We start from the raw sequence: 247,414 nt of genomic DNA on the forward strand, positions 1-247,414 counted from the left end.
CACCACACAAGGCAGTGAATTCGTGGACAAACAAAGATCAAGATCCAAATGAAGATTATATATAAAGATAAAGATATATGCAAAAGATAAGAGCTGCACTACCTTGAAATTCATCACACATTGGTTCCAAATTTTAAGTTTTTGATGAACAAGTGGATTGCTGTTAAATTGATGATAGATGGTAATGAATGGAGCACAGAGCAGGGCATACAAGATTTAGGAAAGGATTTGTGTTGCCAGAGCACAAAGGGTCCTAATGACCCTCTAGCTATAGGGTCCGCATCTCCGTATCATGAAAGATGGTGTGTATTTGTGGAGAACTATATCCTAAATAGTTGAATGCTGCCAGCTGGGCAGACTGCAATAAGAGAGCAAAAGGTTATTGGGGTGCCCCCTGATGGAATAATTTCCACCCTTCTGCTTATGCAGACATACGAAAAATAAATAAAAATCAAATGCACAGTTCCATTCCTATGACTTGTGAAAAATGCTTTCTTAAAGACCCCAGCAAGGTCAGAGGCCTTCAATTCATGTGGTTTCTGTCACATCTCAGAGTCTCTTTAGAAAGAGACCAGTTTACTTTGGCTAGCTTTTTAAATGTGTCTGGTACTGACATGCTGACAGGATGATGGATACGTGCATAACACAACAAAAATGAAGTGATTGGGAATGCTTTTTTTCACATTTAAACAGCATATTAATAAAGTAAAAACAGTCAAAAAACAGTTACATCATTGAACAATGGCTAGCCAATAATGATTTTCAAATTAAAAATATTTTTTATTTTTATTTTTTTATTATTTTTTATTTTATTATTAAAACTGCACATTTATGTCAGCAGCATAACACACTATTCTCCTACAAATGGGTGCTCCATATATGTTCATATTCACATTTTCTGCTATTAAGGCAGCACTGAAACACTGCGGATAGACATCTTAAGAAGTTCCTCATAAATCACATCCTATCAGTTCTACACCAAAAAAAAAACAAAAGGAAGTCGTGCTATGTAACCAGGAGAGCCAATCCAGGGCCCAATGTATCTTGACAACTTTTATAAGATATGATAGGACAATTTTGCTATTACATAATCAAATGAGCTTGAAAAACTAATTGGTCTCCAATTGTCTGTCACACAGTTATTTGTGAATCAATAATTGACTGAATATGTTTGTAATTGGGATGTGGGTGATAAAAAAGAGCTTCTGGTGAAAAATACATGCAGACATAGGAAGAAAGAACTACTCCACAATGACAAGGCCAAGGCATTCAGATCTAGGACTGTGGATGAATGAGAAAGCAATGCTAACCAGTGCGTCATCACTATGATGTATGCTACATGAAATTACATCGAGATGACTTGAGTTTATTGCTAGGTGTTATTTTAATAGCACTTACCGAACAGTGGGTAAGAGGGTGGCACTGAGCTATTCTGTCACCTACTGTTTTATAAACTCAACTTTAAAAACTTGTAAAAGTTTATAAATCCAATGGAATGGCCTCTGAACAATGCTGTTGTAATTAAAGGTGGACGTTTCCGTAGATAACTCTGCACTTGGGTGTCTTTCTCCTCTTTCTGTTTTTTTTGTTTTTGGGTTTTAGATTTTTCTTTTTCATCGTCTTCATCCACATCGTCACATTTTTGTTTTTAAGATCTGCGCATAATTTTTTATCTCCAACATGAAACCTGTAAATAAATAAATAAATAAAGCTGAAGCCATTGGAAAATTGACAGGAAGTACACTTGACCAAGTTAGCTATCATATTTGGGCAAAAAGAGTAAAAGTAGCAGGAAAACAACGCCACATTTTATGCTAGAACTGTCAAGTATGAACACTACAGAGAACACTTAGCCCTTTTCTGCTACCTTATCACTGGTTTTAATTTAGTGAAAGGCACCATATAATTTATTCAGTTTTATAATAACATTTCTCAAACGCAAAATCTATTTTCCATCATGCAAGCATTAGGCACATAGCAACAAAAAAAAAATCTAAATTGACAATGATGTGACACACTGTGATCAATTAATCAAACATGCAGTGGGAGAACACAGGAGTAGCCACAGACAAACCCCAAGAGCAGACTGGGAGAACATGGCAGGCTCTACACATACAGAGTCCATGCTGAAAATCTGATGTTGTAAAGCACTACATGCATTCAAGATGATTTTATACTGGGCTTTGTGCAGAACTCATGAGGCACATCAGAGAATCCAGTCTTCCTCACCTCTGATGCACTGGGGACCAAGCATAGCTGCTGTTTCGCATGGCTTTATTTATTATTGACATTATAACATTAGAATATTAGAACAATCTACTGTAGACGAGAAAAGGCCATTCATCCAAAAAAAGCTCACCAGTGCTATTCACTAAATTCTTCTATAAAAGCATCAAGTCTGGTTTTGAATGTTCCTAATGTCTTACTGTCTACCTCACTACTTGGTAGCTCATTCCAAGTGTCTATGGTTCTCTGTGTAAAGAAAAACTTAATGTTTGCGTGAAATTTATCCTTAACAAGTTTCCAATTGTGTCCCTGTGTTCTCGATGAACTCATTTTAAAATAACAGTCTCAATCCACTGTACTAATTCCCTTCATGATTTTAAAAATTAAATCATGTCACCTCTTAATGTTCTTTTGCTTAAACTGTATAGGCTCAGCTCATAATTCATCCCCTGTAGCACTGGAATCAGCCTAGTCGCTCGCTCAGGACCTTTTCTAGTGCTGCTATGTCCTGTGTCCTATGCTGGTGTACTTGACATCAGAATGAAATGTTAAAGGTATTTCCTACAGTCCCGTAAAGCTTAATTATGACTGTTATCCTCTAATATAGCTTATATTCTTGATGTATGTAATTGATATTGGTCTTTTTTTAATATCGCGGAGGTGAGTGAGTTATTTTTTTGTGCTAGGGCCCACTAATTTAAGACTTAATGGATTATATTCTTTATATAGAATGTACTGTATATTCCACAGTACCAGACTAGCATTTCAGTGTTCAGTTATTTGAAATGTAAAAAGAACTGGGACTGTCCTACCTTATCCATCCATCCATTTTCTACACTGCCCTAGCCCACCACCACCAATTATTATGGGATATTTGCATGAAATTGGACAGTCTGTCATTTCTGAACACTCTGAAATAAACTGGGTGGTCACCACACCAAAGTCTGCTGGAGGTGTAGCTTGATGGGGTTGTGTTTGGCCAACTGTGCCAACTATGCATTATTGTAATAAGAATTTAAGTTTAATGTCACTGTGCTCTGTACAAGAACTTATTTTATAAATCCACTCACATGTACAGGCCAGGCCAAAAGGCATTAGAAGTGCTTAACCATGCATAAGACAAGATGGACGGAGACAGCTTGAGGAATGTGTAGTCAGCCTAAAGACAGGTGTATGCTATTTTGTCCTCTGTTGGAAGTGAGCACGGGATCTTCTTTCCTTGTTTGTAATGGACTATTTGCCAACGTGGAGGCCTGCACGTGGAGGAAACAGTATAAAAGGCTTGGACCGCAGCCAATCACTTTGAAGCCGATGGAAGGTTGAGTGATAACGTTCATCCGTCCTGAAAAGCCCTCCAGCGTAACGACGAAAGATGGCAGACTGTATAGATCAAGATCCCACCTTGATAAAGTTTTGTCATGGCTTCCCATCTGTTATGCTGCGTAAATCGTCATTAAAGAAAGCTAAGTTATTTTCTCTTATGTGATTTTTACCGCCGTATCACTATGGGAGGGATATCACCTTTTAATATCATATCTACAGTATATAGTTTTTGGTTACTTAAAACGCCGCAATTACAAAAGAACTTATTCCAACTTGGGAGCTATATTGCCCCCTAAAGGAAAAATGATCACAGTTGATAATAGTCTAGATGGTCCTCTCCTTCATTGGTCCAAAGGACACAACATGCATTTCTTCCAAAAAGGACCTGAAATATTGATTTCCCCGACCACAATACTTGTTTCCACTGTGTTACGGTCCATCCCGGATGCCTTCATGCTCAGATTAGTCAATGGACAATTGTTAACATATGGCATCCTTCTTGAAAAGTACAGTTGTAACTGGAATTTGTGTGACTTGATAAAGGTTTGGCAAACTACTGCTGAACCCATGTGGTTACAATACTTACTGATGAATGATGGTCCTTGATGCACTGCCGTCTGAGGGCTCAGAGATCACAGGCTTGCACTTTTGCGTTTTATTCACCAAAATTTCTCTAGTTTCCTTAAATCTTTTAATTATAATATGCATTGTTGAAGGTGAAATACCCAAACCCCTTTTGATCTGTCTTTGAAATCCTTTGTTTTTATACTTTTGAATGATTTTCTCATGCATTTGAGAGAAAATTGGCAATCCTCAGCTAATCTTTTCTCCAAAAGGACTAGGCCTTTAATGGATGCAGCTCTTTGTACCAAAGTATGACTAAAATCACCTTTTGAATATCATCTGTTTTACTCACATCATTATGTCCTTTTTAACTCATTAATGGTCTTAATGGTCTTATTTGCCCTGTCCCTACTTTGTTTGGAATGTGCTACAGGCCCTCAAAGTTAAGAATGAATGTATACTGACATAAAAATGAAGTTGACCAGACAGTAAACATCCAGTCTTTATAGTGTTTCTGATGGATTACATGTCAAAGTGAATTTTTAAATCACTGCTTACTGTTTCTATTTTTGTTACTTATGCCATCCAAACTTTTTCCTATTTTGTGTTGTAAATAAAAGTCCTGGACCAGGACATTTGATATGAAATCATCGTCCACAGTGTCCCTTCAGGGCCGTGGTCTTGCACCTCTTTTGTACATCATCTACACAAATGGTTGAAACCATAAATTTGAAAATCTGTTAATGACTCAGTGACTATAATCTTAATGAATGAGAATCAAACCAATCACGTCCTCCAGTGGTTGATGATTTTATTAACTTCTGTGATGACCTTTTCTATAACTAAATATTAAATAACTGATTTCAGAAGAAACACCATTTACCCACAAGTAACAATCATCAATGACCAAGCAGTGAAGATTGCTGATAGTTATAGATATCTGGGTACCATCATAGACTCAAAACTGACTTTTAAGGAAAACATAGAATCCATCTGCAAAAAGACACAGCAGCACGTCTACTGTTTAAGGAAGCTGAGTCTTTTTAATGTTAGTCCCACCATTATATCACTCTTTTATAAATCTTGTATTGAGTCTGTCTTTACTTATGTTCTTCTGGCCTTGTTTGAAAATTTTAATGGTAGCAACAAAAATAGAAGAAATCAAATTGTAAAATGGAGCAATAAAATAATAAGGGTCTGAACAGTCCAGTCTCACAGATGTGTTTAACAAGTATCTGTTTATTACAAGGCGGCACGGTGGCGCAGTGGTAGCGCTGCTGCCTCGCAGTAAGGAAACCTGGGTTCACTTCCCATGTCCTCCCTGCGTGGAGTTTGCATGTTCTCCCTGTGTCTGTGTGGGTTTCCTCCAGGTGTTCCAGTTTCCTCCTACAGTCCAAAGACATGCAGGTTAGGTGCATTGGCCACCCTAAATTGTCCCTAGTGTATGCTTGGTGTGTAGGTATGTGTGCCCTGCGGTGGGCTGGTGCCCTGCCCTAGGTTTGTTTCCTGCCTTGCACCCTGTGTTGGCTGGCATTGACTCCAGCAGACCCCTGTGACCCTGTAGTTAGGATATAGCGGGTTAGATAATAGATGGATGGATGTTTATTACAAGTATTCCGTAACGAGTATTATGGAAAGAAGAGTGTATCTTGTCAGACAGGACTCACCCACTACATTGTCAATTTCAGTTGTTGCCCATCAGGCCATCAGGTCACAGGTTCAACGTTCCAAGGATAAAAAGCAACTGGTTTAAATACTCTTACATTTCAATTGCTATTAATCTTCTAAATAAGTTCAATTTTAACAAACCTTCACAAGAACAGGAAGACCAGTTAGCATTTGTATCATTCATTGGTCAAGTCTTAATGTTGGTTTAATTCTTATGTTTAATATATTTGATCTAATGCTTCACCATAAGTATTATGCTCATTGCTATATTTTATTTATTTGTACTGTTTATCTTTAAATTGATAGATAGATAGATAGATAGATAGATAGATAGATAGATAGATAGATAGATAGATAGATAGATAGATAGATAGATAGATAGATAGATAGATAGATAGATAGATAGATAGATAGATAGATAGATAGATAGATAGATAGATACTTACATAATGGCACGGAGGTCACATTTTCCATTGGCCTCAAGGACTTCGTAGCATTTGACACGATTCAGCATTTCCTTTCGTACGCTTACTGCAACTTCAGTGCAGCATTTTTGTTGTGCTGAAACTAAAATATTACTGTCATTAGTGAAAATATCAATAGGCAAATATTAACTTCTTTCTTGGTCTAATGTTATAAGAAGCTAATATGTAATAACCGATGCTGTTCTCTGGGAGTAAGCATCAGGCAGTTTTATAAATTTTCTGGTAGGTAGAAGTAACAGAACAGACGATCAAGTCAAAATCAACCACACCACACAGGGTTTGCTTTTGCCAATAATGATGTCAAAACTGATCCTCTATTCTAGGTTAACACAGTTTTTTTTCATGGATAGAAAATGCAACCTGAAACACTGAAAGGTTTATAGTGGTTTACGAAGAAATATAAAATTTTACCAGACATTGTGTGGCTTTAACAACAGTGAGAACACTTAGCAAAAGCATAATCCTTTTGTGCAAGAAGAGTAAAAAGACACAGTCGCATCTAACACTAGTTGAAGGTAAATTAGAAAAAATAGAAGGGGCTGAACAAAAACCAGGTTTATCTCTTTTCCCTAATTCTTTCCTGTATTTCAGTAGGAATCAAATGGATTCCATAGCAGGTGTTTTTTTCCTCTCTTCTTGCTTCATATTCTAAAGCACTCCGGTCAATACCTTTAAGGTTTAAAGGCATAAGCTCACCTATTTTGCACAGTACATGTGCAAGTTCACAAAGACATACCCTGTATTGATATACTGGCATACAACAGAGTGCCAGTGCATGGTAAGTGCAACATTTTCAGGTAACCTTTTTTAACGTTACGAAATAACAACATAAAAAACTTAAATGTGAAACTTTAGAATTACATGCACACCAAGTGCTTTATTTAAATACTACATTTACAATATGTCAGAAATATTATCATTATAAAAGTTTCAAATTTTTTATAACAAAGTTGACAGCTCCTCAGCACATCTCAAGCATCCCAAGATTCAAAATGGCGCATTCACATTTCAAAGCCACGTGACAGCACATGACACTGGAGTTCATTTTTCCTGGTTTTTACATGTAGATAGATAGATAGATAGATAGATAGATAGATAGATAGATAGATAGATAGATAGATAGATAGATAGATAGATAGATAGATAGATAGATAGATAGATAGATACTTTATTAATCCCAAGGGGAAATTCACATACTCCAGCAGCAGCATACTGATAAAAAACAATATTAAATTAAAGAGTGATAAAAATGCAGGTATAACAGATAATAACTTTGTATAATGTTAACGTTTACCCCCCCCCCCCCCGGGGTGGAATTGAAGAGTCGCATAGTGTGGGGGAGGAACGATCTCCTCAGTCTGTCAGTGGAGCAGGACAGTGACAGCAGTCTGTCGCTGAAGCTGCTCCTCTGTCTGGAGATGACACTGTTTAGTGGATGTAGTGATTCTCCATGATTGACAGGAGCCTACTCAGCACCCATCGCTCTGCCACGGATGTCAAACTGTCCAGCTCCGTGCCTACAATAGAGCCTGCCTTCCTCACCAGTTTGTCCAGGTGTGAGGTGTCCCTCTTCTTTATGCTGCCTCCCTAGCACACCACCGCGTAGAAGAGGGCGCTCGCCACAATGTCGCCATAGGCGTGATCTTGTGTGCTAGAGAAAAGTCACAATGGTAAAAATGAGTTGAAAAATTACTTCTGGCTGCTTTAACTCAACAGGCTACCAAGTCTACATCCAAAGTGTTTCAGTTCTGTTTTACAAGTGGCTCAAATCTGATATGTCTGTGTACTTTTACCTTTCCTGAATCTGAAAAATTGATACAAATTAATTAATCAGACCAATGGCAACCTAATAGAGACCTGTGAATTCAAGCTACATGCTGAGTTAAAATTCTTTACAGTACAGGACATCTGCAAATTGGTTAGCATGCAATGGCAATTGCTTAAAAGTGCTCTGAGTGTAATTGTCATTGCCTAATATGCCTGTAAGAAAAAATAAGCATTTGAGTTATAGCATTGCAGAAAACATGCAGCACTTGGGCTGTATTAGCAGGCTTTCTTATTTTTCCACTTCAAATTTCTGTGAAAAGCTCAAATATAAGTTAAATGAGTGAAAATTTAGTTATCTTTGAATAGGACTAAAATAAGTGAGTGATATGCTGGCTCTCTATTTAACCTGCCAACCTGCCAGGTAGCTTACAGGGATGGTGACAGCACCATTATCATTTTACTATGCAACCTCATAAACCAGGGGTCTCCAACTCCAGTCCTGGAGAGCTACTGTGGCTGCAGGTTTTCATTCTAACCCTTTTCTTAATCAGTGACCAGATTTTGCTGATAATTAACTCTTTGCCTTAATTTTAATTGATGCACAACTTAAGACTTGGGCCCCTTAATTATTTCTTTTTTACTTAATTAGCAACCAAACAATATTAAGACACAAAATGTACCAACACAGAAACAACAGCCTGCGTCCATCACACCATAACTGAAAATAAAGAAAGGTGAAGTCCTCAGTAATGTTGATCTGCTCAGGTCCACAAACATTTTGACAGTGCTCTTAAAAAAGAAATTCAACAGTTTTGGAAATGTCTGCCATGGCAGAATGAGTACCATGGAATTAAATAATGGGTTTAATTAGGAACAAGTATTGGCTTCAAATTAAGAAACTGAATGAAGGTTGGAGTTTGTGGCCCCAACTAAGTTGGTCAACTGTTGGCTCACTTCACATCAAATTTATGTTTAGGTGCCATTTAAGGAAAAAAAGAATCAATTCAGCGGTCAGAGTCTCAAGATCAGTGCAATCTGTGCTCGTTTATCACTGCACTCATTTGTTTGTGGCCTTTCATCCCACCACCTTCTCTCATTGTTCCTGAACTTCCAGTAATTCCCCGTCTTAAACTTACTCACAGCTAGTGACCTTCAGGATCTACACAAAAAATCAGAGGGGTAACTCAGGCAGACTATTGGGGAGCAGTCAACCCGCACAGAACCGACATCTCTTTAAAATTGAAGTTTTATCAGTATTATAGAAATACATGAAATATTCTGTGTAAGCCAACCACATGGTTTGGTGACTAATTGTTAAATCGTGTTTTAATATTACACAAAAAACATGCAAAATGCATATTAATGTTACCATGAATCTTTCATTGACATAGCTTCGTAAGAACATAAAATCACACTGAGCTTTAAATCTGTTAAATAACAACTGTAATAATTTCTTTGGTGCTGAACTATAACAACAAACAGTTTATTTAATAAGTTCTTTTTATAGTCTATCTATCTATCTATCTATCTATCTATCTATCTATCTATCTATCTATCTATCTATCTATCTATCTATCTATCTATCTATCTATCTATCTATCTATCTATCTATCTATCTATCTGAGTTCTATGAATTTGTCTAGTATCATTTTTAGTGACACATTTTATTATGCCGCCGTTTAAGAGGTTTGCTTAGAGTCACACTGGGACTCTGCAGTGGGATTTAAACCTTCAGGGCACCTGTGCCTCAAAAATAAAGATGACATCTCCCCTATAAAGAGAGTCAGTAAATGCTGAGACTTGACCTTGCGGAGACTGTTGCAGCATTAAGGAATTCATGTATAATGAAAATCTGATGGAAAGATCCAAATCATTAAAAATTTCTTATATTATAATCAGAATAATGACACACACATATTAAATTATATCTAATCTTTTCTATGAAAGATCATTATTGTAAATGATTTGATAAACTGAAAATACATGAGCACATGTTTTGCATGACAGAACATCGCACAATTAAATGCACACTTAAAACAATGAACATACACTCACAAAGAGACAGATGTTACAAATATGCCAATTAATAGCAAAAAACTGAAATTTACAATAAAAAATGAAAAAACTTTATCTGTTTTTCTCCTCAGCAATTACTCAATTTAAAAAATCCATTAAAGTAAATTTTCAACACACACCTTTTGTTTTTGTTACAATCAAACTACAAGAAGCAAGTACCAGAAGGAACCTGAAGTCCATCTTGCAGCCCTCACAGCCTACTGGATTGTTCTTGGGGTGCTTCAGATTGCTAGCTAGGAAATTTTAGGCGTATTTATTCTTTTCTCATCTTGCCACACCCATTTAATAATCACTAGACGTGTTCGCATGGCATTTCGTTTCACTCTGTATGTTACTGTCTCCCCCCCCCCCCATCTCCCCCACACACCCTATGGTTAAAGCTCAACAAGAAAGCACAAGTAACATACCAAACAGCAGACTGGCTCACTCCACTGGCTGCTTTTATTTATTTTTTATTTTCTTCTTTTCTTTTTGCTTATCCCTCTTACAAAATACTCCAGCCTCTGTTTTATATAGTGCCTTTTTATAGTTAGTACTGTCATAAAGCACACTACAGATCCAGAACGGTATACTGTATGTCAGTGTCAATTTCTGCAGCTATAGTACTGGCTGCTTAAGTGACTAACTCCATTTCAGATAAAAGGTACTGCAAGTTTATTTTTAAAAAATAGTCCCCTCCAAAAAAGGAAGCAATTTTTAATTCTGATTATTTCAAAGGACACAGATTGTTTTTAGGATGCTATATGCTATATATACATGTTTTATGACAGTGCTAACCAAATGTAAAGGCTAAAATACAAGATGACTGAAGCATTGATTCCTTAAACACAAGCAGTTGAAGCAATTTCATAATTGTAAACAATACAGAACTATAAAAACCAGTGTTTTTTACTAGAAAATTTTCAGTATTACATCCTGGGATTTTTAAGCATTGATTTGGGCAAATTTATTTGTGTGTCACTATGCCACCCGACTGCATTTGCAATGTTTAATGTGACAATATGTACTCACGGCTGAATTTTGCACAGAGATTTGTGCAGAAGTCTTCAGAGAAATACATCGTTTTCATGTAATCATAAAAAGAAGTAAAAATTGAAGTAGGTTCATTTACAAAATGTGTTTTATGTTAAAAAATCAGATTGCAGGCTTACTCAAAGTGGCCATTTGCTCCACTTGTAATAACATCTTAATTTGTATTTGATGTTTTCTGTCGTAACCAACCTTGATCGCCAACACACGCCAACATTTACTTTCTTCAGGAATGCTGTTAACTGGATGTGGTGCACTCAAAAAAAAAAGTGACAACAATAGTTTTTGTTAATCAAATAAATCACCAAAGTCATGCTATGTGGGAAACAGTGGGTTCCTGTTGTACAGTTGAGTGGACCGTGACTACGGACTGTGGAATTGGAGCAATGATAAGTAGGAACGTTTCACACTGAAATGGTTCCGTCGGGGTTGCATTAAGTGGACGAAATTTTGCCCGCCCCTCAGACGCAACTTGGACAACGGACTGACAGCTGTGTGATCTCATTGTCGCTCCACTTTACATATATTCCACAGGTTAGTATGCGATAAGTTAAAAGATGTTAACTTTTAACTATGAGTCAAGTCATACTCCGATGTATATCTCGGAAAGCTACTGTAGTATTGTGATGATTATTGCTGCAGAGGCACGAAGTTTAAAACTCGCTACATGTGGGCGGCAAGCTGCTCAGTTGCAAACCCGGCGGTGACACGAATAACACGCCCAAGGCAAGAGTCCAGCTTTGTAAATATTTCCTTGGCACCTAAACACTTGATACTCTTGTTAAACGTACATTTTGTAAACAATACGTATTAAGTGAGATATTTGTGATGAGCTATTACTGCTGTATTATTTTATACATGTGTGAATATGAAACGGTTAGTTATGGAAGTATATGAAACATGATGGAGTTGCACTGAAAATTTTTGGTTCATGCTTAATGCTGTTGTTTCACAACTTTAGAAATGTTACTTGAAAAAAACAAAAGTTCTATAATGAAGAAACGAGCTGTGCCTCTGCATATAATTTAATCCAGGGTAAACGTTCTGGCCCTGAACATAGCTTGCTTTAAATACAGTATTTCTGTCATTTTTTCCTATATTAGCCTAGAGGCTAGGGATTCCTTATGTACATGGTGTGGCAGCTGGCTGGGGGTGGTACCCAGCCGGGACGCCCAGGAAGACCGGAGGAGGGCCTGCGCCTCCTCCAGACCACGAGGGGGCGTCTGCCCTGGTTGTGTTGGGGGCTACGGGTACACGGCTGTGAAGCCCAACCCTGTAGGGGCCCGTGGTCACTGCCAGGGGGTGCCCCAATGCCTGGAAAGCCCTGGACCTCAGCACTTCCGCCACACCAGGAAGTGCTGGGGGGAAGAGGAGCAGGGACACCTGGAGTGCTTCCGGGGATGCAGCCGGCACTTCCGCCACACTGGGGCGTGTTGGTGGGAGATTGCCGGAACACACCTGGAGCACATCCGGGTGCTTATAAAAGGGGCCGCCTCCCTTCACAGAGAGGCTGGAGTCGGGTGGAAGATGGATGAGGTCTTGGAGGAGAGACAGGAGGTGGCCTGAATAAGTGAGGCATAGTGTGGTTTGGCCTGGACTTTGGGGGAGTTTGGGGTTGTGTGGCACTTAAGACTGTAAATATTAGTGGTATAATAAACGTGTGGTGATGACTTTAACATGTCTGCCTGTCTGTGTCCGGCGCTCGTTCCACAATGGGTTTCTGTTTACTGAGACTCTTGGTGGAAATGAAGGGTTATTGGGGACACCCCTGAGAATGTGAATATAGAATATACTTCTGATGGATATTTATGCTGTTAAATCAAAAGGGGAACACTGGAACTAAAATGGTGAAATATATGATGACTTTATTGTATGTTTATTGAATGTAAATAAAGATTCTCAACTTGGACAATGGACTGAAAGCTGTATGATCTCATTGCTGCTCCACTTTACACTTTACTTATATTCCAAAGACAGACGACTTCAGTGCCAAAGACGCAGATTACATCACTATCGAAGGCTGGCGGAGTTCAGTTCCAAACCTGTTTAACGTTGCTCATCCTCTGGTGGTGGCGAAGCTCGCATACACTTCAGGATTTGCTGCTGTATCATTTTGTTGCTTTGGCCCACACGTGGGCCCATAACATGGAGTTTTTTCTTTCCTCTCCTCCTCAGTTAAAACATTAAAGGACTGATAATCACACGTTCTGTTTCACTGTGTGTTTAACGTAACTTGTGTCTTTCATACATATTAATGACTAGCTGTGTTACCCAGAAAATATCCTAAGACAAAGAGCCTCAGTTATAGTGCTAAGGGTTAACCACATGTATCAGAAGTGCTGTGTAATACCTGAGTACATTTTCTGTGTACAATATTAGTTATCATTACAAGCAGGGTCGGATTTCCCATAAGGCCAACCTAGGCCATGGCCTAGGGAGCAGCAGTCAGGGGGGCGTATATACAGAAGAAATAACCAAATATTTACACATTTTTCAGTATTATTTTGAAAAGGCCATATAAAATGCTGTTTTTTTAAATTTACATCCATATACATTAAATAAATTGAGCGGTACATTTACGTTGCCATGACTTCTCCTGAACTCGAAGAAGAGGGAAGAAACCTGCTTTTGATTTTTAAAGATGATCTGGAACCTTTTCTATGCGATGAACTTGTCCATCTGAAATCTCACATAACTGATTGCAACGTTGGGACTAAAAACCCCTTAGCACTTTGCAAGTGGCTACAAGAAAAATACTACAAACAGTTTATCCAAACGTTGACATTTTATTAAGAATGTTTGTCGGCACACCAGTGACGAATTCCTCGGCTGAATGGTCTTTTTCGTTTCTGAAAAGAATCAAGGATCATTTAAGATCTACGATGCAGCAAAATGAGCTGAATACCCTTGCACTTCTTTGCATTGAAGCAGATTTAACAAGATCTGTCGACTTCAATAAAACAGGTGAAGCCTTTTCATGTACAAAAACGTGAAGGAAGAAATTCTAGTAGGTATTTAAAACAACTTGAAGAAATTCAATGGAAAGTTTTTTTGTAGGTGTTAATGTTATGCAATTTCATAAGTAGTTTAGTTTTGAATTAAACATATAATGTGGTTCAAATATTATAAAGATTGTATTAAGTGCTTATATGTTTCAAAAATAAACTTACATATTAAATTGAAAATTGTAAATCAACTTTTTGAAGGGTGGGGTGGGGTGCAGAATTATGTGCTTTGGCCTACGGCGTAGAAATGTCTGATTACAAGGGTTGATATTATTACTTCACTGGATTTACTCCCTCTTGAACATGCTGCAAACAACTTCCCAGGAGTAATCAGAGTGGTGGCTCTGAGGCTAGGGATCTGGACTGGCAATCGGAAGGTTGCTGGTTCGAATCCCGTAAAAATGCCAAAAGGGACTCTGCTCTGTTGGGCCCTTGAGCAAGGCCCTTAACCTGCAATTGCTAAGCTCTTTGAGTAGTGAGAAAAGCGCTATATAAATGCAAAGAATTATTATTATTAATTATCCTACTGTAGAGCAATTCTTGCCTTTCCTAGTGACTGACTTGAATTGAAAAGGTAATTAGTAGAAATTATAGAAATTTGGGGTATAAATATAATTACATCCTGTAGCACGATCTGTAAACAAGGTACCGTAGCTTCAATCAGAATTAAACGTAATGTTTTAATCTGTAGTCTTGTACTGTTGCATAGTTTTAAACAGCTTAGATCAAGCAATGTACACTGAATCATGGTTTACTTTAACTTATTACATAGAGCATTGACAGGTTGCACTCTCGCATGGCTCATGCAGTAAACTGGATGTTTTAAGCATTATACAGAAAAGAATGGGTGAAAAGAAATATCATAAACTACGTACAATGTCCAAATGCTTGAAATGGAAACAAATCCCAGGTGGTACCTTGTTTAGTTGACGTCTAGTTGCGGGTGTCTACTTTTACAGGACATATTAGTCATGTGGCGGGGGAGTGTGGGAGTTAGAGGATGGAGCACCATGATACACTAACATTCGACTGAAACAATGCTGGTACTCTAAGTAGAAACTGAAAGAGGTGCGGGTAGCAGCCAACAAAAAAGCACAGCTCCTCTATGTGCTGTCTGCAGTGGACTCCTTTACTGAGCTGAACAAGCATTTAAGCTTACCAAAGAATGCCATTGCTCCTGGTTTATGTTGTATCCAGGACTTGAAGTGGGACAGTATACTATACTGGCACTTCACTGTTCCTGATTTGCAAAGTGGAGTGTAGCGACACATCATAATTAATATACCGTATATACTCGTATATACTCACATATAAGTCGGGTCTTGAAACCCAAAAAATCGATCATAAAATCAGACCCCAATTTATACACCCGTTCACTTACATTTTTTTTTTTTACATCTTTTTGCTACCTCCAATCTCGCACCAGTTTCCCAGACAAATCAAATTTTGTTGCGGCAGTGCATTTACCAATTTCTTTCGTCACTTCAATGACTGTTAATTTAAAACCAGCTTCATATTTTCTTCAGATCAAACGCTCCATTGTAGATAAGGTATGCTCTTACGATAAAGGTGTATGAGGGTGTTAGATACAAAAAACACAAAACAGTGCAAACGTCGCTTCGGAATAGTTTGGGTATTATGGTGTGGTCACGTAGACACAATACATAGAAAAAAAGGCAGTGTACTCTGTGGTTACTCTCTCAGGTGGGTGTAAGTATATTATAATCTCTTGGACGAATAGCATGAGTTTTCCGCATTCGGCTTATATGACCGACATTATAAAATACCATAAATTATACAGTTAAATCATACCCCAACTTATCTGTAGGAGAACTTAAATGCGAGTATATGCCCTTTCTTAAAGGATACCTTCTACCCTAGCTTTTTAACTAAACAGGATATAGTGTTTTTGTTGATATGTGAGTGAGTGACTGAGCTTTGCCATATATATATACTGTGACAGATATATATATATAGAGTGACAGACGTCCAGGGACGTTGCCCCACCAGGACGCCGGAAGAAGCAGAGGACCGGAAATGGCGCAGTACTTCCCCCAGAACACAAGAGGGCAGCCTCCCTGGACTGCATGGGGGTCACAGAGCTGGGAAGCTCAACCCCGTGGGAGGATGCCAGGGGGCACCCAGATGTTTATGGAACCCTGGATGGCAGCATTAATGCCACATGCCACACCAGGAGGTGACACTGGAAGAAATCACATGGGCACCCAGAGTGCTTCCGGGTGCTCATCTGACACTTCCGCCACACCAGAAAGTGCCATTGGACAGAGCACCTGGAGCCCTTTCGGGTTATTATAAAAGGGGTCACCTCCCTCCAGTAGATGAGCTGGAGTTGGGAGGAAGGAGATGGAGCTTGTGAGGAGGGGAGTAGAGGTGAGAGAGTTAGAGAGAGTGAAGAGAAACGGTGTTGCTGTTTTGTACATTGTAAGGGGGAAAGGAGAATAAACATGTGTGTTTTGGACATTCTGATGTCTGTCTGTGTCCGGGGGCTGACTTTCCACAATAGCACCCAATGTGGGGCCCTCAATCTGTTAAAAGGTGTGGACCCCTCATAAAAATAATTTTGTGGAGGCAGCCTGCACAGCGGACGAAGACGCACACGACGCAGCACACCACATCGCTCATCTCAACAGTTGCCGAGGTCCAAGGAAACATTGTTCTTCTAATGGGGAAGAAGGGCAGACGTACCCTGAAGGTAGCGGCACCTACATCAAGCGTCGTTTTCGCAGAAGCACAGGTTGGCGTAGCAGCGGAAAAGGCCACCTGGCCGAAGCACACTCTGGGAAATGGGATTCAGGAGGTAAGTCTTGTGCACGATGGCGATACACCTGGCGGGGCTTACCTTGCTGTCCCCTGGTCTTGCTTTTTAGAAGGGGACTGCCTGGATCCGCGTCTGTGGCCAAAGCATGCCAACCCATGGAGTGATGGCGAGATGACAGCTGGAGAAGATGAGGAATCGCTACGGGCTATAGAAGGGTTGCAGGGCGGAAAGCACCCGGAAGTGTCTTCCTCGATCGAGTCCACTCGTAGGGTGGAGGGAGTGATGGAGGACCGGAAGTCCCTCCTAGAGGCAGGCAAAGGATTAAATGGAGTGTGTTGTGTTCCTGCCGGTGATTGGTCAAGGGCGGGACCAATGAATGTCAATCCTGAGCCGGAAGATGACCCAACTGAGCCTGCGCAGAGGCTCCATGGCTCACAGCCGGTCGGTAGGATCCACCACTGGCTGATGTTTTGGTTTTGTTTGCGGCTGTACATGAGCTGGAGGAAGTCCATCAGCCCGTACAGCCCCTTTTTAAGGTCCTGCAGATGATGCGGGAGGTGATCGATGGGTTGGAGAAGAAAGCGGAGGCTCCCCTGATGGCCATAAAGGAGTGGTCAGGAAAGTATGATGTTGGATTCTCCAGCCAAACTGTCGAATCGGTACAGGTAAGTACTACCGGTACTGTAAATGAAAGAGGAAGCCCTAGCGAAGGGAGCTGAGACATGGGTGACTGGACCCGAGTAGCAAGGCATCCTACAGTAGACCGGGATATGAATACTGATCTAGTAGGAGGGTCGGAGGTACAGGGGAAGTGCAAGCTTATACGTGTCGGCACACAGACTGCCCTGCTCCAAGAAACTGCAGCGGTTACATCCCGGTCTAGAAGGGTGCAAACAACATGCGGGCCCTCTTTGTCTCATAAGGGGATCCAGGTTGTTTTAGCACCCCAAAATAAAGGGAGGCACCGGAGGAAGAAGGGAAACCTGGCTGAGAACGAGGCGGAGCGGAGATATCCCAATTGTTTTCATGTCCATAGGGCAGGGGCACAAAGAGGGCGCCGGTGTTACGAGTGCCATGGTATTGGGCACACGTGGAGACGCTGTCCGTATGGCAGTACAGAGGACGTCTGGAAGAGGCGTTGGTACAGCATCTCCACACCTTTTGCTTGTTTTGCAGAACAGGACCGTGGACTACGGTATGACGACACCCTGCCTTGGAGTGCATCCGCCCTTGCGGGACAGGCCGCTTCGCCCTGCAGGCTTCAGCTGGGGGAGGGGCAGTGTGACAGACATCCGGGGACGTTGCCACACGGGGACACTGGAAGAAGCAGAGGACCAGAAAAGGGGCAGTACTTCCCCCAGAACGCAAGAGGGCAGCCTCCCTAGACTGCATGGGGGTCACGGAGCTGGGAAGCTCAACCCCGTGGGAGGATGTGGCTTCTGGGTGCTCATCTGACACTTCCGCCACACCAGGAAGTGTCATTGCACAGAGCACCTGGAGCCCTTCCGGGTTATTATAAAAAGGGCTCCCTCCCTCCAATAGACAAGCCGGAGTTGGGAGGAAGCAGATGGAGCTTGTGAGGAGGGGAGTAGAGGCGAGAGAGAGAGAGAAGAGAAACGGTGTTGCTGCTTTGTACATCGTAAGGAGGAAAGGAGAATAAACGTTTGTGTTTTGGACATTCCGGTGTCTGTCTGTCTGTGTCCGGGGGCTGACTTTCAACAATATATACATATAGTAGACACCGGGGGGCATACAGCTCTCCAAACCCCAGACACAATGGGAACAGAGCCCAGTTCTGCACACAAGACACATTTATTCAGGTGTTGGAAACGCTTTTGTCTCGTTCCCCACAGTACCACAGTTTCCAAGCACAGTACAATACAGCACACCCCTTTCTCTTCTTCTCTTATCTCCTTTCTTTCTCTCTCTCTCCATTTCCATTCCACCTGGTAGCAAGCTTTGTCCACCTCCTCCTAACTGTGGCTCCCAGAGTAGTGGCAGCTTGCTCCTTTTACAGGGGTGCCAGAAGTGCTCCAGGTGTCCGGTGCAGTAGGGCTGTGCAGGCTCTGCAGCACCCTCTGGCTAATTCCAGCTCCCAGCATGCTCTGCGAGAATTAGTGGTGCTATAGCAATCCAGGGGAGCTGCTCCCTATCCTCCCAGGGGAGATAAAACCCTGAAGATACTCTCTCCATTATACCAGCGTCCCGGCTGGGCAAGGGCCCTGGCCATCCACCACAATATGTTTAACAGTAAAACTATGGCAAAGAAACACAACTGCCCTTCACAAACTCCCTCTTAAACAGTATTTCAATGAGTAACTAACACACTCTTACCCATCCCCTTTGCGGGATCAGCTGCAGGCTTACCATGTGACAGGCTTCTCACACAAGGTTTGGAACATTTAAAAGACTGAGCCCAACCTAACAGCTCACTCTCCCGTCCTCTCTCCATCAGCAGTCCTCTGCTCCAGTCACTGCTTCCGAGCTATTGAATCCGTTTGATGTGGAGGACTTTGTGTTCTTTTGACCTGGAGACAGGAGCTGAAGTTCCACGTTTGACAGCTGCTTCCTGTGTGCTTTTCTGCTGTTGACAAACCCCTTTTGGATAAGGTATTGTGTTTGTACCGGCCAGTTCAGCAGTAAAGATAATATTCCTTGGAAACTTGTTCCCTTTTCTAGTCTCCTGTGCAACTTAGTGACTCAAGCTTGACAAGATATGTGTGTGGATGTACGGTTTATTTCTGTTTCTGTATTATGGCTGTAAACTTATGCAAGTGATTTCAATGCATGCTTAGTAAAGACTGCAATACAAAAATGAATTTAGTTGAAACCCTCTTAGTGTTTGGTTCCTAAGGCTCCACAATAATCTCACCAAATTATAAGACATTTCACCACATGACTGCAGCATCTTGTGAGTGAGGTTTTGCAAATAGTTTTTGAACAACAATATATATATTTGCTGATTTAAGCCTCAAAGTTAGCAATAGTTCACTAGTCTGAGGCTGCAAGTTTTTTGTTGGACTAATAATTTTAAAAGAATTAATATTCTTTGGGTGGGTGTTGAACTATTGTTCTATTAGGTTTTGTTTTTTCTGTTTTCTTTGTTCTTTATTTTTCTGTTTTTATTCTTTCTCACAAGATTGATTTTGAAGTTATTTGTTGTATAAGTTCTGCAAATGTTATCTGCTTGATTGTACACTATGGTTCGTTCTTAAAATAAAATTTAAAAAAGAATTTAAAAAAACTAGTAAAATATTTCACTGTAATGACCTTCAACTTAACTGTGAAAATCCCTGAACTACTATTAATAAAGATCCTTTATGGAATTCTCCTTTTAGGAGCAGATCAATTGGACAGGTGGCAGAAAAAAAAACGCTCAGCACTGAGGATGAGGAGTATGATGTAGTTGTTATAAACTACATGATTTGGTTCTAATTATTCTTCTGATTTAGTTTGTCCCAGTTGACTTTCTCCCTTTGTTTGTCAGTTAGTTTTGGTTTCATAAAAGTGCGGTGGTTTCTCTCAGGATATCACTAACACTGGCACTCTCAATGTAAACATACCGGCGCAGTACTCTGTTACTGCCCCACAATGCAATGCAGTGCAGTGTATCACTCATTCCCTATAGAACAGAAGGTGCTCTTTGAAAGTGTCATTCATAGCAAGTGCAGGAAAGAATTAAAAATAGCTTTACTGTGCATATTCAGCAAAAAATGGTATTTGCTATTTCTGGCTGAAAATTATTGGTAGTCAAAGAATATATAAATTATTTTTAATACTTGTGAAAGTCTGAAGACTGCAAATTGTCACTGAGTCAACAGTTAAATCTGGTGTTCAACCAACTTCAGTGCTGGGCACAGTTCTTTTTTTCCTGTATGTTGCCATTAAGAGATGTCATGTTCTATGGGGTTGATGTAAGGGCTTTAACTGGGCCATTCAAGGACAGTCCGAGGCCTCTTTAAAAGCCAAGTTGTCCTGGCTGTATGCTTCAGGTTGTACTGAAAGGTGAACTGTGTTGAAGCAGACAGGCACGGGCACCCTCAAACCCAAAGAAGGTGATCGGAGCCTCAGGACAGACAGCAGAATCAAGCTTTATTACGTGATGCACACACAGTCCCAGTTCAAATGAATTGAGCCCCGAGCATTCCACGAGCTTCAAATTATTACAGTTCTTATCACAAAATATTCCCCCTTCACACAATTTCCCATCATCTGCTTTACAAGGTTTCTAATAATAATGACTTCGCTAAGCATCTTTTCTCATAACAATCGCTAGGTGTTGCAGACTTTCTTATAACAATATCCTTCACTATCTGTTTTTTCATTAAAATCCCTTTGGCTCAAAGGACGTATTTGCCACCTGAAGGTGAACGTCACCTAATCACTCCTCCCTAATGCTGAGCTGTTAAAGATTCAGGGCCTTTGGTTAATTAGTTCTCACCACTACTTTGGACTCAGTAGAACCCACCTATGAAAACTGGACTGCTTAATTAATAATTCAATTAACGTTTACTCGATGCACTAGCATCTCTTAAGGCTGACATAATAGATAGCCGTGCCAGATAGACGGAAGCGTGCAGCTTCACTGATAAAAGCTAAGCTGCAGACAGCTTGGTGTGGTGCCTTTTGACTACTTGAAATAAAAGGCCCTTAACAATTAATTCTTACATTGTCTAAAACTGGCTTAATATATTCTTCTGTAACTTTATTATTATTATTATTCATAAAGAGGCACAGACACATAAACTTAAGTTCTTCTTTAACCTATATGTACTGTATATGCATTAATATGAAAGCTTGCCTACAGTGTTCCCATAATTAACCCTTGAATGCTTAGAGAAACTTGTTTAATCTATCAGGGAGAAGACCCGACACCCGTGTTCCAAAAACAAAATCTAGCTGCTTGTTAACTCACCTCCTTCAAAGAACACAGCGTCCTTCATTCACAAAAATTCAAAATAAAGCAAGTAAAAGAGCAGACAGGCTGCTCTTTTATGCTAAAGTCAAATGTGGCTTTACTTGATTAAATGCTTCATTGTCCAATAATAACTGTAACCCTTACTATATTAACATGCACCAGGATATAAAGCTTATTTTCATATATGCTCATGATTCTCTTTGAATATATGCAAATCATCAACTTTAAGAATATACTTTTCTTGAACTGTCACCCCAGTCTAAAGTAGTTTGGACTATGAAGGAGATTTTTTCCCCCCAAGGACCTCTCTGCATTTGGCTACATTGGTCCTTGTCTCAATTTTGACCAGTCTCTCTGTCCCTGCTGCTGAGAAGTGTCACCATAACATGATGCTTCCACCACCAATTTTCACTGCAGGGATGATATTAGGCAGGGGGTGAGCAGTGCCTGGTCTTGACCAGACATAGTGCTTAGAGTTTTGCCCACAGTGTTCAGATTTTGTCTCACCAGACCAGAGAATCTTTTACCTCATACTCTCCTACCTTTTTCCCAAGAGTGCCTTCCATCTAGCCACTCTACTGTATCGGCTGACTGATGGAGCAAAACAGGGCACCACAATCGAAGCCCCAGCATTCACTGCAGGAATCCATGGTGCCACAGCCACCCAGGAGGGCTGCCCTCTAGTGTCCAGGGGAAAGCGGTGCCCCATAGAGGTCCTCTACCCTTGTTCTTCTATTCAGTTGGCATACCAGCCAGGTAATGGCCGTGGTTACTCAGTTTAGACAGATTGCTATTTCCAGAAATAGTCCTGCTGTTGCTAAACTTGTTCCATTTCACAACACTGTGCTTCTAGAAACACGCAAAGCTTTAAAAATGGTTTGATCTCCTTGCCTTGATCTACGCTTCACACATAATTGTAACATGGAGATCTATAGAAAGTTCCTTGGACCTTGTGGTTTAGTTTTTGCCCTGATATGCTGTGTGGAGTTTGCATGTTCTCCCTGTGTCTGCGTGGGTTTCCTCCGGGCGCTCCGGTTTCCTCCCACAGTCCAAAGACATGCGGGTTAGGTGGATTGGTGATTCTAAATTGGCCCTAGTGTGTGCTTGGTGTGTGGGTGTGTTTGTGTGTGTCCTGCGGTGGGTTGGCACCCTGCCCGGGATTGGTTCCCTGCCTTGTGCCCCGTGTTGGCTGGGATTGGCTCCAGCAGACCCCCGTGACCCTGTGTTCGGATTCAGCGGGTTGGAAAATGGATGGATGGATGGATGCTGTGTGAATTGTGGGAGCTCACACACACAGGCATGCGCCTTTCTAAACAATGCCCAATCAATTCAATCTGCCACCGGTGGACTCCAATCAAACTCTCTGCACATCTCAAGGATAACAAACAAGCAGGATGCGCCTGACCACAGTTTGGAGTGCCACAACATAAGGTCTGAATACTTGTATATGAAGCTCAATATGCATGCGTTTGCTCTTTATACAATTCTGCACTCTTGGTCCAATCTCAACAGAATCCATCCATCCATTATCCAACCCGCTATATCCTAACTACAGGGTCACGGGGGTCTGTTGGAGCCAATCCCAGCCAACACAGGGCGCAAGGCAGGAAACAAACCCTGGGCAGGGCGCCAGCCCACCGCAGGGCGTCAACAGAATTAAATGTAGAATTTATTCAGGGAGAGACGCTAGACTACTTTGGAACCCAAAATTCTGACCCTGGGGGTACCTTTGTTTTGTTTTTTTTTTCTTTTTACTACAGTGAGTTTTAAGGAGAGCGCCACCTGGTTGCTCACCTGTGTCACTGAGGCCCAGAGCAAGTGAAACACCAGAACAGACAGAAGCACAACTAGCAGACAAAAGTAGCAGGCTTAACATTACTTATGTGAGCAATGCTGGGTAATACTGCTAGTCAAATGAGTTTCAGTTTTTGATTTTTAATAAATTTGTAAACCTTTATGAAAACATGCTTTCGCTTTGTCATTGTGTTAGTGAATGTAGATTGATGGTCAAAAATGGCATATTTATCTATTTTGAATTAAATCTACAACACAATAAAGTGTGCAGAAAATGAAGGATTCTGAGTACTTTCTGAATCCACGGTATACTGTCAGTTTGCAACCAATACACTGGTTTCAAGTTAATTTTTCAGAAAATAGGGTGAGTATCCCTAATATGAAATTCCTGGGACCAGAAGCATTTCAGATTTAGGATATTTTTGGATTTTGGAATATTCACATTTGGTGGACACCGTTGATCAAGAAGAGAAATGTTGCCAAACCAACTAAATGATGACTCAACATGTAATAATTCTTATCACCGAGCCATTGTTATAATGTGCGTTGGCATAACAAACATATTAAACCTCAAAAGGGATAAATATCATGTATAGACTCTATTATAGTTGCCTTTTAAGAGAACCAATGCAGCATATGTGCATTGTAAGAAATGAGGAGAGATTTATTTTAATTGCTTATCAATTTTGCCTTCAGCAATGCCGGTAATTAATTAAATAATTCGGTAGGGCTCCAACTTTAGAGAAGTTTGCTACCTCTCATACTCTTTTTTAAATCTATACTTCCCTTTGAGTCAGAGGCAAGCGCATTCTCATAAGGCATATTCTCATAAGATACATTCTTATAGTTAGGCATGTGGTCGAACTTTAAGGCAATCTACTGCGTTTGCTTGTATGAGCTTGCACTTTGGGGTCTTTTGTGAAGGGTGGAGGGTTGGGTTTCCTTTCTGTAATGTGCAGCTTTCAGAGGAGAAAATGATCTTAGTCCACCCCGAGCCTATTTCAATCAGTTCCCATCTGTTACGAGTACGTAGCAGCAGAGCAAACCCCTGCTTTTAGCCCCCTTTGGCTAATTCCTTTGGGCTTCACATTGTTTCAAAATCCGCAGAGGACAATTTAGCTTTTACCATTTTAAGCTTTTCCTGTAGTGTTTCATTCTCTTTTTCTAACTACGACTTTTTATTAATGATGGTGTTAAAATGTCTCGCAAGCAGTGTTGGGGGTAAAGTGGTAAAAGTAACATACATTATGTAGTCAGATTACTTTTTAAAGTAATGCGTGGCGTAACACAACACTTATTTTATTGAAGCAAAAGTACACTACAATGCAGCACTGAAGAACTTTTTTGATTTTTTGTCAGTTTATATCGGCTACCTGGTGTCACTTCCTAGGGAACTGGCTGGCAGGTCAGGAATATTAACCTTAACTTCATTGTGCCCGCTGTGCTGGAAGCCATTAACAGACTGACGAAGCACTACATTCATATTTTGTATTGTGTGGGTGTACATACATAACACATAACATGGTTTTGCCAAAGTAAAAAGGCAATCTACAGCAGTGTCCAGTTTCCTAACATAATTGGAGCAATTTAGAGAACTTATATTGCAACTAGCCATGTGCGCCCAACTACTTTGCACGTGTTAAAGTTGTCTGTGAAGGGCTCCCTGTTTAAACGCGGCTGCCAGTCATGAACTGGGCCCTTTGTCGCACAGCATTAGGATTTTTTTATAAGGAAAACAAAATTACAAAACAAAACCCTTGGACAATGATTCAATAGGAATGGCCTACTCTGAATCACTGTCCGAATAGTAATTATGTGATGGTGGAGGAGCATTTCTGCTTCTCTCCGTTCACAGTCTGTCTCGTTTTCATGACGCTGTTGTTTCCTCTCACGATCTCTTCTCAACCTTTCTTCAATCTCGCAGGTTGCTTGTAGGATTTCCAAAGAGTAAAGAAGAACCAATGCTTCTTTCTTGAACTCCAAACGCCGACTGATGGAAAATCACAGAAGTGTGTCCGACTTATACACTCTGACTGCCAACTCCAAGAAGTGGGTGAACATTCGATTTGGATGAAGTGCTGCCAACGACGGTCGATAGAAACACAAAAAACCACAGTCTCGACAACGAAGCAGGTGTCAACGCCAGATCTAAACACAAAGCACGGTGTCGACGCCAGATCTAAACACAAAGCACGGTGTCGACACCAGATCTAAACACAAAGTGTGGTATCGACAGTGTTTGTAAACAAAAGTAACAACCAAGGTGTTGCGTATTCAGCCAGTACAAACAGCACATAGTCTCCTTTAGTTCAATCCTCTTTAATCACCACACTCCAACCTCATCCAACGATCCTCCCCCTCACTTCCTCTCCTCCTCCATCACTACTGCCCTCTACTGAACACAGCAGGAGCACCACACAAGGCAGTCAATTCGCGGACAAACAAAGATCAAGATCCAAATTATATATAAAGATAAGGGCACATTCTATTAATCCTTAGAATGCAGAGGATACGCACTAACATCTATATTCGCTCTACGCTGTGTGGCATAGTGGTTAAGGCTTTGGACTTCAAACCCTGAGGTTATGGGTTCAGATCCCACCAGTGACACTCTGTGACCCTGAGCAAGTCACTTCAATTAGAAAAACAAAAGAAGTGTAACCAATTGTACCTCAAATGTTGTATGTTGGTTTGGATAAAAGTGTTGGCCAAATAAATAAATGTAAAGCTGTATGCCAACACGGCAGCAATTTTATCAGTGTTGCACAGCACTTGTGAACTTCACAGGGGACAAAGTGTACATCGACTGTGTTTCATTGCTTAGTGCAGGGGTCTCAAACTCTAGTCCTGGAGGGCCCCAGTGGCTGCAGGTTTTCATTCTAACCCTTGTCTTAATTGGTGACCAATTTTTGCTGCTAATTAACTCCTTTTCCTTTCACTTTAATTAACTTATTTTTTTAAGATTTGTTCCCCCTGTGGTGGGTTGGCACCCTGCCCGGGATTGTTTCCTGCCTTGTGCCCTGTGTTGGCTGGGATTGGCTCCAGCAGACCCCCGTGACCCTGTGTTCGGATTCAGCGGGTTGGAAAATGGATGGATGGATGGATGGATTTGTTCCCTTGAATTTCTTCATTGTTCCTCCGAATTGCTTCATTTACAGTGCATCTAGGAAAGTATTCACAGCGCATCACTTTTTCCACATTTTGTTATGTTACAGCCTTATTCCAAAATGGATTAAATTCATTGTTTTCCTCAGAATTCTACACACAACACCCCATAATGACAACGTGAAAAAAGTTTACTTGAGGTTTTTGCAAATTTATTAAAAATAAAAATATTGAGAAAGCACATGTACATAAGTATTCACAGTCTTTGCCGTGATGCTCGAAATTGAGCTCAGGTGCATCCTGTTTCCCCTGATAATCCTTGAGATGTTTCTGCAGCTTAATTGGAGTTCACCTGTGGTAAATTCAGTTGATTGGACATGATTTGGAAAGGCACACACCTGTGTATATAAGGTCCCACAGCGACAGTTCATGTCAGAGCACAAACCAAGCATGAAGTCAAAGGAATTGTCTGTGGACCTCCGAGGACAGGATTGTCTCGAGGCACATATCTGGAGAAGGTTACAGAAAAATTTCTGCTGCTTTGAAGGTCCCAATGAGCACAGTGGCCTCCATCATCCGTAAGTGGAAGAAGATCCAAGCCACCAGGACTCTTCCTAGAGCTGGCCGGCCATCTAAACTGAGTGATCGGCGGAGAAGGGCCTTAGTCAGCGAGGTGACCAAGAACCCGATGGTCACTCTGTCAGAGCTCCAGAGGTCCTCTGTGGAGAGAGGAGAACCTTCCAGAAGGACAACCATCTCTGCAGCAATCCACCAATCAGGCCTGTATGGTAGAGTGGCCAGACGGAAGACACTCCTTAGTAAAAGGCAAATGGCAGCCCGCCTGGAGTTTGCCAAAAGGCACCTGAAGGACTCTCAGACCATGAGAAAGAAAATTCTCTGGTCTGATGAGACAAAGATTGAACTCTTTGGTGTGAATGCCAGGCGTCACGTTTGGAGGAAACCAGGCACCGCTCATCACCAGGCCAATACCATCCCTACAGTGAAGCATGGTGGTGGCAGCATCATGCTGTGGGGATGTTTTTCAGCGGCAGGAACTGGGAGACTAGTCAGGATAAAGGGAAAGATGACTGCAGCAATGTACAGAGACATCCTGGATGAAAATCTGCTCCAGAGCGCTCTTGACTTCAGACTGGGGCAACGGTTCATCTTTCAGCAGGACAACGACTCTAAGCACACAGCCAAGATATCAAAGGAGTGGCTTCAGGACAACTCTGTGAATGTCCTTGAGTGGCCCAGCCAGAGCCCAGACTTGAATCCGAGTGAACATCTCTGGAGAGATCTTAAAATGGCTGTGCACCGACGCTCCCCATCCAACCTGATGGAGCTTGAGAGGTGCTGCAAAGAGGAATGGGCGAAACTGGCCAAGGATAGGTGTGCCAAGCTTGTGGCATCATATTCAACAAGACTTGAGGCTGTAATTGCTGCCAAAGGTGCATCAACAAAGTTTTTTTATTTTTAATAAATTTGCAAAAACCTCAAGTAAACTTTTTTCACGTTGTCATTATGGGGTGTTGTGTGCAGAATTCTGAGGAAAAAAATGAATTTAATCCATTTTGGAATAAGGCTGTAACAAAAAGTGATGCACTGTATTTCCTTAAATGGCACCCAAACAGAAATGAAATGTGAAGGGAGTGAGCCAACAGGATACAAACTAAGTTAGGGCCTGAAACTCCAACCAGTTTCACTCCAACCATTTGCTTCATTAGGTTCTGATTCTTGTTGTTAATTAAACCCATTCTTTAATTCCATGGCTTGTTGCTGCTCTCATTGCACAATGGCAGACATTTCTGAAATTATTCATTATCTCTTTCCTAAGAGCACTGGTCAAATGTTTTGTGGAGCTGAGCAAATCAACATTCCTGAGACCCTCACCTTTCTTTATTTTCAGATATTGTATGACGGACACAGTTTGCTGGTCATGTTTTGGTTCATTTTGTATCTCATTATTGTTTGGCTGCTAAATAAGGAAAAAGAAACAGTTAAGGGGTCTGAGTCTTCAAGAGCAAGTCAAATAAAATGAATTCAAAAGAAGTTGAGTAGCTGCAAAAACAGGTCACTAATTAAGAAAAGGGTTAGAATGAAAACCTGCAGCCACTGTGGCCCTCCAGGACTGGAGTTTGAGACCACTGACTTAGTGGTACTCAGTGCTTCACCAGGCTCCACAAATTCTCAGTTGTGTGCCATTTAGATGCGGAGCTGTAAGCCTCATGGGGGCATTGAGATGACTGAGATTTAAAAATGTAAATTGTGTAGAATTATACATACATCATGTTGTATAAATCAATTTTTTTTTATAATCCATTTTCATGTTTTTTATGGCATATGTGTATTTTCAAGCCTAAATCCAAATAAAGTTTTATAAAAAAGACCCCGAGTGTGAACTTTTCCACTTGTGACATCATGTTAGCGCTTATGCTTGATTTACTGTATGCAAACGTTAAAGACGCATACAGCGCCACCCCGCTGCCTGCGCTTGGGAAAGGAGATCATAACCTGGTTCTGCTTCAGCCTCACTATAAACCAAAAGTGAGAGTCCTACCTGTAACCACACGATCATTCAGGAAGTGGACCCCGGAGGCTGAGAATACTCTGAGAGAATGTTTTGGAACTACAGACTGGGATATCCTGCAGGGATCTCATAGTGAGAACATTGAGGAAGTTGTTGACTGCACTACTGACTACATCAACTTCTGTATGGACATTGTAGTTCCAGTAAGAACAGTACGCTGCTATGCTAACAACAAGCCATGGATTACAAGTGACATCAAGGGCCTTTTGAACCAGAAGAAAAGGGCTTTTAAAGGCGGTGATCAGCATGAGCTCAAGCGCGTGCAGAAGGAACTCCGAGTCCAGCTCAGGGCGGCGAAGGAGCAGTACAGGAGAAAGCTGGAGCAGAAGTTGCAGAATAACAGCATGAAGGAAGTGTGGGATGGGATGAAGATCATCACTGGCTGCAGCTCGAAGCGGGGTACCACCATTGAGAGAGACGTGAAGAGAGCAAACCAAATGAACAACTTCTTTAACAGGTTTGACCACCCTAACCCACTCTCACACTCACCTCGGAGTATTACACCCTCCACACATCCTTCTGCTGATACCAGCATAGGAGAGACATCCCCACCCATAATTACAACAGCGCAAGTGAGCAGAGAGTTGAGGAGACTTCGTGCCAGCAAAGCAGCAGGTCCAGATGGAGTATCGCCACGACTGCTGAAGGTCTGTGCATCGGAGCTGGGGGACCCTCTACAGCGCATCTTCAACCTGAGCCTGGAACAGGGGAGAGTCCCGAGGCTTTGGAAAACATCTTGTATCACCCCAGTCCCAAAGGTATCACGTCCTAGTGAGCTGAATGACTTTCGGCCTGTTGCTCTGACATCACATGTGATGAAGACCATGGAGAGGCTGCTGCTTCACCACCTTAGCCCACAGGTTCAACATGCCCTTGACCCTCTGCAGTTTGCATATCAGGAGAAGGTGGGAGCAGAGGATGCCATCATCTATATGCTACACCGATCCCTCTCTCACTTGGACAGAGGCAGTGGTGCTGTAAGAATTATGTTTCTAGACTTCTCTAGTGCCTTCCACACAATCCAACCTCTGCTTCTTAGGGACAAGCTGACAGAGATGGGATTAGATTCATACCTAGTGGCATGGATCGTGGGCTATCTTAAAGACAGACCTCAGTATGTGCGTCTTGGGAACTGCACGTCTGACATTGTGGTCAGCAACACAGGAGCGCCACAGGGGACTGTACTTTCTCCGGTCCTGTTCAGCCTATATACATCGGACTTCCAATACAACTCAGAGTCCTGCCATGTGCAAAAGTTCGCTGATGACACTGCTATCATGGGCTGCATCAGGAATGGGCTGGAGGAGGAGTATAGGGACCTAATCAATGACTTTGTTAAATGGTGCGACTCAAACCACCTACACCTGAACACCAGCAAAACCAAAGAGCTGGAGGCCCAGACCCTTCATAGACCCAGTGATCATCAAAGGTGACTGTGTGCAGATGGTGCAGACCTATAAATATTTGGGAGTGCACCTGGATGATAAATTAGACTAGACTGCCAATGCTGATGCTCTATGTAAGAAAGGACAGAGCCGGTTATACTACCTTAGAAGGCTGGCGTCCTTCAACATCTGCAATAAGATGCTGCAGATGTTCTATCAGACGGTTGTGGCGAGCGCCCTCTTCTACGCAGTGGTGTGCTGGGGAGGCAGCATTAAGAGGAAAGACGCCTCACGTCTGGACAAACTGGTGAGGAAGGCAAGCTCTATTGTTGGCATGGAGCTGGACAGTTTAACATCTGTGGCAGAGCGAAGGGCGCTCAGCAGGCTCCTATCAATTATGGAAAATCCACTGCATCCACTAAACAGTATAATCTCCAGACAGAAGAGCAGCTTCAGCGACAGACTGCTGTCACTGTCCTGCTCCACTGACAGATTGAGGAGATCGTTCCTCCCCCAAACTATGCGACTCTTTAATTCCACCCGGGGGGGTAAACGTTAACATTTAACATTATACGTAGTTATTGTCTGTTTTTCACCTGCATTATTATCATCCTTTAATTTAATATTATTTATTGTATCAGTATGCTGCTGCTGAAGAATGTGAATTTCCCATTGGGATTAATAAAGTATCTATCTATCTATCTATCTAAAAAGATTTTGGAATTTTGGATTAGAGATACTTAACCTGTATTCTCCTTCTGATGCATAAAGGCATACAGTAAATGGCTTAGCCACCTCACCTTACTTAGTTTATTAATACCTACACTGAAGTGTGAACACTACAGTTTCAATATGTAGACCTGCTTAAAAGTCCCAGGATAAATCAAACTAGTCCTGAAGGCATAGTCTTTAGCTATGGTCCCCAACTTCTCTGTCTGCCAACACAAAGCATGGGACTGAAAGGCTGAAAACAAAGGCGTGTAATTCTGGAGCACCATGTCCTGTAAACAGATGAGAGCTGATGGCAAGACAGACGGCGATAAGAGTGAAAGAGTGAGAAAGGATGAGTGAATGAAATGCCTCCATCATTCTGCTTATATGAAAGTTCAGAGCATAAATAAAAATCAAATGCACCATTTCACTCAAATGATTTGTCCAAAATGTCATACCAAAGACCCCAGTGTGATTAGCAGCCTTTTCCTAACATTGGCCTCTGACAAACCTCAGGGTCTCTTTAGCAGGGGTCCAGTTTTCATTGGCCAGGTTGTTCTGCTGTTTACATGTAAGCAGAGCAAAGAAACTGACAGGATGACAGAAACCCACCGTGACATACATAACACCACAGAAATAAGATGATTAATAAAAATTTGTATTCAATAAAAAAAATCAAAAGAAATTTGCAACATAGATAAGTTGATGACAAGAAATATTCTGTAATAAAACAATACATTTTATGTCAATAGAACAATACTTTAATCTCCTAAAAGCAGACACCAAGTGTGTTCATTTTCACGTTTTCTGCCACTAATGCAGCTCTGAAACACTGCAGCCAAACATCTTTTTTAGGAAACTCAACTGCAGTTGTTACCCACATGAAAGGCCGGAGGATTCGGTACGTCACATCCTGTCAGGCCTACACCAGAAAATAAAAAGAGATCATGGCCTCCTTTACATTCTAAAGTGGGTGGTGTGATCTGGTGGCCAACAGCAGAAGAAAAGTCACATCTTGTCACCTCACCAATGGCTCTCAGAGCAAGTAGATCAAGCTGCCGAGTTCAGATTAATTTGAAAACGTGAAGAGTTCAACCCAATTCGGGGCCAGAGTCCATATACTGTAGGCAAGCCAATCCATTGGCGACTTTTACAAGATGTGTGGGACAACTTAGCTATTAGGTTACCAAATGAGCTCAACAAACTATGCGGTCTCCTCTTGTCTGCCAAACTTCATACATACACACGGCCATTTGAGAATCCACAATAAAGTTAATACGCCTGTGTTTGAGAAGTGGGAGGAAAAGCAAATACATGGGAAGAGAATGAAGACTCCACACAGACATTCAAGTCTGGGACTGTGGAGTGATGAGACCGCTGTGTGCCACCATAAAATGTGCTCCATGAAATGAAAACGTATTTCTTATGTGTTATTTTAATTGCACTTAAAGATGGTGGGTACACTTTGGCACTGCGCTACTCTGTTGCCTTCGGTTTTACAGAATCAACTTTTAAAACCTGTAAAAGTCTAGAAATAAAATGGAATGGCTTCTGCACAGTGCTGTGGTGAATAAAGGTGGAGATTTTCAGTAGAAAACTTAACACTTGCGCACCTTTCTCCTCTTTCTTTTTTTTTTGCTGTTGGGTTTTGGAATTTCCTTTTCAATCTGCTTCAACCACTTCCTCACTTTTTTGTTTTCTGGATCCACACAGTATTTTTTATTTTTAATATGAAGCCTGTTCAAAAAAAAGAAAAAAAAAGGAGCTGAAGCCATTGGAGAATTGACAGGAAGTACACTTGTTTTTTTCCTTTTAACATTTTATGGAACTTATTAAAAGCAAATAACATTCCATACAAGCAAGTCAAATTTTACAAAACTAAGTTCACATTAAATCAACCCACACCCATGAGAAAGTTGGCTATGCTAACAGACGGAAGTACAATTGACCAAGTCAGATTTCATATTTGGCATTAGTAGCAATTTGAGTAAAAAAAAAACTAAAGTGGTAGGCAAGCCATTGCACACTTTATGCCAAAGCTGCCAACTTTAAAAGCTACAGGAAACACCTGGTTCTTTTCTGCGGCCTTCATCGCTGCTTTTAATATGCAGTGAAAGGCACCAAATACGTCATTCAATTGTTATAACACAATTTCTCACATGCAAAATCTGTTTTCTATCCAGCTGCAAGTACAGTGCATCCGGAAAGTATTCACAGCGCATCACTTTTTCCACATTTTGTTATGTTACAGCCTTATTCCAAAATGGATTAAAATCATTTTTTTCCTCAGAATTCTACACACAACACCCCATAATGACAACATGAAAAAAGTTTACTTGAGGATTTTGCAAATTTATGAAAATTAAAAAAACTGAGAAATCCCATGTACATAAGTATTCACAGCCTTTGCTCAATACTTTGTCGATGCACCTTTGGCAGCAATTACAGCCTCAAGTCTTTTTGAATATGATGCCACAAGCTTGGCACACCTATCCTTGGCCAGTTTCGCCCATTCCTCTTTGCAGCACCTTTCAAGCTCCATCAGGTTGGATGGGAATCGTCGGTGCACAGCCATTTTAAGATCTCTCCAGAGATGTTCAATCAGATTCAAGTCTGGGCCACTCAAGGACATTCACAGAGTTGTCCTGAAGCAACTGCTTTGATATCTTGTCTGTGGGCTTAGGGTCGTTGTCCTGCTGAAAGATAAACCATCGCCCCAGTCTGAGGTCAAGAGCGCTCTGGAGCAGGTTTTCATCCAGGATGTCTCTGTACATTGCTGCAGCCATCTTTCCCTTTATCCTGACTAGTCTCCCAGTTTCTGCCGCTGAAAAACATCCCCACAGCATGATGCTGCCACCACCATGCTTCACTGCAGGGATGGTATTGGCCTGGTGATGAGCAGTGCCTAGTTTCCTCCAAATGTGTTGCCTGGCATTCACATCAAAGAGTTCAATCTTTGTCTCATCAGACCAGAGAATTTTCTTTCTCATGGTCTGAGAGTCCTTCAGGTGCCTTTTGGCAAACTCCAGGCGGGCTGCCATGTGCCTTTTACTAAGGAATGGCTTCCATACAGGCCTAATTGGTGGATTGCTGCAGAGATGGTTGTCCTTCTGGAAGGTTCTCCTCTCTCCACAGAGGACCTCTGGAGCTCTGACAGAGTGACCATCGGGTTCTTGGTCACCTCCCTGACTAAGACCCTTCTCCCCCGATCGCTCAGTTTAGATGGCTGGCCAGCTCTAGGAAGAGTCCTGGTGGTTTCGAACTTCTTCCACTTACGGATGATGGAGGCCACTGTGCTCATTGGTACCTTCAAAGCAGCAGAAATTTTTCTGTAACCTTCCCCAGATTTGTGCCTCGAGACAATCCTGTCTCGGAGGTCTACAGACAATTCCTTTGACTTCATGCTTGGTTTGTGCTCTGACATGAACTGTCAACTGTGGGACCTTATATAGACAGGTGTGTGCCTTTCCAAATCATGTCCAATCAACTGAATTTCCCACAGGTGGACTCCAATTAAGCTGAAGAAACATCTCAAGGATGATCAGGGGAAAAAGGATGCACCTGAGCTCAATTTTGAGCTTCATGGCAAAGGCTATGAATACTTATGTACATGTGCTTTCTCGATTTTTTTATTTTTAATAAATTTGCAAAAACCTCAAGTAAACTTTTTTCATGTTGTCATTATGGGGTGTTGTGTGTAGAATTCTGAGGAAAAAAATGAATTTAATCCATTTTGGAATAAGGCAGTAACATAACAAAATGTGGAAAAAGTGATGCGCTGTGAATACTTTCCACATGCACTGTATCAGGCGTATAGCAAGAAGAAATTGTAATGGACAACGAGGGGACACACTCTGATCAGTTAACTAAAGAAGCACATCTTTAGTGTATGGAAGGACACAAGAGTAGCCAGAGGAACCTCCAGAGCACACAGAGGGACCATGATGGAAATCAAACCTAAAGTCCTGATGCCGTGATGCAGCAGTACTGGCACTGAATAATCGTGTCGCCCATATATTTAAAATGGTTATTGTATTTGTAATTTTTAAAATGGGCCAGAAAACACATGTATGAGGACTATTTTGGTAAAGCACTGCATGCATTCAGGACTGATTTTATATTGGGTTTTGTGCAGAACTCATGAGGAACATTAGACAACTTTGTTTTGTTCAAGTTATATTTAAAAGGGATTGGTTCAGTTAATGGATTTTAGGTTAAAAAATCAGACTGCAGGCTCACTGAATATGTCCATGTACTCCACCTGTAATGGCATCTTTAATTCACCTGAAGTGCTTTGAGAAGGTGGGCACCAGGAAAGGCACTGATTTGTGTTCCTTTCACGGGATACCGAATTAATGAACCACTTCTGGAACATTTGAAAATTCTAGATGGGAACAGGCCAAAAAAAGCTTGCCAGTCTTATCCACTTAATGCTTCCAAAATAACATCAGTCGGGTTTTGAAAGTCCGTAAAGTCCTGCTGTCTATCACACTACTTGGTAGCTTATTCTAAGTGTGTATGGTTCTATGGTGTGAAGTAAAACATCCTAATGTTTGTGGAAACGAAGTTTCCAACTGTGTCTCCACGTTCTTCATGAACTCATGTTAAAGTAACAGTCTCTCGATCCACTGTACTAATTCCCTTCATAATTTTAAACACTTCAATCCTGTCTCCTCTTAATCTTCTTTTGCTTAAACTGAGAAGACTCAGCTCTTTTAATCTTTCCTCATAATTCATCCCCTGTAGCCCTGGAATCAGCCTAGTTGCTCTTCTCTGGACATTTTCTTGCGCTGCTATGTCCTTTTTGTAGCCTGGAGACTAAAACCGCACACAGAACTTCAGATGAGGCCTCACCAGTGCATTATAAAGGTTGAGCTTTACCTCTTTGAACCTGTACTGCACACATCAGGGCGCTAGATAACCTGACATATAATGGCTCCTGAACACTATCTGGTAGTTATTAGTATCAAGTCCACTACGTCTCCTAAATCCATCTCATAAGGTCTACTTTCAATTCTCAGAACTCTCATTGTGTATTCCCACCTAATATTTTTACTTCCTACATGGAATACTTTACATTTAATGACATTAAATTTCATCTGCCACAAGTCTACCCAAGCTGGTATGCTGTCCACATCCTTCTGTAATGATTCGAGTTTATCTGCCATACTACAGAGCTTGGTATCACCTGCACCCTTAACCAGCTTGTTACTTATAGAAGGGTTTAATACAAAAACTCTTCTAATTTACCAAGAGTAAGTGTCCATTGTGGAACTACAGAAATTCAAAAACACAAAATGTGCTTGAAACTTCAGAAGATACAGCATAACTGAAGATGGCAGGAGCTTCTTTACAACTGAACTGAACTGAACTGAACTGAAGCCAATATGTTGCTTTGCACCAAGGTGTGAAATTCGAGTTGGGAGAGATCTGGGAGAGCATTCAAGTGTGCATATGTCACAAAAAGTGCCTTTTTTGCATGATGCTGATGTGTTTTTTGTTTGCAGAAAGCATATCCACAAATAACATAACTTGTCTACTTAAGGCAGTGGCGTCATTACAGACTTTGTGGGCAGGGAAGTTGCGCCAGAAATCATAGATCTGGGAAGCCCACAGTGACTGCATGGCTTTATTTATTATCAATATGCTTGTCTACTTGAAATTGGAATGAAAAGGTTCATGGTGTTATCAATCCTACAACTCCATAAAGCTTAATTATGACAATTACTCTTTAATGTAGCTTATATCCTTGATGTATGTAACTCGTAGTGGCTATTATTTTTAATTGGATTTAATTTCACTTGGGTAGCTACATTAATTTTCTGCACTAGGGAGTGGAGGATGAAATGATCTCTCTGCTCCACAAAGCTTATTCTCACCTACACAAAGATGGTAGCACTGTGAGGATTCTTGTTTTTCTCCAGTGCCTTCAATACCATCCAGCCAACCCTGTCAAGGGGTAAACATAAGAGATATGAAGGTGGATGAGCCTGTGGTGTCCTGGATAATGGACTATCTGTTGTGCAGACTGCAGTTTGTGAGATTCATGGACTGTGTTTCTGATACTGATGTGAGCAACACTGGAGCACCACAAGGAACAGTCCTGTTTCATTTTATGTTCACTCTGTACACTTCAAGCTATAAATATAACGCCAGCTCATGCAGAAAATCTCAGATGGCTCTGAAATGATAGGGTGTATTGATAAAGAGGATGAGACAGACTGTAGGAGTCAGGTGGAGAATTTTGTTCCTTGATGCAAACAGAAATGTCTGCAACTTAACATCAGTAAAACTAAGGAAATGATTGTTGACTTTCGCCACAACAAAGAGCTTACATGTCCGGTCAGTATTCAAGGAGTGAATGTAGAGGTGGTGCTCTCCTAAATGGGGGTCCACATCAGTGACAGATTGGACTGGTCTCATAACACCAAGAAACTATGTATGAAAGGGCAGAGCAGGCTGTTCATCCCTAGGTGATTGCGTTCCTTTAATGTGGAAAGTGACATTCAGATCTTTTATAACTCTGTGATGGCCACTGCAATTTTTTATGCTGTGGTGTGTTGGGCTGGTTATATCACTTCAAGAGAGGCCCACCGAATCAACAAGCTAAATTAAAGGGCAGGCTCATTTATGGGATGCACTCTGGACATCCAGAAGTCATAGCAAAGGAGAGCATTAAAACAAAACTGAGTGGCATTATGAACAGCGCTGCACATCTTCTCTCTGACACAGTAACACTGAGGACTTTTAACCAACAAATTTTTCAGCAGAAGTGGGTCAAGAAACGTGACGGAGGCTCCTTTATAGCAACAGCAATATGCTTGCATAATGCCTCACAAGGACTGACTGCCAAGTCGGAAATATTCTTTATTTTTAATTTTCTTGCTTTATTGTCATTCTGGTGTGTGTTCAGACCAAAGTATGTGTGTATATTTACTTATTTATACAGTATATCAATTTATGTACTTATTTATTTAATGAGCTTCTATACAAAGCCAAAATTCCCCTCTTTCTTTCTTTCTTTCTTTCTTTCTTTCTTTCTTTCTTTCTTTCTTTCTTTCTTTCTTTCTTTCTTTCTTTCTTTCTTTCTTTCTTTCTTTCTTATGCCACTGACTTAATATTTATATGTTATAATTGATTATATTCTCCATAACTAATGTATTGTATATTGTCTAGTCCAGCTATTATCAAACAGTGAGGTGCGCCCAAAAAAGGGGGCGCGAATGTTGCCATATGTGGTGTAATTTCGCTATTCGTAGGAAAATTTTAAACTTATAGCGGTGTATCGGCAGCAAAAAATATAGGAATACATTTTATTAGGGCTTCAAAAAAACGTTAGGTAGGGCACGACTAAAACTGTTATGACAACTCGGGTCGCAAATACTTAAAGGTTGAGAAACGCTGGTCTTGTCCCAGAGTAATATTTCATTGTTCAGAGAATGGGATCCTCATTCATATCCATGCTATTCTGAATATCACAGGATATTTCACATGGAATTGGTTTCATGATGGAACAGTCTGCAGGTTTAAAATCTCCTGGAAAGAACTGGGTGGTCAGAACACCTAAGTCTGCTGGACGTTTTGCTGAAATGTGTTGTATTTGACCTTCTGCACATATGTTCGAGTCAGTTCTCTGTTAATAGCACTCTTTGACAGACAGATGTGCAGATAGATGCATAAGACACTAGATAGACAGACAGACAGATAGAGCAATATGTAATATATGAATATACTCACATAATGGCATTGAGGTCACATACTCCATTATTCTTGAGGACTTCATAGCATTTGACACGATTCAGCATTTCCCTTTGTATTTTTACTGCAACTTGAGTGCAGCATTTTCGTTGAGCTGAAACTAACAGTTTATTGCCATTACTTAAAATAACTATAAGCATATATTAAAGTCTTTCTTCTAATTTTGCTAGAAACTAATCTATCTATCTATCTATCTATCTATCTATCTATCTATCTATCATATAAAATGCAAAGTTGACCGACTCATTCACTCACTCAGTCACTCATCAATAAAAACTCTATTTCCCGTTTAGCCAAAAAGATGAAATTTGGCAGGATGGTACATCTAGGACAGTAGATATCCGCTCTGAAAAGACATTTCACTATATCAGTATTTAGGAGTAACAACCCCCTCCGCCCACATTAGAAAACTAAATGCCCCAAAATCTCAAAAATGTCTTGACATATTTGTTTTGAATTTTGTGATGTTGTAGAAAAAGGAAAATTGGCAGTCACATGTTTTTTTGTTTGTTGATAAACTTATTTGTCGATATGTAATAATCTTATGGTAACTTACATGCTCTGTGCTGTGCTGAGAGAATGTTTTATGCAAATGATGGAAGCAGCAGAAGTGACAGTGATTAAGCATCAGGCACTTTTATGAATTTAATGGTGTGCAGAAGTAACATCACAGTCCATAGAGCCAAAAGCAATAACAGTACACAAATCATGCTTCTGCCATTAATTATCTTGAAACCAAGTCAGGTTTTCTAGATTTCTTGGCTAAAAAATGAAACCTAACACAGAAAGTTCAGACAGATTTTATACTGTACAAAAAAATGAACCAGGATTCTTATTCATCTCCTTTCCCAAAATTGCTGTACTTGTGAGGTACGACAAAAGCCCATGGGACCAAAGGGTGTCGACAAATGAGTGCAGAATGCAAACCCCCTTGGGATTAGTTTAATTTACTACATAAAATATATGAAGAGTGACTACAAGCCCATGTATAATAATAGGGTACCTGTATTGTGCAACTCTTCAGAACAAATCTAAAAGTGACACCGATCTATATGTTGGTGTTAAACTGTCGCAGGTGGTGATCAAGCTGGACATGCCTTGTAGGGATGGGACGTTTGACACAGAAGCATCGAAGCGTGTGTCACTTTTGTGAAGCACGGTGTGTTTAAACAGTGTACCAAAGTGCTTTCATCAAAGTCCCAATACCATGTCACTGATGATGCCTAAAGCTTCAAACCTGCTAAGGTCTGACTGTTTGAGAGCTTTGCCCTATCCTATACGTGAGAAAAGGGGATGTCAAACTACTGGTCATATTTTATCCAGAGATGATGCTGAATTAAATATGGGATTCCCAACTGGAAAAAATTGATCAAGAGTGTGGGAACAGTTTGATATCCGACAATAAGGTAAATACTATACTACATAGTTCTGCTGCCGTGACCTTGTAATGTGCCATTTACACTTCTGCCCTGTCCCATTCACTTTGCTCTGTGCCATAAGCACATTCTTGAAATCCTGTCATGGTTCTCTTCGTCTTTTAGTACTAATATTCTCCAGGCACTGTTGGAAAGTTAATCTTGCACACTGCCTCACAGCTAAATTTCTCTCACATAATTATGACTCAATGGCAGCTTATAATGTATGCCCAATGGTTATAATTATGGGAACAAATTACATCTTTAGAACAACACATATAATCACTATTTTATTGTAGAAAAGTGTCACACATATTGACTTGTATATTTATCGTAGAATTTTAACGGCAACCTGGTGATCATAGCATCAAAATGTGCACACAGAGCGTTCTTAAACTTTTAGTGCACTTGTTGGATCGAAACTATGAAATCAAGAAGAGGTGTTTGGGTGTTTCTTCTGCTGTCTGTATGTATCTGTAGTTCATGGCCACTATGGCTTCTGTAAACCACCAGATGTCACAATTTTCAAAGCACTGAAACTTTGGATCCTTTCTGGCACAGAAGCCTCAAAAGCTCCACAAGACTTTGTCACAAATATCATGATTTGGACTTAGGATTGAACAGAATTCCCAAAAATCTATGTCTGGATAGAATTACAAATTCAGACGGTTTTAGTAGATACCAGCATAATGTATTTGTATACATGTATGCTTTTCTGGCTGAAAGTTATTTTTTTAACAAATAATACAGGCAATAACGACTAATTGTATACACAATCTGTCAAAATGCTTGTAATACTCTACTATTCAAATGATTCAACAGAAGGTGTTTTTTTCTGTCATCCTGATTCCAGGCCCATCTTAACAGTATCATAGACCCCCGGGCAAGGTAGTGCACTGAGGTCCCTGTTTTGACAGCAAAACAGAATCATACATAGGCATCAGAAACACCGTGGACCCAAATGATTCTGGGACCCCCCAGCCAGTGCCCGTACGTTAAGACAGCCCTGCCTGCTTCAAATCCCACAGCACTGTTCACAATGTCCTCAAGGGTCTGCTCACTTATTACGCCCGGTTCGTGGATCAAGATCATACACGGAGATGTTCATGTACCAACAGAAAACAAGTCTCCTATTTCCATTTGTGATGGAACAGGCTTTACATTTAAAAGTATCCACAAGCCTTTCACATCCAGTGGGAGTGCAAAGCTAATAACATTTTAATATGCAATTGATTAGTCATTTTGTGAGTGTACACTAATCCTGCACTTTTGTTCAAAGCAACTGGCCAAGATGGTAAGAACGGTTCCTAACCTGCACTAACCACTGTGTCCCGCAGGCTGCTCTTGTCGGGCTCAGACTTCTAGTAACTAAACTAGTGGAACTTTTAATGCATATTAAAAGATGAAGACTGCTTGATGGAGAGCAGAATTACTCCAGGAAAGGTAAATATTGCTTACCATAAGAAAGTCAAAAAATTGAAGAATGCTCTATTTACCTTTTTTTTCTTATAAAAATAATTCAGACTGACTTATTAAGTTTTACACTTGATGTTTAAGTTGCTTTACAGACACCAAAATAAGGAAGAAAAAGAAACTGATACAAATACACATTATCCTCCTTTGAGGAATTAAAGATAAAGACATGCGCTTATACCAGATTTGGAGCTGTGGGCAGCTGCTGTGCAAGGCAGGGACTAACATCGCAGGACACTCTTACACTTATGGCATCCTGATTTAGAGTGTCCAATTAATGTCCCCTTTCAGGAAAACTCAGAGAAACAAGCAAACTTCCACAGAGCTGACATCTTGGTAAAATTGAAGTTTGTCAGGATTATAGAAATATATGAAATATTATGTGCAAGAAAATCACATGGTGTGGCAAGTAAAACTTCAATTGTGTTTTCATATTACACAAAAAATAGGCAAAAAAAGGCATGTGAATGCAGGCAGTGTGGCGTAGTGGTTAAGGCTTTAGACGTCAAACCCCGAGGTGGTGGGTTCAAATCCCACTGTGTGACCCTCAGCAAGTCACTTGACCTGCCTGGGCTCCAATTGGAAAACCAACAGAAATGTAACCAATTGTGCCATTAATGTTGTAAGTGGCCTTGGAAAAATGTGTCAGCCAAATAAGTAAATGTAATGTTACCAATGAATTTATTATTTATCTTGTGCTCTAAGAACACACAATCAGTTGATTCGTTAAATCTGTCAAATAAACCTGCAATCCTTTCCTTGGTGCCATAAAAGTAACAACGAACCAAACTATTTTTTTTTTTAATAAGCTCGTTGATGGTGAAATGCCTTTTGATTTATGGTACCATATCACCTTTTGTGACACATTTTATTCTACTGCAGGTTGAAAGGTTTGCTTAGAGTCACACTTGGACCCTCCAGTGAGATTTGAACCATCAGGGATCCTGCGCCTCAATAATAACAAATGACATCTCCCATAAAAGTCAGCACCAGAGAACTTTAAGAATGACAAAAATCTAATGGAGAGATCCCGATTATTAAAATTAAAATCAGAATAATGCCACACATGTCATAAATTAGATCTCATCTATCCAATACAAGATCTAATTTAGTATTATTATAAATGTTACTACTGTAAATACAAGAATACATTTTTTGTGTGAGAGGACATCTCACAATTAAACACACACTAACTGCAATGATCATGCACTCGTAAAGAGACAGCGATTGCAGATATGGTAGTTGAAAGCAACAAACTTTCAATTAAAAAAGGAAAACACATTTTAATATGCAAATGCAATTCTCTCTTTTTCTTCCCGCCAACCACTTAATTATAAAAAGAAAACACACACACACATTCAACAAAACTTACATTTTCAATACATACCTTTTGTTTTTGCTACAATCAAACCGCAAGAAGCGAGAACCAGAAGCAACCTGAAATCCATCTTGCAGCCCTCGAGGCCTGACTACTTGATCCTGTCTTCTGGCAGATCTGAGGCCCCACGCTTCTGATTTTACTCATCTGGCCACACCCACTTAACGAGCACAGCATGTGTTCTCTTTCAGGATGTGTTGTAATTTCCACCCTTTATACCCTCCAGGTAATTTCTCCAAATGCACATCCTTCAGTTAAAACCCAACAAGAAAGCACAGGTAGCATACCAAACTGCTGCGTGTATCACTCGACTAGCTGCTTTTTAAATCTTTCCTTGTGTTTCCTACACAAAAAAATCAAGCGTCTATTTTATATAGTGCCTTTTTATAGCTGACTCCGCCACAAAGCAGTCTACAGATACATTATGGTATACTCCAGTGTACTGGCTGGTTAAGTCACTAACTTCATGTCAGATGAAAGGTAAGGCAACATTATTCTTGAAAAATTAATCCCTTCCAAAAAAAATAAATAAATAAGAGACTAATTTTTAGCATTTTAATGTTTCCAAGGACTCCAATTGAAGATGTGAGTTCCAAAATCTGCTAATTACACCTTTTGGTAAAATTTAGTGAACATGTGATTGTGACTTTTCATGCAGTTGGCCATGAGCCGAAAATATGTTTGAGCTTCAAAACCTGCTAATTGCAACAGTGTAGCGCTATAGTTTTAGGGATTTAGTATCAAAATCTGCTTACGGACCCAGATTTTCCTATTTATCTCCAAAATGTATCTTTTGTACTTAGCTGATTTTGGAACATAGCTCTTCAATTGTTCTGTTAAATGGGCTCTAACTACACATAGGGCGGTACATGATATAGACTGTTCGTGTTACATGACAGTGCTATACAGGAGTACAGATTAAAATAAGGCGGACTGAGACATCGATTATTGCTTCCTTACATACAATTTAACCCTTTTGGCCCCGACATCCTATTACTAGTTCATAAATATGCAGCCGTTTTTGTAAAGTACAGGTATGTTTGCAGCCGTTGGAACCGAGCATGCTACTATTAGCGCAGACTGGAGAGACTGGCATACAGTCTGCGAAACATGGATGTGAAAATGGATGCTTCCAGACTGTGCACACCACTTTCAATTTTTTTTTTCCTCAAGAAGATTGAAGTATTTGGCAGCTATTTTATTATAATAGTGATTTTTTTTGTTAGTTTTTTTCATTTTTGAGCTTCCTAGACACTCCAAAGGTAGAATATCTTACAAAATAAATTTTCCCATTAAAACAGAAAATCCAGAGCCGAAAGGGTTAATAATGATAAATAATTCAATTTCAGAATCACATTCTGGAATTTTTTAGGCACTGGTTTGGGAAACTTTATTTTTGAATCATTGCATTGCCAGGCTATGTATACAGTATATAAAATTGTGATTGCTTTTGCATTGTTCAAAATGGGCCAAATAAAGGACACATTTAAGGACTGACTTTGTAAAGCACTACATGCGCTCTTGATTAATTTTACACTGAGCTTTGTGCAGAACTCATCAGAAAAATCAACCATATTTATAGTCTTTAAAAAGGAGGACCAGTTGCAGGCTTACTGTAAGAGCCAATCTTAGTTAACGCTTTAAGTTAAACTCATACTAGTATTTTCTCAAGTAGAATAGAATACAATCTTCTTATAGTTACTAGAATATGGTGTAGTCTTTTACCCCCTGTAAGGTAATATAGAGCTTTCCTGCTATAATCTGCAGTCTGTTAAATGGGAAAGGTGCTATATAAATAAAATGTATTATTATTAATATTATTATTATTAACTGTGTGTTAACTGAGTCACTTTGTGTTTGGAAGTAGTCCCATGGCTAGCATAGACTGAAAGTCCCATTTGCAGATTGTAAATGTAATAGGCATACAGTTTTCTGACCATTTAGAAATGGTTCAGCTGTATGAGCAAACTTAAAGAATGAAACAAGATTTATAAGCTTTAAACAGAATTTTCCTTAAACAAGAACTTTTCTTTTCTTTGCTACATTAATTTTTTCCTCTATTTTTGTGTGAACTGTTTTACTTTGAATTTTTACTCAAGTTTTTTTAAAACGAAGATATGTTGTCTTTGGAATCATTTCAATGTGTCAAGCTATTGCGGAATGTCATTTGCAAACTAGAGCTGCTGAATTTTGGTAATTTTTAATAAACGCATCAACATGGCCCACCAACCACCCATCCAAGTGCAGTGTTCACAGCATGAGGTCCATCTCCTTGGCTAGGTTTGATTTGCGACTGCTTGGAGATTTCTGGGCTGATGTACAGTATCTCTTTAAGATATGCTCTCTTATCGATATCTTCTTGTAGTGGAATACTTTCTCTGTTCACTGGAATGGAGACCTGCGTATAGATAGATCTTTGACAAATCAATATATTCATCATTTTTGACATCACAGACTTGCAAATCTGGTAAGACAGAGCATTTGGTTAGCATTTCTGAGTCATCATCGTAGTTACTCACAGTTTTGATGTAGCAAAAAAAAATACTCGTTTAAGGAAAGTTCTGTTTAAAGCTTATAAATCTTGTTTCATTCTTTAAGTTTACTTATACAGCTGAACCATTTCTAAATGGTCAGAAAACTGTATGCCTATTACGTTTACAATCTGTAATGTTAGCCATGGGACTAATTCCAACCACAAAATTGACTCACAGTTAACAGACTCCAGATTATAGCGGGAAAGCTCTATTTTATATTACCTGACAAGGGGTAGAAGACTATACCATATTCTAACAGATATAAGAAGATTCTATTCAATTCTACTTAAGCAAACACAGTTTAACTTAAAGCATTAACTTTCTAAGACTGGCTCTTACACTTATTGAACATGGCCATGTGCCCTTCTGGTAATGACACCTTAAGTTCACTTGAAATGTTTATAGAAGGTGGGCACTGGGGAACGTATTTAAGTATACTGAATTAATATAACAAACAGCAAACCCCTCCCAATATTCTTTAATTACCTAATAGCACGGACGTACAGTGCATCCGGAAAGTATTCATAGCGCATCACTTTTTCCACATTTTGTTATATTACAGCTTTATTCCAAAATGGATTCATTTTTTTCCTCAGAATTCTACACACAACACCCCATAATGACAACGTGAAAAAAGTTTACTTGAGGTTTTTGCAAATTTATTAATAAAAAAATTGAGAAAGCACATGTACATAAGTATTCACAGCCTTTGCCGTGAAGCTCGAAATTGAGCTCAGGTGCATCCTGTTTCCCCTGATCATCCTTGAGATGTTTCTGCAGCTTAATTGGAGTCCACCTGTGGTAAATTCAGTTGACTGGACATGATTTGGAAAGGCACACACCTGTCTATATAAGGTCCCACAGTTGACAGTTCATGTCAGAGCACAAACCAAGCATGAAGTCAAAGGAATTGTCTGTAGACCTCCGAGACAGGATTGTCTCAAGGCACAAATCTGGGGAAGGTTACAGAAAAATGTCTGCTGCTTTGAAGGTCCCAATGAGCACAGTGGCCTCCACCATCCATAAGTGGAAGACGTTCGAAACCACCAGGACTCTTCCTAGAGCTGGCCAGCCATCTAAACTGAGCGATCAGGGGAGAAGGGCCTTAGTCAGGGAGGTGACCAAGAACCCGATGGTCACTCTGTCAGAGCTCCAGAGGTCCTCTGTGGAGAGAGGAGAACCTTCCAGAAGGACAACCATCTCTGCAGCAATCCACCAATCAGGCCTGTATGGTAGAGTCTAGACGGAAGGCACTCCTTAGTAAAAGGCACATGGCAGCCCGCCTGGAGTTTGCCAAAAGGCACCTGAAGGAATCTCAGACCATGAGAAAGAAAATTCTCTGGTCTGATGAGACAAAGATTGAACTCTTTGGTGTGAATGCCAGGCGTCACGTTTGGAGGAAACCAGGCAGCGCTCATCACCAGGCCAATACCATCCCTACCGTGAAGCATGGTGGTGGCAGCATCATGCTGTGGGGATGTTTTTCAGCGGCAGGAACTGGGAGACTATGCAGGATAAAGGGAAAGATGACTGCAGCAATGTACAGAGACATCCTGGATGAAAACCTGCTCCAGAGCGCTCTTGACCTCAGACTGGGGCGACGGTTCATCTTTCAGTAGGACAATGACCCTAAGCACACAGCCAAGATATCAAAGGAGTGGCTTCAGGACAACTCTGTGAATGTCCTTGAGTGGCCCAGCCAGAGCCCAGACTTGAATCCGATTGAACATCTCTGGAGAGATCTTAAAATGGCTGTGCACCGACGCTTCCCACCCAACCTGATGGAGCTTGAGAGGTGCTGCAAAGAGGAATGGGCGAAATTGCTGCCAAAGGTGCATCGACAAAGTATTGAGCAAAGGCTGTAAATACTTATGTACATGGGATTTCTCAGTTTTTTTTATTTTTAATAAGTTTGCAAAAAACCTCAAATAAACTTTTTTTCACGTTGTCATTATGGGGTGTTGTGTGTAGAATTCTGAGGAAAAAAAATGAATTTAATCCATTTTGGAATAAGGCTGTAACATAACAAAATGTGGAAAAAGTGATGCGCTGTGAATACTTTCTGGATGCACTGTATGTGGTCATCCCTACAGTATCTACTGTATATGGAACTTTTTATGTTGTGCCCTTGTGCCCTGTGCTGGCTGGCATTGGCTCCAGCAGACCCCCGTGACCCTGTGTTAGGATATAGCGGTTTGGATAATGGATGGATGGATGGATATCATTGTACTGCTCGTGTATAGATGATATTTCAATAAAATGCACACTAACTTGAACTTGATATAAACCAGTATGATGAAAATGAAATAAAACTAAAAAGAAAAAAAAAGAAAATCTTTTACTTGGCAGTCACAGTCACAGTGCAGCATTATGCAGATGTATTGCAGGAGCCGCCGTCGCGTTTCTTGACACACTTCTGCTGAATGATTTGTTGGCTGAAAGTCCTCAGTGTTAGTGTGTCAGAGAGAGGATGTGTAGCATTGTTCATAATGGCACTTGGTTTTGTTTTAATTCGCTCCTTTGCAACGACCTCCAGGGGGTCCACAGTGTGTCCTATAACTGAGCTTACCCTTTTAATATGCTACTTTATTTGGTGGGTATCTCTTGAAGTGATGTTATCTGCCCAGCACACTACAACATAGAAAATCGCATTGGCCATCACAGAGTTATAGAAGATATGAAGGATGTCACTTCCCATATTAATGGAACACAGTTTCATAAGAAAAAAGAGCCTGCTCTGCCCTTTCTTATATAGTTCCTCTCGGTGATGAGACCAGTCCAACCTGTCATGGATGTGGACCCCCAAGTACTTGTAGCAAGTGCAGAAATCCAAAAACACAACATGGAATGGAACTTCAGAGCATACAGCATAACAGAAGGCAGGAGACCTTTGAATTGTATCATTGGGCATATGTCCTATGTGATATCTGCCTGTGGTTAAACTCTCCACTTTCTCCTCCGTCCTGGCTTCTTACAGAAATAAATCTGATTTCCACTCACTCTTTGCAGCAGTTACCATTTATCAGGTTTAAAACAAAAAACAAAGTAGGTGAGTATGCTGGCTCTGAGGCTAAGGATCTGCACCGGTATCCAGAAGGTTGCCGGTTCGAATCCCCGTCACTGCCAAAAGAGATCCTACTCTGCTGGGCCCTTGAGCAAGGCCCTTAACCTTCAATTGCTCCAGGGGCGCTGTACAATGGCTGACCCTGAGCTCTGACTCCAAGGGGTATGCGAAAACTAACAAATTCCTAATACAAGAAATTGTATAAGGCGAAATAAAGAACAACAGTCCTCTTATAAATTATGTTCTGTGTGTTTGGCACTGGGTAAAAAAGCACCTTGGCTCCATTCCACACTGGCACTCCCTTATACCACTGCTTCACAATAGCTCTCTAAACACTGGTGGGTGAATCATCTCCTATCCAACTTAGGCTTCACACTGCGATTTACTTAATGGAAACAGGCATGCCTCTTTGCAGGTTCTTAAAGACAAATCTACAATCCCTTTTTCTACTTTCTTTTTCTATCCATCCATCCAGTATCCAACCCGCTGAATCCGAACACAGGGTCACGGGGGTCTGCTGGAGCCAATCCCAGCCAACACAGGGCACAAGGCAGGGAACCAATCCTGGGCAGGGTGCCAACCCACCGCAGGACACACACAAACACACCCACACACCAAGCACACACAAGGGCCAATTTAGAATCGCCAATCCACCTAACCTGCATGTCTTTGGACTGTGGGAGGAAACCAGAGCGCCCGGAGGAAACCCACGCAGACACGGGGAGAACATGCAAACTCCACGCAGGGAGGACCCGGGAAGCGAACCCGGGTCCCCAGGTCTCCCAACTGCGAGGCAGCAGCGCTACCCACTGCGCCACCGTGCCGCCCTTTCTTTTTCTATTTACCAATTAAATCTGTTTTCAGGAGGTGTGGACTTTGTTTTTTTTTCCTGTTCTCAGCCATCTATTATTTGACTATTTTTTTTCACATCTTTACTTTCCACTAAAAGTCTTTCCTCCTTGTTTGATTCTCTTGGTGATTTCATAATTACGTCAATCTCAGTCACTCAGAAATGGATCACTGACCAATCCCTGTCAACTCCATTGTGTCGGAACACAATTTTTAAAAACATAAAAAATTTGTCCAGAAATTCTAATCTTTAACACATCCAATATAAAGTTATTCATAAGAGTTTTTCATTAACCTAGAAAGCTTTCCCTGATGGCTTTAGCCCTCTGTTTCACTCGGTCACCAGGGGCCTTATGTATAAACGGTGCGTACGCACAGAAATGTTGCATACGAACGTTTCCACGCTCAAATCGGGATGTATAAAACCTAAACTTGGCATAAAGCCACGTACATTTCCACAGTAACTCATACCCTGGCGTACGCAATTTCTCCGCTCGGTTTTGCAGACTGGCGGCACCCAGCGTCAAAGCAGTGCTACTGTTCCTATGTGGTCACCCTTTCTTTCTTAGCTCCACATTCCTGACGCGGCTTTATAAATACACTGAAATTAACTGCATATTGTTTATTAGTGTAATGCATCTGATTGTAATTAACCTGTAGCAATATAATGGTCCAGGGAATAGCCATAGTATTCCAAATACCATAACTGCTTTAGCGTTGTTACGCTCACTGCATCTTCTTCTTCTTTCAGCTGCTCCCGTTAAGGGTTGCCACAGCGGATCATCTTTTTCCATATTACTCTCACTGCACCACTCGGAGTATTTATATCACTGTATCTGAGTGTGAATCACAGCAGCAGCTGATCAGAAAGAGAATTATCGGTATACAGTTTCAAGCACACACTACCTCAACCACGGCAAAACGCGTCAAAGCCTTTCCTGTACGGACCTCGCGTTTCAGAAACAGTTTCATCCCAAGAACTATAAACGCACTCAATCTGTCCATCAAGTGCTCCTTGTAGAACTGTTTGTACTTATAAGTACAATTACCCCACTGTAAACTTGCACTAGTTATAATATTGCACAACCTGCGCCACTTTATAAACCGTGTATGATGATGATATCATTTTTTAAGATGAAATGCAGCAAAATATGTTGCTTATAGTATACAGATAAAACTTTAACTTTATTTAAATAATCTGAATTGTTAATAATTAAACATGTGAGGACACGGTGCCACAGCACTAGCTAGTTCACGGATAGCTCCTGCCTTGCGCTGTATTATTGCTGGTGTTGACGCGACACTGGAAGGATAGACGGATAGAATAATTAAACATGTACTATGAAGATATTTCAATGTTCCTTAAAAGTTTTGAAGAATCGGCGTTCTAAGCTTACAGATGGCTTCACGTCTATTTACAGAGCTGATTGTGTGGCGATTGGGTATTTGGAGAAAGAAAAGTAAGGACAGGAATTGGAGGTTAGTATGTTTGAAAGGGACAGTACTTCTGTAATAAATTATTTCATCGAAGGTCGCACATGGCGCAGCAAGCCTCTTGCGTGAGATATGAACAATCACTGCACCACCGTGTTCTCATGTTTAATAACATGCTTTCATTCCTATCATCATGAAAAAGATATCACGTATACATCTCAGTATTTTAATTATTCAGAGAGCTGTAGTATCACAAATGCAATGGATTCTGTGTCCTGTCGGAGAAAGAGAAAGAACGGAAGCACCTAGTGATTCACACACATAGAGCACACAGAAGATCAAACACAGAACAAAGCATTTAACGTGCTACTTGAGAAACTAGTAAAATAAACGATTTTAAGATGAAGTTTATGATGTTCTACTTTAATGACAAAATAAACTACGAGATTAAAGTGGAAATTTCGAGATTAAAGTTGACATTTCACGCTTTTTTCCCCACTGTGTGCCTATTTTTTTTGTCTGTACCCTAATAAGCTTTCATATGACACTCAGACGGTGGGCTACGAGTCGCCTTTTCATGCCGACTTTGATATGTGACTTCTTTTTTATTTTGGGCACTGTGCGACTTTGTGAACTTGAGCTTTCGAGTTTCTCTGACACTCTATGTCACTCGATCAACTTCCTTTTGTTGATTATACCACTGTTTAAACCAACAAATAGTACGTTTTTCCTTTGCCTCCACTTGGTATTCGCTGAAATTCTTGTATTTTCCCCCGTGCTTTTCCCATTGTTTTTTCACAGAAGGCTATTTATATCGATTTGCATATTTAAAGAGGCGTAATTCTGGGAGGAGTTGGGGCGGGACAGAAGGCGCGTGCACGTGCGTTACTTTTCACGCTGATCGGGATTTATGTAGTGGAAGAACGTGAAAGTTTGCGTGAGCACAGATTCCTGCATCTGGATTTTTCTGTGCGTACGCACATTCCCGCTTTTGTGCTTACGCCATGATATAGAGTTCTACGCATGGCGTTAAACATGAGGCCCCAGTTCTTCCTTTAATGTAGCAGGTCCTTTTCTCCACACAATTTAGAAATGATCCTCTATTGCAGTTCTTTAGGCCTTAGTTGTTTTTGTGCTCTCCTATTACTTTACTCCTGTTAGATTTCTCTGGTCTTCCTCTGTCTGCTCATCAACTGTACTTTATTTCAGTAGCTATATGTCAGAGGGGAACATTTTTTTGGACAATGGGTGATTTTGTTTCTCTTAGGCAAAAAAAAAAACCATGTAAATATTAAATTGAAAGGCCAGTAGATGAAGGGGCAACAGGCACCCATTGTTAGGACTGGGGTGATAAGTTGAAATGCAAATTTCCTGAATAATCCTGAAGTACTAGTGTGTTGTACCGTGTTAGCCATTATGAATGTAATGACACCTTTTATTGGCTAACTGAACAGATTAGAATATGCAAGCTTTCGAGGCAACTCAGGCCCCTTCTTCAGGCAAGATGTTACTGATTATGGTGATGGTTTTCTGCAGGACATTGGCATTTGCTGTCTTGCACAAGATTCACCTGCATTGAAGTTTAAACCGCTTAAACATAAAAACAATATAAAATTATGATAACAGAGCTGCTTCTTCCATGGAAAATGTTTGTATTTATCTGACTTGAAAATGAACATGTCAGGGGCTGTTGGTTTTTAATCAGCATATGTGTACTCCTTGATAGTTGGCAACAATACTTTTTGTTAACCAGTGTTTGCAAGCCCAGGAAATTGGAATGTACCATTGTTGAATCCATTGTCATGTTGATCTAGGTAGGGACTGAATCAGATTTATACTTCTGGGCAGGGCTCTGAAAATGCTGTCAAGACCACTCACACAGAGCACAGGAGCTCACTGGCAGGCAAGGGTACGTGGCTGGTATGACGCAAGGCACAAGAACGGCAACACTCAGCTCCAGGGAGGAAGAGACAGCTCCACAAGAAGACGCTGGTTGTGGGTCGAGCAAAAGAGGGAAGCTGCATAGAAGGACCAAGTGAAGCTGGCGGACGAGAAGCAAGGCGTGCCTTGGTCACAGTAACACAAGGAGCTCAGAGGGGGGGGGGGGGGGGGGGGGGGGGGGGTGGAACGATGAAGAGACCCTGACAGGGACTAAACGATTTGACAAAACTTCTGCTGGGAAACGAGCGTCCAGTGAACAGAGTGCATCCGTGGACAGTTGGACAGTGCGCAAACAGGACTCTGCACCATTAAAGGATGTATCCTCCATTTCATGTTTTTAACAGACTTTTAAGAGTATAGACTGTGTGCTTTCTTTTTAAAAAAGCATTTTCGCTCCTGATAGGGTTAGATTTTTATGTTCGTTTATCTTTTTGATATACTTTATATTGTCTTAGGTATTCGAAGTTACTGTTGCTTTTCCTGAAATTGCTGCTGTGTCTTTCGCTGTGTGTTTACTCACACCTGTGCTCTATTATTGGTAAATCTCAAGAATTCCCAGCCTCTTAATACAACTGGGTGGCGTAGTCGGATATTTTAATGGTGTCTAGGTTATATTACCAGCAAGTGTGACCAGATACCCGTCTCATATACAAACTGCCAACATTCTTATAGCTTCTCAATAGAAGAACCCTGACCATGCGACTCTCTCTGTCCGCAGGTCCTGTTTTAACAACTCGGTTCTGTTAGAACCGTCAGCAGAGGTGTGACCAGAACATCATGTGTGGGTGGGCATTTGGCTTGTCTGGGGGGGCAAAAAATATCCATCCATCCCCATTTTTGTAGGGGGGTTAAATAATAATAACAACATAGTTTTATATAACATATAAAAGCAAAAACTGTGGCATAAATCATAACCTATTGTTCAATAAAATTAACAGAGGCAATGAAACTTGTATTATTTTTTGTGAACAAATATAGAACTACAGTACATCTACAAGGTAAATATCAATAAAGTCAAATGTATACAACATATGAGAGCAAGAACAGAAGCGTGGCTTATTGTAGTCATGGGAGGCTATAGGACATCAGTTTCCAGTGTTTAACCTGGATATTATCTACAGGACCAGTCTGCGGTTTCTCTTGGCAAATTCTGAAATAAATTCGTTCATGTCTAGATTTTCTGTGATGTTTTTCTCGTGTGCCAGAATGACTACATTTCTCTTCCTTGAATGCAGCATTGTTCGGGGGAGTGGCGTGAGAATGCGGCTCAAAGTAGAGAAAGAGCTTTCGCATGCAGCTGAAGACACGCCAATGATGAGTGCTGTGATGCAGACATGGCTCTGACGTGCGAGATACTAGGCGCGTGTTTGTGGAAGCCGCCACCGTCTTTTTCTAGAGCTTTTTTCCGATTAGTGTAGCCGTGTTTGGTGAATATGTCCTTATGGTCTGAAATGGAAACACTAAATTTGTGGCAGGCAAAGCAAAAGCTGCCATCACCGACAACAGAATACTCAAGCCATGGTCGAGACTGATACCAGCTTGCACTAAAACATCTGAGTGTCTTTCTGAATGCACGCTTGGGATAATTAATTAAAATGGGCTGGGATGGGCTATCCATATTTAAGTCAGGCAGACTGGACTGTATATTTTGTTGATGGCAGAGGTTTGGAGTACCCGACACGGGTGCAGGGCTGGAGGACTGTGTGGGCTTATCTACATCTTTTGGAGTTTCAGTTCCCGACATGGGTGTGCTGTGCTCTGTGTTGGTAGCAACGGTGCCTGGCTCAACCATGGAGCCAGCAGCTTGCGGAGGGACAGAGGTTGAAGATGTCTGCCTTTTAATAAGCCACCTAAGCATAGCCTTTGGTGTTACCAGCCAGAAAATAAAAGAAGAATGGAACGTATACGCTGTTTTAATTAAAGAATGCGGTCAACAAGTTCAAAACGTGCTGCAAATTTGCAGTGAAGTGAACTGTGAGCAGCACGGTGCCTGTCTAGTGGATATGCCGCAAATTCAAACAACCAATTGGAAAACAACTCCGTTTTGAAAATCAAATGTTATTCTTCTCCAGAGTTTTCATTGGACAGACAGAGCATTTCGCGGGGTTGGCACGGCTCGTCTCTGGGGGGGCAGTGCCCACCCCAGCCCCTACCGTGGTCACGCCTCTGACCATCAGCCGCACACATCAGTGGCACATCGGCTCAAAGCATCAGCAACTGGACAGACACTATTTCATGATTAAGTCATGGATGATAGAGAGGCCATATTTCAACTTCTTTTGTGAATTTTACTTTTCTCTTGCTTCGCCAGATGTGTGGACCTCTGGGTTTTTCAGTGACCTTCTTGTTTAATTAATTTAAATTCTCTTTTATATAGCTCTAGACTAGAGAGAGATGCAAAGTTTTATATTAAAATGTTTTAACTTTTTTTTTTTTTTTTTACTCTTAGTCTTTTTTGAAATCAAATAAATTATCTAAAAAAGGAAGACGGGAGACACTTTTTTCACATCAAGGCAACAAAAAGTGGCTTTTCTATAAGGGTGTTTTTGTTCTGTAAAATGCATATCTGTGAATACCATGGTGCAGTTCACCTACTTAAGACTATGGTGTAACTATAGTGCTGCAGGGAATGCATTCCTTCTTTATAAATTCAGTCTCAAAAAGAAAGAAATTAGTCAACCATGAAGTAATAAAAATTACATATCCATCATTGCTACCCCTCCAACCACCCCAACCTGAACAGATCTGTGGTTTCATCATGGCACCTGCTAGCTAGCACCTGCTGGAGCAGAATTTACTCTTTCCTTCCTGGAACACTCCTCATACTGTGCAAAGATAGTTGAGAACAGTGCTGGATGCAGATCAGCAGTATTAAGTTTTGGGTCACTAACATCTTTATCTTCAGTTGTAAGATACGAAGAAAAACAAACATACACACGAAGTGGCAACCCTGCTTAATGGCCAGTCATAAGGGGAACAGAAACTAATGATTTACCAGAAGAATTGGGCAGCATCGATGCGCCTTCCTCTGGAGTCAGACCACAAATGAGGCAGAGGGCAGGAGGCGGAGCCTAAGGTAAGCTCTAGGGCTCCTCTTCCAGGTCATTGGCTGCAGTTCTAAAGGTGGGGAAAAATCGTGTAAAAGGCACAACACACCCTCCCATCACTGGTGTAAACGGACGGAGGTGCAGCATTGGATGTGACCCACAAATATATTTTAAGATTGCAGAACACTCAGAAGGGGCGTGCAGCAAATTGCCAGGCTAATAGAACTATGACTGTGTCTAACTTGGTTAGTTATAACCAACCTCACACAACAAAAGGCAACAAAATTTCTCTCAGGGAATTCTGTTATCTGTTAATTTATGGACTTTATTTATGCTGCGGTGGGTTGGCACCCTGCCCGGGATTGGTTCCTGCCTTGTGCCCTGTGTTGGCTGGGATTGGCTCCAGCAGACCCCCGTGACCCTGTGTTCGGATTCAGCGGGTTGGAAAATGGATGGATGGATGGATTTATTTATGACAATCACATTGAAATTGTTCTGTTTTACTGTGTGCTTAATTTGTGTTCATATCTCATGCATTCTCATGATGTATGGTTTAATTACTTCTGTTACTCAGTTCTTCTGAACAAAAGTAACAAAGCATGCGATTTTATTCTCTTTCATCATGAATTATCTTTATTGTGCATGCAGATGATAAGACTCAAAAAGTATTCATCACTGAGATGATGATTGGTAATGTGAACAGTATGCAGGTGCACAATGGCTTTGTGCTGTACTTTTTAATGAAAAAACAGGAGATGAGTGACTAAGCAGAAGACGGTTGAAGTCAGGAGATCAACAGAACTATAACTAAGCCAGAGCCAAAGAGAAAAACTGAGGTTGAAAGATGAAGGAAGATGTCATTACTGAAAAACATTAAATACAAAAAATGCAAGGAAGGGTTTGGTAAGGTTTCGAATCTGCAGACTGGATAAAGAAACACACCTATGGCTGACCCTTTAACCCATCATACTCATTTACCAACAGGTCACAACCCCTGAGGCTACACCCCTGATAACATGGGACATGGACCTAGCAGTGGGTCAAAGGTGGCGACCATAGGGACTGAAAATGGTGGCCAAAATGGACCAAGAAATACATAACTCAGGCTGTCATACTTGCAGTGCTGCATTCATTCACATAAACACATCTCCTATGGTATGCATGCAAACAAGCTAACATGGATTCATTGTTCAAGTTGCTCAGACTGCCCTTTTCCTGAACACTCTCCAGGTCCTTTCGCTCTCTCACATGGCTCTTTCCTAGCCAGAACCTAACCTGATGCTTTATATCCACAGGTCACAGAGTATTGCCAGAATGTTCGGCTCCTTCTCCCATGAATACACGAGGGGGTCAGCATCACTTGTCTTCTTCTCTGGCAACCCCTTATTGCACCCAACAACAACAACATTTATTTATATAGCATGTTTTCATATATAAATAATTAATTCATATATAAAGAACCTCACTGATGAATATTTCTGGCTACAAATTTTTCAGCATCTGAATGTTTTTTTATTCAACAAAAGAACTAAGCCTTTTAATAAAACAGTGAAAAATTAATCACTTACTTGACATTGTGCTTGAACTTAAAAAAAGAGATCTGTAACCTGGGTTGGGATGTTGGTTTCTGTCCCTTTTCCCCATTCTGCTGTTTTACATAAAACACACAACATCATTAATAAGAATATCTCCTCTGTTCGTGAAGTCTGAAACACTCCTGTTCCTTTTTCCTCATAGGTGCATTATATATGTATTGTATTTCCAGATGAGCACTCATTGGTTGTCACTTCACACACCCAGTATGTGTCTGTCACTAAAATTTCTGAGTCACTGGTCATTGGTCACAAGAGTGTGCCACAGCTGCCTCTGACTATCTAAACGAAGTCAGCAACTTAAACTCTGTAGAGAAGTCATGTAATGTGACATGAGAGAGAGAGAAGGAGGGAGGAAGAGCATAGGCATGAAAACAGTGACTTTAAATGTGTGATGATGGTGGGAGGAAAAACAGATGCATATGCAGGTTTAGAGATGCAACCTTTCTGGGATTTTGTCACATAACTGTCGAAACATGTATCAAGAACCAGACATCACAAAAAAAATGTGGAGTAACAAGTCATTCACTTAGTATGATAACTAGTATTAAAAAGTTAAAAAGCTTTAAAAAGTTTGATAGTACATCATGCAAACACCAAGGAACATGGACCACATAGACAACATCAGACTTAAAATGAACTGAATCTGTAATCCAAATATTTAATATATTTCTTTAATTAAAAATCCACAAAAACTCAATTTTGTATTACTTAAAAATGTCCTTTATTTTATATTTTTAAAATATACATTAAAATTACAAATAATGCATTTATGCCACAACAGTTCTGTACAACTGCTAAATAAGATTACCAAGTTCATAAGCCTAAAAATCCCACAATCACTTAAAATCTTACACATTACTTATTCTCACCATATCCATTTTGGATAACAACATAAATAATTCAATCAATCCAGATTGTTCTGAACACATTTCCTTTAAACTCTGAAAATGAAACAGAAAAAGAAAGTTATGAGTATATCAGTCATTTTTGCTCTCAGACATTAGGCTGCAGATCTCTCCCATACATTTTCATAAGCAAAATGTACAAGAAAAATTATTACATTAATATTGTAAAACCATATAATTTTACAATTTGGACAAAGAACAGCCTCACTCACCTTAACTAGCAGAAATAGCCTAATATCAGGAGTTCTTCGCCTCAGAGTCATTTGTACGATCACTAAAATGCTAAAATAAATAAATGAAATCAATCATTACACTACAGAAAGTCACATATGAAATAAAAGAAAAACTTTACAAAGTCGAGTCAGTAACTTTTTTTTAATTGCATAGTAATGTAAATTTTAACCCAAAATTTAAATGTAAAAGTAAAATAAGTAACACATTAAATATAACTTGCCTTAATGCTAGAAGCATCACAAGTAATGTGGCTGAGCATAATTATGATACAATACCAGTTAACGGAAACATGGCTAAATAACAAAGATGCGGATGAGTGTAACATATTGTAGGTGGGTACACATTTTTAGGAAGGATAGATAGAACAGGAAAGGTGGGTTGCCATTTATGTAAAGCAGAATTTAAATGCAAGTCTTCTTCATTTGAAGAATGAGCCACATTTTAGTGAGTACATCTGGATTCGTCTGGAAAAGTATTAGGGATAGAGGCCTTCTTTTTGGAGTGTGCTATAGGCCCCCCCAAAGCAGACAGTAATTTCAATGCACACCTTTTTAGTGATATTAAAAAGGCAAGTTTACAGGGAGTTATTATATTCAGGGGAGGCTTTAACTACCTGTTTTAACTGGACTAAACTTGCAAATAGTGGCTTACAAGAGCAGGAGTTTTTAGATTTAATCAGAGACTGTTTTTAACACAGTACTTTAAGGAACCACTGTAGTTGGTGGTTCCTTAAAAAGTACTAGATTTAGTATTGAACTGCTAGGGTCAATGACCATAATGTAATAAAGTTCTCATTGTTTTAGCAATGCACTGATGCAAAGACTAAAACTTAAGTTTTAACTTTGGTGGAAAGGCAAATTGTGAGTCAATGCGGCAAAAGTCTAAACGGATAAATTGGGATAAGCTTTTAAATGTGGAGACCGTCGAGGAGCAGTGAAACAGGTTTAAAATTTTTTTTTACATATAATACAGATCAGGTACATACCTAAATTTGGAATTAGTAGAAATAAAAAAAAACAACAAAAAAAACTCTGCAGTGGGTACGAGATAAAACAGAAGCTGCAAAATAAATAACAGCTGTATAAGGCGTACAAGACTAATAACTCCAAATGTGAATCATAGGAGGTGTCACACACGTGTGTTTAGGAGACAGCCAAAGGGCTTAAATACAGGTAATTCCATGGCAGGCCAGGGGGTGGCGGAGTGTACTAATTTTCCCTCTTGATGTTTTGCAGACCATTCTAGGGAAATCCCGCCCGGCTCTGGGGCAGCCAATGACGTCCCTTCCGGTTCCGGGGCTGATGACGTCACTTCCTTAGCTGGCCTTTAAAAGCCGCCATACTGCCTGAAGAAGTCAGTTCTGTTTTGGACTTGGTTGAATGAACATGTCTATCATATTAAATCAATTTTGTAGCCGTAATCGATTAAATGGGTGGCTGCCCCAAACCTTCCTGATGTCGCATGTTCATTCTTGTGACAGTGGCGTAGTTGGCAGGATGGAGAAAGCCCTGAAGAGAACGGGACCGGACCTGAATCATGTCCAGGTGGGAGAGTACCTGGGCCGAGCTTTCGGGTGGGGAGTGCATCTCGGGTTTCCGAAAGAACCGGTGCAGACTCCGCTCCCTTTGGCTATCTCTGGGGCACCCAAATTGAATAGGGAGAATGTCGAGGGGACACACAGACGTGGGCTGGTCTCTATGGGGGAAATGCTGGGGACTTATTATGCTCTCTCGGAGGACAGCGCTGTCCTTCCTACTGGGGCTAAGGTCCCACAGGAAAGTGGACTTTCCCCGGGCCAGCAGGTGAAGAAAATACAGACCTGGAGGTTTGACCCTGAACGGGCTACCAGAGAACAACCGGACGTTCTATGGGAAGAGGTGGCAGGCTGGTTAAGGCCCGCTAATTGCACCACCTATCAAATAGTAAAAAAAGTGGCATGTTTGCTGTTTATAAATTGCCTGCCAGAGCATTTCACCCAGCCAGCCTGGGGAGAATTTTCAAATATAAACGAGCTCATAGAGCTCATTGAAACATCCAGGGCAGTCTCGCAATCTGAGAGGGCTGAACGTTCCTTAAGTGGACGCTGTAGAGACTATCAACTGGCTGCTTGCCTACTTGTGACTCTATATTAGAATAAGCGAGTAGTAAAAAATGAACACAGTTTATATATGTTACACTTATGTTGCAGTCAGCTAAAATTAGAATGAAAATCTGATGTAGGTAAAATATACAGACCGAAGATAATGCTCATTGTGAAGGGTAATAAATAAAATAAAGATTTACATGAAACTGATAAAAATAATTTTCAAGTCATTCTTAGAATTATAGTAGTAGTCATAGCTGAAACAGTCATGCATTAGTTTCCTTTAAAATCTGCACTTTGAACCTAGATTAGACATTACAAATCATGTGAGGGTAATGGGGTGTTGCATCCTACAAATAACTTTCATCTGTTTAACTGTAATAAATGACAACTCAGTCAAGTGATTGTCCTATGACAGACAGAAATCCTGGTTACTAACATTTATTTGCTTGGACTTGCTAAAGCTCTTTTAACCTGAAATTAATAAAAGAACAGTCCAGAAAATAGACTGAGTAATAGTAATACTTGTTTTAAAAACTATTTGATCTTTAGTATTTAAGGTTTACGAAATATAAATTGAGTAAAAAAAAAAAAAAAGTAGTATTTTATAGTTTTCAGCAGAATGTCACTAAAGGATCCATACTTAAAAACAAATTACACAGTTCTGGAATCTGAAATATGTTCACAAAGACAGTCCACAGATCTTAGCTGGGGTGCTGCCTTGAGGGGCCTGTAGTGGGCGGCTGGGTCCCATGCCTGGCTGGGACGCCCCTTCTACATATGTTCCGGGGGAGCAGCCATGGGCATCTCACTACCTCCCCTGGGACGCTTGGTGGCAGACTCCCTGGCCGACGATGGTGCCTCAGTTTCCCGCAGGGTTTCATGGGAGATGGAGTTCTCCACAACCCTGTGGGAATCTGGGGTGGCCGCCAGGGGGTGCTGCATGGAGCCAGGAACCCACCTGGACATCTCTGTAGCCCCACCCGGAGGTGCAATTAGCTACAGGTGATCAAGCACCTGGAGCACTTCCGGGTGGGCTATAAAAAGGGCCAGCATCCACCACTCAGGAGCCAGAATCGGGAGGAAGAGGACGAGGTTGCCTGGGAGGAGTGGTGGTGCGAGAGGAAGGATTTGTTGTTTGTTTGCTGCATTAAGTGCTTGTGGGACTCTGTTGGGCCTGTGGGACACAGGGAAGGCGTGCCCCATGGCTGAAGAGAAATAAAGAAAAAGTCTGTTTATTTTACACATGCCTCTGCGTCAGTCTGTGCTGGGTCAGGCGCTATACAGTACCTTTTACAGGCCTTACTTTAATTGTCATGGCAATGTTGATAAGAACTAATGGGGAGGCAAAAACATGGATGAGCTAATTGGAACGAGCAGAAAACTTAGGGGGAAAAAGTTTCAAAAGTTTTCAAAACCTTATTTGAAATTATCTCACAGTGTTCCTCATATTTTTTTATATTGACTGCATTTTGCAATGTTTTAATTCATGTTTATGTCATAATGTTTATGCAGTAATATCTAGACAGTGAACAGGCTTAATAATTCATGTACAATTGATTTTTTGAAGCCTTATGTAATTTCACCATAAAAAAATGTCCCCAATATTTATGGGCAAATGTCAACAAGACTTTGTGAAGCTGCCTTCCCTCGATAATGGAAACGTTTTTCATTCAAGGCAAATGCTTGTTCTGCCATGTAATGGAGTACAGTCATCCCTCACATATCGCGGGGGTTATGTTCCAGATCCCCCTGTGATAGGTGAAAATCCGCGAAGTAGCGACCTATATTTATTTTATTATTTATACATATTTTAAGGCTTTATAAACCCTTCCCACACTCTTATAAACCTTTCTCACTCTCTTGTTAACCTTTCCCACACTCTTATATAAACACTTCCTATGCTCTTAAACACTTTCTACATTCTTAAACACCGCAGACCAACACTGCACGCAGCGATCAGACGTCAATGTGTCTGCACTCGCTTTGTGAAGGGGGGCAGCTGAACTCACGCTGAGCAGAAATGGACTTTGTGCTGCTTCTGTCAAAAAGCCTGTTTGTCGCTCTGCGCTTTCGGAAGGAGGAGGAGTAGTGGGGGGGGGTGTGAGGGCTGAACGCACGTTCGCTCAAACCCCCCTCCCCAGAGGCGCAGTACGCTCCTGCCACTTCGCGTTGTCCAGGGGGTGCTTGTCGCTCTGCGTGTCAATAATTTAAAAGCCTGTACAGCAGCTATTTTCCTGTCTCACTGTCTTGTCTTGCGTGAAGTTAAAATGTTTTATAATAGTGAGATGTTACTCATATCCTTAGCCCGACATCCACATATCATATGTGTTAACAAAGTGTGTTTTGTAAGTTTACATGTGTTTAAAGCATGTGGGATGTGTATTTTAAGGCTTAAACTATAAAAATGTTTATTTATATGGTCTTTCTATATCGCGGATTTTCTCCTGTTGCTGATGGGTCTGGAACATAACTTCCGCGATAGGCGGGCAATCACTTGTATTTAAAAACCCGCGAAGTCGTGAATCCGCAAAAAGTGCCCTCACAAACAGACAGCATTTTAAAAAATGCCTTTCTGACAGTTATTTAATTATTTCTCTCTCTCTCTTTTTTTTTTTTTTTTTTAATAATAAAGTGTATGACTATCTCAAGAAGAAATGACTCAACCTTGTTTTTGTTCTATTAATTACCGTATTTTTTACACCATAAGACGCACCTAGGTTTAGAGGAGGAAAACAAGAAAAAAAATATTCTGAACCAAATGGTGCACTAATATGTTTAATAAAATATAGCAGAATAATATTTCAACCATGTAAATTCAACAGCGGTATTAAGAAACATCATCACTGTCATTAACAAATAAGGAGAGACTTTAAGGTTCAAGCACTCTTCTAGTTTTATGGAAACCCCAAGAACTCCTCATCGCTAGTGTCAGAATTTATGAAGCTCAGTTGCTCACAATCACTTTGCAGGAGCACGTACCTATCATCACGCGGCATAACCTGTCCAAAGCCACCAGGGGACAAAGCACGTTTGGACCAATGTTCCCTGAAGTTATATCACCAGTCTAGTCCCATCTATATTTGTAATGCCACAAAGCCCTTCATCTCGTGTTTTGTTGTGGGTTTCCAGTTTGAAAAACGAGAATGCGGTGCAAGCACAGCCCTCGATTCAAAAAATTGCTCTGCATACCTGTTTGTCTCGTCTGACAGTAGCTAAAAGGCAGCTTCAGGAAAGAACAGCCTGAAGTAGTCCAACGGCTGGTAATCTGTCGAGTCCTGAGTCCGACTCAGTGATAATGCGCTTTGTTTTCTGCACTTGCTTCGCTCCCTCATGAGATGTAGATGCTATCTTGCCTTTGTTTATATTTGTTTACATTTCGCAACTCACGCACACGCAAGGATTAGATGCCGAGTCAATGAGTCTAACATTCCTCCAAGCACAGAGGGAATGCCTGTAACGTAACAGTGAGTTTTGTCGCCCTCTACCCCTGGATGTCGACTTTTGTCAGGTAATATACATCATGGTCTGTGACGCAATATTCGCTCCATAAGACGCACAGACATTTCCAACCTTCTTTTGGGGAAAAAAAAGTGCGTCTTATGGTGCGAAAAATACGGTACCTTGAACTTGTCTTTAATGTCAAGTTGTGTGCATTACCTATTTGTACACCAGATATAGTACATGCAGGAGATGTGGTATTTCAGTATAAATTTTAGGCCACTGACTACGTGAATGCTTTATGAAAAAATAATCGCGAGCAGTGATAACCAGTGTAGCTACTGTAGAAAAAGAGACATTTATATGGTGCTCAGGTGCATTGGATTTATTAGCCTTTTGCCAAGTGACTTTACCGGTTGGTTCAGTTTGTTAGCAAAGGTACACTTTTATTTACATTTTACCTAGGCAGTTGATGCAGTAATACTATCAATGTAAAGAGATGCAAACATTTCACAAAAAAAAATATTTGCTTTAACAGGTAACAGAAACCTTCAGTGATTCAGACACATACAGTCGGTCCATCAGTCAGCATCAGAAAGTGGAGTTATTCCTTTAAGTGGTGTGCACTAGGCAACAAATGATTAATTTACTCCAGTGGAGATCATCAATACAATTTCTTTAATTGGGGATCCCATAAGCAAAGGACAGCTACTGTGGGTTTAATGGTCAACTGTGTTTTTTCAAGGTAGTCCTTGAAGTACTGTGCCCGAGGAATGCAGTCCTGGCCTATTTGAGATACTGCAGGTTAATTCACTACATTAAACAGCATGTCCCTGGTCAAATATGGAAAGCAAGTTTGAAATCTCGGCACATCACTTATAATTTGTACATAATAATACAGAAATACAGTTTGAGAATAATAGTTTTACATTTAAAACAAAGAGGTAAAATGTTTAATTTAGTTTGTGTTTTAATGTACACAGATATAAAAAATAGAATAGATTAATAATCAGTTACTGTTGGAAATGTGTAAGCGCTCTGCACAAGAGGGGTTAAAGGTGAAAAAAGTGAAACTAGAATATTAAAATCAATTCAAACTTACCAAATAATAATGAGAGTAAATGTTTGATATATATGAGTGTCTATTCAGTATTGTATTAAAAACAAACAAATGCATATTATACCAAGTAGTAAATCTCTCACCTGCTGAATTTGCTGGATTTCCCTCATAGCCAGGCGTATAGACGGGTAAAGTCGAGGAAAAGGACGGCTACTATTTTTGTTATAAATGTTGCTTTCATCCTGTGTCCATTTTTTGGGAATATTTTTTGCCTCTGCACGAGCGTTCCGTTCAAATATTCTTTTCATTACTGGCGGCACATGAGGGTCTTTCATGTTGCTGGAACCCAGAGGGGAAGGATGTTCGATATGCTCATGATGCAACTGTTCGTTGCCTTCCAAAGCATCAACATTCTCCTCATGGATCGATGATGTTTTAATTATATTCTGTAGCTCCTCATAGTCTGGCTGCTGTTTGCATTTCTGGAAGGACAGATATGAAATTAAACTTGCTTTTGTATATTGAAATGCATAAATTAATAGCCAAGACTTTAGATACATCATATCTCAGCCAATTCCTAATATTTCCCCTGTCAAATAGTTAATTTAATTAAAATCCAGCCAGATAAAGAATTGAGTTTATTGGTTTAATAATCCAGCACCACTAAAATCCCAATAATAATATAAACATGACTAAGTAATAGACTGGTGAATGCAGTGTGCATATTGTACCATTCAAATTTAAACCATTTGATGAATGAAGTTATATAAGCTACAAGTTTATTTTAAAGTTGAATGAAGAAATAAAAGAAATGACCACATGATTCAAGAAATGATAAACATGATTTATTCGGATCATTACATAAAACAGAACAAGGGCAAAAAAAAGAAAAATACAGGTATAAACAAGAAAACATTCTCGCTAGTGATGATTTTTTATTTTAGTTCATATCTATAATGGAAAAATATTGCTGATTAAGCACTTCAACAGCAAGCCTTTGAAGAAACGGAATTATTTGTTTAATGCTTCTGCTCATCAGTATGAATGGGTCTATTATTCAGAAGCCAAGGCCTGTAATTTGGGTGAATTGAAATGGCTTGCTGTTTAATAGTACAGGATGTACAGTGTCTAATGAAACTTGGCAAGCCACAAAAACTGGCAAGAGTTATTTTGATCAGGAGATTAATATCTTTCTTTCTGGGAAATGCAGTGCTTATAATCAAGAAAATCAGGCAGAAGCAAACTTAATAGAGAGGGAGCCCTGGACTTGAACCATTGTTCAGGCCCTACTTAGGTGTTCTAAGGGAACCACAAAAATGTAGGATGTAATGTCAAAGCTTTGGAGTCGTCTAAACTTGATCAGGCATCATGAATATGCAACAAGTCGAGGACAAGACAAAACAAAACCTTTTATTCTGCTGGAATCCAGGCACTTCCAGGCAGGTGGCGCAAGTGCATTGAGAAGGGTAGAGACTACACTGGGAAATATCAATCAGTTTTCTAACATTAGCAGGACTCCCCCTCGTATAATGAAAGCAAGGATTCTGACATTAAAACATTAATAGCCGTCCACCTACCTGACCACATGGATCCACAAGCACCTCCATGAAAGGCTGAATTCCAACTGTCTTGTGATATTCAATGAGGTCAATTAGAGAAGCATGGGCTCGGTCCTCGCCAAGGATGACATATTTCCCATTAGACTGCATTTCAATGAGGTAGTGTCGACATCGATCTTTACCCCTTGAATAGTTATCAAAAACAATAAAAATAAAAAAAAAAGGTACATTTTATTGTGCATACATCAAGCATAAACAGTACATCAAGTTTTTAGTTACAGTTTTTATTTATAAAAACATTAACATTTTGCATTAAATAGGTTAATAAACATGCTAAACATTGGTGCCTAATGAAAATGGTATACTTCCAAAGACCAACTTGATAGGGAAACTTCATAATACAGCCTCTCCAGTAGTACGTGTCCTGAAAATAACATCAATATAACTTCAGTCATCCTCTCCTCTACAGAAGATGGCATAGCTTTCAAGTAAAATCCCTTGTGGGACCTAACAAGCAGTACAGCAATTTAAACAAAGTATTTAGTTGATGCTGTGTAATGATCCTAATATCAAATGGAATTTACATTATTTCTAACATACTGTAATTGCTTTTGCTGGTTGGAGAGTATAAACTTGTGATATAAAGAGCACAGACAGCGGGAAGCTAGGCTAAAAAAAGCATAACAGTGGGGGGAAAAAAGAAATACTAAAGGAGGAACAGAAGAGAGAATGTTGACAAACTGGGTAAACATTTCGGAATGGTTTCACAATTCAATGGACTATGGGTAATTCGAACACTCGTAAGTGCTTCTGCTGTTGAACTTTTTACTTTTTCTCCGTTTGTTGTGGTAGAGAGCCAATTCAAAAACTAAAACTTTAATTTTGATTTAGAAGTGGTAAATTTTTCATATGTGAAGTAGTCAATAACCCCTCTGCAGCTGCAGGGATTTTTAGCACCAGAAATGCTATTGACGATTACAATGGGCGTTAATGTTTAAATTTTTAAATACTGTAGAGTGCACTGCCATGCTGCTCTCCTTCCTTCTCGACTTTTCCTAAATATGTTCACTGTAAATGCCATTTTTACTGTAACTCTAAAATCCTGTTCAGAAAACATGACTGATGATGTTTTTCATCTACACAAAAGACCCTCTATTATCACCACAAGCCACTCCACTGAACGCTGGCACCCAGATGTGAATCACTGTCTTTATCCTCTAGCTTGCAATTGACTGAATTTACATATCACTTTTACCTCGACTAAGCTATAACTATAACTTATACTTATATACTTAATGCAATCAATTATTAAGAAAAAGACTTGGCAACAAATGTCAAAAGCAGGCATATTAGTGAACAGCCAATGTGGGTTTTGATGGGGAGCTCATGTTTCACAAATATTCTGGAATTCTACAGGGACACAACAAAAACATACAAGCAAAAATGTGCATTACAAGAAGTATTTATCCCCTCAGAAGTTTTCACATTTTTTATGGTTTAACTTAATTAGATATAAATCACAAAATAAATGACTGTGTAAGTGTCCACCCCCTTCAAGCCAGTATTCAGTTGATGCACCTTTGGCTGCCATAATAGCTTTGAGAATGTGCGCGCAGGTCTCTTTCAGCTTTGCACATCTGAACATGGCAATTTTTCCCCATTCTTTTTACAAAATTACTCAAGCTCAGGCTATTGACATATTATGAGTGAACAGTGTTTTTCAAGTAGTCCAACCACAAATTCTGAATTGGATTAAAATGTGGACTTTGAATCTGCCACTCCAGGACATTAACATTGTAGTTTTTAAGTTATTCCTGTGTAGCTCTGGCTTTACGTTGGGGGTTGCAGTCTTCCCACACCTACATGCATAATTGTGGATGTAAGTGAGGTCCCCACCAACCATGGGCAGACACCTGTAGAGCTGCTCATTACAATCAGAAAATGAGTGTGACGCCACCATTTATTTACAGGGACTGAACAGGACACTACTAGAATGTGATTAACCTACTCTCTTACAAATGTGTGGCAATACAAGTTAAAGTACACCTCATCTGATCAGCAATGTTATTTTACTCTCAAAGTATGCTGTTTCTGAACTAATACCATAACAGAATAAAACTGGAAATAACAACAGCCTATGCATGTGTGTTTTCCTGCAGTTGCATGAAGAAATTCTTCTGCCTTGAACACAAACTATTCCCAGCAATGACTTCAGTTTTTTTTTCCTTTTACACGAGTGTTGATGAGGTACTGTACCATCATCAGTGCTTGCCATTTTCATATGAATTTTTACTCTTGATTTTCTCACATATTATCGTGCCTTCCAAAGTAATATGTCCCAGCTTTCATCAATACTGTCAAAGAGCTAGTACAGTTTCATTTTTGGAGCTTTGGCTTCAACTTAATACCAAAGTATCGGTTCTTGTGATCTCTCTACTGTAGATGGGTGCAAAATTGTCAAACACTGGAAGCAAAGGGCTATGCTTTGACTCATCTTTTCAGAATTAGGTTATATTAAAAGTGATATGTGTCAGGGAATCAGCACTGGGGAGCCACTGCTCTGTTACTATACATAAATAATCTTAACATGAAAATAAACAGTAAACCAGTTAAGTTTGCAGAAGATATACAAGGTCAGATAATCTGGAATGAGCTGAACTATTACAGATGGACCTGTACAGAATTTAGACTTAGGAAAATTATTAAAAGTTAGCATAAGGTTTTAATCCGAGGAAGTGAAAATACCATATTTAGATAAGCAATAGAATTTTTCAAACTTGAAAATTCCCCTTATGAGCAGGACCTAGGAGTCAAGGCGCTGGGTTAAGCAACATGACGTGCGGAGGACAAGTCCAGTGAAGATATACGTCACATAACACATTAGTAAGGCATCATCTGGAATACTGTACTGTATGTAGTTTTGGTCCCCATATTGCAACATTAATGAATGTCCAGAGAAGAGCGATTACGCCGATTCCACAGTTGCAAGGTTAAAGCTATGAAGAAAGTCTGAAGGTGCTAAACTTTAAGCAAAAAGACATTAAAAAGGGATGTGACTGAAGAGTTCAAAATTAAATAAGAAAACAGGTACAGAGGATACAAGCTATTATTTTAAAAACTGTTCTTTAACAAGAAGACAGTTGAAAAATCATTAATGGTAAATTCTGCACAAATGTTAAATATTTCCTACACAGAGAACTATAAACAATTATTCCATAGAGCTTATCAAGTAGTGCAGCAGTCAGTAAGACTATAAAAACCTTCAAAACCTGAACGGATAATTTTGGATAAATAATAAAAAAAAGAACTGACTAGCTTTGTCAGACTGCACTGCCTGTTCTTGTCAAATAGTTTTAGTGAATTTACTGGTGTATACATGTGTATGTGAAAGTGAAAGAATACCATTGTCAGTTATGCTGGAGGCATCCATAAATGTCACTGGGATTTTTTGGAAGGATTAACCAGTCAAAACATCACTACTGAAGACAACAAGGAACTTTTAGCACAACCTACTGTTAAGAATTAAAGTCAGCTGCTGGCAAAACCGAACACATTTTTCAAAACTTATTTAATGACTAAAAATACAGATAAAATTTAAATGCAGAGCCTTGGCAACAGAAGAAAATACAAAAATCTGTCTTACAAATCATAAGGACAGAAAACAGTCAAACTTTCTCGATAAGGTTTTTGTTTGTAAAGTAATAATCTCAATTTGTAATGTCTATTTTCTTAGAACTGACAAACCACAAATTAGTCAAAAACACAAAACACATTTAGCAAAGGCATTCAAACTGGTTCTATAGATTTAGGTCTCCAAGGTAAAGCAAGAAATTGTGATTCTGTTCTTGTAGAAAAATCTTTCACAATCAGAAAAACTGCAAAAATATATATGCTATAAAATTGTGACAGATTTGCAGTTGTGATATATTCTAAAGAGTGAAAGGAAATATGTACAGTAATCCTTCCTCTATCACGGGGGTTGCGTTCCAGACCCCCCCGCGAAAGGTGAAAATCCGCGAAGTAGAAACCATATGTTTATATGGTTATTTTTATATTGTCATGCTTGGGTCACAGATTTGCACAGAAACACAGGAGGTTGTAGAGAGACAGGAACTTTATTCAAAGACTGCAAACAAACATTTGTCTCTTTTTCAAAAGTTTAAACTGTGCTCCATGACAAGACAGAGATGACAGTTCCGTCTCACAATTAAAAGAATGCAAACAGAGAATGTCAGAGAGAGAGAGAAAAAAGCAAACAAAAATCAATAGGGCTGTTTGGCTTTTAAGTATGCGAAGCACCGCTGGACAAAACAGCTGCAAGGATGTACAATATAAAGGTAGTCTTTCAGCATTTTTTAGAGGAGCGTCTGTATCCTCTAGGCCAGTGTGCGAACAGCCCCTCTGCTCACACCCCCTCCGTCAGGAGCAGAGAATGTCAGAGAGAGAGAGAGAGAGAAAAACAAACAATCAAAAATCAATACGTGCCATTCAAGCTTTTACGTATGCGAAGCTCCGTGCGGAAAGCATGTCGCTTGACAAAGCAAATGCACAGAAGGGAGCAACGTGAAGGTAATCTTTCAGCATTTTTAGACGAGCGTCCGTATTGTCTAGGGGTGCGAACAGCCCCCCTGCTCACACCCCCTCCGTCAGGAGCAGAGAATGTCAGAGCGAGAGAGAGAGAAAAGCAAACAATCAAAAATTAATACGTGCTGTTTGATCTTTTAAGTATGCGAAGCATAGTGCGGGAAGCATATCACTTGACAAATCAGCCATATAAGCCCAGCAAGGAAGAAAGCAATGTGAAGGTAATCTTTCAGCGTTTTTTGAGTGGCGGCCTTATCCTCTAGGGGTGCGAAAAGCCCCTGTGCTCACAATATATTTGAGAAGTTTTATTTAATACGTAATACGCACTCTGGTTGGGTAGCTTCTCAGCCATCTGCCAATAGCGTCCCTTGTATGAAATCAACTGGGCAAACCAACTGAGGAAGCATGTACCAGAAATTAAAAGACCCATTGTCTGCAGAAATCCGCGAACAACCAAAAAATCCGCGATATATATTTAAATATGCTTACATATAAAATCGGCGATAGAGTGAAGCTGCGAAAGTCGAAGCGCGATATAGCGAGGGATTACTGTATTTTACTTTTAGGTGACTACTTATTTGTGCTGGGTGGTATGACCAAAATTCTACATCACGGTATTTTTCAAGATTGTACCGTTTTCACGGTATTCAACGGTATTTTTTTCCCATGCATGAGTTAATCACATTTTCCACTGCAATTACTGCAGTAGACTGGCTAAGAATAACCTATTCCACTGTCATGAGAATTGTACACTGTACAAAAAAACATTGTAATGTGCACACAAGTATTAATACAGGTTTGCATGGCTCCATAAAGTGATAGTTTTCAAAGGGGGGGGGCACTAATTAAGAGAAGGAATCACACTGCATGACAGTTGCTGTCAAAATATAGAACCTTTTTACTGAACAAATTTTGCAAACCGCTTAAACTAAAACTTTGACAACAAATTGTCAACCATCCAAAGAGGCATTTAGATGTATTGCACTGAACACGTCTTAGAAAAGGAATAAATGGCAAATATGTTTTGTAAACCAACTACACTTTGTTAATGTTAACAATCTCTGTCCACTGACATGTTAAAGTGACTTTTTAAACAACTTTACCATCATTAAACTGCATAATATATAAACTAATAAATTATAACAATAAAATAAATAATAGTGCAACTTCCAGTAATAATACTATTACATCAAAACTTTGCTATTTATTTGGGTACTGTATTTTTCTGAACACTGTCCAACGGACACTTTTGGTTTTACTTTGACTGTTTTTAACAAAAGCACTTGAGCACTTTCCAACATCCCCTGGCTTCAATGAGATTTCTCAGCTCATCTCGGTCATAACTATTGACGGTGTTGGTTCAACAGACTCCCATGTGGGAAGAGGGAGTCTGTAGGGGACCGGCACCATCACCGTCACTGTATTACACAGTAACCAGATACATTACACAGTATTGAAAAAAAAAAAAAAAATAAAACAAGTACAACTTGGCTTGCAGTATTATCCAGTAGTATAGAAACAGTATTCATACATTTGAACATAATGCTCCACATCCGACCTTTTAAAACCAAACTATCTACAGATAACAGACACAGCACCTTTTTTCGTCAAAAGTTCTTCTGTGTTATCATGTTCAACTTTATCGTCTGCTACAGCTTCAGTTTCAGAATGTTCCCTGTCCATTTTCACTGCTCAATACCTCCACTAACACATGTACTCTGTTGGATGCGTATTTTGCGGTGCACCAGTGAAAAAGGTCCCCCTTAAACAGTTTCCCGCTGCACCACGTTCCGAATGTTGTTTAGGCTATTTAAACCGGTGTTCCGGTATAAGAAAAATCCATATCATAACAAAAATAAAAAACGTTTTTTGGTATGAACCGGTATACCGCCCAACACTACTACTTATCAAAAAAAATTTTTTTTTTCTTGAGCAAAATGGTTGTTTGCAGGTAGCAAGTACTCCAATGTTTCAAAACATTCCAAATGACAGACTTTGCTATGCCCAGTTTCAGTGGTAGTACTGGAATTAAAATTATTAATTTTTTAATACATTCACATGCTTACTTTTCTTTCATGGTTTATATATACGGTCTCCAAAAGCAGACCAAAATGAAAAATAAACACTAAATCTAATACTACCTATTAAGGTCTCTTATTTGGACAAAATCATGGCAAAGGTCTAAAGAGAACATCACATTCATAGCTTCACTGGGACCTGTGAAGTATATTTAAATTTTTACTACATAAGAAAAGGGTTTCTTCATTATATATATATTACATTCATTGCATTCGTGGTCTGAGTCTCGATGACCTGAATTGTGTGGGTGGTTACCTACCAGGTAACGCTTGTGGTTGGTCTGCCATTCGGCAAACATCCGCGCCACGGTGCCCTCTTTCACTTGCAAGAAGCAGATCATGGAATGTTGCATAGTTTACTGTCAAATAATGCAAAGAGTACACAACACGTGTTTCACCCTCATTTGGGCTCATCAGGCGTACACACTCTACTGCTCCCCTCTCAGGGATCGAACCTTGGACATCAGCATCTGCCAACCACAAGTGTTACCTGGTAGGTAACCACCCACACAATTCAGGTCGTTAAGACTCAGCCTACGAATGCAATGAAAGTAATTACTCCGGACCTTTATATATATAAATAAAAACTAGATGTTAACCTCAAGAACAGAGGCAGCAGTGGGAGATTTCTACATTATATAACTCAAGGCATAAAAATCCCACAAGAATTACGAACAGTCATTTTTTGTAAAATTAAAAAAAAAGGTTGTATGTTGTGCAACTGTGGGAAATTAATCTAGCTGTGTTATGTGCATTTATTTTGCCATTCTATGAGATTAGTATATTCCTTTGTGCTTCGATCAAGCAAGAGTGTCAGAAAGCAGCTAAAAGCTTTCTTCTTAATTTTAGTGCTGGGAAACTGGACTTTTAGCATGGCAATAGGTCTGAACTGATAAAAAAGTTCATATGCTGTACAATGAATATATTTACACCCCTTCCTAAAGCATACTTTTCCAACTCAGTGGACAGACATCAACTATTTCTGCACATTTTACACAGAGTAAAATATAACACTCAAAATTGGTGACTAGTTCATTCATAAATTAATTCTGACTAAACAACCACAATCTGCTGCCTTCCCACTGACAACTGACAGTCCTGCTGTATGAATTTAGCCATAATCACTCACACTTATAAGGATAAGTAGTCAACTTTATACATCGATAATATTTACACAATAAATATTTGCATAGAGCATCCAAGACTACCAAAATCTGGAAAAAAAGTTGGGTTTTTTTGTGTTTTTGTTTACTAGCTGTTATATTTCTATGTCCTTTATGACTGGTTTGCTAGCATTAATGTTACTGTTTTTTACATATGGATGTTGTGATATTTTGCATTCTTGACCCAGTACTTTTAGCTTTGTTCATACGCTTTCCCAAAAATAGTGCTAGGTTGAGCATTCCCTGGATGTCATTTTTATTTTTTATTCACACATGCCACAAAGTCAGCAAATTACTAGTGATGTTCCAGGATACCTTGTATATTTGAAGGGGCCTTCAAAATATTACCTACAGAGTTTATTTTGTACCATATGGCAAGTTTTTGATCTGTGTCTTAGCTAAACTGGTGTCACATATATGCTTGTGAATTTAGTCAACTCCTGATGACACATGAAATATAAATTATATTGTAACTTCATTCACCTTTCTTGGACTGGAAAAAATGCAATGCAGTATATCAAATGTAGTCTGGAAAACATTTGGGATTAAATCACTTAGAGATCTGTACGTAGACAATGTCTTTGCATCCTACGAACAATTACACTCCAAATTTAACTTCACTACCTTCAAATTAGAAACTTTGCTAAACAAAACATGCCCAATTTTAAACAAAACCTACTTTTATTCCGGAAAAAAATATTGATCAGTCTTAAGGACTCAGACAGCATTTCTGTAATATACAAAAACATTTTAAAGTCTCTCCCTTTCAAACATCCCAGAGTACAGTGGGAAAAGAATCACTCACTCAACATTTCAGAAAAGGAATGGAAGGCAGCAATGCACAGAATTCACTCAAGCTCCATATGTGTATTTTCGCAATTAAAAAGCCACATTATGTACTGTTTTCAGGAGGTTTCACTGTCACATAAATCAAAAAATACCTGATGAATGACTAAAATAAACAACTACTGAACTCAAATGTCATATAAAAATTATTTTTGCGACAAAAAACATGGTATAATAGGAGCATACAGGAGTCCAGATGATTTATGAACACACACCCTGTTCACATCAATTTGGCTGAACTCCCAGGTGCTTTCAGTTCACAAAAACAGTAGAAATGTTCTTTGATTTAAAAACAAAAGCAAAAAAAACACGTGTCAGTGTGCTGTGAAAACATGGCTCATTGAAAATTCTTAAGTAATTACAACTGTAGATAATAGCAGTTGAAAGACTGCCAATAAACTATAGTTTGTTTTTTTTTCTTACCATAAAAGTCATATCTCAGTAGTATGAAAACACACCTTTTATTTTTTTCAGTCCAAATGATTTAGTCTATGCAAAACAGAACGGATGAAAAAGACATTGCGAGTCTCCTCCAGTGTTAGAACTGTATATTGACAAATTTATCTTCCAAACAGAACAGAAATATTTGATTAGCTTTACAGTATTAACAGATACTGTATGTGCTACAAGATAAATGTGTATTATGACTTGCAAGTATGCTCCTCTCAAAGTAATTCTATTTTGTAACATACTGTAATTGCATCCCTTCTGTGCTCAACAATATGCCTTAGCGAAAAAAAATCCAGGAGTCTGTCCCTTTTGGTTGAATGACAGATTCTACCATATTTTCCCTAGGAGGACAACTGGTATGAACAGGGCAAATTCAGTCTCTTTGCTACCAACACAATCACCCTTGCTGGCGGTGTTTCACTGTGTTTAGTAACAGCTTTGGTCCCATTTTAACTAGGATTTCCCCGAATACTCCCCTGTATTCAAGCAAATGCTGCATTTATTAGTGCTTTATCACTGGGCCTTTTTGTAATCTATCACTCTGGCATTTCATGTGTTTTTGGATCATGTGGCTTTCAAATTTTATGTATAGGGTACTTGGGGAGTTTTGTTGATTCAATGGTTTTATTTGAAAGGTACTTTATTTGAAAGGTGAAAGGTCTAGACTGCAGGCAGGCCAGTTCAGTACCTGGACTCTTGTACTACGAAGCCATTCTGTACACTATGCGGTTTAGCATCGTCTTGCTGAAATATGCAAGGCCCTCCCTGAAAAAGATGTTGTCTGGATGGGAGCATATGTTGCTCTAAAACCTGTATAAACCTTTCAGCATTGATGTGCAAGCCATAGGCACTAATGCACCTTCATATCAGGCTTATGAAATGAGCAATGATAACAAGCTGGACGGTCCTTCCCCTATTTAATATGGAGGATGTGACATTCAGGTTTTCCAAAAAGAATGTCAAATTTCGATTTGTGGTCCACTTTGTCTCGGTCCATTTTAAATGAGCTTTGGCCCAGAGAGGATGGTGGCGTTTCTGGATTGTGTTCACATATGGCTTCTTCTTTGCATGATAGAGCTTTACCCTGCATTTGTGGATGGCACGGCAAATTGTGTTCACAGACAATTTCTGGAAGTGTTCCTGGGCCCATGCAGTGATTTCCATGACAGAATCTTGCCTGTTTTTAATGCAGTGCAGCCTGAGGGCCTGAAGATCAAGGGCATCTAATATTGATGTTCGGTCTTGTCCTGTGCACGCAGAGATTTCTCCAGATTGATGATATTATGTACTGTAGATGATGATGAGATATTCAAAGTCTTTGTGATTTTACACGGAGGAACATTATTCTGAAATTGTTCCACAATTTATAGATGTAGTTTTTTGCATATTGGCGAACCTCTGTTCTACTGTAAATAAAATATGAGTTTATGAGATTTGCAAATCATAGTATTCTGTTATTTATATTTTACACAGAATCCCAACTTTTTTGGAATTGGGGTCTTATTTTAGAATATTCTGTCTTGAAAGCTAATTTTATGTAAAACTAATATAGTATGTCAAAGTAGATACAGTAACTATGTGTTAACAGTTGTTAAGTGGATGTTTTCTTGTCCCAAAACCTACACGTTGTACAGTATATGCTCACTTTGCACAACCAAGGTAAAATGATTGGCACGCCTCCACAGTAAACAGTTCAATGTATTACAGCTAGAGGGTTGTTTTCAAGGAAGCACGCAAGACAAGATCAAGGGGCTGAGGCAGAAGACAGGTGCATGCTGAAGATCAGGAACTACGTAATGTCTCACCAAGAATTCTGGTGAATCAAAACTGAGACAGAAATTTACTACTGTGGGCATGCCATAGAAAAAGTGTGTGTCAACATAAGAGAAAAAAATAAGAACTCTGGCATATTGAAAGAGTGTGAGGAATATCAACAACAACTACATTTTCACTGTTAACAGGTTTAGAAAAATAAATCAAATATGTTAGTACATTATTCTTTGTAAATAAGCCCTACTTAAATTAAAGTCCATTAGCAGAATATAGTAACAAAATAAAGTATCTTTCTGATAAGAGAAACAACTGGCATCTTGGAAAACTTCTCATACCTGTATGTAAGCGTGTAGCCATTTCTACTCTGCCCCACACGAATCAGGAAACAGCCTGGAGGTTTATCAGTCATTAAGTCCTCAGCTTGCCTAAAAAAAAAAAGAAGTATTACAGGTTTAGCAACACATTAAAAACTGTGGGAACAGCCAGGTTTTGGCTCATTGAACGTTCATTAGGATATTAACCACACATTTACTGGTAAGTGGGCAGCAAATAACACATGTTACTACTGACTGAAGATGAAAAGATAAAAAAAATGTGTATGCTAAAAAGCATTTCAAATTACATACAGAAGGTACTGAAACAACAGGATCTATAAGTCACTTCACTTGAAAAGACTCATTCTTGAATGTGCAAGTTTCAAGAGTCATTTTGCACAACATCATAAATGTAAGGAATGATAAAAAAAGAAAATATAAAAATATCCTTTATTTGAACCCGTGACTATTTGTGTGTCAGTTGTGTCTGGGGTTTGGGGCTCAGTGTCACCCCATCCTCCATAATAAGGTGGATTTTCTAGTTGTCCTAGCAGCTGGAACCTGTTTTATTAAAACATTTTATAGTGTAAAACCCACAGACCAACTGGTTACATAATAACCCTCAGTGACTTTTGCTTAAATCCTATATAAAAGTAATGGGTAGAAATATGGCTAAAAAGGGAGACAAACATTTGGGGATCAGGCAGATTGTAGGTGTTGCATGCTTCAACCAATGCTGGGAGAACAATGAGAAGAACATGTCCTGCGATGGAAAACCCAGAATCAACCCATCAAAAGAAAACAACTACTTTGGTGGAAATGCAGCTCTTTTTTTTTTTTTAAACAATATGCATAAAACATCTTCTCCTATTTTATACAAGAATGGCAAAATATACAGTGCTGTAAAAAAGTATTTTCCCCTTCCTGATTTCTTATTTTTTATGCATGTTTGTCACACTTAAATGTTTCAGATCATCAAACAAATTTAAAATATTAGACAAAGATAGCCCAAATAAACAAAAATGCAGTTTTTAAGTGATGATTTTATTTATTAAGGAAAAAAAACCTATCCAAACTTACATGGCCCTATGTGAAAAAGAAAAAGTAATTGCCCCCACCCTTGTTATTTCATGAAGTAGCTGTAGTTAATCACATTTTTTGGAAAGCCGAGTTCAATTTCACTAGCCACACCCAGGCCTGATTACTGCCAGACCTGTTGAATCAAGAGATCAGTTAACTAGAACCTGTCAGACAAAGTGAAGCAGGCCAAAAGATACCAAAAAGGAAGACATCATGCCGCAATCTAAAGAAATTCAGGAAAAGATGAGAAACAAATGTAACTGACATTTATCAGTCTAGAAAAGGTTACAAAGCCATTATCCACAAATGGAGAAAACATGGAACAGTGATGAACCTTCCCAGGGGTGGCCAGCCTACAAAAATTCCCCAAGAGTGCAGCAACACCTCATCCAAGAGGTCACAAAAGAACACAGAACATCATCAAAAGAACCGCAGGCCTCACTTGACTCAGTTAAGGTCAGTGTTCATGACTCAACCATAAAGACTGGGCAAAAATGGCATGCATTCTAAGGCAAAAACCACTGCTGACCAAAAAGAACAAAGGATTGTCTCACTTTTGCCAAAAACATCTTGATGATCTGTGGACTGATGAAACAAAAGTTGAACTTTTTGGAAGGTGTGTGTCTCTTTACATTTGGCGTAAAAGTAACACAGCATTTCAGAAAACGAACATCATACCAACAGTCAAACATGGTGGTGGTAGTGTGATGGTCTGGGGCTGCTTTGCAGCTTCAGGACCTGGATGACTTACTGTGATTGATGGAACCATGAATTCTGCTCTCTACCTAAAAATCCTGAAAGAGAATGTCCAGCCATCAGTTTGTGACCTCAAGCTGAAGCGCACTTGTGTTTTGGATTATTATCCTGCTGCAGAACACATCAGCAAGTCCACCTCTGAATGGCTTAAAAAAACAAAATGAAGGTTTTGGAGTGGCCCAGTCAAAGTCCGGACTTGAATCCAATTGAGATGCTGTGGTATGACCTTAAAAAAGTGGTTCATACTCGGAAACCCTTCAATATGGCCGAATTAAAACAATTCTGCAAAGAAGAGTGGGCCAAAATTCCTCCACAGCGATATGAAAGACTCATTGCCATTTATCACAAACGCTTGATTGCAGTTGTTGCTGCTAAGGGTGGCACAACCAGTTATTAGTTTTAGGGGGCAATTACTTTTTCAAAATAGGGCCATGTATGTTTGGATATTTTTTTTTCTTAAATAAATAAAATCACTTAAAAACTGCATTTTGTGTTTACTTGGGTTATCTTTGTCTAATATTTAAATTTTTATGATGATCTGAAACATTAAGTGTGGCAAACATGCAAATAAAAAAAAATCAGGAAGGGGCAAATACTTTTTCACAGCACTGTATAATGTTCTTGACAGCTTGATTAAAAATGTACAGGAGGTTGTTTTTTACTGTTCTGTACTTTTACATGTATGATTTATACAACAAACTTATAATTCCTTAGGAATCAACATTAAAAGCTATCCATCTTTACTTGCTACAATTACTAAACTTCTAAAAACAGATTTACCTTCGTGAAATCATCCCATGAAACCAACATGGAAAGGCACCATTTGTTACTACTTTTCTAGCCTGAGTTTGCCTGAACCAGTGAAGTGTGTTCATCCGTTTAACCTGTCGTTGTATGACCTCCTCATCTTCATGAATGCTGTCAGCTTGTGGCAAGTCATCATTTATTGTGTCAGCAACCTTTACAAGTGAAGCTACCTAAAGAAAAAGAAAACCAAAATTTTATTATATATGCAAGTATTAGACTTAACCACAGTGATATTTAGGGAGGTAGACTAAAACAAGATGGCACAGCAGCGCTGATATCTCACTGCTACAGTACACAGTTTGCATCTCTGACCGATCACTGCCAGTATGGATTGTTCTTCCACATTCCAAAATAATACATATTCTCAATAGACTAATAAAGCTCAGTGCCAGCCAAAATGACATAAATGAAAGGATTTTACTAATTTCCTCCATTTTACTACAGCAAAACTACTTCTGGAGGGCTGTCCAGGGTTTTTATTTATAAAACACTGAATGGATTTGAAAATATGCATACTGCAAAAAACCACAATCATCTTGAACTACTCATGGTTAACAAAAGCAGAATTATTCTTGCTAGGTGCTCTATTCAGCTATGCTAAACAAATAAATGTAGAATAGCAGAACTGCACAATAGAAGTTTCTTTGGATTAACCTTATAAACTAGAATAAAATGTTTGAGCAGTGATCGAGTGATCAAAGAACTTAAACTAAAGTTTTGAAAATTAAAAAACATGACCTGCACTGAAAGACTCCCAGAAGTCTCACCTCTATTTTACTTCTTGGCCTGGGAACTGGGGGAAGATGACGATGTACAATATCAGGGATAACAGAGCGTGGCCGTGGCTGCGGAGCGGATTTCAGTTTTCTTGGCATAGGAACAGGAGGCCCTGTACAAGCATAATTCACAGAGATATTCAGGTTATTATTATTTTTTTAACAAATTCTTTACTTCTGCTTTGCTTACTCAAACAGATAGTGCCATAAATATAATACATTTAGAATACCATCTATTCATTTTAGCTCATTTTGTACAATGCACAGTTGTGAAAGCAGGGCAGAAATCAAACCTGGATGGGACACCAGAATGGTCATTCACAGTGGGACAATTTAAAGGAACCAATTAACATAAATCTTTGTATGTAGGAGTAATTTATAGTATCCCTCCACCCCCAAAAAACACTGTTAAGATAAGAGGAGAAGGTGCAAGTTAAATACAGGCAGTGGCTATCAGGAATCAAACTTCCATGCCTTGAGCCATGACGCACATCTCGCCGATCTACAAATCAATGTAGATGTCAATATTATATGCTCTTTAAAAGCAATGTGCGGCACACATATAATTTGCAGTAACTCAACCACAAAAAAGTAAAATTCCTACTAAAAGAAGAACGGACTTGTATTGTCTTTGTAAAGTACATTATAATTCTGTGCTCTATGAAGGGCTCTATATAAAAACTAGCTGCGTTACCTGGCTTGACTTGGAAAATTTCGTAAGAAAATGGACCTCAGTTATTGTGCCATTAGCATGTCATTTTCACCTCCCTGTGCTATAACTAGAAAAGCAAATGAAATGTGGCCAATTGTATCACAAATGCTGTAAGTTGCCTTGGAAAATGGCACAAGTCAAATAAATAATAATATTAGGTCACTGGAGCTGCTTAATCTTCAACATGCTATATACAATGAATAAAACATTCCTCAGTTAGAACAATTACCACATTTCCTGGTGACCTGGCTTTTGTTGATGGTCAATGCAAAACACAATTTTACAGGAAAGTGTATTCTTTAAAATTGAAATGGGTAATCAGTAGGAAAAATGTGAAGTTTGAAAATATACAGTGGGGCAAAAAAGTATTTAGTCAGCCACCAATTGTGCAAGTTCTCCCACTTAAAAAGATGAGAGAGGCCTATAATTTTCATCATAGGTATACCTCAACTATGAGAGACAAAATGAGAAAAAAAAAATCCAGAAAATCACATTGTCTGATTTTTGAAGAATTTATTTGCAAATTATGGTGGAAAAAAAGTATTTGGTCAATAACAAAAGTTCATCTCAATACTTTGTTATATACCCTTTGTTGGCAATGACAGAGGTCAAACGTTTTCTGTAAGTCTTCACAAGGTTTTCACACACTGTTGCTGGTATTTTGGCCCATTCCTCCATGCAGATCTCCTCTACAGCAGTGATGTTTTGGGGCTGTCGCTGGGCAACACGGACTTTCAACTCCCTCCAAAGATTTTCTATGGGGTTGAGATCTGGAGACTGGCTAGGCCACTCCAGGACCTTGAAATGCTTCTTACGAAGCCACTCCTTCGTTACCCGGGCGGTGTGTTTGGGATCATTGTCATGCTGAAAGACCCAGCCACGTTTCATCTTCAATGCCCTTGCTGATGGAAGGAGGTTTTCACTCAAAATCTGACGATACATGGCCCCATTCATTCTTTCCTTTACACGGATCAGTCGTCCTGGTCCCTTTGCAGAAAAATAGCCCTAAAGCACGATGTTTCCACCCCCATGCTTTACAGTAGGTATGGTGTTCTTTGGATGCAACTCAGCATTCTTTCTCCTCCAAACACGACGAGTAGAATTTTTAACAAAAAGTTCTATTTTGGTTTCATTCCTCTTCTGGATCATCCAAATGCTCTCTAGCAAACTTCAGATGGGCTTGCACATGTACTGGCTTAAGCAGGGGGACACGTCTGGCACTGCAGGATTTGAGTCCCTGGCGACGTAGTGAGTTACTGATGGTAGCCTTTGTTACTTTGGTCCCAGCTCTCTGCAGGTCATTCACTAGGTCCCCCCTGTGTGGTTCTGGGATTTTTGCTCACCGTTCTTGTGACCATTTTGACCCCACGGGGTGAGATCTTGCGTGGAGCCCCAGATCGAGGGAGATTATCAGTGGTCTTGTATGTCTTCCATTTTCTAATAATTGCTCCCACAGTTGATTTCTTCACACCAAGCTACTTACCAATTGCAGATTCAGTCTTCCCAGCCTGGTGCAGGTCTACAATTTTGTTTCTGGTGTCCTTTGACAGCTCTTTGGTCTTGGCCATAGTGCAGTTTGGAATGTGACTGTTTGAGGTTGTGGACAGGTGTCTTTTATATTGATAACGAGTTCAAACAGGTGCCATTAATACAGGTAACGAGTGGAGGACAGAGGAGCCTCTTACAGAAGAAGTTACAGGTCTGTGAGAGCCAGAAATCTTGCTTGTTTGTAGGTGACCAAATACTTATTTTCCACCATAATTTGCAAATAATTTTTTTAAAAATCAGACAATGTGATTTTCTGGATTTTTTTTTCTCATTTTGTCTCTCATAGTTGAGGTATACCTATGATGAAAATTACAGGCCTCTCTCATCTTTTTAAGTGGGAGAACTTGTACAATTGGTGGCTGACTAAATACTTTTTTGCCCCACTGTATATTGGTATCATTCTTAGAGGTTTATGATTTTCACTTGTTCATGTTGTCCTTTTTGTGTTGTGTCATCATTTGTTTAAGCTCGTATTTTTTTGCCACACAAATAAGCAGACGACAAAATTCTAACACTGATTCTTATTTTACTTTAGTGCTTTTTGATTCTGTGCTGTATGAAAGGCTCTATATTTAATAAAGACTGGCCAAGACTGAAGAGATGTTTTAGTATTACAGATATTTTCACTTGCACATCACATTAAAAAAAAAAAGAAAGAAGCCCAAGATAATTTCACTATATGCATACATATACACGCACACAGTTGTGCTCATAGGTTTACATTCCCTGGCAGAATTTGTGAAATATTGGCAATTGTTTGGAAAATATAACTAATCATGCGGAAAGCTTTCCTTTCATTTAGGGAGTGTGTTCAAACTGAAATAATCCAAATAAGGCCTGATCAAAAGTTTACATAACCTTGAATATTGGGGGTGATAATATGCAAGTAAGTTGACAAACACAGGCTCAAATTAAGGGTTATTAAGGGAGAGAGTCCTCACATTTGTAACTTCTTTGATTGTAATCAGTGTCTGTGTATAAATAGTCAATTTAAATTCATGCAGAGCTGCACTGACTTTGCTGGATACCAAGCAATGGGGAAAGCAAAAGAACTGTCAAAAGACCTGCGAGAAAAGGTTGTTGAATGGTATAAATCAGGAAATGGATATAAAGAGATACCCAGAATTTGGAAAATGTCCATTAGTAGTGTTCAAACTCAGATTAAAAAAAAAAAAAAAAAAAAAGTGGAAAATTAGGGTTGTCGTTGTTACCAAGCCACAGTCCGGCAGACCAACCAAGATTTCAGCCATAACTGCCAGAAGCATTTGTAGAGATGCCAAAAAAACCTGAAAAATTCAGAAATTCTGCCAGGATATGTAAACTTATACTGTATATATATATATATATATATATATATATATATATATATTCCCTATACTTCACTTTGCTAGTTTGCTTAGGCCATTTAAGTTGAACTAATTAAAAAAAAATTCTTACACTATAAGCAAGATTTTATATATGAGACAAAGTAATGTTGAAATTCAGGTTTAATTAATTACATAAGTAAATGAAGCTATCTTTGAGGAAATGTTCTGCCTTTGATGTTCCTACCCCCTAGTGGTTAAATAATAGGACTTCATCAATACTTACATTTTTGAACTTCCAACAGTACTTCAGAAAGGATTCTGAAAGTCTGAAAGACCAGGCTGAGGTTTAAGCCTAATGATAATGCAGCTTACTAACTGCTCTATTAACAAAAAAAACTTATTAAAAGGTATGATCTAGTGATGCAGGAGCTAGGTGGCAGTGCTCACAAGCTGGGTCTTGTCCCGTGATTGATACATGTGCAAGATGTGGAAAGTTCGATTTAACAAAACTGTTTAATTTGTATATAAAAAATATATGTAGGTGGAAAGTTACATTTAAGGCATGGTTTTCACAAAGATGCAGAAGTTATCTATATAAAAGATGTCCAAGTGTATATTTGGGACGATGGAAAAAGGCGATTATTTTGTATTAGAGCAGTGGATATGAGAATTTCTACTTTTAAATGTGTTGGTTCCATACTTTAAGTAATTGGTAGACAACTGCATTGCTGGTAAACTGACAATAAAATGGAGCAAAAAGTACAGCATACAAAGAAAATAAGGCAGGATTTGTTTCCATTGTAAGCCTGGTTAGTGCAATTTCATGAATTTCTGATTAGTTAGTTAGCCATTGAGCATTTGGTTATACATCTCCAGAAGACATCAGAAATAAAGGGGATAAACAGAGATGGAATTACAAAAGAAAATATTACTGACATAATATGGTATTTTATACTTCAGACCCACAATCATCTCTACCATGAATCTTAGATGTGTTAGGAGAATTTAGGAGAAAGTCATAAGAATTACCGTTTCAAAATTAATCTGAATAAAAGGGTGCTTTTCCCAGCACATCCTATAGCACATCATATTAGACTGGATAGCTATTTATTCCCAATACCAATAAATATTTGAGAATAGCCATCACAAGTAAATATAAAGATCTCTTCCAATAACATTTTGGAAGTAATATGGATACAATAAAACAAAATGCGTCCATTTCACCTTAGCAGGGAGAATTAATACTATCAAAATGAACATCTACAATAAACTGCTGTATCTATTCCAGTGTATCCTTACATACAAAAACAAATCATTCTTTAAGAAATTAGACTCTATTATGACATAATTTATCGGGAATCTTATTTGGAATGGTCACACATTCAAAAGGCAACTTCATAAAGTTCTAAAGCAGAAAGTGGCATAGTGCTATTTAACTTTCAGTTTTAAAACAGAACAGCAGATATGTACATTATTAACATTATCAAATATAACCCAGCCACAGGGGATTCACAAACCAGTGTGTTTCTTCATTCCGGTCCCAAGCCAGGATAAATGGGGAGGGTTAAGTCAGGGAGGGCACCCGGTGTAAAATTTTGCCAAATCAATATGCGGACAACAATACAAATTTCCATACTGCATTTCCTGTCCACTGCTGGTGGCAACTGCGCTACTGTTGGCCGAAGGAGAAGAAGAGGGGGGAGACGTGTCCGGAGGCGGGAGGAGAGGAGGAAAGTAAAGAGAGTGGAACTGAGGGTAGGAACTTTGAATGTTGGCAGTATGACTGGTAAGGGGAGAGAGTTAGCAGATATGATGGAGAGAAGGAAGGTTGATATATTGTGTGTACAAGAGACTAAATGGAAGGGAAGTAAAGCCAGGTGGGTTGGAGGTGGGTTCAAATTGTTCTATCATGGTGTGGATGGGAGGAGAAATGGGGTAGGAGTTATTCTGAAGGAACAGTATGTCAAGAATGTTTTGGAGGTGAAAAGAGTATCAGACAGAGTAATGATTATGATGCTGGAAATTGGAGGTGTGATGATGAATGTTGTTAGTGCAAATGCACTGCAAGTTGGGTGTGCAATGGGTGAAAAAGAAGATTTTTGGAGTGAGTTGGATGAATTGATGAACAGTGTACCCAAGGGACAGAAAGTGGTGATTGGAGTGGATTTCAATGGGCATATTGGTGAAGGGAACAGTGGAGATGAGGAGGTGATGGTAGGTATGGTGTCAAGGAGAGGAATGAAGAAGGTCAGAGGATAATGGATTTTGCCAAAAGGATGGACATGGCTGTGGTGAATACATATTTTAAGAAGAGGGAGGAACATAGGGTTACGTACAAGAGTGGAGGAAGATGCGCACAGGTAGATTACATTCTATGCAGAAGAGCTGATCTGAAGGAGACTGAAGACTGCAAAGTGGTGGCAGGGGAAAGTGTAGTTAAGCAGCATAGGATGGTGGTCTGTAGGATGATGTTGGAGATCAAGAACAGGAAGAGAGTGAGGGCAGCGCCAAGGATGAAATGGTGGAAGTTGAAAAAGGAAGACTGCAAGGTTGAGTTAAGGGAGGAGGTGAGACAGGCACTGGGTGGCAGTGAAGAGTTACCAGACAGCTGGGAAACTACAGCAGATGTAGTAAGGGTGACAGCAAGAAGAGTGCTTGGCGTGACATCTGGAAAGAGTTAGGAGGATAAGGAAACCTGGTGGTGGAATGAGGAAATACAGGAGAGTATATAGAGGAAGAGGATGGCAAAGAAGAAGTGGGATAGTCAGAGAGATGCAGAAAGTAGACAAGAGTACAAGGAGATAAGGCGCAAGGTGAAGAGAGAGGTGGCGAAGGCTAAAGAAAAGGCATATGATGAGTTGTATGAGAGGTTGGACACTAAGGAGGGAGAAAAGGACCTGTACCGACTGGATAGACAGAGGGACTGAGCTGGGAAAGATGTGCAGCAGGTTAGGGTGATAAAGGAAAAAGATGGGAACGTACTCACAAGCGAGGAGAGTGTGTTGAGCAGATGGAAAGAGTACTTTGAGAGGCTGATGAATGAAGAGAATGAGAGAGAGAGAAGAGGTTGGATGATGTGGAGATAGGGAATCAGGAAGTGCAACGGATTAGCAAGGAGGAAGTAAGGACAGCTATGAAGAGGATGAAAAATGGAAAGGCCGTTGGTCCAGATGACATATGGAAGCATGGAGGTGTTTAGGAGAGATGGCAGAGGAATTTTTAACCAGATTGTTTAATGGAATCTTGGAAAGTGAGAGGATGCCTGAGGAGTGGAGAAGAAGTGTACTGGTGCCAATATTTAAGAATAAGGGGGAAAGGGGATAAAATTGATGAGCCACAGCATGAAGTTATGGGAAAGAGTAGTGGAAGCTAGGTTAAGAAGTGAGGTGATGATTAGTGAGCAGCAGTATGGTTTCATGCCAAGAAAGAGCACCACAGATGCAATGTTTGCTCTGAGGATGTTGATGGAGAAGTTTAGAGAAGGCCAGAAGGAGTTGCATTGCGTCTTTGTGGACCTGGAGAAAGCATATGACAGGGTGCCTCGAGAGGAGCTGTGGTATTGTATGAGGAAGTCGGGAGTGCCAGAGAAGTACGTAAGAGTTGTTCAGAATATGTATGAGGGAAGTGTGACAGTGGTGAGGTCTGCGGTAGGAGTGACAGAAGCATTCAAGTTGGAGGTGGGATTACATCAGGGATTGGCTCTGTGCCCTCTCTTATTTGCAATGCTGATGGACAGGTTGACAGATGAGATTAGACAGAATTCCCCATGGACGATGATGTTTGCTGATGACATTGTGATCTGTAGCGATAGTAGGGAGCAGGTTGAGGAGACCCTAGAGAGGTGGAGATATGCTCTAGAGAGGAGCGGAATGAAGGTCAGTAGGAACAAGACAGATTACATGTGTGTAAATGAGAGGGAGGTCAGTGGAATGATGAGGATACAGGGAGTAGAGTTTGTGAAGGTGGATGAGTTTAAATACTTGGGATCAACAGTACAGAGTAATGGGGACTGTGGAAGAGAGGTGAAAAAGAGTGCAGGCAGGGTAGAGAAGAGTGTCAGGAGTGATCTGTGACAGACGGATATCAGCAAGCATGAAAGGGAAGGTCTACAGGACGATAGTGAGACCAGCTATGTTATATGGGTTGGAGACGGTGGCACTGACCAGAAAGCAGGAGACGGAGCTGGAGGTAGCAGAGTTAAAGATGCTAAGATTTGCACTGGGTGGGACGTGGATGGATAGGATTAGAAATGAGTACATTAGAGGGTCAGCTCAAGTTGGACGATTGGGAGACAAAGTTAGAGAGGCGAGATTGTGTTGGTTTGGACATGTGCAGAGGAGAGATGCTGGGTATATTGGGAGAAGGATGCTGCCAGGGAAGAGGAAAAGAGGAAGGCCTAAGCGAAGGTTTACGATTGTGGTGAGAGGGGACATGCAAGCGATGGGGGTAACAGAGCAAGATGCAGAGGACAGAAAGATATGGAAGAAGATGATCCGGTGTGGCAACCCCTAACAGGAGCAGCTGAAAGAAGAATAAGACTAACATTATCAAATATAATCAATGCCACATCATAACCCTTATGTATTCTTGTTAAAGTTGGAATGAAATACTTATCCAACCCAATCTCTTTCAACCAAAACTGTTAACTGTTAATTACATGTGCCTCTTGCTGGAATACAATATTTTGTCTTAGGAGCCTCAGATGTTAAGAGCACTTTTTTCCCCATTACACTCAAGACTGAGACCTTTGACAATTCAATTTACTAACTTTAATGAACAGATAAAATTGTGTGATCTTTGTTTCCTATTCCTATGTAGAAGAAAAAAATATAACATCTCTAGATAATATAACATGCAATGAAATTTTACATTTGGGAATGTCTAGCCCCACCATTGGCTGTAATGTTTTGCTAACTGCACTAAGACAATTACAAAAAGGGCATAGAAGATAATGTGCACAGCTTGCTCTCTCTCTCTCCCTCCCTCTCATAACCCCCTACCTTACCTCCCCAAATAAGGCTAAGATCTCATCCAGTGTTTCCTCTCCCAAGGCTAAGATCAAATTCTTTATAGTCACAGTCCTTTGACATGCCAGGTAACAGCATTTTAAAACACCCAGTTTCTCCCTAAAAACTACAGATTGTGCATCCCTAACTCAAAATATGAAAAACGAAAAAAAAATTAATCAGATTATAGAACAGTGAAATTCTTTAGAATTTAGAAAAAATTCATTCATGCTACTCTAAAATAAGTCTACTGGGCTCCTGCCAATGTCACAGATAAACTCCTGTTCTTTTAATTAATAGGACGTATGACAAAGTGGGCCTCTTTTTATTACTGATTAGTAGTGATGAGCAAACTCCACGGTGTTCACTTCGCCTCAAGTTCAGAGAAATCACAGAAGCAAATATTGCCGAAGTCAGCAAGTCAATGGGGAAGGACTACATCTTTAAAGCGTCACTGAGGGCTAGGGAAGCTTATGCCAACTTATACTGTACCAATTATTGTGGCTAAAAAGGTGATACAACCACAGCACCATCATGCCTCCATGAGATCAAAGAAGAAAGAATGCAGTCAGAGCTGCACAATCATATATTTCATCAAAACTAAGTGGAAATGCTGAAATCATACTCAAAAATCAGGAAAAATATGTAGTTCTTTTAAAGGCAGAAAATTCAAAGTGGCATGTGATGAATGAAGATGCTGGCTCATATTTTTTAATGTCACGCTGAAGACTCTCCAAACTGTCTGTGTTGATGCTTTGTACTTTTTCTTCTATCAAAAAGATAGAAACGTCTTGTAAATGGTAATAAATATTTTGTTATTATTATTATTATTTCATAGAGTCTCCTGTGTTTGGATGGGTGGTGGTTGGGGTGTCAAGCTCCTTCAAGGTTTATTTGTTTTTAATTCCACGTGGCTAATTATGCATGCCTAGTGCACGCACCTCCTTTTCTTATACTGACGTGGAACTCTAAAATCGACCTGCACATTTGATGACTAGCAGAGATAACTCATTATTTATGCTGTACATGTTTCATAGAAATAAAATTTTGATAACCTACATTATATGCTCAACAGTTCTACCACTAAGTCCCACAAAGTCTGTAATGTAAACGATTGGCATTATATTGTGGTCCCATTCAATGTTGTCTGTTACAGCTTTGGGGAAGTTGCACTGGCCTTGCAAAGCATTATGGGGTGCTGGGGGAAGAAATTTCTCCTAAACCGGTCAACTTATTAGTAAATATTTCAATAATCAAGGGTGAATGCAAACACAGCAAATTCTGCGAATAATGCTTTGGCGAAATTCACTGATCAACAATACTGATTACATCTATTTAGCGTGAGGCTGGAGGTTTTAGTGTGGTTTATGATTTCAAACCTTAATAACTGCTACTGTGATATACGGGATAAATTGTATTTGTGACTTAACACATTTTTAAGCTTCTTAAGTTTTAGTAAAGCATAAAAATATGTAGAACTTCTTTTGTTATGCATATGTTTAGAATTTAATGCTTTCAACTTACTTTGATTTTCTTGCTCCATATCTAGATGTCTTTTTCTCTCTTCTTCCTCCTCTCTTTCTTTAAGTCTTCTCTCTTCTTCTTCTTTTTCTAACTGCAGTTTTTTCTGTTTTAATTCAGCAATAAGTTTTCTATATTTCCTTCTACAAATATATTTCAGATAATCTGGGAGGAAAAAAAAAAATCTAATTTCATCTGTAGCCTAACTAAAAATGTCATGATCATTCAAGGCAAATTACTTTCATTGAAGTTATTACATAGTACTGTTACAGTCACAACTACACATGCCCAGGAAAACATGTGGACAATGAGCTACCTAAGTGAAAAAACAACTTGAGAATTTAGAGTCAAAGATCTTTGACATGAAAAAGTCATAATCACAGAACATGTAAAGTATACATTCTACACAACTTGAATACAAGACTCTGGGGCTCTCCAGTAGCAGTGCTAACCATAATGTCACAAGTTGTTTGCTTAAGAAGACAATGTTAATGATTCTTATAAACTTTTCAAAAACAAGTTAAATTAACGAGGGAATCTTATTACTACATTTTGTACTGTAGTCCACCAGCCCTTAAACCCTTACACTGCATATGACATATTTACATCATAAAGTTACTTTCTGTTGGTGGCACTCTTTTTCAAGCATTCCTCAGGTCCTCTGAATAAAATGACAACTGACCATAAAATCAAAATATTGTGACACAAACATTTCATCTACTTATTAGTTCATATAATTTTGTTTCTTTTTTTGATCCTATGATGCAGCTTTGACTGAGTGAAACTGGAGCAAGACCTTTAAAAAGCAGACAGGAACATCAGTTTATCATAGGAAAATGAATGCAAATAATGAACAACAAATATCTACTAACAAATTTGTAATTTCAAAATCATTAATAACACTGAATAATCATTTTAGTCCTAATAACACTAACTGCATTAAAGTTTAGTAAAAGAATTACCCTAATCATCTATGACCTTTTATTTTCAACCTGTTCAGTGCAAGTGTAGCTATGGGCCTATCTAAAGTCACTTGTACATAAGATGGGATATTAGTGATTGCAACCCAAAAATCACCATTTGGTTTACAGGCTAAAAATGTGCATTAGATAAGGTCAAAGATACCACAGGACAAGCTATATTGTGTTCAATTTTTATAAAAGCCAGCAGCCAAAAATAAATGTTTAACATTAGTTCATTGAGCCCCTTTGTATTGTTTATACAGCTATTATGTAAGTAGCTATTACACATTCCGTTTTATAAAGCGAACTGTGCCACATAAACACTAACTACTGGAATGATACTCACTTTTTTGAATAACAGTAGCAGCATGTTCAAGTCTTTCAATTAATTTTGCCAGTTCTTCCTGATGCCAGTATTTAAAGAACAGACGTGAATGTCTTTAAAATTAAAAAATAAGTATTACTATACAACACAGTAAAGGAGTTTTCAGTGACTATTTTCATGCTTCTTTGTCAGTACCTATTTTTTAAATTTTCTTCCCTATACAAGTGGAAACAATTAGAACCACCTTATGCAAAACAGGACCTTAACTATGAATTAGGCAGCCACAGAGGACTTATATGACTTAAGCAAATAAAAAAAAAATGTAAGTTAAAAAATGGTCCCAACAAACTGTACAAGGTGCAATAGTTTTAAAACTGAGTCATTAAAATAAGGACAACAATATGTTTTGGTTTTGGTCAGACATTGTAAAGACTGGTGAGTGCAATCTTTCTCCAAGTAAGACTAATTAATTTCTCTCTTTTACAGAAGTTTCTCTTTTAACCTATTGTCTGTTTTCTACTTAGGCTCTAGTCAGGCTAATTCCACTGAAATCACTAAAACTGCTAAAACAGAATCTATATGTTATATTACAAATAACACTGTCACTGTACTGACCAAAGTCAAAGAAGTTAAAAAAAAATAAAATAAAAAAATATATAAACAGTAAGACAGTGATAAAATAAGGACTGAAACTTACCCACACTTCCAGTCTTTGAGATTGGCATTATTTAAAATGCATAAGCATCTATGAAGCAAAAGATGTATGAAGTGTGAATTAATTATAAAGTAGTAAGTTTAAACTTGTATATTATGAACATGCTTAAGTAATAAATTAATATTGTATACACCTGGAAATACTATACAAAATTGTATGTGATGAGGTTGTGAATTGGTGTTTTTAATAAACTACTGAATCAAAATTGTATGTGATGTTGTCACTTGGGTGTTTTAATAAACAATTGTATCAAATACCTGGATTAGTAGCTATTAGCTGACCAAACAGGAATGATGAACTTTACTGGATGGAAGTCTTAATTAAATATCACAGCATTCTTAAGTAGACAACTGATTCTTTAAGTATTCTATCTTTTTTACTTCTATGTGTTTCTTACTTAAATTATCTCCCTCAAATCAATGGGGGTAAGCTTTCAAAATAATTCAATGCACAAATCTGTTTTTAATCTTGGCTGATTGCAACATTTAAATCTAGGCAGTAAACACTAATATACTTTGTTTAATTCTTCATAAAGTCTGTAGGGCTCTGTTACAGCTTACAGTATGCAACAAATGTTACATTGTTTCAAACAATGGCATGTGGAATAATGTTACCTTTTAAATGTGGAGACTGAAAGAATGATGGTCAAGAACTTCTAGCCACACAGTTACAGTTACGCAGGTACAAACTTTAGAGATTGAGACGATTTAAGGCAGAGAACATAAAGACTGCATTAGAGACAATGCCATTTAAGAACAAAAATTCAGTGGACCACAAGCTGCCCCTGGAGGTTGCTCTAGCTTAGCAATTCTTGAGCAAGCATAAGACTGTCCTGAATGCTTTAGTGACTCCAGGATTGGCTGAAAGTCACCCTTGAAAGGAGTTTAAAGCTCATTTACAACTTCAGGTAAAATAAACTGTTAGGAGATACAGAGGCCAGGTTGAAGAGAAAGATGAGAGGGTATATAAGCTACTTCAGTGGGTGAGCCAAACCAGCAGACTGACAAATGGTTGAAATGGTACAGAAAGGCCCAGTATGAGTGAAGCTGCATTTTTGTTTATTTATGTAGTACTTTCATGATCCTTTATTGGACTGTTAATAAAGTTCCATTTGTTTCTTATGGGCATAAAAGGCTACTATGAAGATCCCTTTCCTGTTATTATAATTTGGATCTTCTTAAACTGAAATTTCTCTTACTGAAATTGTACTTATTTGGAACCTATATCAGGATATCTTGGTTTCTAATTTTGAACTTCAATGCACTGCAGCTGTAAAATGGGAAAGAAAAGGCAGCTTCAGGTAAGTACAAAGTTAATTTAACCACAAAGCAGTACACAATTTGCAAGGAAAAGATTAGACAGACAGACAGACAGACAGACAGACAGACACTTTATTAATCCCAATGGGAAATTCACATTATTAATCCCCATCCAAATGGGACATATAGTTAGACAAGCTGTTGAGTAAAAACATTTCTTTCATATACAAGTGCAGTGAAATAAGTAAAACATAATTAATGAGTCAATTAAAATATAGAGTTTTCCTTTAAAAAAACAGAACTTAAAAATAAGGTAATAATGATTTAAAACAAATAACATTAACAAGAAGAAAAAACCTACTGCAAATGTTGTAAAGAAGATTTGGCTACTCCAGTTTTACTTTCTGGAAAGCTAATGCTGCAATAGATTTTTGTTCCAGGATATTAACAAAGTTCTAAAACTGTTTTTAAAAGTGCTTTAATTCACAATAGTCCTTGGCTGCTAACAATGAGATAACTTGCATTTATGAATACCAATTTCATTCAAAGCTGGGATACAAGTACAGAACTTACGTTTCTTTGTTTGAGGGAACATCGGGCTTAATGAGAAGAATTCTGTACCTGTTTGAAATAAGGAATATATTCAGATTTTTTTGCTAATAAACACTTCAAGCAAGGATGCTGCAAGAAATGATTTGCTGGAACCATGGTTAGACACAGCACTCAAAACAGGTTTAATTAGCTACTTTTTTAAGCAAAATATAACTTTAAATAAATTACAGCTTCAAAAGTACATTTTATGAATAAAAACATTAGTTTTATAAAATGAAACAGCCATTCAAAAATACACCTTTTTGGCTAAATATTTCTATGCTTCCAATAATTAATACTATCTGAAGTTTAAATTATTTACCCCTACAGCCTGAAACCTTCAAAATAAAAACTGATGGTTAGGTTGAGAGAATGGTGAGAGAATATCCTTAAAAATGTAACCGTACATTGATTTTAAATGAATATTTAATTTTAACTTTTTTTTTTTTTTTTTTTAAATTTAAACCTAAGTTACTGTAGTGCAAAAAACATACACTTTGTGCATAATTATTAAAATGGAGGAATGCTGTCTATATATGTACTACGCTGTATATAATTTGAAACTAGTTAAGGAACTAAAAAAAATACATCTAAATGCCTTGCAATTACAGCAAGAATAAGTTATTATAGTGTAATTATTTAGACAACACAAAATGTTTTAAACATATACCTTTGAGCGAAATCCTCAAATAAAGGTCTCCATGAATATCCATCCCTACGAATCCGGATGGTTTCCAGCAATCCATTATACCTTAACTGAAGAAAGCATGAAAATATTTCTGACAAATTAACATGGTACTATTAAGCACATTTTTTCTTAAAATAAACGCTGATTTGGTATTACCCTCTAAACCTTTGTGGTATCACAGAGAGTGTAGAAAATAAACCAAATGTGAAGACGCATTTGGCTGGTCAAGTAAGCAAGACGGATAAATATCATCTAAGCTAACAGACAACACTGAAACAGAAAAAACAACTTTTGGTTTAGATTATTTGAATACACCTCAGATCTGAGAAGACCTGTTGTACTGAATTCACAATATTTGCCAAGAATGCACAATCATTCAACCTTTAAATCTGTACAGTATAGTGCTTTCTTTAACTTGCGCCCAGGCGTTTGCAATCATTGCAATAGCTTCTTTTGTGTTCATTTTAATCTTCTCCTGCCTACAAGTTATGCTGACGAGAATTTTTCTAAGCATTTCCTTGCGATAATACACCTTCCCGAAACGTGATTGCTGTGTCTGTGGAAGATTGTTTGTCCGTTGCTGGGGCAGGGCAAAAACAGGCTCACAGCACTGCAGTGAAGTGACACAGAAGCAAATCATAAAAGATTGGGGTCGCGCTATAAGTCCCTGTCTTGCACCCAAAAACACAAGGCTGAGTCTCAGTACTTTAGGAAAACCAACTTTATTCAGCTTGAAACAGGAACGGCACACTTATTTATTGTAGAGTGACATGCCACTCTGTTATACACAGATACAGCAGTCAGGCAGCATCACCCGTCAATATCTTTTCTGTTTGCTTTGGTGGAGAGACGCAGCATAGCTGAGCGACGCAGAATATCTTTGAGCCAGATAAACAGTCTTCCATAGACGTGGAGATCGGACTTTGCAACACTCTTCGGTGTGTCGTCCAGTTAGGGGAGGTCCCAAGAGAGTTTACAAACCTCACATTTACCTTGAATGAGTGCCGCATTAATAGGAATGTTTCTTGAACAAGCATCTCTGAACCACATAAAAACTGCTTTTTCGATGTCTTCAAATGCAGCAGTTCACATACATTTGCAACCCGAGATTTTTTTTCTTTTTTTGCTCGGTCTTTCAAGAAAGTTGACAGCGCCGATGGAGAAATTCTAAATTCACTGGCAATGTCTTTTTTTTTTGCCACAATCGAGAGCTGCAAAAATGTAAAGTTTTTTTTCTAAGATGAACTGTTACCGTTTTATAGTGTCTGCCATTTTCTATAGGAGGAGTTAAATTCCAATGGATGTTTTTTTAAATGTTGACGAGTAATAAGCAAAAGATATCACTGAAAACCGCAGGAAACAAAAATGGCAAAAAAAAAACAAAACAAAAAAAAAAAACAACAGTATGAGGAAAGTTCGAAGAAAGAAAAAAAAATTACAATGTTTCTGTTTGGGGATCATTGTGCACAACTGAGCTGCAGCCACAGAACTAACTGCTCTGCGAATGATTCATTCAGGCATTTCAAGGTCTTTTGGGCACTTCATTATAATGAAAGTATCTGCTGAATGTACTTCGTAATAACGAGATTTCTATATACTCGTGTCATATGGGGAAACAGCCGGGACCATAACAATACTTCGTTGTAATGAAAATGTTGTTATGAAGATATTCGTTATAACGGAATTTGACCTGTATATAATAGGACCACAAAATGAAACATAGTCATAACAGGCCAAGGTCAAAAACTACGAAGTCAAATACACCAACAAGCAATGCCAAAATGCTATACCAAAACTGCAGCGAAAAGCAACAAGCACAAAAACTTTTTACTGGGAAGCTAACAAAAAGAAACACACAGAAATTCTTTGAGGAATCTGCAATTCTGGATATCGAGAAAATGCACTGCACTGACCTTAATACCATAAAACAACGGCTCCCGTGGGAAAACAAAATCTCATCGGAAAAGATTCAATTTAATTTTTAACTATATTAAAACATAGTTAAAATCAGAAGCAAATGGCAGAAATGCATTCAGCAACCCCTAAACTACACCAGGCTCAGAATATTGAGGTAAATTTTTAAAACAAAAAAACAGTAAAAACTGTAACTAGCACAATAGATGCATGGATGTCGGGTTATTGTGATATGCGAGATGGAATGCATTTCATGAGATGATCTTTCTCTCCGGCGTGAGATGAGGTATTCAAAACATTTGGAATTATCTAAGACAGGAAGCTGTCCTAAAGGGTCAGGGTGTCATGCCTATAAAACAGCTGAAGATTATGTTATCATAAAGTTTGAACACAGACACTAACAAAATGTTCTTATCCTTCAAAACTTTAAACTTTATACCAATTGCAAGTTTATTAAGTTTTAATTAAACCTTTACATATTTTAGCTTTTTCCTTTGGGTGTATAACAATCACGGTTATTGCACACCTATGGTATTTTCATTTCAAGATACATTGCTCCTATTGCTGGTGATTTTCTAATTTAATCAGCATTTGCATCTGGTAAGGGGTAGTGGGGACTACTATGTACAAGTTGGAAAGCCAAAACCCTCAAAAAGACTCCTTTATCAGAAATAACCACTCCCAGGAGTAACAATAGCTCTAAATGAGTGACCATACAGAAGTGTAGCCAACAAAGACTCTGACACTTGGCTGGGAAAGGTCAGAACATGAAAATGCCTTATTGGGGAAACCAATATGCAATCTTATCTTAAACAAATAACAAAATAATGTAGCCAAGGAAGATACACTGTATGTGAAACTAAATGTGTTGTTGGTGGCACACGAGATGGACAGCATCCCGGCAAGGAGTCGGGAAGATCCCATACCCGGATTCCGTATCGGCACCCATTCAGGAACCAGCAAGGAATGCCGAGAGCTGTAGTTCAGCAGCAAAGTCCTGCTGGGGTCCATGGGAGCTACATGAGGGCGCTGCAGGGAGACATACTCCTTACTATATTTGACTTCCATAAGACCCAGGAGAACTTCCAACGGGCAGCACCCCTGGCACCAGAAGTACTCCCGGGTCCTCAATAAAAGGGATGTACTCCCTTGCCCAGGCAAGGTGGAGCTGGGAGAATGGAGAACAACACTTGACTGGAGGAGGGCAGTGCAGTCGAGAGAGGAAAGGTGATTGTGGAGAGAACTTGCGCTTTGTTACTGTACTAGGTATTGTACAATAAATCATCCATTATTTGAACCTGGGACTGTGGTTGTGTCTTTGTATTTGGGGTTCACTGGCGCCCTGTTTCCATCACAATATATTCTTATACGCAGATGAAACTGGCTATCTAGTGAAATATAAAACTTCAAAGTACTATGACCATACTAATTCAATCAAGCAGACAATATTGTGTTGATTAATAACTTCTGTTATAAAGTTTCAATCAATTCATAAAATCAACCTGGTGTTTATCATAAAGTTTCATTCAAAATATTATAGAATACTGGCGGTGGCGGAGTGGTGGCTCTGAGGCTATGGATCTGCACTGGCAATCGGAAGGTTGCCGGTTCGAATCCCGTAAATGCCAAAAGAAACTCTGCTCTGTTGGGCCCTTAAGCAAGGCCCTTAACCTGCAATTGCTGAGCGCTTTGAGTAGTGAGATAAAGCGCTATATAAATGCAAAGAATTATTATTATTATTATTATTATTATTACTGGAATAGATTAAATAAAACATCTGAATAAACAAAACCAAAACTCTGTGCGAACTCCTTTCAGTTCATTAAATTTATACCAAACTAATAACTTAGTAATATCTGTTCAATGTAACAGCACTTACTTGCTCCATTATCAGCTTACTGTCCAGCAGGTCAGGTTTCTTGCTTGAGTTGGGTTTTATGCAACGAATAAAATGTGGATTGGCTGCAAACATTTTTTCCATTAACACTGTCAAAGAATGCTTTAGAGAAAAACATACATACATTAATAGATACAAAATATGTGCAAAATAAATATTTTTGGGACATAAATAAAAAAATAATTTATATGAAAGCAGTTACACAATGTTACAAATAAAATGAACCTGAAATAATCAGCTACAGTTTATAAAAAGTAATGCAAGACAGCAATATAAATATGAATGTAAAAACTAGATAAGCACAAATTAATGAGCAAATTAACAGGCCCTAAGTCAATTTCAATGGTCTAACAACTAAACACATTAGACAACAAATTTAATTCATGGTCTAAAAATCTCCCTAGGTGTAAAAGTTGTTTTGAACTTTTCACTACCAAAAGTTTAGTTATCAGTGAAGGCAATAAGGTTGACAATAACAAACAAATGTGCACTGAAGATGCTGCCCATATATTACCTTGAATTGGGCTCCCACAGATAGCTTCCTTGTTGAATTAAAGTTGTCATCAATACTTTTCAAAAGCTGCAATAAATGTTTTAGTTTGTGTTATTATAAACAAGAAGCTTAAATATGCAATACTATTTCTTCATCATTTAAATTTAAATATCCATCCATCCATCCAACCCACTGAATCCGAACACAGGGTCACGGGGGTCTGCTGGAGCCAATCCCAGCCAACACAGGGCACAAGGCAGGAACCAATCTCGGGCAGGGCGCCAACCCACCACAGGACACACACACCCACACACCAAACACACTAGGGACAATTTAGAATCGCCAATCCACCTAACTTGCATGTCTTTGGACTGTGGGAGGAAACCGGAGCACCTGGAAGAGACCCACGCAGACATGGGGAGAACATGCAAACTCCACGCAGGGAGGACCCGGGAAGCGAACCCGGGTCTCCTTACTGCAAGGCAGCAGTGCTACCACTGCGCCACCGTGCCACCCTAATTTAAATATTCACCAATATTAATCCTGACAACATAATTAATATGTAAATATCAGTACCTTTCAGGCTACACATAACTCCTGTCTAATATTAATCTCATATTTTTATTTTATGAAGCATGGTCTACAAAAAGAATGGTTTATGCCATTGTTTCCCGGATAGACCTGGGCGAGAAAGACATATCATCAAACAACCTCTGAAAAGACTTTTGCACACAGCAAATAACTGCCTCATTGAGACTCAATATAATGCAGTTCCATTTTATGGAAAAAGATAAAATTAACAAATTCAAACTTTTTAATATTAAGTAAACCTCATGTACCACCCAGCAGCCAGTGAAACAGACACCATCTGAGTGCTACTGATGTCCCTTTTATACATTTTTTCCCTAATACTTTTTTTGCACAGTATAAAAGATTTTCAATAATCTGCCCTCAGTTCTCAAGTTTTTTTATTAAACACCCTGATGCTTTATACTGTATATTTAATCTAAACCTATCCTCAGAATGATATCTTGGCTGTTCAGACTTTATGCACACACAACTATGTTGTAAAGTACTTTGGTATGCTGCTTTCTATGAATGGATCTATAAAAAACAAAGTTAGTTGTTTATTGGCGAGTTCTTAAACACATGCTCTCAATGTAGTATCAACAAAAAATGTTTTACCGCACTACAGAATTAAATGCAGAGTCAACACAATGATACTGAAAGCAATGAAACATTTAGCTAAATTTGGTGGTAAAAACTGCTGCTATTAACACTAGAATCCCTGAAGCCTACAAAAAAACTTGTAATCCCGGGCCTCCTTAAATTCCTTCGCACCTCTCCTTTAGCATCTTTTGTTTTGTAAATGTGTTGATCAGCACAAGCAGCCTGCTATCCCATCTCCCCACCGCCACAGATCAACCTGGGCAAAAATTTCTCCCAGCTGAGGCTCTTTCTCTGCGTTTATGGTGCCTGGTATTGTATAAGGTAAATAATATAACCAACCCATAAAAATTAAAGTACTGTACATCTTATAATACTTTTTCAGTGACATCAACAGGTAATCTAGTAAACTGCAATAAAAGTATCCAATTGATCACTAAGAAATTTATGGCCACCAATTTACACAAGCACTGGCAACAGAAAAAAGACCTAAAACCATACTGGCCCCATCTTAATTATTTGCACTGGCACTGAGATACTTCTCTTAAGGTTATGTCACATCATATGACTTTTCCACTGATTTTTAGTCACAGCCTTCACTTATATAATCTTAACAGGTCTGAGACAGAAGGGAAGCGTGCTCCCATGAAAGAAGTCGCATAAATTGATATGCCAGTGACTCAGTCCAACTAGTCTGCAAGTCACACAAAATCAAATAAGTCTGATTTTGCCTTTAGTGGCACGGGCAGTCTCTTTGCAAATGAGAGCTGATAACCAAGAATGCTCATTCCGAAAGTACAAATCACATAATGCATGAATGGGGAATAAAGAATTTGATGTTTTTGATCTCGCAAACAGAAGAAAAGCTTGTCTGGTCTTATGTCTCATGTTTTATATACAATAACAGTATGGGAAAAGAAAAAAAGGTGTTGAGACTGCAGTTGAGCTTGTAGTATCTGCTAACCCTTCATAAACACTGTTTCCATCATGCAGCATGATATTGGCTGCCACAAAATCAAGCAAGCAAGACTGCATTGGAAGATCGTCACTCAAGTCAGCAAATTAGATGTACCCAGTGATTTTCAGTCATTTAAACTGACATAGTCCAACAATGAGGCCTGGTCCGCAATAGTAGTAAAATCCTGCAGTACTTCCTTATATTCCCTGCTTTGTACCCCAATAAATGCAAGGTATCGGCAATATACTAATAACCCAATTGTGCTTCACTCACTCAGAATATGGAACCAATGTAGAAAGCATTTTAAGATGGAGAAGCTTTTATCTGTGGCACCTCTGCAAGAGAACCACCTCTTTCAACCCTTGCAAACATATGCAGTTTTTAATATCTAGAAAAAATTTGGGATTAAATTGCTCAGAGATCTTTACACAGACAACATCTTTGCATCCTACGAACAATTACATTCCAAATTTAACTTTCCAGCTATACATTTCTTTAATTATCTTCAAATTAGGAACTTTCCATGCTGGAAAAAATATTGCTCAATTTCAAGGACTTCGACACCATCTCTGCAATATATAAAATTATTTTACAGTCCCTCCCTTTAAAAGATCCAAGAGGACAATGGGAAAAAGATCTCTTAATTAATGTATCAGAAAGGGAGTGGAAAGTAGCAATGCAGTGAATTCACTCAAGCTCCATATGCACAAAGCATGCAATTATTCAACTCAAAATTATATATCGAGCACATCTGTCTCGCCCAAAACTGTCCAAAATGTTTCCAGGGCAAGATCCAACCTGCGAACGCTGCAATCAAGTCCCAGCCTCACTGGGTCACATGTTTTGGGCCTGTGCCAAATTAACATTATTTTGGACCAAAATTTTTAAGTGCCTCTCAGACAGCCTTGGTGTCACAATCCCTCCTAACCCATTAACAGCTGTGTTTGGTGTTCTTCCAGATGAGTTTAAATTGGAGAAGGACAAACAAATTGTGATTGCATTCACTACACTTTTGGCATGCAGACTTATTTTGCTAAACTGGAAGAATCCTAACTCTCCTCTTTTCTAAGTCAGCGGGTAACTGATGTTTTATACTATTTGAAATTGGAAAAAATCAAATATTCAGTTAGAGGATCTGTACAGAATTTTTTTAAAACCTGGCAGGATATAATCAATAAAATTTTAGAATAAGCTCTTAAAGCATTGACTCCATTCATCTCCATTGGCCTATTAAACTCGTCAATTTAGGTATGTTTATAAGCCTTAAGTTTTACCCCGTTGGTCATGCTCTCTCTCTCAGGGATGGGGGTCAACTTGTTTTTCAATCCTATTTTTTGTAAAAATTGATCGATTTGTATGAATGATTACAATAAAATTAATAAAAAAAATAAATTAAAAAAAACTCAGTCATACGGATATCATTATTTTCAGTGCCAATGTTTATTTTAATGTTTGACGCTGTGGCAAAAAGTTCACCTTTGAATCTATCTAGAATAGATTGTCACAAACATCTTATTATACAATGATAAAAAACAAATACAAGACGACATCTGCAGACAAAAATCAGGTTTGAGACTTCCCATTAAACAAAACTAAAAATCAGACTAATGGAGACAGAAAGTGATAAAGCACATACCTTTGCTCTGCTTTGTGGCATTAATGTGCCTGTTCTGGATATAGTGGCTAAAATGCAAAATTCAAAGATATTAGTTACAGACAAAAATTGTTTTTGATACTTGTGTAAAAACCTAAAATGTGTTTTCTCAAGAATACAGTATAATATGTGCATATTAGGTTGGGAACACTGACCTACACAACACTTCAGATATTTTGTGACACATTCTGTGCATCAGTTTACTTCCTGTCACCACATGTATGTATTATTTAGCAAGCAAGAAAGTTATTTATAAAGCACATTTAAAAACAACAATGTTAACTAAAGGGTTGTACATATTAAAAATAACTTTAGAACGGAGAGCAAAGAGACAACAAAAATCGCAAACCATATGTTGATTAGCACATAATAGTTTATGAACATACATCTAGATACACCAAAAAGTAAATTAAAAAGTGTGCATTTTCATTTAAAACTAGTAATGCTTCAACATTGAGAGGTAGGCCGTTTTACAGACTCCGGACACAAAAGGTACTTCTCCGGCATGTAATACTGTATATTTTTGCAAAAAATGTCTATAATAACCCTCTTCATAGATGTTTTGCTAAACTTTACATGTTTAAGACACTTAATTTTCAAATTTTGCTTTACAGATCATTTTTATGGCATCTTAAAAGCAAATAATACCCATTTTTCACATTCTAATTACCTGCAAATAGGACACTAAGTAATGGAGTCACACTGTTGATGAACAGCCCTCTAATATTGGCAGGGATTGTGTCCCGATTCTTTTCCAGAAAACCACTTGCATTGTACTGAACCTGAAAAATTAATAAACCATGTTAAGATATATTTTTCAAATACATTTGAAGAAATAGTTTAGAAATCAAGTACAGTAATCCCTCCTCGATCGCGGGGGTTGCGTTCCAGAACCCCCCGCGAAAGGTGAAAATCCACGAAGTAGAAACCATATGTTTAAATTTTTATTTTTATATTGTCATGCTTGGGTCACAGATTTGCACAGAAACACAGGAGGTTGTAGAGAGACAGGAACTTTATTCAAACACTGCAAACAAACATTTGTCTCTTTTTCAAAAGTTTAAACTGTGCTCCATAACAAGACAGAGATGACAGTTCCGTCTCACAATTAAAAGAATGCAAACATATCTTCCTCTTCAAAGGAGTGCGCGTCAGAAATCAGCGAACCAGCAAAAAATCTGCGATAAATATCTAAATATGCTTACATATAAAATCCGCGATAGAGTGAAGCTGCGAAAGTCGAAGCGCGATATAGCGAGGGATTACTGTATCTAATATAAATGTTTTGTTCTTAGTTTACCTCATGTAATATATTAGACACAATCCTTTGATATCTTTAAATAAGGGCGAAGTGGGCGGTGAGAATTTAATAAAAAACATTTGTTTCAAAAGATGAAATGAAAAAACATTAAGTATATAAAATATAACTGAAAATAATAAATCTGGGATCATATGATGCCACAGCTTCTTGCCTGCTTCAAGTTCACCACACATTTTATATCTCACATAATTCATACATCTGTCAACCAGAATAAATTCAACCATTATTCTATATACACTGTGATAATAGGAAAATAAGCAGATTTCTTCTTCCTCAAGGAACTTCACACAGGACAAACAAGTACAGATAAAAATGAGAAGGCTTAAGAAATTTTATATCTGTGTACTTGTCAATGTCAAAGAATACTATCTAAATCTTAAACATTAGAAATTATAATAGAGAAAGGAATACAGGCCATGCAAAAAATACACTGAAACATGACTCAGAAACAATCACATAGCCAAAATTTAAAGCAGGCTGCCGCTTGCAAGTCCTCCTAACTATCTGTTAGAAGATCTTACCTCTCGTCCAAACAAAAAATTCTCTCAATCTATATGATCCACCTTTTGGACCATTATACCAGTCTTTCCAATACACTGACTGTTTATTCTCCAACAACTTAGGAAAAACATCTACCTTTCTAATCATGATGACTCTGCAGACTCGGTTTAAGAATTTTGATTTTTTTCAATTCCATTTAAATCCAAACCTGCAAAAGTCATTCATTCCTCTTTTGATCACAGATTTCCCATACCACTGACTTTAAAGGGTTTCTGTCATTGTCATTGAATTACATAAGAAAATTAATTAAAGCTCATTTCCCACATTTCCATCAAGAGCAGGGAACTGAAGACTCAATACCAAGTTGAGAGTAAGCAGTCTTGTAAATAAACTCTTTTAATTTACTGGTAAATAAAGTATTCATACAAAAATCTGTTTTTAAATGGTCAAAACTGCAAAGGCCTAATTATAATAACTCAGTTTATTTTTCATTGTGTTGCTCAAAGACAGGCGACATTGTGGAAAAGGCAGCTGTTAATATTAGACACTTGCAGAGTTCTTACTGATGTAAAAGCAATAGAAGGTTGAGAAAATGGATAGCTGCTGTATGTAAGTTGATTGTTAACATGCTTCAATGTATAAAGTGAATTCAGAAAGTATTCAGACCCCTTCACTTTTTGCTATATTGCCACCTTGTGGTAAAATCATTTAAAATTTTTTTCTCCACATCAAGCAAAACTGAATACCCAAGAATAACAAAACAAAACATGGATTTTAGACATTTTGGCAAATTTATTCAAAATAAGTTGGATTAATTAATGATTTCAGCACAAGGCTTCAACATTCAATGTGATAAAAGTGAGAACCTGAATACTTTCTGAATCCACCGTACATGTAACTTGTATACTTACAGTACATAACTCCTTACTCAATTTAATAATTTAAGCAGAAAATACTTCCATATACACAATAATTTGAGTGTTTGTTTTTTTTTTTAATCAAGAACTTTTAATTAAACTTTTTGCACTCTAGAACAGTGATTCGCAATCCATGGGTTGCTATCCAGAGCCAGGGAACTGGCAGTAAATTTGGGTCCTAGTGTGGGCTCACTGGGTCACCGACAACTCATCATCTTTCTGCACATTCAAAATGTCTTTTAAAACAACTCCAAAGAAACCTGCTAGTAGAAATTTAATAGCAACAATTAAACCAATTTTATGCCTAAGGATGCTGCTTCATCCACAGATTCACCCTAAGCATAAGTTTTCCTAACATTCCTCATATTGACTAAAGTTAAATTATGTATGCTTAATTAAGTAGATAGCATTTTTAGACAACATATCAAGTAGCTTCTCTCCATTTTTGAACTAGTTATCTAAAGCTTCATTTCACATCCTTCAATGTTTTATAGTAAAAGATTTAAAGATATGTATTAAATTGGCTGCAATTTTTCAGTTTTATAACAAATAAATTTGTTTTTTGCTTTATGCCCTGTCCCACCATAACCTATTGTCTATGAAGGAGGAGCAAACACTTTAGATTCGTCAAAAATTCTGATCTCCAGTTTTTGATGGATCTTGACATTTTAGAGTCCCCTGATACTGTGTGTGTGTGTGTGTGTGTGTATCACAGTTTCTTGAGGACGGTCTTTAGCTAAAATGGCTGGTCAGAAAAATACCAAACACGAAACTTAAGCCTGTTATGAGATAACGAGGTATTGATTAGTTTTTGAGCCAAATAATGCAAGACAAAGAGGAACCTAGAGGAACCCTCAACTACTGTAATTCTGCAATTAATTACGAATTGCTCGTCAACTGCTATCATAATTACCTATTTTATAATCAGAAAGATCAGTAACAGAGCAGTAAATAATTAGTGAAATATTATAGAACTAGACATTAAGCCCATTACAATAACGGGCGCTAGAACAGTAGTCCATAAACATTAGCAGGAACAGTCTATATTAAATGGCAATGGACCTTTTACCTCATTAAATTTTTCCCGTAAAATGCCTGTAATTTTCTCTGACAGTAATACTGGCTTTGCTGTCTGTAATATGCGTTTAATTTTCTGTCACAACGGTGGGCAATCACCAGATTCTCCCCAGCAACTGATGTAATGTGCACGAAAATAAATCTAGTTTTAAAAGTCATCGTATTGTAATATCATGAAAATTCGTATATTTAGGAAAACCCCTTCAACGACTGACACTTTATACTTTACCGGGTCAAGCTTCTTAATCGCAAATCTGACATCCTCAGAGTGAACACTTGCACAACAATTGGGAAGCTGGTCTCCGCGTCTCTGTACCCGACTGGATTTTTCGTGTTTTATGTTTTAGGTCTTACCTCATTTACCGAAATCGGATTGGATCTGCCGCGCGATATTTTATAGGTCCCGCCCTCTCTGTCTTGTGTGATGCGTCAGGCAGCCTTTGAAACATCGCACCGTGCCCCGCGCATGCACACTTCACCAGAAGACACACACACACGGACACTGGACGCACACAGGGGTTTTATTAAAGAGGATTCAGGTAACTTCCTAGGGCGCAAAGCCTACTGAAGCTCACATCCTAATTTTTTTTTAACATCAAAATATGTAACATGAACATGAATGCCAAGGTAATGAACACAATTCTTACATGCAAGTGATAACATGTTATCAATCCATTCGTCCATTTTCCAAATTCACTTTACCCTGAGCAGGGTTGTGGGAAAGCTAGAGCCTTCGCCAGCAAACATCAGGCATAAGACAAAAACAATTTCTGGATAAAGTTCCCATCCATCGCAGAGAAAACACATACACACGCAATTGCCAATTCACCTAATCTGCATGTCTTTGGACTAAGGGCATCCAGAGAAAACCCAGGTGGAAAGGGGAGAAGATGCAAACTCCAAGTGGGGAGGATCATAAATTGTTATTCATAACTTAATTCAAATGTCTAGACAGTCTCTCAAAGACTGCCTATTAGGACTGCATAACTAATCATATATTAATCATAATTACAAATATGGAATATTATATACAAATATGAAAAATGTAATTAAATAATTACTACTTATTACTGACACTCCATTAGAGGAGTGTAACCAGAGATACATTCACTAAGAGAGACTGCACTGACAAATCTGAAAGTTTTGCATCATGCAACTTCAAAGGCAACCATGGTGAACACACCATTAGGAGTCTGACCTCTAAAATCATATTTTAAAAAGTGAGACTTTCTTTCTCAATTTTTCTAGAGGTCGTAGCAAACATGGTATAAGTAATGTTGAACCCAAATCACCCGACTGTTTAAGACCATACTTTTTAGTACAAAATGAAGAGAATTGTGTGAAATATGAAATTGCTTTGCTTCAATTGCTTTAATTTTTTAAGCAGGTCCCTAAAAAACTTATATAGGGAGGTTATACTGCACTGTGAATATACAGTTGGAAACACAAAATTCTTATTTCACTGAAGTGTTACTAATCTAAATTATTAATTTCAATTACAATATCAAGCGCAATAATTATCAGTTTTGTGGTAACTGTGGTACACCCATACTCCTTTTCATTTGTTGTGTATCTGTACTGTACATGCTATGCTGTATGTCAGAATTCTTTCATTGAAAGTACACAATTGACCTGTGACATCACTGGGTCATAGTTTACAAAAACTCATTAACAACAATAATATTTTGTATCGTGTTTACTTCCAAAAGAGGAATTTTAGGAAATTGTATGAAAGCCAAAACACAAGATGGATGTTTAAGAATGGGTCCTTTTTCAGAATGCATCAGAGAAAAAGAGGTGATGCAAAAATCTATGTATACCTGCACACCAGACTGCCAGGACATTTAAATCCTACTTTCTCTTTATTTTTGTAGTACCCTTGTATGTTATATCATATGTTATCATTTTATCTTCTTATATTTACAGTATACTTTTTTATTCTTTGTTGTCCTTGTATGTTTTACCAATACTATCAAAACAAAATCTAAGTACACTTTAATGTACCTGGCCAAAAAAGTGAATGCTGATTCTGATCATATCACTTCACCACCTCAAAGAAAAGTACTCAAGCTAAATCAACATAACTAAACACATTACTGCCAACAGCATGAGTGGTGCCATTGTCCCGGTTTGCATTATAAACACTTTTAAGACTACATTCTTTTATAGATATACATACTTACTAACAGCTTTGAACAAATACTTTATAAATTCAGAAATTACTCAAATTATACTCATTTTAAAAGAATCATTCTTAAAATGGAAGATCACACGTTTAACACACAGTTTTCTAAACTGAAAATTTCTACACTTTAATGGTTGCCTTTACTTGCTTTCATTATGGAAACAAAGAAATCAACTATATAATGGAATATAAACAGAAAAGTAGCATCTGATTTGGAAAAAACATACCACAACATACTCGGTTTTACAGTGTACAATAAATTTTGTAAAAATGGTTATTTTGACAAAATGATATAAGCTAATAAGAGATATTCAGTCAAACAAGATGAAATAAGAAACTCACCCTTCCTGCATAATGCACAATGCTAAACATTGGCATGTGGCTCCTAACCACTTCAAAGTGTGCATTGCCTTTAAAGCTGCTGTTGAGTTTTTCAACAAAGTTTTTATCAGTTGCCTGTTAAACCAAGGGAAAACATGATAATTTAACAAACCTTAGCTTGACTTGTCTATTAACTTAGCGTTTTATTTTTGTTGCCATTTACTCTTGTCTGCTTCTTATGAAAGGTATACAATTAGCAACTCACAAACAACACTCGGACACCTCGCTCAGTCTTTCGAGAGCCCCGATCAGAGCCTCCATTGATTTTGTGAACATCACAGCATCGTCAGCAAAGTCAAGATCAGTGAATCTTTCTTCACCAACAGATAGGGATGATAAGTCCTGTTTTCAAGTCAGTTAGGATGGCGCTCGTCTTCCAAATGGACGCAAAGAAGGTTGCAGTAATTCACTCCAGATACCACAGATCCCTGCCACCTTCCCTACCCTCTGCTGGTTCACCACCTGTGCAATCTCAGATTGGGTGTATCACAGCCAATTGGAGGATCAGCCTCAAGAACCGTGGACCCAGAGATGTCCAGCGTCTTAGCAGGAGCATCAGCTTTAAACAGCTGCTCAAAGTAACCAGCCCAGCAGGTAACAATTGCAGCAGTCTCATCCGTCACCTGCGACTCTCCAAGATTCTCTCAACAGATTCAAATGTACGTAATGCTTCGATTCCTCTGTAAGCAGGATGTGGGTCACTAGATCATAGATGGTGTGTCACTTGCTCACAGATTCCTCTAACAAACATCTCACCTGCCCTCAGAGCCTTCGCAGCCATCCTTCTCAGTCCCCGGTACAGAACGGAGTTGCCATCAAGCTGTGCACTGCAACTGCTCTTGAGGATATCTAAGATGCCCTGCAATATGAAAAACCTCTTTCTGGGAACACCAGTAACACCAACACAACCCTCAGTGCCTTGTCACAGAAGGTCTCCCAAATAACTTTAGGATCAGGAGTAGCATCCAAATCTGCAAGTTCCTCATAGAAACTGTGTGCAAACTCAATGAAAACGGCCTGGTATTGGAGTCTGGCCATGTCCAGCGTCATTCTCCTAGTAGGTGGTAACCTACTTGATTTAATCTGCATCTTCAGAGTAGCAACAACAAGTCTTTGATCAGAATTCACAAACTGGGCACTTCTTTAGACCCTGCAGTTCTGTACGTGCCTGCAGCGTCTGCCCAGGAGGATGTGATCAGTCTCCTTATCCATACCGGCAGTACTGGAATACCAAGTCCAATAATGTGGCTAAGGGCGCTGGAACCAGGACCCAGCAATCCGTAGCCCCATATCTTTTGCAAAGTCAAGGAACATGGAGCCACTTTCACCACGGTCACCAGACCCCGGAGTATGATGTTAATCTGCATCTAGCCCTTCAAGCAGGTCCTCCAATTTATAAGGAAAACTTGGGGGTTGGTGGCAGGATTGGCACTCCAGCCACCATAAAAAACCTCACACTGTTCCAAGTGTGGTGGTGAAGTGTCACCCGTTGCACTTGGGTCCCAATACAGGTGGTTCGGTGTGTGATGGCTGTGGCAATGCACAATCAACTAGACAGGCAGCACAGCTTGTACAAGTAAACTTTCATAAAGGTAAATTTTGAAGAGAAACAAAAAATACTAAATAAAATACATACAGATTATCTTCCATGAGCTAGGGAAAGAGAAGTGAGGGAGTGAAATATATTATAAAAAAAAAAAAAAAAAGAATCATCTTATGAGAACTCTGCAGCAAATCTGATATATCATACAATAAAATGTAGCTTAACAGAACTGAAAAGAAAAAACAGCAATACTGTTATTAATTAAGGCTTATGAACTAATGAGTCCATTAGTTTGAAACAGAAATAAGAAGGAGAAAAGGTAACTGGAAAAAGTAAACATGCCTAACAATGTAAGAAATAATCCAAAGAAAAAAAAATATCTAGTAGAATACAAGTGGATGTTATGCTAGTTACAAGGACACAAAGCAGTCAGAAAGGAAAGCAGCATGGATCCCTACCAACCACCATTTTTTTCCCCAAAACAAATATCCCAGGTGATCTTCTGGCAATGAGTGCTTAAGGGAAGAAAGGAAGCCTTTTTTTTTTTTTTTTTAACCGGAGGGATTAATCGAAATTCTAGTTGTAAAAGAATTGCAAAAGGTCATTTACCAAAAATGTTTTTTTTATCGGAGACAAAACATTAAGACAAAAGATCTATGAGAAACCAGACTATCAAAATCAAGACTGTCTGACTGCACCTATTCATTGATCAAACCCGTATATTTGACAAAGGGGCTTCTGTGTTGCTATGTAATTTATTAGTGAGTCTTCATGACACGAGTCACAGAGGTTGTTACTGGCAACCAGGAAACACATTATTCATTCATAGTGGCTTCTATACTGGCAATCTGACATACTAAAAATGTAAATAACAACTTTCTCAAAAAAAGATATTAAAATGAAGTTAGAAAATTAGGCTTTTGAAATATAAAAATTTCATGAACCAAAAAAAAAAAAATGTTTTTTTACCTACCAATACAGGTTTCCCAATTCCTAATAGAGATACACAGGCGACTGTGTATCCTCTACAAAATATAAGACATGTCTGAAATAACTGACAATTTTCAAAAATGTATTATTCTGTAACTAATTATTATATAAATATGCAGTATGCATCAAACTTTTCTTTTTTTGCCGCAAATTCTGGTACCATAGGAAACAAAAGGAACTTTAGCTTTTGTGTCAGCCATTGATAGTGACATGCCACAAACGGTCTGAAATGAATTAGACAACAGGAAAGACATGTGCCTTGGAACACGAGAGAAGCATATTGAGTATTTGTAAGATTGCTTACCACTTAAAACTTCTAATACTGCACAGTACATTAAAACTGTTGCAATATCTTAATACCAGTCAAATCTTTCCTTATGAATTGTCACAAAGATATTAGCAATACGTACCTAAAAACAATAAAATGGAAAAAGTAGCCAGACAAATTTAAGAATGATGGGGGTACATAAGCAGGATTCAAGTAAGACAAAAGTAATATAAGATAGTGACACAATTAAATTCTGAGACAGAAGAATGACTATTTCGGTTTCTGTTTGATTTGGCTTCCCCATCAGGCCACACAGCAATCAAGCAATTACCTGAGGAAATGCACTTTGTTCATCAAGTAGTGAGAAAATTCCAACAGGTTTGGCTAAAAACAAATCCTGTGAAATACCAAAATGGAAAAAAGTTACTTTTGGAAAGTGATTCTGAAAACATTGTAACATTCATTATTGATGGATAAATGGTAAAGTTCAGACTTCAAGTAAAATCACATAAAATTGTTACAGTCTCATTTTGAATAGTAATATAAACTGATAGTTTAGCAAAAGAAAGTGATAATTCATTGGTAAGCTTTTTCAAAAATCTGTAGTAAGTTTTTTCTTTTTTGTTATATGGCTACAGCTATAATAAGGCACTAGCATGAACTATAATTTAACAAACATTACTACAGCATATCTCAAGGTACCAGTAACAAATGAATCCAAATGTTTAAAAAATTTAATAACAATATTGTCCAAGTGGGAAAAGACGAAGGATTAACGCGTTCTGTGACAAGTACGTGAAACAGGTAAGCAAATAATGTAAAAACTAAGAATAAAAAAAGTCTACAACAATGAGCAATATTTAAAAATGAAAGGACTAGGCTGCCCAAATTGTCCACCTGTAAAGTAACAATACTCACCAGGATGGGTTTATTGTCCTTGAATGTTATTGTCTCCCAATCAATGCCTTCTTCTTTGTATTCTCTTTGTCCCATTAAAAAGATATGCTAACAAAAATACAATAAATGCTAAACAAAATTACATAATCTTTAAATACTTTATTTCTCAATTTATTTAATGTCCACAGACGAATAACTAAAGACCTCTTAGTAGACTTACATGATTAAAGAAATACTGTAGTTGTTCATTGGCAAGGTTTATACACAGCTGCTCATACCTGTTGACAGCAAAGTTCTCAAATCCAAAAATATCTAAAATTCCTGAAAAGAAAAATGCATCTTAAAAATAATTCAGAGAAGGTTATTAGATACTGTAAATCAGCTAAATTACCAACGCCTTGTGCAACTAAACAAACTCATAACCAAAACAATCAGATGAATATTTACAAAATAGTCTCTACCAATGTTAAAGATAAGCTTTCTAATAACAACAAGAAATAATTTCAGTCACACAATATTGCAGCAAATGTTTTTTTAGACATGCTTTAAATGATTGGGAGTTTTCTAAGCTAACTCAATCAATGGCAGCATAACTGGAACTACCTCACTGAATTATTCAAATTTAGGCCTCTGCAATCTCAAAATATGCTTACTAGAGACAGAGATATTAGTTATTTTTTCTTTTCTTCTTCCATCCCTTACTTTTCTGTCAAAAAAAATTCAGGCCAAGGTTTGTTAAGATGTGACATTTAGATTTGCCTTTTATCAGTAACACAATAAAGTTGACAGTTAAAGGTTTATGTAATAGTAACTAACATAATTTCCTAGACAATTATCATTAATCTTCTATACAGTGGGCATTAAAATTAGGCAAGCATTAATTAGTACAATTAAGCATTGGCCTTTTACTAAATAGATGATCTTGTCTTTATTAAATTATTATTGAAAACTTACTTTGAAAAAAACTTTATACCAATTAAAAATGTGTAATCTAAATCAAGGAATAAAGTACAAAATGTTAGATTACAAAGTTTTAAGCAACTATGACTGAGTCCTTTATAGATAAATGTTTTGTTTGTTTCAATTTGCACTATAATGGTTCACAAATGTTAAACTTCTTGCTCATTTATTTTCATAAAATGAATATTAATCACAAATTACACAATTTAAAAAAGGCTTTTTGTAAGAAAATATTATATAATAAAAATTTGGTAGTACCATTTGTTTTCATGTTATTTCTTTTAATATGTTTGTTAAAATATATATATTTTTATTCTTTGTCATGTATGGATATTAATTTTGATTGAGTTGTTTATTGCTCCATGACTATCTTAGTACACAGTAAAAAAAAAAAAAAGTACAAAAGTACATATTAGTTTATATTAATACATATTAGTTATATTAATTATATTAATTCTGCCTCACTGCATATTGTCAGTTTCTCCAAATAGCCTGTGCTTTATGTAGTCAATATTTTGTCTTGTATATTGGATTTTTCAATTGCCATGTTGTACATTTTGTACATAATATAGTTAACTGCCTTTTTAAAACAGGATTCTAAAATTTACATATAATAAGACAACAGCCTGGCATTCCAAAGCTGTACCTATTTCATGTAAGTCATCAAAGGTCTCCTTGGGTGTCAAAAGTTCATTAATTTTGCTAACAATCCAGCCGAAAACTCTGCCATATGCAACCTTGGCAATTGAGTCTCTTGCATCTAAAGTAGCAAAAAAGCAAGAAGTAAAATGAAGACAGTGAAATATATTATAAAACAAGGTTAGGGTTCCATAATACCAAAATTATCTCCCTAAGAAGAAATGCACAAACACAAGTATCACAAAGAGCATCCAAAAGTTACAAAAAATCTTTGTCTTTATACTGTTTACAGGCATTTTCCTAATACATCAGATTACAACAGATATTCATTTTATTTTTAATTGGTAAAGACTCAAAATGAAATTTGAAATTTACAAATACAAATGTTAAATCCCTACATTCCATTTAACATTTAGTTTAGTACCCTAGTGCACTGATCAAGTACAAAAACACATTGTATGCAAGTGATGTGTGAAAGAAGTACTGCTTTACCTTCTGCTTGTTGCTGACTGTGATAACGGTTAATAGATTCTCCTCGAGTTACAGACATGGTGCAAATCAAACAGTTCAGAAGCTCATCTTCTTGGACACCAAACTGTCCCTAAAAATGGGTACATACACAGTAACAGATATCTATTATTTTTCATGCCCCCAACATCCTCCTCCTCACTCCCCATTAGCTAGTTATATTCTACTGTTGCCTGGAAACAACATAAGCCTGATTGTTCACTTCCTTCCTTTTGGGTACAATATTACTAGAGTTGACAGACAAACATATAATAATTACAAAATTATTAGTTACAAATTAATTAATTAATTACAAATTACCAGGGTGCCAACTATTCAAATTTAACATTACTATTTTGGTTAACCAAGACCTACATTTTCTTTAATAGGTTTCAGCGAGGGAAACTTGCTATATATTAAAGCCAGTTACAAGCAAAAACTCTGACATCCATCAGTAGACACCTTTCCACTAGCCAAAAAAAAAATCTAAAAAGAGAATATATATGGGTAAGTCCTTTTCATACTAAACTGAAATGTTAAATTAAAAAAAATAAATTTCATCAGAGCACAGTTAAACTTTAGACACTAGTAACGTCCCACTAATTCACATTGTGGGAATGTCCAGAGTTACAACAAGAGATGACACAGTTACAGCTAGATAATCTATCTATACTATCTATACTAATAAAAGGCAAAGCCCTCACTGACTGACTTACTGACTGACTGACTCACTCACTCACTCACCACTAATTCTCCAACTTCCCGTGTAGGTGGAAGGCTGAAATTTGGCAGGCTCATTCCTTACAGCTTACTTACAAAAGTTAGGCAGGTTTCATTTCGAAATTCAAAGCGTAACGGTCATAACTGGAACCTCTTTTTTTGTCCATATACTGTAATGGACGGGGGCGGAGTCGCGTATCGCGTCATCACGCCTCTTACGTAATCACGTGAAACGCCTTGGGGCCGATCTGGAAGAAGGTAGGGCAGCGCCTTGATTTAAACGATTCCATGTCTTGGTGGGTTTAATACTGTGTAAGCATACATATTAACACATGTGCAATTAAACGTGTGCATTTACGGGGTGATTTCTCAGGCTTAAAAGCTCGCCTTTTATTAAAAAAGTAAATGCAAACTGTTTTCATTCTGAAGGGCACAAACCCGTTGGATTTTGTAATGATAGTTGATTAGTAAGGTCTATTAAGGGATACTTACAGAATGATTAGTAATGCCTGTGAATGCCCATGCAAGTAGGAGAATGGGCGTGAACTAAAGAACGAGTAGTAACATGTACAGTAAATGTCTCTAAAGTCTGTCTATTAAAAAGTTATATCTTTCAATCCTGTGTATTGATTAAACTACGAACCTAACAAGATCACTACATGGTGTCAGAAGTGACGGATTAGAAGAGGAATGTAAAGAAGAGGTTCAGCTTTTGAACGAATCTCGTGTCTGTGAGTAACCCGAAAACGTGGTCAGAAAGCGCTAAGACGTTCTAGCAAAAGAGAAAAAAAAATATGGAAGGATTACAGCCCCCACCAAATCTCCAGTTAAAGGGAAATGTAGCTGAAAATTGGAAAAGATTTAAACAGAGATTCGAGTTGTATCTTGCTGCGATTGAAGCAGATAGGAAAAGTGAAAAAATGAAAGTGTCTATGCTTCTACATGTAATTGGCGAAGAGGCGCTAGAGGTGTATAACAATTTTCAGTTTGAAGAAGATGGAGACAATATGAAATTGAACAAAATAGTTGAAAATTTCGAAGCGTATTGCAACCCAAAGCGCAATGTGACGTTTGAGCGGCACAAGTTTTTTACATGTTTCCAGAAAAGCGGCGAAACAATAGACCAGTATGTGACGGAATTGTGTAATAGGAGCTGTTCTAAGAAGAAACCGTTGAGACATCAAAGGACCAATAACCTCTAATCAGAACACTAACACCAGTGAAACAAATATTAACGAGAAAACAAGTATAAATCAGGAAAGAACATCTCAACTGCAAACACAATTAAGCAGAAGATCAAAAGTCAAGTAAAACCACCAGAACGACTCATTGAGACATGTTGAGGATTAAAGGAACATTTTCAATTAAGAAATGCTGAATTCCTTTAACAGTTGTGATTTTTATACATAGTTTGAATGCTGGATGTATGCCTGAAATGTTCTGGATAGTTCAGTTGTTTGAAGTGATAAAGTTTATCAAAGTAGCATTTGAAATGTATAACATTACTAAGCTTATAAGTACTGCCTTACATCTCTTTAAGAAAGAAAGATGTAATGATACTTGATTTAAACGATTCCATGTCTTGGTGGGTTTGCGTAGCTTATTGTCAATATCTTTACACTTGTTTTTAAGACTTATTGACTGAAACGGGCTTTCACGAAAAAAGTTAGGGCTTTGCTACAGGATACACCCTCCACAAGTTAAGGAAGTAAAAATAAAAGTATATATTTCTGTTTTATTTAAACCTTTTAAGTTCGTATGCATAGCCCCATTTGGCTGTTTTAGTTTTTTTTTTTCTTTCTTCAGTAATATTTAATCTCCTTAAAGAAAAACAACATATGAATTTTACTTTTTTTGTATCTCTTTAGTAATATTTTAGTGTAAAAGGATAACCAGTATTTAAACCTTTTATGTTACTTTATAAAGTTATTTTACACAATGTTGAAAAATTAATAAGAAAGCTACATATTTTGGCAGCTGCTGCCAAATGAAAAAAGCTCTCCAAGAGAAAACCTCAATTAAGAAGAAACAGTTTGCACTATCTAAAAAGGAGAAACCCTCATTTATAAAGGTTTGCTGCAGATGACTTAACTGAAAATAAATGAATAGTTCCTATGTGTATAATACATATTTATCTATTTTACTTATGCCTTTATTCCAGCAACTTGCAACATCTGAGGTACAATTTGTTACATTACTTTTGTTTTTTGCAGCACAGGCAGGTGAAGTGACTTCCTCAGGGTCACACAGTGGTGTCAGTACCAGGATTTGAACTGACAAGCTCCTGGTTTGCTGAAATATTACTGAAGAAAGAAAAAAAATGAAAACGGGCAAATGGGGCTATGCATACAAATGTCCATCCATCCATTATCCAACCCGCTATATCCTAAATACAGGAGCCAATCCCTGCCAACACAGGGCACAAGGCAGGAAACAAACCCCGGGCAAGGTGCCAGCCCAACGCAGGGCGCACACACCCACACACCAGGGACAATTTAGAATCGCCAATGCACCTAACCTGCATGTCTTTGGACTGTGGGAGGAAACCGGAGTACCCGGAGGAAACCCAGACAGACACGGGGTGAACATTCAAACTCCACGCAGGGAAGCAAACCCGGGTCTCCTAACTGGCACCTTTCACTGTGCCACCATGCCGCCCATATACAAACTTAAAAGGTTTAAATAAAACAGAAACATATACCTTTATTTTTACTTCCTTAACTTGTGGAGGGTGTATCCTGTAGCAAAGCCCTAAGTTTTTTCATGAAAGCCCCTTTCAGTCAATAAGCCTTAAAAACAGGTGTAAAGCTAAACTTGCAACCATTATTCAATTACACCTGCCTAACGCCTCTCCTAAGGGGACATACTGTGGGATCTAGGCATCAGTCAAAGCACCAATCACAGGCCCGATTAGAAAGCAGGGAAATGTGATTTGTCGTCTCCCTCCCATGTAACAATCACAGCCCATGTTACAACGCACTGTGTGTATATATGTGTATGTATGTGTGTATATGTATGTGTATATATATGTTGATATGTGTATATATATATATATGTATATATATGTGGATGTGTATATGTATATATACAGTAATCCCTCCTCCATCGCGGGGGTTGCGTTCCAGAGCCACCCGCGAAATAAGAAAATCCGCGAAGTAGAAACCATATGTTTATATGGTTATTTTTATATTGTCAGGCTTGGGTCACAGATTTGCGCAGAAACACAGGAGGTTGTAGAGAGACAGGAACGTTATTCAAACACTGCAAACAAACATTTGTCTCTTTTTCAAAAGTTTAAACTGTTCTCCATGACAAGACAGAGATGACAGTTCAGTCTCACAATTAAAAGAATGCAAACATATCTTCCTCTTCAAAGGAGCAAACAAATCAATAGTGCTGTTTGGCTTTTAAGTATGCGAAGCACCGCGGCACAATGCTGTTGAAGGCGGCAGCTCACACCCCCTCCGTCAGGAGCAGAGAGAGACAGATAAAAAAAATCAATACGTGCCCTTCGTGCTTTTAAGTATGCGAAGCACCGTTCAGCATGTCGTTTCAGGAAGCAGCTTCAGCTGCACAAAAGATAGCAACGTGAAGATAATCTTTCAGCATTTTCAGACGAGCGTCCGTATCGTCTAGGTGTGTGAACAGCCCCCCTGCTCACACCCCCCTACGTCAGCGCAAAAGAGAGAGAGAGAAAGTAAGTTGGGTAGCTTCTCAGCCATCTGCCAATAGCGTCCCTTGTATGAAATCAACTGGGCAAACCAACTGAGGAAGCATGTACCAGAAATTAAAAGACCCATTGTCCGCAGAAACCCGCAAAGCAGCGAAAAATCCGCGATATATATTTAAATATGCTTACATATAAAATCCGCGATGGAGTGAAGCCGCGAAAGGCGAAGCGCGATATAGCGAGGGATTACTGTATATATATATATATATATATATATATATATATATATATATATATGTGTGTATATGTAGATATGTGTATACAGTAATCCCTCCTCCATCGCGGGGGTTGCGTTCCAGAGCCACCCGCGAAATAAGAAAATCCGCGAAGTAGAAACCATATGTTTATATGGTTATTTTTATATTGTCATGCTTGGGTCACAGATTTGCGCAGAAACACAGGAGGTTATAGAGAGACAGGAACGTTATTCAAACACTGCAAACAAACATTTGTCTCTTTTTCAAAAGTTTAAACTGTGCTCCATGACAAGACAGAGATGACAGTTCCGTCTCACAATTAAAAGAATGCAAACATATCTTCCTCTTCAAAGGAGTGCGTGTCAGGAGCAGTGACTGTCACAGAGATAGAGAAAAGAGCAAACAAATCAATAGGGCTGTTTGGCTTTTAAGTATGCGAAGCACCGCGGCACAAAGCTGTTGAAGGCGGCAGCTCACACCCCCTCCGTCAGGAGCAGGGAGAGAGAGAGAGACAAACAAAAATCAATACGTGCCCTTCGAGCTTTTAAGTATGCGAAGCACCGTGCAGCATGTCGTTTCAGGAAGCAGCTGCACAAAAGATAGCAACGTGAAGATAATCTTTCAGCATTTTTAGACAAGCGTCCGTATCGTCTAGGTGTGCGAACAGCCCCCCTGCTCAATCCCCCTACGTCAGGATCAGAGAAAGTCAGCGCAAGAGAAAGAGAAAAGTAAGCTGGGTAGCTTCTCAGCCATCTGCCAAATGCGTCCCTTGTATGAAATCAACTGGGCAAACCAACTGAGGAAGCACGTACCAAAAATGAAAAGACCCATTGTCCGCAGAAACCCGCAAAGCAGCGAAAAATCCGCGATATATATTTAAATATGCTTACATATAAAATCCGCGATGGAGTGAAGCCGCGAAAGGCGAAGCTCGATATAGCGAGGGATTACTGTATGTATATATGTATATGTATATATATGTTTACATAACCTCTTTAACACACTACTTCTCCGCTGCGAAGCACGGGTATTTTGCTAGTAATAATAATAGAAACTAAAATGCACAACACACTGCACTCATAACTGTGAAAAATACTTGTAAGATTCCAGGGTCCTCATGCATAACGTCGTGCGTAGGATTCGCACTATAACATGACGTAAGCACAAAAGCCGAAATGTGCTTATGCACAGAAAAATCCAGATGCAGGAATCTGTGCGTTCGCCAACTTCCGTGTTCTTCCGCTACATAAATCCCGCTCAGCGTGGAAATAAACGCACGTGCACACGCTTGCTGTCCCACCCCAACTCCTCCCAGAATTACGCCTCTTTGAATATGCAAATCAATATAAATAGCCCTTAAGCCCAGCATTCTGTGAAAAGGCAATGGCAAAAGTACGAGGAAAAATGGAAGACTTTCAGTGAATACCAAATAGAGGCAAAGAAAAACATACTATTTGTTGGTTTAAACAGTTATATAAGCAACACAAGGAAGTTGATCGAGTGACATAGTGTGTCGGAGAAACTCGAAAGCTCAAGTTCATAAAGTCACACAGTGCCTGAAATAAAAAAGTTGCCACTTATCAAAGTCGGCGTGAAAAGGCGTCTCGTAGCCCATCGTCTGAGTGTCATATGAAAGCTTGTTAGGGTACAGTGAAAAAAAAAAAGGCACACAGTGTAAAAAAAAGCATGAAATGTCAACTTTAATCTCGAAATTTCCACTTTAATCACATAGTTTATTTTGTCATTAAAGTAGAACATCATAAACTTCATCTTAAAATCGTTTAATTTACTAGTTTCTCAAATCCCATCGTGACTAAAGTAGCACGTTAAATGCTTTGTTATGTATTTCATCTTATATGTGCTCTATGTGCCTGAATCACTACGTGCTCTTCCTCAGACAGGACACAGAATCCATTACGTTCGTAATATTACAGCTCTCTGAATAATTAAAATACTGAGAAGTATACGTGATATCATTTTCATGATGATATAAGTTAAAGCATGTTATTAAACATGGAAACATGGTGGCGCAGTGATTGTTCATTTTGCTGCGCCATGCGCAACCTTCAATGAAATGCTTTATTACAGAAGTACTGTCTTTTTCAAAACGTACTAACCCCCAATTCCTGTCCTTACTTTTCTTTCTCCAAATACCCAATTGCCACACAATCAGCTCTGTAATAGACGTTAAGCTATCTGTAAGCTTAGAACGCCGATTCTTCAAAACTTTTAAGGAACATCGAAATATCTTCATAATGTTTAATTATTCTATCCATCTATCCTTCCAGTGCCGCGCCAATCCGTGAACGAAGCTCAAGCTCGCTAGTGCTGCAGCACCGCGTAGTTAAAGTTTTATCTGTATAATATAATCAACATATTTTGCTGCATTTCATCTTAAAAATGATATCGTCATCATATGTAAATACGTGCTTTATAAAGTGGCTCAGGTTGTGCAATATTATAACTGTATTATAAGTACAATTACCTCACGGCAAGTACAAACAGTTCTACAAGGAGCACTTGATGGACTGATTGAGTGCGTGTATAGTTCTTGGGATGAAACTGTTTGTGAACTGCGAGGTCCAAACAGGAAAGGCTGTGAAGCATTGGTAGGATGAGAGCAGTTCAAATAGCGAATGGCTGAGGCAACGAGTGCTGTATACCAGTAATTCTCTTTCCAATCGCTGTAGATCTGTGATTCACACTCAGATACAGTGATATAAATACTCCAAGTGGTGCAGTGAGAGTAATATGGAAAAAGATGATCCACTGTGGCAACACCTAACGGGAGCAGCTGACAGAAGAAGAAGAAGGTGCAGTGAGAGTAACAACGCTAAAGCAGTTATGGTATTTAGAATAGTTTGACCATTGTGTGGACCATTATATTGTTACAGGTTAATTACAATCAGATTCATTAAATTTATGAACGATATGCGGTTAATTTCAGTGTAGTTGATAAAGCTGCCATCATGGATGTGGATCTAAGAAAGGGTAACCACACAGGAACAGTAGCACTGCTTTGACACTGGGTGCCGCCAGTCTGCAAAACCGAGCGGAGAACTTGCGTACGACAGGGTATGAGGTACTGTGGAAAAGTGCGTGGCTTTACGCCAAGTGTAGGTTTTATACATCGCAATTTGAACGTGGAAACGTTCTTGCGCAACATTTCTGTGCGTACGTACCGTTTATACATGAGGCCCCAGATTACTAATAAACTAAACATGAAATTTATTTCAGGAGGAAAACTGACAGGTAAAAACAGAAATGTTGCTCGTCTATTTTATTACATCACAAAAAATATGAAAACTATTTTTGAAAGAAATTTTGGCAATGGAGGAGGGGGCAACGACGCAAGAATAAGCTAAATGTTAAAAGGTCCTAAGTTGTAACTAGCAAGCAAACTAAAGTCAAGAAAAATTATTTCAATTAAATGTTATAATTGGATCATAAAAAGGTACTGACTGGGCTGGTAAGAAAACCAATAGCCACATAAACCCTTACATGTTTCATTCATATCAGATTTTTTTGGTTAAGATTAATACAGTAAAAAGCACACCGAGCTGGAGCATAGCCATCCAAGCTTTTAGTTGCCACATTTCGATTTACTTTATACACTCCACTGTACCCTTTCTTAAAATTTAAAGCCTACTGGCTGAATGGGCTGGTGGGAATTCAACAGAATCTAAAAGTTATTTCACACCAAAAACAAACAAACAAACAAAAAAAAAACAGTAACCACTTATCATAGGCATGTTTCTTTTTCTCATAGTGCCTCGAAAATTATTACATCGTCATCCTAAAAAAAAATGATGTGTTTCCCATTAGGAAATCATAAATAAAATTAATTTAGTAAAACACAATGCTAAATGACATTGGGATTCTAACTGCCAAGGCTTTTGGATAAGTCTAAACACTGTACTTTTTGACAGACCAACATTTGCCTATCTCCATTAGCAAAGATGCTCATGCTGTTTCAGATTAGTTTGAGGATGATGGAGGACAACATAACTTGCAACAGAAATGTTATGAAATTGGTAAAAGTGGTCTGCTCAGACAAGTGTATCTATTTTAACCATTTTAAGCTACTGTAGTGTTTTTCTTTGGCAGTGTGTGTTTCAGTATCTTATGTTTTATAGGGAAGCCACCAATATTTTTAATATGTACTTCCAATGTTGTGAATCATTTTCTCATCAGTACTGAAAAAAAATGATGCTATTACCCCACTGCTGAAAAGCATCCAGATGATGCTACTGCTGTTATACTTTTCAACGAGGATGGTATGACTTACTTGGTGTACAGTGTCTAATTTACACAACATGTACCGTTTTGTAATCAGGTCGAAAGTTCTACTTTAGTCTCACCAATTCACAAGACTTCTGTGTAAAAATTTTAAGGTCATATTTTAAAACACACCATGAGCAAGGATATACAAAACATGTTTTAGCCACGATTTCTTCCCTGTAACACTTCCAATAAAGGCCCTTTTGTGGGAAATTATTGAAACTGTTGATAAGAACATCACCATTCATTGCAACCACTACTACAGAAACTCAGAGTCGCAAAACATCCTCTTGTACAGCAAATGAGTTTACAGAGAGAGTCATATCCAGGTAGCACAGTTGTTTTACTTTTCCTGCTTTGGTACAATACATGCCACTGAGGGCCTTGGGGCAGTCAATGGTTATGTAATCTTCTATAGACTTGAGCTTCTCTATAATCATATCTTTGAAAGGTTTTTTGGTACCTTTCTTTTCAAAGCCTGCATCATAATATTGGGGATTCCTATAAGAATATATTTACCTCATAAATTCATTTAAAGCATGTCTTCCATTAATTTCTTACACAAGCAGAGTCCAATGTTGTGATCTATTGAGGTAATGTGTTATGGAGATATACAGTTTTAAATTTGATAATGCAACTTTCTCATTTTTGCAAATTTTAAAGGTTCTTAAAATTTCCATTTGATCTACCATGCTCTTTAACTCATTATGGATCACAGAAGGAAAAATACTGTAACTCATTATACAAAGACTTCTTTGTTAATCTTTAGGAAGAATGTCATTCATCAACAAATAAGAAAATGATACAATGAAGAACAGAAAAATGTAATCTTAGACATTAAATACAGTCTCCATCACTAATGGCCAAGTCTTATCTCTATCCTCCAGATTTAAAAACACCAAAGAATACTTCACTTTAACGGATAAAATGTCTATGTTAATGCAATACAATCTAGAAAGATGTAGCTAATAAAAAATAAATGTTGGCGTCAAGAAATACCCCAAGAAAAGCAATTCACTGTTGAATGTTATCAAAGAAAAATGCACGGTGTTAAAGGAGCATCTGATAAAGCAAATCATAAAGTTGATTCCCCGCAGCATTAGGAAAGGCAGATAGCTTACAGTATTTTTAATAAGTGCATTCCTGTTTCCAATTCTAAATGTGCAAAACTCCAACTAAGTGTTCAGCCAGCTACACTTGGCACATAAAACTGCATAAACATTTCAAAAGAATGCAAAGTAAAAATTCAGCATCCATAATGGAATGACAACAAAAAAAGAATCCTGCGACCTCAGAAATCATAAGAAAAGTGCACGGGCACAGCTGTGGAACTGCACTACACAAGACTGTTAATCACATACATACTGTACATATGCCCCTTTATCGGGTTCACACTATTTCATTGTGTGTTGTAAATGATTAAATTCCCTTATATCTCACAAATGAAATCACAAGAACGAACATAAACTTTACAAGTCTATAGAATTTAAGAATAACATTAGTTGGATACCAACAATCCAAAAAACAGTTCAAAAACTCTTCTGGCTAGTCCTTAGTATACTTACCATAGTCTTTAGAACTATATTACATCTAAAAAGGGGGCTACAACTGACAATCACATTATGTACAGCAATAAAACAGTAAGGAAAATAAAAGCTTTATTATTTAACTAAATAAATATATACTGTAACTTACACATAAAATAGTGATGTATTCAATCAAAAGTACAATGAGGTCTGCACTTTGATAGTTACTGTAGGGTTAGGTGTAGGCTGTCTTCCACATATCCAAATAAAAGTGGTGATTAAAATAAAGGAAAACCATTTAATAAAATTACAGTTCAGACTGGATTTTTGTACACACAATCTTTACATTATTTGTGCAAGGCTCAAATGTTGTTAGAAACTATGAAAAAACAATTTAAAAATACTGCATATGTATTTCAATAAATTGAAAGTTCTCATCCTTCTTTTTAATGCAGTAATTATCATTTGCTTAAGTTTCTAAAAAGGTACTCACAGCAGCAGCTTTAAGCCAGCCAGTAGACTGATCTGTAACTTTCAAGATTGCATTCTCCTGTGGTTCAAAACCAATGTTTCCAAGGGACAGAATTCCTGCAAGAATTGTCATCATATCCACTTTCTCCTAAAATGTAATACCAACAACAAAAACAAAAAGAAAATGCATAAACAAAATATAGGATCAATTTAAATTTCAAGGTTAGTAATTTTATACAAGTAGTAGTTTTGAAATGTCAGAATAATAAGTTAGAATATAAATATCATGTAAATGCTAAAGCTCGCACTAGTGCTGGGCGGTATGACCAAAATTCTATATCACGGTATTTTTCAAGATTGTACCGGTTTCACGGTATTCAACGGTATTTTTTTCCCATGCATGAGTTAATCACATTTTCCACTGCAATTACTGCTGTAGACTGGCTAAGAATAACCTATTCCTCTGTCATGAGAATTGTACATTGTACAAAAAAACATTTTAATGTGCACACAAGTATTAATACAGGTTGGCATGGCTCCATAAAGTGATAGTTTTCAAAGGGTGGGGGGGCACTAATGAAGAGAAGGAATCACACTACATGACAGTTGCTGTCAAAATATAGAACCTTTTTATTGAACAAATTTTGCAAACCGCTTAAACTAAAACTTTGACAACAAATTGTCAACCATCCAAAGAGGCATTTAGTTGTATTGCACTGAACATGTCTTAGAAAAGGAATAAATGGCAAATATTTTTTGTAAACCAACTACACTTTGTTAATGTTAACAATCTCTGTCCACTGACATGTTAAAGTGACTTTTTAAACAACTTTACCATCATTAAACTGCATAATATATAAATTAATAAACAATAACAATAAAATAAATAATAGTGCAACTTCCAGTAATAATACTATTACATCAAAACTTCAAGCCCAGGTACATTACACAGTATTCACCAAACTAAAATAAAACAAGTGCAACTTGGAGATGACATCTTTACCAACTGAACCGTCATTAAGGCAAATTGCATTAATATAGACCTTGCTTCAAGCCAAGCTATATATATATATATATATATATATATATATATATATATATATATATATATATATATATAATATATATAATGATAATAATAAATATATAATAATATATATAATAAATAATAAATCTGCAACTATTTGTTGTTTAGTGGGTCAAAACAAACAAAAAAAAAAAATGGTCCGTTTTTAAATCCAGTTCGCCGTGTCTGTCTTCGTGGGTGCGATTGCTCGACCGCAAGGAGTTGATGAGGTGATTGGGGCGAGTCGCATCTGATCATTCTCAATTGCTTCGTCGGCTTAGTGTGGCGTGTGAATAAGCCGCTGAGCCCACAGACGGAGACGTATATTTATGGGCCGGCAGGACAGGGGAAGGAAAAAAGAAAAGATAGAACACAAGGAGGTTAAAGAAGGGAAAAGGCAGTCATGGGAGACGATCCAGACACCAGGAAGGAGAAGGCAGCACGAGCTGGGGCTCCGTGAGGGAGTGCAGGCTTAGGCGATCTAGGGGCTGGTTCACCCCACTGAGTAAGCGTGTCGAGTGGGGCGAGCGAAATGTGAGACCTCCAAATGGATCTGAGGAGTGACTGAGTAAGCACGAAGGAAGACGGGAGGTGTGCCGACCTCAGACGGTCTGGCTGCGCAGTGTGGCGGCAGCCAAAACAGGGGTTGGCAGAAAGCAGTTCGTGCTGCAAAGGCTCCGTCAGCAACAGATACAGCACCTTTCTTCGTCAAAAGTTCTTCTGTGTTATCATGTTCAACTTTATCGTCTGCTACAGCTTCAGTTTCAGAATGTTCCCTGTCCATTTTCACCGCTCAATTCCTCCACTAACACATGTACTCTGATGCGTATTTTGCGGTGCACCAGTGAAAAAGGTCCCCCTTAAACAGTTTCCCGCTGCGCCACGTTCCGAATGTTGTTTAGGCTATTTAAACTGGTGTTCCGGTATAAGAAAAATCCATATCATAACAAAAATAAAAAACGGTTTTTGGTATGAACCGGTATACCGCCCAGCACTAGCTTGCACCTTCATTTATGTGAAGTAAACCAACCAGTCTACATAAAGGGATTGTACACAATTATTCCACATACTCACAATGTGACAAAATAAATGGTTAAGTGTACGTAAATGGCCAGGTATGCATGTTTATTGTATTCATGGTGGTCATGCATAAAATTCAAAAGACAAAAAAAGAGAGAGGAAAGGTTGTACCATAGTGACCTTAGAACAGGTGTACTTCATAGCAAAAATAACTTTAAAATGCATTGTCAGATTTCTGAAAAAATAAAGGGGTCTAACCTATGGAAAGTTCAGAGGAACGGCAGCAGTGTCTGTTAATAAAAGGTGGTCTCAACATTTACAGTTATACTTTTTGCCATCTATAAAAATATGCACTCTTTATTGATAACAAGGTAATGTCCAAAGCCATTGGTCATTGTCTAGCAGATATAGGACTTCATTCACATTGCCAATATTAAATATGTTATTACTTACACTTCAACGTGTTTTGCCATTGAGCAGTTTAGAATGCCACACAGTTGTGTTGGGTCATCAACAGCAGAGACTTCTCTTTTGAGGTGGATGGCTGCAGTACTTATCCACACAGAGGGTGTAGACAACAAATTAATGCAGACAATATACCCATAAGGCACAGTGCTAATACAGTAACTGTAATGGTGTGTAAAGACTTCACCTACAACAGCTAGGTACCAGAGATATTGTTAAGAACAATTTGTCTGCACAACAATAGATAAGAGATTCCACTTCCTGTTGTATAGCCTCTCAAGAGAGGCCTGCCTGGTATTATTTTCCCATCCTGATGCTATGCAACTACAACATACAACAATCTTGAGAATTTATACATGATGGATGAAACCTTACTTGTCTGATACTGCAAATGTATCTTGTTATACAAATAATACCTGCTGTAAGATCTTCTACAAGCTTTGCTGTAATTCTTTATGGGCTGTACAATGCTGGAACTGATGTGTCAGAAATTACTACATGGCACCTATTGATGCGTTCAGCTATAGAGCTGATGTTTTTGCCCATCATGAACATTCTACAAGATGTTGACACCCCCCTCAATTGCAGTTGAAGTACAAATCAATAAAAAAATTTGTATGGTTCATTTTTTTGTTTTATTGCTCACAATCTGTTCTTATACTGGTTTGATACAAACTGGACCAAAGCCTTCTGATGCAAGTATTTTGTTTTTGCAGTGTGTGATTATTTTTATTATGAAAACTTCAGACTGCCTCATAATGCTCAGATTTATTGGTATGATAGTCAGAAACCAAAATACATTGATTTTTTTTTCCTGTCGTGTTGAAATTAGTTAACATGTGTCAAATAAATTCTCATGAACTTTAAACAAAATTATAAAGTAGAACAATTAGTTGTCTAAATATCTCTCCATTAATAGAAATTATAAATTCTGTTAAATTAATTTGACAACCAAATTGTACAACATGCTGAAAGGGTGTTCAAGGCCTAAGTAATTATATAAATGAAATAAGATCATATTTAATTCAGCAAGCTAATTTTGTTAGCTAATAGCTTGACTTCCCTTGCTACTCAACTTCTGCCAGAGTTTCTGGAAAAAAACCTCTGACTCATTTAAATAAAATTCTCATTACCCTTTGTGAGAAGAATTCCTTGTTTGCAATTTTAAATGCATTTTTCTTTTAATTTCCCACCGGTGTCCTCAACTAAATAAATGACCCTTTAACCAAAAGAATTCTTCTGGATAAACTTTATTGATCAATTCTCTCAGCCTAATAGGGCACAACCTGCTCTTACATTTTGTTTTTAACTGCTTATGTACGTCACCCGAAGACAGACAAAATCTTGTAAATGTAAACCACTAAACTCTTCCCATAGCTTGTTTTCTGTATGTCAGCACTGTCAATTTCATATTTATGCTATTCATTTTGAATAATTAAACTTGGCTTCACTTCTGAACTGTATTTATCAAGAGGCTGCCCAATTCTGGCCCTTGTGGATGCCATTCTGATCCTTTGTAGAAAATTACCTGGATTCATCTTTATTTATTCTTTGTTTATACAGTCATCTTTTAAATAGCATTTACTTTGTGTCTTTAGTATGCTTTTTAGGAATATACCAATTTTGCACATGTCAATATATCTCTAAATTGACAGCACATTATTTAAAATATCTGTTCTTCATTGTGGATATCATTTCAAAGTACTCTGCTTTTAACATATTGCATGTACATTTCTTTATTTTAAAAGATTATTTCAGATGCAACCATCCTATGTTTCTTCTTCTTCTTCTACTTTATTTTTTTTTTACTAGGAAAATGACAAGGTCTATACATAAGAACCCTTCTCTTGGGCTTTAAATGTGCAATGTAAACATGGCAGTCGTTTGGGAAGTGCATCATTTCACTTTCTCCTTCACCTTTACAGTAAATGTTTGAAAAGTTAAACTCATTTATGATTACATAATGTGTATAATATATGTATAAATTCATATAATAAAATGCTTAAAATTACCAGAATCACTTAAATCCTGTATTACTTTTCGTTGTTACTTTTAAGCAACATATTAGTCAAGGAGGGGTTGTCAGAATGCCATGGCATGCTACTGCATGTATTTCACCACCTTGTTGTTCGAAGTATATGTACTATATATATATATAATGATCAGCAATCACAGGGGACAACCCTCACCCTTTGAATTTGTATATATTTTATACTGCATCACAAAGAGTAAGAAAAAGTTGACAGATTATAGAATTCTGAAATGTACCCAAGGAGGCAACTTTCTAACCATGTCTTAATTGAACTAAAAAGAACTTTCATCATTCCCCTTCATTTCAGATCATAGCCTTCATATGCATTACAGCCATTGTTCTGTGTGATTCATTCCCTGCCTTTGCAGCGCATAGCAGGAAAAAAAAAATGTGGTCCCTAAGAATAGCCCACTCATAAAACATTATTACCAACAAAAACAGAAAAACACTTCTCAGTTGTTTTTTTCCCCACATTATTATTATCATATTTTAATCAAATAAGTTAATGCTTTTTTGATATTTTGGAGTATTTAGTCTATTCATATTACCCCATATACTGATGCATCGAAATTTGCTTTCTTTGCGGATGCCTATTGCCCCTACAGTTCATTTCAGTTCTTTAAATGCACCTTCAGTCTTATTTTACAAGATGAGAAAATATTATACTCTTACCTGTTCATGGAAGCCAACCATATCCATGGCATTGCACACTTCAAGGTATTTTGTACTCCACTGTGTGATCATCTCATCAGTTCCATACTGATTATTAATGTACCTATAAGTAGGAAAGTATTGCAGAATTTAGATATACTGTATCAATAAAACCCTAAAGATCTCTCGGGCATAACTGATTTTTTATTTCAAAATATATTGACTTTGAAGCCAAACCTTTCTCAACCGGAACTCTCGCGTTTTATCTAACAACTGTTATGTATAATGTATGCACCTCAAACCTTATGTCTCACCAACTGATGGCTCCTCCTTGTGATACAGCTTTTATTTAAATTAAGTTACTGTATGTACTGTACGTTTACATATTATATTGTATGGGGAAGGGCCATAGGCCTAAAACTGTACTCAACTGAATTATACAAAACATTAGCAGGGAACAACTGAAAGGACTGTCAGACCAAATTTGTTGCAATGTATGACTGTTTACTTGATTTGCATTGGGAAGGATGTTTGATAACAGAGATAGTATAGTATAGATAGTATACATTACAAAATGGAAACAAAATGATGAACAAAGCCTGATAGTATACATTATAAAATTGAAAAGAATTATGTCACACAGTTGTCAGTGATGTCTCTGATGCACGAGGAAGTGACTATAATGCAAATTTAGCAGCTAGCACTAATGGTTTTGTAGAAATTCAGACTCTTCAGCTTTGGTAAAGGAAATGAAAGTATGAAGATATGGGACTAGGTTAATAAAGGGATGTGTGTAACACCTACATCAGTACAAAAGGGAAAGGGTTAATAAGCTTTCAATTTTAATAGTACAAAGAACCATAACAGATTACTTTTGCTAGTGAAGAGAAACAACAAAGAATTGTGGAAGAGAGTGCCTGAACAAGAGTAAGAAATACACCATTAGTTCAAAAAATGTATTATTTTAATCAAGGGAAAAAAGCAAGAAAAGTTTGTGCCTAATGAATACGAAGGCACATGTAGATGTGGTGATAAAATGCTGAAATAACAAAGGCAATCAAGGGAAAGTGGAGGTGCTTTTATAACATAATATTCTCAAATCCACTTACAGTAATCCAATTCAGGGTTGTGGGGAGCCAAATCCCCTCCTGACCACGCTTGGTATGCATGCAAAAACAAGACCTGAATAATGAGGCAGTTTGTTCTGGGGCCTACTCACCCATACATACCCAAATAGAAATTTACAGGGGCCAAATTGTCATTTCCAAGCAACCAAACAAGCAGGTCTATAGGAAGAAACAAAAACAAAAAAACTGGAGTACATGGAAGAAATGGGTAATCCCTAAATTGATGATGTTGAACAAAGAAGTATAAAAAGTTTAGTTATGTGGTGGGTGAGGTGAGGATGGTCCGCCCTATGATAATTGTTTCGAGTTTATATACAAAAACTGAAGCCAAATTGCAAAAATACTACCGGTAATGTAGAAAGCTTGTATAAAATCAAAATGGCTAAAGATAAACTGAAAATATTTGTGTAGTCCAAAGCAGCAAGAAGCAGACAACAGTTTGTATGTGAGCATGTCACATACACTGTAAAGGAATTTAGAAAGACTATTTTACCAGATAGGGTTTATAGAAGATGTAATGAAGAATGGAATTGTTTCCAATCAACAAGAACGCACTGACAAAACGTATAAATTTGCAATGAAAACCATTTTGCAGAATCTGACAAAACTGCTTCTGCTACTTAGGTGACATGATGAATGGAAAGGCAGTGGAAAGATGGGGGAGTTGTGCCTGAAAGGCATTTTGGGATCTGACCCTCATTCCAACTTCTATAGCTCTAAAGAGAAATGATTAAGCAATGTGTGTGACAACTTACATAGTGTAAGGGTGTAAGATGTGGTGAAAAAGAAGAATTTGTTGTCAAGCTGGAAAAGGCCCAGCATGAGAACTATTATGCAAATGTGTAAGATGTCCCTGGAGAAAAGCAGAAATTATAAACATGGTATTGTCTAAGTAATTAGCTGTGTGATTAAGAGAAATACACTGAAAATCTAAAAGCAAAATACCAACTGACTGAAAATCTGCAGTGACTGGTCCAAAAAAAAAAGGATAGAGACAGACATGGTAAGTGTAAGGAAGTTTCCTATGTTAGTTTCACCCTGTATATATTTTATAACTACAGTACCAAACTCTCTTTTTTTACAAACAAGTTATGTTTTGATTAACAAATTTATTACAAAGGGATAATGGGGTACAATAATACTGAGAACAGACTAGATTCCATAGAGGATGGTATGATGAGAACAACTGTTCCATAATAGAAGGATGATTTTACTCTAAGAGTTGCTACTCTTTGTGTTATAAATAGAATACAAAATATCTATAGGAGATCCATGATGCCTAGTAAAAACTTTACTCTGAGCTACCTCAAAAACAAAATAATGATTAATTCATATATTATAGGTGTCACAATATGCACTGGAGTTTCATTGCAATCAAAATGTACCATACATGACAGCCTAAACAGGTAATAACGTCTGTAAATATTTTTAAACAACAGACTGCAGTTAACCAGAATGATGCACTTTTGCAGCATGGAAGGTAATTTGTCCACCAGTTTGTACACATAAGGATAGAGAAACATGGTTCACTTAACAAATTCAGCTACAGGAGCAACTGAACACTTAACAGATGCATTAGTCTCGAGTAATAAGCAGTTATGGCCACCCTAGAGAAAACATTTTAAGGGAGGAAATACAACTTATAAAATAAGTGGATACTTTTATTTATTTTTTTAAGCAGAGACACCACATTATCAGCACTGTGTACAGTAGGAAAAAAAAGACATAATGGATACACTTGTACAACAAAAAGAAATGGTCTAATCTATCAGTTTAAGGGAATTAAACTGCTTTAGAGATTTAACTAAACAGAGAAGGATATGCTGGGTCCTAATCCAGATCTTCTCCAAATGAGATATTCAAATAATTTAGAGTCATTAAACAAATGTACTTGATGGACTAAATAGTATTTGTTAAAGTTTTGTAAAATGTGTAAACGTTCTTATATTTCAAAGAAAACTTTAACTTTCAAATATATACTTCTCAAACAAGGCAGACTTTCTCCATATATAATAAGGTTATTAGCCCATACACCACTGTAATAGTTCTCTCTCTCTCTCTCTCTCTCTCTCTCTCTCTCTCTCTCTCTCTCTCTCTCTCTCTCTCTCTCTCTCTCTCTCTCTCTCTCTCTCTCTCTCTCTCTCTCTCTCTCTCTCTCTCTCTCTCTCTCTCTCTCTCTCTCTCTCTCTCTCTCTCTCTCTCTCTCTCTCTCTCTCTCATAAGAATACTGGAAAAACTTGTAAAGGCTCACTGTATGTGCCATTTGCATCTTGGTAAGTACACGTTATGTGCAGATGAAAATCTGCCAATACTGCTGCTGTTTCTATTTAATAAGAGAAGTGCTAACTCAAGGTTAAGTAATATCTCACTAGCTTCTCTAGGATTTAAGGAACACTCCCTCCTAGATTGGTATACATAGGGAGAGTAACTAAAAATTAATTTTGAAAAGACTGTGGAATAACACAGCCAAATTATCACCAAAGGGTTAGACGTCTGCAGACCCAAGAAGTAAACAATGGTACATTTAGCAGAAGATGTACTATTTCTTTAATGCTAGTGCAAATTCACATGGTCATGTATAGAGATGTGTGGGTGTGCACTCCCCACTTGCCCTTAAGCTTTGTCTTGACAATGGTCTTTGTCATTAGCACTGCATTCTAATAGGGAAAACCAAAGTTTTGCTAGCTGTACTGCACAGTACTTTATAGAATGAATCACATGATGAGACATGTTTTTTTGTAAGAAGCAGCAGTGAACAAGGGAAACAAATTAATACACAGTAACCACAACATAGACAAGTGCAGTCACAGGTCAATACAACACAAAATATGGAATCCGCTGGACCACTCACAGAACATTAGTGAAACCTCACCAAAGATGATAACATTGGCCTAGAACACATCTGACACAGTACTAAAAACCTGTTAACTGCTTTATCTAAAATAAGTAAATTAGAACATTTAAAAGTAAATAGCCTGCCAAAGTCCAGCTGTACATTCATTTCTCAAGTTTATCTCAGTAATAAGAGACTGTGGGGAAATTCTAGCTTTTACAGACTTTCTGAATTCAAACTGCTTAAGTAAAAACCAAGAGGTTCCCTTTCTTGGTGTAATGTTAATTACTTCTTCTCACTCACACTACTATTGCTACAAATGTGGATGCAAAGAATGCAGACATGCGAAATTAACCAATTAACTGTAAACTCATTATGAGTTATGGAAAAACCTTAAATAAATTTCAAACATTTTTTTTTCTTCTGAGCTGATTCAGTACTGTATTGTGGTATAACTTCTCTTTTGATCTTTCTTTTATGTTTATGTTTAGTTATAGACAGTCTTACTTGAATCATTTTTTCTGTTTGTGAAAAAAATTTCATTATTTCTCAAACCTAGTGTGGCTCAGATACCATGATTCAGGTTTAATTGCTAAAGACTCATCAAAAATGAACCAGAGTAATTTAATAAGCAGACACTATATCCCTGCAACCACTGCCCAAAAGAAATCTTCCATTTACTACAATGTAACAAATAAAAACTATCAGTCAGTTTATTAATCACAGGTTATACCAGTTAGCAAGGCATTCATATTTTTACTTTACACAGGAACATAAAATGACTAGGGGTTAATTATTTACCAGGACATACACCAAGGTGGAGCAATTTTTAACTCCTTTTACATTGACCCCATGTATTTTTTGCAGTGGGTATATTTTTTATCTGTTAACTTTACATATGAATGGACAAATGCTTATCATTTTGTTTTTCAAAATAAAGTCCGCAATACAATGTTTATTCCCCCCCCCCCCCCCCCCCCCCCCGTTTATAATGGGGATATAAAACATGTGTAAATGGTATCTTTATAACCACCCAACTCCAAATTTTACAAAATTGAATTTTGTACAACAGTATTAAGTCTATTTTAAGTGGTCTATGGTCTAGTGTATAGTCCCAGCTTTTTTTCTCCCAGTCAGGTTGTTTGCAAACACATTAAAACATTAAAATATGTTTCCTGTCTCTTTAGCAACTTAAAACCCAAACACAAATCCAGATTTCAGACATGCTAGTTCAAATTTATATCCAGATTCCTTGGATTGCCAGTAATACTATTAAACAGATTACAGACTTCACTTTAATTTGCATAGTGTTTAAGAAAATGGTTTAACTGGAAACAAAGGCAGAGAGACTGTAGACAAACATATGGGCCTTACTAAATGTGACTTGAATAAAAATGGCATGTTTATCACTAAGCAGCATGCAGAAAGGTTTAAATTGTGCTAGCATGCATACAAGTAAATGAAACTGTAGCTAAACTAACATAAATAAGCCACTAAATCACAGATGACAAAATAAAGTCTTGGAAAAATGCAATTCGAAAAAACATTAACATACTGTATTATTATATATTATCAAAATGTACGAATGATGACAGAAGAAGATAAAAGACGCAACAGTCACTTACCTATATAAAACAGGATTGAGAAGACCATATATCTCCTTTTCAGCTGCTGATATGCCACCCAGCATGTAATAGAAAATGTGAAAATTTCTTTCTCCTTCATCTTGATGTACAACACGAGATTTCTCAAGGAGATATTCATTGATTTTTGCACCTTTTACTGCAGAGAGAGAAAAACAGAATTGCAGAAAATCTCTCAAAATTAGTATACGATAGATCCCCAATTTTAAATTCACTTCCAAAAATCTTTAAAATCTTCCACACACACATCCCATAGGACTTAACAAATCATCATCCCAACAGCATTAAAGTCAAGCTTCTACTTTTGTTTTGTCACTCCAAATAACCTATGCAATCTGTAAAGGCTACCAAGGACACAGCCATGAACAGGATGTTAAGCCATCAAAGGTCACACTCACGCACAGGTACACATACACAAGGCAATCTGGATGTATTAATGCACTGTAATGCCAAGCTGTTGGACTGATTGATTGACAAATGCCTGTTATAATAACCTGAACTGAATTAACAAAAAAAATCAGCATATTCAAAGTTCAGCCACTATTGACCCTGAATTAATTTTTCCTTTCTAAATAACACTCTTATTTATAAGAGCAGCACACTATACACTAATAAGAATAAAATTAACATGTAATACAAAACCCCTCCTCGAACCGCCACCTTATCGTGGTGGAGGGGTTTGCGTGTCCCAATGATCCTAGGAGCTCTGTTGTCCGGGCCTTTATGCCCCTGGTAGGGTCATCCAAGGCGAACTGGTCCTAGGTGAGGGATGAGACAAAGTGTGGTTTCAAAAGACCTTCTATGATGAACAAAAAATTTGGACGGCATTTTCCCTCGCCCGGACGCGGGTCACCGGGGCCCCCCTTTGGAGCCAGGCCTGGAGATGGGGCTCGATGGTGAGCACCTGCTGGCCGGGCTTGCACCCATGGGGCTCGGCCGGGCACAGCCCGAAGAGGCAACGTGGGTCCCCCTTCCCATGGGCTCACCACCTATGGGAGGGGCCAAGGAGGTCGGGTGCAGTGTGAGTTGGGTGGTGGCCGAAGGCGGGGACCTTGGTGGTCTGATCCTCGGCTACAGAAGCTGGCTCTTGGGACGTGGAATGTCACCTTTCTGAAGGGGAAGGAGCCTGAGCTAGTGTGCGAGGTTGAGAGGTTCCAGCTAGATATAGTCGGGCTCACCTCGACGCACAGCTTGGACTCTGGAACCAATCTCCTTGAGAGGGGCTGGACTCTCTACCACTCTGGAGTTGCCCACTGTGAGAGGCTCCGAGCAGGTGTGGGCATACTTATTGCCCCCGACTTGGAGCCTGTACATTGGGGTCATAATGAGTTTACAGTTAATTGGTTAATTTCGCATGTCTGCATTCTTTGCATCCACATTTGTAGCAATAGTAGTGTGAGTGAGAAGAAGTAATTAACATTACACCAAGAAAGGGAACCTCTTGGTTTTTACTTAAGCAGTTTGAATTCAGAAAGTCTGTAAAAGCTACAATTTTTCTTGCATTGTACGTATTTATTGCTGGTGGCCTGTCTGTCGTAATGGCTGTAACATATGTGATATCGGAGATGCTCGATATCTTTAAAATAATATTTAGGTTTTACTGTATATAAACTGTTTACATACATAATTTCAACGAATCTTAATAATAATAATAATAATACCTAATATCTAAGAGAATACACAGGGTTTATGCTGTATAATTGTGCGGGAAATGTTTATAATAGTGTGGGAGAGTTTATAAGGGCTTAAAATATATAAAAAGAACCATATGAACACATGGTTTCTACTTCGCGGATTTTCACCTTTCGCGGGGGGTTCTGGAACGCAACCCCCGCGATGGAAGAGGGATTACTGTAATCTTAAATTGCAGGCTGTATAATATGACAGATGTGGCCTGGCCTGTGTTCTACACAGTCCCCAAGAATTGGCATATTTTAGGAAAAAAAAGTAAAGATCACCATCAATTTAAGAAGTTCAGATTGTTTCCAAAAACAAATATCCAAATTGTTTGGGGAGTGAGAACACTGCTAGACCAAATAGTGTTACTGCTTCAGCATGCCTTAAAGGAATATTCCCCCCAAAAATTATATTTTTTCATTCCATACATCCCCATGTAGTTTGTACTGATGGCAGAGGAAAAAATCGAATCTTATGATTCTATGCAGAATGGAGATAAAACTTTGATGTAATATTCTATGACGATACTTTAAGTCATACTTTATTCACGAAGTTTTGCAAAAGACACTGTTTAAATCTCCTTCTAACAACAGAATGAATCTGAACTGGAACCATTCAGTGGAAGTTATTGCTGCTAAAGGACATTCTGTCAGTTTGTGAATACAAGAGTTCACATACCTATTCTACGCTGGACTGTGAATGTTTAAACAGTGTGTTCACTATTGACAAATTCTCGATTTTTTGTGTTTTATTAGTGTAAGCATATATAATATAACTGCCAATTGTAACATAGCTGACTATCAGACCACATTTTTAAGCAATGAATGCAGAAATTCAGATATCAAAGAGTTCACAAACTTAAGTACTTCCAAACCATACAATACATGTCTATATAAAAAAAAAAAAAAAAACACCTGTAGCCTTCAGCCAAAAGCGGACACACAACTATTCATTACTAAGAAAGTCTCACAAACCTCTTAATAAACTTAAGGCTTGATTTTAAACTTAATCGTCATATTCATTTCACTTATCCTGATTGAGATCACAATGTCAACAGGCTTAGATGGCCTTTTCCGAGCCACTATAGCTTCAGTGGCTTTTTCCAGTACTGCCTGTAGAAATGCCACATGCTCCCAAATTAAACCAATAGATTTAACCTCTTCACTATGTCCTGGATCTAACATTGGTTCTCCTGCCTTTACCAAAAGGGCATTCTAACTATATCCCAAAACTACACGTACATCTCAATTTAGAGAAGCAGTGGTGAAATTCTGATGTCCTCTTCTACTGCAAATTGTTTTGGACTGTAAGTCAAGCAACCCTACACAGGAAATTCATTTGAATCTCTTATGCTCACCGTCTCATTTTGTTGGTCTCTACCCAGACCTGAAGACCTGGAGACTGTAGGTGTAAAAGGGGGTCTTGACTGAAAGGTAAATAAAAGTTTCAGCAAAGGATTTCACTCAAATTTAACCAGGACAGTCTGGAAGACCATCCACAATACTCCTGCCACTGCACTGATTCAGTGGTCAGTCTCATGATCACTTTCTCCCTAACTCACAAACAAACCTCAGAGGTACTTGAACTATTGTACTTGGGGCAGCTGCATGCCCCTAACCAGAAAAAAACAAGCCATACTTTTCACGGAAAAGGCCATGACATCGCATTCAAAGATGTGCAACGTCACCTCAACTGAGTTGCACTCAACAGGAAATTTAACAGAATGTGCCAGAGTTTAAAGTATGAAACAGCTAAGAAGAAATCTTCTGGAAACAGCAGATATCAAATCCTTATGTAGGTACTCTGCAAACTTTAGCTGCTCCCGAATATACTGTTAATTTAATTTGCAGCAAGTAGTGGGAAGAAGATACACGCTTGGTATATCCCAATACACACACTGAACTCAAATTAGCTGGTAACTTTACATAAGACTGCAGTTTCCAAGTCCACAAATCAGAATTGTCAAATTCCCATGACCTCTCAAATAAAAATGCAAAAGCAAAGGGCCGTTCCACTCTTCCATGGTCAAAATGGAATCTGAATTGTTACTCCTGGATTGGAGATTAAATTATAGAGTCTCTGCTTTCAGTACCCTGGCACAGATTCCACCAATTTCAAGGCACTATCCCTGAATTCCATGTAACAAAAAAGCATGTTAGCAAAACACCCACCCAATATCCAGTGAGTTCAGCATTTTCCTGTGAAAACATATCTAATTGTGGCACCACATGCCTATGGCCTATGTCAGAACATAGAAGTAGCAGATTAATTTTTTGTGTGAAAACAATGCCACTCTGCCTTGGTAGTATAGGTGTACAGGAAGGTGGAGTGGCCATGGTGTGCTAATTGGGGAATGGGATAATTAATTACACATACGGATTAGTGATTTAAATCACCATCCCTCATTGGTAGCTCCATGGGTCAGATAGGGCATCACCTACTCTACCAATTATAAAAGGCTCAACAAAGGCAGAGTAGGGGCATCTGATCATGATCGATAAGTAAATCTGAAGTAAGGCTAGCCAGACTGTGAAACAAGAGAAAGGGGGACACAGAATGGACATGGACTGCATTGGATGTGCAAAGGTCTCCTGTGTGAAGGAGAGGAGTCCAGCACTGCTGCAGCTGGAGGCAGAGAAGATATTTTGAAGTTGGGATCATTCTGCGGGTACTGATATGAGTACTGATATGATGTGGCAGAAGGAGACTCCAAAGGACGTGCCTGCTGACAGGAAGTAGGATGAACAAGGTGCTTGTCAGAGGGGGGACTGTTGGCAGTTGCATGCAAACATGAGTGCAAGGACAAAGATGACAGAGTGAGTACAGAGATTCTAAAAGGCCTCATTAGTAAAAGGACGAGGTATGTAATGGAGCTCAGTTAGCAGATGGAGCGCTAAGGAAATGCTTGTGGACTGCTACTCTGTAAATGGGACTGTTAATCCTTCAATTCTTTTTACTTTTAATTTATTTATTGAACTATTTATTGATTGATGGGATGCACTGTTTTTAAGGAATTAAAGAGCATTATTATGGTACTTGGACAATTTTCTGTTCTAATAAATTTGTACTTTCTGAAACACTGAACCTTGTTGTTGTGTGTCTCACCAATAGTCCATCCTCTGTTCACAATCTACTGGGGGGGGGGGTCTAGTGAAAGGTTGAGTGTCAAGCAAGCACTGGCATGGCGTCCTCAGAAATTAACTTTTAATAACTGCAGCAACCTCACCCACAGAGATGAAGGCAACACAAACCAATGCTTCTGGCACTGCTTCTTTTAAGGACAGGATACCTACCAGTTTTAGGAATTCAAAGTGCTTCATATCACCCTTGACACTATTATCAGCTGAAACCAATAATTCCCTATCCTTACCAAGAACAGCCTAGGTAATGACCCATCTTCCTTTCTTAAATCGCTAAATGGTTTCCCAGAACCCTTTTGAGGCCATCCAAATGTCATCCATCTGTGGCCTCACCAACTTCCACCCATGCACTGGCTTCAACCACTGCTGTTATGATTCTGCTAACCAACGGCCTGCTGGTATCTCTTCATCATATCTAAAGACCCTTTTTCTAAGTGTATGGAAGATCTCTTAACAGCTTCCCTTACTGGTGCCGCTTTGACATGCGCCAACAACCTTCTGTCCACTGCTCCTTGCACCTGCCTTCACTAATGAGGTCTTGAACACCATGCATTCATGCTGTATATATTCTTGATGCCTTCTGCAAAAATTGATGCCTACAGTAAAAATCTCTTCTGTAAGTGGCAGTAGAACTCATTCTAAACATCTGCTAGTCATTCCTATCAAAATATTCACTTGCTATTTGTGTTTTCCAGGCCTGTCTTGCGAAAAGTAGTCTTGGTGAACCTGGACATATAATATATACGCCTGAAGACAACCATGAGTGAATTCTGCATAAAACTCAGTGAGAACAAGATGGTTCATTGAGCATCTAAATCAATCCAACATATCATGAAGGCAACACTCATAGGGGTGGTGATTTTGAACTCTGCAAAGGTCAGATGTGCTCTCACTAAGCTGGTCTGAGAGCAAGCTTCAGTTTATGATTAACTGTCTACAGTCACCTAAAAAACTGTCTCCTAAAAAAAATATGTTAGACATACAAATATCTATTGTGTGTGCAGAAAGCACATTTAAAGTTGTAAAAATAAACATAACCTGATGCAAGGGAAAATAAAATGCTTTTTGTAACATCAGATTATACATTGAAATTTGATGGCCATGTGCTAAATGTGAACAATATATTGTTGCAAGTGATGTGTGTGCTCTCTGTTGTTCTGCATTATGATGGCTCCCTACTCCTGAGGCAGATATGTTCGTGAAAATATAAACAGTAAAATATGCATTTGAGATAAATGGTGCATCACACTCCTACAAAAGGACTGACATTAAGAGAGCTGATAACGAAGAGCCACAGGGTATGTTGATTTCACTAATCAGAACAACAAATCAGCAAATCTGCCTAACACCACCAGTAGATGCAGATATAAGGCTGTATAACAGCCACCATCTGACTGAGAAAAACTAAAGAAATTTAACTACCATCTAATTGGAAATGCAAACATGCCAAGACAAAATGTCCATAGAGTTTTAACAAATTGTACATCCATAGACCCCGATGCTTTCTAAACTGTTTGCTGTTGTTATGTCATATAGTGATGCAATACTTAAAATGACAGAAAGATCTCATAGCAGACTGAGGCACTTCTCAAACATGTGGAGCCCAGTAGCTGCGATGGTCTATCTGTGTGCATCTGACCATCTCCACTGTTGCAGCGCTCATTACAATGGTGCTGGGCAACTGAATGGACAACTGCAATTTTAGCTTTTTATTTTCTTTCTCTTGTCTTTTGTAGAATATCATTTGCTGTCTCCCTAAAACCCCGACTGGGATTTAAATCATAGAGCCCTGTAGCCAGAGGTGTATTCTCAGTTGAGAATTTCATCAGGCTTTGAGAGACTAAGTGAAATGTAAATTCATGTACTGTAAGTAGCTCATGACAAGGTGGTGATCAGCTGACATGTATCATGGACCTGTGGCCCAAGGTACTCTAGCACCAAGTGCATGTAGGAGTATGGTGTGACTCAGGGTTGCTCATCAGACACCAGCTGTTTTCTGTGATAGTTACAAACTGCTTTTTCATCTGGCTTCAGTCAGGCCACATCTCAAAAAAGGACAAAGGCATCAAGGAGCCTGCACACAAATGTGTTTGCTTCTAGAGTGTCTGAAAATCTAATTTGTTTCACATACCAAATTATGCATGTCAAAAAGCTTATAAATTATCCTTGCCTGGGGCTTTCCCAACAAAAGTCAAAAAATGGACAGATTCTTTCTCTGTTTTTAGGTTTCTTTTTTGTTTTTATGTAAGTTACATATGTGTTAGTTTGGTCAGGTTACGTGTGATCACTAAGTGTATGGAGCTACTGTATATTTGCAAGATGTCAAGAGTGGTGTGTGGACATACTTGTTCTTTTCTGGGGCTTTGTTTCTGATGTTTAGTTACAGCATGAATTTTGTTCAGTTAACTTATCAATTATTTCAAATAAAGGATACTGATATTTTATTGAGGAATGGGTAAAATGGTATTAAGGGAAGCAGTGATAACTTCAGGAACAGCTGTAGGCATGCTGATGACCTTTCTGGTATGCTTTTTGTCTCTGCTATATTTCACCTGCTATTAATTTGATTATGGCTATTCTCCTTTGTTGGAGATTCTCAGACTGAACTAGAGTCCCGTATCAGGTTGGGCCCCTGCATATACCCATTAGTCTCCCACATTATTCTAATGGAGAAATTTTAGGGCTGCCTATTTTCTTTTGCAGGGTTGTGTGTGTGTGTGTTTTTTTTCTCTAACAGATTTTTTCATTCTCTGTCACCTCAGCAGCAAGATCTGGTTGTTGTTGGAAGCTATAAGCACCTTCTAAAAGTGACTACCAAGCAGACAAGAAAGCCATTAGCATAAATGGCCAGAAACAAACAAGAAACAAAATAAAAACTTTTCCACATTACTATATACTAGTATAACCAATGAACTTTTTTTTTTTTTTTTTTTTTTTTTTAACATATATGAACACATCATTATGAGTTCTTGTGGGTATAGTTTTATTGCTGCGGGTAAATGGTGGTTGTGTTTTTTTAAAATTAGACACACAGAACTCTTTATCTAAACACAATGACTGCTCAAGCTGCCTCAGTATTATACTAAGACACCAGCATACTGTCCATTTGCAAAAATGTTATTTTCAATCCAATGACGCATCAAGATGTGCCACTAACAATTTCAACCAAGGCATTGTTAATAACACTTAATAGCCACTTCGTCTTCAGACAGAACTACTCGTTTTCTCCTCTTCACTCTGCTCATCAAAGTAACCACTCTTATAGTCAAAATGTTCTGCTGGGAAAATGTGTCAGTGGTCACCACCGCACTGACCTTAGTTTAACCACTCTAGCTTAGTTGAGACTGGCCTTTGGTTTCCAGACATGCATGCCAATTTACAGTCATTTTCGGTCATCCATTGCCCACCATGTGAAGTTATCAGTCATTAGCATTACTTCTACATTTTTCTTCTTAACCCTAGCAACCAGATAGAAATACAAATACAAAGACACACAACACAGACACTTGTCCTTTTATTAAGGTTCATGCTTTAAACCATGTTACCAGTACATATTTGACCCCTAAGTCAATAATGCTGTATTTATGCATAAACTAAAACAAAACAAGGACTCACTCTTTTGTAAGAACATGCAGTATACGCCCAGTGGCTAATATCTTTATCCTAAGACTGCAAAGAGATATCAGTAAATTAATCCACATTAATTAAAATCGCTTTAAACACACACTTAAGACAGGTATCATATAACCTTCAGAGTCTTTAAACATGTAATTGATGCTGCTCTGAATTATACTTCCCATGCATCACTCATGTCATTGGATGGTAAGAAAGCATGCAATTTTTTGTACTGAGGGTTTGGTGATATCAAATATGGTCTCAACTCTATTGTATGCCTTATGCAAACACTCTAAATGACCCTAACAGATTCCCTTAATCCCCACTTCTTCTGTCTAGATCTCAAAAATCTAGCATGGGTTGTGTATAATATTTTAAATGCATAATACTTGCTGCCCACCATCTCTTCCTTTTTAGCTAATTATATTTCTTTTAGGTATTGTCTTCCCTAGTCCTAGGCATGTACTGAACTTATGTAAAGACCAAAAGAACATTCTGATGCAAAAAAAAGTCGAAAAGTAGATTTTAATGGCTTTGAATTTGCTGTGTAACTCATCTAGTTTTCTTTTTATTATTCCAGTTACCAAATCCTAAATATCTATATGTGGATTTCAAGTCTTTATATGATTGTGTCTTTGTATTATCACATCCTTAATGAAGCTAACAAAAATTAAAAGACATTCTCCTCATAGTCTAACTTAATTTTGCCATTCTGTACAATAAAAAAGTGAATACTGTTCAGCACTATTTTTTATGCTCTATTATTCCTTTGTTCTCATAAATACTGGTCATATGTGACATCATTACTTTTCAGAATTCTTGTAATGGATGACAACCACGACTGAAGTGCTAAGTATTCGTCCATGATAACAGTAAAGCTGTAGGTGACACATTAGGTTTTCATGGTGATGTTTCTGTTAAAGGATTCAAATTTTGATCACACTCTGCAACTTTGTAATTTTGACTCCCTCTGATCAACTAAAAAAACTATTAATCGTTAACAACAGACACACTGTGCACTTTTAAATCATAACACCAGCCTCCAGCTAAGAAACAATATTTTAACATTCTGCTTTTCAAAATTAGAGCACAACTGTTAGCAAGTTTGCTGACTCGCTTTGATATGAAATTTCAGTAGTTGCCAAGAACTCTGAAGTGTTCTGCTTTTTTGTCAATGTTGGCTTGATGTGTATAAAGCACTTCTTTGACACAAAACATTTACGATTAACAAGAAATATAGTCAAAAAAATGTGTGTTAAGTTAAGCCTAAAGCAATGCCAAAATAAAGCAGGTTAAAGGATGTTATGTTATCTAATTTCAGGAAAAATAGATGTCCACATGTTCAGAAGAATTCTGTGTCTACAGCTAGTTTGCTGTCCACATTACAGCTATGAACACAACTTCTGCTGACATAATGTGGGAGACACACATACACAGGTAGACTCCTACATATGTATTTCTTTACATCCTCATTGTACCTGAAGTTCTGCTGTGAATGGAATGCAGGCACTGCTTATTAACACTCATATATCTCTATGATTAAGGATTACCCAAACAATATCATGATAGCCACAGAAATATGTTTTTATTTTAAAACCATTCCTATTATTATGCTTGTGCAAAATGAAATAAATGCATATTTACACTGAAATAAACACATTTCTTTATCCAGCATTATGCACAACACAAATGGCATCTTATTTTGCAGTCCACCTCTTTAGGGGAAAGCAGTTGCTGCCGTTTTCTGTCTTGACATACCATGCTCTTGCTATTATTTATGCTAGCAAATGGGAGAACTTCTGACTGTTGCTACACAATTCTATTATTTTTCCTGAATATACTATAATATACAAGTTACTGAGTCTGATAAGAGCACTTTATAATTTTTATCACTCTGTCTTTGACAACTTTCTGATGGTGTTCTTTCAAATTTACACTGAAGTCTTCAGTTTCCTAAATTAATTAACATAAATGCCTATCAAGGAACATATTCAGGTACTTTTCCTTTGTTATGAAATGATCTTTAATAAGACGTTTGCAAGAAGAAACAAAGTATTTCAAGTTTAAAGATCCATCCACCTATAGTTTCTGATCCGCTTATTAAGTTGCAAGACCCAAATCTTCTGGACAGGTCACCAGCCCATTATAGAGTACCCCAACATTCACACATACAGAGTCACAAATGTACTTGTTTGGAATATGTGAGAAAACCCGAAGTACATGGAGGAAACCCACACACAACAGAGGAAGAATAAATAAATTCCAATCAGACAGTGCTAACCATTGCACCACCATGTCACCCCTAAGTTTAAACATGACTTGCATAACTTTATAGTTACAAGTTTAGACATCAAAAAAACAGACTAAAAAAACAAATTTAAAATAAACTCACCTGAAGCATTTTGAAATCGTAACTGAATGTATTTGCCAAATCTACTGCTGTTATCATTCATTACAGTCTGTGCATTGCCAAAAGCTTCCAGTAATGGATTCACCTGAAAAAAACAAATAAAAGGAATTAACGAATAGGTACACAACCCTACAATGGACAGAAAACCTACCCTAAAATTGGATTAATACCTTTCAGAAAATTCTAAGGCACTATAGGTTATTATCTATACTCAAGTACAAATATAGAGTTAAAATGGAATTTGGAAAATACAAAACTACAGCATCAGCAACTACAGAACTCTAACAAAATTAAGTTTAGAATGGAATGAATTATCTTCTGGCATGGAAATGAATGAAATACAAATGTTATGCTTAATTCATGTTAGTTTGAATGGGTTACTTAATGTTAAATATCTCAGCTTTCATATAAATTACTATCACAAACTCATATACAGTATATTCACTATGCATCAAAACAAGCATGTTTAGGAAATTTGAATTCCTCTTTTTAAAACTGTATAGACAGCTTGATATGTGGCCCACATTCCTTTTCCCAAGTTCAAAATAACGACAAATAAATAAATGAGTGAGGTTTTAGAAGCATTCTCCTATCATGGATGGCACCTCATTGACGTTCCAATTCAGTGTTCATTTCTTATTCACAGAATTTAAAAGCAGGTAGCACAGTGACACAGGCATTAGCATTGCTGTCCCATTAATTCATTGTCTTGGGTCTTAAGCTTGCATCCCTTCCTTGAGGAGTTTGCACGTTTTAAACAAGCATCTGCATGTGTTCTCCACTTACACATCTAACTATGATACAACAATAATTTGTTACTTTTCTGTTTTCCTATCTATTTTACTCTTCATTTGAATTCTGGCCATGTAAGTACCTCTGTCCACAGTTGCATATTAAAATGGTTTTGAACATGTTCTTCAACAACCATACCACTGGAATATGTAGTTCTGGTGAAAAACAATTACTTCAACTCAAGCCTTTCAGACTTGCTAGACAACTTTGCTGATTACAAACTATGAAACAGCTGAAGTAGAGTGACTCACGAATCAGACAAAGCATAGCAGTACACTTATAAATAATGTGAAGGGTAAACAAAATTTATAATCAGAACTTCTAAAAATAGCTAGCTGATCATTACACCCAGAAAAAGAGTAAGAAAAAATGCAGATGAATATTGTAGAACTCATCTTTCAGGTTTCAAATACCTTTTTAATGATGAGAGGAATCCCTCTTGTTCAACAATTATAGCAGCATTAAACAAATTCTGCTTCTTCTCTATCCTATCAGCCCCCAAAAAACTGCAAAGAATCTGTTGATTTGCTTCTCATATTCTGATACGGCTATTTTATCTTCAGCTATTTCTCTATATTAGAAGTGCTTTACTTGTAGAGTTCAAACTCAAAAGGGGACCATTGACGAAGAAGTGGATATTCTATATAGTCTGCAAATGTTTAACTTTATAGCTTAGCATCACATTATAAATACAGTGATCCCTCGCTATATCACGCTTCGCCTTTCGCGGCTTCACTCTATCGCGGATTTTATATGTAAGCATATTTAAATATATATCGCGGATTTTTTGCTGGTTCGCGGATTTCTGAGGACAATGGGTCTTTTAATTTCTGGTACATGCTTCCTCAGTTGGTTTGCCCAGTTGATTTCATACAAGGGACGCTATTGGCAGATGGCTGAGAAGCTACCCAACTTACTTTTGTTTCTCTCTCTCTCTCTCGCGCTGACTTTCTGTGATCCTGACGTAGGGGGTGTGAGCAGGGGGGCTGTTCGCACACCTAGACTCTACGGACGCTCGTCTAAAAATGCTGAAAGATTATCTTCACGTTGCTACCTTCTGTGTGCAGCTGCTTCCTGAAGCGACATGCTGCACGGTGCTTCGCATACTTAAAAGCTCAAAGGGCACGTATTGATTTTTCACTGTTTGTTTTCCTCTGTCTCTCTCTCTCTCTCTCTCTCTCTCTCTCTCTCTCTCCCTGCTCCTGACGGAGGGGGTGAGAGCAGCCGCCTTCAACAGCTTTGTACCGGCGGTGCTTCGCATACTTAAAAGCCAAACAGCCCTACTGATTTGTTTGGTTTTCTCTCATTCAGTGCTCCTGACGCGCACTCCTTTTAAGAGATATGTTTGCATTCTTTTAATTGTGAGGCAGAACTTTCATCTCTGTCTTGTCATGGAGCACAGTTTAAACTTTTGAAAAAGAGACAAATGTTTGTTTGCAGTGTTTGAATAACATTCCTGTCTCTCTACAACCACCTGTGTTTCTGTGCAAATCTGTGACCCAAGCATGACAATATAAAAATAACCATATAAACATATGGTTTCTACATCGAGGATTTTCTTATTTCGCGGGTGGCTCTGGAACGCAACCCCCGCGATGGAGGAGGGATTACTGTAGTATAGTAAAACATGTTTTAAAAATTGACTTACCTTAGAGAACAGGGTTGGTACAGGGAGCTGTGCTTCACGGTTAGTGGCACCATGGTGCTTCATAAGTGCTTAGGCAATGGTTGGCCCAAAGCATGCATGCGGCTCACTAGCTTATTCACATGCCTCTGGTAAAAATATGACTGTCATCCCAGTGTAAATCTTCAGCTATGGAGCAGGAGTGCATGAACAGTTGCCACCACCCGCATAGAGAAAGGTACCAGAAAAGAGTTAAGAAAGCCAGTGGTAAGTGAACAGGAAATGTACCTTGCATGCACATTAGCATGCATACTCACGCAAACAAGTTTTAATAAGTACAGTGAGTTCCTACTGAAATAGGACATGTCGTGTGAGGCGCAAAGTGTGGAGTTAATTCCTGTCCAATGACTCTGCATTAAACAAGGAAATCCCGAGGTAGTATAAAACACCTGTGCAGACGCTAGGGGTTATCTTTTGAATGTTCTGAAGTAACAATGAGGAAAATGAAAGGAGTACTTGAAAATGATGACTGAGTTATATTTAGGAAAGCTGGTGATCATTGAGGAGGAGAGGTACTGAACTATGTGTCTATCAAATTCTTTTTAAATTGTTTTCAATTTCTTTTCTTTCTGGATTCTGACTTATTCTTTGGGAAGAAGAAAACATTTTTTGTTTTTTCACTGCAGAGCTGCTGAAGGTGCAGACTTGTACCTACAGTATTTGTAAATAGTTATTTTTCCTTTTTTCATTTCATTTTAGTGGGTCAGTACAGGACTGTTTCTATAATTGCATGACACTGATTTTGTGTTATTTCCATGAGCAGTTTCTGCAATAAAAGGACCACTATTGTTTTTGCACATTAAAACCAGTCTGTGTATCTTGCAGGATGTACCCAGAGCTTGTTTTACACAGAACAGGATATCAAAACATGCCCATTTGGATGCGATGTACTGTCAACATCAACCTTCCCATTAAACCCATGAGACTTTTGTCAATACTTGTATCATGATCAACCACATACATCTTCTGCCCATTTCTAATTACTGCCTGATACGCACCCCACAGTCTGTATGATTTCAGTGCTAACTTCGCCAAAAATAGGTGTCTGACAAAAATGGTTTCTGGACCAGAATCATCTCTGGGCTGGTTTTCTCCTGTAGTATCAGGAGACTGAAAAAATTCTACATGTTGTCTGCAGCGACAGACTGCCAGAGACTTCAACAAACAAATGGTCTACGCAGTATAACAGTATGTTTCAGCAATGCTCTTCTCCACTAGACTATCATTGAGAAATCAAACACTCCAGAAAACTATGATCACTTGATATGTTTAGACAGGGTTAAAACCATAAATGGGCAATGAAATAGTGGAGGATTGTAGCAGTAGTATGAAGCTGACATCAAACACAAACAGTGAAACCTGGCAGGCTGGAATCCACCAAACAGTTGATAGTTTCCCTGTCCATGTTTGGGCCTGAGGACCAATTCACATCATCATCACTATTGCTTGATGTAAGCAATGGTTCAGTTTCACTTTGTTCTAAAACTGGCTTTACATTTGGCATGGAGTTTGTGGTTTAAGGTTCCACCCCCTACACATGAATATTGATGAGTTAACATCAAGTGGCAGAACGCATTGAAAAATTCACAACTTTTTGCAGCATACTGTTATTTCATCAACTAGATGGCAGTAGAATATTGTTGAGTGTTATTCAGTCTTAACACGTCACCCCAAGTCTGACTCAGCCTTAACTGTAATTGCATACATTTCTGAACCTTTGTCTAACAAATACCATAGAAAAGTAAAATACTTCCTTTCGTTCTTTACATAAAGTTACACAAATTTTAAATGACTTGTTATCAACAGTATATAAATCATGAAGTAAATTGAACATTGCTACTAACAGATGTGCAAGTCTAACATCTCCATATTATTAGATAGAGAGAGAGAGAGAGAGAGAGAGAGAGAGAGAGAGATAGATACTTTATTAATCCCAATGGGAAATTCACATTCTTCAGCAGCAGCATACTGATACAATAAATAATATTAAATTAAAGAATGATAATAATACAGGTGAAAAAAACAGACAATAACTATGTATAATGTTAAATATTAACGTTTACCCCCCCCTGGTGGAATTAAAGAGTCGCATAGTTTGGGGGAGGAACGATCTCCTCAATAAAGAGTCGCATAGTTTGGGGGAGGAACGATCTCCTCAATCTGTCTGTGGAGCAGGACAGTGACAGCAGTCTGTCACTGAAGCTGCTCTTCTGTCTGGAGATGACATTATTTAGTGGATGCAGTGGATTCTCCATAATTGATAGGAGCCTGCTGAGCGCCCTTCGCTCTGCCACAGATGTTAAACTGTCCAGCTCCATGCCAACAATAGAGCCTGCCTTCCTCACCAGTTTGTCCAGGCGTGAGGCGTCTTTCCTCTTAATGCTGCCTCCCCAGCACACCACTGCGTAGAAGAGGGCGTTCGCCACAACTGTTTGATAGAACATCTGCAGCATCTTATTGCAGATGTTGAAGGAAGCCAGCCTTCTAAGGAAGTATAACCGGCTTTGTCCTTTCTTGCACAGCACATCAGTATTGGCAGTCCAGTCTAATTTATCATCCAGCTGCACTCCCAGATATTTATAGGTCTGCACCATCTGCACACAGTCACCTTTGATGATCACTGGGTCTATGAGGGGTCTGGGCCTCCTAAAATCCACCACCAACTCCTTGGTTTTGCTGGTGTTCAGGTGTAGGTGGTTTGAGTCAGACCATTTAACAAAGTCATTGATTAGGTCCCTATACTCCTCCTCCAGCCCATTCCTGATACAGCCCACGATAGCAGTGTCATCAGCGAACTTTTGCACATGGCAGGACTCCGAGTTGTATTGGAAGTCCGATGTATATAGGCTGAACAGGACCGGAGAAAGTACAGTCCCTTGTGGCGCTCCTGTGTTGCTGACCACAATGTCAGACCTGCAGTTCCCAAGACGCACATACTGAAGTCTGTCTTTAAGATAGTCCACGATCCATGCCACTAGGTATGAATCTAATCCCATCTCTGTCAGCTTGTCCCTAAGGAGCAGAGGTTGGATTGTGTTGAAGGCGCTAGAGAAGTCTAGAAACATAATTCTTACAGCACCACTGCCTCTGTCCAAGTGAGAGAGGGATCGGTGTAGCATATAGATGATGGCATCTTCCGCTCCCACCTTCTCCTGATATGCAAACTGCAGAGGGTCAAGGGCGTGTTGAACCTGTGGCCTAAGGTGGTGAAGCAGCAGCCTCTCCATGGTCTTCATCACATGTGATGTCAGAGCAACAGGCCGAAAGTCATTCAGCTCACTAGGACGTGATACCTTTGGGACTGGGGTGATACAAGATGTTTTCCAAAGCCTCGGGACTCTCCCCTGTTCCAGGCTCAGGTTGAAGATGCGCTGTAGAGGACCCCCCAGCTCCGATGGATGCACAGACCTTCAGCAGTCGTGGCGATACTCCATCTGGACCCGCTGCTTTGCTGGCACGAAGTCTCCTCAGCTCTCTGCTCACTTGCGCTGTTGTAATTATGGGTGGGGATGTCTTTCCTATGCTGGTATCAGCAGAAGGATGTGTGGAGGGTGCATTACTCCGAGGTGAGAGTGAGAGTGGGTTAGGGTGGTCAAACCTGTTAAAAAAGTTGTTCATTTGGTTTGCTCTCTTCACGTCTCTCTCAATGGTGGTACCCCGCTTCGAGCTGCAGCCAGTGATGATTTTCATCCCATCCCACACTTCCTTCATGCTGTTATTCTGCAACTTCTGCTCCAGCTTCCTCCTGTACTGCTCCTTCGCCGCCCTGAGTTGGACTCGGAGTTCCTTCTGCACGCGCTTGAGCTCATGCTGATCACCGTCTTTAAAAGCCCTTTTCTTCTGATTCAAAAGGCCCTTGATGTCACTTGTAATCCATGGCTTGTTGTTAGCATAGCAGCGTACTGTTCTTACTGGAACTACAATGTCCATACAGAAGTTGATGTAGTCAGTAGTGCAGTCAACAACTTCCTCAATGTTCTCACTATGAGATCCCTGCAGGATATCCCAGTCTGTAGTTCCAAAACATTCTCTCAGAGTATTCTCAGCCTCCGGAGTCCACTTCCTGAATGATCGTGTGGTTACAGGTAGGACTCTAACTTTTGGTTTATAGTGAGGCTGAAGCTGAACCAGGTTATGATCTGCTTTCCCAAGCGCAGGCAGCGGGGTGGCGCTGTATGCATCTTTAACGTTTGCATAAAGTAAATCAATAGTCTTATTTCCCCGGGTGTTACAGTGCACATACTGGGAGAATGCAGGTAATGTTTTGTCCAGCGTCACATGGTTAAAGTCTCCAGCGATTAGCACAAGCGCCTCAGGGTGCTGCGTTTGTAACTTAGCAACAGCGGAATGGATGATGTCACTCGCTGACTCCACGTCTGCCCGAGGAGGAATGTATACAATAACAACAATGACATGTCCAAACTCTCTGGGCAAATAGTAGGGACGTAAACTTACGGCCAACAGTTCGATATCCCTGCAGCAAGTGGAGATTTTGACGTTAACATGTCCAGAGTGACACCACCGTGTATTAACATAGAGAGCGAGTCCTCCTTCTTTGTGCTTACCACAGGTACTTGCATCTCTGTCCGCTCTAACTGTGCTAAACCCGGGTAGCTCCACGTTGGCATCTGGGATGGTGTTATTTAGCCAGGTTTCGCAAAAACACAACAAACTGCATTCTCTGTAGGTCCTTACATTTTTCACCAGCGCAGCCAGTTCGTCGATCTTATTTGAGATTGAGTTTACATTCCCCAGAATCACAGAAGGCACCGAAGGCTTGAAACGCCACTTTCTCGCAAGCCGCTTCTTTTTTAGCTTAGTGCCGGCTCTGCTGCCACGATACCGCCTTCTTACCTCGTCGGGTAAATAGGGGACCACACCGGCACTGGCATTTGTTCTCAGCGCCCGAAGTTGAGTACTTGAATAGGCGAGTCTCGGCGTGTTAAAATCCATGCCCACGTTGTAAAAGTAAGTGTGTCCAGGGAAGGAATCCACATAAAATAAAGTGGTAGGAGTGATCAATAAATAAAAATAGAAAAATAAAAGTAGAAAAGTACACATACATATACAGTCATACACGGAGCTGCTGAAAAGGCTGCCACTCACGGCGGCGCCGGATGTATTATTTCCTAATAAGATATTGTTGATCATCAGTGACATCAATAATTTACAGAATGCAAGCTGCAATTAGTTTCAAAGGCCTGTACTGGTAAATACTCAGGAGATGCAGATATAAACTCATAAAAGCAAACAAACACAGTGGCTAAATGTTCTTACAGGGGGAAGTCTAGAGAAGCAATTTAACAACAGTAATGATTTACACAAAAATTGGCAGAAATCAAAGCAGCTTAAAGACTACAAAGTAAAATCAAATCTAATTTCATCCAGGTTTTCGTCTCCTGATGCGCTTAATACCTTCTATGTCCGCTTTGCTATAATAAACAGATCATTTGATTGCTTACAACACCACATAATTCATTATTTTCTGTTCTGCACATGAAGTAACTTTTAAACAAGTTAATGTCCATAAGGCATCCTGTCCAGATTTAATTTCAGGGATACTTTAAAAATCTGTAACAACCAATTAACTGGGGTTTTCAGTGACATCTTTAGTATTTTGCTAGTAGAATCTGAGGATCCTGCCTGTTTTGAAAGGACAACAATTGTTCCTGTACCTAAGGTAATAAAAGTGGACTGTCTGAATGACTAAAGACCAGCTATCCAGACTTTGCACTCACTCCAGTAATTAACAAATGCTTTGGGAGACTGGTGCTGTGCAGTGTTGGCTCCTCAGTGGTGGAACGAACTTCCTCTTGCTGTACGAACAGCGGAGACCCTCACTGTCTTCAAACGTCGTCTGAAGACACACTTCTTTCAACAGCACTTGGACTAAAGTCCCCATACTTTTTTTTTTCTACCCTTTTTCTCAAAAAAAAAAAAAAAAAAAATATTTTTTTACTAACAACTTACTATTTTCTTCTAGCATGGTTTTGTGTACAACTTGGTCAGCGGTAACTTGTTTAATGACAGTAGATTTAATCCTAGCCTTAAAGACTGAAGAACAGTCGTAGACTACTAAGCACTGTTGTAAGTCGCTCTGGATAAGAGCGTCTGCTAAATGATGTAAATGTAAATGTAAATGCTGGCACATATTAAACAGAACTTTTCAGATAGTTATGATCACAGTGACAGTAATGATCCTATAAACTTCCACTTCAAATATCACCACAACTAGTACATGTAGGATATTCCTTTCACTTCGGAACATTGTGGCACTTCTGAATGATAAAAAGTGTTATGCCAGAGTCCATTTTATGCAACAGCTAACATTTAACACCATTGTATCAGCAAAGCTGACCAACAAATTAATCTATTTAGCACTATTACTGAAGTTTGGGCTACCTAATCAAAAGACCTCAGCATGCATGAATTGGAAGCATTAGCATACGGAGATGCCTTCTATCCTTCTTGTTCACCTGTGACTGTGTGGCCAGACACAGCTTCAATTCCATCATTAAATTCTGTGATGACACACCTATCATAAGCCTAATCAACAGCAATAACTAGACAACTTCCAGAGAAGAGGTTTCTTTGCTGACTCAATGGTGCTAGGGCAACACCCTTAACATCAGCAAAATAAAGGTACTGATCATAGACTTTGGAAAGCAGAAGGCAGACCACACTTCCCTCTATGCTGGTGTGGTTGCTGTTGAAAGGATGAGCTTTAAAATTTCTTATTCTGACCATCACTGATGAACTAAAGTGAACACACCAACCTTCCTTCTTCAGACATCTGGGGAAAGCTTACATTTCTGTAGAGTGTGACAAAGGGATCTCAGAATGTTACTGGAATGCTTCTGCTTTCTGTTTGGGACATATACAACACTTGTTGCCTTGGGAAGGCCACTGGCAAAAATAAAGACCTCAGCCATACTGTATAGATGTTTTTCTCACTCTTTTGCTTATGCTTCGGCTTACTGCTTTTCTCATTCTTATACTTTTGATTGGGCCACTGTGCTGCAAAAATCATGGCCTGGTCATTCAGGCCTCCTAATAATTCCCCATCTCTAATTGGCTAACTATCTCTCTTTCACTACCTAATAGTTAATGTGTGGTGAAAGTACTGGTGCAAAATGGCTACTGCATCATCCAGGTGGATGCTACACATTGGCGGTGGTTGAAGTGGCTCCTGTCTCTAAGTAAAGCAGTTTGAGTGTCTTGAAAAGCACTATACAAATGCAATGTCGTCTTCTGTCAAATGGTACAAGGTTGTTGGCACTCATAGCAGTACAGTCAGTCAGATTAAAAAATATTGTAAGTTAAAAAAAAACATTTTTTTAAATCTCTCTTTCTGTGTGTATATAAAATAAATAAAATAAAAATACACACACACTAGATGTGTTACCCATTTTTGCCGAGGAGGTACTTCCGTTTCTTCTTCTGGCTCTGATGTTCTGGGGAAGGAAATTCATCCCATCCCGGTCAGGATGCCTGCCCATGCACACTACCCATCACATCACACACACGCTATATTTTTTTTCCTTTTATGAATTAAAAAATAAAAAATCTTATGATGTGCTTGCATTCAGATAATAGCAGCAGCATACAGCAAGTTTCAGCCAGCTATGCAAAACACAAGCAGATTTTTAGTCTATGCATATCAGAAAAATGTGGCATTGTGAACTCATTGCTTCCTTTGTGACAAACACCTACACAACAGCAGCAAGAGGCTCATACACATTTTATAAGCACTGAAGGTTGCAGAGAGACAGAAAACATAGTACAAAATACAAATAAATTGTATAAAGTTGCCCCTTTGGGTAAAGAAATTACTTCATACTATATAAATGCTTAGTGTAAATGACTGGTATATTCACAATTTGCTGGATTGTGCTTGATAATAAAATCACCAGACATCCTGTATAGGTAAACAATTTTGATATATATTACTTTGTTAATAAGGTTTAATATGCTTTTATTAAATATGAATTAAGTTTTATGTATATTGTACTTACTTTTTGTAATTAAAATTGTTTAATTTCTCACATATTTGTAATTTACAATTGCTACATTATAATCGTAACACAAAATATGAAGTGGGTTTCATATTTTTTTCTTTTTAAATGTACTTTAAAGTTTCACTGATATAGTTAATCACCAGTGTTTTCAGGTGTAGAATTCTGTGCACTACATTGAAATTCCTTTACCTTTTCTAAAGTAACTTATTTAATGCAACAAATCCCTTATGCTATTCTTAGAGCGGTTTAGATTTAAATAATTCAAAAAGCTGTCGTAGCATTAAATCTACAACTTTATAAACAGTACACATCCTTAATAATTTCAAAATAAAATTTTTTGTTTCATTTTCTTTTTCATGTATATTAACTTTTAATATACTAAACTTCTAAATATTTCAAAGACAAGTTGCAAGCCATTTCAGTTCAGTTCAGCAATGTTTACTTGACAATGCAACACAGGGATATTGGCTCTCCAACCCTCTTTGATTTTTTGGAGTCTTAGTACTGAACTGCACACTGAAAACTAATTTCTCTATTCTAGAAACAAATCACATCCATAGTGTAAATGCCTGGTTCATTCACAATTTGATGGAATTAAAAATTGAATAAGTACATGTCATATGCTTGGTAGCAAAATCATTCACAAAAGAAATACTGCATGGGTAGACATTTTTGATATTTACCAACACCTTGTTAATAATGTGTTAGTAACTCCTGCCATAAACTTTTCTTGCACTGGGATATAACTCTCCTTCAATTTACAATCTAGTACTCTGTTATTAAAATTTGGAAATGCTTAATCCCCTAAATATTCAGTAATTGACTCATTCACTTTAGACAGTTGCCCAACATGAGCTGTTTTTGCAATAATTAATATATACATTACTTGCAGTTATCATCAATATTAATATACTGTTACTAAAGTTGAATTATTCTCAATGTAGTGAAATTTACGGTACTTACCTTTGTATTCTTTTTCATCTTAACTAAGCAAAAAAGATGACATATCTGCATGCAGTTTACTTCTAGACATAATTAAAAGAAAGCATGTTTGGTCATTTGTCAAGCGTTTTAAGTTCAAATGTTATTTACTAGAGGCTTAGTATGCTTTTAAAATATCTTTTTTTTGCTGCCAGATAAAACTGTACATGCAGTACACATGTACAATTTTATTTATAATTTAGTGGAGAGAAAAAAGACAAGTGCTCCTTTGATTTTTGTAAACTTTAAATATTCTAAGAATTGTGTACATTTATTAAAAAAAGTAAAAGCCCTAAAATAATCTTTATAAGAACAGGACACTCTAATCTTTGGAAGAAGCAGACTAAATACATTTCTAGTGAAATTAATTTTACTTTAGTCATTTTCAACACAGTTTGGCCACTTGAGGAAAATGGGGACATTCCAAGAAAACTATATAGGAAAATGTATGCCTCCAAAACTGACTTATTCAATATTTATAGAAGAGTGGACACTTTTTAAAAATAAATTTTGGAAATGCTCACTTAAAATATCAACTGAAAAAGTAGCATCTATGCCAATGGCATGATCTGTAAATCTTACCAATGGCATGGTCTTACATCTTATCTATCTTTATCTTATCTTACATCTAAATCTTACATCTATCTAATTTTCCTAACCTGGTAAGTTTTACTTGGCATGGATTTTCAAAACATTAATAATTTGGTGTTTAACCTTCATAGAGTAAGGTGTTTAACTGCTGCAGTAGTTCAATTCAGTGTTTGACCTGATGTAGTCACAATTATTACAATTTACCATTACAGCTCAAACCTCAAACAGAAGCAATGCATATCAAAGTGACAATTATAAATTGCTTATAAAACTGTATAAATCTCAAATGTCAAAACCCTCTAAGGCTTCCACAGTATTTCTTGCAGTATGACCACATGAACAGCAGAACGTTTGAAGCAGAATATATATATATATATATATATTAATATGCTGCAACTTTTACAGGCCGCTGACCTCATTTATCGGCAGCCAATGAGTGATTTTGTCTGCTGTTTCCAAATAAAAGTTCTCTTGCATGAGTCATGTGTGCTCATACCATTCTTTCCCCTATTTTTATACAGCTTATGTATACTTTAATGCTAAAGCATCCATAAACAGCATCATGGTCTCAAAATTTTGCAGAGAGAAAAAAACTAGGCAGATAAAGTATAATATTGTTTAATATACTATATCTGAAAGTAATAATGATTAGTAGCTAAGACCTAATTTCATTTCAATGATATCACACTTGTTATGCTTTGTAAAATAAACTCAAAGAGGTTTAGTTAAGGATTTCAATTAAAAGATTGTAATGGAAATCTACAGCTGTTCTGGCCTAGAATGGACCTATCAGAGATGTATATGGTTTTTTATATTTTCCTATTTTACAGAGATTTAGCAGACATTTACACAAAAAGTATTTTAGCTTGTACTGGAAATATAAGATGATGCACTGCTGAAGTCTTTTGAAACAGACAGAAATTATACAACAAATTATGGTTGCAAACATATTAGAAGAATTTCAGATTACAATGGGAAAAAGGAGTGAGAAGAAGACTTGTATTGTTTATAAATTGTTATATATAAATGTTAGACATTAAAAAAAGAAGACATAATTTATAAGTAAAAGCCATCAAGCCATTCAGATGTGGACTATTTTTCTAACCACACCATCTGGAAAGACATAAATGAACCTCAGAGACGATAGCTGTCCTAGCTCCTGTCAGCTGTAACAGAGGCTTTGTTTGATGGCATTGGTACTGCGCTTCAGAACTGTTTGTTCAAATCTAAACCAGCATTAAAAACTAGGTTAGGCGATTTTTGCTCTAACGTGGATGTTGTGCTCACTGCTGCAGTGTTTGTGGGCTAGAATTAGGCTTGGTATAAAATAATGTATTTTTTGTTAATCTGCAAAATACACAATAAATACACATTTCAATCTCTATTTGTATTTCTTTCAGTGTGTTTTTCTTTACTGCCCTTTCATTTGGGAGAGTATTTAAGTTTAATGCATTTTTTTACATTTCTTTCATATTTCAAGTAGATATGCAGTTGGTAAACATTCATAGTAACCAATTTATAGACTGATGGACAATTTAACAGCTGCTCAATTCTAAACAACCTTAAAAAAATGATTGTGCTTTCAAGACCTATAGATGATCAAAAGTGGTAGCAATAAACACTTTGTGCTGGCCGGCTTAATTATTTTCAAGGGAACGCTCATGTTCAGAAAAGTGATATAAGTAAGCAAGGCGTGAGGTGAATTGACTTTTAAACTCGGAACAACACGTATAAGAAATAATTTTTATGTTATTTTGTACTTAACAGAAACTGACCACTAGACAGAAAATGTGTCCTAGAAAGACCTAGTGCACCACTTGTTAAGCATATTGCTAATATTTCCACCCATTCATCAACCGTACTTGCCTTCCCAGGTGTACATGTTTATAGTACAGTATTTCCTTTGTCCTGTGAGAGCTTGGATTGCATGTGTTGTAATTAGCGTGGCTATGTTGATGCTACTTGAATTACTTTTACATATTCCTCCATTATTTTTTGATGGCACCTTTGGAATTGGGTGCAATTAAAATGGAGAATGTGTACAGCATTCTGCTTTCACAATTTTAAACAGAAAGCATTTACTGTATATGCTTATGCACTTGCTATCTCAGAAACAGAAAAAGGTATCCTGGAATATAAACAAGTCTCTTTGTTTTACATATTGTTCATGGAATACCATTTTTAGTGCATTTTGATTTCCTGTTAATTTGTCAAGGAGAAGGTTTATGCATTATTCATATGCTATTTTTTTGAGACTTCACATAGGTATGCCATTTTGAGACTTTTGTGAGACTAGTGCATTTATGTCAGTGTTGTGTGTTTACAGACCCATGTCTTCCTCTAACCATCTGCTAAAATTACGAAAGACCATGTATGCCATAAGCAGCTCCAAGTAGTTTGTAACCATGGGTACTTCCAGTCTTAATGGCATGCATCTGTTATTTGTCAGTGATAGTTCCTGAATTAAATGAAAAAATGTACTTACTCTTGGTGACATATTTAATAGCAATTTAGCCTATGATGCTATTCATTTTAAGATTTCAACACTGAAAGGTCCTGCTGCCACGGTTTACAAGTACGGTTGCATGACTGGACTGTGCTTGACTGTATTAAGGCATTGTACTGAAGTCTTTTTGAAAGCCCAACATCACCAGTCTTTTGTCACTTTTCATTATTTTTTTCTTTTTTTTTAAATGGCAAAGCCAGGGTGAGTGATAACTGTTCTGTTGAACAATTTTACAAAGTTATCACTTCAAAATTTCACCTGTACAAAAACAGATTAAAAGTCTGAGGTCTACAGATTGTTTCGGCAAAAAAAAAAAGGAAAACTGAGACAAACTAAATATGCATGCACAGCATTAAAATAATTCTGTGTGTTTATGTTGAATTCCAGTGTATTACAACTTGGAACTAAATAGTAAAGGCTGGGATGTGCTAAAGGAATGCTTTGATGACAGGACGGCGGTAATTATTTGCATATCCATTTTTGGAAACCGCACCCCTACATATTTGAAACTCACACTACTTACAGAGGATAGCATCAACAAAAAGTATTCGTGCAAGTAACAAATCCAGTGTATATACCATTATTCTAAGAGATAAACGGCACAAGAAGCATCACTAAACCTTTTTGTCAAAAAATCAAGAAAGAATTGTAAGCAAACAAGATCAGAGACAGTGTATTATGAATCTCCATATAAATTGCTTAAAGCTGACAGGAATGATGAAAAACTATAACACAAAACACGTGAAAAGATATCTACTGATCCAAGGACAAAATAGAAAAGAAAAAATATACAATACACCAATGAGAATTGAGAAACTAAAAATCGCCAAGGTTACTTGTTTGCAGATCAAGTTTTTTTTTTTACTTAATACCCTCCTCATTTGAAAGGTTATGAAAGGGAGTTTGAAAAGACATCTATTAAAAGGTTTTCCATTGCATTATTTTTTTTTTTTCCAAACTCCAACAACGTGGCATAAAAATGGAAAACAGGACTTGTTTTAAGCTGGATTGAATTCACAACAATCCTTGTAAAATCAATTTTGTTGAAATCTGGAGTAAAACTTATAAAGATTTTAAAAGGGCAGTCATGATTTTGCGTGTGCGCTGTAAACTTTGTGCTTTTATACAATTCCAAAAAACAATGCAGCCTAAACGTCCTAAACTAAACCATATGACAAACACATATAAGGAGGCATGGTGGTGTAGTGGAAGTGCTGCCACCTCACAGTAAGGAGACCAGGGTTCATGTCCTTTGTTCTCCCTGTGTGGAGTTTGCATGTTATCCCTGTGTTGTGTCTGCATGGGTTTCTTTCAGCTGCTCCCGTTTCCACCCACTGTCGGAAGACATGCAGATTAGATAGACTGGCAAATCTAAATTGACTCTAGTGTATTTTGGTGTGTGTGGGGATGTGTGTGTATTCAACACTGATGGATTGGTACACTGTCCATAGTTTGTTCTTGCCTTGTGCCCTATGCTAGCGGGTTAGGAGCCAGCCAGACCCCCGGCACAACCCTGGTCTAGAAAATAACCTGGCAGTCACACTTTGAACACATAACACCATATGCAGTTAACTGGGAATGGCGTGCTTAGGTCACTGAAACAATGACAGTGCCTTCTCATTTGAATCATAAGTACATGTTTACAATGTACTTACTGCCTTCACAAAGAGCTGCACCCACCGACAGAGCAGTACAGACTTTTGTGTGTAGTGATGCTCTCTATCAAACAGTCTACTATACACCAACATTTAAAAAGATAAACTCTTGACAAAGCAACAATCTGGATCAGGCACCTCCAATAAAATAACTGAGGAAAGATTAAAAACTACAACTAGGTCTTTTTTCCTTTTGTTAGATATTGTGAAGACACAACATAGTCAGTATGGTATTACATTTAAATATGCTGTCTTAAACTGTATTTCCAATAAACAGAAAGCGAGGAGTGCAAGAAAGATGCTAGAAAAGGTTTCACTGGTAAGCCGAAGTCAAACTGGGGGTGTACTGCAGTAGTATCTTGATAAAATTCAGTATGAGTTCATACTCTGGCTTATAAATAATCAGGTTATATATAGATAAATACACACACACAGACTGATTTTATATTACAATTCCAGTAATTCAAAAAGTAATCCAAATAAGACTGCTAGTAATCAGAACTATTTTAAAGATTAGCTTTTATCATTTCTGAAGTACAATAAACAAGACTGCTACGAAACAAAACAACAGTGTTCATTGAATTGTGCAATCTCAGACAGCACCTGCAAGAGCTGGAAATATAATTCAACTTTGTTAAATAATCACTAAACAGGTGTCAATTAACTTGCAATTTGTAACATAAGAATCATAGTCACTTTGTTTAGAGTCACGTAAGAATTCCACCACAAGCATATATAACATTTGGTAAAATAGTATTAACACAATAGGCAAGCAGACACAGCAGGACAATATACAAGCAAGTAAAGCATATAATTTTTATAATATATTTTATCTACACTTACTTGAAGTGGTCTGGGTGGAAGTGGTTTGAAATTATTTATGTGCTTTATTGGTGTGGCATAGTACAGCTCATCAATGGAGAAAAGGCTGCAGTCAGTAATCTTATCTCAACACATTTCAATATACACTACAGTTTGCTTTTACAGCAGGTGGCAGTAGCCAAACTGGACAATAATGAATACAGAAATAAAATTCATTATGCTTTCTTTCTTTTTGCTAACTATTGCAGATATTAAGGCCAAAGAAATCCATTTTTTGACATCTTCCAAAATGACACTGATACAAATTTGACATTTTTAACCATACCTATTGCCACCAAAGCCTTTGACATTTGAATTGCACATTTTCATGGGTCTCTTAGTTCCCCAACTTAATGCTCCATTATCATAAATCTGAATAAAATTAGATTTAATCAGTGGAAATCTGCAAAGCTAAATGTGACAGGCTTTATGAGATACAGCTATATTCAAATAATGTTAAATATTTTTGGACTTTTTTTTTTTTTTAATAATTTTCTGCTTTAAGAGTTCTCATGTACCATGACTATTTCCTTCTTAATAATAATATTATAATAATGATTAGGAGACCAGAATTGGTGAGGCTATGATGGGCAATTTAGCCCAGATATAGGAATAAACCCTATTCGTTTCAAAAGATGCCCAGTGATAGTTAATGACCACACTCAGTCAGGACCTGTTTTATGTCTCATCTGAAGGAGAGCACCATATTTACAGCACAGTGCCATTGCCACTGTGCTGAGGCACTGGGATCCACACACAGACAACAGAGTAGGCACTCCCTGCTAGCCTCACCAACACCTCTTCCAGTAGCAACCCTAGCTTTTCCTAGATGGTCTCCCATCCAATTACTGGCTGGGCTCGAACATGCTTAGCTTCAGGTGGATGACCTGTTCTGAAGCACAGATGGTATGGCTGCTGACAAATTATTAAACCCAAAGTCTGACATGATGGTCTCCAACTATTTTAGTTATCACCCTTAAGGCTACAGATTACCTCAAAATTTTGTCAGACAGCACATTCATTTTCAACAAAGCCTATGAAACTGGAGATGTTTTTTATACTATAAGTATTCCTATTTGCACAGCATGACAAATATTCACTTCAATCATATAAACTTTTACACAAAATTTTTCAGCACTTCAGAAAAGAGACATGTCCATCAACATTATGTGAAAGAATGTTTGTCAGATACAGATGTAATCTAGACCATGGAAAGTGGATGCAAGAATAAACCATATGAGAAAAATCTGTAGACACATGTGGCTTGTCTGAGATCCAGTGTTCAAATGATCTCAAATTAAACCCTAACAACATTTCAGGCCAAAAATGACAATTTTGTGATGTAAATCCCGAAAAGAACTCTTTTTCATCTGTTTAGGATGAAACCTTATGACTGAAATAAATTAAAGAGGAGTTAAAAAAAAAAAAAAATCCTATAATTTGTACCACTTATGAAAAATGTTACCTTTCCATGTCTTTTGGATCAGTGTTGAACCACAATTGACTTGACATTTTACTCTTCATTTAAGGTGGTTTGTTTGTTCACAACCCATAAAAACATCCTAAATGTCATTTGTTCTAAAGGTTAAGATTGTCAGTCAGTACAAAATAAGATTATGGTGAAATATTTGATGTCCCAGGTACCTAAAACTGGGTGTCAGAATCCAGTTAAAAATTTTTTTTTTTTTTTTTTTTTTTTTAAATCTGCATCAAGTCAGCACTCAATGATGTTGTGAGGTTTAATATAAACTAGTAAAAAAATTATTTTTCTACCTTACAGAAATGTTCAAAATTTCAACACAGTATCACATTTTATTAGTTTTATTTAGCAAGAGCTGCCGCTGACATAGTCATTCCTGAAAAGACAGTTAAAAAATCCTCCAACACTGTTACACCATGGAAGACCCAATGAGTACCCATTTTAAAGAAAGCATGCCAGAGAGCTGAGCGTATATGGTGAAAAACTAAATTAATTACCCACTACGAGATATTGAAGGCTAAAATAACAGAATACAACAACATAGTCTGTCTTGAGAGGTTGAGCTATTTCTCTAAAATTATAAATAATAATGCTAGTAATCCAAGAGTTTTATTCTCCACTATTGATTGTTTGCTAAACCCAGGTCACTCAATGGAATGCCTCCAAAAAATGTCCAGTGAAACTTTTGAGGCTTTTGTTACATTTATTAATCACAAAATGAATGATATTAGAAATAATATAGTACAGCAGCCATCTAGAGTGCTTAGATATTCTGGTCAGATGTCTCTCGTACCAACTGTAAAACTAAGGGGGGGCAGGGCTTTTGCTGCTGCTGCTCCTCGCCTGTGGAACTCTTTACCTCATTACATAAAGGAGTCGTCTACAATTGAACTGTTCAAAACCAGATTAAAGACTCATTTCTATTCACTTACTTTCCATGACCTTCAGTAATACTGATGGTTTCCTCATTGCGATTATGTAATCTTACTTCTATTTATTATTTATTTCATGTTTCATTTATTTTATTTCTTTCTGTTTATGTTACATATGTTAATTGTACGTTTTTTTCTTCTTTTATTGTAAAGCACTTTGGCCACAGCATTCCTATGTTGTTTTAAATGTGCTATATAAATAAATTGACACTGACATCCCCCAATACTGATCCTCTTAAACCCCTGTACAGTAATCCCTCACTATATCGCGCTTCGACTTTCGCAGCTTCACTCTATCGCGGATTTTATATGTAAGTATATTTAAATATATATCGCAGAATTTTTGCTGGTTCGCGGATTTCTGCGGACAATGGGTCTTTTAATTTCTGGTACAAGCTTCCTCATTTGGTTTGCCCAGTTGATTTCATACAAGGGACGCTATTGGCAGATGGCTGAGAAGCTACCCAACCAGAGCGCGTATTACATATTAAATAAAACTCCTCAAATATATTGTGAGCACGGGGGCTGTTCGCACCCCTAGAAGATACGGCCGCTCCTCAAAAAACACTGAAAGATTACCTTCATATTGCTATCTTCCTTGCTGGGCTTAAATGTGGCTGCTTTGTCAAGCGATATGCTTCCTGCATGGTGCTTCACATACTTAAAAGATCAAACAGCACGTATTGATTTTTAATTGTTTGTTTTTCTCTGTCTCTCTCACTCTCTCTGACATTCTCTGCTCCTGACGGAGGTGGTGTGAGCAGAGGGGCTGTTCGCACCACTAGACGATACGGACGCTCCTCTAAAAAAATGCTGAAAGACTACCTTTACATTGCTCCCTTCCTAGCAGCTGCGTTGTCCGGCGGTGCTTCTCATACTTTAAAGCCAAACAGCCCTATTGATTTCTGATTGTTTGCGTTTTTCTCTCTCTCTCTCTCTCTGACATTCTCTGCTCCTGACGTGCACTCCTTTGAAGGGGAAGATATGTTTGCATTCTTTTAATTGTGAGACGGAACTGTCATCTCTGTCTTGTCATGGAGCACAGTTTAAACTTTTGAAAAAGAGACAAATGTTTGTTTGCAGTGTTTGAATAAAGTTCCTGTCTCTCTACAACCTTCTGTGTTTCTGTGCAAATCTGTGACCCAAGCATGACAATATAAAAATAACCATATAAACATATGGTTTCTACTTCGTGGATTTTCACCTTTCGCGGTGGGGTTCTGGAACGCAACCCCCGCGATCGAGGAGGGATTACTGTATTCCATTTTAAGCAAGTTAAATTCTTTCACCAGAATAGATTTACCCGATTTATATGAAACAATTTCTCAACTGAGATCCTCCACTTGCTTCCTTGACCCAATACCAACAAGTTTTTTTCAAAGAAGTTGCTGATGTGCTAACAGAGTGTTCTTGACATAGTAAGTTCATCATTAGATATGGGGGTCTTCCCAGACTGTCTTAAGACTGCTGTTGTTAATCTCTACTCCTGTTTTTGAAAATTTTAGACCTATTTCTAACCTGCCTTTCTTAAGCAATATCTTAGAAAAGGCAGTCATTATGCAGCTAAATGATCACTTGAATAATCATGCTGTTCTAAGTTTTAGTCAGGTTTTAGAACAAATCACAGTAGAGAAACTGCACTCGTTAAAGTAGTAAATGACTTGTGGGTAAATGCAGACAGAGACCATTTATCTGTTCTCATCCTCTTAGATCCGAGTGCTGCATTTGATACCATTGATCACAATACTTTTATTAGTCAGTGGGTGACCCTCTCTGGCAGTGTCTTAAATTGGTTTGAGTCTTACTTGACAGGTAGAAAATTATTTGTTAGTTGTGGTAATTATACTTCAAAGACACATGATATTTTATATGGTGTTCCACAAGGATCTATCCTGAGTCTTCATCAATAGTGCCTGATGACTCCGACTCTCGTCTCACTGACACAATGTCTTACTTGTGTTTCTGAGTGGATAAGTAGTAATTTTTTCAAACTAAATAAGGAGAAATTGGAAACCTTAGTGACTGGCAAAAATGGATATATGAGGGTATTAGAAATAAACTTGATCCATTAGGCTTGAAAGTTAAAACAGAGGTAAAAAATTTAGGGGTAATTATTGACTCTGACCTAAATTTTAAATCACATATTAATCAGATAACTAGTAAAGCATTTTTTCCACTTAAATGCTGTGCAGCAAAAATTAGACCCCTTATAACTTTGCAAGATGCAGAAAAATTAGTTCACGCTTTTGTTTTAGGTTGACTAGATTACTGCAACACACACATCTACCCAAAAAAGACATCAATCGATTGCAACTAATCCATGCCGGAAAACCATGAGGACTGATTTAGATCATTTATGTTAGGTAGAATGCCTAGTTGAGGCTGTGCGATCTCATGGACTTGGAACCTCTGCAGATTTTGTTTTGTTTTTTTCTCTCCAGCACTCTGGAGTTTTTTTTTTTTTTTTTTGCTTTTTCTGTCCACCCTGACCATCGGACCTTACTTTTATTCTTTGTTAATTAGTATTGCCTAATTTTTATATTTTTTCTTTTTTCTTTCTTCATCTTGTAAAGCTCTTTGAGCTACATTTGTATGAAAACGTGCTATACAAATAAATGTTATTACATAGCTTTAAGTTTTCAGTTTGTAGATTCTTTTTAATATTAGTTTTCAAGTTTCAGCTCAAATGGATAAGGGCAACTTGTAAGATTTGAAGAGATACTTTATTACTTTTTACTACAGAATATGTACCTCAGTTGGAGTCTGAAGACTGTCTCGTGATGCTTTGTGATACCTGCCATTTCTCAAGTTTGATTTTAAAGTCTTCGTTCATATTACTGCAATGTTTAAAATATTTACTGAGATTTCAAAATTGTTTTCAGCTTCTTAGTTAGAATAAAACCAAGTACAACATCTGCCAATAAAATATTACACAGATCGGTAAAGTAAGGAAAGAAGCAAAAAAATGGTCTGCTCCTTATTTATTTTGAAAATGTCAAAGTGCAATTCCCCTGAAAAAGTGGGAGCAATCAGTTGTGTGGCAAGGATGATCAAACAGAAGTGTTTTTCAAGCTACAAAATTTACTTTACATTAAAAGCAGAGTTTAAACATTTAAACAGACTTTTTAAACAAAGTAAAATGAACGGAGGTCAATGGGACTTAAAAGTGAACATAATGTTGTGGAAAACGCACAGACCGTTGTGATATAGCAGTCTATTTATGTATTAACTGATGAGCATTTTTAGAGCTCTGGAGTGAGAGAAATACAGTATATCATCACTGAAAAGCCATTATGCCACAAAAAAAGATTAAAAAGTTTACTACTATAGCAGAAAATTCCACAATTAAGCATAATTAACAAAATAGAAAAAACGTATATGGCTTAATTTACACTTACACTTTTACCATTGGGAACTTTATTTTTAAGTTTATTTTCACTTTCCATTAATTAAGCCAGAACAACCATGCATAAAAGCAAAAATTAAGTTTTACCAAAAAAAACAAAAAGTTTTTCTTGACTTTAATGTGGTCTCTTCAATTCACACATCCTTTGAATCATTCTCTAAATAAAAAACATATGTTTAAGAAATAAAAAAATAAAAATATTTCTAACTTGACTTACTATTCTTTTACTAACCATACCCTCAGTAACATGTTCATTAAAAGCATTTGTAATTCAGTTTTTCTTTTATTTCAATATGGTTTACACATGATACTTAAGATTTAGCAAATAAATGTAGTGGAAGGAGGGCAATGCAGATTGGAAAGTTATTTAAAAAGCACTCACAGCAAGAATGGCAGGATTAATAGCTAGGCAGATAGGTAGACAGAAAGATTTTATATAGTGTGCCTGTATAAAAGGTGACAGCTATGTTAATAACTTCAAACCAACTGAAGTTAAAATCATTTGTAGAGTTCAAACCTTTTTCGTGGCAAGTGTAAAATGTTAAGTGAATTGTGGAGACTGGCCCGGACACAGACAGGCAGACACACTCATGTCACCCAACACACGTTTATTTACCCTACTATTTACAATTATTGTGCCACAAACCCCAATCTTCCCCAAAGTCCAGGCCAACCACTCTGCCTCTTCGGACCGCCTCCTTCTCTCTTTCTAACACCTTGTCCTGCTTCAACCTGACCTTTTATCCATACCTGGATGTGCTCCAGGTGTGCACCGGCAATCCCATGGACACGCCCCAGTGTGGCGGAAATGCCGGCTGTCCTCCCGGAAGCACTCTTCTTCCCCCCAGCACTTCCTGGTGTGGCGGAAGTACTGGGGTCCAGGGTCCTTCAGGCAGGGGGACGCTCCCTGGCGGTGACCACGGGCCCCTACAGGGTTGGGCTTCCAAGCTCTGTACCCGTGGCCCGCAATACAACCAGGGCAGACGCCCCCTCACGGTCTGGAGGAGGAATGAGCCCTCCTCCTGCCTTCCTGGGCGTCCCGGCCAGGCATGAGCCCCGTCCGAGTACCACAGAATGTAAAAGTGTCAAGGCATGGCACAGTTTTATACCAGTATGCTAGGGAGCGGGAGGTCCAGTGGACAAAAGGTGCATCAAACCTTAACCTGAGAGAAAGTATGAGACCACGGAGGGTTATTGCAGGTGGTGGGAACACCACCTTATCTAAAAACGGAAGCACATTTTCCTCAGTAGTATTAAACAGTTCTATGTTGCCTTTTCAAAAAGGGGTGTGGGTACTGTGCAAGTCTAATTATGAAAGCCCAATAGGTGGCAGCATGGGAAGTGCATCATAGGTCAATACAAGTGTTCTAGCCTAGTGTTCCTGTTGCAAAAGTAGTGCGACCCTGCAGGTGTTTCCGGCACCTGGTTGAAAATGACAAAATGATATGGGTTCAGAACTGCCTTAGTACTAGCATTCAAGTGGCCATGGCTCCTTCAAAAATCTACCTGTTTTGACAAAAAAATGTAATGTAGTGTAATCCTTTTAATTCAGATTTACTGTCATGTGAACAAGTGCAATGGAACTCTCAAATGCACACTTGACCAACACACAATGTCAAAACTTGGTATGATTCTTGCTCTATAAATTATAACAAAACACAATGTAATTAGCAAAAAGTGGCCCCGGCCACAATCACCCCCACTGTTATGATACAGAATTATTTTTACATTTTTCTGACCTTTTTTGGCATCTGTTTCATTTCTTTTTACTTTTCTATAAAACTTTTTTATTCATAAAGTATCCAATTTTGGCATTTAAATTATGACTTAGGAAATATATTTTGTGTTCATAAGTATTGTTTGTCTCTCTAAAATGCCATTATCGTTTAATTATGGGTTTTGCCATATTTGTTTCGGGTTGCTGTGGATATGCTACCTAGAGATGACAGAGGCTGCACATTTTGGTTTAAAGGTTGGTGCTGTACATTTCCCGGTCATCCAAAACCACAAATAAAAACAAATGTGTGCTTTGATATGAAATACTCTGTTATTGAAGCCTTTGCTTTGTTTTTGTCTTAAAATTTCTGCTTAGCATTAATGTTTTGATGATAGAAAGGACAGATTTTGCTTTGGCACTCTTAATTAGCATTTAACCAAGTCTGTCTTCTGGTCAAGAATATTTAAAAAAAAAAATGTTATTTGAGATTGATAAATGTACCAATCACCATTGGAGTCATTTGGTGGTGGGGGGTCATCTGGTTTTAGATCAGCAACTGATTTTTTGGAGCATCACTAGAAAAAAAAAATTGATAGAGGCTGACTTGTTTAGTTCAGGAAAATGTTACTGAACTAAATGTCACACAAGGTGATTTCCCACACCAGGTGAGGCCCATGAAAACTAGCACACAGTTTTGTAATTTTATACAAAATAAAAAAAGAATTGTACGGCTGTAAATTAGATAGATCAAGTTATTTAATTTGCCCAATACTTCCTTTATGAAATGTTCTGGTGTTTTATAATGAAGTTATGTTCCATCCTCTACACGTTACAGAGAATGTGGCTCTCAAAACAAAACTAATGCATGAATAATTTTATTTGAGTATTCATATGCAAGGTGGAAACCACCCCAATGGCCAAATTTTGTTGAAACTCGGTACATATATTACTCAAAAAATCAAATCTGTCACAAAAGTTAAAATTCCATTTAGATACCTCACATATAATGGCTATATAAATGGTTAAAATTTGAAAGAAAAAAAAAACTAATTTAAAAGTATTGGGAGAATTTCAAAAGTGTCCATTTAAATGTCAACATTTTGTGCGATTTTCATTACTGAATAATTAACTGTTTCAAATTTACCTTAAGAGAATTTACTTCAATTTGCACATATTAAATGCTTTCCTCTTTCTTGATAGTACAACAAATCCCAAATGCAGTTACTGAAATGCCACCTGAGGCACACAAGCGGATGGGAACATGTCCCTAGTTACATCAGTGTCTTGCATGAACTTCTACACATACGTTAACCATTCCTGCTGTTTGAAGTCAAAACAAGCAATTTAAAGGATCTTTATGACAGTAAAGGTAATGAATCAAAGAGTAAAGCTGCTATTTAAGAGTAACTTTGTAAGTCATACAGGCATACAGTGAATAAACGTATTATTTACATTACACTAAACACAACCTCATAGCTGCATTACCTGCAGCTTAAAGAGTTTTCAGATGCTTTCATTTGCAATAAGAACCACGATAACCCGCTTATCCATCATGGTCAGTTGCAGCCAACAATTTTAATTTGAGAATTTTTAAATTGAGACACTGTTTTTACTTCTCCATTGTTTTTTTCTTTCAATATTTTTGTTTAAGACATATGAACAACCATAAAGCCATAAAGACATCCACAATCAACTAACTATACAGGAAAAAAATTTTTTTTTAAAACATCGTTTCAGTTAGAATCTGCTCTCTATGAAAGTTACTGCTGTCACTTCAAACCTATTAGGACAAAGTTTTTAACTATGACATTGTAAAATGCAGTTTTTACGTTTGAAGTTATGCATCATGACATAAATATATATTCAGAGAAAATACATCAACAATTCACAAATCTAAAGGCATCCCTTTCTATTTTAATGTGCCTAACAAGAGTGTACATTAGAAAGGAAAACAGGTAAGACTTTTAAATTTTACTTTTTAGTTTAGTAGCTTTTTAGTTCAGCATTTATTTTATTCACAACAAACACATTCCTCTCTGTACCTACCTGCAGTATCTGCCGCTCAAGCTGCGAGTTTGCTTTGCACAATTCCATGATCTGCCTTAGAAGCAGTTTAGTGCTTTCAGTCTTTCCTGCTCCACTTTCTCCACTGCAATAAGCACAAGACAAGAGGTTACACTTAATTTTGTCTGCAATCATGAAATGTTCCTATAGTTTCAACACATGGCAAAAATGTCTTACAAAAAACAAGCATTAAGCAAATGGCTCTGAAGAGATAAAAATATATATACGATGCATAATTGAATATTAAGGTTATTCTGAAATAAATCAAAGAGTGACTGTTAATACTGTACTGTGTGACAGGTTTTTCTAACCTTACTTTATGAAAAATCAAATTGTGTAAGTTCTACAAATACCACCCACAAGAACTGAACATACAGCCTGTGAATAATAGGAAAGCAACACTTAAAGTAAAGGAGAAATGCCAAAATACAAAATTAAATGAACATTGTTAATAATGAAAAGGATAACCTTTCATTTTCCCCATTACTACTGCATTAAGTCTACTGTAGTAGTAGCAGTATTAGTACCGGTGGTAGTAGTAATATTTTTAATCAAGATACAACTCAAGCTTGTTAAGGAAATGAAAAGAAAATGAAATAACCCTTAATTCACATGTTTGTGGTTTTCGCCTGTAAAGAGTTCACTGACATGCAATTATTCATAACCAACAAATACTTAACCATTTTGAGACTATAAATAACTACCGGTAAGTGGCATTACTGAAATAAATAACATTAGATTTACCATTTAGTGATCAAGGGAAAAAAATGGTAAAAAAAAAAAAAAAAAAAAAAAAACAACACTCTTTCCATAAGCATTTTATGACATTGCTCAATACATGGGGAACTTCCAGTATCTAAATGCTAGAAAGTGTACTACTATATGAAAATCTAATTGGGCCAACCCAGTTAACTTCAGAGCAGTTACGTGGATATGCATCACTTGACAATTAATGAAAGCAATTAAAAGACAAGACTGAGCATCTGCTAATACATTTTTTGCTATAGAGCAGAGAAATGTCAAGGGGTAAGGATTTGGATGATTGTGTTTCACTAATATGCCACTGGCACATTTGATGACTTATAGTCAGAGAGCAGTTCAGACTTAAAAGGTTATAGTTGCTAGATCATGTTGTCTTGAGGATGTCAAACTATATGATTAGGAAAACAAACGGATGACAAACTTCATAACTCTATGATGTCTTTTCAAAACAGTATTTAAATTTTCAGTTTTAAATTTCATCAGCTAATGGAGGTGCTGCCTGACAGCACCAGTGCCTGTGCAAATGCTTTCCATGTATGGGAAGTCCATCCATAATTTGGGACTTTTTTTCCTTGCTTTTCATTTTTGTTGTGGTATGACAAACATGACACAGCAAACAGACGAGTCATTCTTCTCCTTCCTTTTCTTCATTCCTTTCCGCTGCTTGAATGTATGTGTGAGTACTCTTTGGTTTTCAGCTCTTTCACACAAAAAAGCCCCACCACCAGCCACGCTTTGGGTAAAATCAAACCCATTTGAATTTGTCCAAGCAAGTTGCAGACTAGTCTGACTGAAACACAGGATATTTCAAACTGTCCATCTAGATGTCAAGGGAGCATGTCAGACTGTCCTCAATTCTCAAAGATTACATAAAGTCTACAAATGAAAAATAATGCAAAATGTTATAAAATGGGGCTTTAAGAGGAAGCAATTAAGCATTTCTTTAAAATGTGGCATACAATATTACATACAATATCTTAACTTAGCGCTGCTGCCTCGCAGTTAGGAGTCCCGGGTTCACTTCCCGGGTCCGCCCTGCGTGGAGTTTGCATGTTCTCCCCGTGTCTGCGTGGGTTTCCTCCCACAGTCCAAAGACATGCAGGTTAGGTGCAATGGCGATTCTAAATTGTCCCTACTGTGTGCTTGGTGTGGGTGTGTGCCCTGCAGTGGGCTGGCACCCTGCCCGGGGCTTGTTTCTTGCCTTGCGCCCTGTGTTGGCTGGGATTGGCTCCAGCGGACCCCCGTGACCCTGTAGTTGGGATATAACGGGTTGGATAATGGATGGATGGATATCTTAACTTTCAAAAGGCTTTTGATAAGATAGCACAATTGAGGCCAATCATTTACCTACCAGATGCTGGGATTTAAGGAGCAGCACTCTGTCACATACAAGATAACATAAAAGTATGAAGAGCATTTTTAGAACTGAAGTCAAAAGAGGTATTCTACAAAGGTCAATGACAGAATCACTGCTATGTTAATTTCTACCTTAGTCGCAAGTGATCTCTGCTGGGTGCATTTTGTACATAGCTAAACATTTGTAAAACGTTAAATTACTATGGGTATTGTTTGACTATGACCCCAAATAATATTTGTAGATTTGGGAAAACATTCTTTAGCTAAAACAAACTTAGAGATCAAAGAATTGCCCTTCATATTTAGTTAGTCATGATGAAAAAAAACACATACTATATTCAGCATTAAGATGGATGTATTCAAGATACTCTCTAGCTAACAGGGATCCAAGAGTGACAATTATTAGCATATAAGGTTTAGTTTTTCTTTGAGCCACAAAACAGGTATCTTATTATACATTTAAGTGTTGTTTATTCTTTAACTGTTTTTTCCAACACAGGTTTATTTTCAAGTAAAGCTGTTACTGTAGTGGAAAATATGACTGAATCTCACTATTTGACACTTATTTGAAACTTAACCTGATGTTTATTGGCAACATTTTTCTTTTGCTTTTGCTATCTTTGCGTGTCCTGTGGGGCTTTTTTTAATCCTTGTACTGAATTCTTCCGCTAATTATAACTGCTTGTTTTTCCTGCTAACATACACATCTTTTGCTCATGAAACTATCTGATATTTTTAACTCACTGGCGGTTAAATCAGAAAATGTACAATATTTGTCACCTACACTAGTTTCCCTAGACAGTGTTAAAGGGTTAAAAGTTTGATTATAAAAAATATACCATACACATGACACTATAATTCAGTACTAAATCAGTAAAAAGAATTCCTATTGTACGGACATAAGGCTATTCTGGTGCTAGTACAAGCCTAACACAAAATCAAATAACCAGTACATTACTAATCGCTATTGTGAATTACTGTATACTGTTTCATACTTCTGTCCCATTAAAAACAGATACTGTTTCATTTGTTCACACTGCTCCCTGGTTCACACCTGAACTCTGTCAACTCAAGGCCATGATGGGCAGACAATTGGAGCATCTAGCTAAAAAGACGGGTCTTGTTGTACATAAGTAAATGTATTCAGATTATACTGTATATTAAACTGCAAAAATGCTCTCTTTGCAGCCAAAACTATATACTATTCTAACATTATTTATACAGGAGGAAAAAATACTAGAGCTCTGTTTTCCACAATGAACAGGCTAATTTCACCACCAAAAAATGGCATTCACCATAACCTCACTGTTGAACATTGCTGTACTTTTTTGGATTTCTTCAACTCAAAAATTGAAAAAAATCCACCAGCAACTTGCTTCTTCTATTTCTGCAGAAAATGTCACACTTCCAACTATCATCCATATTCCCTTATCCATCACCTTATTCTCAGAGTTCAGTCCACCAGCTAAAAATGATATCTCGGAGTTTATAACAAAATCTAATTCTTCCACTTGCCAAATGGATCCTATCCCTACAAGCCTTGTTAAGTCCTGTTTATCAAATATCTCCCTCATGATAACTACTATAATTAACTCTTCCCTTACTACTGGAATGGTCCCCTTCTCATTAAAAATGGCTTCAATTACTCCAATCCTGAAAAAACTTGGCTTAGACCCTAATATCCTTAATAACTACCAGCCTATTTCAAATCTTCCAATCATATCAAAAATACTCGAAAAAGATAGTTGCTTCTAAACTTCAGTTCCACCTTTCAAAAAATAACCTTTTTGAACAGTTTCAGTCTGGCTTTCATCCTAAACACAGCACAGAAACTGCCCTGGTCAAAATCACAAATGATTTTCTCTGGGCAACTGACATGGGACTTTTATCAGTTCTTGTACTTCTTGATCTCATCTCTGCACTTGATACCACATCACATCAGATACTTTTAAAACATCTAGCTAGTTTTGGAGTCTGTGGTCTTGTCCATCAATGGTTTCCTTCTTACCTCACTGAAAGGAGGCAGTTTGTTCAAGAAGAGGGTTTTAAGTTGGATAATGCAGTCGTTACTCAAGGAATTCCACAGGGCTCTGTTTTGGAACCGTGTCTTTTTCTCATCTACATCTTCCCAATAAGTAATACCTTTCAACATCATGGTATTACATTTCATTGTTATGCTGATGACACACAGCTTTATCTCTCCACTAAATCCACTTCTGTTATGTCTCCAAGACATAAAGGCATGGATGACTTTGTCCAGTTCTTACACAACACAGCACTGAATTACTGGTTAATGCCTTAGTCACTTCATGTATAGATTACTGTAATGCTATTCTATTTGACATCCCTAAAAAACTTATCCATCACTTACAACTTATACAAAATTCTTATGCTAGGATAATTATCTGTTCTAAATCCACTGAACATATTACACCTATTCTCTCCCAACATCACTGCCTACCTGTTTACTACTGAATACAATACAAAATACTGCTCTTAACATTTAAAGCTCTCTATACTATTGCTCCTCCCTACCTTACTGATCTCCTACAGACTTACACTCCCTCTGGCTCACTCATTATTCTATGGGAGCTAAAGCATTTTTTCCATAGTGCCCCTAAACCCTGTAATTCTCGTCCTCTCATATCTATCAGTTTGGCTCAAAAACTGAATTTAACACTGTCCTCAAAACATATTTTCAAACTGGCAAACCAATTATGAGTTTTTCACTGTTACAGCCAGTTAGTTACATTTGATGTTTGTTACTGCTTCTTTACCTTTATTGCCATTTGACTTTATTGTCATATTTGTTTATATCTTTTTTACTGTTGTTTAATTCATAGTAACGTGACCTTTAGTGCCAAGAAAGGCACCTATTAAATAAAATGTATTATTATTATTATTTTGAGAGGATGGATGATAACTACCGGTACTTGTATCTCAATACAGAAAGAACTGAAATGTTAGTTAATGGAGGGAATGATGCAGGCCGGGACAATATCGCTGCCAATTTTTAACTCCATTGGACTAACAGTTTTACTAAATCAGCAACTTAGACATTATCTTTGACAAGATCATGTCTTTTAGAACACATTCTTTATGCAGTTCTAAGTTAATTCAAAATTCTACTGCAAAAAGTGCTACAACAGCTAAGAAAGTATGACCAAATCATTCCTGTTCTCCGGTCTTTACACTCACCTCCAGTAAAGTTTAGACCCAATTTCAAAATTCTCTTTCTTACGTGTAAAGCCTTAAATGCTTAAGGCCCTGTTTATCAACATACCAGCCTACTAAAGATTCCAAGGATTAATAAAATAACGGTGAGCTTTTACATACAGGGCAACAAAGATGTGGAATGATATCCCTGATTATATATGAGATGTCCCTTTAGCCTCAGCTTTTAAATCCATGCTGAATACTTACTACTTTAGTCTTGCAAATCCTGACTAGAGATGCTCATTAGATGTACATATTTTATCTATACTTACTACTTTAGTCTTGCATATCCTGACTAGAGATGCTCATTAGATGTACATATTGTATCTGATTTTGTTGGTCATATTTACAAAAATACAAGTATTTCAATAAGATGAACCATTGCTAACTTTTCTCTATTCCGTTTCTCTTCTTTGTATTTATATAAGAAAGGAAACAATAGACTCTTTTCTTAAGAGACATCACTTCAAGGGAAGCCCACTGAATCAACAAGCTAATTAAAACAGCAGGCTCAATTATGAGACACATTCTTAACAAACTGAAGGTTGTAGTTTTGTTTTCATTGTCTCCTTTACTATCATTATGAAAAATGCTGCACATCCTGTTTCTGACGTATCAGCACTGAGTAATTCAGCCAACAAATTATACAGAAGAAGTATGTCAAGAAAGGCTATTGAGGCTCATTTAAACCAATGTTAACTCACCTGCCTGGGACTGCAACTGCCAACTCATGCAAAGTCAGAAAGTTCTTTCTTTTTAGTCTTTCTCATATACATTTAAAAGGGAGTCGTTGTTTGTCATATAACAATATCATTTATTTATTTATTGAGCTTATGTAAAGAGTCAAAATTAACCTGGAGGACAAATAAAGTTGTATCTATCTATTCTAATTTGTTACTCGGTTGTCGCTGTTGGATTACAAAGCTGTTTTCCTGTTCACGGAAAGACATTTCAGATACTGGAAGCCTTGAAATCAATGAATGGATTCTTTAAGCCCAGCATAACATATACTGTAAAATGGCTTGGAGCAGAAGGGAAACCAGTTTGCCAAGGTCTCCAGGATACTGACTTTCACAGTTATAATTAACCATGGATACAACAGAGGTTTGGTTTACTCTCTCCAGGGACGCTACTAACTGGAGGTTTTGTTTTCCTCTCCTCAGTTATCAACCGGCCATAGCTCAACAATTAATTAATAGACCGATATTTTCACCAAGCAGCTGCAGATTATTCAGAATGCAGCAGTATGTCTGGTGTTCAGCCACCCAAGGTGGGCACATGTGACTCTTCTTTTCAGATCACTACACTGGCTTTCTGTAGTGGCATGTATTGGGTTCAAATCCTAGATGTTTGCTATCAATGTAGTCAATGGGTCAGCACCTACTGTATGTATAAGGAGAAATTTGTGAGGTCCTGTGCTCCTACTCAAGCACTCAGGTCTATTGATGTCATTTATGTGTGGTATCAAATCTCAGTCCAGACTCTTTTAATGTGCATTTCTTAGCTGGTGGAACAAGTTGCCGAACTCCAATCAAAAGTCTTACTACCTCAAAGTGTGACTATTATTTGGTGAATTTCTGCCTACCCAGTATTAAGCTGTTAGGTAGTATTGTGCTCAGAATTCTTCTCGTGTGATTTGTCCTTTAACACTTGTCCCAAAACAGTCCCCCAGGCTGACGTTTATTCATGTCAGACAGAATAGGCATTGTACATTTGGCTAGGCTTTTAGTGGCACACAAGGCCTGTTAAGACAGCAGACTTAACAGAGATGTAGACATTCATCTGCACCACCTGCATTCCGGAATTCAGTTTTTATAATTTAAATTATTAATAAATAAAAAAAATTAAAACTTAGACAATATGCATATATTATGTGTTTAATTTTGTGGTTTGTGTTTTACTCCGTGTTATTTTGCGTTTTAACTGTATTTGTAAATATGTACAGTGATGTTGGCTTTAAGTGGACATGCTCTAGTCTAAGAAAAATCACTGGACTCATGGGGGGGGGGGGGGGGAGAACTCTTGAGAACATGTAAATCCTTTTAGAAATTAATAAATATACCTCCAATTAGCATAGATATTCTGACATTATCTTACTAAGTTGTACTTTAAAAATTTAATGAAAACAAGCAAGAAAGACCACTCTATCCACAATGACACTGTGCAGCACAGTGTTAAGAGTAATACCATTATTTCTTTTATTTGCAAATATTTATTTATATTAACCTCCAAAGGCAGCAACTTCAGTTCTTACAATATGGAAAGCTTTCAATGCATGGTGATTTTATCCAGCTTAAACTTGGAGTTGGGACTGAAAAAGTGGAAGTGCTAATATCTATCTATATATCTCTATCTCTACATTATATTATATTATATTATATATATATATACACAATATAAAAACAATTTATATATACGGGTAGTCCCCAGGTTACGGACATCTGACCTACGACTTACGAACAAGGCCGCAGCTGTGACGCATGCGCCTCATTAACTGCTGCTCCGTCATCTTTGGCCAGATGACGCTGAAAGTAGTGGCTGGAGAGGTGCAATTTCACTGCTCACGCAGTATAGTGTCCCTGTGTCCCTCGGGCAGCTCCTGGCGGCAAGTGAGCGGTGACCCGTGGTCCATAGTTACTGGGACCACAGCTATCGCTCGTGTGCAGGATGGAGGCTTAATGGGGCAGTTCGCTGTCTGCCCACTACGCCGCCGCAGCTACTGCTCCTGACTGGACGCAGGCTGGATGGAGCGGTGTAGGGCGTTTCACTGCCTGCCCACTACTCACGGCTCCCCCGAATCATTTTCGGTGGGCGGCTGGTAATGCTGCAAGCGGTGACCCAGTTGTGGCTGAACGGAGGCCATTGAGGGTGAACGGGGCGGTGGGGGTAGCATTGTAGTGTGCTTCGGGTGGCTGCCTGTCGAATGGGGGCGGTGGTGGGCGATTTACTACACACCTTTGGCCGCACCGTGTTCGTTCTCGGTGGGCAGATGCACGCTGCAGGCTGCATACTGTAGTGGAGGTGACCGTGTGGTGGGTGGGTAGTGAACCGCCCTTGCTACTTCCATTCATTCTCAATAGCAAGCCTGCTTGTACTGTTACATACATAGCAGAAAGTTGTCTCTTGTCAGTACACCAGACATGCTGACAAGTGATGCCTGCCTGCTGTGATAGCTGTACAGTGCTGTGCAAAGAGCTCATCTTAACCTTTTGTCTTCACCCTTCAAGAATGTCTCTGAAACACAAATCTGATGCAAGTGCTGGTGATACAGTAAAGAAGAGAAAAACCATCACCATTGAAAATAAAGTAGAAATAATAAAAAGGTCAGAGAGAGGTGAAACTCCATCATTCATTGGCACAGCACTTGGTTACAGTTGGTCAACAATAGTATTTATTAAAATAATGTACCTGTTCCGACTTACATACAAATTCAACTTAAGTACAAACCTACAGTCCCTATCTTGTATGTAACCCGGGGACTGCCTGTGTGTGTGTGTGTGTATATTATATATCTCAATTTTTTTTTTTTACATTTTTACATTTGTAAATTCCAAAAGAAGAATAAAACGTGAAAATGTAACATAAGAAGACACACTTGATTCTATCAGGTTTATTTGGTTAGTAAAATTATCCAAATATTGAATCCAGATATATTTTTTTAATTTTAGTTTTGAAACTATATAATTTGTTGGAGATTTTAAAAGCCCTTTGAATCACAAGAAGCAGGAGCTTTCCATTTCAAGTTTAAACGGCCATACAAATTTCCACTCTCTCATATATATATTTCTCTTCTGGTTCATCGTGCTTCTTGTTCAAAAGTGGTCCTGACCCACACGCAGCCAACACGGCATTTCTCGACTGCTATTCATCCTCTTCTAAACCTTTCCCCACGCTGCCTGCAGCTCCTCTTCAAAACCGGTCCCGCCCACATGCAGCCGACACGCCATTTCTCGATTCCTATTCCTGCTCTTCCAAACCCTTCTCCATGCTGCCTGAGGCCTCCCATACACCCCCACGCCACTTTTCTCAATTCCTATTCCTCCTTCGGACTACCGCGTTCCCCGCTCCTCTCTCATGATCTCATTGGTGTCACGTCACCGCCCTATATCTAGCCTGACCGCGTGACCTTTCACTTCAATCATGTGTGCGCCTGGGAGTCTTTTCCGTAGCCTGCTACAGAAAGGTACTCTGTCAATCATTGGCATTGGTTTTGCTCCTTGCTATTGGTTTCGCTCCTTCGTATTTTCATTATACTGCAGCAGTTGTTTCCCAAGCCTTTGTTATAAAATGAACGACAGTATCTTCTCTGTCGAAAAGGTTTTTGTACAACGTCATCTCTATTCCGGGATCCGGCAACTGCCCGTTTCTATCAGTGGGTTATTTCTTGACACAAACGGTTGACAAAGGCAATGCACTCTCACTATGACATACGGCAGCAGATTTCGTTGCATCACATTGGGACAGATTTGGAGACGTTCTTCCTGTTGTTCTTTCCAACGCAAGTCGAGTTATCACAACAAGTCAGGAGTACTATCAATACATGGCAACATCTATTCACAACTGTGTATTTCAAGAAGTATTTGTTTCTTCTTGATTTCTGAATTCCTTTCTCACCGTTTTCCGTTCCTATTCTTATACCGCCATATGCTACGGCGGGTGTCGGCTAATTTACAGTATTTAACATACCTGAAATTAAACCATATATCAGATCCAGTGGCTAACTGTACTTAAGTTATTTTGATTTACTTTGTGATTAAGTCCTGTGACACTCTTTCTAACTTCAATAATCTAAGGGAGCTATCGATCCTCTACAATATACTCACTTACACACTGGATGCCACTTTAGACTGAAGATGGACATGACAGACATTCAATTGTAAATTTCAATTTACAGAGGAACAGGCACCTTGATAGCCAAGACCATTCTTTTTTTAGATTCTCAATTTACAGTTGATCATTGAGTTCACTATGAGGCTGTAGCTGAAATATAGTACAGAGCAGGTGCTTGTATCTTACCTGAATACTCTCATTTGCAATTAGTCTGAGTTTAAGTGCCTTCCTTCCCCAACATATGCATTTGCATATGCACTTAAAGCGGATTTTTGACCCAAATGGTGATTATTAATACAGGTAATTATTTTATATGACTGCATTAGCAATCCATGATTTATTGAAGACTTATAAAATATGCAACACAAAGATATTTTCCACCACTTGCACATCTGCCTCTTTAGTGCTAAAGTCTCTTAAACTGATTATGCCTTCATTGTTAGGTGTAATAATTATGAAGCTATCCTAATCTCCAATCATCCTCCAATTATAATGGAACTGTAGTCACATATTAACCTTTTCAATTCCTACCTTGATATGACTCATTCCAACTAAATGACCACTCCTTCCTTACAAGATGTCTGACAGAAACAGCTTTATTGTTAAGTACATTTACAGTTTCACAAACATATCTATGGCAGTCTTTCAAGACATATACTTTCATATTAAAGACTATTAAAGACTGAGCAACACACATGTAGATGTCACCTGCCCTGAATCTTGTACTCCAGACTCCGATCACAAAAAATGAGTAAATAAATCCTGACTTATACTATGAATGTAGAGATAAGGCAAATGAGCTACAAGCTTTCTCCAGGTGAGAATAAGTCTTGTGGAGCAGACAGATAATTGCATCCTCCACTCTAATCTTAGTCAGTTAGACAAACTGCAGTGGGTTCAAGTGGTCTACCACAGCAGAAATCATATAATCCATTGCCAGCCTCTCAAAGGTCTTCATGATGTGAGATGTAAGTGCCACTGGTCTGTCTTACGTCTTTGGTGAAGCGGTGCCTGCCTTCTTTTAAAATAGGGGGCTTTGTATAAAAGCATTTATTTCATTCATGTATGTATTTATATGCACTAATTATATCCACTTGCTTGCCTATTGCTAGTCTATTTGCTTAGTGTATTTCAAGAAATAGCATAGTATCTTATGTATTTTCTTTAAATTTGTTTTCTATGTATGTTAATTTTTCTTTTAGATTTATGCATTATTGTCACTATTGATACTGACCCCTAATTATATTTAGCTTTCTCATTTATATTTCACTGAAGCTTTTAGCTACTTTGCTGATTTACTTTATTTTTTACCATGCTGCTGTGGAAGCCATGCAACCTGGAGGGGCTACAGTTGTACGCCATGCTATAATGTAAGAAGAGCACAGCCTGGTGAGATAGCAGAGAGTACTACAGTCACAGACCTGGACTGACTTGATCTTGAAGCTTACTGAGGTCGGACATAAAGCAGCTTAAAACTACAACAGCTGAAGGTTACAGAACCTGAGAAAAAATTATACATAAGTAGAAGGAAAGAGTTTGGAAAAGTTAAATTGCATGAACTTATGTCTCAGGTTTTGGTTGCTATCTTTTTAAACCCATGCTTTTCTCATACAGTATGTGTGAGGTTAGCAGACATTCATTTAGTTCCTCTTCTCAGAGGAACTAAAGTTGACAAATATTGTACGATCTTTAAGCATGTTGCAACTACATAGGTTGCATTGACCAGATAATGTCTGGACATTGCTGTTCCATTGCAAATTGACTGGGAAAGTGCAAGAAGCATTTTTTGCTCTTTCTGTAGTATGAATAATAATTCTGTGAAAACTGTTTGTACATTTATGACTTCATTCCTGGGGCATACTAACAAAAGTTTTAGAAAGCGTTAAAAATAGAGAAATCAGACTTTTGTTGAGTTTGTTTGAAAAAGAGAACCTTTTTGATAGATCTTGTGCTTCTCAAAAGAGATTTAATTCTGCCTGAGGATCTTAGAAATTCACCTCCTAAACAAATCATGAGCTACATAAATGAGCAAAAACAGCTGAAACTCTCCCACACCCACACACACACCAAAGCCTTTGTGGACTGAGAACATTTCATGAAAATGTAATCCTTAAAAATGTACTTTTACTTAGCAACAAATTCTTGCCTGTACTGTATCTAACACTGTCCTCGACTTTATATTCTGATTTAATTATTTCTCTCAATGCTGATAACAGTACTGTGGTTGCTAATGTCTTTCCTAACCAACTGCAATGTCCAACCGGATAAAAGCTGATTAAAATAAAAATAGAATATAAATCTGCAGAATATATATATACAGTATATAGTTGTGGTGAACAGAAAGGTACCTGTGTGCCTCGTTTGTAAATAAAGTGTGGCAGTAGTAGTTTGTTGCTATATTCCAGCCCAGGCTGGGTATACTATATAAAGTTCTATTTTTTGTCCTTCAGTAAAACGGAATTTGAAAACTCTGGTTTGGACAAAATTTTGACTGTGCCATCTCTGAATTATTTTAAAGTAGAACAACAAAGGAAAAAAAGCCCTGAAAACAATGTACGGCTGCAATACAGCTGATTAATAATAGTGAACCTTTTATCACTAATGGATTTGTAACAATATCTAATAACCCTGATGACCACATGCCTGTTAAAGGTTTACTAGTGCTGCTCAGTTTTTTTTTATATATAATTCTAAGTGGTCCTGCCTCTGTCTGATACAACATTGTATAGGTTAAGTGTATTAAAACAAGAGTTTGAAGTGGGCTATGAATGTTCTACTCCATACTGTGGATATCAGATCTGATTTAGCATTGGGATGCAATGCTGTTGAAGTGCACATTACATTGCTAGTAGAGTGGATTACATTTATTTGAGGTAATGACTTGGATTTGGTAGTGCTATATATGTTCCTGTGGTCATTAGGAAACAGCTGTTAAATCCAGAATTAGAATGGAGTGAGCTAGCTGTGGGTTTGTCAGATGCCTTCTTTAGTGATACTGAACAAACACTATCTTCTCTTTAGCCACATCATTTGTCTGCATGGATGACTGCAATGATATCCTGCCAAGATGACAAGAAGCAAGTCAAAAAGCAATTTATGGGATCAACCAGGAGATTAACGATAGAACTAGTACACCAAAACATGAAAAGGGGTAATAACCTCTTTTTGAAAAGGGGTAATATCCACCATACCTAACGTGTAAACCAAAAATCCATGTCAAAAATTCTAGGAAAATTCCAATCTATCTAAAGAGAAATATTTTTTAGCTAGGACATACTATACAAAGACTTTTATAAATGAATCCAAAAACTTGGACTAAGTATGTAGTGTACCACCATTTTAATTAGAACTGTGGTTTTGAAGTCGCACATGGTTGGATCCGGCAATTCTACATACAGTTATAAGTCATTCATTACTCAGGTAGACCACTCACCATTATGCGATAGAGAGAACCCCCCCCCCCCCCCCCCCCCCCCCCCCCCCCCCCACACCCCAAAAAACAAAAAAAAACCACCACACTAAATCATAAGAAAAAGACAAATGCCATATTAAATAAATCCATTAAAGAAAATGTAAGCAGCTGCACAAAACAGAAGCAAGGTAGAAGAACACCAACTAAGCTATCTAGCTTAATAAAACGTTACATACAAGCCGCTATTCTAACATGTTACAAAACAATTAAGACACAACAGATGAAGATATACAAATACAACAAAATTGTCTAGATAAATTCAAAACTAGCACAATTTAAGGAAAAGCCAAGCCATCAAAACCTCTCTCTTGATTTACTGAACATATCTCATTTCCTCTATCTCTTCCCGAGAAATAAACAAACAAATTTTATAGAATATCAGAAATCTTGGCTCAATCACAGTAAGACAACTTATCAGCCAGCCAAACTGAGCAAGCATCTCAAACAGGACAACTGCTTAATGGAAGGATGTTGGTTTGAAAGAAGTGAATTTAGAGTAACAATGCACAATTTTAAGATCAACTGAGGCATGTTTTTCTCAGATTGATGTAGAATGTATATTATAAATAACCAAATTCCATTCCATGCCTAAGACATTGTATTGAAAATGTACCTATAGTACACCTTTTGATCAGCTATATCTTAAATATCCTGTGTTAAATTGACACCATATTTTATTTACAGATTAGAAACCTTTGAAAAGAACTAACTTTCATTCAATTTCCACTTATTAATATATTTTACTAGAACTGTGATAGCAGTATGCATCTCTAGAGAATCTTAGGTAACACTGAGAAAGGAATCTCTCCAATAATAAATATTACTTTTCATTCACTGTTATCAGCCATTTGGTAATTCCTACATGTACTAACACAAACAAAGTGTGCTGTAAAAAGAGCAACTTTAAAGAGTTTTTTTTTTTTGTAACTAAGGTGTTGGAAAGGACAACACTCTGGATAATCTTGATATTTACTGATTCATACGGCACTAATATAATAAAGCTTGGAATCTGACTTTGTTAAAGCTGATTTTAAATAGTATTTATTTTTCAGGAAGCAAACAGAAAATGGCAGTTAATATATTTACTAGGTGCCCACAGTATGATAAATCAGAACATGATTACCATATTATTCTTTATTAAACCCACACTGATATCTGCAACCTAAGCCATAAATCCGGAGAGGGATCTCCCTCCACTTAAATCCAGGCCCTGTCTGAGGTTTGCCTTTAAGAATTTAGATAGAATCATACATTTACATTTTAACAACAAAATCAACTGACTTTCTTCTTGAAGCCTAACCTACAGTAACTCTTTTCAGTCGGAATATCATCTTTTGATTTATGGCTCCACATTTTCTTTAACATTATTAGTACATATAAATGTATTCTTTTAAATATTTTATGAAGTTGGAATTAAATATTTAATAAAATGTTTTCTCTTTTATTTTGCCTTTATAATGTTACAAAATTTATAAAAATGTCTCAACCCTTAAACAATAAACCATAAAAATTGACAAAGCAGAAGTAGGCTTCTTGCAACTATGAAGATTGGACAATCAAAATTAATAAAAATTCATAACTAGATAGTCACCGTGGGGGAACTAAAGAGTAAAATCACTGGTGAGGAAAAATGTGTTTACAATAAATAAAAGGCAAACTACATACTTATTATAATAAAAATACAAACATTGAAAATAAATTACCATATCATGTTTAAAGATTATTACAAAACAAAAGGCATGAACTCTTCAGACAGCACAGCACCTTACCATTATGCAGCTCACTTAAAGTCTTATCACAAATGCCTACCTGCTAGAATAAGGTTAAAAAAAAAAAAAAAAAAAAAAAAAGATTTTGGCAGCAAATTATAAGTGTGTTTTTGAAAATGTTTGTTTTAACCTACAAGTTTTCTACTGCACAGCCTAACAAAAAAACTATATACATTTTACAGGGTGTCTGATCTCTACTTAGATATAGTGTGACAGGATGTTGTTCAAAAAGAACTTCATAAGCTGTTAAGCTGTGAAGGCTTATATATTGTCCTGTACCAAAAAAACACCTACATCCAATGCAAATCTAAAAAGCATCCTTTCAACAAACTACAACTACAGTAGTTTGCATCCTTATTTAAATTTTGAGGTGAGATGTTAGACTGAGGATGGACCAATTTGACTATGATTTTCTTGTTTACTCACAATGCAATTATCAATGTCCACTTTAAATCTTAGACTATAATATAATTAATGCAACATGAATTGCAAAAAGCTGTAGGTATTGCTATGTATAAATTCATATTACTACACATGTAAATATTGGTGTATTATAATACTGCATAAGTGCATTTTTCCATCTAAGAAATACATATTTTTTACATACTGGGATACTCTGGTTTCTAAACACATACCTGTAGTGCCACAAGCTAACCATGAATTGCTCCTCTCACTCCCCACCCATTTCTGACACAGGCATAAAAACTGGAAACCTTTGCTGAAGTAATAAAGAAGACAGCCTCTCGAGCTGAAGGTTCTTAAAACTGCAATGCTAATGTCAAAATTATCACTCTGTTCATTTTTAAGGCCACTCTCACCTAAACAGCGCTGCATGATAGGTTTAAATATAACCTCACCTCACAGAATGACTCCTGTCACATTTTAATACACTAAATACATAGAAATACCCCCTCCGTTTTAAAGCAAGCCATTTCCATTCATTATGCACAAGGTTTCCATCTTCAAAATACATTACTGTGATTTTTAAGTAACTACACAACAAGCTTTCACAAAAGGAATCATTTCAAACTGATTATTTTCACATCTGCACTCACCTTATAACAATACATTGATTTCTTGGTCCTGTTGCTAGCTTTCCCAACATAGACTGATATGCTCGATCAGCAACAGAGAATATATGAGGGGGCAGCAAAGATTTCTCATGGCATTTATATAGGTCAGATACCTTCAAAGTGAAATAAAAAAAAATGAAATAAATTAAATGCCTGCTTAACTTTTCCAATATCCAAAAATCTAGCTTATAGACAATCATGACACAGGCTGCAACAATCAATTATTCTTTGATGATAGTGAGAATAATTTGCCCAGGAGATTCAAAAACACACAGTCATGTGAAAAAGCAAGTAAGGAAACACCCATGAAATGTTTTTTTTCCTTTATTAATATATGTGAATTTATTATGATTTGATCTTCATTTGAACAGTATCTATAGATAAAGCTGATGTATTTGGGGGGGGAAAAAAAAACTTACTGTGTAATCATTTCTTCACTGAAAATGAGCAGATATGTGGTTTCTGTCTGTGGGAAAAAGTAAATAACCCATAGCTCTAATAGCTGGTATTGTCCACTTTGATAGAAATAACTGCAAGTATGCCTTTCCAATAATTGTCTACAAGTAACTGGCATCAACAGGGAGAAAATTTTTTCAAACTGCTCCTTGTCCAAGGTTCAAATAAGACAAGATTCCTCCAACATTCTCTGTAATGATGTACTAATCAAACACCTGATCTGGTGATCCAATTTATAATTTTAGTAAAAGTCTGTGGTTCAAATAAGACAGGTTATTCTATGATTCTCTCTAATGATGTTCTAATTATTAAACCCTGATCTCATGCACCCATTTATAATTTTATGTATTTAAGGTGATAATAAATGTAGGGGTGTACTGACTTTTCCACATGCAAAGTCTGCATTTATCTTGAATTAAACTATACAATGGACTACAAAATGTAAATCTGCCACGATATTTGTTATATCACCTTTACCTATAGATACTGTATAATAAAGATCAAATCTTAATAATGTCCTTATATGTTAAAAAAGAAAAAAAATATGTCATGGGGTGTACTTTATCACATGACTGGATAGCGAAGCATACAGACACTTGAGTAACAGTACTTTAAAATTCTAACAGTCAAAAATTAATTTGTTTACCAGGAGTAAGGCCTGTAAATACTGAAGTGCTTTCCAGGCTTTTTTTTTATTGGATGTTTAACCGATTTACACAATTTAATCATTTTCTGAGTGATATTTGTAAACATTTCTCTTTTTATTATCTGTTTACTAGTGAATGAATGCGCGGATTTTGATAAACTTTTTCAACCTATTAGACATTGCTAAAATAACAGGAACTTAAGTTTACTGTTTCTTGTAGTAAAATGTAATAAATATTCCCTTTAGAAAAATTACTCAATTTAAAATGTCTTCATTAGTTATATCTGTTTCCCATCATTTCTAGTACATTTACATTTCACATTTTCAAACAAAAAATATTTTTATACACTGTTATATGAAATTATAGGTATTTCTGGGGAAACTTTCAAATTAAAGTTAATGGGAATAAAAACTTTCTGTATGTTAATTTTTTTCGTAAATCCACCACCACGTTTGAAGAACGAAATAAAATTATCAAATTGTCTGCAAGAAGTCCTGACATGTCCACATAGTAATACACCATATATCTTTAGATCCCTGCACTTGACAGAAGTAAATTTGGCAAAAATGTCTGTCAAGGGCTCTCTGATCATTTTTGTTATTTACATACAATGGTGCCTCGGTTTGCGAGCATAATTCGTTCCGGAAACATGCTTGTAATCCAAAGCACTCATTTATCAAAGCAAATTTCCCCAAAAGAAATAATGGAAACTCAGATGATTCATTCTATAACCCAAAAATATTCATATAAAAATGATTAATACAAAATATAAAGTAAAAATATGTAAAACAAATTAACCTGGAGAGGAGGAGGAGGAGGGTTATTGTGTAGGACGACTTTCACTCTAAAGGAATCACTGCTATCTGTTGGCTCACTGGAATCTTTATCTTTTTTTTTGCGACTTAACGAGGAACCTATACAATTACAGTTGCTTTGCCTGAAGAGTCACTACACCTGGACACAAAATTTTTTAAAATGCTTATCGTTTGGGACCAGCATCTCCCCGCCACGCCCCAACGGTACGACACGCGGAAGACTGTCCCGAAGCAACCGCAGGCTCCCAGAGCTGTAGCAGTTTGCCATAAAGATCGCAGTTGCTCTATAAGTGCCTGCCGTAGATGGGTGATGCAAGGAACATTATAAATGCAAGGGCACAGTATTCCTTGGCCTCTAACCTGGTCACAACCCTGCATGATTGCTGTGTCCGTGTATAGGAGAGCGGTAGATCCCGCTACAATAATTAACCGTGCCTGACTCTTGAACATTCTTGTCAAGAATCTACTGATACTGGGAGGAATTCATGCGGCCCTCAACTTTAACAAGGTTTCCAGTACCTGTGCTAGCCACACAGCCCCATAACATGAAGGACCCTCCACCGAATGTTATAGTAGGCAGCAAGTTCTTCTACTGGAATGCTGTGTTTTTTTGTCATGCATAGCACCTCTGGTTGTGACCAAATAACTATCTTAGTCTCATCTGTCCACAGTGTTATTATCCAAAATGTTTCTGGCTTGTCCAGATGTGCTTTTGCATACCTCATGCGACTCTTGTGGCAAGTACTCATAAAAGGTTTTTTGCGCATCACCCTTCCATCAAGCTGTTCCTGGTGCAAAGTGTGCTGGACTGTGGAACGATGTACAATGACACCACCAGCATCCAGATGTTCTTGTAGCTCTCTGGCGGTGGTCTGTGGTTTGTCTGTGACCATTCTAACCAGCCTTCGGCTGTGCCTTTCAGATATGTTTTCTTGGCCTACTACATCTTTCTTTCACAAGGACTGCTCCTGTGGTCTTCCATTCTAACTACATTTCTGACTATGGAGACAGACAGTCCAAACCTTTGTGATACTTTCTTGTTCCCTTCTCCTAATTCATAATGATGAATTATCTTTGTTTGTAGGTCAGTAGGGAGTTCTTTAGAGGTTCTCATGTTGCCACTGTCTAAGAGAGAACCAAGGACAAGCACAACTAGCAATTACCTATATTAAATAACCTTTTTCATGATTGGTTGCATCTGTCTTTGTAGTTTAACATCTAATTAGCTAATCAAAGCAATTTTGTGCTGCAACCTGTCAGCATTAAATGACTACAGGTATTCAAATTAATGCAATTAAAAGGGTGCCCAAACCGTTGCACATCCCAATTTTACATTTTATTTTATTTCATACAACTCAATAATGCTACACTGAGAATTTTGGTCTTATAAACATCCCCTTGTCTACATTTCTCTAGTAAAAAAATGGCATATTGCTGCGATCTTCACTTATGAGCAAATTATCATTCAATCTCAGAGGGGTGCCCAAACATTTACATAACACTGTATATTTGATTTGAGTCTGTTAACAGCTGGTGTAAATTTATGGTACTTGTAAAAGTTAGCTTGAAGGTATAAAAGCAGACATACAAAACAAAGCTCAATCATTTCTTTTTGGTGTCTTGTTGAGCAAACAAGACACCACGGTCTATGGTGGACGTTACTTTTCCTCACACATGGACATTCACATGCAATTTGAATGATTTTTTATTAAAGAATCCAAGAATAAAAGGGGGGGGGGGGTAAACAGTAACATTATACAATGTTATTGACTGTTATACCTGCCTCGCCCTCTCCACCTTGCACTTTTTAACTTGCACTGTGTTTTTAATCACTCTTTAATTAATATTGTTTTTATCAGTATGCTGCTGCTAGAGTATGTGAATTTCCCCTTGGGGATTAATAAAGTATCTATCCATCTATCTATCTATCTAAAACTGAATAAAAAAATAATTAAAATTAAGTTTTGTTCAAGAAAAAAAACTGAATAAAAAAAAACTGTTCAAATGACATATTGATATGAATGTCGGTGTGTGAGGAAAAGTAACATGGGGTGGGGGATGTAGCAGGCTGTGTTCTTCTAAACCACACATCTGCAAAACAAAAGCAGGCTATTAGAGCAGTAATAAGGAGCTATGAGCTTCTTGGTTTATGTCAGAAAAATTTAAAGAGGTTGGGGACAATGAAAAAAAAAAATCATAAGCTTCAAGGATTCTAGTGTTAAATACTTATTTTGCACAACAGTTAAACAGCATCATACAATAAATGGAATTGATATATTGAAAATCGGTTTCCATAATGAAAGATTAAAAAAAAAGGCCTACTTACTGTTTTTTCATATAGAGGAAGATATTTAAAAGGATTAACAGCAATCAGAATGTCGCCAATGTATGTCTGAAATGAAAAACAAAAATCCTTTTAGTAGTGCCATTTTAAATAAAGGACAAAGCAAAACAAACCAAGTAAAATCCGTAGTCTGCAAACATTCTACCATGAAAAATTCAGTTCCTAATATATAAAATACTAGCAAAATACCCGCGCTTCGCAGTGGCGAAGTACTGCTTTAAAATTTTAAATAATAAACTGAGGGAAAATATACCAATAATTATTTGTTAAGGATCTCTTTGTATACCATGTTGTCAGTTCGCCCCTCTGGTTGTAATATGACCAAGCTGTGCGCTGAGCTTACTCTTGAGCATGCAACGTATAGTTAGCCATGTGAAAAGCAATCTTGCCTCAAATCAATGCCAACCTTTTGTAGGGTCTGTCTCTGAGACTTATTATTTGTCATTGCGAAACAGAGCCTTACTGGAAATTGTAGGCATTTGAATTGAAATGGGAGATCAGAGGGTATAACGGGGATGTGAGGAATAAAAACTCTCTCCCCTGAGCCACCGCCAGTAAAAATAGTTGCCTCAATTAGGTTCTTTTGCAGGCATGTGACCTGAAGTCTCGTGCCGTTACAAAGTTTCTCAGTAACATTATTGGTGCCCCAACCTTCAAAATTAGATTATACTCAGGAGTGCCTGGAGGATTCAGAGTGTGGACCGAGCTGCAGGCTATGGACGTATATATGTACGTAAGTAGGATTCAGTTAGCTTTGGGAACCCACGTACCAAATTTCTTGAAGATGGGCCCATTAAGTAACAAAGACCGTTGGAAAGTTCAATATGGCGGCCGACAGTGGTGTCATACCACTGAAATAAGTACGTACATCGGTTTTGGTTAGTGCAGGGAATCCGCCTACCAGATTTCGTGAAGATGGGGCCATAAATAAGAAAGTTTAACATGGTGGACGTTGTCGACCGTTACGTGTAGAATTTCGAAATGAAACCTGCTTAACTTTTGTAAGTAAGCTGTAAGGAATGAGCCTGCCAAATTTCAGCCTTCTACCTACACAGGAAGTTGGAGAGTTAGTGATGAGTGAGTCAGTGAGGGCTTTGCCTCTTATTAGTATAGATGTATATGTGTGTGTGTATTATATATATATATATATATATATATATATATATATATATATATATATATATATACACACACACACACATATATTATATATATGGTTTGGCAGCCAAGCGCTTTTTTTCCAACCTAGAAGACCTCTCTTGAGATCCGTTTATTCGCCTCGTTGATTGCATGTCTTCCAAGGTAGTGTCAATACCCATTTCCTGCACCGAGTCATCTCCCCTTTTATGAGTGACTGTGTTAGTGGCCGTACTTCGTACAGGTCTTTGAATGCACTGAATACTTGTAACTGGTGTCGCCCGTCGGCTACTTTCCACAGGGAATGGAAGCAATTGTCGAGTAACAAAAATTATTTGTAAGTGATTTCGCATTGAAGAAATAGTAAAAACTTGATCACTTGGGTCAATACCTAAAAAAATTTACGCAGCAAATGCAATTGAGAATACACCAGAATCTGTATGATTTAATTGTTGCTGTGCGTCTTCATAAACTATGGGAGGTTTGTAGGGAAACAAAGCATGAAGGAAACGAAGCTGCTCTTCGGTGAGGTCGAATTTTTTATCAGCGTTTAAACTGTCATAGACATGAATTACAGCACCATCATAATAGGTACACACCCAGTGAGTCACTCGTTCAGTAGTTACAGAAGGTAATATTTGAATATGTTTTGCATTTTGTGGAATGGGCATTATAGGTATGTCAGGAGTCCACATTAGCAAAACCTCTTGAGGTTGGAAAATTGTATGCGCAGCTAAAATTTTGTTGAATTTGCTCATGTGATCTGTTGATAAATAATCATTATTTACCAACTCATTCATTGCAAAATCTGACAGTGGTAAGATCACTCCTTCCATAACACTAAACACAAACACTAAGTAGACACTAACAGTAAAAAACGGCAACACCGCCGGGAACAACACTAAATGAGATAAGTAAAAGTCTACTAAACACTAAAGTACAAAAACGAAGTTGAAAGTAACAGAAAACCACAACACCACTGGGAACACCGGCACACCGCGTCTACTAAACACTAAGAAACACTAAGTAGAAACAATAAAGGAAAAAATACTATTCAGTAAGTAGCGCGTCTACTAAACAGTAAATCAGTAAAGGAGAAATGACTAAACACTATGGAAAAAGAACGGCAAGACCGCGTCAGCTGCGAAGCTCAGCTCGGAGCAAAATGAAGTGAATGAAATCAGGTGAATGGGAGAGGAGATGATCACGTGACTCCCCCCACCTGCCTTAACTCTCCATCCCTCCACAAACACAGTCTCTTGGATCCCAACTCTCCTTTCGCACACCGCGTCTACTAAACACTAAGAAACACTAAGTAGAAACACTAAAGGAAAAAATACTATTCAGTAAGCACCGCGTCTACTAAACAGTAAATCAGTAAAGGAGAAATGACTAAACACTATGGGAAAAGATCGGCAAGACTGCATCAGCTGCGGAGCTCAGCTCGGAGAGAAATGAAGTGAATGAGGTGAATGGGAGGGGAGATGATCACGCGATTCAAACACCCGCCTTAACTCTCCATCCCTCCACAAACACAGTCTCTTGGATCCCAACTCTCCTTTATATATATATATATATATATATATATATATATATATATATATATATATAATGATACAGAAAATTCTGCTTTTATTAAATGGAGGAGATAACCATTTGCTTTGAACAACCTTTGGCAAATAAAATGATTAAGATGGCCAGTCTACCTCTAAACATAACTTTCTGTCTGGATTTCCACTGAGGAAAGTTTACCACATAAAAAGGGGATGGTCCAGTGAGGGCTTACCAAAGACAGGAAAATCCACACTCACAGAAATAATGCAATTCTACATGCTAGACCTGGACAAAAGTATAGTACTTAGGGGCACCAAAATTAGATTCTTTCAGTATAACAGGAACTAGGCTTTCAGTATAATAGGAACTAGGCTTTGCCACGGGTGCCTGATCAGACATGCATGGAAGAAAGGCCCTGAAGTGTTGGAATATGGCTAGAATACCATATCCACATATATGCTACATACGGTATCTAGCCTCCCATGATGCCCTTGAGTTTGAAGTCCGAAAGGACAGAACACCATTTTTAACTTTCCAACTAATTTCGTGGTAGAACATGGTTCCCAAATGAGAACAGTTAGATCCTATCAACTTTTAGACCGCCCACAAACTACCTGAAGGACATGTCAATTTTAGGGCTACTGCAGATAAGGGGAGGAAAAATACCAGCAGCTGCTTGAGGGGTCTAGGCCTTGTGTCTCTACAGCCAAAACAGGTTCACCCTGGTCCCAAAACCTACTCTAAGCTTTAGCTGAAGGTGTCCCCATGAAAGGAAGCCTCAAGTCAGAGGTGACTCAAATCTAGAATCACAAGAACAGCTGGAACAAAGAACAGGATTGAGAGAGACATGTTAAGTAAGCAAGCCACTCTACCTGACTGACAGAAATTCAAGTCCTGCACAGGTAGACCCTAAGTAGCAGTTTATTTACACAAAAATACAATGTGCACGGTGTGCATTTATGCAAAGCCTTTAAATGTGTTAGTAGTCTGTGTGTTACTTTCTGAACAATTGTTCACAAAAAACACATTAATGTTCTTTTTACTTGAAAATGTCATTTTTTTTTTATTTTTTACTTTTTATGTATGTTGTTTACAAAAGATTGCAATACTTATTCAATTAACACTTAATGGCATTTGTAACATTTCATTGCAGCAATTGTCACACACGTGCGCATGGGAGGCAGCTAAAGGGCTTGAGTAAGGGTAGTTCCGAGGCATACCGGGATGTGGCAAAGTGCACTGACTTTTTTTCTCCCTTTCCTGTAGACCATTCACAGGAGATTCTACCTGGCTCTCGACGTCACTTCCAGGACCGAGCCTATGGAAGGAGACCTTGCCGGCTCCGGCCCCTGTGATGTCACGTCCGGGCTCGAACCAATGGCTGAAGACCTCCATGAGCCCGACCCCTATGATCTCACTTCCTGTCTTCCCCTTTAAAAGCCTGCACCTTTTCCCTATTCCCTTAGTTCTGTTTTGGACTCGGTTTTGTGCACAGCAGTGCTATATTTATTTACGCAACTTTGCAGCCAGGAAACCAATTATACAGGTGGCTGCCCCAAACCTTTTCATGACTCTATGTTGAGTTTCTGACAGTATTTTTTTTCCATTGATATATTACATGTAACAGAAACATGTAAATATCAAAATATCAATATAAATGCTGTAGGAAAGGTGTGTTCCGGCACGGTGGCGCAGTGGGTAGCGCTGCTGCCTCGCAGTTGGGAGATCTGGGGACCTGGGTTCAATTCCCGGGTCCTCCCTGCGTGGAGTTTGCATGTTCTCCCCGTGTCTGTGTGGGTTTCCTCCGGGCGCTCCGGTTTCCTCCCACATTCCAAAGACATGCAGGTTAGGTGGATTGGCGATTCTCAATTGGCCCTAGTGTGTGCTTGGTGTGTGGGTGTGTTTGTGTGTGTCCTGCGGTGGGTTGGCACCCTGCCCTGGATTGCTTCCTGCCTTGTGCCCTGTGTTGGCTGGGATTGGCTCCAGCAGACCCCCGTGACCCTGTGTTCGGATTCAGCGGGTTGGAAAATGGATGGATGGGTGGAAAGGTGTGTTTAGTGTCCACTGCCTTACTGATGCAGCTATAGTACACAACATTCATGTTAGATATTTTGAGACAGTCACCAAAGCACAACCGAAACGTTATAATCGAGACAGCAGAAGCGCGTTTCTTTGAGCACTTTTCCTAAAATATTTTTTTTTCCTGTAGCTTGCACATGAGTGGGTAGAATGTCAGTGCCCAATGCTCATAATAGACCACTTGTTAATGTACCATAGTACAAGGCATAGCGACTTCATCATTTCTCCCAACACCCTTTCCTTCCACTTGATCACAATCATTTTGCCTTTTTGCCACATACAGTGCCCTCCATAATATTTGGGACAAAGGCACATTTTTCCTTGATTTACCCCTCTGTTTCACGGCTTAAAATTATAAATCAAACAATTGAGATGTGAGTAAAGTGCTCTTTGGAGACTTTAACTTAAGAGTATTTGCATACATTTTGGCCACACCATATAGAAATTACAAAACTTTTTATACATGATGTCACAGGTTTTGTGATGAAGTCACCACGCATATTATGACAATTTGGTCATACAGTATGCATCTGTTTCACTATCTCTGTCAATGTCTGATGACCAATTCACATTGTCATCACTACTGTTTGATTCATCTAATGGTTCAGTTTCAGATTGTTCTAAAATGGACCTTATAGCCTCTCGTTTACATGCTATGATGTTATTGTTGAAGGCTCTGCCCCCTCATGAATTTTGATGTTATCTTAGAGTGGCAGAATGCATAGAAAAAAATATTTTTTTGCAACATATTTCATCCATTAGGTGGCAGAAGAATATTGTCCCGAGAGTTATTCAGTCTTTATACTGTAAAGCAGATGATTAATCATCACCCAGAGTATAGCTTATGGTTAACTAACTACACTGAATTCTGAACCAGAGTCACACTTGGGGTTAACCCAGCAACAGGGGATGCACAAACCAGTGTGTTTCTTTGTGCCGGTCCCAAACCAGGATAAATGGGGAGGGTTACGTCTGGAAGGGCATCCGGTGTAAAATTTTGCCAAATCAATATATGGACAAAAAAACAGATTTCCATACCGGATCGGTCAAGCCCCGGGTTAACAACGTCCGCCACCAGTACTGTTAGTCAACAGGGTGCTGGCGGAAATTGGGCTACTGTTGGCCGAAGGAGAAGAAGAGGGGGGAGATGTGCCCGGAGGCAGGAGGAGAGGAAGAAGGTAAAGAGAGTGAAAATGAGGGTAGGAACTTTGAATGTTGGCAGTGTGACTGGTAAAGGGAGAGAGTTAGCCGATATGATGGAGAGAAGGAAGGTTGATATATTGTGCATGCAAGAGACTGTAAAGGGAGAGAGTTAGCCGATATGATGGAGAGAAGGAAGGTTGATATATTGTGCATGCAAGAGACTAAGTGGAAGGGGAGTAAGGCCAGGTGGATTGGAGGTGGATTCAAATTGTTCTATCATCGTGTGGATAGGAGGAGAAATGGAGTAGGGGTTATTCTGAAGGAACAGTATGTCAAGAATGTTCTGGAGGTGAAAAGTGTGTCAGACAGAGTAATGATTATGAAGCTAGAAATTGGAGGTGTGATGATGAATGTTGTTAGTGCATATGCCCCGCAAGCTGGGTGTGCAATGGATGAGAAATAAGATTTTTGGAGTGAGTTGGATGAAGTGATGAACAGTGTACCCAAGGGACAGAAAGTGGTGATTGGAGCGGATTTCAATGGACAGGTTAGTGAAGGGAACAGAGGAGATGAGGAGTTGATGGGTAGGTATGGTGTCAAGGAGAGGAATGAAGAAGGTCAGAGGATAGTGGATTTTGCCAAAAGGATGGATATGGCTGTGGTGAATATGTACTTTAAGAAGAGGGAGGAACATAGGGTGTCGTACAAGAGTGCAGGAAGATGCACACAGGTAGATGACATTCTATGCAGAAGAGTTAATCTGAAGGAGATTTAAGACTGCAAGGTAGTGGCAGGGGAAAGTTGAGTTAAGAAGCATAGGATGGTGGTCTGTAGGATGACGTTGGAGATCAAGAAGAGAAAGAGATCGAGGGCAGAGCCAAGGATCAAATGGTAGAAGCTGAAAATGTAAGACTGTAAGGTTGAGTTTAGGGAGAAGGTGAGACAGGCACTGGGTAGTAGTGAAGAATTACCAGGCAGTTGGGAAACTTCAGCAGAAGTAGTAAGGGTGACAGCAAGAAGGGTGCTTGGCATGACATCTGGACAGAGGAAGGAGGAAAAGGAAACCTGGTGGTGGAATGGGGAAGTACAGGAGAATATACAGAGGAAGAGGATGGCAAAGAAGAAGTAGGATAGTCAGAGAGATGCAGAAAGTAGACAAGAGTACAAGGAGATAAGGCGCAAGGTAAAGAGAGAGGTGGCGAAGGCTAAAGAAAAAGAGTATGATAAGTTGTATGAGAGGTTGGACACTAAAGAGGGAGAAAAGGACCTGTACCGATTGGCTAGACAGAGGGGCTGAGCTGGAAAAGATGTGCAGCAGGTTAGGGTGATAAAGGATAAAGATGGAAACGTACTCACAAGTGAGGAAAGTGTGTTGAGCAGATGGAAAGAGTACTTTGAGAGGCTCATGAATGAAGAGAACGAGAGAGAAAAGGGGTTGGATGATGTGGAGATAGTGAATCAGGAAGTGCAATGGATTAGCAAGGAGGAAGTTAGGACAGCTATGAAGAGGATGAAGAATGCAAAAGCTGTTAGTCCAGATGACATACCTGTGGAAGCATGGAGGTGTTTAGGAGAGATGGCAGTGGAGTTTTTAACCAGATTGTTTAATGGAATCTTGGAAAGTGAGAGGATGCCTGAGGATTGGAGAAGAAGAGTACTGGTGCCAATATTTAAGAACTAGCAAAATACCCGCGCTTCACAGCGGAGAAGTAGTGTGTTAAAGAGGTTATGAAAAAAAAAGGAAACATTTTAAAAATAACGTAACATGATTGTCAATGTAATTGTGTTGTCATTGTTATGAGTGTTGCTGTGTTTTATATATATAAAATATACACACACACATATAAACATATATATACATATACATATACACATATATATACATATCTACATATATATATACATATATATATACATATATATATATATATATACACATATACACATCCACATATCAACATATATATATACACATATATACACACACACACGGTTTATGGGTGATGATTGTTTTACTCTTTTTATGTTTATTTTATTTTATTGTAGAATCAACTCCTATCTGCGCACAGCAGGGCAGCCGTGGGCGGATGCGTATGGTGTATTGACTCCATGTTATCGTGCATTGCGCTGTCAGTGGTATTTTGATAAAAGAATTTGAACAACATATAAGAAGCGTATAAATTATTAAACAGTAAAACATTAAAATTTAAGAAGTAAAGTTACATTAAGTACTACTGCAGTGCCTTCGGGTATACCTCATTTTTTGTTTGCCCATTACATGCTTAAATGTATAAATTTTTTGGTGCACCTACCCGAGAACACGCGACATATAACCGAGCGTGGGAGAAGCATGGATTTTAAACACGCGTTGAGTTCATCTGCTGGTCTCCCTCGTGGAATAACTGGTAATGTTTGACTAAAATCTACAGCGAGTAAAACGACATTACCTCCTATTTTTTTTTTTACGATCTCTGAGATCTTGCTTTTTTCAGTTCAAGGCTTCATAAGCTCTTTTATGTTGTATGGTGTACTTATCCCAAACCATCATCTTTGAATGTTGCAAGACTTTCGCCTTGTATGTAGATCGGGGTAATTACATTCATTGCATTCCTAGTCTGAATCACAATGTGATTGTATGGGTGGTTACCTGGCACTGTAGGGTTGCCACCCGTCCTTTAAAATACGGAATCGTGCCGCGTTTGAGAATGAAATTGCACGTCCCGTTTTGAATCAATACTGGACGGGATTTATCCCGTATTTTTTTTATCATTTTTTTTTTAAAGCAGCGTCTCATGCAAATCATCCCACACGCATTTTATGAAGATGCCTCCTTTCCTAGTTTTGATTGGGTAATACTTGATGTCATCGTTAGTTTGATTGGTGTTTTTAACTGTCCAGTGAGGAGGGCGTGTCTTTTAAGTACAGTCTGCAAAGTGTTGGCACTGAGATGTGGCGTCAGCGCCATTGTTGAAGTCCCTAACGTTGCGGTCAGCAAGTCGGCTAACATCCGCCATGTGCCGTCTTTCAGTTGCGAGAAGCAGATCATAGAATGGTTGAAACTGTTGCCCCTAACGTTGCGCCACGGCGTGTGGTTCGTTTATACCTCGTGTCTTCTCATTAAACTTTTATTTCGCGAATATGTTATTGCAATCCGCAGCGGGAGCGTTTCTATAAACTTAATTTAAACTTACGTTTTACACCGTGCTTTGTTTCCCTTATGAACATGCTTGTAGGAGGATTGTGGGTTCGCTTCCCGGTTCCTCCCTGTGTGGATAGCGCTTTGAGTACTGAGAAAAGCGTTATATAAATGTAATGAATTATTATTTATTATTATTGTATGCTTAACTCCCTCCGTTCTCAATTGTTTAATAAATTTTTTGCTCTTCGCTGTTTGCGGCTGTTCCTCCATTTCCCCCTACTTCGTTGTTTTATCTCGCGAATATGTTATTGCAATCCTTAACGGGAGCGTTTCAATAAACTGATTGAAAATAGTTTTGCATTTACCTTTTTAGTAAAAGGCGAGCTTTTAAGCCTGAGAAATCACCGCGTAAATGCACACGTTTAATTGGACGTGTTAATATGTATGCTTACACAGTATTAAAAGACAGTCAAAAATTAACGTTATTTACCTTCGTTCTCGCGTGTGACTCGTGCTGTAAATCTCTTCCTTGTTTTCAGTTCACGTGATTACGTAGGAGGCGTGATGACGCGATACGTGACTCCGCCTCCTCCATTACAGTGTATGGACAAAAAATATGTTCCAGTTATGACCATTACGCTTTGAATTTCGAAATGAAACCTGCCTAACTTTTGTAAGTAAGCTGTAAGGAATGAGCCTGCCAAATTTCAGCCTTCCACCTACACGGGAAGTTGGAGAATTCGTGATGAGTCAGTCAGTGAGTGAGTGAGTCAGTCAGTCAGTGAGGACTTTGCCTTTTATTATTATAGATAAGGGGGATGTGCAGGACTGTAGTAACTACAGGGGGATAAAATTGATGAGCCACAGCATGAAGTTATGGGAAAGAGTAGTGGAAGCTAGGTTAAGAAGTGAGGTGATGATTAGTGAGCAGCAGTATGGTTTCATGCCAAGAAAGAGCACCACAGATGCGATGTTTGCTCTGAGGGTGTTGATGGAGAAGTATAGAGAAGGCCAGAAGGAGCTGCATTGTGTATTTGTGGACCTGGAGAAAGCATATGACAGGGTGCCTCAAGAGGAGTTGTGGTATTGTATGAGGAAGTCGTGAGTGGCAGATAAGTATGTAAGAGTTGTACAGGATATGCACGAGGGAAGTGTGACAGTGGTGAGGGCTGCGGTAGGAGTGACGGATGCATTCAAGGTGGAGGTGTGATTACATCAGGGATCGGCTCTGAAACCTTTCTTATTTGCAATGGTGATGGACAGGTTGACAGACGAGATTAGACAGGAGTCCCCATGGACTATGATGTTTGCTGATGACATTGTGATCTGTAGCGATAGCAGGGAGCAGGTTGAGGAGACCCTGGAGAGGTGGAGATATGCTCTGGAGAGGAGAGGAATGAAGGTCAGTAGGAACAAGACAGAATACATGTGTGTAAATGAGAGGGAGGTCAGTGGAATGGTGAAGATGCAAGGAGTAGAATTGGCAAAGGTGGAGGAGTTTAAATACTTGGGATCAACAGTACAGAGTAATGGGATTGTGGAAGAGAGGTGAAAAAGAGTGCAGGCAGGGTGGAATGGTGGAGAAGAGTGTCAGGAGTGATTTGTGACAGACGGATATCAGCAATAGTGAAAGGGAAGGTCTACAGGACGGTAGTGAGACCAGCTATGTTATGTGGATTGGAGACGGTGGCACTGACCAGAACAGCACAAGACAGAGCTGGAGGTGGCAGAGTTAAAGATGCTAAGATTTGCATTGGGTGTGACGAGGATGGACAGGATTAGAAATGAGTACATTAGAGGGTCAGCTCAAGTTGGACGGTTGGGAGACAAAGTCAGAGAGGCAAGATTGCGTTGGTTTGGACATATGCAGAGGAGAGATGCCAAGTATATTGGGAGAAGGATGCTAAGGATAGAGCTGCCAGGCAAGAGAAAATGAGGAAGGCCTAAGAGAAGATTTATGGATGTGGTGAGAGAGGACATGCAGGTGATGGGTGTAACAGAACAAGATGCAGAGGACAGGAAGATATGGAAGAAGATGATCCGCTGTGGCAACCCCTAACGGGAGCAGCCAAAAGAAGAAGAAGTCACACTTGGGGTTAATGCCAAGGAGGTTAATGACTAAAATTTCCATTATTTGCTTTCAGCAATGTAAAAGTTTTAATGCATACAGAATTGTAAATTATTTTATTTTTTTATTGAGTTGCATATCTAATTGCACTGAGTATCGAAAATGGTATCCAATTTCAGTACTTTTCTTAGTATTGTATCAAAGATTCAAATTTTGGTATCATAACAACTCCCTAAGATACAGATGATCCCTTACAGAATTTCTCTTGTTCATAAGCACAGGTTAGATGTAATTGATTGTGACCGAGTCCAACATATATGTACCACAACTGATGGAGCAGCACACCTGGGATCAGATTTATAAAATCTGTGTATGCAAAAAAAGATGGTTGAAATATTGGTAAAGAAGTTTCAGAGCAAACCTTGGTATTTATAAAAGAAAATTTGATGGGAGAAAGTACGTAAATTTACGGCATCTCTGACCCATCCGTATGCAACATTTTGCAAAAAAACTGAGAAATAATGACATTGATAAAGTAGGGAAATACAGCCAAACCAGATAAACGACTGACACGTATAATAATTCATATCACCAAGCTGTTATTATAATGTGTGTGACGTAACAAACATATTAAGCCTCAAAAGTTAATTATGAATATGATGTACAGACTCAGTTGTAGTTAGCTTTTAAGATGGCCAACGCTGCACATTTGCACTGAAAAACATTTTCAGCTTTTTTTTGTCAGTTTATATAGATTACCTGTTGTCACTTCTAAAGATTGTAAGCCAAACTGCAGTAAAAACACAAACGAGATTCACTCGCTGCATACAGAAAGCTATAAATCTCATGCCCTATAGCCTATTTATAGCCCAATGGTTTGAACACAACATGGCTTGTTTGATACTACCTGAAGACTATGCAAATAGCCAAATATGACGGAAACAAGCTTAAGGACTGGTAAGATTTTTTTTCTTTGTCTATGATGATGACTGGCTTATTTGCCAATTTAGACATTCAAGAGACTTTCTATTGGAATTACATGCGGAATTGGCCACACCATTAGAAAGACAGACTAATGAAATTCAGCTACATATATGCAGGCTTTAACAACTGTTGGCTTTCTGGCAACTGGCATCTAACAGAGGGAACTGGCCAACGGGCTTCAGTTTCATCATGCCCACTGTGCTGCAGCAAACAATTCATGAGGTGCTACATTTAGTTTCTGCATGGTTGGGTTGTACATGCTGTAAGGGAAAAGAACATTTTAGATTTAAAAATATCACCATGTATAGCATGTAAATTTGTGCTTTCTTCTGTGACAGCAGTTTACATATCAGAAGTCTTTTTTTATAAACAGAAATTAATATGTTTAACTAGTTTGAGACTTTAAATAATTAAGACGTGTTTCTAGAGCATACGATTTGTTTAAAGCAGATTGTTGAAAATTATAATATATAGAAACTTGTTATGTAGTCGACTGCACCTTCAATTTCGTTGTTCCTTTCTAAAAGTCACAATGAAAATAAAGATCTATATCTATCTAAATTAACTGAACTGATAAAAGGAAGCTTTCTGTTAAGATTTCTTCAGTCTACCACAATGCTTTGAAAAACGTACATGGGGTCACCACCTATATGTACAAATAAAGGATGGCCAGGTTTCAAATTCACATATAATGATGGCTCAAGACTCTTATTTTCTGCAACAGTGCCAACATAAAAAGGAAATATGCATCACTGTCCGGTTTTCTTAACAGAATCATGACAAATGACGGCACTTATATTGCAATAAGGGCACCTATAGAGTGATGCAATCAGCAGTGACATTCCATTACCACAAAAGTCATCCATTATGTCAAGATGAGGTTGTGACTCGGTTAGCTGGGTCAACGTGTATCATTTATTTTGAGGGAAAACAGCGTTGATCACACGACTTGCTGAAAGTGCCAGACGTGGCAGTAGGCTTGCTGGTAAGGTAACTGGCAGAACCCTCAGTGTTTCATACGGTCTACACTACACATTGTAATAGCAATCATGTCATGCTATGTGCCAGATGATAGCGACTACCCGCTCAGACGCTGGTGCCTTGTGCAGCAAGGAAAGCAGCATAGAATTCTTCAATTGCAATTAGTGGTGGCTGGATGCTTCGGATGGGAAGCTGCTCTACTAGTCAATAAACATCTGCAGCATCGTGAATACATATTTATGAGGTTTATTAGCATAGTATGGTTGTTTCTGGGTAACAACCTAGCCAAATTGATTGCATAGGAATGTGCATATACCAGGTTTTATTATTCTGATTTTGCTTTTTTGATGTATGCATTTTTCTGTTTTTTGGCATGCACACATTTTCTATGGAATTCATGCAGTTTTATAAATGAGACCCTTGAAGACAAAATTCCAGGGTTCATATATGGTCTGATGTCAGCTGTGATGAGCTGCTGCCTATCTTTGCACTTTTTGTATATAAAAAAAAAAATCACATGTAAAAAACATTTTGGCTTATATCTCAGGTTTCTTTATTTTGTTGACAACAATTTACCTATCACTTCACACAGGAAAAATCCCTAGTTGAAAATAAAACACTGATAGAAAGGTTCACTAGGTCTATATTACCTGAGCAGAGTGTTGTTATTGAAGCTTATGCTTAAGGTCTTTTGGCAGTACCTTTACTGAACTACAGGTAAAGTTTAGTAGCTTGACAAAAGTGCCTACATCTTGTACACTGGTGAAAACATTTTTATTTATGTTATTTGTGTTTATTCTATTTATTTTACTTTAGCTTTCATTTTTTTGTTCATAGTTTTTCATTCACAGCTGAAAATGTCTGATATTGTGAACGTAATTTGGTACCAGATTAATGTTTTAAAACATTTACCTCCCTACTTTCATTCTCTCTCTCAAAAATGACAGCTGAAGGATCATACTCTTTGTTCTTAATTTGAAACAGTATTCAAACTCCTTCAATTTGGCACATTTTGCTATGTTGCAGCACTATGCGAACATCGTTTAAATTCATTTTTCCCCCCTCATCAAGTTACATTCAATACCTTAGAATGCCAAGGTGAAAATGGGATATTAAAATGGATTTTAGAAACAGCAACTCCTTTGAATGAAGACAAAGAAATTGTGGCTCAGTTGTACATGCAGGTGGTCAGATAAATCAGGTAGTCCAGAATGACCATACAGTATCATTTTTCTATAAACTCTAATAATAATAATTAACAACAACAATAATAATAATAGCACAATTTACATAGTGTCTTTCCCATGTTAAAAGCGCTTAAGATATGTTGAAAGCCGCCACATGTCAATATTGATCACAAATGTGTTGTTACATTGTAAAGAAATTCCCTAACCACAAATTAAATTCAGCTCACCTCTCAGCACTACAGCTTTTAGTTAGCTATCATATCAACGGTACCGTTTTAGTACGGTAAACATTTATATTAGCAATAGACTAGTAGTATACTTGAAGATAAAACCAGTCAGAAGTCAAATGTGTCATGTGTGTGTTTCAGTCCTTTTATATATATATATATATATATATATATATATATATACACACACACACACAGTATATATTTCATTCCAGATTCATCACGGCTCCGAAAAAGAAAAACTAAAGAAGTGTAGACACTGACTTCTTGAAACAAAAAACAGCAACAGCTTAGCTTAGTACACTGTGTTTCAACATTCTCCTTTTAACATATAGTGCCTTAAATGACCAAGGCCCTGCTTACTCACCTGAACTTGTCACTACTTACAAAAACAGCATACATTAAGATTTCGAGATGGTAGAGCTTTTAGTTACAGGACTGGCCCCAAAGCTGTGGAGTGATCCGCCTGCTAACATAAGAGTTGCCCCTTCAGTCTTGGCTTTTAAATCCAGGCTGAAGACTCACTACAGTGACGAACATTAAGTATTTGAACACCCTGCAATTTTCTCCCACTTAGAAATCATGGAGGGGTCTGAAATTCACATTGTAGGTGCATTCCCACTGTGACAGACAGAATGAAAAAAAAAATTCAGGAAATCACATTGTATGATTTGTACAGAATTTATTTGTATTGCACTGCTGCACATAAGTATTTGAACACCTGGCAATCAGCAAGAATTCTGGCTCTCAAAGACCTGTTACTCTGCCTTTAAGAAGTCCACCTCTACTCCACTTAGTAATCTTAATTAGTAGCACCTGTCTGAGATCTTTAAAGACACCTTTCCACCCCACAGTCAGTCACTCTCCAACTACTACCATGGGCAAGACCACAGAGCTGTCAAAAGACACCAGAGACAAAATTGTGGACCTCCACAATGCTGGAAAGGGCTACGGGGCAATTGCCAAGCAGCTTGGTGAAAATAGTTCAACTGTTGGAGCAATTGTCAGAAAATGGAAGAGGGTAAAGATGACTGTCAGTCTCCCTCGGACTGGGGCTCCATGCAAGATCTCACCTCGTAGGGTATCACAGATGATAAGAAAGGTGAGGAATTAACCCAGAACTACACGGGAGGAGCTGGTCAATGACATGAAGAGAGCTGGGACCACAGTGTCAAAGGTCACTGTTGGTAGAACACTATGCCGTCATGGTTTCAAATCACGCATTGCACGGAAGGTTCCCCTGCTCAAGTCATCACATGTCCAGGCCCGTCTGAAGTTTGCCAATGACCATCTGGATGATCCAGAGGAGGCATGGGAGAAAGTCATGTGGTCAGATGAGACCAAAATAGAACTTTTTGGTCTAAACTTCACTCACCGTGTTTGGAGTAAAAAGAAGGAGGAGTTGCATCCGAAGAACACCATCCCTGGAAACAACATGCTTTGGGGGTGCTTTTCTGCGAAGGGGACAGGACGACTGCACTGTATTAAGGAGAGGATGAATGAGGCCATGTATTGTGAGATTTTGAGCAACAACCTCTTTCCCTCCGTCAGAGGAAAGTTTTCGAAAGATCGAAAATCTTTGGAGGGAGGTGAAACTCCGTGTTGCTCAGCGCCAGCCCCGGAACCTGACAGATCTAGAGATCTGTGTGGAGGAGTGGGCCAATATCCCTGTTGCAGTGTGTGCAAACCTGGTCAAGAACTACGGGAAACGTTTGACCTCTGTAATTGCAAACAAAGGCTTCTGTACCAAACACTAACACTGATTTTCTCAGGTGTTGAAATACTTATGTGCAGCAGTGCAATACAAATCAATTCTGTACAAATCATACAATGTGATTTCCTGAATTTTTTGGTTTTTTTTTTTTTTTTCTTACTGTCTCTCACAGTGGGAATGCACCTACAATGTGAATTTCAGACCCCTCCATGATTTCTAAGTGGGAGAACTTGCAAAATCGCAGGGTGTTCAAATACTTATGTTCCTCACTGTATACTTTAGTCTAGCATACCCTAACTAGAGCTGCTGATTGACCGGAACACTGCATCTTTGTTTGATAGTCATTTGTACAAAAATATAACTAACAAAATATTTATTAATCCTCCTCTATTCTATTTCTCTTCTTAGTACAGTGGAACCTTGGTCCACGACCATAATTTGTTCCAAAACTCCGGTCGTAACCCGATTTGGTTGTGAACCGAAGCAATTTCCCCCATAGGATTGTATGTAAATACAATTAATCCGTTCCAGACATACGAACTATATGTAAAAATATATATTTTTTTGTTTTTAAGCACAAATATAGTTAATTTTAAACCATAGAATGCACAGCGTAATAGTAAACTAAATGTAAAAACATTGAATAACACTGAGAAAACCTTGAACAACAGAGAAAACGAACACTGCCATAGTTCGCGCTATAGCGCTACTAACCGCTGGCTAAAAACACTTTTTAATGAGTTTTAAGCACATGGAAAAAAATGAACATTTGAAAAAATCTGTAATTTAATAAACCACCAAGTAACATTGTAACAATGCATGCTACGAACCGATTGCTGTAAACAGAAGTGAAAACAATAACAAGCCCAGTGCATTCTTTAACTGCCTTCCTACCTTATGCGTCCAGCCCTCCCTCGTGCGTGCGTCCGTCCGTCTCTCTCTCTCTCGTGTGTGTGTGTGTGTCTCTCTCTCGCACGCGCCTCTGTGTGTGTGTGTCTCTCTCTCTCGCGCCTGTGTGTGTGTGTGTGTCTCTCTCTCTCTCGTGTGTGTGTGTGGCGCTTTCTCGCGCTCTCTCTCTTGCTTGCTGCACAGGAAGAGACTGAACACATACAAACCGAAAGTAAAACTTGTTCATATACAGAGTGTGTGGTCGTGAACAGATGCAAAAGTTTGGCGAACTTTTTGGTCATAAACCGATTTGTACATGTTCCGAGACGTTCGTTAACCAAGGTTCCATTGTACCTTGATGTGGATGTTGCTGCCACTGGTCTCTCGCCAAGCTGCTCTCCTATGTAAAAGTCATCTCAGATACAGAAGTATTGGAATCATCAGATGGAAAGATAAGACGGCTCAGCACAGACTGTACTGTAGAATGTCCAGGAGTGGGTAGGCAGGTTTTCCAAGACTGTGACTATGTCTTTGTCCCTCACAATTTTCATCTTCTCTGTTGCCAACTGGCTGGAGGAGGAGGAGAAGGAGGCACTGATTACAGTTAATCAGATATTGCTGGTTTCAATTTATGCTATTCAGTTTCTATTTTGTTTTCTGTGTGTTTTAACAAATATGTATCTTTATATGTACTAATTAGTATAATCTATGCTTGCATTTTACCTGCAAATTTGTTTACAGTGCTCTGTGCCAGCACTCCATGAAGAGTGCTAAACCAAAATAGGTTGCATTGTATTGTATTTTATTGTTTACCTCCTTACATAGCACATCTTTAGTTCTGTAGCCCGTAAAATATTTTAGGAATATGTCATCATAGTTACCTTCCTCAACAGCGCAACAGTCAAACTGTGATATTCAGTTCAGTAACAGCTATACTGAGAGACAGCATTTACGTAAGATATTACAGATGGAATTTTCAAAAGATTGTTCTGAGAAAGTTTTGCTATACTAAAAACTAAGCTGCTAAGAATTGTATAGTGTGTATTCATGACTGAAATACAGTAGTACTGCCCATATCTAATTACATGCCTTGCCTCATTGCCACATAGCTCCTCAAGTCACTATAGTCTTATCCATTTTTAAGTATTTTTTCCACAGTTCTTGCAGATTTAAAAACAACCATCACATATAGTATCACTTCCTGTGAAAACCCAGTACACTGAATTGCATAGACGTGACATGAGAAATCTTGCTCTGTTCTTTTTCCCCTTTATACTATAAAAGTTTATACCTAACACTTAAAAATATTATAAACTGCATTATTTTACAATTACATTTTGCATATTTTAGTTCCTTGCTACTAGTAAAATTGCCTGTGATTGCACTTTTCTCTTCAAGTACAAAGAGATTCAGTAAGGATGTTGTGGCTTTTATATATAGATTTTCTGTTCCTATAAAGTATCTAATTGATTCTTTAAGAACTAGGGGGCTCCGCCCCCTGCTCGTTTCGCTCGCCAACCCCTGGCGTTGGGGCATGACAAAGAGTGAGATGTATGAATTAGATATAGAATAGTGTGCAGGTTTGGATGATGCCTATATAAATACAAAATAGAGTGTTTGGCATAGAGTAAAGTTTTATTGGAATATTTCTCTGTATACAACATTAGTAGTAAAGATGGTGTCTTGTCTTTGAATGAGCCTTCCTTGGCATGGATCATTTTTAACTTTAATGTGAGATGAACGTCGAACACATGAGAAGGCAACATAATGTTGTCCATGTCCAAAAACGGGTTCAGAGAGGTAGATGCCAACTTTGTCCATGGTTTGTCCTTGTGATTTGTTGATGGTCATGGCAAATGCAGGTTTAATGGGGAACTGTCGGTGTTTCAATGTAAAAGGTAATTACAGGTCAGAACTCGTAAGGTCAATTCCAAGAATGAGAACAGTATTGTTAGCATGTGAATCTGAAAGAACTGTTGCTTGAATAACACCGTGGGTTATGGTGTTGACGACTAACCGTGTGCCATTGCATAAACCCTGTTTAGTGTTAAGGTTTCCTAATAGCATGATTATTGTTCCGTTTTTAAGGGTAAGGTTGTGTTGTGGTCATCCGTCCGGGTTAATAGTGTTCAAATATTGTAAGGGTAAATTCAAATGTTCATTGTTGTCATCAGAGTCAACTTTGTCAGAGCTTAGAAAGAGCCGTGTCTCTCCAGGAAATAATGAAATGACCTGGTTAATAATGTGATTAACATTAATATTTTTTGGACATAATATAGTGCGTTGTGTTAAGCACATATGCGAAACCACTATGGGCCATTGCCTTTTGGTGGCCTGATATCTACTCCGGTAGATGCAAAAAGCAAATGAACTATTGTAGGATCTAATGCAGTTCATAAAGTTTTTACTTTCAGGCACATCCTTAGTTATAAGCTTCTGTAGATATTCAGGATATGAATGTAAAGGAGGCTTTCTAATCTGCCCCTTTTGACAACAACGTGTAAATTCATTATTTGTATTGCCAGTTGTTTCTTCTGTGAAGTTAAGTGAATGACAATGATTGCAAATGACATTCATTAATCCCAATGACTCTTCCTCAATAGTGGACTCATTATTGAAAGCGTTGTCAGCCAACTGGCGTAAGCGTTTAGCAGACGTCTGGCGTTGATGTCTGCGACGGGCATGTTTTGCTTGTGGTGTTTGAGTGCCGCGTTGTTGCATGTCCATTATTTGTGACGCGCTATTTTTGATTTTTAATTGATTCGCCTCCGCTTTGCGCAAAGTCCGTTTCACTCTACGTCGTGCATTGTTTGTATCGTGCCTTGTCCGTTTTTGTATGTCGGTCAGTTGAGCTTTCTGCTTTTTGAGTCCCGCTTGCTTGTTTTCTGGCCGGTCATATGCGCGTTGCTTTGCTCCCTTTTTTGTATGTCTGAGTCGCGAGCTCTTTCTTTTGAAATCGTGCTTGTTTCGATGCAGCACTTTGAGACGCGTACTGTATGCATCTACGTTCAATGTGTCTGTTCATTTGGGCACGTCTCTGTAACGGGGTTACTCGAGCTTTGAATTTTTTGATCCGAGACATTTTTTCTCACGTATTTTCCGAAGCGCGTTGTATGCGCCGCCGTGTATTGTTTTGGTTTCATTCGTGTTCGTATGTTTGGTCCCGTTATCCGATCCGAATCGTTTTGTACCCGTGACCGTGTATGCATGACTTGTTTGTTCCTCAGCGTGCGAAATATGTATAAGTAATAAGGAGGATCGCACTCACTGTTAATATGGAGCCTTTTCTCCAGTTGAACGGTTAATAGTGCTTTATTTTAATGAGATCCACTTATGCTGCCTAGTGTGAAGGTTTTGAGATGACGTATGTTTAATATGGACGTTTCCTTTAGATATGTGGCTTTGGGTGTCACTTCTTATTGATTTGGGGGGGGGGGTGAGGATTGTTGTTGCGCGCGCGTCTTCTTTCGTTTTGTGTTCCAGGGGCTTGTTGAATCCCCCTCTTTGTGTGTGTCCCGTCCGTTGCTTGTAGGGTGTGTGGGGTGGTTTTCTGTTCTTTTTTTTGTGTGTTCCAGGGGCTTGTTAAATCCCCCTCTTGGTGTGTATCCCGTCCGGTGCCTGTAGGGGGGGGGAGCCTTGCCGTTGTGCGCGAGCGTCTTCTTTTTTTTTGTGTGCTAGTTTCGTGTGCAATGGGTTTCGTGCGGTGCCTGCCTTTGACTACATTTTTCTTTGCCTTTTCCCTTTTTCTGTGCTTGCGGCGTCTCATTTCTTTGTCCTCTTGTTTCTTTGCTCACTCCTTTTTTCTGTGGTCTTGTCCGCCTCTCGCGGCCCCTCATTCGCCTCTCGCGGCCCTTTCTTGCGCCTGCGCAGTACGTCTTTTTGCAGCTACGGCCCATGGCCGGATGTGCCTGCGTCCATCATCCGGTTTAGCATTCTCGGTTAGTAATATGGATTAGTAATATGGATTACAACTGTATAGACTTCTACACCTAAAATAGATTAGTTCCTGTTGTACCTATGCTGGATGGAACATAGCACATAATTAGTGTGTTCATGTTTGGGTCTAAATTAATGCCAGTTCCAAAGTATTTGTGCTGAACATGTTTTATGAAATTGTAAAACATATAATTACGTTACAATTGAACAAAATCTCTAATGAGAGTTAGTTTTTATCAGTGTTCTTGCTCTAGATCATGTGCATTTACTGCTACATGCATACTGAAACTTGTCATTGTATAAATTGTCATAGGGCAGAAGTACATGTGTGCACAGTGCCACTGGAAAATATACAAGGTTAATATCTGCAGCATGGTGCTTCTTTCAGAAATCAGCTCTAAAAGGAGTACCATTTTGCTACTAGGCACAGTGCTACACTCTCACTAATAGCAATCAACCTATACTAACAATGGTCAAGGTAGTAAATCAGTCTGACACTGTATCAAAATATTATCCATATTACTAACCGAGAATGCTAAACCGGATGATGGACGCAGGCACATCCAGCCATGGGCCGTAGCTGCAAAAAGACGTACTGCGCAGGCGCAAGAAAGGGCCGCGAGAGGCGAATGAGGGGCCGCGAGAGGCGGACAAGACCACAGAAAAAAGGAGTGAGCAAAGAAACAAGAGGACAAAGAAATGAGACGCCGCAAGCACAGAAAAAGGGAAAAGGCAAAGAAAAATGTAGTCAAAGGCAGGCACCGCACGAAACCCATTGCACACGAAACTAGCACACAAAAAAAAAGAAGACGCTCGCGCACAACGGCAAGGCTCCCCCCCCCTACAGGCACCGGACGGGATACACACCAAGAGGGGGATTTAACAAGCCCCTGGAACACAAAAAAAAAGAACACAAAACCACCCCACACACCCTACAAGCAACGGACGGGACACACACAAAGAGGGGGATTCAACAAGCCCCTGGAACACAAAACGAAAGAAGACGCGCGCGCAACAACAATCCTCACCCCCCCCCCCCCAAATCAATAAGAAGTGACACCCAAAGCCACATATCTAAAGGAAACGTCCATATTAAACATACGTCATCTCAAAACCTTCACACTAGGCAGCATAAGTGGATCTCATTAAAATAAAGCACTATTAACCGTTCAACTGGAGAAAAGGCTCCATATTAACAGTGAGTGCGATCCTCCTTATTACTTATACATATTTCGCACGCTGAGGAACAAACAAGTCATGCATACACGGTCACAGGTACAAAACGATTCGGATCGGATAACGGGACCAAACATACGAACACGAATGAAACCAAAACAATACACGGCGGCGCATACAACGCGCTTCGGAAAATACGTGAGAAAAAAATGTCTCGGATCAAAAAATTCAAAGCTCGAGTAACCCCGTTACAGAGACGTGCCCAAATGAACAGACACATTGAACGTAGATGCATACAGTACGCGTCTCAAAGTGCTGCATCGAAACAAGCACGATTTCAAAAGAAAGAGCTCGCGACTCAGACATACAAAAAAGGGAGCAAAGCAACGCGCATATGACCGGCCAGAAAACAAGCAAGCGGGACTCAAAAAGCAGAAAGCTCAACTGACCGACATACAAAAACGGACAAGGCACGATACAAACAATGCACGACGTAGAGTGAAACGGACTTTGCGCAAAGCGGAGGCGAATCAATTAAAAATCAAAAATAGCGCGTCACAAATAATGGACATGCAACAACGCGGCACTCAAACACCACAAGCAAAACATGCCCGTCGCAGACATCAACGCCAGACGTCTGCTAAACGCTTACGCCAGTTGGCTGACAACGCTTTCAATAATGAGTCCACTATTGAGGAAGAGTCATTGGGATTAATGAATGTCATTTGCAATCATTGTCATTCACTTAACTTCACAGAAGAAACAACTGGCAATACAAATAATGAATTTACACGTTGTTGTCAAAAGGGGCAGATTAGAAAGCCTCCTTTACATTCATATCCTGAATATCTACAGAAGCTTATAACTAAGGATGTGCCTGAAAGTAAAAACTTTATGAACTGCATTAGATCCTACAATAGTTCATTTGCTTTTTGCATCTACCGGAGTAGATATCAGGCCACCAAAAGGCAATGGCCCATAGTGGTTTCGCATATGTGCTTAACACAACGCACTATATTATGTCCAAAAAATATTAATGTTAATCACATTATTAACCAGGTCATTTCATTATTTCCTGGAGAGACACGGCTCTTTCTAAGCTCTGACAAAGTTGACTCTGATGACAACAATGAACATCTGAATTTACCCTTACAATATTTGAACACTATTAACCCGGATGGATGACCACAACACAACCTTACCCTTAAAAACGGAACAATAATCATGCTATTAGGAAACCTTAACACTAAACAGGGTTTATGCAATGGCACACGGTTAGTCGTCAACACCATAACCCACGATGTTATTCAAGCAACAGTTATTTCAGATTCACATGCTAACAATACTGTTCTCATTCTTGGAATTGACCTTACGAGTTCTGACCTGTAATTACCTTTTACATTGAAACACCGACAGTTCCCCATTAAACCTGCATTTGCCATGACAATCAACAAATCACAAGGACAAACCATGGACAAAGTTGGCATCTACCTCTCTGAACCCGTTTTTGGACATGGACAACATTATGTTGCCTTCTCATGTGTTCGACGTTCATCTCACATTAAAGTTAAAGTTAAAAATGATCCATGCCAAGGAAGGCTCATTCAAAGACAAGACACCATCTTTACTACTAATGTTGTATACAGAGAAATATTCCAATAAAACTTTACTCTATGCCAAACACTCTATTTTGTATTTATATAGGCATCATCCAAACCTGCACACTATTCTATATCTAATTCATACATCTCACTCTTTGTCATGCCCCAACGCCAGGGGTTGGCGAGCGAAGCCCCCTAGTGAATGAAGAATAAAAAAAATAAAAAAGATTCTCATGAAACCTCCACAATATACATGTAACTCTAATTTTTACATGGCTGTTTATTTTTCAATATTAAGGCAGTACTGGGCACAAAAAAGCAGAGACCATCTCTGAATGGGCTTACTGGCTCACTGCAAAGTACAGAGATACACACACACACACACAGAGAGAGAGAGACACAAACACATACCCAGTCACTCATGTCTAGCCAATTTATGAATTGGTAGGGTGTTCAGAATTGATGACTCTAGTGTTTTGTCTTGGCCAAGTTTGGCAGAATTCAGTAAGAAGCATAAATCCAGTAAAAGTTCATCAATACATCCATCTTATTATTAGGTAAAATAATCTCTGATGGAGGATTGCAAGAATCATCGGGTAGAGGGGTTCTTTCATCAGATTGGCTGGCCCAGCATGGACTCAGCTGTGGAATGGTCAATAGGGGGAGGCAGCTTGATGGCCAAGGTCTCCAGGACTCTGAACAAATCCAAATTGTATTATGTGATATCGTCTACTGTTGAATTCTGCTCTGTACTTGTAATATTTCTATTGCACTATATATTGTATTGAGGATTACTTGTGTTCTGTTCTGTATATTGTATTGTATTGACCCCCTTCTTTTTGACACCCACTGCATGCCCAACCTACCTGGAAAGGGGTCTCTCTTTCCTCCATTTTTCTTCCCCCTACAAGTGTTTTTTTGGGAGTTTTTCCTTGTCTTCTTAGACAGTTAAGGCTGGGGGACTGTCAAAAGGCAGGGCCTGTTAAAGTCCATTGTGGCACTTGTGGGATTTTGGGATATATAAAAATAAATTGCATTGTATTGTAATTGTATCATTTTTATTGTAGGAAGTGTGCTCTTCTGTATTATTGTCTTTAAAAAGGAAGAATAAATCAGAAGTAGTTATTGGTTAAAGGAAGTTTAAATCAAATGTAGGGAGACTGATGTTATTCATTCAGTCAGGTTCCTTATCACAAACAGTGTACTAAGTGTCAATAAAAAGAACCCTTCAACTGTGCCCCACTAACTGATATTGTGTTTATGGTAACATTTATAAGGGGAAATGACAAAGAAAGAGAATTGAGGTATTTCACACCCACCAAGCAAGAACAATTTTTGTTGTACAGTGGAACCTCGAGATACGATCACCTCTGTATACGAGAAATTCAAAATACGAGGAAAGTATGAGCGAAAAATTCAGATCTAAATACGAGCATTGGCTCGCGTAACGAGCCACGAGCCAGGCTGTGGGTATAGCTCGCGGCTTAGCAAGGGGGCGTGGTAGCAGTTGCGAGCCGCGATCTGCGGTGTCTGCGTTTCTCACTTAAGTGCACAGGTGGGAAACTGCCCACATCCATGATTGTTCCTGTGGCTGATTGGCTGCAGCTGCCATGTCCTCCCCGCATATATAGAGAAGCGTGAGCCGGTTAAGGGGGAGAAAAAGTAAAAGAAAAGAGAGAGAGAGAGGGAGAGGGAGAGGGAGAGGGAGAGGGGGGGCAGGCAGGCGTGCGTGCGTGCGGGTGAGCGAGTGCAGGCTCGCGTGTAGCTGAACAGTGAGCTGAACAGGCGAGCCAAACAGCTGAAGCAGGACGGTGTAGAGAAGGTCAGCTGCATTAAGAGTGTCTCGCCTGTTGCAGAGCCCGCAGGTGAGACGCTAACAGAGAAGAAGCACCGGGGATTGTCATCTGTTTTTTAAAGACGGCATCCTTTTGACGTTGTAACCTCGTGTTAAAGGATTGTTATTCTTGTGTATTTTGAACCTCCACTTCACAACTGTTTTAAGGATTATTTATTTAAAGATTTATTGAATGCTCTACTGCACTTTGGACACCTGTTTTGATTCTTTTAATAATCAGTTATATTATTTACCAGTGTTATTTATTAAAGGTAGACTACAGTATATATAATTTATCAGTGTTATTTGTTAGGAAAATTGATTTTTATGTTAATATATTTGGGGTGCAGAACGGATTAACTGGATTTCCATTATTTTCAATGGGGAAGTTTGTTCTAGATACGAGAAATTCGCTATACAAGCTCAGTTCTGGAACGAATTAAACTCGTATCTAGAGGTTCCACTGTATTAACAAAATCAAATAAATGTTAATTCTCCGAAATTGTTCAGATAAAAAAAAAAAAAATTAAGGTAGTAATATAAGGTAAGCAAGTCAGACGTTTCAAGGTAGGGTAATCATACTTATTAACCACGGTGCTGGAGAATGGTAACATGTTGCTTGTTGATTAGCATTTTATAGTAAGAATTTCACTAGACACTGTATATATACATGACAATAATGACCCTATAGCATGAATGTTTTAATGCATCTAATACATGAAACGCTAAACTGTCAGCTGGCAAACAGTACTGAACACAGATAGCAACATGTCCATTCACATCTTCACAGGTGTCAATTTTACTGTATTTTAATCAATTTTCAGTTTATTTAGAATTATACCATTTGTACTGCATATGCATACCACTATTTCAGGTCAAGCCACAACACAGAATTCTGTACACAATGGTGAGAAATGGGAAGAAGACGACAGAGAGAGAGAGAAAAAAAAAGTCTGCATTGGATGAAATGACACTTTCTATCTATTTTAAGCTATATATAACTCACGATGAAAGCAATCTAAAATGTAAACTTACTTAAACTAAAATGCACTTATTTTGAATAAAACCTTTATCTTGGCAATGAAACTGATGGAAAATAAAAATGCAGTATCTAATGCTATAGTACTCTCCAGCTCCAGTATATTTAAAAGCATTACTTCTATAAATTAAAGTAGGATGGAAAACAGAAGCCAAGTCATTCTAAATAGTCTTGGGAAGTCCTAATTATCTGAAATATTTCCTTTGTGAAATACAACAATCACTAATCAATAATGACTAGCATTAACAATTTGGCTGCATTATGGATAACAGAAATTGAGTGAAAAAAAAAAAAAAAAAAAACACAAAATGAGACCACTATACAACTACTTCCCTTATTAATAGAAGTTATTTTTTTAGGTAAAAAGCAGATGATGGGGAACTGACTTTATTTATGCAAAACAATTAGTTATTACTGTGTTTGGCTTAAAAAAAATTTAAGAAGCCTATCTCTGCAAAAAAAGAAAAATTTTAGCTCAAAATGCACTAACAAAAGAAACACACACACACACACACACACATACCAGGCGCACTGTATTTTCTTAAATTTTTACTTAATTTTGCTCAAAATTACTGCCTCTTTTGGTGTCTTTTACTCTAAAGATTAATTGAAAGTGTTTTCATAACAATTAACACCTATGCAGTCTAATCAATATATTAAATCCAAAATTTTATTCTGCACTAAATAATTACACTAATAGAAAACATTTCAGTGTTTGTAATATCTGTATATATTTGTACATAACTGTTTACATTTTCTCATATAACAGTACACAGAGCATGTGCATGGCAGTCTTCGTTGATTCCTCTTAACACCCTGCATTTACTTCATCTTCATTTTACTTCAGTCTTCAGAGCTATGACATTGACACAAAATTGCCAAATTCAAGCATTTTCAGTAGTGAGAAAAGCGCTATATAAATGCAAAGAATTATTATTAAGAATTATAGATTCCGATGGAATTGATCCTAGTATAGGACTGATGTTAACAGAAATAGATCAGGTTAGCCAATAAATGTGAATATACTTTAAACTCTCTCCTTCTCTTTGTACAGCTCAGACTATACATATAAACCCTTTATCAGAGATTCTCAGATCACTCCGCACTTGTGAGGAGTATTGACAAGGGGAATGAGATAAAGTATAGGGGTCAGGTGGAGAATTTTGTTACTTGGTGCAGAAACTATTGTCTGCCGCTTAACTTCAGCAAAACCAAGGAACCAGTTATTGACTTTCACCACACCAAACAGCCTCTATGTTGGTTCACTATTCAGAGAAAGAATGTGGAGGTGGTGCACTCCTGCAAGTACTTGTGAGCTCAGTCCAACCTGTCATTGATATGGACCCCCAACACAGAGAAACTATATAAGAAGGGACAGAGCAGGCTCTTTTTCCATAGGAGTCTTCATTCATTTAATGTGGTTAGTGACATCCTTCAGATCTTCTACTCTGTGATGGAAAGTGCACTTTACTACACTGTGGTAGGCTGCGCTGGCAACATCACTTCAAGAGAGGCCCACCAAATTAACAAGCTAATTAAAAATAAAGTTTAGTTATGAGACACACTCTGGACCCCCAGAGTCTGCAGCAAAGGAGAGAATTAAATCAAAATGGAGTTGAATTAAGAACAATGCTGTGCATTCTCACTGACACACTAACACAGTATAAAGTGCAATATAAATAAAATTTATTATTATTTATTATTACATTCAGCCAACAAATTATGTCAAGAAACACTACAGGGGCTCCTTTATACCAACAGAAATGCACCTACATAATTCCTCACGGGTCTGCCAAATCAAAAGTTTTTTGTTTCTTTTAATATTCTTCCTTTTTAATCATTCTGTTGTGTGTTCAGACTATACCGTGTGGTTATATACACTCACCGGCCACTTTATCAGGTACAACTGCTTGCTAACACAAATATCTAATCAGCCAATCTCATAGTAGTAACTCAATGCATTTAGGCATGTAGATATAGTCAAGATGACCTGATGAAGATCAAACTGAGAATCAGAATGGGGAAAAAAAAGAGGATTTAAGTGACTTTGAACATGGCATTGCTGTTGGTGCCAGATGGGGATTGACTGGGATTTTCACATACAACCACCTCTAAGTTTACAGAGAATGGTATAAAAAATGGAAAATATCCTCTTAGCAGCAGATTTCTAGGCAAAATTGCCTTACTGATGCCAGAGGTCAGAGGAGAATGGCCAGACTGGCTAGAACTGATAAAATGGCAATAGTAACTGAAATAACCACCCATTACAGCCAAGGTATGCAAAACAGAATCTCTGAATGCACAACACATCAAACCTTGAAGCAGATGGGCTATAGCAGTAGGAGACCACAAATATATATTATTTATTAATTTAAAGAGCTTCTGTAAAAAGCCAAATTTCCCCTGGAAGCAAATAAAGTTCCATCTGTTTAAACAGCAGACTGCAACTGGGTCACTCCAATTCTATTGAAATATACTGTATACTGTATCTGATTTCGATGGTTTTATCAGATTTTAGCTGTAGTGATACACGCCTCACTGCCTTTGAAACTCAAAAAGCCCCACAAGTATAGTGTTTAAAATTTAATTTTCAGCAATTTTTTGATTATTTTTCAAACAAGCCAAACAGGAGCTTTTATGTGCAAGACCAAAAAGTGCTATTTTGTGGGGGGGGTTTTTTATGCTGCCACCGTTATTGGTTGCAAGGACATTTGCAAAACAGTAAAACAGGTTTGTCTTTGCATTTCTGCTCACATCTGTCTTCACTCCTTGTATAAAACGCTTAGATTCTGCTGTTGGTACTAATGCATCTCTACAGTAATCAAACATTGCCCCTCACTCAGCTCTCTTGGGACATACCATATGCCTTCCCAAGATGTTTTTCCCTGTCTTCTCTCTCTCGTGCGCACGCACACACACACACACACACACACGCCCACAGTTCTGTACACATGAGTCAGTGAGTCACAAATGCGCGAGTTTTGAAAGACCGAGAGAGGAATTTTAGTTTGGAATGAACAAAGTATATCAAGTACAAGTATCTGCTTGATAACAACCGCATAGGGGTAAAGGCACTGAATTTAAAACACTCCTTGACAATGTTCAATGTCTACATGTGTCCCATACTAAAAGGCCAATTTAATACAAACTATTTGGACATATAAAATAAAGCAAACTCTAAAAAATTAATTAATAGCTAAGGAATGTGGCTAGCCATTACAAGCAATAACTTTAAAGGAAGTACTGTTTATAAAATATCAACATGGAAAATTCACACTTAATATGTTAGTCATGCTCTTCACTGATTTTTTTTTTTTTGTTGCTTCCTTTCCCTCACCACAGCTTTACACTGACAAGGCACCGGTTTCAGCTACCTTCTTTAACATTTGACTATATGCTACATTTCATTCCATACTGAAATTTGCAAATCAAGTTAAAAACACTATGAATAAGAACATGCACTTCATCTTTGGTCTACCAGTATTGTGATGCCGGCATTTACAAACAAGGCATATTCAAAAATCTAAAAAGAGCATGAAGAAAAATAATGCTTCAGGTTCAGACCTTGTCATTTGCATGACAACACAAGTTGAAGCCAACCTGTAACACTGATGTCTAAATAGCCTGAAGTGTACAAGTCAGCACAGATCCCATATACCGAGCTGGAAGTAAGAATGCTGAGCAATTTTCTAATTGGGCAGGATTCTCTAGAAGAATGTTAAATTCAAAGCAGAAACAAAGTTTAGACTGGGTTCTAGTAATAGTGAACAAGTGGCAATACATACGTAAGTTTTTTTCACTCTAAAAGAGAAACTGTACTAAATAGGCTGTGAAGATGGATAGAACAATATAAATAAAAATGTTTAATGAAATCCAGAGATATGTCTTTGATTAAAAACTAAAACACTAAAAACTAACCTCAGGAATACAATAGGCCAAATGTTTCAAAACTATAAATAGGACAGCTTTTGCTAGATGGTTGTTCCTTATAGTTCTATAGGCTTTCAGTTTTACTGACTTGCCTGACACACAGTGCATCCGTAAAGTATTAACAGCGCATCACTTTTTCCACATTTTGTTATGTTACAGCCTTATTCCAAAATTGATTAAATTCATTTTTTTCCTCCGAATTCTACACACAACACCCCATAATGATAACATGAAAAAAGTTTACTTGAGGTTTTTGCAAATTTATTAAAAATAAAAAAACTGAGAAATCCCATGTACATAAGTATTCACAGCCTTTGCTCAATACTTTGTCGATGCACCTTTGGCAGCAATTACAGCCTCAAGTCTTTTTGAATATGATGCCAAAAGCTTGGCACACCTATCCTTGGCCAGTTTCGCCCATTCCTCTTTGCAGCACCTCTGAAGCTCCATCAGGTTGGATGGGAAGCGTCGGTGCACAGCCATTTTAAGATCTCTCCAGAGATGTTCAATCAGATTCAAGTCTGGGCTCTGGCTGGGCCACTCAAGGACATTCACAGAGTTGTCCTGAAGCCACTCCTTTGATATCTTGGCTGTGTGCTTAGGGTTGTTGTCCTGCTGAAAGATAAACCATCGCCCCAGTCGGAGGTCAAGAGCGCTCTGAAGCAGGTTTTCATCCAGGATGTCTCTGTACATTGCTGCAGTCATCTTCCCCTTTATCCTGACTAGTCTCCCAGTCCCTGACACTGAAAAACATCCCCACAGCATGATGCTCCAACCACCATGCTTCACTGTAGGGATGGTATTGGCCTGGTGATGAGCGGTGCCTGGTTTCCTCAAAACGTGACGCCTGGCATTCACACCAATGAGTCCAATCTTTGTCTCATCAGACCAGAGAATTTTCTCTCTCATGGTCTGAGAGTCCTTCAGGTGCCTTTTGGAAAACTTCAGGCGGGCTGCCATGTGCCTTTTACTAAGGAGTGGCTTCCGTCTGGCCACTCTACCATACAGGCCTAATTGGTGGATTGCTGCAGAGATGGTTGTCCTTCTGGAAGGTTCTCCTCTCTCCACAGACGACCTCTGGAGCTCTGCCAGAGTGCCCATCGGGTTCTTGGTCACCTCCCTGACTAAGGCCCTTCTCCCCCGATCACTCAGTTTAGATGGCCGGCCAGCTCTAGGAAGAGTCCTGGTGGTTTCGAACTTCTTCCACTTACGGATGATGGAGGCCACTGTGCTCATTGGGACCTTCAAAGCAGCAGAAATTTTTCTGTAACCTTCCCCAGATTTGTGCCTCGAGATAATCCTGCCTCGGAGGTCTACAGACAATTCCTTTGACTTCATGCTTGGTTTGTGCTCCGACATGAACTGTCAACTGTGGGACCTTATATAGACAGGTGTGTGCCTTTCCAAATCATGTCCAATCAACTGAATTTACCACAGGTGGACTCCAATTAAGCTGCAGAAACATCTCAAGGATGATCAGGGGAAACAGGATGCACCTGAGCTCAATTTTGAGCTTCATGGCAAAGGCTGTGAATACTTATGTACATGTACTTTCTCAATTTTTTTATTTTTAATAAATTTGCAAAAACCTCAAGTAAACTTTTTTCACGTTGTCATTATGGGGTGTTGTGTGTAGAATTCTGAGGAAAAAAATGAATTTAATCCATTTTGGAATAAGGCTGTAACATAACAAAATGTGGAAAACGTGATGCGCTGTGAATACTTTCCGGATGCACTGTAATTCATATAGCAACAATATGCCATAAGGCTTTGAAAGAAGAATGATCAGTGTTCGAGGGGGTACTTTTATACAGTTTCTTATCCCATATATTACTTCTCCCCTTCATAGCATACCCATATCAGAGACTCCACGGCTTTAAATTATGCTGCTCACTGTATGAAATAATTTCTGGTTTTATCTTTCTACCTATATGATATACCCACTATAGCATTTTCTGTCACATTTCTGTACAGATACAAGAAAAAACACAGTAATCATTTTGAATGTCACTGGAGCTTGTTGGTTTTTTTTTCCTCTTTATTACGTTGAGGATTCAAAACCAAAGTGGACCAAACAGTTGTCACAATTGTAAAACTCTCACATTTTAAACATAAATTACATTGTAAAGACACTATATAATCAAATCATATTATGTGAAATCACCTAGTTTTAAATTCTGCTCCATACTTGTAATATTTTTACTTTTATACTGTATTGAGGTTTACTTGTATCCCAGCCACAGGGGATGCACAAACCAGTGTGTTTCTTCATGCCGGTCCCAAGCCCGGATAAATGGGGAGGGTTACGTCAGGAAGGGCAACTAGTGTAAAATTTTGCCATATCAATATGCAGACAACAATACAAATTTCCATACCGGATTGGTCGAGCCCCGGCTTAACAACGACCACCACCAGTACTGTTAGTCAACAGGGTGCTGGTGGGAATTGGGCTACTGTTAGCTGAAGAAGGAGAAAAATAGGGGGGAGATATGTCCAGAGGCAGGAGGAGAGGAGGAAGGTAAAGAGAGTGGAACTGAGGGTAGGAACTTTGAATGTTGGCAGTATGACTGGTAAGTGGAGAGAGTTAGCCGATATGATAGAGAGAAGGAAGGTTGATATACAGTGATCCCTCGCTATATCACTCTTCGACTTCCGCGGCTTCACTCTATCGCGATTTTTTTCACATACATGCTTGCGTCACTACCCATGCTCTTTCTGAGAACTTTTATCTAAGCCCCATGATGGCTCCTAAACGTGCTGCTTTTTCTAAGCCTTCTGACAATGAAACTAAGCGCCGGAGGAAGATGCTTACCATCCAGGAGAAGGTGAAACTCTTAGATATGATCAAAGATGGCAATACCCTACAAAAGCCTCCTCACGCATATGAAAAGACAGCGCCAGCAACTGCCTATCAAGATGTTCTTCAGCCGCGCACCCAGACACCCATTGCCTACTCCTAGTACTCCTTCAGCGGAAGAAGACAACGACGCACCTGCTGAAGATACTGCACCACCTGATGACTCTCCTACTGAGGTCGAGCCTTCATAGGTTAGTGGGTGTGTGTAGTAAGAACTGTGTGCGTATGTAATTAAATGTACAGTACAATAATAACAATATATTTGTAACATCGAATATGTCTTATTTTCTCTTATTTTGTCTAATACATTGGGTAATACGAGTGTAATGGTGACTAAAGGGTGTTATTTCATGTCTAGAGGGCTCTAATAATGTTAAAAAATGTATTTAGCAGGTCGTAAACAGGTTTTCTATACTCTGTGAAAATATTCGATTTATAAATAAAGAATCCTACTTCGCGAAAATTCATTTATCATGGTTGAGTCTGGAACGGATTAACCGTGATAAACGAGGGTTCACTGTATTGTGCATGCAAGAGACTAAATGGAAGGGGAGTAAGGCCAGGTGGGTTGGAGGTGGATTCAAATTGTTCTATCATGGTGTGGATTGGAGGAGAAATGGAGTAGGGGTTATTCTGAAGAAACAGTATGTCAAGAGGTTTACTTGTGCTCTGTGTATTGTATTGACCCCCTTCTTTGACACCCACTGCACGCCCAACCTACCTGGAAAGGGGTTCTCTCTTGGAACTGCCTTTCCCAAGGTTTCTTCCATTTGTTCCATACAAGGGTTTTTTTGGTAAGTTTTTCCTTGTCTTCTTAGAGAGTCAAGGCTGGGGGGCTGTCAAGAGGCAGGGCCTGTTAAAGCCCATTGCAACACTTCTTGTGTGATTTTGGGCTATACAAAAAATAAATTGTATTGTATACAACTTCTGCTTCCTGAAAGCACTTTCAGCCTGAATACTAACTTAACTGCATGTGTCCATTGATAGCCAGTACCACACTTGCCAAGTCCAGAAGATGTCTCATCACCAAAATCAATCCCTTTAGGTTGTTACCCGTTTGTACACCCATTAATTTAAAAGCAGATGTTTGTGCTATTTCATTTCAACAAAAAATCTGTTCCCTAAAAGGAGTTAATCGTTTTCGGCATAACTGATGACACGGTGCCTGTTGAGTCTGGAAACACTCGGCCCTGAACTGCACGCCAGTGAATCTCCTCGAGGTCCGGTATGACAACATTCCTATGGCTGAACAAATCACGCAGACTCCTAAAATTGCACACCGGACTGTTTCGTGAAATTGGATGACGAGATCCCTCAGGCTTGGGTGTTGGTTTTCTTACTTGTGTATTCGCTTTTACGGCTTGTTTTAATTTACATTGTTGGATCCTGTTTGCATGCCCATCCAGGCTCTGGATGTCATTGCCGCCCAAGTCATACACCACTAGATTTAACCGCTGCGGGGCTGTCAAAGGACTTTTAACACGTCAAGGGCGGGGTGCATAGTTAGAAGGACAAGTATCCAAATGGCGTGCTGCCCAGGTGCAAGCACGTGCAGTGTGTTAAGTAAATCTACGACGCCGACTTGCTCGCTTTAAAATGATATTCAAGTGTCCACAGTTCCCAGATGTACCCGGCCTCGGCATATGTATAATACACACTCGAGCCTCAGATAAACAATAAAAACATGTTTCAATTAAAGTAAAGTAAAGCCCCACCTCGCTCTACTCCACGCTAATCCCAATGTTTGCAGTTTAACCAAAAAAACGCACGTGTATCCCAGCCCAACAAAAGCCGACCGGACCCCAAACAAGCAACCGGGTGTTTTATCGTGACATGCCGCTTATATTTCATTAATAAAACCAAAAACATAATTTATCTTTTTCACAGTGTAATATATTTTTTCATGTACATTTCAAGCCAGCCATCTGACACAACGTCTTATCAAACAGAAAATATTCTACTTACATAGATGTGGTTTTGCGTAAATCTGGTGCTAAGAGCTTCCAGCAAACGTTTCTCATCCAGCTCGCTGAGAGTCGCCAAGTCCTCTCGAGTCTCCTCAGCCATTGCCGGTCAGATAAACGGATGCTAAGAAAGTCTAAGACCGCTTGTCGATAGGTGTCAATCCAGCCAAAAATTCAATCCCTAACACAAAACATTTACTGTCTTCTCGGCAGTTAGTGACATTCACTAGACGTCTTCTTCCTGCCCGTCTGCCAGTCAGTTTTGGGGGGCTTATTACTTAGAGCTGCGTCGAGCAGGAAGCTTGTAATATTCAAAACGAGTCTGTAAAATGCCTTTTAAAAACTGTCAAAACGGAACACATTGAGTAACTGTGCTGTTCTGATGAAATTTAACCAGTACGCATCCCAGCATGTAAACTGCAGCACACAGAGAAGAACATGAGACTTAGTTGCAATCGTTTTTTAAAAAGCCAATAGACGCCTCCCCCACATTTTCCAAGCTATATAAGATATTATTGAATTATTTAAGGTGGATCGTTGAGTTATGGTGGTCTAAATGTTTGTCTTTGAAATAAATACAGAAATACTCTATTCGTTAATCTTACAAACACATCAGTGTAATATTTATTTAAGTTCATTGTAAATTATTGCCTTCAATTTACATTCGTATATTTAGCAGCTTTCCCCTGAAACATTTCCACCTTAAGTGTGATAAGACCCGCTATTAGGATGGATAAGGCTTCGGTTTGCTCTTGGATATATTTTCAAAGTAACGAAAATATGGCACTGCTATCGGGTTTATGCAGTTATTTCATTTTTATTATTATTTGCCAAATATATTGTAATATTCATTCCTTTCATTTGTTAACTCTCTAATGTCAGTTCTCCGTACTGCTAGCCTGAGGATCAAGCCTCGAACAAACCTCGGACGGGGCGCCACACAACCGCAGTTATAATTTACTGTCGTCAGTTAAATAAATTCTCATCCATCCATCCATCCATCCATCGTCTCCCGCTTATCCGAGGTCGGGTCGCGGGGGCAGCAGCTTGAGCAGAGATGCCCAGACTTCCCTCTCCCCGGCCACTTCTTCTAGCTCTTCCGGGAGAATCCCAAGGCGTTCCCAGGCCAGTCGAGAGACATAGTCCCTCCAGCGTGTCCTGGGTCTTCCCCGGGGCCTCCTCCCGGTTGGACGTGCCTGGAACACCTCACCAGGGAGGCGTCCAGGAGGCATCCTGATCAGATGCCCGAGCCACCTCATCTGACTCCTCTCGATGCGGAGGAGCAGCGGCTCTACTCTGAGCCCCTCCCGGATGACTGAGCTTCTCACCCTATCTTTAAGGGAAAGCCCAGACACCCTGCGGAGGAAACTCATTTCAGCCGCTTGTATTCGCGATCTCGTTCTTTCGGTCACTACCCATAGCTCATGACCATAGGTGAGGGTAGGAACATAGATCGACTGGTAAATTGAGAGCTTCGCCTTGCGGCTCAGCTCCTTTTTCACCACGACAGACCGATGCAACGCCCGCATTACTGCGGATGCCGCACCGATCCGCCTGTCGATCTCACGCTCCATTCTTCCCTCACTCGTGAACAAGACCCCGAGATACTTGAACTCCTCCACTTGGGGCAGGATCTCGCTACCAACCCTGAGAGGGCACTCCACCCTTTTCCGGTTGAGGACCATGGTCTCGGATTTGGAGGTGCTGATTCTCATCCCAGCCGCTTCACACTCGGCTGCGAACCGATCCAGAGAGAGCTGAAGATCACGGCCTGATGAAGCAAACAGGACAACATCATCTGCAAAAAGCAGTGACCCAATCCTGAGCCCACCAAACCGGACCCCCTCAACACCCTGGCTGCGCCTAGAAATTCTGTCCATAAAAGTTATGAACAGAATCGGTGACAAAGGGCAGCCCTGGCGGAGTCCAACTCTCACTGGAAACGGGTTCGACTTACTGCTGGCAATGCGGACCAAGCTCTGGCACTGATCGTACAGGGACGAATAAATAAATAAATAAATAATAAGTAAATAAATTCTCGCCTTTTAAAAATAAAATGAAGTGGCCTGGAATCCATGATTATGTATTCTGCTTATCATTGTTCGTTAGTAATGCTATTTAGGCGTGGAATAAATAGTCTTGGGGGGTAATTAATAACAGTCATGCAGTGTGTGTAATGTATAATTGAATTATACTAAAGAGAACTCCAGTTTTAATCAAAACGGTTAATTTCTTTATTTTTTACATAAGATCTCAAATAAATAGAAAATTACTTCATATTTTAGCAAAGAGTAGATGAAGGATTTAATAGAGACAATGTGAGGATTTCTATTTGTTGTTCTTTCAATTGTAGTCAAGGTGAAGTGTCATTGTGAGTAATGCAAACCATTGACACTCCATGTCACCTTAATACATAGTCCACACAGGTCCCAGGCAGGCATTCCAACATAAAGAGCAATTAACAGAGGTGGAAAGCAAACTCTTGTATAGTATTGATTGCTATGACTCATTATATTTCATAAGTGAAAGACGGGACACAAAGGAGCAAAGGTCTCTTTTAATTTGGTTAGGGTGTATTCATGAGCAATATCTGAAGTTACGCAACACCCTGATAAGATAGCCCACTCTGCACCCCCCTACGAGTCTGTTCACATGTGATGCAGTGTCTCCTGTTCCCTTAGATTACTTCAGGGACTCACTCCAGTTTCCTCACACATCCCAAAGATGTGCCGGTTGATTGACAGGTGACTCTAAAGTGGCACTGAAAAGGGTGAGTGTGTTTGTGCTCTTGAAAAGACTGGTATGGAGTTAATCCTCATCTTGTGCCTGATGCTGCAGTGACAGACTTTGGCTAGCTACACTACATACACTCTTAAAAACCAATAGTTCTGTAATTGCACTTTATGGTCAGCCAGCCAGTCAGTTTCCAACCCGCTATATCCTAACACAAAGGTCACGGGGGTCTGCTGGAGCTCTACAGGTATATGGGGTGTATGATTTGTCTTAGAGCCACTATGGCAAACCAAAGAACCATTTAGTTACAGGAAGAGTTCTTTTCATATGAAGTTGATTCTTTACGCTTTGAAAACTTCCCATTAAGAAAAAAACTCCCATTTTTAATGTATTGTAGGCTACCTATTAGGACACTAACAGATTAAGAAAACCTGGACTTGGTCTATGTTATTGTATGCATCAAGAGTCCTCAGGACCGATTGGTATCTCACAGATCTGTTCAGGATTATTTATGGAGCCTGTTACGGATCTAAATAAATAAAGGTTCTGTCTATAACCTTCACACTGATAGGTCTTTTGGGAACCAAAAATGGTTCCCCTATGGCATTGCCCTGTAGAACCACTCCGGCACCTTTATTTTTAAGAGTGTACAGGAATAATCCAGGAAGTGGACTAATGTCTAATGTAATTATACTACTATAAAAAAGGGGCTAAGGTCCTTACCAAGTCTTACTCCTTTCAATCCTTAATTTATTCATTCATTCAATTTCAGAACTTTGTTAGTATTGCGGTATAGGGTTACTCTGAGCCAGAGCAGTCAGCATAAGGCAAAAACCAGCACCATGCAGGACCCCATTTGACCACAGGGCACAGATCAGGAAGCAACAGTTAGAGCTGTCAGTAAGTCCATAAGTTGGGATGTGTAAGGAAACCAAAGTGAACCAGTAAAAACAACATATACACAAAAAGAACATACAAACTCTGCACATAAGGCAGCCCAAACAGGAGCCAAAGTGTTGTGAGGTGGAAATGCTACCAGCAGCAAATAGAGATGTCATTGATTATAACAAGTGAGAATAACTAAGGCTATCAAGTATTAGTGATAAATAAGACAAATGTGGTCATAATGAATGAAAACGGTATGCAGCACTGCAAATTTCCTAAAGTCTTGGCTAGTGTAACACCAGAAAATATATTTATTGTTCAAGGCCTACACTCTTAGAATGGTTCTTTAATGGCACTTTATAGTTCTTTACTAGGTTGTGTGGTTCCTTGTAGAACTTTTAGCTTGACAAGGCACTATTACATTCTGGGAAGAGTTCTTTGCATATGAAGTTAGTTTTTTGTGCTTTGAAAACCTTCCTAATATGTAGAAAAAAATTAACTCTTTAAAATACGGCTACATAGCTGGTCACGAAAAGATTAAGAAAACTTGGACTTAGCCTGTGGTATTGAATGTAGCAAACGTCCTTTTAAAACCAGGATCTATTGGAATTTCATAAATCTGTTACCATTTGTTCATGGATATTTACTGTATGAAGGCTGTTATGGATCTAAATAAAGGAAGTTTTTTTCTGGAATCTTAATGTGGACAGTTCTTTCGGGAACCAAAAATAGTTCACCTATGGCTTTGCTCTAAAGAACCACGCTGACACCTTTATTTTTTAAGAGTGTTGAATTAATCTTTCTCAAAGCAAGTCACAAAATTGTAATTGCACATACTCTGAAAGGAAAAAAATAAGGGACAAAAATGGCCACTTTCCCTGCAATACTGATTTAAAATATACAAAGCTGCCCTTTTATTGAGTTATAGTTAACTAGATATTTTAGCATTAGTGAGCTCTATTTAATGGTAATAATGGTATGTGAATTATAAGTTTATTTATGTGGCTATACTTTGGTGCAAATCACTAAAGCTACACAACAGTTCCAACTCTTGTTCCAATTAACTATTTGAACATAATTGCAGCAAAAATTTAAATCTGAAATTGAGTTAAGTTCTGCTGTTCTTTGCATCTATGATCATTTTTATTTTCTTTCCACGTTTCCTTTCGTGGGCTGTGGTAGCAACACACTGAACTTTGCTGACCTGGCCTTCCTATCTTCAGCAACTTTCTCCAGTCCCAAAGACACACGTTTATTATCCTATTAGCACTGTGGCAGGTGGCCGGGTGCGGCCCTCAATCAGCCGCCTATATAAGGAGCCGCCGCCCTACAATCAAGGCTGGAGTCGGGTGAGGAGGTGGACGAGGTCAGAGGAGGCGGCAAGCAGAGGCCCTGAATATTGTGTGTGTAGTGAAGAGATGGCTTGGAGAAAAGCCAGGACTTTGGGAGTCGGTGGGGATTTGTGGGGTGCACTTAAGACATTGTAAATAGATAGATAGATAGATAGATAGATAGATAGATAGATAGTACAAAATAATAGTAGTACTGGGTAAATAAACGTGTGGTGATGGCTTGCAATGTGTCTGCCTGTCTGTGTCCGGGCTGTTCCCTTCTACACACACAACACAATAAACACAGTGCACCAACCAGCCACCATGCTCAGTCCTGCCCTTTTCTTCTTCTTTCTCTTCCCCCACCTCCACTCCTCCCAGCACGGCTCCCCGAGTGGAGTGAGGCGGCCTCCTTTATACTGCACCTGGAAGTGCTCAAGGTGTTTCCTAATTAACATCTGGCAGCGCTTCCAGGTGTGGTGGAAGTGCTGCTTGCGAGTTCAGCTCCTCTTGTGGCAGCACTTCCAGGTGTGGCGGAAGTGCTGTATACCAAGGCTCCGGAACTGTTCAGGCACCCCCTGGTGGTGGCCACATACTCCCACAGGGTTGTGCTTCCCAGCTCTGTATCCGTGGCCCTGATGCTATCCAGGGTTGCTGCCCTCTCGTGCCCCAGGGAAGATATTGACTCTCTCATGGTCCTTCCCTTCCCCAGGCGTCCCAGTGGGGCAAGGTCCCTGGTCGTCTGCCACAATACTCAGATGCTACTGAGACACCAGAGAGATGTAATCTGTAGTGTATTCTGGGTCTTTTCCAAAAAGGCTATACCTTCTACACCTCTGCAGGAGACACCCTTGGAGGTTTCATACTACATGCCCAAAGTACCTCCACTTAATCTGGAGAAGCAGCAGTTCTACTCCAAGGTGCTCCCAATATTGCAGCTAGTCATATCATCTTGGAAAATGAGCCCAGAAACCCTGCAAAGGAACCCAGTTTCAGCCACTTGCACTATTCAATTGCATTCCTTCAGTTAGTACATAGACATCATGACCAAAGTGAGAATAACTGGCTGGCATATCAACAGTTTTATCACGTACTAGGATTATGATCTTGGTGTGGTGGTGGTGGTGGTGACGATGATAATTGTGGGACTCCTCACAGCTTGAGGAGTATGTGTGCAAATCCTCACCCAGTAACTGTTTATGTGGACTTTTCTCCCAGCATCTATATGTGTGTTTCTCCAGATACTCCGGTTTCCTCTCCCATGCTGATGGTCTTCAGGTTAGACAGACATATGATACAAAACAGGCCATGTATTTTAAGAATGAGGGTAAAATGTTGGACTGTGTTTCCTGTAAAAGAAGGCTGTCTCATTTAGTACTGACCTGTGTTTGAAGCCTAATGCTACCAGGAATGATTTTGGTTCCTCATGAACTTAGAATTGGACAAATGGGCTCAATAAAAACAGTGTACTATATGTCCTGAAAATGCAGAGAACTTGATATTGTAATACAATTTCAGAGACAAAATGAATATATTAATATAGGTTTTGTCAATAGGTGTGGGTCAAACATTGTGGTTATATTGTGTACTCATGATTTTCTAATGCACTTGCTGGAGCCTAACCCAGCAAGCATACTGCACAATTCAAGAACAAACTTTTTAAAAAACTATGCACAGATAGTAATTTCCTCATTGCTATAACTGAAGTAGTGTTTTGCCATTAAAATGCCATATTGAATGCCATGATAGCACATTGTGATGTTTTTCTTTCTTCCTTCAAAGATGGCCAAATTGTTATATCACAGCAACACCTGCTTCCAACCTCCCCACCATGCCTTTCTTGAATATTCTCATTTAAGTTTGCACAAATTGATGGGCAGACTATTATCTGCTAAATAAGAGTGGTGTTTCAAGTTTCAAATGACACCACATCCTCTTTCAATATGTTCCACTTTCTGTGTTTCAGAATTATTATTATTATTTTTTTTTGTAAAGACATTTTTGAATCATGCAAACATTGGTGTTGTAATTTGGATACACAGTATCATTTCTTTACCAACTATATATATTTTGACAGAGTAAGATATGCCTTTAAAAAATGATACATTGGCCAGGGTTCTTCAATAATGAATACAGTCAAATGAAAATGTTTGGGAACCCCTCTTAATTCTTTGGATTTTTGTTTATCATTGGCTGAACTTTCAAAGTAGCAACTTCCTTTTAATATATAACATGCCTTATGGAAACAGTAGTATTTCAGCAGTGACATTAAGTTTATCAGATTAGCAGAAAATATGCAATATGGATCATAACAAAATTAGAAAGGTGCATAAATGTGGGCACCCCAACAGAGATATTACATCAATATAACAGCCTCTAGATGCCTCCTATAGCCTTTGATGAGTGTCTGGATTCTGGATGGAGGTATTGTTGACCATTCTTCCATACAAAATCTCTCCAGTTCAGTTAAATATGATGGCTGCCAAGCATGGACAGCCTGCTTCAAATCATCCCATAGATTTTCGATGATATTCAAGTCAGGGGACTGTGACAGCCATTCCAGAACATTGTACTTCTCCTTCTGCATGAATGCCTTTATAGATTTCAAATTGTGTTTTGGGTCATTGTCTTGTTGGAATATCCAAACCCTGCGTAACTTCAACTTTGTGACTGATGCTTGAACATTATCCTGAAGAATTTGTTGATATTGGGTTGAATTCATCTGACCCTCGACTTTAACAAGGGTCCCAGTCCCTGAACTAGCCACACAGCCCCACAGCATGATGGAACCTCCACCAAATTTGACAGTAGGTAGCAGGTTTTTTTCTTGGAATTCGGTGCTCTTCTTCTGCCATGCAAAGCACTTTTTGTTATGACCAAATAACTCAATCAGTCCAAAGCACTTTGTTCCAAAATGAATCTGGTTTGTCTAAATGAGCATTTCCATACAACAAGTGACTCTGTTTGTGGCATGAGTGCAGAAAGGGCTTCTTTCTCATCACCCTGCCATATAGATGTTCCTTGTGCAAATTGCACTGAATTGTAGAACGATGTACAGATACACCATCTGCAGCAAGATGTTCTTGCAGGTCTTTGGTGGTGATCTGTGGGTTGTCTGTATCCATTCTCACAATCCTGCACATATGCCACTCCTGTATTTTTCTTGGCCTGCCAGACCTGCTGGGTTTAACAGCAATTGTGCCTGTGGCCTTCCATTTCCTGATTACATTCCTTACAGTTGAAACTGACAGTTTAAACCTCTGAGATAGCTTTTTGTAGCCTTCCCCTAAACCATGATACTGAACAATCTTTGTTTTCAGATCTTTTGAGAGTTTCTTTGAGGATTCCATGCTGTCACTCTTCAGAGGAGAGTCAAAGGGAAGCACAACTTGCAATTGACCACCTTAAATACCTTTTCTCATGATTGGACACACCTGTCCATGACGTTCAAGGCTTAACGAGCTAATCCAACCAATTTGGTGTTACAAGTAATCAGTACTGAGCAGTTACATGCATTCAAATCAGCAAAATTACAAGGGGACCCAAAGTTTTGCACAGCCAGTTTTTCACATATGATTTAATTTCATACAACTAAATACTGCTTCACTAAAAATCTTTGTTCGGAAAACACTCCAGTACTCAGATGTTCCTAGGAAATGAAAGACATAACAATGTTATCTTTTTTGTTGAAAGTAGAGCAAATTATTATGCAGGCTGAGAGGGGTTCCCAAACTTTTTCCTATGACTGTATGTTTGCTATGGATACTTGAAAACAGTAAAAGCAGAGAAAAAGAATCCTGTTTTCGTACTGCTTCAAATCACTAAAGCTACAGTACATTTATTACTTGTAGACATTTCATTACTATTTTTTCTGAGTGTTCCTTACATATTCACTGACACTTTTGTGGTGTTTGAAAGCTTATTCCAACACCTACAGTAATAAGAGTAACATTCAAAGAGCTTTTTTGTAAAAACTTTACTGCATTTACCTAATTCTCCAGCTTTAGGAAGAGAAATGTCTGACCTTTATTTTGAGGGACAGAACATGAATATTGAGTGAAGGATGATGAGGTTATAGCCACTTAAATCAAAGTAGTTGAAAACAGACAAAAATGAGGCTTAGTTTAAAGGGTTAAATGCAATCAATCTAATTCAGTGTCATATTCAGTATTTATTTTATATAGTACCTTTCTAAGGTGAAACACCATGGAAAAGTGTGTTACAAGTATAGACAAAGAGCACAACTGGTGCACAGGCTCAGCATCACAAAGTGAGTCAAAGGTAACCCCAGAAATCCCCCAAATCTTAAGGCCCAACACCACAGAGTTTTCCTCAGAGAACCAGAATCAACCCAGCATCATCAGATACAAAACAGGGACCTACCTGGGACAGGGAGCAAGTCCATCATAGATGCCTTATTTTTGCCCTTTCTCCTTCCACATATACATATCATTGACTGGACCCTGTCCAGTTAACTGATGCAGTGAGTTCCAAGGAAAGGGCGGGAGGTCCTAATAAGGTGGGCAATCACAGTACTGTATAATTAAATACACATATAGATTTTTAATAGTGGAGCAGAGGCAGATTAAGTGGCACAAGGGGTTGCAAGGGAGACGCAGAATCGACAAGTTCAGTGCCTTAACAAACTAGGCGACACTGTCTGACAAAATATAAATTAAATCTTTATAAAATATACCAAGTAAAATAGAAACAGAAGCCTACAGCAGAAGTTTTGTAACTTCCTGTAAGACTGCAGGAGTGGTATTTTTACACCGCATTCTGTTCCTGCTCTCTGGAAGGTACTCAGAATTCAATTTCACATTTAATAGTATAGGGAAGTAAATTTTGTGAAACGGAAGCCATTTCAGAAGTATTCTTGTGTGAAATTTAATGTTGATTACACTTTTATTTTAGGTACTGCAAAAAGGCATCTGTTGCTCGTTTACAATTATGTAACAAACACTTCTTTGGGTCTTTATAACACTTACAAAGCATCAGTAAACTGTTTATTCATCTCTGCAATGTGGCCTACTAATAAATCGTCACTTTGGAGTGGTCTGAGGTGCCTTAACCGAGACACATTTCTCTTGATAAAGACATCAATCGATTGCAACTAGTGCAGAATGCAGCTGCTAGAATGTTAACTCGCACATCACCCCAGTTCTGATGTTGCTACATTGGTTACCTGTGTCATTTAGAATTGACTTTAAAATACGGCTTATGGTTTACAAAGCCTTAAATAATCTCGCTCCATCTTATATTTCGGAATGTCTTACACCTTACACTCCAAATCGTAACCTTAGATCTTCAAATGAGTGTCTGCTTAGAATTCCAAGAACCAAACTTAAAAGAAGTGGTGAGGCGGCCTTCTGCTCTTATGCACCTAAAATCTGGAATAGCTTGCCAATAGGAATTTGCCAGGCTAATACAGTGGAGCACTTTAAAACACTGCTGAAAACACATTACTTTAACATGGCTTTCTCATAGCTTCATCTTAGTTAAATCCTGATGCTCTGTATATTTAATTAATTATCATTATTATTCATGGTGGCTCCAAAATCCGTACTAACCCGTACTTTCTCTTCTGTTCTTTTTCACCACCTAATCAAAGCAACGTGATGTCCTTACATTGATGGATTAAAGGCCAGAAGTCCACGTGACCATCATCATCAAATTCTTCCATGAGAACCCTGAATACAGGACTGATTGAGGTCGTTTATGTTAGGTAGAATGCCTAGAGGGGCCTGGGTGGTCTCGTGGCCTGGAACCCCTGCAGATTTTATTTTTTTCTCCAGTCGTCTGGAGTTTTTTTTTTTGTTTTTTCTGTCCTCCCTGGCCATCGGACCTTACTTTTATTCTATGTTAATTAGTGTTCCCTAATTTTAATTATTTATTTGGTCTTTTTACTCTTTCTTCATCAGGTAAAGCACTTTGAGCTACATTGTTTGTATGAAAATGTGTTATATAAATATATGCTATTGTTGTTGATACAGTATTACCTATTTTGTATAAGACCTGCAAATTTTACATATTAACAAGGAATTTTACCATTAATATGCCACACTGCACAGACATGAATAACCTAATTACTGATGTTTTATAAGCCTCATGAAGACCAAAAGAAGCCTTTGTTAATGTCTTGTTCCATAAGAGTAAATGAGTAGATGCAGTACCTAAACTAAAGTGTTACCAAATGTTGCTTTTTTATGTTTCTAAGCTTGTAATAAGCCTTTAGCCTCCAACACCACACCACACATATTTAATCATTCATTAATTACTACTGTAGTCATTCTTAGTATTTTCAGTGGATAAAGGACTTGGTGCAAGATGCCCTACACTACTGATAGGAATCTGCCTCTGTTGTGGACACCTCTGTCAGTGTGGGACCAGTGTGGGAGCAGTGTGGGACTGACCCTTCAAAAAAGTCTGAACAGTTTGCAGTGGAACAGTAGAAACAAATGGGAGAACAGAAGCTGAGAAACCCTCCAAAGAACAACACCAAACCCCAAATCAGCAGCGGCAATGCATTTACCATTATATAAAACTCCCAGTTGACTTTGTCCATCAGCAAGGGTCTAAATGTCCGGCATTAAACCATTTATGACAATGCACTATTACTGAGTTTATACCATAGTTTTATTCTAGTGATCCAATTTCCATCAGTTTAATCAAAGTTTAAATATATTTCTTAAGAAAGGCTGCTCTTTAATTATTTACTTCTCTTTGAGAAGAAGCACTGTTTTTCTTATATCAAACACAATGCACACTTAACGATAATCCCATGAACTTTAATGCTTTAAAAGACCCATCTGTCCATTTAGTGAACTCACTTAATCCACTTTTGTGGTGGAAAGGAGATGGGTCCCCCTCCAGCAACATCAGGTACAGGGCAGGAACCATGGCTGGATGTGGTGTAGCGCAGCACTTTGAAAGATGGAGCAATGTGATAAAGGTAATCCCACTTGCACTTAAACTATGTTATTACAGTGCATCCGGAAAGTATTCACAGTGCATCACTTTTTCCACATTTTGTTATGTTACAGCCTTATTCCAAAATGGATTAAATTATTTTTTTCCTCAGAATTCTACACACAACACCCCATAATGAAAATATGAAAAAGTTTACTTGAGATTTTTGCAAATTTATTAAAAATAAAAAAAAATTGAGAAAGCACATGTACATAAGTATTCACAGCCTTTGCCATGAAGCTCAAAATTGAGCTCAGGTGCATCCTGTTTCTCCTGATCATCCTTGAGATGTTTCTGCAGCTGAATTGGAGTCCACCTGTGGTAAATTCAGTTTATTGGACATGATTTGGAAAGGCACACACCTGTCTATATAAGGTCCCACAGTTGACAGTTCATGTCAGAGCACAAACCAAGCATGAAGTCAAGGGAATTGTCTGTAGACCTCCGAGACAGGATTGTCTCAAGGCACAAATCTGGGGAAGGTTACAGAAAAATTTCTGCTTCTTTGAAGGTCCCAATGAGCACAGTGGCCTCCATCATCCATAAGTGGAAGAAGTTCGAAACCACCAGGACTCTTCCTAGAGCTGGCCAGCCATCTAAACTGAGCAATCGGGGGAGAAGGGCCTAAGTCAGGGAGGTGACCAAGAACCCGATGGTCACTCGGTCAGAGCTCCAGAGGTCCTCTGTGGAGAGAAGAGAACCTTCCAGAAGGACAACCATCTCTGCAGCAATCCACCAATCAGGCCTGTATGGTAGAGTGGCCAGACGGAAGCCACTCCTTAGTAAAAGGCACATGGCAGCCTGCCTGGAGTTTGCCAAAAGGCACCTGAAGGACTCTCAGACCATGAGAAAGAAAATTCTCTGGTCTGATGAGACAAAGATTGAACTCATTGGTGTGAATGCCAGGCGTCACGTTTGGAGGAAACCAGGTACCGCTCATCACCAGGCCAATACCATCCCTACAGTGAAGCATGGTGGTGACAGCATCATGCTGTGAGGATGTTTTTCAGCGGCAGGGACTGGGAGACTAGTCAGGATAAAGGGAAAGATGACTGCAGCAATGTACAGAGGCATCCTGGATGAAAATCTGCTCCAGAGCGCTCTTGACCTCAGACTGGGGCGACGGTTCATCTTTCAGCAGGACAACGACCCTAAGCACACAGCCAAGATATCAAAGGAGTGGCTTCAGGACAACTCTGTTAATGTCCTTGAGTGGCCCAGCCAGAGCTCAGACTTGAATCCGATTGAACATCTCTGGAGAGATCTTAAAATGGCTGTACACCGACAGTTCCCATCCAACTTGATGGAGCTTGAGAGGTGCTGCAAAGAGGAATGGGTGAAACTGGCCAAGGATAGGTGTGCCAAGCTTGTGGCATCATATTCAAAAAGACGTGAGGCTGTAATTGCTGCCAAAGGTGCATTGACAAAGTATTGAGCAAAGGCTGTGAATACTTATGTACATGTGGTTTCTGAATTTTTTTATTTTTAATAAATTTGCAAAAACCTCAAGTAAACTTTTTTCACGTTGTCATTATGGGGTGTTGTGTGTAGAATTCTGAGGAAAAAAATGAATTTAATCCGTTTTGGAATAAGGCTGTAACATAACAAAATATGGAAAAAGTGATGCGCTGTGAATACTTTCCGGATGCACTGTATATGCAGTGCATTCAGAAAATATGCACACCCCTTCATTTTTATTACAAATCTTGTAATGTTGCAGCCTTATGCTAAAACCTTTTACTGTAAATTAATTTTTTCCTCATCACATTGATGTAAGTATTCAGACCGTTTACTCTGTACTTTGTTGCAGCACCTTTGGAAGCCATTACAGCTTGGAGTCGGCTTGATTGATACATCAAGCTTCACACAACTGGATCTGGGGAGTTTCTGCCATTCTTCTCTGCAGATCCCCTCAAGTTCTGTCAGGTTGGGCGGAACAGCTTTTTCAGTTCTCTCCAGAGATATCTGATTGGTTTCAAGTCTAGGCTTCTGGCTGGGTAGCTCAACAACATTGTCCTTTAAGCCACTCCTGCATATGTGTTTGCTTTACACATAGAGTCATTGTCCTGTTGGAAAGTGAACCTTTGGTCCATTCTCAGGTCCAGAGCACTCTGGAGAAAGTTTTTTCATTAAGGATATAGATGTACTTTGCTCTGTCAATAGTTTCTCAGTCCCTGCTGCTAAAAAGCAGCCATAATGTTTCACCACTGGATTTGTATTTCACAGGTGATGAGTGGTGTCTGGTTTCCTCCAGACATGACACATAGAATTGAGGCCAGACTCTTTAAACTTGGTCTCATCAGGTGCTTTTCTGCAAACTCCATCTTTCATGTGTCTTTTACCAGGGAGAGGTTTCTGCCTGGCCACTGTGCTATAAAGCTTAGATTAGTCCCATAAAGGGCAGTCAGTCTCAGTTAAGGAACGCACTCTGGACCACCTGAAGTTAATAGCAAAAGAGAGAATTAAAATAAAACTCAGTGCCATGATGAACAATACTGCACATCCTCTCTCTGACACACTAACATTGAGGACTTTCAGCCAACAAATCATTCAATAGAAGTGTGTCAAGAAGTGCTACTGGGGCTCCTTTATACCAACAGCAATATGCCTGCATAATGCCTCATTATGACTGTGACTGCCAGGATAGAAGTGTTATTTCTTTTAAAATTTTTCTTCATTTTTAGTCAATCTATGTGTTTTCAGACCATAGTATGTGTGTATGTATATATTATGAAGCCCAGGGCCCGTACAGCCGCCCTAACCCAACAAAGACAGCCAGGATGTAGAGTTTCACCACACAGCACACAATTTATTTACAGTCAGGAAAGTGTGTCTTCTTCGCTCCCCCAAAGTACAGCCCAGTCCATACAGCACCACAGTCCCTTCTCTTTGCCAGTCTTTCCGCCTCCACTCTTCCTCACGAGCTTCGTCCATGTCCTCCCAACTCAGGCCATTAAGTGGTGGTGACTGGCTCCTTTTAGAGGTCCTGGGAGCGTTCCAGTTGGCTCGTCAAGATTACCTGGAATCACTTCCAAGTGTGGTAGAAGACCATTATAGGGCTCTGCAGCTCCCCCTGGCAGCCCCCATGGAACCCAGCAGGGCTGTACCAAACTCCAGCTCCCAGCATGCCCTGTGGGAGTCCATGGTACCACAGCCGCCCAGGAGGGCTGCCTTGTAGTGTCCCAGGGAAGGAAATGCCTTATGGATGCTCTTTTCCCCGGTCCTTATATATATTATGTATTTAAAGAGCTTCTGTAAAAAGTCAAATAAAGTTCTATCTATCTATCTATCTATCTATCTAT

At 38.5% G+C, this 247,414-nt stretch overlaps 2 protein-coding genes and 1 long non-coding RNA gene across 4 annotated transcripts; all 3 read right to left on the reverse strand.

The window, feature by feature from the left end:
* Window positions 1-1,469: 1,469 nt before the first annotated feature.
* LOC127525810 (uncharacterized) lies at window positions 1,470-10,379 on the reverse strand. Its single transcript, XR_003716694.2, has 3 exons — window positions 10,229-10,379; window positions 6,228-6,348; window positions 1,470-1,687 (listed from the first exon to the last, which is right to left on the reverse strand). It is a non-coding gene; the product is annotated as an uncharacterized LOC127525810 (long non-coding RNA).
* Window positions 10,380-32,115: 21,736 nt separating this feature from the next.
* On the reverse strand, window positions 32,116-43,590 carry ccl27b (chemokine (C-C motif) ligand 27b). The gene is made up of 3 exons (XM_028804814.2): window positions 43,459-43,590; window positions 39,163-39,283; window positions 32,116-33,162 (listed from the first exon to the last, which is right to left on the reverse strand). Exons 1-3 carry the CDS (start codon window positions 43,517-43,519, stop codon window positions 33,024-33,026), a joined length of 321 nt encoding a protein of 106 aa, XP_028660647.1. The 5' UTR covers window positions 43,520-43,590; the 3' UTR covers window positions 32,116-33,023.
* A 15,034-nt stretch (window positions 43,591-58,624) lies between these two features.
* On the reverse strand, window positions 58,625-232,662 carry LOC114654330 (myosin-IIIb). 2 transcript variants are annotated; one of them, XM_028804811.2, is made up of 30 exons: window positions 232,196-232,662; window positions 196,739-196,804; window positions 192,477-192,607; window positions 175,999-176,101; window positions 149,312-149,414; window positions 138,470-138,626; window positions 132,906-133,008; window positions 127,673-127,798; window positions 116,711-116,819; window positions 116,226-116,339; window positions 114,840-114,940; window positions 114,641-114,727; window positions 114,054-114,119; window positions 110,883-110,996; window positions 105,210-105,321; window positions 104,522-104,568; window positions 100,782-100,847; window positions 100,250-100,369; window positions 96,439-96,524; window positions 95,751-95,798; window positions 93,901-93,948; window positions 93,225-93,316; window positions 91,920-92,081; window positions 81,814-81,935; window positions 81,020-81,216; window positions 78,425-78,514; window positions 67,214-67,379; window positions 65,780-66,118; window positions 59,031-59,100; window positions 58,625-58,854 (listed from the first exon to the last, which is right to left on the reverse strand). In XM_028804811.2, exons 1-29 carry the CDS (start codon window positions 232,295-232,297, stop codon window positions 59,056-59,058), a joined length of 3,222 nt encoding a protein of 1,073 aa, XP_028660644.1. In that variant the 5' UTR covers window positions 232,298-232,662; the 3' UTR covers window positions 58,625-58,854; window positions 59,031-59,055. The 2 variants fall into 2 exon arrangements, with proteins under 2 accessions (XP_028660644.1, XP_051785449.1); XM_051929489.1 differs by having other exon boundaries at window positions 95,751-95,792; window positions 96,433-96,524; window positions 232,196-232,661.
* Window positions 232,663-247,414: the final 14,752 nt, after the last annotated feature.

Source organism: Erpetoichthys calabaricus, chromosome 7, assembly GCF_900747795.2.
Source record: "Erpetoichthys calabaricus chromosome 7, fErpCal1.3, whole genome shotgun sequence".
Taxonomy (NCBI): Eukaryota; Metazoa; Chordata; class Cladistia; order Polypteriformes; family Polypteridae; genus Erpetoichthys; species Erpetoichthys calabaricus.

Coding starts and splice junctions, on each gene's coding strand:
- ccl27b (XM_028804814.2), bottom strand. CDS start 43,519: ATGGATTTCAGGTTGCTTCTGGTTCTCGCTTCTTGCGGTTTGATTGTA. Junction 39,284..43,458: donor GATTGTAGCAAAAACAAAAG/GTATGTATTGAA, acceptor ATAAACTGTTAG/TTTCAGCTCAACGAAAATGC. Junction 33,163..39,162: donor TGTGACCTCAATGCCATTAT/GTGAGTATATTC, acceptor TTTTTTGAACAG/GCTTCATATTAAAAATAAAA.
- LOC114654330 (XM_028804811.2), bottom strand. CDS start 232,297: ATGGCTGAGGAGACTCGAGAGGACTTGGCGACTCTCAGCGAGCTGGAT. Junction 192,608..196,738: donor TTCCTCTATATGAAAAAACA/GTAAGTAGGCCT, acceptor TTCACTTTGAAG/GTATCTGACCTATATAAATG. Junction 105,322..110,882: donor TTGTGCATTATGCAGGAAGG/GTGAGTTTCTTA, acceptor TTAATTTTTCAG/GTTCAGTACAATGCAAGTGG.